At 49.8% G+C, this 270,420-nt stretch overlaps 23 protein-coding genes and 1 non-coding gene across 59 annotated transcripts; 12 read left to right on the top strand and 12 right to left on the bottom strand.

Annotated features, from left to right (window-relative positions):
• Positions 1-5,486: 5,486 nt before the first annotated feature.
• LOC150047839 (HLA class II histocompatibility antigen, DO alpha chain) lies at positions 5,487-8,952 on the bottom strand. Its single transcript, XM_090355327.1, has 5 exons — positions 8,848-8,952; positions 7,512-7,760; positions 6,889-7,170; positions 6,662-6,798; positions 5,487-6,408 (listed from the first exon to the last, which is right to left on the bottom strand). The coding sequence occupies exons 1-4, from the start codon at positions 8,927-8,929 to the stop codon at positions 6,671-6,673; spliced, it is 741 nt and encodes a 246-aa protein (XP_090211453.1). The 5' UTR covers positions 8,930-8,952; the 3' UTR covers positions 5,487-6,408; positions 6,662-6,670.
• Positions 8,953-20,207: 11,255 nt separating this feature from the next.
• Positions 20,208-27,839, bottom strand: LOC150047838 (HLA class II histocompatibility antigen, DP alpha 1 chain). Of its 2 annotated transcripts, none has more exons than XM_090355930.1 (4): positions 23,984-24,221; positions 23,327-23,608; positions 23,029-23,182; positions 20,208-20,526 (listed from the first exon to the last, which is right to left on the bottom strand). In XM_090355930.1, the coding sequence occupies exons 1-4, from the start codon at positions 24,168-24,170 to the stop codon at positions 20,523-20,525; spliced, it is 627 nt and encodes a 208-aa protein (XP_090212056.1). In that variant the 5' UTR covers positions 24,171-24,221; the 3' UTR covers positions 20,208-20,522. The 2 variants fall into 2 exon arrangements, with proteins under 2 accessions (XP_090212056.1, XP_090212057.1); XM_090355931.1 differs by lacking the exon at positions 20,208-20,526 and adding an exon at positions 27,673-27,839 and having other exon boundaries at positions 23,025-23,182; positions 23,984-24,229.
• A 1,450-nt stretch (positions 27,840-29,289) lies between these two features.
• LOC150047837 (HLA class II histocompatibility antigen, DP beta 1 chain-like) lies at positions 29,290-37,355 on the top strand. The gene is made up of 6 exons (XM_090355929.1): positions 29,290-29,462; positions 31,806-32,072; positions 34,471-34,752; positions 35,906-36,016; positions 36,373-36,396; positions 37,097-37,355. The coding sequence occupies exons 1-5, from the start codon at positions 29,366-29,368 to the stop codon at positions 36,390-36,392; spliced, it is 777 nt and encodes a 258-aa protein (XP_090212055.1). The 5' UTR covers positions 29,290-29,365; the 3' UTR covers positions 36,393-36,396; positions 37,097-37,355.
• A 9,900-nt stretch (positions 37,356-47,255) lies between these two features.
• Col11a2 (collagen type XI alpha 2 chain) lies at positions 47,256-75,304 on the bottom strand. The gene is made up of 66 exons (XM_090355227.1): positions 75,133-75,304; positions 74,321-74,470; positions 73,989-74,199; positions 73,379-73,541; positions 70,611-70,802; positions 69,740-69,814; positions 69,033-69,095; positions 68,237-68,416; positions 65,661-65,720; positions 65,510-65,551; positions 65,226-65,288; positions 64,560-64,634; positions 64,005-64,091; positions 63,714-63,770; positions 63,494-63,547; positions 63,357-63,410; positions 63,204-63,257; positions 62,978-63,031; positions 62,736-62,789; positions 62,610-62,654; positions 62,434-62,487; positions 61,978-62,022; positions 61,758-61,811; positions 61,575-61,619; positions 61,378-61,431; positions 61,116-61,160; positions 60,824-60,877; positions 60,609-60,653; positions 60,195-60,248; positions 59,781-59,888; positions 59,173-59,226; positions 58,823-58,876; positions 58,698-58,742; positions 58,559-58,612; positions 58,397-58,441; positions 58,255-58,308; positions 58,107-58,160; positions 57,883-57,936; positions 57,240-57,347; positions 57,002-57,091; positions 56,770-56,823; positions 56,036-56,143; positions 55,792-55,899; positions 55,602-55,655; positions 55,462-55,515; positions 55,233-55,340; positions 54,986-55,039; positions 54,708-54,761; positions 54,456-54,509; positions 54,029-54,082; positions 53,596-53,703; positions 53,274-53,327; positions 53,034-53,087; positions 52,870-52,923; positions 52,292-52,345; positions 51,625-51,732; positions 51,450-51,503; positions 51,247-51,300; positions 50,923-51,030; positions 50,705-50,758; positions 50,490-50,525; positions 50,302-50,355; positions 49,926-50,193; positions 49,283-49,395; positions 48,719-48,925; positions 47,256-48,297 (listed from the first exon to the last, which is right to left on the bottom strand). Exons 1-66 carry the CDS (start codon positions 75,302-75,304, stop codon positions 48,157-48,159), a joined length of 5,298 nt encoding a protein of 1,765 aa, XP_090211353.1. The 3' UTR covers positions 47,256-48,156.
• A 3,085-nt stretch (positions 75,305-78,389) lies between these two features.
• On the bottom strand, positions 78,390-86,201 carry Rxrb (retinoid X receptor beta). 3 transcript variants are annotated; one of them, XM_090355925.1, is made up of 10 exons: positions 85,774-86,201; positions 84,841-85,058; positions 84,164-84,320; positions 83,637-83,816; positions 81,084-81,256; positions 80,568-80,697; positions 80,231-80,363; positions 80,024-80,127; positions 79,631-79,736; positions 78,390-79,535 (listed from the first exon to the last, which is right to left on the bottom strand). In XM_090355925.1, the coding sequence occupies exons 1-10, from the start codon at positions 86,021-86,023 to the stop codon at positions 79,388-79,390; spliced, it is 1,599 nt and encodes a 532-aa protein (XP_090212051.1). In that variant the 5' UTR covers positions 86,024-86,201; the 3' UTR covers positions 78,390-79,387. The 3 variants fall into 3 exon arrangements, with proteins under 3 accessions (XP_090212051.1, XP_090212052.1, XP_090212053.1); XM_090355926.1 differs by having other exon boundaries at positions 80,024-80,115; XM_090355927.1 differs by lacking the exon at positions 85,774-86,201 and having other exon boundaries at positions 84,841-85,023.
• Positions 86,202-86,251: 50 nt separating this feature from the next.
• Slc39a7 (solute carrier family 39 member 7) lies at positions 86,252-90,302 on the top strand. Its single transcript, XM_090355928.1, has 7 exons — positions 86,252-87,184; positions 87,273-87,441; positions 87,852-87,911; positions 88,034-88,159; positions 88,289-88,435; positions 88,643-88,839; positions 89,491-90,302. The coding sequence occupies exons 1-7, from the start codon at positions 86,777-86,779 to the stop codon at positions 89,761-89,763; spliced, it is 1,380 nt and encodes a 459-aa protein (XP_090212054.1). The 5' UTR covers positions 86,252-86,776; the 3' UTR covers positions 89,764-90,302.
• A 229-nt stretch (positions 90,303-90,531) lies between these two features.
• Hsd17b8 (hydroxysteroid 17-beta dehydrogenase 8) lies at positions 90,532-92,764 on the top strand. Of its 2 annotated transcripts, XM_090355924.1 has the most exons (9): positions 90,532-90,584; positions 90,764-90,981; positions 91,087-91,203; positions 91,310-91,402; positions 91,499-91,584; positions 91,686-91,770; positions 91,980-92,022; positions 92,176-92,250; positions 92,422-92,615. In XM_090355924.1, exons 1-9 carry the CDS (start codon positions 90,539-90,541, stop codon positions 92,436-92,438), a joined length of 780 nt encoding a protein of 259 aa, XP_090212050.1. In that variant the 5' UTR covers positions 90,532-90,538; the 3' UTR covers positions 92,439-92,615. The 2 variants fall into 2 exon arrangements, with proteins under 2 accessions (XP_090212050.1, XP_090212049.1); XM_090355923.1 differs by lacking the exon at positions 91,980-92,022 and having other exon boundaries at positions 92,422-92,764.
• Positions 92,765-94,134: 1,370 nt separating this feature from the next.
• On the top strand, positions 94,135-98,447 carry Ring1 (ring finger protein 1). Its single transcript, XM_090355922.1, has 7 exons — positions 94,135-94,313; positions 94,423-94,553; positions 95,514-95,674; positions 95,800-96,015; positions 96,987-97,376; positions 97,510-97,780; positions 98,045-98,447. The coding sequence occupies exons 2-7, from the start codon at positions 94,476-94,478 to the stop codon at positions 98,144-98,146; spliced, it is 1,218 nt and encodes a 405-aa protein (XP_090212048.1). The 5' UTR covers positions 94,135-94,313; positions 94,423-94,475; the 3' UTR covers positions 98,147-98,447.
• Positions 96,361-96,487, top strand: LOC150047832 (small Cajal body-specific RNA 23). Its single transcript, XR_016539373.1, has one exon.
• A 10,306-nt stretch (positions 98,448-108,753) lies between the features above and the next one.
• On the bottom strand, positions 108,754-119,885 carry Vps52 (VPS52 subunit of GARP complex). Of its 2 annotated transcripts, XM_090355921.1 has the most exons (21): positions 119,551-119,885; positions 118,721-118,805; positions 117,343-117,395; positions 116,434-116,509; positions 116,194-116,261; positions 115,750-115,925; positions 115,009-115,159; positions 114,693-114,793; positions 114,464-114,596; positions 114,273-114,330; positions 112,719-112,852; positions 111,986-112,141; positions 111,442-111,560; positions 111,092-111,215; positions 110,774-110,869; positions 110,572-110,679; positions 110,394-110,459; positions 109,676-109,787; positions 109,336-109,454; positions 109,031-109,178; positions 108,754-108,872 (listed from the first exon to the last, which is right to left on the bottom strand). In XM_090355921.1, the coding sequence occupies exons 1-20, from the start codon at positions 119,638-119,640 to the stop codon at positions 109,032-109,034; spliced, it is 2,172 nt and encodes a 723-aa protein (XP_090212047.1). In that variant the 5' UTR covers positions 119,641-119,885; the 3' UTR covers positions 108,754-108,872; position 109,031. The 2 variants fall into 2 exon arrangements, with proteins under 2 accessions (XP_090212047.1, XP_090212046.1); XM_090355920.1 differs by having other exon boundaries at positions 108,754-109,178.
• Positions 119,886-119,989: 104 nt separating this feature from the next.
• Rps18 (ribosomal protein S18) lies at positions 119,990-124,130 on the top strand. Its single transcript, XM_090355919.1, has 6 exons — positions 119,990-120,080; positions 120,571-120,669; positions 123,458-123,544; positions 123,620-123,721; positions 123,808-123,899; positions 124,011-124,130. The coding sequence occupies exons 1-6, from the start codon at positions 120,078-120,080 to the stop codon at positions 124,084-124,086; spliced, it is 459 nt and encodes a 152-aa protein (XP_090212045.1). The 5' UTR covers positions 119,990-120,077; the 3' UTR covers positions 124,087-124,130.
• A 602-nt stretch (positions 124,131-124,732) lies between these two features.
• On the top strand, positions 124,733-126,401 carry B3galt4 (beta-1,3-galactosyltransferase 4). The gene has a single exon (XM_090355326.1). It carries the CDS (start codon positions 124,975-124,977, stop codon positions 126,103-126,105), a length of 1,131 nt encoding a protein of 376 aa, XP_090211452.1. The 5' UTR covers positions 124,733-124,974; the 3' UTR covers positions 126,106-126,401.
• A 243-nt stretch (positions 126,402-126,644) lies between these two features.
• On the bottom strand, positions 126,645-136,254 carry Wdr46 (WD repeat domain 46). Its single transcript, XM_090355917.1, has 15 exons — positions 136,067-136,254; positions 135,780-135,989; positions 135,589-135,669; positions 135,346-135,458; positions 135,144-135,231; positions 134,956-135,017; positions 134,216-134,320; positions 133,960-134,110; positions 133,704-133,839; positions 132,310-132,409; positions 128,273-128,586; positions 128,014-128,108; positions 127,709-127,804; positions 127,467-127,580; positions 126,645-127,157 (listed from the first exon to the last, which is right to left on the bottom strand). The coding sequence occupies exons 1-15, from the start codon at positions 136,133-136,135 to the stop codon at positions 127,050-127,052; spliced, it is 1,842 nt and encodes a 613-aa protein (XP_090212043.1). The 5' UTR covers positions 136,136-136,254; the 3' UTR covers positions 126,645-127,049.
• A 47-nt stretch (positions 136,255-136,301) lies between these two features.
• Pfdn6 (prefoldin subunit 6) lies at positions 136,302-137,754 on the top strand. The gene is made up of 5 exons (XM_090355918.1): positions 136,302-136,526; positions 136,718-136,844; positions 137,061-137,131; positions 137,214-137,338; positions 137,535-137,754. Exons 2-5 carry the CDS (start codon positions 136,781-136,783, stop codon positions 137,662-137,664), a joined length of 390 nt encoding a protein of 129 aa, XP_090212044.1. The 5' UTR covers positions 136,302-136,526; positions 136,718-136,780; the 3' UTR covers positions 137,665-137,754.
• A 1,364-nt stretch (positions 137,755-139,118) lies between these two features.
• On the bottom strand, positions 139,119-147,816 carry Rgl2 (ral guanine nucleotide dissociation stimulator like 2). 6 transcript variants are annotated; one of them, XR_016539307.1, is made up of 19 exons: positions 147,711-147,816; positions 147,292-147,488; positions 145,905-145,988; positions 145,157-145,335; positions 144,996-145,046; positions 144,612-144,909; positions 144,105-144,356; positions 143,909-144,012; positions 143,715-143,799; positions 143,567-143,635; positions 143,315-143,389; positions 141,471-141,503; positions 141,222-141,343; positions 141,042-141,137; positions 140,848-140,959; positions 140,448-140,741; positions 140,116-140,215; positions 139,901-140,015; positions 139,687-139,776 (listed from the first exon to the last, which is right to left on the bottom strand). XR_016539307.1 is itself a non-coding variant. In XM_090355912.1 (18 exons), exons 2-18 carry the CDS (start codon positions 147,445-147,447, stop codon positions 139,568-139,570), a joined length of 2,334 nt encoding a protein of 777 aa, XP_090212038.1. In that variant the 5' UTR covers positions 147,448-147,488; positions 147,711-147,815; the 3' UTR covers positions 139,119-139,567. The 6 variants fall into 6 exon arrangements, 5 of the variants coding, with proteins under 5 accessions (XP_090212038.1, XP_090212039.1, XP_090212042.1 ...); XM_090355912.1 differs by lacking the exon at positions 140,116-140,215 and having other exon boundaries at positions 139,119-139,776; positions 147,711-147,815; XM_090355913.1 differs by lacking the exon at positions 140,116-140,215 and having other exon boundaries at positions 139,119-139,776; positions 147,718-147,812.
• Positions 147,817-149,754: 1,938 nt separating this feature from the next.
• Tapbp (TAP binding protein) lies at positions 149,755-156,506 on the bottom strand. Its single transcript, XM_090355911.1, has 8 exons — positions 156,402-156,506; positions 154,933-155,103; positions 154,042-154,302; positions 152,718-153,116; positions 152,097-152,438; positions 151,928-152,017; positions 151,769-151,803; positions 149,755-150,422 (listed from the first exon to the last, which is right to left on the bottom strand). The coding sequence occupies exons 1-8, from the start codon at positions 156,436-156,438 to the stop codon at positions 150,411-150,413; spliced, it is 1,347 nt and encodes a 448-aa protein (XP_090212037.1). The 5' UTR covers positions 156,439-156,506; the 3' UTR covers positions 149,755-150,410.
• A 224-nt stretch (positions 156,507-156,730) lies between these two features.
• Positions 156,731-160,188, bottom strand: Zbtb22 (zinc finger and BTB domain containing 22). Its single transcript, XM_090355910.1, has 2 exons — positions 160,110-160,188; positions 156,731-159,492 (listed from the first exon to the last, which is right to left on the bottom strand). Exon 2 carries the CDS (start codon positions 159,415-159,417, stop codon positions 157,507-157,509), a length of 1,911 nt encoding a protein of 636 aa, XP_090212036.1. The 5' UTR covers positions 159,418-159,492; positions 160,110-160,188; the 3' UTR covers positions 156,731-157,506.
• A 648-nt stretch (positions 160,189-160,836) lies between these two features.
• Positions 160,837-166,248, bottom strand: Daxx (death domain associated protein). Of its 2 annotated transcripts, none has more exons than XM_090355909.1 (8): positions 166,161-166,248; positions 165,013-165,367; positions 164,040-164,865; positions 163,709-163,923; positions 163,245-163,482; positions 162,633-163,095; positions 162,012-162,237; positions 160,837-161,074 (listed from the first exon to the last, which is right to left on the bottom strand). In XM_090355909.1, the coding sequence occupies exons 2-8, from the start codon at positions 165,313-165,315 to the stop codon at positions 161,015-161,017; spliced, it is 2,331 nt and encodes a 776-aa protein (XP_090212035.1). In that variant the 5' UTR covers positions 165,316-165,367; positions 166,161-166,248; the 3' UTR covers positions 160,837-161,014. The 2 variants fall into 2 exon arrangements, with proteins under 2 accessions (XP_090212035.1, XP_090212034.1); XM_090355908.1 differs by having other exon boundaries at positions 166,105-166,192.
• A 940-nt stretch (positions 166,249-167,188) lies between these two features.
• Kifc1 (kinesin family member C1) lies at positions 167,189-195,541 on the top strand. 5 transcript variants are annotated; one of them, XM_090355906.1, is made up of 13 exons: positions 179,825-179,969; positions 184,985-185,065; positions 185,159-185,234; positions 188,861-188,998; positions 189,173-189,272; positions 190,445-190,498; positions 190,603-190,662; positions 190,850-191,250; positions 192,077-192,853; positions 193,583-193,873; positions 193,965-194,038; positions 194,163-194,238; positions 195,454-195,541. In XM_090355906.1, the coding sequence occupies exons 4-13, from the start codon at positions 188,972-188,974 to the stop codon at positions 195,496-195,498; spliced, it is 1,905 nt and encodes a 634-aa protein (XP_090212032.1). In that variant the 5' UTR covers positions 179,825-179,969; positions 184,985-185,065; positions 185,159-185,234; positions 188,861-188,971; the 3' UTR covers positions 195,499-195,541. The 5 variants fall into 5 exon arrangements, with proteins under 5 accessions (XP_090212029.1, XP_090212030.1, XP_090212032.1 ...); XM_090355907.1 differs by lacking the exon at positions 184,985-185,065; XM_090355904.1 differs by lacking the exons at positions 179,825-179,969; positions 184,985-185,065; positions 185,159-185,234 and adding an exon at positions 167,190-167,256.
• Smim40 (small integral membrane protein 40) lies at positions 168,811-169,050 on the bottom strand. Its single transcript, XM_090355325.1, has one exon. It carries the CDS (start codon positions 169,048-169,050, stop codon positions 168,811-168,813), a length of 240 nt encoding a protein of 79 aa, XP_090211451.1.
• Positions 195,542-197,106: 1,565 nt separating the features above from the next.
• Positions 197,107-202,840, top strand: Phf1 (PHD finger protein 1). Of its 6 annotated transcripts, none has more exons than XM_090355898.1 (14): positions 197,110-197,661; positions 197,743-197,824; positions 197,907-198,002; positions 199,437-199,537; positions 199,645-199,793; positions 199,904-199,999; positions 200,159-200,227; positions 200,343-200,466; positions 200,823-200,890; positions 201,058-201,162; positions 201,283-201,472; positions 201,560-201,654; positions 201,903-201,980; positions 202,142-202,839. In XM_090355898.1, exons 1-14 carry the CDS (start codon positions 197,503-197,505, stop codon positions 202,428-202,430), a joined length of 1,701 nt encoding a protein of 566 aa, XP_090212024.1. In that variant the 5' UTR covers positions 197,110-197,502; the 3' UTR covers positions 202,431-202,839. The 6 variants fall into 6 exon arrangements, with proteins under 6 accessions (XP_090212028.1, XP_090212025.1, XP_090212024.1 ...); XM_090355897.1 differs by having other exon boundaries at positions 197,111-197,661; positions 201,900-201,980; positions 202,142-202,838; XM_090355902.1 differs by lacking the exon at positions 201,560-201,654 and having other exon boundaries at positions 197,107-197,661; positions 201,294-201,472; positions 201,900-201,980; positions 202,142-202,296.
• A 38-nt stretch (positions 202,841-202,878) lies between these two features.
• Positions 202,879-204,422, bottom strand: Cuta (cutA divalent cation tolerance homolog). 2 transcript variants are annotated; one of them, XM_090355895.1, is made up of 7 exons: positions 204,340-204,376; positions 204,204-204,257; positions 203,748-203,956; positions 203,553-203,612; positions 203,397-203,442; positions 203,226-203,275; positions 202,879-203,094 (listed from the first exon to the last, which is right to left on the bottom strand). In XM_090355895.1, exons 2-7 carry the CDS (start codon positions 204,243-204,245, stop codon positions 202,968-202,970), a joined length of 534 nt encoding a protein of 177 aa, XP_090212021.1. In that variant the 5' UTR covers positions 204,246-204,257; positions 204,340-204,376; the 3' UTR covers positions 202,879-202,967. The 2 variants fall into 2 exon arrangements, with proteins under 2 accessions (XP_090212021.1, XP_090212022.1); XM_090355896.1 differs by lacking the exon at positions 204,204-204,257 and having other exon boundaries at positions 204,340-204,422.
• A 2,058-nt stretch (positions 204,423-206,480) lies between these two features.
• On the top strand, positions 206,481-240,432 carry Syngap1 (synaptic Ras GTPase activating protein 1). 15 transcript variants are annotated; one of them, XR_016539302.1, is made up of 20 exons: positions 206,483-206,603; positions 209,717-209,838; positions 212,516-212,621; positions 218,812-218,903; positions 219,335-219,456; positions 221,310-221,463; positions 221,620-221,718; positions 224,496-225,119; positions 225,217-225,361; positions 225,566-225,710; positions 227,155-227,391; positions 227,532-227,733; positions 227,924-228,102; positions 228,764-228,805; positions 229,148-230,219; positions 230,793-230,966; positions 233,626-233,837; positions 234,727-234,817; positions 235,619-235,698; positions 238,509-238,588. XR_016539302.1 is itself a non-coding variant. In XM_090355881.1 (19 exons), the coding sequence occupies exons 1-19, from the start codon at positions 206,537-206,539 to the stop codon at positions 238,653-238,655; spliced, it is 4,026 nt and encodes a 1,341-aa protein (XP_090212007.1). In that variant the 5' UTR covers positions 206,482-206,536; the 3' UTR covers positions 238,656-240,432. The 15 variants fall into 15 exon arrangements, 14 of the variants coding, with proteins under 14 accessions (XP_090212014.1, XP_090212007.1, XP_090212012.1 ...); XM_090355881.1 differs by lacking the exon at positions 235,619-235,698 and having other exon boundaries at positions 206,482-206,603; positions 233,632-233,837; positions 238,509-240,432; XM_090355886.1 differs by lacking the exon at positions 235,619-235,698 and having other exon boundaries at positions 206,482-206,603; positions 234,714-234,817; positions 238,509-238,595.
• Positions 240,433-241,230: 798 nt separating this feature from the next.
• Positions 241,231-244,284, top strand: Zbtb9 (zinc finger and BTB domain containing 9). Its single transcript, XM_090355894.1, has one exon. The coding sequence runs from the start codon at positions 241,955-241,957 to the stop codon at positions 243,374-243,376; it is 1,422 nt and encodes a 473-aa protein (XP_090212020.1). The 5' UTR covers positions 241,231-241,954; the 3' UTR covers positions 243,377-244,284.
• The last annotated feature ends 26,136 nt before the right edge of the window (positions 244,285-270,420 follow it).

Raw genomic sequence — 270,420 nt, 5'->3', positions numbered from 1 at the left:
TAGTGGAAACTGGAGTTTGTTGTCTAAGGAATGCCACCTGCTCGGCAGCTCAGAATGTTTTTAAAGAGGCAGGTCTAAGGTACTTGAACACTGAGGAGCTTGGCGCCATCTGTTGGCTATCTAGCTCATAACTTCCTCCTGAATCTAGTCAGTTTGTTTTATTCATCTAGGTTCTTTTTTTTTTTTCCTGCTTTTGAAATATAAACTTTGTCTGTTGCAAAAGGTCATAAAAGAAGATGACTTCTGAGACATCTCACGTACAGATCCTGGTAACCACTCCTCACGTACACTGCACAGAGCACCTTGTAGTCTTTCTGAAGTTTTTAGCTTTCCACAAGATGTCCATAAGAAAGTAGCATCTACCTTCTTTGGTCCTTATTTACATAGTAGTTCTAAACAATTTTGCCCATTCCTCTAAATAGCTTCCATCTGTCTCTAGACCTTGCACTAGAGTTCCAAGTGGCACTCTTTTTATTGATTTTTGTCTTTCTAATGTGGCCTTTTGCAAACACACAACTATGCATACATATATACGTCTTCATTCTCTCTTCCCCAAAGTAGCACAGATCTGAGAAATCTTCTTCCTTTTTTTTTTTTTGACAGTTCAGCCTTACTCCATAGTATGGATCTACCTAGTCCTTTCAACTATTTCGCTCCTTTGTTTTTTTTATCTCCTTATAGTCTTAGGGGCAAACCTAGGCCCTGTGTATGTTAAACATGGAGCTGTAGCCCCAGCCCAACTGCCTCGCTCTGATTGGATGGATTTCTAATCTTGGTTAATACAGATAATGGCGCATCATGTTCAGAAGGCAGATTTCTTCTATAATTATAAGGATATTTATGTTTGGCATTATTTTATACATGTTAAAATGTCTAAGGAGGAAGATATTGATTTTTCTTAAAGATACGCTTCATGGAGCAATTTAGGAAATATCAGGTGAGTTCAGACTGCTTGACAACATAACGTGGTTCTTAGTGCTTAGAACACCGAATGATCGATAAATGAAATGTAGGAACAATGAAAGTAATATTCCTTATAGCAGAAAATGTTCAGTTGCTTCTCTTCTCCTCTCTCCACTTGGCAGTACTGAGATTTACTGGGATTTGAACTCATGAGTCTTGTGTTTGCTAAACAATCACTCTACCACTTTTCACACACAAACATAGCCCTCTCTGCTTTATTTACTTTTCAAATAGTTTTATATTTTTGCCTTGGGCTGCCCTTGAACTACATATCTGCATCCTCCCTTGTATTTGGTGTGACAGATGGATACCACCACACAGTTGACCAACTGAGATCTTATTCTTGATTCTCCTGTCTTTTGCCCCCTCAGTAGCTATGATTACAGGTCTGAGTCCTTGTGCCTGTAATTTTTCTTTATTTGGATAGGTCATCAAGGAATTTGAGAGCAGCTTGATTTGATTGTATTCTTTAGTCCATCCGTTCTTTAAACAGCCATTGAATAACTTCCCTACTCCAGACCTTGTGAGGTGAACCTGCACCTGGAACGGAGGGAAAGAATGAAAGGCAGCTAGGAATCTAACCTGGTCTTAGGACTGCGATGGAGGAGAAGGAGAAGGTAGCAGAAAATGTCCAGGGGGCAGGAAGACCAAGGAGCCCTCTGCTTGAGACACTAGACTTATTCTGATGTGGAGGCCCTACACAAAGTGGATTCCACAAGATGGAGCCAAATCATAAACCAGCAATATCCTAAGCCATGGTGAGAGGAACACAGGAAGTGACTTCCTCCACGTGCATGGTCTCCTCTCAAGGCCTGTGGTCTGTCTCTAAACTTTTCAGGACAAAGTTAGTGCTCTACCACTTGAGACACAGCTTTACCTCTAGCTTTTTGGTGGTTAATTGGAGATAAGAGTTTCATGGACTTTTCTACCAAAGCTGGTTTCAAACTGTCATCCTCAGATCCCAGCCTTGTGAGTAGCTAGGATTACAAATATGAGCCTCTGGTGCCCAGAAGTGGAGCTATGCCTCCAATGGTGGAGTACCAGCCTTTAGCCAAAAAGTTAGGGATATGACCCAGATGCTTAGTTCAAACCCCAGAACCAGCGCCTCCCCCCCCACCCCGCCCCACACACATATACAACTGTTCAGTGAGTCTAGAACTTGGCCATTTAGCAGCTTCACTCCATTGCCTGATGTCCCTGCTGAAGCCTCAATGGAAATTTCATTTGTTCTGTGCAGTGCTATGCAGAGGGCAATGTGGATTCTGGCATCAGAGATATTCCCAACCACCACATAGTTAATCTGACCTTGGCAAGTTAAGTAATCTGAATGTCACTTTCTCCTCCATCAATTAAGGTTAATTAGTATTCAACTTGCAGACTAGTTGTAAAGAAGAAAAAACATGGCAGTTGTAGGCCAATAATGCTTTTCTTTGATCTTATAGAGGGCACCATGGTTTGCGGGTCCTAAAAGAATCCTGCTACTTGTAGCACCAAAGGCAGATAGGAAGGCCTCCGAGGGAGAAGAGGCAGTGGTGTGCTTCTTTATACACACTGAATCCCCTTACCACACACTTCCCTGCCTGAAGCCTGAGCTGAGAAAAAGAAGCACTAAAAATGACCAAGATCAAGTTTAAGTCAGCGTCGTTGTTAAGGTGGGGAGGAAATTTTGAGTCAAGTTGAGGATTATTTTTTTCTCTTCTGATGACACTAGGGTTTGCACTCAGGACCACAGGCTTAGAGCCATACCTTCAGCTTTGTTTTTTTGCTAGCTGTTTTTGAAATAGGGTCTCACTTCCCATCCAGATGTGTCTCTGAGTCTCAATCCTCCAACCCGAGGCTGGGACCACAAGCATACAGATATCATATCCAGCTTCTCTCTGTGAAGATGAAGTCTTTCAAGCTTTTCTGCCTAGAGTGGCCTTGGCCTTGAACCAAGATCCTTCCATTCTCAACCTCCCAAGTAGCTAGGATTACAGGGCAGGAGCCATTGACACCTGGCAGCCTGGCAGGTTTAAGATCATTTTTTTTCTTTTCTTTCTTTCTTTTTCTTCCTTTTTTTTCGGGAGGGGGGGATCATGGGACTTGAACTCACCCGGGCATTGTCCCTGAGCTCTTCAGCTCAAGGCTACTACCCTACCCTGGAGCCAAGCTCCACTTTCCATTTTCTAGAGGTTAATTGGAGATAAGAGTCTCAGGTCCGGGCCGGGAGTTTGGCCTAGTGGTAGAGTGCTTGCCTAGCATGCACGAAGACCCGGGTTCGATTCCTCCATACCACATACATAGAAAAAAGCCAGAAGTGGTGCTGAGGCTCAAGTGGTAGAGCTCTGGCCTTGAGAAAGTCCAAGGACAGTGCTTAGGCCCTGAGCTCAAGCCCAGGACTGGCAAAAAAAAAAAATTGAAAAAAAAAAAAAAAGAGTCTCAGGTCCTTTTGTGCCTGACCCTTAGATCTCAGCCTCCTGAGTAGCTAGGATTACAGGCGTGAGCCACCATGCCCCGCAAGATCATTTTTTTTTTTTTGCCAGTCTTGGGCTTGGGCTCAGTGCCTGAGCACTGTCCTTGGACTTTCTCAAGGCTAGAGCTCTACCACTTGAGCCTCAGCACCACTTCCAGCTTTTTTCTATGTATGTGGTACTAAGGAATCGAACCCGGGTATTTGTGCATGCTAGGCCAGCACTCTACCACTAGGCCAAACTCCTGGCCAAGATCATTTTTTTAAATGTACTTTTTTCCCCCCAATCCTGCGGCTTGAACTCAAGGCCTAGGCACTGTCCCTGGGCAAAAGAATTTGCTCAAAACTAGCACTCAAATCACTTGAGCCACAATGCCACATCCACTTTTTCTGTGTATGTGGTACTGAGGAATTGAACCCAAAGCTTCATGCATGCTAGGCAAGCACTCTACCAGAAAGTGTGCTGTGACTCAAGTGGTAGAGTTCTAGCCTTGAGAAAGCCCAACGACAGTGCTCAGACCCTGAGTTCAAGCCCTAGGACTGGCAAAAAAAAAATAATAATAACTAGCTGAAACTAGCTGCAGAGCAGGGAAAGCCAACTGGATTTGAAACAAGTAAAATAGTGTTAAACAGAATATGCCAAGTATTGGAAATATACAAAGTTCCCCTTTTCAAGAGAAACAGTAGTGTTAAGGGAAGATGCATATGTAGTACTGAAACAGCAAAATCTGGTATTTCCACAGCAAGAGAATAGGCAAACCAAGTGTGGTGATGCACACCTGTAATTCCTCTAGGCAGAAGGTGGAGGTAGAAGGACTATGATCCAAGGCCAGCCTCAAACACAATTCAGATCCTATCTGAAAATAAACTAGAGGAAAAGAACTAAGACATGACATATGGTAGAACACTTGCCTAGTGAACACATGCCCTAAGTTCAAATCCCAGTAGCAACACACACACACACACACACACACGCACACGCAAAGAGGGGCTGGGGAAGGGAAAGAGGAGGGAATAGGCAGAATACTGGGACTGGACTTAGGAAGACTTCACAGAAGTGGTATTTAATCTGGATCTGGGGAGATTCCGGTAGAATCTTGATTGGTTGGCAAAGAAGGAAGATGTGATAGAGAGAATAGTTTGTTCATGGCAGGAAACAATAAGCATATATGGAAAGTTTTGTGTCACTTAAAGTTTGACTGTTTTGAAGGAAGCCACTAGAATTAAGGTAGAAACAACACCAGGAACAATTTGAGACTTTCACCCTGTAAGTAATAGAGCCCAAAGAGGAATGTATAATAGGAGGGGGGATAAAGAAACAAAGAAACAGCCTACAAGCTTCCAGAGAAGAAAACAAACAATAGATTTATATGAAGTTCTAGGACTGAATGTCCTGTATTTTATTTATTTATTTAGTCAGTCAGTCATGGGGCTTGAACTCTGGGCCTGGGTGTTGTCCCTGATTCCTTCAGCTCAAGGCTACCGCCCTACCCTTTGAGCCACAGCCCCACTTCTGATTTTCTGGTGGTTAATTGGAGATAGGAGTCTCAGGGACTTTTTAGTGCCCCAGGCTGGCTTTGAACCGCGATCCTGCAATCCTCAGATCTCAGCCTCCTGAATAACTAGGATTATAGGGATAAGCCACCACACCTGGCTATTTATTTACTGTTTTACTTTGTAACAATAGTGCTGGAAGCTAAGAGAGCATGGGAAAATGTTATAGACATTCTAATGGAAAATCTTTCCATGCTTGAGTTGTATGCTCATATACATTGTTGTTTAAGTGTTAAAAGAATACAAATATTTTCTGACATGCAAACACAAAAAAGCTTGCCTTATTCACTCTCTCAGGAAGCAAAAGAATATAGTAAGTATAAGAGATGGGTATACAAAACAGAGGTCTACTAGCACTAGATTGTGTCAGACAGTTACAGACCACAGCCTAAGCCAGAATGGCAGCATCTGACCCATCTGGACATATTATTTCAATTTGGGGGGGGCAGTCCTGGGCTTGACCATCTGGACATATTAAAAAGCAGCGTCCCTATCACTACTGCTACTACCCATACAGATCGAAGGCCACTGATGTGTATTACACTCCTGGTAGCTGACATGAAAGACTTTGTGTAGTTATTTATTTCTTATGTGTTTTAATTGTTGTTCACGGTTAACTGAAATCTTCCAGGCCCCACATTTAGAGAGTACTCAAGTGAATTCATTAGATCTTGAGCACAGAATACCCCAAATTTTCCAGGTCTACTCTGCTATTCTCCTCATATGGTCCACCGTTTTGAGGGAAGGAGCCATCTTAGCTAGGTCTTGGGTGTCGCTCTGCCATGAAACTCAAAGGATTTTGTAGATCACAACTGGATGCCAGTAGCCTCTCTACTCAGATCACAACTAGACACAGGTGACATCCCCACGGACCTTCTCTCCCTGGTACCTTCATAGCTGTGATTGGTTGAAGAATTTGTAATGAGCAAGACACTGCGTCCCTTTCAGGGAAGTCGGAACTCAGGAGGCAGATTTCATGAAATCCTAGAGAAACAGCTCATGGACAAGGGCGCGTGCAATGGATCACGTTCAGTGGGACACCACCAAACTGGCCTGAACATGAGCATCAAGCTACAGGGTCATCAGCCTCACATACTCTTAGAATCCCAGCATCCCTCACACCTGACCATACGGGCCTAGATCTAGGGAGGGAAAAGGACAGAGTGCACACATCATTAGAATTGAGAGTTAACAGCCAGCATTTTGGATAAAGCAAAAACACTGGGGCTTAGGAGTAGGAAGGAAAGCTGATTGAGCCCCTGCCCCCCACCATAAGTACTGGAGCCACGAGAGGAAGAGAGCTTCAGGACAGAGGGGGATGCCATTCAAAGCCATGCTGTGGGGATGTCTTCAGTTCTCTGTGGTGTTCAGCATGTGAACGCTGCTGTACCTTTGAGGGATCCAAGGCCATTTCCCACCATGTTTCTCTCAGAGCTCATTACCTAAAGTAGAAAAACACCTATGACCAATTTTGTTCAAGCTCCCAATTCTAAGTGTTCTCGAAATGTCCACCTCCCTGCCCACCTCTTTACCTCTCTTTCTGCTTTTCTATTTCCTGTCCAATGTCTGTCTCCACCATTCTTCCCTGACCATTCTCTCCCCTCAGAATCTCTCAGTCATCCTATTTTGAGTTGCCTGCCTTCCTCCCCTCTGCCCTCTTCCAGAAATGTAATTCCACCCTTCAAGCTTCCGTACCTGTGAGAATTAGCCATACTTGTGCCTTGAGATGATGAGAATGGTGCCCACAAGAAACCCCACAAAGCCAATGGCCAGGCCTAGGGCACACACCAGGGTCTCAGTGGTATCTGGTGGTTGGGTAGGCACCTGAGGCTCTGGGAGAGAATGGAAGGTCAGGAGGCTTGGGACACGAATTGTAGGGTAAAAGAAATGTAGGCAGTAGATTAGAGAGGGGGTGTCCCTACCCCAGTGTTTGAGGAGCGGCGCATCCAGGCCCCAGTGCTCCACCTTGCAGTCATAGACGTCCTGGGCTGAGGGCACAAAGGTCAAGTACAGGAACTTGCGGAACAAGTGGTCAGGCTGAGTATAGAAGCTGGTCTGGGCCACGCCCTCGGTGACGGCTTGACCATTGCGCAGCCAGGTGATACTGATCACAGGGGGAAAGATGTTGTCCACAATGCAGATGAGAACATTGGGCTCGCCCAGCTCCACTCGAGACTTGGGAAGGACCGTCACCCTTGGCGGCACTGGGAAGAACAAAGGCCCTGAATGCTCAAGACTCACCGGGTGACATCTGGGCCTCTTAGGGTATGTCCATTTAGCTTTCTGCAGACAGGGGGCACTGGGGAATGTTCACCCTGGGGCAGGAGAGGAGGGAGACTGGGAAAAGAGCTGGGAGAAAGTGGGACTAATCCCTAGGGAAAATGTCCAGGTGACTTTCCTCAAGGGGTTCTTGCCTCAGGGAGGAATTGAGTGCCAAGGAGGGACTGGGCAAGAATGTGACAGAGTGAGGGGACCTAAGTGGAGGGAGAAACTTCTCCGGGCCTCCCCGCCTGGCTGGGTGGGGGCCGAGGGAGGCCCATGTTACCACTGGTGGCTCTGCTTCTGTTGGAGCGCTCCACTAAGGCGTCCAGGTGGACTTTGATCATGGCGATGCTGCTCAGTGCACCCTGTGGGTCGAAGTTCTTGAAGTCACTGAACTCAGGCAGGCGCCACACGGCCTCCCCATTCTTCAGGTCCACGGAGAACAGTTGTTCGCCATCAAATTCATGGGTGAACTGGCCTGAGGCTCCATAGGACTGGTAGAAGGCTGGTCCGTAGGAGCCCATGTGGTCAGCTGTGTGGAGTGAAAGCAGGACCAGGGAGAGAGGAGAAAAAGGTATCACTCATCCATGATAGGCGATTTGTTGGTTGAGTCTCAGCCTGGGCAACATCTGGTGGCTGTGTTTGGAGGCTACCTCCTATTCTGACTCTGGCCTTGCCCTCACTGGGCGGAAGAACTGCAGTGGGATGGACGGGAGACAATGGGACCATGGGCACAGCGGTCTGGGACCCAGAATGCCAACACAGGCTGGGAAGAGGACGAGCTGCCTGAGATGTGCCTGGGGCTCCCCAAGTGAGGTCATTGTCATGAACATTTGCCCTGGCCGTGCTGTGTGGGTGACCATGAATTTAGGTGGGTTGATAAGGAAATGACTAAAGGCAGACCCGGAAGTAGAACTTTCAGGACAGAAATGCAACTTAAGGGAAGGAAGGAAATTAGGTGATGACTGACAGGAACATTAAGGAAATTCTGCAACGCAGAGAGGCAGGAGTATAGAAAACAGTGGCCTGAGGTGCACTGGACAAGAGGTCGGGACTTCAAGGCTCATGTCCCTACTACTTTATCTCACTGTATCCATTGAACATTGTTTAACCCATAAGCAAGTGCTCGATTTCCTAAAAATCAGGAGCTAGGTTTTAGTTGGTCAGATTCCTTTAGATCTCTGAAGTTATTTGTTTAGTGTTCATGGGCTATTATATACCCAGCACAATGCCACACCAGCCAAATAAAATGAAAAAACAAAACAAAAAAGAAGAGCTAAGTGTGTACACCTGGCATTCACGTCCAGACAGAACAGTAAATTCTGGACTCACAGGGTATTGTGAGACAGGAAGTGCTAGAGAAATCAGAGTGCTTCCAGCTGTGGGAAGTAGGAGTTTCCGAAAAGAGGAAAGAATAAGGAGAAGTCTGACTATAAAGTCCAGTCAGAACACTGGCTAAGCACCACCCCATTGACATCCAGAATGGTGGTGGTAGAGGTGAAAGGGATGTGGAGTCTCTAGGTGGAGCAAGTTGTCCATAAACCAGAAAAAGAGAGGAACATTGGCCCGCTGTGCTGGATCCCTAAGTCCCTCTCCTTCCTGGGGCCCTCAGCACTCACCCGAGATGCCCCCTGCTTCCTGGGGGCTCAGGAAAGTCACCAGCATGTACAGTCCCCAGATCAACCTCACAGAGAGGCGCATTGCCCTCCTGGGCTTTAACCACGTAAGTCTTAGGCTCTATGGAGGGGGAAAGGAACAAGATGGAGGTAAAGAACAGAACAGAATGTTGGTTACAGAGAGACCCTTGCTCCATGCAGCCAATCAGAGCAGTTCTCTGGGTTCACGTATCTGTTTCTGGGTAAAGAAGCACAGAGCCTGGGCATGAAGGTAGAGGAACTCTTTGCTGGGCCTCCTGCACTGGTACAGAAGAGTAAACACAAGTTCTGCATTGGAAGATGGGAGGCTGTGGGAAAACGATCACTTCCTCCTCTGAGAAGGAGCCTCAGGAAGGAGAGGACAGATTTTTTTTTTTGGGGGGGGGGAGCAGTCCCAGAGCTTGAACTCAGGGCCTGAACATTTGGACTTTCTCAAGGCTAGCACTCTACCACTTGAGCCACATTGCCATTTCTGGCTTTTTCTATGTATGTGGCACCAAGGAATTGAACCCAGGGCTTTACGCATACTAGACAAGCACTCTACCACTAGGCCAAACTCCCGGCCCCAGACCAGACCTTCACAATGCCAAATGGCTGGACAAGGGCAAAGCCTTTCTATATCTGATAATGTTGTATAGAAATTCTTTTTTTTTTTTTTTACCAGTTCTGGAGCTTAAACTCAAGACCTGTCCTTGAGCCTCTCTGTGCTCAGGGCTAGCACTCTACCACTTGAGCCACAGTGTCACTTCCAGCCTTTTCTGTTTTTGTGGTACTGAGGAATCAAACCCAGGGCTTCATGCATACTAGGCAAGCACTGTACCACCAAGCCACATTCCTAACCCAGGAACTCCTTCATCACTCACAAGTTTCTGTGTAGGTATTTGGAGTTTAAAAAAAAAAAAAAAAAAGAAGGCTGGGAGTTTGGCCTAGTGGTAGATTGCTTGCTTAGCATGCACGCGAAGACTCGGGTTCAATTCCTCAGTACCACATACATAGGAAAAAAGCCAGAAGTGGTGCTGTAACTCAAGTGGTAGAGCTCTAGACTTGAGAAAACCCAAGGACAGTGCTCATGCCCTGAGCCCGGGACTGGGGGGAAAAAAAAGTAAAGAAAAAAGAAAAAAGTGGTCATGCGGCTTGAACTTGGGCCTGGGCGCTGTCCCTGAGCTCTTCAGCTCTAGGCTACCGCTCTACCATTGAGCTACAGACTCACTTCCCATTTTCTAGCGATTAATTGGAGATAAGAATCTCAGGTCATTTTGTGCCTGACCCTTAGATCTCAGCCTCCTAAGTAGCTAGGATTACAGGCATGAGCCACCTTGCCCAGCTAGTAGTAAAAGATTCTTTTCTTTTCTTTTCTCTCTCTCTTTCTTTCTTTCTTTTTTTTTTTTCCAGTCCTGGGCTTGAGCTCAGGGCCTGAGCACTGTCCTTGGACTTTCTCAAGGCTAGAGCTCTACCACTTGAGCCTCAGCACCACTTCTGGCTTTTTTTTTCTATGTATGTGGTACCAAGGAATCGAATCCAGGTCTTAGTGCATGCTAGGCAAGCACTCTACCACTAGGCCAAACACCCAGCTGTAAAAGATTCTTTAAGTGGTTACAAGGTGTTTGCAGGCTGTTACTATCTAGAGATGCACTAGAAGGCACTCTTACTCCTTCAAGGTTTCAATTCTCTACCTTAGACTCAACAATTTTGTATGCATATATGTGTATCATCTTCTACTCTTGATTTAAGCATTGCTAAAAACATACTGGGATCTGAGGATCACGGTTCAAAGCCAGCCCAGGCAGGAAAATCCATGAGGCTCTTATCTACAATTAACCACCAGAAAACTGAAAGTAGTACTATTGCTCAAATTGATAGAGCACTAGTCCTGAGTGAAAAAGCTCAGGGACAGGGCCCAGGCCCTGAGTTCAAGCCCCTTGATTGACACATCTTCTAAAAAAAAAAAAACAACTAAGAAAGTGGATTTATTAATGAAAAATATAAATGTTTTCCTGTCTTCAGTATTCTGGGATAGTGATAAATGAAGTGTTTTCAAGGTCCCAGCAGACAACTAGAGGAAGGCAAGTGGTCCAGTGATTTCCCCAGAATTGCTGAGGATTCTTGGAAGCAAGACACCTGTGTGCTAATGAGTGGTCAGGAGTTGACAGTGGGACAGTGGTTGACGTTGGGATAAGTGGTTGACGTCATCACTTGCTCCAGCCTCCTGCCTGAGTATGCTGGGGTGGTGCTTTTGAGGCCAGCTCTCGCCATGGCTGGAATCTTGATGCTATCGTGATGATTTGGGGGATTCTGTAGATCTGCAGGGGATTGGAAGTGATCGCTTCCTCTCCTACATTCTGACTTCTCCAAATCCCCTGCCCTTGGTCATCTCCTGGAAGAAACACAATTCTAAGCTTAAATCAGACTTCTGTCTTTGTATCTGCAGATTTATTTTTTCAATCTTAGGACTTGAACTCTGGGCCTGGGCACTGTCCCTGAGCTCTTCAGCTCAAGGCTATCACCTTACACCTCGAGCCCCACTTCCTGTTTTCTACTGGTTAATTGGAGATAAGAATCTTGCATTCTTTAGTGCCCAGGCAGGCTTTGAACCAAGATCCTCACATCTCAGCTTCCTGAGTAGCTAGGATTACAGATGTGAGCCACCATACCTGACTCGGACTTTTTTTTTCTTTGCCAGTTCTGGGGCTTGAACTCAGGACCTGGGCACTGTCCTTGGGCTTTCTCAAGGCTATCACACTACCACTTGAGCCACAGCACCACTTGCAGCTTTTTCTGTATATGTGGTACCGAGGAATCCAACCCAGAGCTTTGTGCATGCTAAGCAAGCATTCTACCACTAGGCCACACTCCTCGCCCTGCAGTTCATTTTTAATTTACACTTTGAAATTCACAAGAGAAAGTAACTCTTTAGAAATATATAACTGAGGTTAAGGAGAGAAGATGACCTAGGAATTGATCCTTGGAAGAGAAATACAAGTTTATAATTGTAGAGAAGAGGACGGGCAAGAAGAGAAGCCAAGCAAAGGCATAGGTAGAGGCAGAGAGGAAGTAGCAAGATTGGAGCTGTTCAGTGGCCAAAGAAAATGAAGAGTGAAGGCTTGAAAAACTGGCTGGTATAAAATTGTGGGCATCTCTTTTGGTTGGCTAAAAGTAATAGACTTAGAACTTCTCTTGAGATGATGAGAAGTAGGTGCCATTTTTGGAGCCAAGATGGATACGTGACTGAGAGAAAACAGGCATTAAACTGAGTTAGTTAGATGGATGAATGACTCTATCTCCCTGTGATTGTCTCAAACCTTATCATCCTCACATTTCAATCACCTTCCACCCAAGTAATTTCCCTAACCTAGTGTCTACCTGCTGCCAGGCACTTCACAGGACACTTTCTGCTGGACACACGTGATGCTCTTGGATCCGCACTCCCCATTGGCCCATTAAGGGATAAAGAACATTCTCTGTGAAGAAGTCAATGTTTACTCAGAAATCGTACTCCGTGCAAAGTTGTTTCTGTTCTGCTTTCATTTTCCTGTCACATACAAAGTAGCCCAGAAGCCCAGAAAGCTACTGCCCCTTCCTGGAACTGCTTTCTCCTTCCACAGAACTTCGACTAGACTCAGACTTCTTGCAAATATATATGTGTGGGCTTTTTTTTTTTTTACTTTAAAAAACAAACAGGGAGCGTAGCCTAGTGGTACAGTGCCATATACACAGAAAAAGACAGAAGTGGTGCTGTGGCTCAAGTGGTAGAGCACTAGCCTTGAGCACAGAGAGGCTCAGGAACAGTGCCCAGGCCCTGAGTTCAAGCCCCAAGATGGGCCAAAAGCAAACACACAAACAAGATCTCACTATATAGCCCAGATTGGCTTCAAATTCCAGATCTTCCTGCCTTTGCCTCCCAAATGTTGACATTACAGGACTGCACTACCACACCTGACCAACTACACATGTGTAAGAGATATTGCACTTTAAGACAGACCATAACAAAAAACAAATCACTTTTACTCAAAGCAATAACTTTCTAATGGACTACATAAGGACACAACTGTAGGCCTAGTGAGATTAGCTAAAAAAAAAAAAAAGTAAGGCCTTCCAGACATGTGGTAAGTTTTTCCTCTGATACTATCTGGGATGCTATATTCCTCCTATTATTTTTAGAAAATGGGATCAATGGTTGGGCTTTGCTTTCACTTCTCATCTCCTTGACCACAAATACTGTCACCTGACGTCAGGAATATCACATGCTCCTCACCACTGAGCTCAGAGCCTGGCTTTCCACATCCACCTCCTATCAGAGCTCTCTTCTTTTCTTATGCTGTATATCAATTCATCAAGGGTTCTTACCATTTTACTCTATTTCCATGACAATCCATACATACATTCATCCCTGATAATCTCTACTTTGAAGACAGGGACCTTTCCTTCAATCCATCCAGCATCCGGTTATCACTCAGGCTTTCCAATCATTTTTCTTTTATTATTATTTTTTTTGCCAGTCCTGGGGCTTGAACTCAGGGCCTGAGCACTGTCCTTGAACTTTCTCAAGGCTAGAGCTCTACCACTTGAGCCACAGCACCATTTCCCACTTTTTCTATGTATGTGGTAGTGAGAAATCGAACCCAGGTCTTGGTGCATGCTAGGCAAACACTGTACCACTAGGCCAAACTCTTGGCCCTTATGTCTCTTTTCTTTTTTTTTCCTGTGCTGGTTCTGGGACTTGAACTCTGAGGCTGGGTGTTGTCTCGAGGCTAGTGCTCCACCACTTGAGACAAGCTCCACTTCTGATTCTTTGGTGTGTCATTGGAGATAAGATTCTCATGGACTTTCTTGGCCTGGCTAGTTTTGAACCATGATCCTCCGATCTGTCTCTTAAGGACTTAGAATAATAGGTGTGAGCCACCATTGCTGGCTTCCAAATCCTGTTTAATCTCTTTGATTCCACTTAACCTGTAGGACCCAGGAGCCCTTTCCCTATGGTGCATCTGGAGGGGGAACTGTCCACACGAGATCTCCCGCCCCTCCCATGTTGTGGCATAACAGCAATTGGAGGTATAACAGAGTCCACATCCTTTAGAGATGGATGGGGAGAGGCCATGTGTCCCCTGTGGAGCAATCTCAGGGCCCAATGATAGGAGGGGACCTCTGGGGACACTTTCTCTTTTTGGTTCCATTTTGGTGACTGGGCCAACAAAATGGCCAAGGTTTTAGAATCCAATCTACAGTTGTCCAGCCCAATTTCTTAAATAAAAGAACAACAGGACATAGGAAACTTCTGACCATTTCTCTTTGCATTTACAGAAGAATGGTGACCATAGGATTGTGTCATCATGTAGTGTCCCCGCTCAGGCCCTGATTCCAGTAGGTATTGTGGCTAAGCTTGGCAACAGTGGAAGATGAGAATTTTCTGGGGAAGGCTTTGTGGATGTTTCACTAAACATTCAAGTGGTGAGGTGGGAAGGTGGGGAGAATCCATCCAGCATTTTAGAAGCTGAAACACAAATGTCTGGAAAGGAAAAAAAAAAGCTCAAACTTCCAGTTATGGAAGCTCAAACTTCCGGTTATGGCACGTGTCCCTGGGGCTAAAATCTCCCAGAGGGATGGCGTCCCTTTTCCCTCTTTCCTGTCTTCCACAGAGGCAGAAGAAGAGTCTTCTGACTTCCTCAACCTTCCATCATCTTAGAATTTGAGCTTCCATATCAATTTTCATTACCCTGATAACAGACTCAGGAGTCCAGTGGTATTCTAGTCTGGGGAGCCAGCCAGGGACTTCCCAGGTAAGCAAAGAGGACGCAGGCATCGATGCCTGGATTTCCCCTTTCTCTGCCTCCACACTTGTCAAATGAAACTCCTTGTTCCTCTTAGCCTCACCGTGGCTGCACAGATCCTAACTCGCCCCCACACAGCTTCTCTCACACACCCTTGCAGCTGGCCGATCTCAGAGCCTTAGTCTGCTGGAAACCAGTGATGCTGACTTTCTCCCACTTGTTATTGGATGGAGAGAAATGTCTATTGAATTTCACAGAAACAGCTGCTTCTTCAAAGTCTCTACACTGTCTGAGATATATCCTTCCCAGTGACATGTTCCCACCCTCTTCCACTCTTAATTATGCTTGGAAGAATGTCCCTCCCTGTCCCATCAGAGAACTGTCATGATGGCTGGAGGCTCAAACCCAAGGAACCGTCTGAAATGGAGATGACAAAAAAAAAAAAAAAAAAAAAACAGGAAGAGGCCAATAAAGCTGGGAAGTCAGGGGAGGGCGTATTTGTTTCCCTCTGGACCTTACACCTTCCCAAGTGTCCAAGTGCCACTGAAGGAACAAAATCTGCCCCTTCTGCTTATTTCTCTCCTTACATGCTGAAATGACCTGTGCTGACTCATCAATCCTCTGATCTCTCTGTTCCCACAGCCAGCGCATGTCTGGAGCCAGCTTCAAGCCTCCATTAATCACCTCTGAATTGTGGGCTTCATCCCGCTCACCTGTTCTCACCCGACTCTGCCTGTCAGTGGCATGCACCTGTACATCTCAGCAGCTCCCTCAACTTCTATGGTTTTGTTCTATCTCTCCTGAATAGACAATGATTTCACTGTTACCTGGCTTCAGTACTATTTGCCTCTTCTCTGCCACCATCTTTATTTTTATTTATTTTTGTCAGTCATGGGGCTTGAACTCTGTGCCTGGGTGGTGTCCCTGAGCTCTTCAGCTCAAGGCTAGCACTCTACCACTTGAGCCACAGCATCACTTCCAGTTTTCTGGTGGTTAATTGGAGGTAAGGCGCATGGACTTTTTGTGCTCAGTTAGGGGAATGCATATCAAAGTTCTTCCTCAGTCTCAGGAAGTCTGTTCTCTGTTCTCTGAAGCTTTCCCTACAATCACATCCAATCATCTGGGTGTGTATGGACATCTCTCTATAAATTCTTGGCATACTGTAGTATATCCCAAGCAAACTCTTACCCTCTACTTGTATTTCAAAACTTGTATTTTCTAGACAAAACTGCCAATTTTGAGGCCACTATGGTGAATACAGCAAACTTTCTCCCATTAATAAACTGACAGCTTCAAATGGGGAAGTAGAAATACAAAACAATTACTTCATTGTGCTAAATTCCTTTACTTGGTATAGAATATATATTTACTTGGAAGTAATTATCTAAGGACTCCAGTGGCTCTAATAAGTGAGTATTTTCTCTCTCTCTTTTTTGGCCTGTATTGGGGCTTGAACTCAGGGCCTGGGCACTGACCCTGAGCTTCTTTTGCTCAAGACTAGCATTCTACCACTCAAGCCACAGCTGCACTTCTGGCTTTTTTTGTTTGTTTTTGAGGTACCGAGGAATGGAACCAGGGCTCCATGCATTCTCGGTAAGCTCTACCACTAAGCCACACTCCCAAACCCCACATTATGACTTTGAATGCTGGAAATACCTCTGCCTTTGTAAGTTCTTTCTCTATTAAAAAAAAGTAAATAAATAAAAGTTATATCTTGGGGTCAAGGTTGTAACTCCGAGTGGAGGGCATGCAAAGGACATGGTTTCAATTTTAGAACAATAGCAATAACAAATTAGTGGCCACAGTGATAAAAAGAAATAGAGCCGGGCACCAGTGGCTCACACCTGTAATCCTAGCTACTAAGGACACTGAGATCTGAGGATCAAGATTCAAAGCCCACCCAGGCAGAAAATTCCCTGTGAGACTCTAATCTCCAGTTAAACACCAGAAAAAAAACTGGCAGTGGCACTGAGGCTCAAAGTGGTAGAGTTCTAGTCTTGAGCAAAAGAACCCAGAGACAGTGCCCAGTCCCTGCATTCAAGCTCCATAAAATGGAAGAAAAGAAGGAAGGAAGGAAGGAAGGAAAGAAGGAAGGAAGGAAGGAAGAAGAAGAAAGAGAGAGAGAGAGAGAGAGAGAGAGAGAGAGAGAGAGAGGGAGAGAGAAAGAAAGAAAGAAAGAAAGAAAGAAAGAAAGAAAGAAAGAAAGAAAGAAAGAAAGAAAGAAAGAAAGGGGAAAGGAAGGAAGGAAGGAAGGAGGGAAGGAGGGAAGGAGGGAAGGAAGAAAAAAAAGGAAAGCAAGCAGGGAGTGTAGCTTAGAGGTAGAGTGCTCGCTCGCCTAGCATACATGAAGCCCCGGGTTTGATTCCTCGGTACCGCATATGTAGAAAAAGCCGGAAGAGGTGTTGTGTCTCAAGTGGCAGAGCATTAACCTTGAGCAAAAGTGTCAAGGTCAGTGCCCAGGCCCTGAGTTCAAGCATCAGAACTGGCAGAAGAAAAAGAAGGAGGAAGAGGAGAAGGAGATGAGGAAGAGTAGGAAGAAGAAAAGAAGAATTCGGCTGGATAAAGATCATGATCTCTGGAAATTTTGTCTCCTGTACCTATAAATAAGTGGATCCTAGGGATGTGTCTTATAAGCTCATTTTTTAAAGATTTTATTAACACTGATTTTTACATCATAGTTCAAATGTCATATTTAACAAACAAGTCTATAGAGTATATATCCCATCATAGATTTTTACGTCCATAACCTTGGGTACCCGAATACTGAGTCCTCACTCGTGTACTGTTTGGATCTAACATCCACATGTTAAGGATACCATGTGCCTTTTGTTCCTTGGATCTTAACTAATCTCACTCAACATGATTCTCTCTAGTTTCATCCACTTCTCAGCGAATGCCATTATTTTATTTTGTCTGGTGGCTATGTAGAAATCCATTGTATCTATGTACCACAGTTTTTGTATCCATTCATCTGTAGTGGGGCATCTGGGTTGTTTCGGTCGCTTGGCTATTGTGAATAGTGCAGCGATGAACATAGCTGAGCAGGTTTCCTTATCACATCCTGGGTTATGATGTTCAGGGTAGATGCCCAGGAGTGGTATGGCGGGATCGTAGGGAAGGTCTAGTTTCAGTTTTTTAAGAAACCTCCACACTGCTTTCCAGAGTGGCTCAACTAGTTTACATTCCCACCAGCAGTGCAGTAGGGTTCCTCTTTCTCCACAACCCCTCCAGCATTTGTCATTGTCTGAGTTCAGAATATTGGCCATTCTAATTGGGGTAAGGTAATATCTTAGGGTTGGTTTTATTTGCATTTCCTTTATGACCATGGATGCTGAGCATTTTCTCATATATATATATTGCCATTGTAACCTCTTTTTTTTTTTTTTGCCAGTCCTGGGCTTGAGCTCAGGACCTGAGCCCTGTCCTTGGATTTTCTCAAGGCTAGCTCTACCACTTGAGCCTCAGCACCACTTCTGCCTTTTTTCTATGTGGTACCGAGGAATCGAACCAGGGTCTTCGTGCATGCTAGGCAAGCACTCTACCACTAGACCAAACTCCCAGCCCCTTTAACCTCTTCTTTTGATAAGTCTCTCTTTAGTTCCCTTGCCCATTTAGTGATTGGTTTGTTGGGGTTTTTTTTTTGGGGGGGGGACTAGTTTCTTGAGTTCCCTGTAGATATTGGATATTAAGCATTTGTTTGATGTATTATTAGTAAATATCTATTCCAAGTTGATTGGCTGTCTTTCTACTTCAGTAGCTATGCCTTTGTCTGTGCAGAAACTTTTTATTTTTAGGTATTCCCATTTGTTGAGTCTCTTTTCAAGTTGTTGTAACCCTGGGATTCTGTTCAGGGATCTTTTGCCTGTGCCTATGAGTTCCAGTGTCTCTCCTACTCTATCAGGCAGCAGTTTCAGGGTTTCAGGTCTGATATTGAGGTCTTTGATTCATTTGGAGTCAATGCTTGTGCATGGTGATAGGCTGAGATCAATTTTTAGTTGTTTTTGCTTTTGTTTTTGTTTTTTTAGGGCCATTTCTGGGCTTGAACTCAGGGCCTAAGCACTGTCCTTGAGCTTTCTCAAGGCTAGAGCCCTACCACTTGAGTCACAGCACCACTTACGGCTTTTTCTATTTATGTGGTACCCAGGAACTGAACCCAGGACTTTGTGTATGCTAGCCAAGCACTCTACCACTAGGCCAAACTCCCAGCCCCAATTCTTAGTTTTCTGCATGTGGCTTCCCAGTTTTCCCAGCACCAATAATTGAGGCTGTATTTATTCCACTGTATATCTTTGGTTCCTTTGTTGAATATAAGTTGACTATAGGTATGTGGTTTTATTTCTGGATCTTCTATTCTGTTCCATTGATCTGGTCTATTTTTGTGCCAACACCATGCTGTTTTTGTTATTATGTAAGGTCATTTTTTTTTTTGCCAGTCCTAGGCTTAAGCTCAGGGCCTAAGGACTGTCTTTGGATTTTTCTCAAGGCTAGAACTCTACCACTTGAGCCTCAGCACCACTTCTGGCTTTTTTTTTCTATGTATGTGGTACCAAGGAATCGAACCCGGGCCTTCGTGCATGCTAGGCAAGCACTTTAACCACTAGGCCAAACTCCTGGCCCCTCTTGATGACTTTTGAAAATGAAATCCAGTAGACTTCTCTATCCTGGATGGCTTCAACTATAATCCTTAGAATCTCAACCTTCTGAGTAGCTAGGATTATAAATTTGAGCCATGGGCACCAAGAATGGTGACAGAATTGTTAGCCCATCATCTAAGAGGTGGAGGCAGGGGAGCCACAAAAGAAAAAGTGGTGATGAGCCAGCTTCTGGTGGCTTGTAATTCTAGCTACTGAGGAGACTGAGATCTAAGGATCACAGTTCAAAGCCATTCCAGGCAGGAAACTCATCTCTAATTAACCACCAGAAAACCAGAAGTGGAGCTGTGGCTCAAAGTGGCAGAGCACTAGTCTTGAGCAGAAGAGCTCATGGACAGTGCTCAGGCCCTGTGGTCAAGCACCATGACTGGCAAAGAAAAAAGAAAAAATGGTGAGGGAATCTTCAAGGTGTAGGGCTTAATTCAGGCTTGGCATAGCCTCCAGTCCCAGCTATTCAGGTTATGCAGGAAGGAGCTCCATGGTTTGAGATCATCCTGGCCAAAGAATGAATAAAAAACTCTCTTATCTTCTTTCTTGGCTCTTAGTTTATCCTATGAAGACACGCTCCTGGGAAAGTCCTATAATCGAGGCATGCTAAGGATGGCCAGATTTGCCTGAAATATGTGATCTAGGCAGATTAACTCTCTTCCTCAGAGAATCTAAAATACACTCTTCAAGCTACATCAATCAATCCTTATCCAAGTAAAATTTCTCCATTATCTTTCTTCCACCCAATTCCATCCCACAGTTAGAGAATACCCCAGGCTTGAATCAGCATTCTAGAACCTTCTCCAGACCCTTCACCAACTACATCCATAACTCAACTTGAAATAACACCTTCATAAAACATGAGTCATATATGGCTTAGTCCCAAACTTCCAGCAGAAAGAACTCAGTCTCCAAGCTCTGAAATATAGAAAAATTTATTGATCACAAGGTGTTTGGGTGAAAGCACAGTGAAGAGGAAGAGAAATCCAGCAAAGGGATCATTTCCAAGACAGGGCAACAAAGCTACCAGGATGAATTTATTACCTCCTTCTATTTATTGGGAACTTTACTAAGGGGTTTTGTGCTTTAAGATCACAAATAAAGCCTTAAGGTATCTGCAGTAAGTCAGTCAGTGGCGCAGATAGCATAGGGATTGAGAAGGAAAGCTGAGACTGGAACTTGTAGGACTGTTAGAATCCGGATCTCTCAAGTCTTCTTCCTCTCAAAAATGCTATCACCTGCAGCAAGACACACATAGTTATGGCATCACGGGGTTCAAGACTGTAAGCTCAGACTCTCCACTCCTTTTATATTTCTCCTACAGGAGAAGACAGTCACCCTTGTAAAGGCTGAAGTCCTCCACATAAAAAGCAGTTAGGAATCAAGAAGTGCCCTAGCGAGACCGGGAGTTTGGCCTAGTGGTTAAAGTGCTTGCCTAGCATGCACGAAGACCCGGTTCGATTCCTTGGTACCACATACATAGACAAAAGCCGGAAATGGTGCTAAGGCTCAAGTGGTAGAGCTCTAGCCTTGATAAAGTCCAAGGACAGAGCTCAGGCCCTGAGCTCAAGCCCAGGACTGGCAAAAAATAAAATAAAATAAATAAAAATCAGAGGATCAAAAAAAAAAAAAAAAAGAAGTGTCCTAGCTAGGCCCTGGTGATTTATGCCTGTAATTCTAGCTACTCCAGAGACTGAAATTTGAGGATCCTGGTTCAAAGCCAGGCTGAGCAGGAAAGTCTGTGAGACCTTTATCTCCAATTTAACCACTAGAAAACTGGAAGTGGCGCTGTGACTTAAAGTGGTAGAGTGCTACCTTGAGCAAAATGAGCTGTCTAGGCCCAAAGTTCAACTCAACCAGTCAAAAGCTGGGAATGTGGCTTAGCGATAAAGTGCTTGCCTGGCATGCATGGAACCCTGGGTTCAATTCCACAGTACCACATAAACAGAAAAGCCACAAGTGGATCTATGGCTTCAAGGGGTAGAGTGTCAGCCTTGAGCAAAAGAAGCTCCGGGACAGTGCCCAGGCCTGACTTCAAGCCCGAGGACTGGCAAACAACAACAGCAACAACAACAAACCTATGGTATTCATTATTTTCTCATGCTCACTTCTACTCTTGCATTTACTGTATTTAAATATAATTTAATGGTTTTATTACGGTGTTGTACAGAGGAATTACCATTCCATAACTCAGGTTATGAGTATAAGTATTTCTGAGCACTGTCACCCTGAAGGAAGGGGTGAAATTGTATTTGCTTTTTTTGTTTGTTTGTCAGTCCTGGGGCTTGAATTCGGGGCCTGGGTGCTGTTTCTGAGCCTTTTTGGCTCAAGGCTAGTGCTTTACCACTTTATCCACAGCTCTAATTCCAGTTTTCTGGAAGTGAACTGGAGATAAGCATCTCATGAACTTTTCTTCCTTGGCTGGCTTCAGACTTCACTCCTCAGATCTTAGCCTCCTGAGTGGGTAGGATCACAGGCTTGAGTCAGCAGCCCCTGGCATAAGGTTAAGTTTTTTTGTGTTTGTTTGCTAGTCTTGGGGCTTGAACTCAGGGCCTGGGCACTGTCCCTGAGCTGCTTCTGCTCCGGGTTAGCACTCTACCACTTGAGCCACAGCACCACTTCCTGCCGTTTCTGTGTATGTGGTGCAGAGGGATGGAACCCAGGGCTTCATGCATGCTAGGCAAGCACTCTACCACTAAGCCACGTTCCCAGCCTAGAAGCATTTCTGTACCCTTGCCCAAGCTCTGCTTGTAGATTCTCTATTATGGGCTCCATCAGCACAAAGAGAACACATATCTAATATCTAAGCTCTCTAGTATATTACCCAAGAGGCCCGGTTCTATGTCTCACATAGAATACTTTCTTTGGGCACCTGGGGGCAGGGAAGCACAAAGGAAAGGGAGTGAGGACCTATGAGATTATAGACACCGTTTCTGGAAAAGCACACTTTCTGAGGCTCCTCTCCCCAAAGGGAGAGGAAGAAGTAGTGCACACTACAGCCCTAATTTCTGTCACACCTCACACAGAACATGGATGCAACAGGCTCACAGAAACATCCCGTGAATAATGACGTGCAGAAAGAAATGAATTTTTTGGATAATCCACTTTCCAAGTGCAGTTTGAATCCGCGAGGGGTGATTAAGAACAAAGGAACTGAGCCGGTGCCACTCTACAAGCTCGGGAAAAGTGCTGGGACTACTCACAAGGCAGAGACCGGGAGGATGGTGGGTCGAGGCTAGTCTGGACAGAAAAGTTAGCAAAACCCTTCCTCAACCCGACAGTGGCTATGCACCTGTCAACCCAGCTGTTGGGAAGCATATTAAAATAATAATAATAGGGCCAGGAATTTGGTCTAGTGGAAGAGTGCTTGCCTAGCATGCACGAAGACCCGGGTTTGATTCCTTGGTACCACATACTTAGAAAAAGCCAGAAGTGGTGCTGAGGCTCAAGTGGTAGAGCAAAATCCAAGTGGTTGAGAAAAATCCAAGGACAGTGCTCAGGCCCTGAGCTCAAGCCCAGGACTGGCAAAATAATAATAATAATAATAATATAATAATAGTAATAATAAAATAGAAAAAGCAAGACCCTAGCTCATAAATGACCCACATGAGAGGGGCAGGGTGGCATGTTTCATGTCCTCAAGTGGCATTTTCCCCCCTTACTTGGTGCAGCACTGACACAAAGCTCTCGCCCCTTCCCAGCTGATGGCACCCTGCGATCTCATCCGGGCCTTCACTTACAGGAGTCCCTGGTTTCTGGGGTTGTGTGTGGAGGAACGCAGGGCCCCTATGATGAAGAAGGTGCCCACGACGATGCCCACCAGGCCGACCACCAGGCCCAGGGCGCAGACCACGTTCTCCGTCGTCTCCGTCACCTGCACCGACTCCTGGACCTCTAAGGGAGAATGGAGGTTTAGGGTCACAGGGGCTGTGCAGAATGGGGCTGCCCTGCAGGCTGGAGCTAAACCACCATGGCATGGAGTTCAGGTGGTGCATGGAGGGGAGGCGCTGGGGGCAGAGGAGAGGAAGCGGTCCTTACCCCAGTGCTTGAGGGTGGGCTTCTCCAGCCCCCAGTGCTCCACCTTGCAGTCGTAGAAGTCCTCGGTTGAGGGGAGGAAGGTCAGGTAGTAAAATTTGTGGTAAGTGTAATCCGTGCGCGGCTGGAAGACGCCCTCCGAAATGCCCTCGGTGACCGGCCGCCCGTTGCGCAGCCAGGTGACATTGATGACGGGCGGAAAGAACTTGTCCACGTAGCAGATGAGGATGTTGGGCTGGCCCGGCTCCACCGGCTCCTTAGTGAACACGGTCACCTCGGGGGGCTCTGGGAGGAGACAGAACCGGTAAGGCCCGTGCTCTGGGATGAACCCCAAAGGCTCTCCCTTGGGGCGGGGACACTCAACCTGGGGTTCCAGCCTGGTGGTCACTTGTGGTGTCGCAGTCAGCACCAAGAACCTCACTCTCTTTATCAGCCTCACCTCAGTCACCCTCCTTATTGGTCCAAGATCGGGACTCGAACTCCAGATTTGACACTTTCACTTATTGGCTGGTGCTCTACCCACTGGGCCACACCTCCCACCCCTCAAGCCTCCCTGTTGAGCTCAGTGAAAGGGCATCTGGGCCTCCCTGTGAGTGAGGCAGGAGCCCTCCTCCTCCCCCTCCCCGCCCCGCAGGAGAAGAAAGTAGACATAGTCAGTACCGCTGGGTTCCTGGGTGTGGTTAGAACGCTGGATCATGATATCCAAGTTTGACTTCGCTATAGCCATGTTAGTCAGCCCGCCTTGAGCATCAAAGGCAAAGGCTCGACCAAACTCTGGCAGGCGCCAAACCGTCTCCTTCTTATCCCGATCCACGTAGAGCATCTCATCGTCATCAAGCTCAAACATAAACTCCCCTGTCGGTGCGTGTGTCTGTGCAAACTGGCTAAAAATTGATACATGGTCTACTGTATAAAAACAATAGAGGAAAAAGAGACAAAATAGAAAATGAATATAGGGCTGGGAGTTTGGCCTAGTGGTACAGTGCTTGCCTAGCATGCATGAAGCCCTGGGTTCAATTCCTGGGTACCACATACACAGAAAAAGTTGGAAGTGGTAGAGTGCTAGCCTTGAGAAAGCTCAAGGACAATGTCTAGGACCTGAGTTTAAGCCTGAGCTCTGGCATATATATATATATATATGGCATGAGAATGAATGCATACTTTTTTTTGTCAGTCATGGAGCTTGAACTCAAGATCTGGGCACTGTTCCTGAGCTTTGGTGCTCAAAGCTAGCGCTCTACCACTAGGGGCCAAAGTTCCACTTTAGGTTTTTAGGTGGCTAATTGGATATAAGAGCACAAGGACTTATCTGCCCGGTCTGGCTTTGAACCATGATCCTCAGATCTCAGCCTCCTGAGTAGCTAGGATTACAGGTGTGAGCTACCTACACTTTAACTCAAATACAGGTTTATTTACATACAAAGTCAGAGGAAAGAGGGCAAATGACAGACATATGGGGGGGGAAAAGGGCAGTTAAGAAAGGAATGAAGAACAAAATGAGAAGAAACTCCATGAGAAATCTAGCTGCTCCCCGGTCATTCAAGGTCTGGATCACAACAATGAGAAGGAATTTGTGAAGCCCTAACTATGTGCCAGGCACTGTTCTAGAACTTTCTATCTTTCACTCATTTACTGCAGCAAGCCTGTGAAATAAATACAGGAAATGCTGTTTCACAAGTAAGGAAATGCAAAGTGGATAAGTAACTTGCTTAATGTTACACCATGATGTGCAACTTGTAGCGATTGTTATCTCCCAGAAGCTCTCAGTTCTTCTAGGACCAGAAATGTAAAATTGGTTTTAGAAGCCAGGCAGTAGTGGTTCATATCTGTAATCCTATCTACCCAGGAGGCTGAGCTACGAGGACCAGGTTCAAAGCCAGCCCAGATAGAAAAGTCTGTGAGACTCTTTATCTTCAATACACCAACAAAAGGCCAGAAAGAACTTTTTTGGGTCAAATGACAAGAGTGCTAGCCTTGAATGAAGAAAGTTAATGCACAGTATCCAGGCCTGTGTTCAAGTACCAGTACCAGAAAAAGGAAGTTTGGCCTAGCAGTAGAGTGCTTGCCTAGCATGCATGAAGACCCAGGTTCGATTCCTTAGTGCCACAGACATAGAAAAAGCCGGAAGTGGTGCTGTGCTCAAGTGGTAGAGCTCTAGCCTTGAGAAAGTCCAAGGACAGTGCTCAGGCCCTGAGTTCAAGCCCCAGAACTGGCAAAAAAAATGTTTTCTAATAAGAAAAGGACCAAGAATATTACTTTTCTCTTTCTTCCTCTCTTTCTTTCTTACTTTTCCCTTCTTTCTTTCCTTCCTTCCCTCCTTCCTTCCTTTCACTTTTTCTTCCTTCCTATGTATATACTGGGGCTTGAACTGAGGGCCTAAGCTCTTACTTGGCTTTTTCTGCTAAAGGCTAATGCCCTACCAGTAGAGCTATAATTCCACTTGTATCTTTTTGGTGGTTAATTAGAGATACGTTTCACAGACTTTCCAAACTGTGATGCTCAGATCTCAGCCTCCATAGTAGCTAAGATTACAAGAATGAACCACCAGCTCTTGGCACAAATTATTTTCTTTCAAAAATTGTTTTTAAGCTATACCCTTGAGGCTCATACCTGTACCCCTAACTACACAAGAGGCTGAGATCTCGAGGTTCATAGTTAAAGCAAGCCAGCCTAGGAAAAGCCTTCAAGTAACAAAAAACTGAGCTGGGGCCAGAAGTTTAGCCTATTGGTAGAGTGCTTGCCTAGCATGCACAAAGCCTTAGGTTCAATTCTTTGATACCACATAGACAGAAAAAGGCAGAAGTGGTGCTGTGGATAAAGTAGTACAGTGGTAGCCTCGAACTGAAGAGCTTAGGGACAGCACCCAGGCCGAGATTTCAAGCCTCACTACTGACAAAAAAAAAAAGACAAAAAAAAACCCCAAAACAAAAAAACTAGCCTGCAATCCTAGCTACTCAGGAGGCTGAGATCTGAGGATCGTGGTTCAAAGCCAACCCAGGCACTAAAAAGTCTGTGAGAACTCTTATCTCCAATTAATCACTAGAAAACTGGAAGTTGCCCTGTGGGTCAAGGGGAAGGGCGGTATCCTTTAGCTGAAGAGCTCAGGGACAACGTCCAGGTCCAGAGTTCAAGTTCCACAACCGAAAAAAAACTGAGCTGAACACATGGCTCAGGTGGTAGAGCACTAGCTGACAAGCAAGCATAAGGTCCTGAGTTCAAGTCCGATACTACAAAAATAAATCATTCATTCAAAATTAATTCAATATTCACATTGTAAATAACCTTGGGAAATCTTTTTGAGCTTCAGTGTTTTGCTAAAATGGAAGTCATTATATATCCCTGGAACCTGTGCTTGTGTGTATGTATATGTATGTATGTGTGTGCGCCAGTCCTAGGGCTTGAACTCAAGGTTAGAGAGCTATCTCTAAACTTTTAGCTCAAAACATTACTCTACCACTTGAGCTATACTTTTTTTTTTGCCAGTCTTAGCGCTTGAACTCAGAGCCTGGCCACTGTCTTAGGTTTTCTCAAAGTTAGTGCTGTACCACTAAAGCCACAGCACCACTCCCGGCTTTTTCTGTGTATGTGGTACCAAGGAATTGAACCCAGGGCTTCATGCATGCTAGGCAAGCATTCTACCACTAGATGAAGCTCCTGGCCCCCATTTTCAGCCTTGATGGTCAGATTGTCTAACACATTTTCCAACCCAGCCTGCCTTTGAACCATGATCCTCAGATCTCAGTCTCCTGAGTAGCTAGAATTACAGATGTGAGCTATAAGCAGCTGACTTCCTGGAACATTTTGGTGAGATGTAAATTAGTTAAGAAACTAAGTAGGGGGCTGGGAATGTGGCTTAGTGGTAGAATGCTTTCATTTATACATTCATATATATACATATATATATGTATGAAAAAAACTAAGGACTGGGAGTGTGGTCTAGTGGTAGCATGCATGAAGCCCTAGGTTCGATTCCTTGGTACCACATACACAGAAGGAGCTGGAAGTGGTGCTATGGCTCAAGTGGTAGAGTACTAGGCTTGAGAAAGTCCAAGAACAGTGCTCAGGTGCTGAGTTCAAGCCCAAGACTGGCCAAAGAAAAAGAAAAGAAACTAAGTAGGTATCTTATAATCTGTGGCTAGTGCTACTGTTTAATAACCAGTAAAAAGAAACAAATATAAATTTTATATAAGAGGAAAAATCAGGTGAAAGTAGACCAATGAGTCCCTAAGTCCCCTAATTCCTGAAGCAATGACCTGATCATCTGTCTCCTCCCCCAGGTCCTTGTGGCTCTCTCCTCACATTCACCCGGCCCCTCCTCTCAGGCCCCAGGGCTCAATCCTCACACTCACCCTTAATGCCCTCAGCTCCTTGCACACTCAGCAGGAAAGCCCAGGAGAGGGCGGTCAGGATCCCAGCTTTAGTCTGGAGCATTTTCTCTTCAGGGCACAGGAAAGGGATCTGTAAGAGCTGAGGACCTGGGGTAGGACAGGGACAGAGAAGAGCTCTGAAATTCTGGCCTTTGATAGCCTGAAAATAGCCAAAAAGGGTGAGGAGGAATTAGCATAGCTAGGCTTAGCCAATCAGAGAAATGACAGCGCTGATGCAGTCTGTTGCTGGGTAAAGAGAACACTGGAAGGCGCTTTTCCAGGAGCCTGCAGGGCCAGGGGAACTCCAAGCCACAGGGCGCTTTCAGCTAGAAAAAGAGACCTAAAGGAAATGTCTGCATTTCATTCAGTTAAGTACTGAGAGGTAAGTCTTGCTACATTCACCATTCACTTTCATCAGATTTTCATTCAGTATTTTTTTTTTTTCCTGAGAAGTGGTGGGTGTTTTGTTTTGTTTTTGCCAGTCTTGGGGCTTGAAGTCTGGGCCTGGGCGCTGTTCCTAAAATTTTTTTGAGAAACAGAAAGACACAGAGAGAGAGTTCAAAAATAAATGTATTCTTGTGTGTGTGTGTGTGAGTCCTGGGACTTGAACTGGGTCTGGATGCTGTCCCAGAGCTGAAGAGCTCAAGGCCACTGTCTACTCCTTGAGCCATAGAGCCATTCCAGCTTTCTGGTGGTTAACTGGAGATAAGAGTCTCACAGACTTCCATGCTCAGATCTCAGCCTCCTGAGTAGCTGGGATGACAGGCGTGAGCCACCCTTAGCCCAGCTAAGAAATGCAGTCTTTACCTGACTTACATAACTGTAACCCCTTTGTATATCACCTTTAAAATAACAACAAAACCCTAAAGATTTTTCTTATATCGGCAAAGTTAAAAAGTTCTCAATATTTAATGCAAAAAGAGAAACGTGTCAATATTTATTCTTGTACCATTGCTTTGTATAATAGTAATTAATAGGGAAAGATGCCATTTTCACTGCTTGCCAAGTCTTCTCTAAAATGAAGCAATGTGAGATGTTGAAGCACTGGCTGATTCTCTAACGATCTACAGCGAGGTAAGTGGGAAGGGATGGTGGCATGGTGGTGTGTGTCCACACTGGTGAATCCACGTCCTCTGGACGCAGGGGTAGGAGAGGAGTCTTGAGCTCAAAGTAGTGAGCTGCACTAAATACTGTTGGAGATGGAAGACAAAATAAAGTGCTTATGTCTACAATACCAGGGCACTGTTCCTGAATTCTATTCTCATTCTTAAATGTATTATGCTTAAATGACTGTTTTATTCTCTTGTATTCTATGTGGTAACATCCCGTTATCTATCTGTCTGTCTATCTATCTATCTATCTATCTATCCACAAATATTCCTGAAACTTCACTACTTATCTCGCTGGTTAAAACACATCCCTCTCCTCCCTCTACCTCCTTAAGTACATCCTACCCTGACTTGTCAGACTCTCACACGGTCTTGTCTGCCTAGTGAGTAATGACTCACACAAAGCTCTCTGCCCATTGGTTCACTTCCCGGGTTCTGTCCAATCCTGGAGTCACAGGACACTACTTTGGTCATGGTCTTGGTTATTTTGCCCAGAATCTTCATTTACTGAGCTCTCCATTCCCTGGCCGCTCCTTTCTCCATTCATAGCCTTTTCCAGCTCCAAGATGGTCCCACAGGGCCCCAAGGCTCCCTGGCCAGTCACTCTGATGCTGTTTCTGGTGGTGCTGAGCAACTCTGTGGTCCAGAGCAGGGAAACTCCAGGTGAGAGGAGAGTGGCTGCTGGGGGGGGGCGGTGGGCTTGGGTCAAGGAGCCTTCTCTTTGAGGAACCAGACTTTGAGAAAGGGACTTGAACTCAGGGCCTGAGCACTGTCCTTGGGAATTTCTCAAGACTAGCACTCTACCACTTGAGCCACAGCACCACTTCCTGCGTTATCTGTGTATGTGGTACTGAGGAATCAAACCCAGGGCTTCATGCATACTAGGCAAGCACTCTACCACTAGGCCACACTCCTGGCCCAGCTCTTTGTTCTTTGTTCCCAGGTACAGAGTCAGGTTCACTTTTTTTTTTTTTTTTTTTTTTTGTGGGTCATGGGACTTGAATTTGTCCAGGGTACTGTCCCTGAGCTCATCAGCTCAAGGCTACCACCCTACCCCTGGGCCTGGGCGCTGTGCTTGAGCTCTTCAACTCAAGGCTACCACCCTACCCTTGAGCCAAGCCCCACTTCCCATTTTCTAGAGGTTAATTGGAGGTAAGAGTCTTAGGTCCTTTTGTGCCCGGGCTGGCTTTGAACCTTGATCGCAGATTCCTGAGTAGCTAGGATTATAAGCATGAGCCACCGTGCCTGGCTCAGGTTCACTTCTTATTTGCTATTTAGCCAGTCTGTTCTCCAGGACATAGAGACAGAGAGTAGAGGAAAGGTGGTGGGGATGAGAGCAGAGTGTGCTTATATCCTGTGAACCATAGCTGACAGGTCTGGAAAAACCTTAGGTGAAAAAAATTACAAAAGAGAGAGAGAGACAGAGACAGAGAGGAGAAAGAGAGCGGGGGGGGGGGGGGGAGAGGCAGAGACAAAGGAGAGAGAGGCTGAGACTAGACAAAGACAGAGATCAGCAGAGATCAGGAGGGTTCATATTCAGAGTTCCATCAAGTTTGTATCACAGCCTTGAGACGTGGGTCACTGTGCTGATTCAGTGCTCAGGGAGCACGACTTCTGCTCCCTGGAACAAACAGCAGCCTGAGTGCTCAGACAAGGATGGCAGACTTAGGGTAAAGGGTTAACAGGCTGGGGTCCTACCAGGAGTCTTGTTGAAAGTGATTCTTTCAGTCTTCCCAGAAGTTCACTAGAGTCTTAGAACAAAATGGGTTGTGTGTGTGTGTGTGTGTGTGTGTGCGTGTGTGTGGTGTGTGCTTGCATGTGTAGTGAGTGATATGTGTATATAGTAAGATGTGTGTGTATTCACTATCTCTGAGCTCTTGTGCTCAAGGTTATCATTCTTCCACTTTGAGCCACAGTTACACAGTTACTACGTTTTGTCGTTAATTGGAGATGACTCAGACTGGCTTTGAACCCAGCACCTCTGATCTGGAGGTTCAAGAATACAGTTGTGAGCCACTAGCCCCTGACCAAAATGAGATGTCTCGAAAGGAAGGATGAGGTGAGGGTGTGCAGGTGTGTGAGGAAAGGTCAGGCAGCCCTGGAAGAAGTAACCAGGGCCAGAGCTGCCCCTCGTGGTGTTACCTCACAACTTCTGCCCTCACACTTTCCTCTCAGAATAATTTTCAGCTAATACAAATGTTCACCAGCACTGGAGGAGGAAGGCAGGCGAGTGACTCTCTAGTTGATCATGGCTTTAGTCTTTGCTTCATAGATGCTGCTGCTGTCTCCTCCTCCTCTCCCTCCCCCCTCCTCCTCTCCCTCCCCGTCCTCCTCCCCCTCCTGCCCCTCCTCCCCCTCCTCCTCCTCCTCCCTCTCTTCCCCCTCCCCCTCCTCCTCCCCCTCTTCCCCCTCCTCCTCCATGTCTCCCCCCTCCCCCTCCCCCTCCCCCTCCACCTCCCCCTCCCCTCCTCCTCCCCCTCCCCTTCTCCTCCTCCCCTTCTTCCCCCTCCTCCCCCTCCTCCTCCTTCCCCTCCCCCTCCCCTCCTCCCCTCCCCTCTTCCTCCTCACTCTCTCCTCCTCCTTTCCCCCTCCCCTTCTTCTTCCCCTCCCCCTCCCCTCCTCCCCCTCCCCTCCTCCTCCTCCTCCCCCTCCTCCCTCTCTTCCCCCTCCCCTTCCCCTCCCCTCCTCCCCCTCCTCCTCCCCCTCCTCCTCCTCCCCCTCCTTCTCTTCCTACTCCTCCCCCTCCCCTCCTCCTCCTCCCCCTCCCCTTCTCCTTGTCCTGGGCCTTGGCACCGCCCCTGAGCCCTCCAGGTCTCCACTGTGAACCACAGCAGCACTGCTGGTTTTCTGGTGGTGGGGACCTCGGGAGGGGGACGGGTGTGACGTGTTCGGGACACGCAGCGTCGGGCGGCCTCAGGGCCGGGCGGAGGGGAGGTCAAGGCGCTGGGGGGAGGGGGATCTGGAGACCCGGCGGCCAGGGCGGCTCACCTCCACGCTGTCCCGCAGAGAATTACCTGGAGCTGGGCCTACTGGAGTGCTACGCCGTCAATGGGACGCTGCGCTACGTGGAGCGACACATCCACAACCGGGAGGAGTACGCGCGCTTCGACAGCGACCTCCGGGAGTTCATCGCCGTGACCCCGCTCGGGGAGCCCACAGCCAGGTACTTCAACAGCCAGAAGGAGGTCCTGGAGGATGAGCGGGCGAGGGTGGACACGTTCTGCAGACACAACTACCAAGTGCTGGACAAGGACTGCACCCTGAAGAGACAGGGTGAGCGTGGAGGGCGGGCAGCTCCCGACGGCGGGGAGGGGCCTTGAGGAGCGGAGGGGGGGTAAACAAGGTGGACGGTGGAAGGGAAGAGAGGCGGCTGGCGGGCTGGAGGCTGCAGGGGAGTGGGGGGAGGGAGGAGGGGGGAGGCGGAGCTCTGCCCACCCCCGAGACCAGCAGGGAGCAAGGGAGCCAGCAGTAAGAGGCTGTGTCCAGTGGAGGAGCTGAGCACAGGGTAGACGTCGTCATGAACCTCTGTGTGTGCCTGTGTGTGTGCGTGTGTGCGTGTGTGTGCGTGTGTGTGCCTGTGTGTGTGTGTGCCTGTGTGTGTGTGCCTGTGTGTGTGTGCCTGTGTGTGTGTGTGCGTGTGCCTGTGTGTGTGTGCCTGTGTGTGTGTGCCTGTGTGTGTGTGTGCGTGTGCCTGTGTGTGTGTGCCTGTGTGTGTGCCTGTGTGTGTGTGCCTGTGTGTGTGTGCCTGTGTGTGTGTGTGCGTGTGCCTGTGTGTGTGTGCCTGTGTGTATATGTATGTGCCTGTGTGTATATGTGTGTGCCTGTGTGTGCCTGTGTGTGCCTGTGTGTGTGTGTGCCTGTGTTTGTGTGGGTGCCTCTGTGTGTGTGTGCCTGTGTGTGTGCCTGTGTGTGCATGTGTGTGCATGCCTGGGTGTGTGTGTGTGCCTGTGTGTGTGCCTGTGTGTGTGTATGTGTGTATGTGTGCCTGTGTGTGTGCCTGTGTGTGCCTGTGTGTGTGCCTGTATGTGCCTGTGTGTGTGTGCCTGTGTGTGTGTGCCTGTGTGTGCCTCTGTGTGTGCTTGTGTGTGCCTGTGTGTGTGCCTGTCTGTGCCTCTGTGTCTGTGTGCCTGTGCCTGGGTGCGCCTGTGTGTATGTGTGCTGTGCCTGTGTGTGTGCCTGTATGTGTTCCTCTGTGTGCGTGCCCATGTGTGTACATTTGTGTGTACCCGTGCCTGTGTGTGTGCCTATGCCTGTATGTGTGCCCCTATGTGTGTGCCTCTGTGTGTCTGTGCCTGTGTGTGTACCTTGTATGTCTGTGTGTGCGTGCCTGTATGTGTGTGTGCACGCCTGCTTGTCCATAGTGGGGCTTGAACTCAGGGCCCAGGCACTGAGCCTTTTCACTCAGGGTAGAACTTGACCACTTGAGCAAGAGCTCCACTTCCAGGTTTTGTTGTTGTTGTTTGTAATGATGAATTGTAGTAAGTCTCACGCACTTCCCTGCTTTGGCAGGCTTTCCACTGCGATCCTCACATCTCAGCCTCCTGAGTAGTAGGATTACAGGCGGGAGCCACTGCACCTGACTTTTTTGTTTTTGTTATTTGCTGGTCCTGGGCCTTGATTCAGAGCCTTAGCACTATCCTTGGACTTTCTCCAGGCCAGCACTCTGCCACTTGAGCCACAGCACCACTTCTGGCTTTTTCTATGTATGTGGTACTGAGAAATTGAACCCTGGTCTTTGTGCATGCTAGGCAAATACTCTACCACTAGGCCACACTCGCCCCTGCAGGCTTGTTTTTATTTGTTTTTGTTTTGGGGGGATGGGATGAATAGTGCTCGAGTTTGAACTCTGGGTCCTAAGCACTTGAGCCAGGCCTCGAGCCCTAGCTGGTGTGGAAGGGTTGGAGCTGGGGAGGAGGGTCTGGGCAGGAGGAAAGCATCTAGGGAGGTTACCCAGTGAGAAGCCAGCAAGGACGCCTAGGGAGAGGGCAGTGTGAGATATTGACTAAGAACCAGCAAAGCCCATGGAGGAGACTAAAGAGTAAAAGGCCAGAACTAGGGGCAGAGATCACACCTGCAATCCCAGCTGCTCAGGAGGCTGAGATCCGAGGATCAAGGTTCAAAGCCAGGAGTAAAGAATGTGAGACTCTTATGTCTAATTAACCACTAGAAAACAAGAAATAGGGCTTGGCTCAAAAGGTAGGGTACTAGCCTTGAGCTGAAGAGCTCAGGGACAACGCCCAGACCCAGAGTTCAAGTCCCAAGACTAACCAAAAAAAAAAAAAACTCTGCTAGATATGCCATATAGTGTTGCTTTTGCATTGTTCCTAACATGTATGATCTGAGCTATGTAATTAAGGACTGTGTATATTACATTAAAGGTCTTTTCAGGGCCGTCTGCATCCTAGTTATGAGATTTATGTCTTAAAGATCTCGGAAATAGGCCAGCGCCAATGGCTCACACCTGTAACACTAGCTATTCAGCAGGCTGAGATCTGAGGATCACAGTATATAAAGCCAGACCAGGAAATAAAGTCGGTGAGACTTTTATCTCTAATTAACCACCAGAAAACCAGAAATGGTGCTCTGGCTCAAGTGGTAGACTGCTTTTCCTAATGAAAACACTTAAGAAATAATCATCTTAACATCACTTCTTTTTCTGTCCCATTTCTAGTCCAGCCTCAAGTACATGTGTCACCCTCCAAAAAGGGGTCTCTAGAGCACCACAACATGCTCGTCTGCCACGTGACAGATTTCTACCCAGGCAACATTGAAGTCCGGTGGTTCCTCAATGGCCAGGAGGAGGAGGCTGGGGTGGTGACCTCAGGCCTGGTGCACAATGGAGACTGGACCTTTCAGATCCTGGTGATGCTGGAAATGACCCCCCACCAGGGAGACGTCTACACCTGCCACGTGGAGCACCCCAGCCTGGACAGTCCTGTCACTGTGGAGTGGAGTGAGTTAGCCCCCAACTATAACCCTTTTTTGTTGTTGTCGTTGTCATCAGTCCTGAAGATTGAACTCAGGGCCTGGGCACTGTCCCTGAGCTTCATTTGCTCAAGGCTAGCGCTCTACCACTTGAGCTACTGTGCCACTTACGTTTTTTCTGTGTATGTGGTACTGAGGGATCAAACCCAGGGGTCATGCATGCTAGGCAAGCCCTCTACCACTAAGCCACATTCCCAGCCCAGGCAACTCTCTACCTCTAAGGTCCACTCATCTTGTGCATGGTTATAACACTGTGACCACATTTGTGTCTCTACATTTGTGTCTTCCATACCAGCCCCCACGGGTGGATCTGCTCTGAGGCAATGGAGACCGGCGTGTCACTGCCTGAGGAAATCAGAGGACTCAACATCTCTCCTCCTCAGAAAATCTAGAAATCAATCGTTTTCCTGAATTGTCCTCACATATCGAAACAATTCTCTTCCTCTCACGTGTAACCTATTGTCGTGATTGAATAGGAACTGGCAGAATCTGCTTTGCTTACCTTGTGAAGTCCAGAACTTGGAGGCTCTTTCCAAGTATATTCTACACGGAGCCAATAGCTCACACCTGTAATCAGAGCTCCTCGAGACTGAGATCTGGAGATCACAAATTCTGCCAACCTGATCAGAAAAGCCAATGAGATTCTTATCTCCAAGTAACTACCCCAAAACCCAGAAGTGGAGCTGGGGTTCAAGTGGTAGAACACCAGCCTTGAGTGGAAAAGCTGTGGGATAACACCCAGTCCCTAAGATCAAGCCTCCCTACCAGCAATTAATCAATCAATCCAGCAACCAGTACCAATAAAATATATCCCATCTCACTGAGCGTGGAGAGTCACCTGTGTTATCCCAAAGGCTTGATACAGAAGCAGGAGGCTCAGGATCTCTAGCCAGCCTTGGCTACAATAACAACACCTTATCATAAAAAACATAGACAGACAGACAGATGCATATACTAAATTTATGAGTATGGATATATTTATCTGGTATATATAAGTAAATCTCCTTCTCCCAGTGTCTCCTCTCAGTCTCTTGCCCATGCTCCGCTCGTGGTGCTAGGATCTCAGACAAGGTCCAGGAGGGGTGTGGAGGTGACACTCACCTGTGCCCTGTTCTTTGCAGAGGCGCAGTCTGACTCAGCCCGGAGCAAGACGCTGACGGGCGTCGGGGGCTTCGCGCTGGGGCTCATCTTCCTCACGGTGGGCACCGTCATGCGTGTGAGGAGCAGGAAAGGTGAGCACACCAGCCGCTGCCTTCCGGGCTTCCTCTCTGCCTCCACCAGACAAGATGAGAGAGAGGTCGTGCCGGGGTTCTAGACACGGCTGCAGCTTTCCAGTCATGCTGTCCTCTGGGGAAAGAGGAAAAGGGGAATCCCCAGTGGAGGACTCCTGTGGCCTCAGGCCCAGCCAGGTGCCAGGCATCTGGAGAGCTCAGGCTGCTGGGGGAGGGGACAGCAATGGGTAGGGGGGAGATGAGGGAGGCGGGGTCTGTGTAGTGCTGGGCAGGGAGGGTGGAATGGAAAGTTTCTCTCCTTACTGAAGATAGTCTTGAAGGTTGAATATATTCGTTCTTTTTTCTCTTCATTTCAGCTCCACAAGCACCTAGATAAGTTGGTAAGTGCATTCATTTTTCCTGAGGGGCTGGGGGTATAGGATTAAAGTGTGTGTGTGTGTGTGTGTGTGTGTGTGTGTGTGTGTGTGTGTGTTTGCTGTGACTACGAGAAAAGAGCCACAGACCTGAACTTCTATTTCAATCTCAGCTCTTTGGAAAGTTGGGAAACAGCAGTATTTTACCCCGCAGAGAGAAATCTGAAATAAACATGAGTATATGTGTGTATGTGTGTGTGCACACACATGCACAGGCATGTGCCCATACTGGAGCTTGAGCTCATGGGCTGGGCACTGTCCCTTAGCTTTTTCTGCTCAAGGTTGGCACTATATCACTTGAGTTATAGCTCCATTTCCAATATCTTGGGTGTATACTGAGAGATGAGAGGGACCGTTCCTGCCAGAGCAGCTTGGAATCCAGCGATTCTCACACCTCCTCTTCCTGAGTAGCGAGGGTGAGAGCTACCAAAGCCCAGCCAGATAAACTTTTTGACAAGACTAAAACTCAGAATCATGCTAGCCAAGCTGACCTGGAACTTGTGATGTTCCTACTTCACAAATGCTGGGGTTACAGGTGTGTGCCAAGTGTAACCAAGACTCTGTCTTATAACATCTCCCCTCCCCGCCTCTCGCTCTGTCTCTTAGCTTGGGATCTAGAGCAAGAGGGATGAGTAGCTTGGAATAACTTTGTTTTTACTCTCCACAGGGTTCCAACTCTAACTGAAAGACCAGAGGTGCCTCAAAACAAGGATTTTCCTGTGCTTTTTCATCTTAGGCTGGTTTGAGGATGAAGTCCCAGCTTTCTCAAGAAATGTTGCTGCCAAGTAATTGCTTTGAAATTAGCTTTTCTACTTTAGCTCTTCAATTCACTGCAATTTCTCTCTGAGTCATCTATATTCCCTTCTACTTAGCTCCACAAAGAATAAAAATTATTTTTCTTTCTAAGAAAAAGGAATACAAATCCAGTGTGCTTGTCTATTTCCTTTTAAGAGGACACACCAAACATATCTGCCATTGTATTTGTCTGAGGGTTTGGGTGCATTTTTTTGCTTGTTTGCTTTTTGGTAAACAGAACTAATATAGAGGTTCTTTATACATAGGCAATGGCGGGGGGAAAGCTAGGATACCCTAACAATTGAATAAAGTTTCATGCATTTGGGCCTCTCTAAAATGACTGACTTCTTTGGGCTACCCTTTATCATAGTTACCTCCTCACTCACCTAGGACTGGGACCTTACTTATCCAATGATGATGAGATTGCAAATCACAGTTATGTGGCCTGTATTCCCTGATTTAACATATAGAGCTTAGTAATCTTATGCAGGGGATGGGAGAGTGTGTTTGAGTGTATAACTGTTTGAAACAGTGTAAGACTACATAAGTATGCAAGAATGTGCATCAATAATTGTGTGTGAATATTTGTGTCCAGGTATATAAGTGTAAATATGTGTGTTTGAACCTTCTTTGGTACGTTTAAGTCGTATATAAGAACGTGTAAGTTCATTGGGTGTCAGTGGCTCAGGCCTGGCATCCTAGCTACTCAGGAGGTTGAGATATGTGAGGACCATTTGAAGCCACCCTGGCAGGAAACTCACCTTCAATTAACTACCAAACAAACAATCCAGAAGTGGAGCTGGGACTAAGGGTAGAATGCACGTTATGAGTGAACAAATAAGCTCAGGGACAGAGCTCAAGCCTGAGTTCAAGCCATTCAAGCCACAGGAAAGGCAAAAAAGTGCAAGCTGGGAGAAAAGTGGGCCAGAGCATGTAGAATGGATAAAGGTGTGTTTGCATGTAGGAACATGCAAGGAAATTGAAAACTGTTCAAGTGTGCATAACTGTAAATGTGCCATGGCACATTGACACTTGCTTGTATATAAACATGTTAATGTGCAAATGTATGAGAATGTAGAGGCATGTCTGTGTGTAAGACCATGTAAATGTATGTTTGAGTGTGTAGGAGTGTGTTTGGGTGTTTGTTTCTATGTGTGAGAATGGGTGAAGTGCAAAATGTTAATAGTGTGTGAATTGTGGAAGATTGAGTATGTTTGAGTATTTCATGGTGTTTTTGTGTCCAAGTTTGTATAAATGTGTAAGGATGTGTGTAAATGTGCAAGAATGGGTAAATGTGTGTGAATATCCAAGGATAAAAATGCATGTGAGGGGCCGGGAGTTTGGCCTAGTGGTAGAGTGCTTGCCTAGCATGCACGAAGACCCGGGTTTGATTCCTTGGTACCACATACAGAGAAAAAAGCTGGAAGTGGTGCTGAGGGTCAAGTGGTAGAGCTCTAGCCTTGAGAAAGTCCAAGGACAGTGCTCAGGCCCTGAGCTGAAGCCCAGGACCGGCAAAAAAAAAAAAATTGCATGTGAATGTTTTTGTGTGTGAGGACATTTAAGACTACTTTGACATGTTTTGGGTTTTTGTTTGGGTTTTTTTTGCCAGTCCTGGGACTTGAACTCAGGTTCTGGGCACTGTCCTTGAGCTTTCTCAAGCCTAGTGCTTTACCACTTGAGCCACAGTGCTACTTCTGCCTTTTTCTGTGTATGTGGTACTGAGGACTCAAACCCAGGGCTACATGTGTGCTAGGCAAGCACTCTACCCCTAGGCCACGCTTTGGCCCTAACATTTCACATTAACGTTACATGTTTAATTGAGCATATCAACAAGTTGGAAGAATGTGTAAAAGTGAAAGCACTGTAAGTGTAAATGCATATTCAAATGTGCTTGTGTTTAAGTGTGTTTTTGCATACTTAGATTTGCATATTGAAGTGTAAAGTGGGTGCAGTTTGGCATGTGTGGGTGTGTAAGAATCTGTAGGCACGTATAGAAGCATGCAAGTTGTCTAAGAATTTGTAAGCAGAGTAAGTGCATATCTTTGGGTAGAAGAGTGTGCTCAGGGGGCCAGGAGTTGGCCTAGTGGTAGAGTGCTTGCCTAGCATGTATGAAGACCCAGGTTTGATTCCTTGGTATCACGTACATAGAAAAGAGCCAAAAGTGGCCCAAGGATAGTGCTTAGGTCCTGAGCTCAAGCCGAGGACTGGCCAAAAAGAAGTGTGTTCAGGTGTCACTGGTGTGTTTAAGTTGACATGTACATGAATATGTAACCATGTGTAACACTGTGTAAAGGTGTATTCAGTATGAATGTGCAAGAGCATGTAAAACCATAGGAATGTGAGCATGATTTGGCACTTTTAAATTGTCATATGTAAGCATGTGTAAAGTGGGTAAACACGTACAAGGGTGCAAAAGGATGTATAGGAATGTATGATTGGGCTGGGAGTTTGGCCTAGTGGTTAAAGTGCTTGCCTAGCATGCACGAAGACCCGGGTTCGATTCCTTGGTACCACATACATAGAAAAAAGCTGGAAATGGTGCTTTGGCTCAAGTGGTAGAGCTCTAGCCTTGAGAAAGTCCAAGGACATTGCTCAGGCCCTGAGCTCAAGCCCAGGACTGGCAAAAAAAAAAAAAAAAAAAAAAAGAATGTATGATTGGGCCAGGAGTTTGGCCTAGTGGTAGAGTGCTTGCCTAGCATGCGCAAAGACCCGGGTTCAATTCCTTGGTACCACATACATAGAAAAAAGCTGGAAATGGTGCTTTGGCTCAAGTGGTAGAGCTCTAGCCTTGAGAAAGTCCAAGGACAGTGCTCAGGCCCTGAGTTCAAGCCTCACGACTGGCAAAAAAAAACAAAACACAGAAAAAAACTGAAGTTCTATGGCTCAAGTGGTAGAGAACTAGCCTTGAGCAAAAGAGGCACAGGGACAGTGTTCAGACCCTGTGTTCAAGCCCCAGGACTATCCAATAAATGAATAAATAAATAAATATTTTTTAAAAAAAGAATGTATGAGTGTGGTAGAGTGCTTGCCTAGCATGTATGAAGACCCGGGTTCAAGTCCTTGGTACCACATACTTAGAAAAAGCCGGAAGTGGTGCTGAGGCTCAAGTGGTAGAGCTCTAGCCTTGAGAAAGTCCAAGGACAGTGCTCAGACCCTGAGCTCAAGCCCAGGACTGGCAAAAAAAAAAAAGAGAATGTATGGGTATGTTTGAGTCCTTTGGCATGTTTGTGTATGTAAGCATGTGTAAAGTGTGCAAGAAATGTAAAAGCATATAAGGGAATGCTTGAATGTGTAGTTTTCACACATACTTTGGTATTCTTAAGTTTGTGTGTGTAAAAGTGGCCAATAGTTTGCATGTGTGTGTAACAGCATGTTCAAGTGTGTAAGACTACCTTCAAACTGTGATCCTCAGATCTCAGCCTCCTGAAAAGCTAGGATTGCAGGCATGAGACTAATCCCTAGTCTTTGGTGATTTTTGAAGTGTTTTTTTGCTATTGCCAATCATATAAGCAGATAGAAATACTGGGCACAGTAACTCATGCCTTTATTCCTAGCTACTCAGGAGGCTGAGATCTGAGGCTCTCAGTTCAAAGCCAGCGCCGGCACTAAAGTCTATTAGACCCTTATCTCCAATTAAAAACTAGAAAATCGGAAGTGGCGCTGTGGCTCAGGGGTAGGGTGGTCGCCTTGAGCTGAAGAGCTCAGAGTCATGTCTAGACCCAGAGATCAAGCCCCACAACCAACAACAACAACAATAACAAAAAAGATGGAAATAATATGTAACTACTTAATTTCTAATTATTCATTTCTTCTCCCTATAAGAATACATTGACACAAAACATTCTTATAGTCAAAAACAATTTCTTCTAATCACTTCATATATTTTTGTCAGTCCTGGGACTTGAACTCCGGGCCTGAGCACTGTCCTTGGCTCTCTCAAGGCTAGAGCTCTACCACTTGAGCCACAGCACCACTTCTGACTTTTTCTGTATATGTGGTACTGAGGAATTGAACCTATGACTTCATGCATGCTAGGCAAGCACTCTACCACTAGGCCACACTATGGCCCTAACCAATTCACAATAACGTGACATATTTTCTTTTTGTACACTCTGCTTTATTATAAAAAATGTAGAATTCTAGTAAGTTTCTCTAGTGTTTAATGATGAACTAACAGAAGAAAGGAAAAAGGAGGAAGAAGAGGAGGAAGACCTGTGGCCTATAAAGAACTAGTCCTTTGGGCCAGGAGTTTGGCCTAGTGGTTAAAGTGCTTGCCTAGCATGCATGAAGACCCAGGTTCGATTCCTCGGTACCACATACATAGAAAAAAGCCGGAAGTGGTGCTGAGGCTCAGGTGGTAGAGCTCTAGCCTTGAGAAAATCCAAGGACAGTGCTCAGGCCCTGAGCTCAAGCTCAGGACTGGCAAAAAAAAAAAAAAAAAAAAAAAAGCATGAAAATTGTAAAAAAAAAAAAAAAAAAAAAAAGAACTAGTCCTTTGAAAATGAAACATTTGCTTCCATGCCATAACTGACATTAAATCCCATGGGTCAGAACTCCCTCTGTTGCAGACCAATCAAGATTCCAACATAAGGTTGCAGACCCCGGGTTAAGCTTCCACCACAGAACCACCAGGAACCCTCCCTATGGACAGTGAGGACCAGAGGAGAAGACAGGCAAGCTGTGGATACAAGTCAGCAGGATCCTTCTTGCTGCTGATTGTCCCTCTGGCTCAGAACCTCAGAGAAACACATGAGGACAGCACTGAAGAGGAAATGGGAATCCATATGGCTGCCTCGTGCTGCCCCCTTGTGGTGACTTTTAATATCAGCTTCCTGTACCAAACCCTCACAGCACCTCTTAATTCCTAAACCAAATGAAATAAAACAATGTGTGTGCTAAATTCCCCAACCTCCCTGCTCTTCAATCTCAAAATCAACCCCATTTTCCAGGGGACCATTTTCTGTTCTGCTACTTATCCAAATGCTAGGGGACTAGTAGATTTAGCTGCCCAAACTCCATCCTGTTGACCCATTGTTCACATTGAAAGAACAGGAAAACCTGACATTTATTGCTCCAGGGAACATAGAGAAGTGATCAAGGACGCCAGGGGGAAGCTTGTGCACACAGAAGAGAGGCAGAAAAAAATGGAGAAGCTCGGTGGGTATCAGTGGCTCACACCTGCAAATCTGCCTGCTCAGGAGGCTGAGATCTGAGGACCATAGTTTGAGGCCAGCCTGAACAGCAAAGTCTGTGATACTCTTATCTCTAATTAACTACCAAAGCAAGCTGGGAGTGGAACTGTGGCTCCAGTGGTAGAGCGATAGCCTTGAGCACCAAAGCTTAAGGACAGCACCCAGACCCTGAGTTCAAGCCCCAGGAGTTCCACATTTTCAGGGAAGGGGGAAGTAAGCAGAGTGGTAAATGGTGATAGAAGTGGAGGAAAGCTGGGTGCTGGTAGCTCACATCTGTAATCCTAGCTACTTAGGAGACCAACATCTGAGGATCTTGGTTGTAAGCCAGCTGGTCAGGAAAGGCCACATGACTCTTCAAGTAGCCACCACATAACCAGAAGTGGTACTGTGACTCAAAATGGTAGATTGCTAGCCTTGAGCAAAGAAAGCTCAGGGGCAGTGCCCAGGCCCTGAGTTTGAGCCCCTGGGCAAGGAAAGAAAGAGGAGGAAGAGGACAAGGATGAAGAGGCCAGTTAGTGCAGATGGTAAAATGCTTGGATGAGTGGGAAGAATAAAGTCAGTATTCGACATGGGAGAATGACAGACAGTGGAAGGAGAGCAGAGTTCACTGCACGTCCTGGACAGCCAGCAGTTCATTGTTGCAGGACACAAGGAACCCGTGGAGAAAATAGATTCCACCACTTCCCTTTGGCATCTCCAACTCCTAGGGGGTTTACTTCAACTCCTAAGAGAGCAAAACCAGAAGGGAGCAAAAGGAAAGGGGGCTGGATTTAAAGGGCCCGAGTGAATTTCAAATTGCTGAGAAAACCTTAGTGGCCCAAGGAAATAGCTAAGCTGAGATGTGTCTCTTGACACACTGCTCACCTTGCAAATAACAGGTCCTCTCTGTTGGGTATAAGCTGCAGATGCAACAGCTCTGCAAGTGGGTGTGCGTGCATGCCCACACATGCGCACACACAGACATATCAGTGCTGGGTCTTGCACTCAGGGCCTGGACACTGCCTCTTAGCATTTTCACTCCTGGCTAGTTCTCTACCACTTGAGTCATAGCTCCTCGTTCAGCTTTTTGCTGGTTAACTGAAGATAGTCTCACAGACTTTCCTGCCTGGGGTGGCTTCAAACTTCTATCCTCAGAGGTTAGCCTCCTGAGTAGCTAGGATTATAGGCATGAGCCACTGGTGTTAGGCCCAGATTTTCTTTTTTTATTTTCTTTTATTTATGTATGTATGTATTTATTGCCAGTCCCGGGCCTGGAATTCAGGGCCTGAGCACTGTCCTTGTGTTTTCTCAAGGCTAGAGCTCTTCCACTCGAGCCTCAGCACCACTTCCAGCTTTTTATGTTCATGTGGTAGGGGGAATCAAACCTAGGGCTTTGTGCATGCTAGGCAAGCACTCTACCCCTAGGCCATGTTCCCGGCTCTTCTATCTTATTTTTAGTTTATTTTATATTTTTTATTTTTTTGCCAGTCCTAGGCTTGAGCTCAGGGCCTGAGCACTGTCCTTGGGCTTTCTCATGGCTAGAGCTCTACCACTTGTGCCACAAAACCACTTCCTGCTTTTTCCATGTATGTGGTACTGAGGAATTCAACCCAGTGTTCATGCATGCTAGGCAAGCACTCCACCACTAGGCCAAACTCCTGGCCCTTTATTTTTAATTTATTTTTGTTTTTGCTTTTTATTTATTTTTTGTCAGTTATGGGACTTGAACTCTGGGCCTAGGCGCTGTCCCTGTGCAATTCAGCTCAAGGTTACTGCCCTACTCCTTGAGCCACAGGGCCACTTCTGATTTTCTGGTGGTTAATTGGAGAAAAGAGTCTCACAGACTTTAGTGTCTGGGCTGGCTTTGAACTGTGATCCTCAGATCTCAGCCGCCTGAGTAGCTAGGATTACAGGCATGAACTACCATGCTCAGCTTCTTTTTTATTTTTATTTTTGGGTTTTTTTGGGGGGGTTGCATTTATTTTATGCTAAATCTATTCTCGTGCCATAAGTTTTTGTTTCTTCAGTTTCTTTGGGGATGCCTTTTTCTTCTGTGCAACTTCCTCTTCTGGTTTAGGAACAATTTGCTCCTTCTCAGTAAGGTCCATCTCCATGTGGCGTGGGGAGCTCATGTATGGGTGAATCCTACCATGGGCTCTGTAAGTTCGGTGGCACATCTTGGGTGCTTGGTTCACCTGGATGTGTTCAATGACATCTAAACCCTTCAGTTCAGCATTGCTCTCTGCATTCTTAAGCATGTGCAGCAGAAACTCAGCACTCTTTTTGGGCCACCGACCCTGTATCCAACCCCACTGTTTGGGCTGGGCACACCTGCCAACTCCACCATTGTAATGCTGAAATGGCACACATTGCTTCTTTAATGTTACCTCTTTCAGATACTTTGTAGCTTTTCCCATATGCTTACCCTGCATGGCCTGGGCTGGTTCTCTGGTGTTCTTAAAGTGAACGCAAAGATTTGAGCCTCTTGACTTGCATGATTTTGTGGGGTCTTCGGGGTCTAGAGAGTAGCGAACCATTTTCACAGGTCACCTCAGGCCACTTACAGCTTCTTTTTTATTTTTTAAACCATAAATTGAGGATGCCAAAAACAAGAGCCCAAAGCTAAGAAGCACCTCCAAGCCTGGACCTTCCCTCTGAAATTCATCTTCCCTCTTCCAAACCCTCCCTCCTCTCCTCACCATTTACTGGGCAATTGGCAAGAGACTGATATTGTTCCCAACCTCCCCCCCATACACACCGGAATCCAATCACAGCAGGCCTTAGTAACACAATTCCTTCATGTGCTTGTCTTTTCCCTCAACATCAATGGCTCCCTTTTATCCGGGGTGGGGAGGGTTCAGTTTCTTTAAAAGGCAGTCTGAAATGTATAGAACCCAGTCCCTGTCACAGAGTTTATATGTTATGTCTCCAATCTTCTTATTTTTGGTGTGTACATCTCTGTCTTCTCTCATCCTATCCAGAAGTCTCCATTACCCACAAGCCACTGGGAACACTGCCACTACCCACATGCCCAGCTGCTGGGACACCTTGACTGCCCACAAACAGGCCACGCCCACCTCACCTCTGGAGCCCCCCCTTTCACCTCCTCCCATCTCCCCTCAGAGCCAGGCCCCAGGTTTCAGGGGGGAGGGAGAGGCCAGCTGCAAGGGGAGGGCCCTGGATCCTGAGCTGCACAGAATCTCTCCTAACTGCTACATTGGGTTGGTTGGTGTACTCATTAAATAGGCTTTTGTGAATTGGCCTGGCTGCTGAACCACCCTGTATAAATGTTATTTGAGAGATTGCATGTCAATGTTTCCATGGAGAAAAGTTCTGTGAACTCAGAGCATCTGACCAAAAGTGACCTTAGGGAACAGGCCCTTTGCCTCTGTGTAAACTGGTTTGGCATCAATTCAGGGAGCGCATCAGAGAAACCTCAGCTCTGGCTGGACTTGGCTAACAGTGAGTTTGGACAAGAAGGAGCAGGAGGGACTCTAGGTCTGATCATCTCTTGAGCGGGGGCCTGGAAAGGAGAAGGAGGATGTCTGAGCTGTCAGGACTTGGCTATGGGTATGGAAGATGAAGGTGACCCCGGAAACGCTGTCCATCCTGGCTCCACATAAGAGGATGGTGGATTCTTTATTCCCTTGGCCTCCTCCTGGTTTGAGTGGAATGGGAACTGAACAGCTGCAAGAGGAACAAGGCTTGAGGGGCATTGCAGGGACTAAGATTACTGCCCTTGCGTGCATGGAGGTCTTAGCGCCAGCACTAGGGGGCAGCAGAGGCAGACAGGAGCAGCAAGCCTGCCCAGGGAGGCGGGGCTTCCACCTGCTCTGCTTCTGCACTGGCCTGTGGTAGGCGGGGCTTCTAGACATCCCTCAGAAGGCTTGCTGGGTTCAAGAGTGAGAGGGCTCCAGCTCCCAGGGTTTTGTCCTAGGGGACAGAAACCATATTCATGCCGCTGAAGTTAGGGGTGCAAGGTGGCAGCACCACTCTGCCTGCCTGGAGGGTTGAAAATGTGAAACCTGGACACACACACATACAGCCTCTCCCTGCCTCACCCCTGCAGCCCCATGTCCAACCACAAAAGGGCATCCAAGTTGCTATGAGACCCTGCCATTTTTTTTTGATACCCATACTGGGGTGTGGACTCAGGGCCTCTAGGTCTTGCTTTGCCTTCTCCACTCAGGCTGGCACTCTATCACTCCACTTCCAACTTTTTACTGGATAATTGGAAATAAGACTCTCTTGGAATTTCCTTCCCAGGCTGGCTTGGAACTTTAATCCTCAGATCTCTGCTTTCTGGCAGATGAAGCCACCAGAGCATGGAATAACTGTTAACTGTCAACAAGACTGGCAAGAACCAGGCAATGCTTTGAGAATCCCCAGAAGAGACTGAGAGGCCAAGGTTGAATGCCAAGCAGCCTTCCCACCATGGACAGAGGGGCCGAGCAGGACCCCGGAGCCAGTATGACTACAGCTGACCTGCGGAGGCCCTGGGTCAGCATTGGCCAGCTGCGACGGGGGGCAAGGGTGCAGCAGGAATGCAGTAAATGTCTTGGGGTGAGCTGCACTTGAGCAGACACACAACAACTACGAAGTCCCACACTGGTGTCAGGATCAGGGCCAGAGGGACTCAACCCCCATAAGGATGGCACCAGGACATCTGCTTGTGGTTCTGTACCTGCCACCCAGACTGCCTGAATCTGGACCAGAAATGGAGGGCCCTCCCGGACAGTAGGTTAAGCCACCCATTTCTGGTCATGGCCCAGCAGAGAAGGAGCCGTGGGCCGGCTTGAGGAGGCTGAAATAACAACACAACTAGCAACACTTAAGCCAGGGAGGAGACAATCACATTATTGAACCATCAGTCAGAATGGACTCTGGCCATAGGGCACACGGGGTTCCGGGAATCTCTTCCATCCATGGGCTAGAACCCTCCAATTACAGGAACAAGGGAGCAGGTGCAGAGGGAGGGACTGGTGTCACCAGTGGGACACTCATGAGACTCAGGGCCCTGGTGATTTACCAGCCAATATGGAAGAGTTTGAGTATATCAACAAGCCGCTGGATAGAGGTCGTGATCAACCCCTCATCCATCCATTTCTTCCCTGGTCCTCAAGTTGCGCCCAAGACCTGGCAGACCCAGAGCAAGGGAAGGAAGGACAGCAGGTAGGCGAGCAGGGGCCAACCCTAGCAGGTAGAGATGATGGAGCCTCGCCCTGGAGAGACCCAAAGCCCTGAGGCAAAGGCAGCCATTTTGTCGGCATTCACAGTGGTGGTCCTGGCTTGGTGAACCCACATAATCACTGAGGAGAACCCTGAGGCCCGGATGGGGGCCAGAGCCACCCCGGGAGAGTTTGTCTCCAACCTTGGCCTGGATTTGTTGGCATTTCTCTAGTGTTTACTTTTCCACTCTTTAAATAATTAATATAGTTTTAAATACAAAATACACAGTATCCTTTCTCTTCCACTTGTTTGGGGGTGATTGGGAGGTGAGTTTTAAATAAGGATCTCAGTTCTTAAGCGGGTCAAAGGCTCCAGCTGGACAGGCTGGAAGTCCAAGATGCCACCCCTCCCCTGGTATGTCCCTGCGCCCCTGGTCCAGCCCTCCCCTGACTGCTCTTGACTGGGGGCTCACGACGCCCTGGCCCAAGGCCCCGAAGATGGTGAGGCGCCCTTGTGGGAGTTGGCACGGGGCTGATGCTGTGTGGCTCCAGCTTGGCATAGTTCTGACAGACAGGGCCAGACAGAAGAGGTCCTAGCCCATGAAACAGACAGGTCCCAGCAGCACCCCTCCGCGCCTTGCGGGGGCGCCCAGGTCTGAGAAGGAAGCATCCAGCACGGGCAGCTGCTCCAGCACAGGCGTGCGCACCTCCAGCACCGTCCGGCCTTGCTGTGTCTTCAGGGAAACACAGGAAAAGACAAGAAATGAGCGGTGGAGCCTCCCCCCGACACCCCCCAACCTCAGCCCCAACCCAGCATCCTGACCCCATCTTAACTCGAGATCAGGGCGCTGATGTTCCTGCCTGTGACTCTACAAGTACAAGTGTTCACACCTCCTGTCAACACTGTTACACGTGTGTGTGTGTCCCATGCCCAAGCCAGCGTAACTCCTCTGGTGTGATTGCTGCTCAGTCCACAGAGGTGAGCCTCACCCTTCTAGCCTCCTCCCTGCCTCCCCTTAGAGCTCCCTCAGGCCCTGACACAGGAAGCTGGCCTCCTCCCTGCTGTCCCTGGGCACCCTGCACTAAGGGTCTCCCCATCTTCTTCCTACAGCCCCAGGCTGAGATCCCCTCCCACTCAGCCTTCTTGAGTCCCACCTGGCATCCATCCCTGAATTCCTTGACATAGGGGCTGGTCTCTGGGCTCAGTTCATCTTCATTGGCCCCCCGGAGTCTCAGGGGACCATCTCGGGATACTCCAGAGCAGGGGTAGGAGACGTCCTGGTGGGCTGAGACGCTGAGCAGGCGCAGGAAGGTGAGCTGGACCACACCCACCGGGGAGCCCTCTGAGTCCACATAGGAGAACTGCAAGAAGAGGAGTGGCAGAGGAGTCATTGCTGGGCCTCGAAAGCACTGAAGAACCAGAGAAACTGAGCCAGGGGGGAGAACAGGAATTGGGGAGAAAGATGGGGCCAGTGGAGATGGAGGAGCCACAGGCCAGCGAGGGCCCTGGGGACACAGAAAGGCAAACCTCTGCCTTGGGTTTCATAGGAAGAAGACAAAGAGCATCAGAGGACAGGAGACAGAGGTCCCCTTGGTGGACTTTCAGGGACCTTGTCACAGAAATCCAGCCACCATGAGGACCTGAATGGTTTCTACTGGGAATGGAGAGGGGTTCTGCGGTGTGGAAATGGGGACAGGTCACCGGAGACCAGTTCACACCTGTGTGACATCATCCCTGGGTGTCACACAAGTCTCCCCTCCTGCTGTAAAGTTGCAGAAAACCCGGAAAGCATCCCGGGCACAGCCCTGGTTGGGGTCCACCCAGTATTCTCCTGTTGGCAGGGAGAGAGAAGAGACAGGTCAGAGCCTCCAATGTGCCATGTTCCAAGAGGATCTTCACCCCGATTTCCCTCTTCTATCCCTCCTACCCAGGACCCCACACCTAGTCCCCCTCCCACCTCAGCCCTTCTTACCTCCTGCTCTGCTCTAGTTCTTCTCATCCCCTTCTAGCCTTCCCAGCATCCTAACAAACACCCTGACCCCCCCCCCACTGATACCCCAGGCTCCTCTGGACGTGGGACCCCGGTGCTGAGGACATGCTGTGGGGCCTGCGTACATGGGAGTGCCACGACCATGGGTGTTTTTTCTACTCCTATAACAGGGCTATCGTGAGGTGGCACAAAATGGAAGGAACTTTATATCTGTGGCTAAAACATCTCATTATTACCGACCCAGGCAACTAAGAAGCCCAGCTCAGAGCCCCTAGATCCTTATTCACAACCCAGAACCTTTCCCAGGCCCCTCAATGTCCACAGTGCCAGCTCAGGGGGTGGGGGGATTCTGCACGGGGGATCTTGCTAACCATCCGGCAGTTCTGGGTGGCAGAGCTTCAGGTCCTGGCAGGTGCGAGCGGGGCTGTCCTGCGTCCCTGTTGGGCGCCTCATTTGCTCAAGTTCTTCCCTCAGAGAATCCAGGGAGCCAAAGATCTCCTCCAGCCCCCCAGGACTGCCTGGGGCCCCTCCGGTTGGCATGGGCTCATCTTCCTGCATAATGCGGCTCCCGTCCACTGAGCGGCGGGTCTTCTTGGGCATCTGGATGGGTAGTGGCTGGATCACCTCACCCGGGGGTCCCTGTGTGGAGAGAGATGCATAAAGGGTGAGATGAGGTTGATGGGAAGGCAAAGCAGAGAGACAGCACAACAGAGAAGTCAGAGGAGCAGGCTCTGCCTCCTAACTCACCGGGTGTCCTGGAGGGCCCTGAACCCCCTTCTCTCCCTTGGGTCCAGCTGGGCCCTGACAAAGGAATTTAAAAGGTCAAAAAGAGGTCAAGAGGTCAAGCATGAGCTCAAAGGCTCATCCCTGGGATGAGGCAGGGGAAGGGTCAAGTCCAAATAGAGGAGGAAAGGGCAGTGCTGTCAGTCACTCACTGTGGCTCCTTTGGCTCCTTTGGGGCCAGCAGGTCCCTGTCAAGTGAGGAACAAAAGGTAGTGGTCATGCAGAGGAACGAAAGGGACCTCAGGGACTCCAGAAGGGGCTGTCATGAGGCATGGACGCATGGGGAGGAGAGATGGGGACCCAGGACTATGCTGATCAGTCTGGTGACCACTGGGAGATTCCAGGGTGAGTGAGGGGGGGTACTCACAGGGAGGCCGGGGGGCCCTCCAGGGCCGATGGGGCCAGACGCTCCTGGGATACCCTAGGACGGAGAGAGGCCTGATTCAACTGCATCCTGCCCCCATCCTGAGCATCTATGCCCTCACCCCACCTCTGAGTCCCCAGTCCCACCTCTCCACCTCAAACATGAACACCAGCCGCCCCCCACCCTGCCCCAGACCTCCCTGCATCAAGTCCCCTGCCTACCGTCTCTCCCTTCTGTCCAGGGGAGCCCTGAGGTCCAGGAAGCCCGCGGTCGCCCTTCTCGCCTTGCTCTCCAGTGGGCCCAATCAGTCCAATGAGACCAGGATGACCCTGGGGGAGGGGCAGGCAGGCAGAGGGGTGCAGAAAAGAAGAAGAGCTAAGAAGAAAGGGACATGGATGCCAAGTATGGAAAGATCGCTATGAAGAACTCCCCCGAGGCTGAGGAAGGAGCCCTGGTCCTGGGGGCTAGAGGCCTGAGGCGCCCTCCACACCCATGGATTTCAGAGTCTGAGTGATGGAGACACAGGGCCACATGTCTTCACTCACCTTTTCTCCCTTGGCTCCTGCATCACCTCGGAGGCCAGGAAGCCCCGGGGGTCCCTGGAGGAACATAACAAGTCACTGTCCCCAGGAAGAGGTGGGACAGGAGAGTTCTTCCTGGACTAGCCCCCACTTGCTACAGTGCTTTATCTTGGTGTTCACTGCCCCATAGCACCCACTTGCCAACCAGCCCAGTTCTGTTCACTCACCACAGGACCTGGGGGCCCAGCCTGGCCTGTGGCTCCAGGACGGCCTTGCTGACCCTACAGATTGGAGAAAATCCCAGAGGTCAGGAGGGCTTTTCCTGACTGATTCATCACACTGCACCCTCCCATGACCCTTCAACGCTCCCTTCCTCCCTCAGTGCTCTACACCCCAACTCACCACTGCGCCCGGGAGCCCCCTCAGACCGTCAGGGCCAGGTTTTCCTGCTGGACCTGCAGGACCCACGGGGCCTGTCTTCCCTGGAGCACCCACAGCCCCGGCATCTCCCTGGAACACATGGAAAGATATGACCCAAAGGACAGAGAGCCTGGCACTGGGCCTATTATACAGTATTTGATGACAGAGATCAGGAAGATTGTGCTTCAATCAAGGCCAGCCTAGGCAAAAAGTTCATGAGGCCTCATCTTAACCAATGAAAACTGGACATATGTACCTTTTCTCCCAGCTATGTAGGAAACCTAAATAGGATCAAGGTCCAAAGTGTCCCAGAAATAAAAGTGAAGCCTTATTAGCAAAGTAGCAAAAGCTAGAAGGGTTAGAGGCACAGCTCAAATGTAGAGTGCCTGGCTAGTAAGTGCAAGGTCCTGAGTAAAGACCCAGTTATTATCCAAAAGTCAAAGTTCAGAGGGGAGAGGGAGGAGGCCTAAGGAAGAAAGAAGAAGAAGAAGAAGAAAGAAGCTAAACTTCCAGAACCCCAGGGATAGGAACAAGTACCAAACTCAAGGCCCCCAAAGGGCTCAATATGGGAGGGGTAACTGAGAGTCAGATGAGAACTGGGCGAGGTGGATCACATGTTCTGATGCCCAGGGCAGCCTCTCTTTCTCACCTTGGCACCTTTCTCTCCTTGTCGCCCCTCTGGACCAGGTGTGCCTGCAGGACCCTGCGAATGGAGGTAAGGAAAGAGATGAGTAGGGTCACCCGGACACAACTTGTCTCACATCCCCATCTTTTTGACTGTGCCTACTTATGCACATACACACAAATGTGCAGACACACTTGTACACGTGCAGAGGACCTGTCACAGATGGTAAGAACAGGTGGTAAGAACACCGTCAGTTGTTCAAATACAGAGCAGTTCTGCACATTTGGTAAAGAGCCCTTTGCCTCCATCCCAACTCCTGCCCTAGCCACTAAAGGGTTAAGAGCCAGCAGGAGCCTCCAGAAATGCTGCCCCCACTCCAGATTCCATTCTAGGTCATCGTGAGCAACACTGCCTTGACAAGGTCATACAGAGCAAAATACAGAAAAAGAAAAGATACCTAAGGTACATGAGTATAACGCACTGCTCATGAGCACAAATACATCCTAGCCAAGAACAACTCAAACACCAACCCATCTCCTGCCATCACCCAGCCTCCATCCATCCTGGTCCCATCTAAGGTCCCAAGATTCCACCTCACTTACCCGCTTCCCAAGCGGTCCAGGGGGTCCATTCTCTCCAGTGGGACCAGGAGAGCCCTAGGGAGGGAGGAACCAGAGAGGATGAGTGGCCTTCCCGACAAGACCTCTGGGTCCCGGGCAAAGAAGAGAAGTGTGAGGCTTTAGCTCAGAAAAAGGGGGTCACTCACAGGCTGTCCTTGCTCCCCATCTTCTCCTCGGTCTCCCTTGGCACCATCTTGACCCTACAGAGATGGAGGAAAGTCAGAGGAAGACCCTTCCACCTGGTGAGGGTCCCTCCCAGATACCAAGCCTCCCATCCCCCAGCCTGCCCTGCACCCCAGCTTTCCAATGCCCACCATCAGCTGTGCAGAGCCCCTCCATGCAAGCCCCACCACTCACACCCCTTCCCTTCCCTGGGTTCCACTCACCCGAGGGCCACCTTCTCCAGGAGGGCCAGGGTCACCAGGAAAACCAACTGGACCCTGAACCAGAGGGACAGCAAAGGTCAGTGACTCCTCCTAAGCCAGCACCGACCCCAGGGCACAAGACGCCTACAAGCAGCTGTCTTGCCTGCTTCATGACCTCCTGGCCTTTGAAAGCTTCTAGAAAACAACTAGAGGGCCTTTCTCCCATGGGCAGCCCACAGACACCCTTGCAGACATCCCCACCCTGGAGCCCCACCCTCCCAGGTCCTCACACTCGTGGGTCTCCACTCACACGCTCTCCTCCCACACCATCCCTCAAACTCACAGGGTTCCCTTTGGGGCCATCATCGCCTGTGGGGCCTTTAGGCCCTGGTGGTCCTGCCTCTCCTGGTTGTCCTGACTCTCCCTTCTCTCCACGCTCCCCACGTGGACCCTGGAGAATGAGGGAAGGGTGCAGATCAGAAATGCAGGCCCCGCTCCCAGGCACCTTGGGCTCCCCGACCTTGCCCCTGAGTGACACTGGAACATGCTCTGAAAATCAGACTTTTATGGCAAGGGGGAGGGGGTAGTTCCTCTGTCCCCTCTCTTCCCTTCAAGGAAAGGGTGGCAGGGCTCAATCAAGCTCAGGGATTAGGCTGGCAGTAGAGATTCTTAGGCTATAGAAGAGGGACTGAAGCTCAAAGACACAAGGGAACAAAACATGAGGTTGAGGACTGAAGGAATTTGGGGAATGTCAGGGCCTCCAACCTGTCACTCACCTTGACTCCTGGCTCACCCTGGACTCCTGGAGACCCTGACTCTCCAGGTTCCCCCTACAAAGAAATTGGGGTCAACATCCTCTACCACCCTCCCCCCACAAAGTCCTGGTATTTCCCACATCTCATTCTGTTTTGTTTTGGTTTTGTCAGTCATGGGGCTTGAACTCAGGGCCTGAGTACTGTCCCTGAGCTCTTTTGCGCAAGGTTAGTGCTCTTCCACTTTGAGCCACAGCTCCACTTCCGGTTTTTCGGGGGGATAATTGGAGATAAGAGTCTTCAGGACAATCCTCAGATCACAGCCTCTTGAGTAGCTGGGATTACAGGCCTGAGCCACCTCGCCCCTCGCCCGGCCCATGTCTCATTTTTGTCTTGTACACCCAGCATCCAGCCCCCCCAAAACTGATCCATTCACTCCTTTCCCAACTACCTTCTCTCCAGGGGGACCCAGGTTTCCAACACCTCCGGGAGGACCTTGTGGGCCCTAGAAGAGGAACAGGAGGAGAAGGCATTGCCAAAGCATGTCAGGGGCCTGGAAGAGGACCAGTGTCACCCTGCGGGAGTGGCAGCCCTCCCCAAGTGTCAGCGCTTCTCTTAGCACCCGAGATGGAATGGGAGTTTAGGGTTGGGAAAGGGAGGCAAAGGACATTAATCTGAAGGGACAAAGACTGGAGGGACTCACGTCGGCACCATTGGGTCCAGCTGGGCCTCGAGGTCCTGGGGGCCCGGGTGGTCCCTGGGGGAAACAGAGAGACATCAGGGGTGGAGAAGAGATGTGAGAGGAGCTCCAGAGATGAGCCTGGACGGTGAGGGCTGAATGAGCAGAGAGCAGATGGAAGGGAGAGGGAGCCCATCATTCAGGCTAGGACACACAGGCCTCAAGGTGGGAAGCGGGGTGTGACTGGGGCCTGGCCAGGGGCGGAGCTGGGGTGGGATGGGGTCATTAGGGCTCCTACTCACCATAGGACCCACATCTCCGGTTTCTCCCTTCTCTCCAGAGGGACCTGGCAAACCCTGCGACGAGACACCAAGTACAAACCCAGGTGACAACCCGCCAAGCCCAGCCCTAAGGCATTAGCCCCCAGCAGTGGAGGCAGTGACTGTCCCCCCAGCCCTCTCCTCATCAACAGGCTGCTGCCAAGGATCTCAAGCAAACATCATCCCCATCCTGATCCTCCCCCGTCCCCCTCCCCACTGCCAAGCTCACCTGGAGGCCAATGGGTCCTGGAGGCCCATTGAATCCTCGTGTGCCTTCATCTCCTTTGGCACCAAAGTGTCCTTGGGGTCCCCGAGCTCCAGGCTCCCCATCGGCTCCCTGGATGGAAGGCAAGGTTGAGTCAAGTGTTCTCTACCCACAAACCCAACTCAGGGCCAAGCATCAACTGCTCCTAGCCCAAGGGCAAAGGGGAGTCCAGGACAAACTAAGGGGCACTCACTGCTGCTCCAGGCTGTCCCACAGGACCAATGGGTCCAGGAGGTCCAGGAGGGCCCTGAGGAAGACAGGAGACTTGAAACAGCCCACAAGGAAATCAGCCATGCGAGGATAGGGCGGAAGGTCACGGTCATGGACACTCACGTGTTCACCCTTGTTCCCTTTGGTGCCCTTCTGTCCAGGCTCCCCCACTTCACCCTGGGAAGGGATGGGGCGCGGGGAATGAGAAAAAGGAAATGAGCGGAGTGAGGCAAATAAGAGGCTGGGGTCCAAGGTCACCATCCGATCAGCCATCTCAAGTGGAGAGATGGGTCCAGGCTGTGGGTTCCCTCACCTTGTCTCCGTCCTCTCCAGCTCCACCGGGGGGTCCAGCAGGACCGGGAAGCCCCACAGGGCCCTGCACCCCATCGCGGCCAGTTGGGCCCATAGGACCTTTCTCACCCTGTGGAAATGAAGAGAGGAGTCCCAGCCTGAGAAATGACCTTCACCCTCTGGTACCCCTAGAGGACTAGCCATTCCCCCAGTCACAGATGGGGATACACACACACACACACACACACACACACACACACACTCACCGGGACACCTTTCTCTCCTGCTGCTCCAGGGGGACCTTGTGGACCTGGGCGTCCGGGGGGACCTATGGGGCCCCCTGATCCTGCTGCACCCCGCTCTCCAGGGGAGCCCTGAGAGAGGAAATCGAGTCAAGTTCTTCAGAAAGGAGACTCAGTGCTCCCAAACCAAAGGACCTCAGACTGTGAATCCCAGAAGAACCAAAGGTTAAATGCACTTTTTTTCGTGCCAGTCCTGGGTCTTGAACTCAGGGCCTGGGCACTGTCCTTGGACACTTTCTGCTCAAGGCTGCTGCTCTATCACTGGAGCCACAGCACCACTTCTGGCTTTTTCTGTGTATGTGGTACCAAGGAATCAAATCCAGGGCTTCCTACATACTAGGAGAGCACTCTGACCACTATGGCCACAATCCAGCCTGAACCCTAACTTTTGTAACTGCTCCTTCCAGATTTCCTGCTTATCCTTTTTCCCTCATCTACTCCCCTATTTCTTTTTTTCTTTTTTTTTTTTTTGCCAGTCCTGGAGACTGAGCTCAGGGCCTGAGCACTGTCCTTGGGCTTTCCTCAAGGTAGAGCTCTACCACTTGAGCCACAGCACCACTTCCAGCTTTTCTATGTATGTGGTAGCAAGGAATCGAACCCAGGTCTTTGTGCATGCTAGGCGAGCACTCTACCACTAAGCCAAGCTCCCGGCCCCTCCCCTATTCCTTCTTATTACCCCTCAGGGACCCCAGACTCACTGCAGGGCCTGGTGGGCCAGCTGGACCTTCATTCCCCTTCAAACCGGATCCTCCCTGTGAACCAGAGATTTGGAGGAACAGTGTGACAAGAAGGTGAGGCTTTGCAGGGGATGGGGCTCCAGGGGCATGCTGGGAAATATGAGGGAGGGGGAGAGGAGCCAGGCTGAGACATGGGAAGGGCTACTGAGGGAATGCAAGGTGAAAGGCTGTGGGATTAGGGGGTCACACTCACGGCAGTGCCCGGGAGGCCTCTCTCTCCTGGAAAACCTCTCAGACCCGCAGGACCATCCTTCCCTGGAGCCCCTGGGGGCCCAGGATCACCCTAAAAGGAAAGAAGAAGTGATGAGTCACACCCATACCCCCAAACCTACAGAGATTGGTGGCCCTTCAAATCCATAGTAGTTGCTTCCGTTCAGCACCCAACCCCAGGTCCCTAAGTCCGCACCCCTTTCCACCGACCCCTTGCTGACCTTTGTTCCTTCTTTTCCAGCTGTGCCAGGCAGTCCCTGCTCTCCAGGAGGCCCTGGGGGCCCAGGGTGACCTCTTTCCCCCATGGGGCCACTTTCTCCTGCTGTTCCCTGGGAAAAGGTAGAGTTCCAAAGTTTAGCCCGTTTGTCTCCCCATCTGCCCAAAGACCCCACTATGCCCTCCCTGAAATGCCAGTCCAGCCCTTTTGTTGCTGCCCAGAGCTACTAGGAAATTGTTGGGGCTCTCCAAAGTGCTACTGAATTGTGACCTCCCCAAAGTGGACTGACTCCACCACCTTATGTTCCTGTATTTTTTTTTTCTTGCCAGTCCTGGGACTTGAACTCAGGGCCTGAGTACTGTCCTTTCTCAAGGCTAGCACTCTGCCACTTGAGCCACAGCACCATTTCTGGCTTTTTGTATGTATGAATCAAACCCAGGTCTTCGTGCACGTTAGGCAAGCACTCTACCACTAGGCCAAACTCCCAGCCCAGGAGAATTGCCTTTTCTAGAAGAGGAGAAGCACCTCCAGAAATAGACTGAAACCCCAGCTCCCAGGGTCAGGCAGGCAAGCTATGAGTTCAGAGAAGAGGGGCAGACACCCTCACTTCCAGTGTGGGAGCCATTGTCTCTTGGCAGCAGACCTACCTGAGGTCCCACCACTCCGGGAGGTCCTGGGGGACCCGTCTTTCCTTGGAAACCCTGCAAAAGGAAAACAGTAGAGGATCTTAGGGTGCACTGAGCTCTGGGCTGGTCCCGATCAACACCATGACTGCTCAGGGAACCTCCTGCACGCAGGACCTCCAGACAGCTCTGGAGTGGGAGGGTCTCAGGAGACCACGAGAGACGAGATGAGCAGCCTTATCACTCACCACTTCTCCTCTCTGGCCTGGGTGCCCTGGCAGCCCGTCCTTTCCAGGGGGTCCCTGGAAGGGTTTCAGATGTCAGTGAGTTCTAGGCTGGGTAAGGGGATGGAGAAGATTGACTCAGGGATGAGTCGGAGGCCAGCAGTCAACTTACCGGGGGCCCTTTGGGACCAGGAAATCCATTGGGGCCCTGAGGTCCAGGGAGACCCTAAAGACAGAGAAGGTTTGAATGATGAGTTCTGGACACACTTCCTCCCTGGGAACACTAGGGAATGAGACACGCAAGCCACACTCACCCTCTCTCCAGGGGGCCCGTGGGGGCCATCACCACCCGATGTTCCCTGTGGGGGAAACAGAGTCAAAGGAGTGGAATGTGCTTTCACTGCTGAGGAAGATGGGTCAGGGAGTGAGGGGGGCCAGCAGCAGAGGGCAGACAGAGACTTGAGGAGTGCACTAACCTTAGCTCCAGACTTTCCAGTAGCTCCTCTGGGCCCCCGCTGGCCCCGTGGACCCTAGGCAGAAGAGGTGTTAGAAACACTCCAAAGCACCCCCTGGGCGGCTGTGCCTCCTATTTGTGTTCCTCCCTCTTCCACTCACCGTGGGGCCCCGTTCTCCTCGAGGTCCTGCTTTTCCTGACAGGCCCTGGTGGGAATGAAGTAGGAATTAAAAATCATTCAGGGCACGACCCCTCCCTCGGTACCCTCTCCCTTCCCCCAGCTTACCCGTGCCCCCTTTTCTCCACCGGCTCCAGGAAAACCAGGAAATCCCAAGGACCCCTGGCAAGTGTAAAGAAGGGGGTTAATTGAGAAGTCATGGAAAGGGGAGAGGCTTCAGAAAGGCCAAAGTGGGTCGACAGACCACTTTGACAGCAGAAGGGGAGGTCTCAGCCTTGCCAATAACTAGGTGACCTTGAACAAACACTTGAAATGCCTTGGGCCTCTGTTTCCTCATGGGTAGAACAGGGAATGGCTAAATTCTCTCTAGAGTACCCCATGCTTTGCTGGAGTATGATTCCTGAGGTCAGGGGTCGGGAGGGAAAGAAAAGTGGGGCAAAAACGAAACATCATATCACCTTGGGACCCTGTCGTCCGGGGTAGCCAGGCAGACCAGGAACACCCAGCTTGCCCTGGTAGGGTGACAAAGAGCAATCACGAGTGAGAAAGACCATATGTATTACTCCACCCTAAAGGCCCCAGCCCTCTAAGAGTGGCAATGCTTCTCACCAAACCCCGAGCCCCCAACCCCCTGTCTCCTGTCCAACAACCTGCTTGACTCTGGTAGGAACCCTTCCCCTCCCTCTCTCTCTCTCTAGTATCCCTGGGTCTCTGCACAGCGTCAGGGTGGACAGACACCAACCTCAAAGGCCTGGCACAGCACCCGACACTCGGGGCCACAGAACTCACCTCCTCTTTGACTCTACCCCTCGGAACCACACACGCTCACCCTGCCTAAAGGTCCTGTCTATGCCTGTCTTCACCAATCCCACCATAACATGAACTTTTCCTGGACTTCAACTCATCAGTGACTAGGAGATGGCTTACACACATATAATTCATGTCTGGCCCTTTCCTGTTGCCTCGCTCCCTTCTGCTGCCTTCTCCCCCTAGCCTGTCCCAGGGCCCAGGTGGCTTCTTCCCATGTCTCCAGAGGCCACAAGTCCCGATCCATCATCCCCATCACCTTCTCGCCCAGGAGCCCAGGGGGCCCAGGGTCTCCAGTGGGTCCAGTGCGTCCCTTCGGTCCCTCGGGACCATCCTCTCCCCTGGAACCAGGCACTCCAACCTCGCCCTGAGTAAGAGGGTTGGGGAGGTGAAGATCAGAAACCAGAGGTGGGCCTGGGTCTGAGGAAAGTACTGGGACCCAGGGAGGGTGAGTGGCCTGGTAAGTCCCCAGAAGCTACGACAGGGCAGGGTCTCCACAGAGCATGGAGATTCTGAATGGAGAGCCAATGTGACAGACCATGGGGTTGTCAAGCTCTAAAGAGGGCAGCTGGATTGTCAGGTTGGTGATGGAGGAACAGGCTGGTGATTGGGGGCCCCAAAGTGGAGCACTGTCAAGGTAGAGTTTGGAAATCAATGTAGGGACTGTACTCACCCTGTCTCCTTTTACACCTATGTCACCTTTGAAGCCAGGGAAGCCATCTTCACCCTAAGAAAGACAGAGGGGAGAGGGCATCGGCCCATGTTGGATTGGGAAGCCTGGGGTTTCAGAGAAGACAAGTGTAAAGGTGGGTTTCAAAAGCTGAAGGGCAGGCTGGGAGTTTGGCCTAGTGGTTAAAGTGCTTGCCTAGCATGCATGAAGACCCGGGTTCGATTCCTCGGTACCACATACATAGAAAAAAGCTGGAAGTGGTCCTGAGGCTCAAGTGGTAGAGTTCTAGCCTTGAGAAAGTCCAAGGACAGTGATCAGGCCCTGAGCTCAAGCCCAGGACTGGCAAAAAAAAAAAAGCTGAAGGGCAATGAGGGGCAAGTCGAGAGAAGAGAGTAGCCAGGAGTGGGTTCTGCTCACCTTTTCACCCTTATGACCCTTTAGGCCCCGAATTCCATCGACACCCTAGGATTAAAGGGAGAGTAGAGAATGACCAGTGAATGGAGGCCCACCTGGAAGGCCCAAGTTCCTAAGAGCCTGTGCATTCCTGCCCAAGCCTGAGGCCCCGGACCCCAGTCACATCTCCAGGCTGACGCATTGTGAAGCCCAGAGGACATTCCCCTGTGCTTGGTTACCTTGACACCTCGAGGTCCTGGGTATCCTAGAGGACCCTGAGGTCCTGATGGACCCTAGAAGAAGAAATAAGCATATTATAAGGGAGCCTCAGCACGTCACTGCGGCAGCTTCAGAGGGAGGGAGAAATGAAGTATAGTTATATAGGACATGAGCATTTATAGGACTACAAAATATGGGTATTGGGAATATTGCCCAAGTGTGTGAAGAAGTCAAGAAAACCCATAGGGCTCCGGGGCCCTGAATCTGGGCGGAGACTTCTTTAGGAGGTAAAAGAAGTACAGAAGACCTCACCTGGTTTCCTTTGGTTCCGGGTGGACCTTCCTTCCCAGGATGGCCCTGCAGGGGAGGAGATGGAGGAAATGATTGCTGAGCCCTGTCACCTTCCCTGCACCCACCCTGTATGTCTCCCAATCCAATTCCCCTGCAACTGTGGTCACCATCTGTGACCTTCCAGTGCAAGGGAGACATTGTGGATGCTCACTGAAGGAGCCTGTGAGTGACACCTTGAGAAGGACTTGGGAGGAACTTATGTTCAGAGGTGGGGCCCACTCACCGGGGGTCCATCTGAGCCAGGCATGCCAGGGAGCCCTGGTTTCCCTTGGGGACCCTGAAGGAAGGCAAGATGGACCAGAGTCACTAGAGGGATCAGGCAGATCTTAATAATACAGCTCCAATACGTAGTTCAAGCTCTACCCCCCCACACATACACACCCTTAGAGCCCCATGCCCTGTACATCCGATGTCACCTACCTTCTCTCCATGTGGGCCGATGGCGCCCTGAGGCCCAGGGAGGCCCTGTACACAAAGAGAGAGAAGTTACCAGGGAATGATCAAGGAGGCCCTGGGACCCTGAATCGTGTCCCCCTCTGGAGTCTGCTTCATTGTGAAGCTCAGAGGACATCATTGGGGGTGAGGGTGGGCAGAGACACTCACCTGGGTCCCAGGAGTGCCCTGTTGTCCAGGAGGTCCTGGCTCTCCCTGAGGTCCCTAGAAACAGGTGGCCAGGCAGTGGTCAGAAATAATGACAACAAATATGGCAGAAGTAGCCAGGATGGCAGGAGCAGGAGACAAAGAGGGGGCCAAACTGGAGATGAACAGGACCAAAGTAGAGCTTTGTGGCATAAGAGAAGGCATTTCCATGGAAATCACTCACCAAACTCCCTTTAGGGCCATGGGGACCATCCATGCCTCGGACTCCCTGAAACATGAGAGGGGTGTGAGCAGGATAAAAGGTGTGGCCAAGCCCAGATGGGATCTGTGGTTTCTGAAAGGCCTGGCTATTCTAGAGAATGGACAGGCAGTGGCTTGGTCAGACCAGCAATTCATCAGAAGAAGCCAGCAGAGCCATCTCAGATCTACAGGGCGTAGGTCTGTGGGTTTGTAGATTGGAGGGTTCTGCTTTGTTTTGGCTATGTTTAGAGCCCAGAACCATCTGGCTGTCCAAGTGCTTCTGGAAAAGGTTGGGGCAGGGATAGCTGGGGCCAGGGAGTGAGGAAGCTCACATGGAAAAAGAGATGAGGAGAGGGAAAGGGAAAAGGGAAGCAGGAAGGGTGCAAAGTTAGAAAGGTCAAGCAAGAAGGCCAGGGTTGGAAGTCAGGGAACCACTTACCGGGGGCCCAGGAATGCCAGGTGGCCCTTTGGGACCAAGGAGTCCTCGAGGTCCCTGTGTGCAAGGTTGAGGGAGAAGACAATGTGAATGAAGGAGAGGAGATGCATCCCTCTGTGGCCATTTCCCTCTCTGGGCTTCCCTAGAGCCCTTCTCCCAGCACAGCCCCAGACACTCACCGACTCTCCAGGCAGCCCCCGAGGCCCGATCTCCCCATCGTCTCCCTGCAAGTGGAAGACATGAAGAAGTAACGTTCTTTCTAGATTTTTCCTGAGCTCAACCCCTGCCCTTGCCACGACACTTACCCGTTCTCCATCCTCCCCAGGGGGACCAGGGAGACCCTGGGCACCAGTATCACCCTGGGAAATGACGAGAAGAGCCTTAGCGCCCCCAGCACAGGCAGATACCCTCAGCTAGCTAACCTCTCAGTCCCTGAGCACCTGCCTACGGCCTGCTTGCCTTGCCTTAGGAACCCTACCTCCCAGCCACAAAGATCTACCTCCCTATTATAAGAGCTACCCGCCCCCACCCCCGCCCAAATCCTTACCCTATGTCCTTTCTCCCCAGGCAGCCCTGGAAGTCCATCAAAACCTCGATCACCCTAGGAGGAAGAGGAACAGCCAGAGTGTGTGGAGGGTTCGGCTCCTTTCCCAGACCATCCCTCACCGCTACGTCCAGAGTGGGGACAGGCTCCTTCCTGTGGAGGGCCTGTGCAACAGTGAGCCCTGGTGGGGCTGAGAGCTGTGGCTCAGGTAGGGAGCCCAGGCTGTTACCTTTACTCCAGGCTCTCCCGGCATCCCTCGGGCTCCATCAGCACCCGCTCGGCCCTGTAGGAGCAAAAAACAGTGTCAGAGAAGTGTAGATACAGTCCTCCACCCTCCAAGCCCCAGCTCCCACCAATGCCTATCCCATCCTGGTGAATTTACCCTTCTTCCAGCTTTGCCAGGTGGACCTGTGAGGCCCTGAGGTCCTCTGGGGCCCTAGGGAGGGAGAAGACGGGGCTGGGTTAACGGGCACAGATGGAGGAAGCACAGAGGTGGGGATCTGATGTGGGAGCCATCACCTGAGGTCCTAGGTCTCCAGATTCTCCCTTTAGGCCAGGGCTCCCAGGCTGTCCCTGTGAGAGAAGAGAAAGAATGGCCATGAAAGACACACAGCAATCTCAGAGCCCTCCCCCGAAGACAAGAAACAACCTTCAACCCAGTTTGGTTTGTTTTCTAGAACTATCCAAATCCCCAAAGTCAAAGAGAAGAACTTCCATCACAACCTCCCGCTTTACTCACCAAGGGTCCAGGACGACCTGTGTATCCCATGGGGCCAGGGGGGCCACGGAGCGCCAGCTAGGAGAAGAGGGACAGCAGAACTGAGATCTCTGGAAAATCCCAGTATACCCCCCAAATTTTCCCTTTTATTTCTACTCCTTCCCCATGCCTTCTGTTCTCCCCAGACACCCCCTCAGTCCCAAACCAACCCAGACCTTCCCTGCCCTCCCTTCACTCCAACCTATCCCTCCAGGTCACTCCCAGTGCCTGCCCCCCCTTCCCACCATGCCCTCCCTCCATCAGCCTCCTCACCCGTGCCTGCTGCAGAATCGCCTGGGCCTGAGCCTCTTGGGCCGCCACCACTGGGCCCTTCTCACCCCCACTACTGCCAAACCGGAACTGAGGGGCAAGGGGAAAAAGCTCAAGTTCTCTTCGAGGAAATCCATGTGGCCCATCCACCCAGAAGCATCATCTCACACCTCTGCTCCAACCCTCAGGCCCTGGGACACTCTGTGCACTCCCCCAGGTTCTCCTGTGGGTTCTACACAAGCACTTAAAGGTTTTCAAAACCTCAACTGCCACCCTCCTCCCCACTCTTTAGACTTCCTCCGCAAAGACTCTCCTTTGACTCTAGACTCCCGGAAATACGAATTTTCTGCCCTGTTCTAGAGGATCTAAGTTTGATTCTAGATTTATTCAGAGTCATATAACAAGGACTCAGACCCCCACCCCAAAGATCAGTCTCCTTAGGTTGAAAATATCTAGAGATTCCTCCATAGCTTTCCTAACCTTTCATTTCTCGGTAACACAACATAACTCCCCGGCCACTTCCCATCAGCCAATTCTAAAACCCAGAAAATAACTCACTGGGAGCATAAGTGATGTGCCAGGAGGACCTGGGGGTCCATCTGATCCAGGGAGCCCTGCTCTCCCAGGAGGGCCCTTGATTCATAAGGGAATAAGAAAGTTATGATGAGAAGAAGAGGTTAGGGACTTGAAGTCATTTTATAACTTGTGTATATGGCTGTGTGTGTGTGTGTGTGTGTGTGTGTGTGTGTGTGTATGTGCCTGTGTGTGTCTGTGTCTATGTCTGTGTGTGTTTGTGTGCCAATCCTGAGGCTTGAAACCAAGACCTGAACATTCCCTGAGCTTTTGTGCTCAAGACTAGCACTCTACCACAGTTCTACATCCAGCATTTTCAAAAATAAGAGTTTCATGGACTTTCTGGGATGGCTATGAACTGTGATCCTCAGATCCCAACCTCCTGAGTAGGTCGATCACAGACATGAGCCACCAGTGCCTGACCTATAAATCCTTTTCCATACAATAAATGTAGACCTCCCAAGATCCTCCCTGAGCCCCCCCCCCTGTGCCCCCATGTAGAAAAACGCGAGTGAAATGCTAGGTTACTCTCTTCCCTTACCAGAGTATGCTTGCCTTCCTAGGTGTTTCAACCCCCCAGCTAACGAAGGATTCTCGAGCATGGTACCCCACCAGATCTAAGTGGCTCCTCCGCTCCCTACACTTCCTTACCCTCTCACCAGGGTCTCCAACTGGGCCTGGGTTCCCCTGGATGCCAGGAGGACCAGTCAATCCCTGAGGAACAAAAGTAGAAGGGTTGGGGTGGGCATCAGACACAGGAGAGGCATGTGGCTGAGGGATTCTCTCTCTAGAAGAGATCTGGGAATCTGGAAGCTCTGATGGGAAGGATTCCCGGGGAATCTGAGGAGCCCTGAGCATCTACACGCAAGCATGGAAATACCTGCAGAAAGAAGCTCTGATAAAATAATGGAGGCTAATATACGAGCTACACTTACCGCAGGACCTTCTGGGCCAGGAGGCCCCTCCACAAACATGCCCTATGAGGTCAAAGGTTAAAAGTCAGAGGCGATAGGCCTAGTACCGTACCCCCACCCTGCTTCCTTGTCTTCTTCCATTTCCCTGAGCACAGTAGCCAGTATAACTTACAGGTTCCAGCACTGCAGGTTCTCCTTTCTCTCCCTTCAGCCCCCGGGGTCCATGGGCAGCCTGAGGGAGACACACATGTAATCCCCAGTGGGGCCTGTGAGCAGCCAGGATACCAGGACAACCCACTCCAACTCCAAGTTCCATTCTCCGGTCCTTCAGAAACTCTCCTAACCCTACCTTCAAATTTCCAAGCTCTCCCCCAGAGCTCTTCTTCACAGACCTCTAAAGCCTGCTAAGGAGAACTGGGGGCTCCTCCCCTTGCCCAGGCCCCAATCCCACCTCACCAAATACACCTTTCCTTTTCTGGAATTTCAAGCACTCAAACTTCCAAACTCCTTCTTCCTCCAAACTCTCTCAGATCAGGAATCCTTAGAGCCTTAAGAGAGCATCCTTATCCTAACCTACCAAAAATCTCTGAGAGTAAGGACAGATTTTTGTTTGTGGGTAGAGGCAAGGCATGAAATCATGTGAGAATCAATGAACTATGTATTGTTCGGCAGCAAATACAAAATATACATCTTTGTGCACAGAATTTGATGTATAATTTCAAGGGGTTCACAAATAAAAATTAACAACAACAACAATAAAAACTCCTCCAAGCCAGAAACTAATGCCTCATGCCTGTAATCCTGGCTACTCAGGAGACTAAGATCTGAGGATCACAGTTCAAAGCCAGCCAGGGCAGAAAAGTCCTTGTGAGACTCATATCTCCAATTAACTAAAAAATCAGAAGTGGAGCTGTGGCTCAAGTGGTAGGGTGCTAATCTTGAACACAAAAGGCTCAGAGAGGCCAGGAGTTTGGCCTAGTGGTTAAAGTGCTTGCCTAGCATGCACAAAGACCCGGGTTTGATTCCTCGGTACCACATGCATAGAAAAAAGCTGGAAGGGTGCTGAGGCTCAAGTGGTAGAGCTCTAGCCTTGAGAAAGTCCAAGGACAGTGCTCAGGCCCTGAGTTCAAACCCAGGACTGGCGAAAAAAAAAAAAAGGCTTGGAGGCAGCACCCAAGCCCTGAGTTCAAGCCTCACAACCAAAAAAATAAATAAACCTCCAAGGTTAAGCACCCAAACTTTAGGAAGATTCGGAGCACTGTCTCTATTGATACTACGAACCCAGGCTTCATATCTAGCTTTTGGAAAAATAGCTCTTGGGTTCAGTTATCCAGTCCTCTCAGCACTTTCCCATAACATCCCCAGTTCCTATTCCAGAAGGATGCTACCCTTCTTCTGGCTTTCACTTTTACTCTAAACCCACAATTTCCCTCACTTCCACATTTCCACTCAGATATAATTCCTCCATGCTCTAAGTTAGAATCAAGGTAAAAACAAGGAGAATGAAGGGAATTTACCACCACTTCCAGCTCTGCCAACAAAGATTTTTGGAATACTCTGCTCCACCTCCATCCTGGCCAAACTGTAATGTGCAAGTCCCAAATCCCACTTCAAACCCCCCAATACCCCCAAAGCAGCAAAAGGGAAAAGGCAGCAGAGGATCACAGGGTGGCAATATTAGAGAAAGAAAGGGTGGAATGAGGCAGCAGGTTGAAGGAGGCAGCCATAATTGCAAGGCAGCCAAAAGATGAAGCAGAGTAGACAGGAAATATGCTGAGTAACAGACAGTGTTTGAAGACATAGGAAACCACTAAAGGAGACAAAACAAAGGGACAGCACTTGGAAGCAAGAATAATGCCAGGGCCAAGAAAAATTAAACATGGCCAAGATGACTAGAAAACAAACTGGACAAACAGGAAGTGGTTAGACAGACAGGAAGCAACCAAGAAAAGAGGATCTAGGAAGCAGACCTTCAAAAAAACGACATGGCTACTATGACCAAGACAGAAAGGAAACTCAGAGATAAAACAGAGAGAAAGTGACTCCTGAAAAGGGAATTCTGACAGTGACAGTTAATGTTCCGGAAAAACACAAACAGCAAAACTAGGACACACAGGAAATGGTCATGATAAATATCTAGGTCCACAATGAAAACTTTATGATTTAGATAGCCTGAGACATATAGTAACTGGCTAATTGTCAAAGAAAAGTGTCACAAGACGGCATGAAAAACTATAGTCAGAACACAAAGAATAATCCCTTTCAGTTCAGTGGAAAACAGTCACCAAGATGGATGCCACGAGTAGAGAAGACAGGAAGGAGACCAGATAAAAACTGGCTATAGGATAGAAACATGGCATAGGAAGTTAGATCTTTCAGCAGCAACAAGAACAACAAATTGGTTTGATCAACAAGAATTGATGAAGACTAAAAATAAACAAAAACAAATTGCTTATTGACCAAAAGCTTTATGAAATCCAGCTTGATTTAGATAGGAAGTGGCCAAAGGACTAAAAAAACAAAAATTCCAACTGTCATAAGCAGAGGGATCATCCCCAAGAAGTCACAGGTAAGACATTTGGCAAGGGAAAGCAGAAGTCGTCTTCTGGAAGCAACATAGACATCTTACATAAACAGAAATGGCAGCCACCCATGGGAAGTAAATCCCAGCAAACAATGACTAAACAGGAAGCAGTCCTGTAGCTCTCACTGGTGGTCAAGAATGGAAGAGGAGCTCCTTTCACTTACGGCTCCTGAGTGGGCTGTCTCCGCAGAAAGGGCAGGGCCAAGCTCCGTCTCCTCATGATAATCGTCCCCATAGCCATAGGTGTAATCGTAGACCCCAGCTGGAGAGTCTGTGCCACCCTCCCCATACTCCTCTGCCTGGAACCTGTCGGCTGTGGAGGGGACCTGGAAATCTGGGTGCTCCTTCCCAGGAGTAAAGGAGTGAAAGGGGGAGATGGGGGAATTAGGGCTGAGGAAGGCATTCTGCTTGACCCCAGGGTTTGACAACTTCTAGTCTGAATGATCCTGAGAGGGATAGGAGACTGGACTTTTTCTCTCCCAAAGACCAACACAGAGTAGTTATATAGAAAAAAGAAAAACCACCAAAGGCTGGACACGGGAAGAAGTGTCCAGAAAATAGCTTGGTGGGATAAAAAAATGGTGGACAACAAGAAGAGTGGCCAGAGGGCTGGGCATAGAGTGAACAGTCCATAAACAAGATGGTGATGCAAGTTCTAGGGAATGACCACAGAGAAAGACAGGTGAAAGAAAAAAAAAGTGACAGTATTGATCAGAAAACAGATTCTGAGATGGAGATATAACAGAAAGTAAGTTTAATTGACACCAACGTAGAAACATTTTCCTGAAACAAAGAGTAACGGAAGGAGGCATGAATGCCAAAGGAAATGACTACACTTAGAGACACTGGAGAAAACAGAAGACCATGTACAGATGTGACAAAGAGCCCTCTGGCCAGAGGATGGGTTGGTTCATCAAGACATAAAACTGGATGCTGGAGAAGGGTTCGGGGTGGCGTTACCTCCTCAGGAAGTGGCAAGGGGCTTGATTCCAGGACTCTGTCCTCTTCACCTGGGGTGGGGTCCTAACCCCAAGGAGGGGGAGAAGAGTAGCAGAGCAGGGAAGGGAAGATGTTAGTGGGAAGAAAAGCAGAGCAGCACCTATCCCCACCATGCCTTGGTCAGTATCTGTCTCTGTTGGGGGAAGGGGGAAATCTCAGATCTTGCAGCCCCTTTGCAGGGGGAGTTGTGGGAGGGCAGTAAATCTCCAGGCTCTAGAGGAGATTTGGAAGGCAGAGATCTGGATGCCCCGGCTCTACCTGCCGGTAACCGCTGCCTCTGGTCCTGGGGGGGGCCCGGACAGTGGGGAGAGCTGCCCGCCGAGCTGGGTGTCGGGATGGGGGAGGCTGGCCACGCGCTGGGCCAGAGCCTCCAGCTGGAGAGGGCCTCCGGGCTGGTGAGGGGGGTGCCTGCCTGGACGCTGATCTCTTGGCAGGTGAGTTAGGCTTTCGGGGAGGGGTCCGACGCCCCCTAGGGGAAGGGGCAGCCCTGTGGTTGGAGCTGTGAGACCGCTGCAGCAGAGAGATAGGAAGGGGCGATGAATAAGTACACCCTCATAATCTCTCTCTGTCTCTGTCTCTCTCTCTCTCTCTATGATATCTCTCCCTAGTGAAAAACATGGGGAGTACTAAGAGGAAGTTGAAGAAATGATGGGGTTCCTCAAGTTTACCTGATAATCAGGGGTCGTCCCCATGGTCGTCACATCATAAGGGGGCTCGTAGTCATAGTAGAGAGGCTCGGTGGGCTGGGATTAGGGAAGGGGGATGAGGACAGGGAGGAATTGAAGGTGGGAAGGGCAGGGAGAGAGGTATGGAGATGGTGGAGGAGTTGAGGAATGAAGTTAGGAACCCAGGAGTTGGGACCAAAGGAGAGTTTAGGAATAAGGAGACAGCAGGGGAGAGGTAGGCAAGAGGGAATGTCCCGCATGTGAGACAGAAGCAGACATGATTAAGAGATTGATCCTCCAGTCCTCAGACCACAAACTCCCAAATCATATCTGTCACCCCCACCACTCAACCCTTTCCAACTCCCTCCCCCCACTCTGTATCCCCTGCTACACAGGAGGGCCAGCTACCCCACACTTGGGCAGAGCACCACTCCTTACCGTGTCGGCTTGCTTATCCCTCATTCCATGTCCCCTACCCTGCTCTACCACCTCCCTCTCTGAGGCCCGCTCCTCCAGCACTATCTCCCAATCTCTTAATTCCAGAAAGGATAGGAAAGAAACCCAAGGACAAAAGAAGGACAGGCAGAAGATGAGCCTCAAGCAGGGAACACAGCTCCCAGACAGTTCTTCATAATGACTCTTTTTATTTTTAAATGAAAATAAAAAGGTTGATGAATAAGGGCGGAGAGGAGGAGAGAAGAGTGACCAGAATAGAAAGACATGGCTAAAGAGGAGAACTAAGGAGAGGAGAACTGGAGCCCAACATGGATGGAGAATTCTGGAACCTGGGGAGAATTCTGGATGGATGTCTAGATATCTACCCCCCTACACAAGGTATCTGCCCTCTAGAGGGTGCTATAATTGAGAGTCCCACCTGTCGCTGGGGTTCCTGGTTTTGTGGCCTGTGGAGTCTTGATGGTTGCTGCTTTGGAGATCTCTGGGCTCTGTGAGGCTGTTGGTTCTGAGGCCTGTCCCTCGGCTTCTCCTCACATTCCAGATCTTTCTGTTCGCAAGATTCATAGGCAGCTTGGACACCGGGAACAATGACAAGCTCCTGGACGTCACCCTGCAAAGATATAAGGCAGAAACATGGATGACAGGAGGCACAGAGATTCAGAGAGAGACAAGGAGAATAGTCTAGGACAAAAGGAAGGAGGTAAATCCTATGTTAAGCTACATGATGAGAGGTCATTCTCAGCCCTCCTATGAGCATGGCTCTTTGCAGATTTCAAATGGTTTTACAGCAACAGGGAAAGATCGTGAACCAGGACCTTCATTCTGATTTTCTCAAATACATTTTATCCTGAGTATCTCAAAAAGGAACGACTGAAGCCAGCTGCAAGTGACTCCCACTACTCAGAAGGCTGAGATGTGAGGATCACAGTTCCTAGTGCCTGCCTCCTGGGGTAGTACACAGCCTTTCCATGATGGCTTCTGGAGACAAAAGTCCAGCCTTCACCATTGAGAGCTTACAATGGCAGTGGTGAGAATTTCAGAAAACAAGAAGATGAACTGCCTTCTGCGTTTCAGAGTCATTTACTTGTGCCCATACATGGTGCTTATACATATACACTTTACACACTGGTTTTACATGTAGTTTGAGTGTTATTTCATCTCCTGAGCCATAGTGGAAGTTTCTTAGAATGATGGACACTTTATACTATTCTTCTCTGTGTCCCTTGACCATTCAGCATTCAGAAATTGGCCAGATAGATGGATGGATGGATGGATGGATGGATGGGTAAAAGACTCAACTGCATGACTAAATGAGGATGACAATGAAGAATGAATGAATGAATGAATGAACTGAATGGAAGGCACAGTATGCAGATTGGCATATGATTAGATAGATAGAATTTAAAATGGCCAGGTGCTGGTGGCTCATACCTGTTACCCTAGCTAATCAGAAGGCTGAGATCTGAGGATCGTGATTCAAAGCTACTCTGGGGAAGAAAAATCTGTGAGACTCTTAACTCCAATTAACCATGAGAAAACCAAAAGCAGAGCTGTGGCTCAAAATGGTAGAATGCTCGCCTTGAGTGGACAGCACCCAGGTCCTGAGTTCAAGCCTCATGACCAACAACAACAAAAATGCAATATGTGGGTAAATATAATATGGGAATGGGATGGGGAAAAAGATGGATGGGTGAATGTAGTGAAGAAAGAAGAGGTTGAGTTGGTAGAAGGATAAATAGAATGGTGAATGAACTGAGGCATCCATGTGTACTTATTTGTATTTGGGTAGATGGGGTAGGTGAATGAATGGATGAGTGAACAAGTAGATGGATAGATTGAAGAGGAATGGATGGATGGATGATGGGTGGGTTGAAGGAAGATCAGTGGTTGAGCAAGGGGTGGATAGGTAAGTAGGTAGATAAAGTCTAAATGCATGAGTAGGTAGGTAGGTAAATGGATGGATGAGTGCGGGGAGATGCTGGCATATGTTCACAGGTGGGTCGGTGGGTGACTAGGTAAATGAACAATGGCAAGTGAACAAATAGATTAACTGAAGAAATAGATAAATGAAGGGCCGGGAGTTTGGCCTAGTGGTAGAGTGCTTGTCTAGCATGCATGAAGACCTGGATTCGATTTCTAGGTACCACATACATAGAAAAATGCTGGAAGTGGTGCTGAGGCTCAAGTGGTAGAGCTCCAGACTTGAGAAAGTCCAAGGACAGTGCTCAGACCCTGAGCTCAATCCCAGGACTGGCAAAGAAAGAAAGAGAAATAGACAAATAGGTGAACACCAGGAGACTGAATGTCTATATAGGCCATACATATAAATAGACATCTAGTTCTACATAGAAAATGAACTGTATAGAGAGTCCCTTCTTGAACACTTGTTTGTTAAACACATCATTTGAAATATGATGTAAAAATCAATGTTAATAAATTATTTAATGAAAAAAAGAAAATGAACTGTAACAATGGAAGCCAGGTACCAGTACAGCTCAAACCTGTAATCCTAGCTACTCAGGAGGCTGAAATCTGAGGACTGAGGTTCAAAGCCAGATGGGGTAGGAAGGACTATGGAACGATTATCTCCAATTAATCACCAAAAATCTAGAAGTAGAGCTGTTGCTCAAAAGGTAGAGTGCTAGCCTTGAACACAAAAGCCCAGGCTCTGAGTTCAAGTTCTAGGTCTGGTGTATGTGTGTGTGCGCATGCACACACGCACACACACACACACATACAAAATGGAAATAAAAATTCACAAAAAGTAAAATGAAGTCCTAGAGAACAGAAAAAATGGAGTACTGGATCCAGAAGGGGAGTGGGCATAACATATAGGGTCAGAAGCATTCCTTGGACCGGGCGTGGTGGCTCACGCCTGTAACCCTAGCTACTCAGGAGGCTGAAATCTAAAGATCGCAGTTCAAAGCCAGCCCGGAACTAAAGTCCATGAGATTCTTATCTCCAATTAACCACTAGAAAACTGGAAGTGGTAGTGTGGCTCCGGGGGGCAGTGGTGACATAGCCTTACGCTGAAGAGCTCAGGGATGGCGTCTAGACCCAGAGTTCAAGCCCCATGACAAAAAAGGAAAGAAAGAAAGAAAGAAAGAAAGAAAGAAAGAAAGAAAGAAAGAAAGAAAGAAAGAAAGAAAGAAAGAAAGCATTCCTTGCTCACATGGCTCTGCTTACCTCAAATACTTCTTCATCTAGAATACGGGCACCAAAGATGACCACGCCACGGGTGTCCAACACTGGACGAGCACTTCGGGGAAGAGGCCTGGTGACCCGCTTCTTACAGTCCACAATAAGAGTGACAGACTGGCCCTTTACCGCCACAGCCACACGGTGCCACCTGGTTGTGGGGGGAAGAGGTTCAATGACTGGTTACTGAAAGGAGGAAATAAACCAGGCTGGGAACAGTTGAGGGAAGAGTTGATGCCAATAATAATAGTAATAAACATAATAACAACTATTTATTGAGTGCTTACAGTGCCAGGTCATTAGGTAGTTGATTTCTCATTCTATTGTCACCATTCTACTGTCTCTATTTTAAAGACATAAGGCTCAAACAAAAAATTTCAAGTAACCCTCCCAAGGTACAGGTAGCATAGTAGTGTGTGCAGAGCAAGGACCCAGACGCTGAAGTCTAAACTCTAGCCTCGAAATGGCTGAAGTTTGGGCAATGGGTAGGTGCTGCATTGCCAAAGGATCAGGGGTTTCTGATCTAGGAAATGGAGGCACTGGGGCACTATCTTCTGACAGTGTGAGCCAGGCAGTCCAGAGGGACAAAGTGACTTACTTGCCATCTGCTAGACTGAGACCTCGGAAGACTGGCTGCGCTGGGGGCTGAGGCCGCCCAGTCTGGTCTTCATACAGGAAGCGGACAGGTCGGCCAAGCTCCAGGCCCAGTTGTTGAATACCCTGAGCACTGTACAGTGTCAGGAGGGGAGCTTGAAGACCAGGGCGGGTCCTGACCACAGTCAGCAGAGAGAAATCTTTGGGAAAACCTCCTGGTGCCCAAGAGAGATACACAAGGATGGAATTAGAGGCAAAGAAAACCACAATCCTTCCCCTTCCTAGTATCCGATCTCAGACCTGACCCTATCACCTCCCTCCCCCTGACACCCATACCTGGGAAGAGCTGACGGGTAGGGGCACTGAGCTGGGCAGGTCGAGACACTCTGTAGGCCACATCTGCTGGACAGATGCCTCTTGTTCTCCGGACACCATCAGGGAGGGAAGGGAACCGCAGGCTCCGTAGTACATCCACAGAGGGTGCACCTGGGAGAGTCCGAGGGGTCAAAGGAAAGACCAAGCCCTCAGGAAGGCCTAAACAGAAGACACTGGGATCTGGAGCTCAGCTTCCTAGGGCTCAAACGCCCTGAGAGGCAATGTCTCCTGTATCTTACATTCTCCTGAATGGGCCCAGTATGGATGGAAAGCCAGTGTTACTTGGAGGAAAAGGGTAACATCGGCCCAGTAATCAGCTCCATGCCTCTCCCTGCCAGCCTCTGGGTCTTGCTCTCTCCATATCTTTCTCTCTCAGCTTGTGAATCTCTCTATGCCAGTACCTCTTGCTATCTCCCTCCACTCTCCATCTGTCTCCCCTTCTCCCTCTGTGCCTCTAATTCCCTTCGTGTCTGCACCTGTTCATCTTTTTCTCTCTCCACTCTTCTGTTTTCTTCTATTTCCCTCATATCCTATCCATCCGTTTCTTTCCCTGTCTCCTTCTCTCTGGTCTCTAGCTTTCTGGCATCTGTCCTGTCTCTAGCACAAACAACATCTGGGTAATCGATCAGCCTGGGCATGGGGAGGGGCAGAGAGCCACTAGGGAGAGAGCAGAGAGGCAGAGGGGACTTCGGGGAATGCTGCTGATCCTTGATGTGTGTGTGTGCGTGTGTGCATGTGTGTGTCTGAGGTGGGGGGAACTATGATCCCGGTACCCAGGAAGGAGATACAGAACACACTGTCCGAGGAGCCTGTGCCCTCTAGCTTTGGGGTGGGCTGAGGGGTGGAAGGGCAGCTTGGCTTGAGACGGGCTTGGGAGATGGCTGAGACTGCCACGCAGAGCAGGAGCAGGTCCAGGGCCCCAAGCCACACATCTGTGGATCCCATCAGAATTCTTGCCCAAAACCCTGGGCAAGCTCCCCATACCTGGAGCTTCCGTCTTGCCCTGCCACCCTCACCACCTGAGACCCAAAGATTCAAAGTCTGCAGGCCCCCAGCCTGGTCTACCTAGACCTCAGCTTCCTGGGCCCAAACTCCCTGGAAGGTGAAGGTCAGCCCTCTCTGGCTTGTTCCCCAGTGGACACACTTCTCACACCATCAGCTCCATATTGGAAAAATCCCAAAGAATTCCAGCAAAACATTCATAGAAGTATAGAGTCGGGCAGAGGCCAGAGCAGTCAGGAGAGCAGAGAGCTGGGTGAGGTGGGTAAGGTGGGGCAGGCAGGAGAGAAAAGGCCCTTTGAGTCCAGGAGCAGAGAAACCACAGCCTTCCCCCGCCTCCGCTGGGCCTGGCCCCTGAGTGTGGCAGCTCCACAAACACCAACACACAAGGGCTGCTTTCAGAGACGAAGGTGAGTGAGACAGAGACACAGAGACTTACAGAGACCCCAGTCCAAGAAGACCTCAGGGGCCCCCACCCTACACCCAAGCCCAGGAGAAGACAGGCCAGTCCTATGCACCACTAACCACAGACCAGCCAACCTTCTCTCCACCTGAAGCCACATACTTGCCCCACTGTCTGGGGTCTCATCTGCCCTCCCACTCCCCACTGGCACCCCATCACCCTCTGAGCCTCCAAATGCCTGTACTCTAACCTCAGGACTTCTGCAGACACCCATCTCCCTGCCCATGCAGTCCTAAAGTCAGCGTGGTCATCCCCTGCTTCCTTTCCTCTAGGAAAGACTCTCACGCTGTTAACACCAGACGATTTGATTTCCTGCCCCTGTACTCACTGCACAGAGCTCGGAAGTTCTTTCTGTAATCCAGTTTAAATCATTTATGCTGCCTTCCTGATCATTTTCTCTCCAGAGAAAATCAGAACTGAATAGTCAAGTCATATATACAAATCACCCCCCACCAGGGGAGGGGGGGAGGGCTTTGCTCCAACCTGCCTACACCGCCCAGTGCTCACAAGCCCCTGCTCCTGACATCCAATCCCCTTTCTCAGGAGCCAGGGTTTCGAGGTCCTGGGGGGAAAATAGAAAAGATTGGGGTTGTGGACATCAGGGTCGTCCCGGGGGAGTCCAGCTGGCCAGAGGGGGAGGGGCGAGGCAGGAATGCAAAGAGTTGGCTCCAGCCTCAGACACCTGATCCTGGCCTGTCCAGCGGCCGTCCTGTTGGCAGCCAGCCCCAGTGCTCCCCAGAGCCAGCCGCGTGGCAGCATTGAGGGCATGGAGGGGGGCCGGGGACCCCATGGGGAGCCCAGTGAAGAGGGAGTAGAGGCATCCCTTCTTTCTCAGCTTAGAGAAAGACCGTCCTGCACAAGTTTAACGCCTTGTCCCTCACCCATCACCTGGACACCAGCAAGGCCTGGACCAGGCGAGCCCTAAGAACCCCAGCAAGCATCCAGTCCCGCTGCGGGATCCCTATGACAGTCTTCATCCCAGCGTGTCACCTGCCCTCTCCAGTCTCTTCCAGGAGGGCGAGGCTCCTTTCCTGGTTCCCAGGAGCACCGGCATCTCGCTTTCCAACCTCGACCCTGGCTGTCCCAAGCCCCCTCCTCAGATGCAAAGGCTCGGGCCTCAGCCACCCGGGCCCCGGGTGGGGCAGGGGCATTTAGGGCCTCAGCGGACTGCCTCCGGGGCCTGGGACTCCTTACCTGCCCACCCCGGGGCAGTGCTCAGCGCCATCACCAGAGGTAGCATCAGGAGGAGGCCATGGCAGCGGCTGCACCGCTCCATGGCTGGGCGACCCGAGCGCCAGGTCCCAGGGACCCCGGCCGGCCGACGCTGGCGGGAGGCGGCGAGGACTCGGCCGGCAGTCAGGAGCCGTCCCGCGGCTGGCGGTCAGCAGCCCTGCTCCATGCAGTGCCGTCGGGGGCCCGGTGCTGCTCCTTCCGTCCTCAGTGGCCGCTGCTCCCGTGTGTGTCCCCGGCCACCCCAGCAGCCCAGAGCCCCCACCGCGCCCCCGCCCCCAGCCAGCCCCCGCCCCCAGCTGCCCGCCCACTGCCACCAGGGAAACCCCACCCTCCATCTGCACCTGGACGTTGGGAGGGGGGACAGGACCCGTCCCTCCCGCGCCCATGCCTGTGCCCCCACTCCCGCGGGGCGTCCGCACCCCAAGGGCCCCTGGTCGGGGACAGTCTACCTTCCTAAGCCCCGCGATCCCGGGATCCGCGTCCAGTCACCCACTCCCGGGGCTCCCTCCCGGGGGGACCGCGGCCCCCGCTCTGCGGCGCTCGGGCGGGACTCAGGAAAGAGTGGGACGGGGAGGCGTGTCTCGGGGTCGCTGTCCCCACGCCCCCTCGCAATCAAGTCTCCGTAATTACCGCTCGTCCCGCCCCGCGTAATTACAGAGCCGTCCAGCGGGCGGGCGGCGGGCGGGGTATTTATAGAGGAGGCTATAGATAGCGACTGCCTGCCGGGCGGGGGCCGCGGTGCGGGGTCCCCGGGTCCCCGGGGACGGAGGCCGGGAGTGGGGCGAGCAGCCTAGCCCGCCCGAGGACCTGAAGACGGGAGGGGCGCGAGCCCTAGGTAGTAAGGCCCAGGTGGAAAGGGACCAAGGGCAGCGGCGGACGCCGACGCAAGGGTCCTGGGAAGCGAGGTCACTCGGGGACGCGGCCAGCTCCCGGCGGGCGACGCCTAGGGGAGGCCGCTGCCCCACACCCAGCGCGCCCCCACGGGCGGGCACGGCGCCGGGCCTGCCCGGAGCCCGCGGCGCGGCCGGAGAGAAGGCCGGAGCAGGCGAGGCGCCGCCGCCCGCTGGCGCTGGGAGGGCACCGGCGAACAAGGCGCCTTTGAGAAGCGGCCGCCGCCCGCCCTCCTCCCGCTGCCCCGCCCCCAGCCTGGCACACCCTCTTCCCCCTCCCCGACAAAGCAGCCTTCTGTCCCCCACCTTTCCATGCCGGCGGAGCTCCAGGGAACCTCGACCGTGGCAGCGTCCTGGGGCGCACCCCAAGTTCCCTGCCGGATACCCCCACGCCAAGCCCTGGCCCTGCCCACCTCCACACAGTCACCTCAGTCCAGAAAACAGATTTTAATTTGAAAGCGATTTTATGTGCAAGTGAGAGGGGAAAGGACCCCCCTTCCCCAAAGAAAATCATGCAGCCCCAGCACTCAGTCTCTGTAGGCTGGCCCCCTTCTCTCAGCGCTCCTGCCAGGGTCTCTGTCCCCAGCCCATGCTGGGGACTACACACCCCACACCAGAGAGCCAGGCCCTGTCACCACAGCCCAGACCCCTGGCAGAGCTAGACAGGAAGGGGGGGAGAGCTAGGAAAGCCAGGGGCAGACCACCTCAGGGCCCTGCCTTACCCAAATACCAACCTCCACCACTGGCATTCCTTAGTCAACCTGGGAAAGTACAGTACTTCTTTGAGTCTAACTGCAAGTCTCTATCCTCAGAGGAAATTAAAAATAGCAGATTGCTTCCTAACATCTCCAGCAGCCCCTTCACCACCACCACCTTTTTAAAATTTTTCAGTCCTACTGTAGTAGGTGAAGAATAAAAGGGGTCTTTGGACAGAAGACAGTGACAGGGCCTCCTCCCTCTGCTCACATCTGCCAAGTTTGGAAGGAAGAAGGCCTATCAGAGTCTACTTCTGTGTCCATCAGTTTTGGGAGGCCTGCCCCCCAACATCCACCTCTAGGAGAGTCTCCCACCTCCACTTCTCAGATGGGAATGAAGCAAGGTGAGAAGGAAACAGGGTTCCAGGAATGGGGCCAGTGCGTTGTGCTGGGAGACCAACAGGGGTGAAAAATCACCCCAAATCATGAGAGACCCCGACAAGTTCAGAGACTCAAGGCCACTGAAGGGAGACATCCAGTCCTCTCAGGGACCTGGGGGTCCCCCTCTGACTTGAGATGTCAAACAAACCCCTTAGAGGGTGGGCAGATCTCTGGAGGTTTGGTTCTGCTCTATATCCCTCCACTCAAGGTTGTGTCTGGGCACACAGTCCCTGCCACGCTGCCCCAGGCTCAGAGTCCTCTTGGAGGGCACTCCTCAGGTGTGAGGAGCACACAGGTGGGTGTGGGCTCAGGCCAGCTGGTGGGGAGCCTCCAGCATCTCCATGAGGAAAGTGTCAATGGGGGTGTCGCCAATGAGCTTGAAGAAAAACAGATGCTCTAGACATTTAAGGCCAATGGACCGGAGGGCGGGAAGACGTAGCAGCAGCTTGGCAAACCTAAGGTAAAGGTAGAAGGGGAGTGAGACCCAGAACACACCTCCACTTCACTCCCCACACTACCAGAGGCCTCCATCCCCAAAGCCCCATCTCACCGTCCCTGTTGCTCAGGGTACTTCTGTTTGCAGTAGGTTTCCAGCGACGCATACACTTTCTCTCGAAGGACTTCTACCTCACTGGGATTGGAGAGGCCCTTGGCATCTGGGATATCAGGGAGCAGAGGAGGAGTAAGGAAAATCAATCAAATCAGGATGTGTAGATGTGGCTGGCCCTTTAGGGTCCCACCTACTTTCCCTTTGCCAGATCCCTAGCAAGAGAGGTAAGGCCACTGAGATTACAGGATGGGCTCAGAAGGGGAATGGGTCAATGGAAATGGCTTTTTCTTCATTCAGTTGGGAAGTTTCTGGCTAAGGATCTTTCTGAGGGGAATTTCTGGGTAACATGGGAGTTGCCTTGGTCTTGAGAGATCAGGGTAATGCTCCTCTTACCTGGATTAAACAGAATGATTGCCCGCAGGCAGCCAAGCTCTGTCTTGTCCATCCTCATGTCACGCATTTTGGACACTAGTTCTGTCAGCACCCTGGAGAGGGACCTGCAGGTCACTCAAAGGTCACAGCTCAGCCAGCCTTGGACACGGACCAGCCTATAGCCCCACCCCCTCTACCTACAGGTCAGCCCAGTCATGGGCCACTGACCGATCAAAGATGGCTCCCACGCCTGCGGAATGGGCTGAGTTGCGGTGCACATGGAGACCTGTGGCGAGGAGGATGCCATCTCGGACATCGATGGACCGGTGAGAGAAGGAAGCAATGAGGAGCTCATTCCAGCCTGGGTGGGGGCAGCAAGGGTCAGGAGCCAGAGAGCAGACCATAGGATTCAAAGCACATTAAGGAAAGAGAAGAAGGAAAAAAGTGGCAAGGTCAGCAAGCTTGCATCTCTGGGTAGGAAAGGTAGGATCACTGGGTTCAACGACGGTCAGGAAGTCCAGAGGGCTCAAATGTCAAGAAGGCAAAGGGACGCAAAGTCACTGACCTGCCCGTAGCAATATGACCTGGTCATCCAGAGGCAGAGAGGAAAAGTGTGGGATCCTCTTCGCCCACTCAACAAGCGTGAATAGTTGTTTGTCAGCTGCCTGACAAATGTTAGTCACAGGGTCATTTGGCTGCAGGGAATAAGAGGGTAAGATTTATGGAAGGGGTGAAGGTTCGCTGGGAGCCCCCTTTGCAAGAGGCCTTTTGACACTCCCTCCTTATACATAATCTTCCTTTAAGTCCCAGCTAAAACCAATCCCTATAAATCAAGCTTTTCTGGCATTCACGTAAATGACTTATTTATTTGGGACTTGCCCGTGGTTGTGCCAGAGGGAGTGGGGATGAAGGGAGTTTTCACACCCACCTCGGATGCTTGATGTCTTGTTTGGCAGCACATCCAGTCTCAGGCAGTGTGAAGAGGGTTGTAAGGAGAAGGGACGAGGGGAGACAGAACAGACCTAGACTCCCTCCCACCAGCCCTCATCATAAAGGAGAAGAGATTGACCCCATCACTCACGCTGCTGCCGCTACCCCCGGTTCCCCCAGGACCCTCAACGCCCTGGTCACTCTTCTGTTCCACAGCAAGCTCTGCCTCCAGGATCCTGTCCACAGGCATCTCCTCAGGGGCTCCCCCAGCCCCTTCCCCATCCCCATCCTTGTCCTTTCCCCGTTGACGCTCCTCCTGTACCGCTGCGGGAGGGAGGGGGGAGAAAATGCAAAGTGAATAGCCAGCACAGGGGGTTCTGAAATCCCCCTGGGGCCTTATCAGGTCTAATGTACTTGGGAAATATTTAGACAACTTGGGAAATGACTATAAATATGACACAGGGAATAGCCTGCAAGGAGAAGCATACAAGAACAGATAAATAGATTAAGACGGGAATAAGAAATTAGGAAGGAATCCTGATTTATACAGAGGACCTACTATGTGTTAAGAAATAATACCAGGGGCTGGGAGTTTGGCCTAGTGGTAGAGTGCTTGCCTAGCAAGCCTGAAGACTTGGGTTCAAGTCCTCAGTACCACATGCAAAGAAAGAAAAACAAACAAACCCAGAAGTGATGCTGTGGCTCAAGTGATAGAGCTCTAGCCTTGAGAAAACCAAAGGATAGAGCTCAGGCTCTGAGCCCAAGCCCAGGACTGGAAAAAAAAAAAAAAGCCAAAGCCAGGTATGGTGGCTCACACCTGTAATCCTAACTACTCTGGAGGCTGAGATCTGAGGATCACAGTTCAAAGCTAGCCAAGGCAATAAAAACCGTGAGACTCTTATCTCCAATGAACCACTAAAAAACCAGAAGTGAGACTGTGGCTCAAGGGGTAGAGCAGTAGCCTTGAGCTGAAGAGCTCAGGAATAGCACCCAGGCCCAGAGTTCGAGCCCCATGACCAACAAAGAAAGAAAGGAACAGAGAAAGAAAGAAAGAAACCAAGGAAGCCAGCCAAGGGCTGAGAGTTTGGCCTAGTGGTAGAGTGCTTGCGTAGCATGTACAAAGACCTGGGTCCAATTCCTTGGTACCACATACATAGAAAAAGCCACAAGTGGTGCTGTAGCTCAAATGGTAGGGCTCAAGCCTTGAGAAAGCCCAAGGACCGTGCTCAGGCCCTGAGTTCAAGCCCCAAGACCTAGCAAAAAAAAAAAAAAAAGAAAGAAAGAAAGAATGCCAAATATATCTTAACATTCACTCAAGTTAATGACCCTGTGAACTTCTGTTATCGTTTTTGAAGATGATGCACTTGGGGCTCAAAGAAGTTAAACAGCTCACCTAAGTTCATAGAAGGTGTGACTAGTCATACACTTGAACCCAAGCATGCCTGATGACAAATCTTACCTTCTTCAGACCCCTCAAATGAATACTAGCCTGGGTCTTCAGAGATGTGCATTCTGATCCTGGCCCTGCCACTTTTTTGAGGAAGCTAGGCTTCAGACTCATCTTTCCTAAAGAAAGGAGTTGCCAAGATACTCACTGAAGTGCCCCTTAGAATTCCAGAAACCAGTTCTTAAAATGTAGCTTAACGGTAGAGTATGTGCCTGGCATGCATGAAGCACTCGGTTTGATTCCTCAGTGTCATATTCTTAAAAAAAAAAGTCAGGCACCTATATATTCAAGAGGCTGAGATCTAAGGATTGTGGTTCGAAGCCAGCCCAGGCAGGAAACTCCATGAGACTTTTCTTTTTTTTGGGTCATGGTGTTTGAACTCTAGGCCTGGGCGCTGCCCCTGAGCTCTTCAGCTCAAGGCTACCACCTTACCCCAAGAGCCACAGCCCCAGTTCTTATTTTCTAGTGATTAACTGGAGATAAGAGTCTCAAGGTCTTTAGTGCCTGGGCTGGCTTTGAATCTGGATCCTCAGATCTCAGCCTTCTGAGTAGCTAGGATTACAGGCATGTGCCACAGCACTCGGCTTCCATAAGACTCATGTCTCCAATAAACTACTCAAAAAAGCTGAAAGTGGTGCTGTGCTTAAAGTGGTAGAGCACTCGCCTTGAGTAAAAGAAGCTCAGGGACAGCACACAGGCCCAGAGTTCAAGCCACAGGACTAGCAAAAAAAAAAAAAAAGAAAAAGAAAGAAAAGAAAAGATAGAGACACAGAAAAGAGTGTTTTTGAAGTCTTCGGTGAGTCTGTAACTTAAGAGTTCAGCATCTCAAAAAAAAAAAAAGTGCAGCATCTCAAACATTGGAGGAAAGATTATGCAAAATGGAGACCAGAGAAGCACGGGATGGGGTAGGGACTGCTCAGGTTGGAGAAAAAGGGACACAAAAACTCATTATAGCTAAGAAAAAGTTATCCTACTGGGACCAGATAAGACAGGGGAGGAATCATAGAAGACACCACAGAAGCTGAATGAATCACTAAGATGGAAACTCAAAGATCAGAGCAAGGTACCAAGGAAGAATGCTGATCGGTAGGGGGAGAAAAATCAAACATTGCCCCCTGGAGGAAAGAGAAGAACTAGTCCTGCATTCCTGACAGACATACATGCGGGCTATGGATTCCTTTTGTCTCCTCTCTACCTCCTTGCTGTCCCACCAGTGGGGTGCAAAAGGAAAGGCCTGTGGACTAGGCAGGTCCTTACCCTCCCTCTTCATGCCAGTGGCTAAGCACTTCTGATAGCGGCAGTACTGACACCGGTTCCGCTGTCGCTTGTCCACCGTACAGTCTTTGTTGTCTCGGCACGAGTAGGTGAGGTCCTTACGAATGGTGCGCTTAAAGAAGCCCTTGCAGCCCTCACAGCTGTAAACCCCATAGTGTTTGCCTGGGGGGGGGGGGGAATAAATAAATAAATAGGCAATATGGAGTCCTCATTACCATCAGTCTCTTGCCAGTCTCTCTCCAGCACATCATCCCAGAATTTGCTAAATACAGAGATGAGGAACTGGAAGGCAAGGGATAACCCAGTCCCCTTCTCCTGACTGTTCAGAAGCCCTAGACTAGCTGCCTTTCCCCCTAACCACCTCCTGCTTCATCCCATATCTTAGTTTCCTCAGGCCTCCCCCAGCTTACTTGCTCTGACCCAGGCTCAGGAACCCCTAGGAATCCCAGGTGGTGGTATATGGCCCAGACTTTCCTTCTTCCTCTGTGTCCATGCCCTGGACCCCATACCTGAGCTTCGGTCCCCGCAGATTGCACATAATCGCTTGCCAGCCCCAGGGCCACCTGGAGGGGGTGGACAGTGCAGGCCCCGGACCCCTAAGACTGGTGGCTTCACATCTTCAGGGGGGCCAGACCCACCCCCAGGGAGCGACACTGTAGAGTTAATCTGGGATGGGGGAAAGAGGGAAGTGACAGGAAGACTCATTGGGAAGGAGATCTCTCAGAGGTAAAGAATCATTCCCTACCACTAGACGGGGCCCTGTACTAGACACTCTAGAGGGTGTTAGTTGCAGTTGCACTGCAGTCTATGTAGAGGACCATCCCCAGAGAGTACAACCCATAGAGAATAAAGAGTTTCCCCCTGAAGTTGTGTAACACAGTGGCCCTGAAGGGCATGTGTCCTAGAAGGGCATACGGGAACAAACGGGCAGGAAATCAAACAGATGAAAAGGACATCAAGAACATTGGAGATATTTAAAAAACAGGGTTAGAGAGGAAGCATGCACAAAAAAAAAAAAAAAGAAAGATCAGTCACCTCAGAAAGGGTATGGGACCCCAAGCCTGCTAGGATTAGAGGACTGAAAGGTCAGTGGGTCATGAGAAAGTTCACACAAGAACCCGGGTTACAAGAAAAACAGAGGAATGCAAGTGAGTGAAGAGGCAGTAAGTGGGTCACAACCTCTCACCTGGGGGCTGCTGACAGGCCCGGAAAATCCTGGGGGAGCTGGAGGGGGCAGACCAGGGGACCCCATGGAAGAACTGATGACTGGGAAAGGGGAGCCCAGCGGAGGTGGTGGCATTGGGGGTGGGGGTGCTGAAGGGGGCAATGGTGGTCCAGGAGGAGAAGGGGGTGGGATTCCCTGGGGAAGGGGATTCGGGGAGGAGCTGTCTGGGCTTCTGGAGTCTAAAGGAGAAGGCACATACAGGCACAGAGACACACAGAGAGAGGAGAGACAAAAAGAGAGAATGAGTGTCCGATCAATCCAATTGGGGATTTTAATTCTCTCATCCCTCACCCCACCAGAAACAAACCACCCTCCCCCATCCCCAGCTCCAGAAATACCTACCCTGTTGTCAAACAAGTTAAACTCCTAATTGCAGCGAGCAAATGGGAAGAGGGGGCAGTGAATATAACGAAAAAGGAGGAGGAGTGTTTGAGTGAGGACTATTTCCACGCATAGGCTCTGAATGAATACCAGGGTCACTCCCAGTAGACCTGGTGTCGTGGGTGGGCCAGCAGGCGGGGTGGACAAGTCAATCTCTCCAGTCCCCGCCTAGAGCCAGGTGTGTGCAGGACACACCGCAGGTGGGGCGCACACCCTCCCGGGGCGCAGGCTCTGCCGGCCCGGCCGACGTCCACGCACCACACGCCCAAAGGCAATCCCGTCCTTCTCCACGCCCCAGCCGGGGGCTGAGGCGCCCCGCACCTCGGGGAGGGCGGAAGCTCCCCTCCCCGCTCCGCCCCGGGGGAGGGCGCGGAGGCCCCCGGGAGGGAGGGAGGGGGAGCGTGTTTACAAACAAGGGGGCGGGGGCGCTGGGGCACGCGCGCGCGGAGGTGTGGGGGAGGGGCGCGGGGAAGGCGGTCTCCAGGTCGCCCGCCGGTCCGCTAGGACACTCACCCCGCCCGCTGTCGCCCATCCCGTCCCGTCCAGCCTCCCCCGGCTCCGGCTCCGGGGTTTGTTGCGCTCCGGCTGCCGCCGCCGCCGCCGCCGCCGCCGCCGCCGCCGCCGCCGCGGGATCCAGCCAGGGCCGCCGCCGCCGCCACCGGGACGCGACCCCACAATGCATTTCTTTTCTCACCCCCACCGGCCCACACTGCCCCGCGGCATGCCGCTCGGGGAGGAAGGGCGGGCGGGCGGCCCAGGACATGGGTCCGGGCCGAGGGGAGCGGTCCCGGAAGAGGCGCCAGGGATGGCCCAGGGGTGACCGGAGGGGAGGGGGACTGATCGAGCGCGAGGAGGCCCCGAAGGAAAAAGGCTGCGGCCCGGAGCGGATGGCATCAAGCGCGCCGCCCGGCTCGGCACCGAAATGACAGCACCGACGCGGCAGCCATCTTTGTACAGACGGGAAGTCTCGTCGCTAGCTCCCGCCCCCTCGCGCCGCTGGAGGCGGAGGAGGAGGAGGCGGCAGCCTCCCCCCTCCCCGCCTGCTCGTTGGCCTCGCCCACCCTCCCCTTAAATAACCTCCACGCCTGCGCACGCGCGCCGCCCCCGGGGCGCTGCCATGTTGGTAAAGGTCTGGGGACGGAGCTAGAGCGGAACTTCCTGTTCTCGCGCGAATTAGCGGCGTGACTGCCACGTCCGAGCCAGCCGGGAAAGGCCACCGTCCCGGAGCCGGTGAGAATTCCTTGCTTTTTCCCCGGACCTGTCCTTTTTCACCGAGACGAACGCCCAGAGTCCGTCAAGTAGCGTATCCGAGGCTGAAGCGGCGATCTGGGGGCCGAGAGGGCCTGCAGACGGGGGGGAAGAGGTTCGGGATAAAGAGAACAATGTGGGTGGGAACAAAGTGGGATGGGGGTGCGGCCCTTTGAGGTGCGTGGAGGGCACGAGCCGAGTAAAGCAAACCCCGTGGAGGAAGAGTGGAGGATCAAGTGGAGTCATTATCTCCGTCCCTCTGGTCAGCATGATGGCCAGGGCCCTGCGGACCTCCCCCTGGGTGGCCGTGGGACTGCTGACCTGGGCGGCCCTGGGGCTGCTGGTGGCCGGACACGGGGGTCATGGTGACCTGCACAAGGAGGTGGAAGAGGACTTCCATGGCCACAGACACTCACATGAGGATTTCCACCACGGACACAGCCATGCCCATGGCCACGGCCACACACACGAGAGCATCTGGCATGGGCATACCCACGGTCACGACCATGGACATTCACATGAGGATTTGCACCACGGCCATAGCCACGGGCACTCCCATGGGAGCCTTCATCACAGAGGACATGGACATGACCATGAACATAGCCATGGAGGCTATAGAGAGTCTGGGGTTCCAGGCACCAAGCACAACCTGGATACTGTTACCCTCTGGGCCTATGTGAGTCCCCCAGGGGAGGGGAGAGAGGGACTGGTTTGGGGTTGGTGGAAAACTATGCAACCGTTAACTCCTGATTCTCCTTTACCAGGCACTGGGGGCTACAGTTCTGATTTCTGCAGCTCCATTTTTTGTCCTCTTCCTCATCCCAGTGGAGTCCAACTCCCCCAGGCATCGATCTCTGCTCCAGATCTTGCTCAGTTTCGCTTCTGGGGGACTCCTAGGTGATGCCTTCCTACACCTTATTCCTCATGCTCTGGGTAAGTAACCTGTTGACTCTAACTTAGAGTTTAAACTATTTTGTTCTCTGATAAAAAAAAAACAAACAAACATATGTCTCATTTGTCATTTCTTTTTGTGTGTGGGGGAGTCGTGGGGCTTGAACTCGGCCTGGGCACTGTTCTTGAGCTCTTCAGCTCAACGCTACCACCCTGCCCTTGAGCCAAGCCCCACTTCCTGTTTCCGAAGGGTTAATTGAAGATAAGAGTCTCAGGTCCTTTTGTGTCCTGACTGGTTTTGAACCTTGGTCCTTAGATCTCAGCCTCCTGAGTAGCCAGGATTACAGGCATGAGCCACTGCAGCCAGCTTCTCATTTGTCATTTCTGACCTTCCCTAAAAACCTATCCCTCAGTCAGGGATGTGTAGCAGCCTTTTTTTCTCCTTCCTACAGAACCACATTCTCACCACACCCTGGAGCAGCCTGGGCCTGGACATGGACACTCCCACAGTGGTGAGGAAGAGATGGGTAGGGGGGTTGGACTTCTGATAAAGGTCTGTCTCTTATTCTTTGCCTCCTTGAGAGGAGGTCTGGAATCCACATCTCCCACAATGTCTCAATGCTTCTGTTCCCAGGGCAGGGCCCCATTCTGTCTGTGGGGCTGTGGGTTCTCAGTGGAATTGTCGCCTTCCTTGTGGTAGAGAAATTTGTGAGACATGTGAAAGGAGGACATGGACACAGTCATGGGCATGGAAGTCATGGTAAGCCTAGGAGCAGTTTTGCTGAAAGCCACTTTGCCTGCCCAGAATGCACTTCTGGCTGTCGGGTGGAACAAGCATCCCTTGAGAATATGGCCTGCCTCCACCTCTGACCAACACTTTTTCCCTCAGAGTGTTCTTCAAAGGAAAAGACCAGCTCTGAGGAAGAAGAAAAGGAAAACAAGGAAAGAGGGGGCTTGCGAAAGAGGAGAAGAGGGAGCACAGCGCCCAGTGATGGGCAAGTAAAACCTCAGAACCCAGAAGAAAAAACAGGCTCAGGTGAGGGAGCGGGGATGGGATAAGTTTGGGCAGGGCCAGCACTGACCTGCACATAAAATGTGCTGTGGGTAATGACAGATGTCTGGGAAACACTGAAAGGCTATATGTGAAGTGGTCCTTGGGGGAAATAGAAGAACGGCTGACCAGAACTGAGTGGAGATGATGGATGCCTATTATCGTTGTGTCTTCCTCTTTTTCCTGTACAAGACCTGCGTGTGTCTGGGTACTTGAATCTGGCTGCTGACTTGGCACACAACTTCACGGATGGTCTGGCCATTGGTGCTTCCTTTCGAGGAGGCAGAGGACTTGGGATCCTGACCACAATGACTGTCCTGCTACATGAAGTACCCCATGAGATTGGAGACTTTGCCATCTTGGTGCAGTCTGGCTGCAGCAAGAAACAGGTTGGCATTAATGTAGTTGCCTTTGACCTTTTTTCCCTGCTTACTTATCCAAAACCCTTGACATCTCTCATTGGTTTGAAAAAATTAGTACTTCTACCAGCAACAAATCTTCTATAAGTGAGGGTAAAGAAGTATCTCTCTTGTTCTGCAATTCAGTGCGTCTAAAACTGATACACACACACACACACACACACACACACACACACACACACACGAGCACAGCTTTGTCAATATCACCTCTTTTGATCTCTTAATGTTCAGGAGCCAGGCACTTGTGGCTCAGGCCTGTAATCCTCACTACTCAGGAAGCTGAGATCTGAGGTCAAGGTCAAAAGCCTACCCAGGCAGAAGAGACCCCAATGAAACTCTTTATCTCCAATTAACCACTCAAAAACCAAAAGTGGAGCTGTGGCTAAAAGAGGTAGAGCACTAACCCTATGCAAAAGAGCTCAGGGACAGTGCCTAGACCTTAAGTTCAAGCCCCACAGCTGACCAATAAGTAAATAATTCAGATGTCTATTCTAGTAGAGTCTCCCTGCCTAGCTTTTTAGTCTCCAAAACCATGGACCCTGCACCCATACAACTGTACCCCACCAGTCACATAAACCACTGATGTGTTGGTGAATGCCCCTCTCTCTTTCTGCCCACCAGGCAATGCGTCTACAGTTGCTGACAGCAATAGGAGCACTGGCAGGAACCGCCTGTGCCCTGCTCGCCGAAGGAGGAGCCGTGGGCAGTGAAGTTGCAAGTGGTGCAGGTCCTGGCTGGGTTCTGCCATTCACTGCAGGTGGCTTTATCTATGTAGCAACTGTATCTGTGTTGCCTGAGCTGTTAAGGGAAGCATCACCACTACAGTCACTTCTGGAGGTGCTGGGGCTTCTTGGAGGAGTTGTGATGATGGTGGTGATTGCCCACTTCGAGTGAGAAGGGGAATAAATCCCCTACCCCTGCCCTAAGCCTCAACCCCGTCTCTAAGTCAGGGGTCTGTGGCAGTTGAGAGCCCTAACCAGGAATATCAGCCAAAAGAAGGAGTTCTAGCCTAGAATAGTGACTTCTGCATTGAGGCCTTCAAGGTTTGGCAGTCTTACAGGAACTATCGAGGAGAGGCCAGAGGGACCAAAGTGTTGGACATTGCACAACCATTATTGTTGGTTTGGGAAGGGTAGACGGGAATGTGAAGAAGGCTGAGATAATGGTAGCCTACCTGTGCCCTCTACCCCACTTGTTCTGAGGACCAAGCTGCCACACTCGAGGCTCTCCAAGACCATCCCCCACTCCCACCGGTTAGTGAAGGCTTCCGGGAAGGAGGAGCCAGGGGTAAACATCAATCGTGTGTCCTGATTTGGGAGTGATTGGGGGTGGGCATGGGAAGGGGTCAGTAATCTCATGGCCTGATTTTTTGGTTTTGTTTCTATTCATTTTATATCACTGAATTGAAGGGGGGGGTGCCCGGAAATAAAGTCCTTGGATCTTCCGCCCTCTCTGCAGTCTTTGTCTTTTGGGGGGAAATTGGGCCCCTTTTCTCCCACACCCGAAGTCCCCTAAGCGCCGGGAGTGTGACCACTCCCCCGTGGCGGGAGGTCCGCCCGCGCTGGTGGCCGCAGATGGCCTGTGGCTGCTGAGGCTTTGATTGGCTCTGGCCACGCCTCCCGTGAGCTCTTATTGGCTGCGGGCCGGGCCCGCCCACTCCCGGCTCGCCATGGCGTCTCAGCTCCGGCTTGGCTCTGCGCTGGCCCTGGTCACAGGTTGAGGGGTCCTCTCCCAAGGTGGGGTGGGGTGCTGGAGCAACGTCAACCCGGCACGCTCACAGAGCTCGAGAGGCCTGGGATCTCTGACCTCTTGTCGGAATTTGAGTAACTTGGTGCCCCGTGACCCCTGACCCGGTCCGCTGCCCCGCCCAGACCCCGCGTATTCTCCGCCTCAGGTGCGGGTGGCGGCCTAGGCCGCGCCATCAGCTTGCGCCTGGCCCGGGAGGGCGCCGCCGTGGCCGCCTGCGACCTGGACCAGGCGGCGGCCCAGGAGACCGCGGGGCTGCTGGGAGGACCGCGAAGTGAACAGGGGCCGCGCGGCGGGAGCCACGCTGCCTTCCAGGCTGACGTGTCTGAGCCCACGGCTGCCAGGCGCCTGCTAGAGCAAGTACAGGTGAACACCGGGCAGCCTGGCCTGCCAGCGGCGCCAACGCCGGCCCCACGTCCCCCTGCTCTTTGTAGCGTCAGGGTGTGTAACCTCCCCCCCTCCCTCCCACAGGCCTGCTTTTCTCGCCCGCCATCTGTCGTCGTGTCCTGTGCAGGCATCACCCGGGATGAGTTTCTGCTCCGGATGTCTGAAGATGACTGGGACAAAGTCATAGCTGTCAACCTCAAGGTGGTGACTTCGGAACCTGACTTCTGCTTCCCGCCAGCCTGGGGAGGGACCCAGAGGGCTGTCATCGCAGCTCATCTTTGTTTGCCTCCCTGCCCTCTTTTGCCAGGGCATCTTTTTAGTCACTCAGGCTGCAGCCCAAGCCTTGGTGTCCAGTGGTTGTCATGGTTCCATCATCAACATCAGTAGCATCGTTGCAAAGGTTAGATTGAGCTGGGACCTGGTCAGCCAGGCAAGTGGGCATAGGGAGAAGTCAGTCCTTGAGACTCCTGACTCTACATCTCTGACTCCCCTGAAGGTGGGGAACATGGGGCAGACAAACTATGCTGCATCCAAGGCAGGAGTGGTTGGGCTGACCCAGTCTGCAGCCCGGGAACTTGGACGGTGGGTGATGACCCTGGGCTTACCAGAGTACCTTCCATGTAATGGTCTGAGGGAGGGGTCCGTGTCCTCTCCACAGTCAGCAACCACTCTCCCTTCCACAGATATGGGATCCGCTGTAACTCTGTCCTCCCAGGGTTCATTGCAACATCTATGACACAGAAAATGCCACAGAAAGTAAAGGACAAGGTAGGATACTGTAAGTGGAAGGCAAAATGGGTCAGAAACCCAACCTCTCTGGGTCTCAGAGGGAGAGAATACTAGGCATAATGTAAGTATTGGATTAATGTAAGTGTTCGATAAGCATATGAGGGATGGAGACAAAAGAAGAAAATGTAACTGATTCATTCTTTAAAAAAAATCCATAAAATAAACTTCCACTCAGTGTTTCCTTACAGGTGAATAGAATTATCCCAATGGGACACTTCGGGGACCCTGAGGGTGAGCATCAAGTGGTGAGGGGGACAAACGAAGATATCCCCAAATTTGTGGGTTGAGAAGCTCTGGCCAGGTTTAGCGGGACTGGGGGAAATATGGCCATGTGAATGTGAGTGGGATTCTGCCTGCTACTCACCATTTCCACCATTCCCTCAGATGTGGCAAATGTGGTTGCATTCTTGGCATCTGAAGACAGTGGATACATCACTGGGGCCTCCGTGGAAGTCTCTGGTATGAGGCCATTGTAGGGAGCAAGAGGGCAGAGAAGGGGAACCCAGACCATAGTTTTTAAAAGCAACTGAGAAGGACGAGGTGTCCTCAGCCAGGGACAGACCTGGCTACTCCCCCTCAGCCATTTACTTCTCCACCCATGCGGCTACCCAAATGTTTCTTTCCTTCCAGGAGGTCTTTTCATGTAACTGCTTCAAGGACCCTGGACTCTGCTCACTCCCCCACCACTCTGCCTGGCCTCCTGCTGATGAGGACGCTAAGTTCCCAGGCTACAAAAGGGGTGGCAGTGTATGGCTGGGGAATGCTGAATATGGGAGGCAGGGGTGCTTGTGACCCTAATAAATTCCAAATCCTCTTCCCTGCCACCTCCGGTTCTTCTTGTGTCCAAACCCTCAGACCCTTCCCCACCTCCCCCCCTCTCTCCCTTTCCCGAAGGATTGTTCCCTTTCACTGCCTGGTCTCCCAGGGCAACCCCCGCCGCCGGGTGTGAGAGTAAAGAGTGTATGTCACTGTGTAGGCCTGACACTCTGGGTCTTTTTGGAGGGAGGGGTTTCTGCCCCACCCCGTTCCCCTGGTTCTGTAGTGCCTGTCCCCGTGCCCCCCAACTCCTTGGGTCCTTATGGCCCCCAAGGGTGGTTTGTTCTTAGCCCCATCCTGGTGTCCAGTCTGGTCTTAGAAGGGGGTCTTGGAACAGGTGGCCCTCCCCCACCCTCTCCTTTCTCTTAGTCCCCCTCCCCTTTCTCTCCACCTTACAATAGCTGCAGCCGGCCTGGGGTCGGATGGGGGGGGGATTAGGGGAGGGGGCCAGGATTAGGGGAACGGACCAGCCGATGAAAAGGGCTGGAGGAGAGCAGAAGGGAGGGGGCTGGGAGGAGGAGGAAGGGGAGGGGGTCCGCGCTAATCGACACTGGCGCCCACATAAGGACTGGCCACGGACTGAAGAAGACAGGGAAGTAGGGGGGAACCGGGGTGGGAGGAGAGGGGACCCACTGACGACTCGTCCCGGAGACAGGCCACCCCCTGGCAGCCATGGCCCAAGTCCGGAAGCTCCAGTTCAGGCTGGTGGGGACAGAAGACCGGTCACGGTCTCTCCTCTCCCTCTGTGCCTCTTGATTTCTTGCCCTCAATGGGGACCGCTCTGCTCCTTCCTCTCCTGTCTGCTCTGTTCTCTTCCTCTACGCGGCTTCGGCCCACTTCGCACGCCCGACACCGCCCCGTGTGACCCCGCTCCCGCGCACGCCCCGTCCCGGTGTGCGCCCGCGCGCCTCCCTCCCCCGCCCGGGCCGCGGCTCCTGATTGTCCAAACGCAATTCTCGAGTCTATGGCTCCGGCCGAGAGTTGAGTCTGGACGTCCCGAGCCGCCGCCCCCAAACCTCGAGGGGGAGAGGGGGTCGGAGGGCCGGGGAGAGGCGAAGCGGGGGGCGGCGCGGGCCCCGGAGCGGTGCGGGGAGCCCGGGGCACCGAGGCACCTGGTGGCACTCGGAGGACCCGAGTGTTCAAGTGGCGGGCCACCTTTTGCCACTTTCTCCCCCCCATCCCCCCACCGCGGGGTCCGGGCTGGGGCTGAGGGAGCTGGGGGAGGGCGAGACTCCCCAGACCGTGGGGGACGCCGAGTGGGGGTGGTGGCCCCGTCCCGGGGTGCGCCGGCCCCCCACCCCCCGCCGCGGTCCCCCAGGCCTGGCCCCACCCCCCGGAGCGGAGGCGCGGGGGGCCGGGGCCGGCCGGCGGCGGGGCGGGGCGAGCCGAGCGCCAGGGCCGCGATCCCCACGCGGGCCGCGATCGCGGGACGCCGGCTCCCCGGCGGGGCCGGCGCGTCTCCCCGGCGGGGGAGCCCCCGCGTCCACGTCGCAGCCGCCGCGCCGTGAGTGGCGGGTGACGTCCCGGCGGGGGGAGGGGCGGGCGGAAGTGACGTCGGCCCGGGCCCGGGCCATGGCGGCGGCGGCGGCGGCGGCGGCGGGAGCTACTGTCTGAGCCGAGTCTGCGGGCCGAGCCGAGTCGGTTGCCGGAGCCTGGGCCCAGGAAGAGGCGCGGCGGCGCGGCGCGGCGCGGACGGCCGGAGCCGGGTGAGGGGCCGCGCTGGCGCGGGGCGGGGACGCCGAGGGGAGCCGCGAGGGGCGGGGTCTGGTCGAGAGGCGGCCCCCCCCCAACACCGCCTCCCGTCCCCCTCCCCAGCCTCAGTCTCCTAGGCGGCGGAGCCCCGCTGGGGGGGTCTGCGCCTGGTCGCCATGACGACGCCGGCGAATGCCCAGAATGCGAGCAAAACGTGGGAACTGAGTCTGTACGAGCTGCATCGGACCCCGCAGGTGACAGGGATTCTCGGTTTCCCCCCTCCCGCCACGCACGGCCCCGGCCCCCTCTCCATTCTTTGCTCGGTCCTGCGGACCCCCCCCCCCGACTCTACTTCTGAATCACCTTAATTTAAAAAAAAAAACACTTTTGCATTTATCTCATTTAATCTCATTATCCTTATTGGAAAGATGGCAAGCAGACAGCGGAATTACCATCTCTGTTCCTCCGTTCAATGTCATAAGTCAATGTGTCCAAGGCTCGCTCCCCTCGGATGGTTTATTTAAAGCGGAATTTCACAACCTCCCCCTTCCCAACCTCAGAATCTGCATTTGTAACATGCACCCTAGAGTTCTGATATATAGAGCTAGCAGGAGAACCACACTTGTAGGAAACTCAGTTGAGTTCTCCAAACCACAGATCTGCCAATACCCACCCCCTACACTCTTCAGAGACCTCCCACACAACTGAACTCGGATCCTCCTTGCCCCAAAACGTACTTTCCTCCTCCTCTTCTTTTTCTTCTTCTCCTTCTCCTCTTCCTCCTCCTCTTCCCCCCCCCTCCCTTTTTTCTGGAGCTGGTCTTAGGTATTGTCCCTAGGTATTGTCCCTGAGATTCTTTTTCCTCAAGGCTAGCGCTCTACCACTTGAGCCACAGTGCCATTTCCAGCCTTTTCTGAGTAGTTTATTGGAGATGAGTCTCTTGGGGACTTTTCTGCTGGGCTGACTTCAAACCATGAGCCTCAGATCTCAGTCTACATGGCTCCAGACATAGCGCCTAGGCCTAATGAGCCCCAGTCCCCTCTGCTCTCCATTCTCTCAATGGCCCTTTCACTCTTAGAATTTCTCAATTGGTCAACATGGGTACCCAGAGTCCACTGTCTCTCTGAATTTCTCAAAACTCCTTTCTCATGAATTGCTTGCTTCCAAAATCCCTTTCTTCTCCACTCACTACCTTCACTTGCTGATGCATCCAGGAAGCCATCATGGATGGCACAGAGATTGCGGTTTCCCCTCGATCCCTGCATTCCGAGCTCATGTGCCCCATCTGCTTGGACATGCTGAAGAATACCATGACCACCAAGGAGTGCCTCCACCGGTTCTGCTCCGACTGCATTGTCACAGCCCTGCGCAGCGGGTAACAGCAGAGGCACCTGAGATGGGGGAAAGGGGCTCTGAGTTGGGGCCCTGCTGCCTGTCCCAGTTCTGCCTGGACCTCCACACTCTGGGACTGACCACAACACTTCCTTTCTTCCATCTCAGGAACAAGGAGTGTCCGACCTGCCGAAAAAAGCTGGTCTCCAAACGGTCCCTACGGCCAGACCCCAACTTTGATGCCCTGATCTCTAAGATCTACCCTAGCCGAGAGGAATACGAGGCCCATCAAGACCGAGTGCTCATACGCCTCAGCCGCCTGCACAACCAGCAGGCACTGAGCTCCAGCATTGAGGAGGGTCTACGCATGCAGGCCTTGCACAGGTGTGTGGGTCAGGAAGGAGGCCACACACACAGGGCTGGTGGGGGGGGTCTGCAGGGCCAAGTCCTGGGATTGCCTTTGCTACCTGCTAGCTTCTGAGGCTTAGCAAGTCCAAGAGTTGACCACAGCCCGATTGTTAGGTCTGGAAATCCTGGATATAAATTGCAGCTTCTTAGGAAACAAATGGCACTATTGTTCGTAAGAAGAAAATAGCTCACCCTCTAACTTTCTAGAAGTTAGACTAGACTAGTAGAATGATTTAGAGTTTAAGCTCTAGATTCATCCTCCAGGAGGTCAGATCACCTCCTGGATCAGACTCTCGTGGTCTGGTTAAAAATGCAAAGTGGAGGCTCACCAGGGTCAGGTCTTCTCCTTGTGGCGCTGCCCTGTCCCTCCATGAGCAAGATTATCAGGACTGGTTTGGGGGTGTCCCACCTGAGTGGATGGGGTGACACCACGGTTTTCAGAACAACAAGGAAAAAAGAATTCAAACTGGCCAAGATGTGTGAGGATCACCATTTGAAGCTAGCCGAGGTAGGAAAGTTTGTAAATTCTCTATTTCCAGTGAACCACCAGAAAACTGGAAATGGTGTTGTGGCTCAAAGTGATAGAGTGCTGCCTTGAGCAAAAGAGCCCCGGGACAGTGCCCAGGCTCTGAGTTCAAGCTTGACCCATCAAAAAAAAAAAATGTAAGTTGTGATTCAGGAGCTCCAGAATGGTGCCTGGGAATCTACATTCTGCAGGCTCTGTGATGCTTATGCATGTGGTTCTTGGACCATACTTTGGGAGCAAGCCCCTTGGTCTCAAGTTACTGAACTTCTCAAAGCCTGTTTCCTCAGCCATAAAATAGAGACAAACATGGGTACATTGTTAAGTGTTTAGTAAATGTTAGTGTCATCCTTAGAATTCCCCTGATCTCTCAAATTCAAAGTCCAAACCTGTGATCCCTCATGTTTTCTGCTTGTTTCTACAGGGCACAGCGTGTGAGGCGGCCAATGCCTGGGTCAGATCAGACCACCACGATGAGTGGGGGGGAAGGAGAGCCTGGGGAGGGCGAAGGGGATGGAGAAGATGTGAGCTCAGACTCTGCCCCTGACTCTGCCCCAGGCCCTGCTCCCAAGCGACCCCGTGGAGGGGGTGCAGGAAGCAGCAGTGTAGGGACTGGGGGAGGTGGTACTGGTGGATTAGGTGGGGGTGCTGGTTCTGAAGACTCTGGTGACCGGGGAGGCACTTTGGGAGGGGGAACCCTGGGCCCCCCAAGCCCTCCTGGGGCCCCTAGTCCTCCAGAGCCAGGTGGAGAAATTGAGCTCGTGTTCCGGCCCCACCCTCTGCTTGTGGAGAAGGGAGAATACTGCCAGACTAGGTGAGAAGCCCTGCTTTCCTCTGGAAAAATTTCCATCCAAAGAAATCCTAACGCAGAGGCCCTTGTGGAAAGATCCTCCGCTCTCCCTTTGAGGCCTTCTTTGTGCCCTGAACCTGTTCTGTTCCCACCCCAGGTATGTGAAGACGACTGGGAATGCCACAGTAGACCATCTCTCCAAGTACCTGGCCCTCCGCATTGCCCTTGAGCGGAGGCAGCAACAGGAAGCTGGCGAGCCTGGAGGGCCTGGAGGGGGTGCCCCTGACACGGGTGGACCTGACGGGGGTGGGGGGGAAGGTGGGGGTGCTGGAGGCGATGGGCCGGAGGAGCCTGCTTTGCCTAGCCTGGAGGGTGTCAGTGAAAAGCAGTACACCATCTACATCGCACCTGGAGGGGGAGCCTTCACGGTGAGTGCTGCCGGGAGGAGAGGGGAGGGAAGGGGACACCCAGAAGGGTGACCTGGGGCCACACAACCCCAAGCCCAACCTCCTAACTCAGTAACCCTCCTTTTGCCCTCTGCTCCTCCCACTCCCTTCTGTTTCTCTCTTACCTGTGTTCCTGCTTTTCCCCTTCCCTTTCATTTTCCCTTTTTCTTTCCTTCCTTGTCAACCTGCTTTCCCACTCCTTCCTGGTTCCATCTTCACCTTCTCCCAACCCCCACCCCTCTCTAGACGCTGAATGGTTCGTTGACCCTGGAGCTGGTGAATGAGAAGTTCTGGAAGGTGTCCCGACCGCTAGAGCTCTGCTATGCTCCCACAAAGGATCCAAAGTGACCCCACAAGGGGACAGCCGGGACTGATGAGTGTCCCTGGGTCCTGGCCTACCCCTCCAGCTTCTTTGTTTCCCAACACCCCCCTGCCCTGCCAGCCAGCAAGAGGATATAACTGAGGACAAATGGCTTTTATACAAAATATCTATATCAGATTCTTCTATATTGTACAGAGCGATACACGCACCGCATCTGCTGCCTTTTCTATTGCCTCACCACTCACCACGCCAGCCGGTGCGGAGGAGGGAGGACCTGCCCTGCACACCCTCCTACCCACAACAAATTTGCTTTTTTCTTCTTTGAAACCTGCAGTTCTGTGTGTGTGTTTATCAGGGGATGGACAAGGAAAGAAGACTAGGGAGGGAGACCTACCAAACACAGCCAGCCTTGGAAGTGGGGAGGCACTGTCGGGAAGTCATTCATGGGATGTAATTTCCATCTCCCAACCTCCAAGATGCAGATGACAGTAGGCAAGACAGACTGGAATCCAGCTTCCACCCCAAAGCAGACTTATAAACGCTGAAGGGACAGTGGCACTCCAAAGGAAGTAACTGCCCATGGGAAGAAGCCAGTTTCTAGAGGAGAGGGAGGTGGAGAGGGGCTGCCTCCAGCCCAGTCACCCTGCCTGCCTAGGGCACAGACTGGCAGCACTGGGGACTACAGTTCCCAGTCCGTGGCTGTAGGGCTATGGCAGGAGGGCTGGAGTAGTATGCCATGGACAGGGCTGGGGAAATGGGCACAGTCACCCCAACCAGGTCAGTGCACTGCAACTGAAGAGGACAAACTGCACCACCATGAGGCCTCTCCAAGCTTCGTTTCCAAAGCAGCCAGAGGTGTGGGTAAAGTCAGCAGACTAGACAACTTCCTACCTGGGGGCATCCCTTTTGTTCCACTGAATCCTGGCACCCGAAACAGCTGGATGAGGAGGGCAGTGTCCTGCACGCACACGCACAAACACACACAAATACTGCAGCTCTGTTGCCCCTGGAAGCAAACAACACCTACCTCAAAGAAACCTTATTGGAGCCTGCCATCCAGATTCCCCTTCTTCTGGGTCCCAAGTAGTCAGGGTTCATGGTGCTCCCCCAGCGGGGTAGAGGCAGATGGACCTTGTTCCCAAAGTTGTAAGGGAGAGCCACAGAAGAGCTGATGATGGACCACCACGGTAGACGCCCAAGGGTGTGGAATTCACCTGACCTCTTCTGGTTTTAGGGGCTCCTGGAAGTGTCCCCACCCTCCCAAAACTGCCTAACCCATTGGGCAGAGGCTTCCCATCACGGAACAGCTGAGATTCCCAATCTTAACTCCCCAGCCACTACGTTGGCCCACTGTTCCTTCACTCCCACTCTTGCCCTCCTGGGTCTCTCTCCACCTCTTCTGTCCAGGGAGACTGTGCACTTCCTAGACACACAGGGCTTTCTACTTAGGTGAACATCTCCCTGGGCAAGAGCCCTCATCCTGAAAATAATACACCCAGCTGGCCAGGCATTCTTCCCTAGCTCTGGAGGAGGCCTTTGAGATGGGAGGGAAGGGAACCCTCAAATTCTACATCCCCCAACCCCCTCAGGGCTATTTATTTTCCACTTTCCTCAGTCCCCAGTCAGGCCTGAGGTGAAGGTAAAGGATACAAAGTATGCCAAAGGGACCTTCATTGTTTTGTTGGGGGAGAAGGGGGGAGGGGACAGCTAGTAATGGGAAACTGGGTGGACTGGAAGATCAATACTGGGGTCCCACACATCTGGGTACAAACCACGGGATGTTGCCCTGCTTCCCTCACCTACAAAATCAGGGAGAAAAATAGGCAGGCCTGCCAGGCCAGTCCTCCCTGTGTGGACACAGGCAAGCATACTGGAGCCACCTGAGAAGCTGCTAAAATGCAAATTCCTGGGCCCCATTCCAGATCTACTGCAGTGAGGTCAACACTGGTGCTTTATCCAGCCCTTCCTGTGATTCCGGTGTGCGTAGAGGCTGAGGACCACTGTAAACCAAGAAAGTGACCTCCCATAGACACCCCTGCCAGGGAGGGAACAAGAGGCCTTGCTCAGGCCACGCAAGCTGCTCTCTACCGCCCTCAATCACCTACCCCTCTCCCCAGCCCAGCTCCTTTCTTTGCAGGGTGAGAAAGGATCTCTAATCTCTAGGATAATAGGTGGTCAGGAGGGGTCTGTGAAGGACACAGTTCTGGGCTGAGGGAAAAAGAAAAGCTCTTCCAGCTGCACAGATGGCCTCTCCGAGAAAGGTAAAGGTAACTAGAGCACAGCCAAGGGAAAGGCTGTGAAGTGGAGAGGACGGAGCCAGGAGGGGTTGGAGGTAACAAGAAAGGGTTCTATGCTATTAGACACACAGAAAAACAGAACATCCCTGGGTGGGGGGAGGGGAATGGTTAATTTCCATTTACTTCTTCCCCCTGCTCACATGAATTGACTCCAAGGGCCTGCTGGTTCAATCACCTCTTCATACACTGGAAAACTGGCTTTGAATAAAGACACAGTCAAGCAGCCCCACCAGAGTGTCCCTTCCAATGGCCCCTGCTACCCAGCCGGGCGCTGGAAGCTGCTCCCATTCCCGCTCTTAGAAGGATTCTGCGGGGAAGGGATTGTTACTGTTGATGTTATAACTGTTACAGGCTTCTTTCTTGTATTAAGTTACACCACAGTATACACTCTGGAGCTTGGCAACATTTCTTCTTGTGATGTATCAGAGAGGCTGGTAATAGACACATTCAAGGAGGAATTTACCTACCTTTAAAAGCGACTGGAACCCTTGAGAGACTGCTTGCTAATCAGCTAATGGAGTCCACCATGTTAGCAGGGACTGTTCTGGGAGAGGGTATTACATATAGCCACACAATAAGGCCCCTGCCTTCAAAGGCTTCAGTTTAGAGCCATTTAGAGTCAGTGTTTCCTTCTGTCACCTCCTTGCCCCCAGTACTGCGACTGAACCCAGGGCAAGGCAAGGACTCTATCATATGAGCTACACCCCCCATCACCATACTGAACCTCGCCCACTCATCTGTCCACTCTGTCCTCCCACTTCCCTGACCCAGTTACCCTCTAGACTGTTGATTCTCCTCTGGATGCCACTGCGTCTGAACAGACTGCCAGTGGCTTCCTCTAATGTCCGCTGCCCAGCTAAGAAAGAGTGATCCTGTTTTATTTCCTTCTGTTTTGTGTTGAGACATGATCAGGGTCTTGCTGTGCAGCCCGAGCTGGCCTTGCACTCAAGAGCCTCCTGCCTGTGCCTCAAGACTATTGGAATCACTCACTTGTGTCACTACCTGACAGTACCTGCCTGCCTGCCTGCCAGCCAGCCTTCTTTTCTGCCTTTTCTTTCCACCACCTCCTCTCTTGTGCTAGTACTAAGGCTTACACTCAGAGCATTATTCACTTGGCTTTTCTGCTCAAGGCTTTCATTGGATCGATTGAACTATACCTCCATTTCTGGCATTCATTGGAGGTAAGTCTGGTCTCATGGACTTTCCTGCCCGGACTAACTTGGAATCTCCATTCTCAAATCTCAGCCTCCTGAATAGCTAGGATGACAAGCGTGAACCACTGATGCTCAGCTAAACTAATTTTTTTTCTAATTCTCTCTCTCCTCTTCTCTCTCTCTCTCTCTCTCTCCCTCTCTCCCTCCCTCTCTCTTCTCTGCCAGTCCTGAGACTTGAACTCAGGGCCTGGCCATTGTCCTTGAGCTTTTTCAAGACTGTCACTCTAGAACCCTTCAGCCACAGCACCACTTTTGGCTTTTTCTGTTTTTGTGGTACCAAAGAATCAAACCCAGGGTTTCGTGATGCTAAACAAGCACTCTACCACTATTCCTTTAGGCCACACTCCTGGCCCTGAGGCCCTAATCTTTTATTTATTTTTGTGGGTCATAGGGCATGTACTCAACCTGGGAGCAGTCCCTGAGCTCTTCAGCCCAAGGCTACCACCCTACCCTTGAGCCCAGCCCAACTTCCTGTTTTCTAGAGGTTAATTGGAGATAAGTGTCTCAGGTCCTTTTGTGCCTGGGCTGGCTTTGAATCTTGATCCTCAGATCTCAGCCTCCTGAGCAGCTAGGATTGCAGGCTTGAACCACCGTGCCCCATGCCCGGCTTAATCTTTTAATTTTTAATATTATTATTTTTAATTTTTTGCTGAGCCTGGGGCTTGAAGTCTGGGCCTGGGCACTGTCTTTGAGCTTTGGTACTCAAGGTTAGCACTCTACCACTTGAACCACAGCTCTACTTCTGGCCTTTTGGAGGTTAACTGAAGACAGGAATCTCATGGGATTTTCTGCTTAGGCTTCCTTTGAACTATGACCTTCATATCTCAGACTCCTCAGTAGCTAGAATTACAGGCATGAGTCACTGTACCCAGCTAAGTTCTATGATTCTCCCACCTCTCCCAACACTCCTTGGGTGCAATTTGCGTACAATCTCAAAGAGAACACATCACTAGTCTCAACCAGGGCTTGAGTTTTGCCAGGTCAGTCAAAGGATAAAAATACAGAAGGCGGGCCGGGAGTTTGGCCTAGTGGTTAAAGTGCTTGCCTAGCATACATGAAGACCCGGGTTCGAGTCCTCGGTACCACATACATAGAAAAAAGCCGGAAGTGGTGCTGAGGCTCAAGTGGTAGAGCTCTAGCCTTGAGAAAGTCCAAGGACAGTGCTCAGGCCTTGGGCTCAAGCCCAGGACTGGCAAAAAAAAAAAAATACAGAAGGCAAGAGTTCTGGATGTTGTGGAGGGAGCTATACCGTGGGGTAGAGGCTGGAGAGGGAGGGACTGATAAGTTGGAGGCCCCATGAACCTGAGGCCTAGGAGAACAGCAAATGGTTGTGGGAAGCAAACTGGAGGGAGAGAAGACAATGGCTGACAGCAGGCTGCGTGCAGTGCTAAGGTCAGGGGAGTGATCATGAGGAGGGATGTTGAGTTACAGCAGAGTGGGTCCTTGGGGACAAAGTCACCAAGTTATTGAGAGGCTGTGTGGGTGACATGTCTGTACTCAGTAAACTTACCCAGTAGGATCTCATGGTAACAGATGATCAGCCAGGTGCCAGCCTTCCCCTAATGGAGGAAGAGAGGTCAGGTGGGAGACAAGAAGGGGAGAGGCTGGGTCTTGGAGGCAGAGGGTTATTTGGAGCTGTCATTGCGGCGGGAGAGGAATAGTCTGAAAGACAGCAATCAGGAGCAAGGAAAGCGCTCTCTCGCCTAGAAGAAAATAAGCAGCTCTCATTTCAGAAGCGTTGCTGAGGAGGTAGAGCCCTCTAGGGAGAATTGAATTTCAGCTACAGGCAGACAGTAGAGGGAAGGCTCTGAGGAGAAGTTAAGGCCATGAGGGGGTGTGAGGGCAGGGTAGGGAGGGGTAAGTGGAGGGCTAGGTCTGGGACAGAGACTATGTCTGTATGTCTCCATACTACCATACTACTGCAGCAGGCAGGCTATCATGCTTACACTAGTATTACACTCTATGATAGAAACAGCCGAACCCTGGGGCTGGGAGTTTGGCCTAGTGGTAGAGTGCTTGCCTAGCATGCACAAAGACCTGGGTTCAATTCCTCAGTACCACATACACAGAAAAACCCAGAAATTATGTGGTGGCTCAGGGTAGAACACTAGCCTTGAGGAAAGCCCAAAGACAGTGCTCAGGCACTAAGCTCAAGCCCAGGACTGGCAAAAAGAAAAAAAAAAAAGAAACAGCCAAACCCTGTGCTGCACACCTGTAATCCCAGAACTTGGGCGGCTGAAGCAAAATGGACTCATAAATTTAAAGCCAGTCTGGATGATAAAATAAGAAACTGACTCAGAAGATTGTCAATAATTTAAAAAAATATTTTTTTGCCAGTCCTAAGACTTGAACTCAGAGTCTGGGCACTGTCCCTGAACATCTATCTTTATGTTTGTTCGGTACTTGGTCCTGGAGCTTGAATTCCAGGGCCTGGGCACTGTCCCTGAGCTTCTTTTGCTCAAGGCTAGCACTCTACCTCTTGAGTCACAGTGCCACTTCCAGTTGGGTTTTTTTGTTTTTTGTTTTTTTCTGTGTATTTGTACTGAGGAATAGAACTCCAGGCTTCATGCATGCTATGCAAGCACTCTACCACTGAGCCACATTCCTAGCCCTAAAAATGATTTAAAAAAAAATTTAAAGGGCCAAGACTTTGGCCTAGTGGTAAAATGCTTACCTAGCATGCACAATTCCTTGGTACCACACACATAGAAAAAAGCCAGAAGTGGTGCTAAGACTCAAGCGGTAGAGCTCTAGCTCTGAGAAAGTCCAAGGACAGTGCTCAGACCCTGAGCTCAAGCCCAGGACTAACAAAAAGAAAAAAAAAATTGAAAAGAAGCCAGGTGCCAGTGGCTCACACCTGTAATCCTAGCTACTCAGGAGGCTGAGATCTGAGGGTTGCAGTTGAAAGCCAGCAACAGAAAGAAAGTTCGTGAGACTCCAATTAACCACCAGAAAATAAGAAATAGTGCTGTCTGTGGCTCAAAGTGGTAGAGCACTAGCCTTGAGCTGACTTGTCACACTCTGGGTCTCAATTTTCTCTTCCATACATGGGATGAAAATAGCAGACATACACAGACTTAATGGTAAATGGTTAAACCACAAGTTCAAGGTCCTGAATTCAAACTCCAGGACTGTCAAAAAACAAAAATAAATAACATCAGTGCCAGGCAGTTGCCTTGTTGGACAACCCAAATCCAGGAGGATAGCTCCTTCAAATGTCCAGCCCAGATCCTCACTGGGAGAATCAAAAGCACTGAAAAAGCCAGTCACTGGTGGCTCACACCTATAACTCTCTACTCAGGCGGTTGAGATCTAAGGATCACAGTTTAAAGCCAGCCAAGGTTGAGAAATCTGAGACTGTATAATCTCTATGGGGTCCGGGGGAGTAGGAGAGAGCTCTGTAGCTCAAGTAGTAGAGCAACAGCTAATGGACAGTGCCCAGGCCCTGAGTTCAAACTCTAAGACCAACATATACACACAAAGTTTGGTTACTCAAGGTTTCTGACATTTCACAGGCACATATCATGCTGAGAAGTGGTTTTATAATGATGAGGCATCAAGATCTCCAGCAAATGAACATAGTATCAATGGTAGGGATACAGGGAATTTCCACAAAGAAAAATCTCAAAACCTACTGATATCTCAAATAAGAGAAATTAAAATAGAAGCAGGATGGTTTCAGGCTGATGAATACAGAAAAACATACATATCTACATACATATATATATACATATGTATGTAGATATGTATGCATGTGTGTATTATAATATATATGTGTATGTATGTATATATTATTGTGCTCTACCACTCAAGCCACAGCTCCGTTTCCAGATTTTTTTTCCCCTGTGGGTCATGGGGCTTGAATTCAGCCTGGGCACTGTCCCTGAGCTCTTCAGCTCAAGGCTACCACCCTACCCCCGGGCCTAGGCATTGTCCCTCAGCTCTTCAGCTCAAGGCTACAGCCCTGCCCTTTGAGCCAAGCCCCACTTCCCGTTTTCTAAAGGTTAATTGGAGATGAGTCTCAGGTCCTTCTGTGCCCTGGCTGGCTTTGAACCTTGATCCTCAGATCTCAGCCTCCTGAGTAGCTAGTTTCCAGCTTTTTAACAGTATATGTACATATGTAATTTTGTGTGTATGTGCACATGTGCCAGTCCTGGGGCTTGAACGTGGGGTCTAAGTGTTGTCCCTGTGCCTTTTTGTTGAAGGCTAGCACTCTGCTACTGGAGCCACAGCTCCATTTCTAGTTTTTGGGTTAACTGGAGAGAAGAGTCTCACAGACTTTCCTGCCTAGATTGTCTTTGAACCATGATCTTCAGATCTTATACTCCTGAGTACCTAGATTACCCGCATGAACCACTAGTACCAAGCTGTGACTTTCTTCTTTTGTCCCCATTCATAGATCTGAAATTCAAGCTTGGGTGGGCCCTGAACATTCACAGAAGTAGAAGTAGATGGGGTTGTTAGACACCTAGAACACAAAATTTCCTAGAGGGCACACTCTAGAAAGAACCGAGGAAAAGCAGAAAGTATGCAGGCAGAGAAATGGAGAGAAATAGTTCCATAAAGGGCAGAAGTCCCAAAACAGTGTCGACAGCCACTGCATACCATGGGGACATCTTCAGATTTTTCCGATGGAACATTAGGGACCCCTGTGCCAGATGCCAGAACTGCTGGTAATAACTAGGAGAGGCAGGGAGGTGCTGACACATCACTGTCCTCAAGTGCTCCCCGTGCTCCTGATCCCTGAGGCCAGCTTGTTATCCTCAGCAGAAGTGAGGGCAAAGTTTGAGGAGTGGTGATCTTGTCCCAGGAGTTTCAGTCTGAAGTTCACAAGGACCCACTTAAGCAACAGCACAGAGGACTTGAAGCCAGAGGGAAAGTCCCCCAGCAGCTTCAGTGTGAAGATGCCTTCACCTGTAAGTTCAGCACAGGCCAGCTCAGGTCATGAAGAGTCAGGCTTCATCCTGTGGTCTATGCTGCCCCCTTGTGGTCTACGTAGGTATTGCAGCTCACGTTCACCCTATTTGTCCCTTTCCCCATCCCATTTCTGGATGTCATGTCCTGAGAGGCTGTGGAGTCAGAGGGCTCCTATAGATACTAGGGGGGGAGTTATATGGCTCTAAAAACTGCACACTCCCAATCCCACTTGAATGTCCATTGGGTTCCCAAATTACCAGCCTCCTAAGCTGTCTGGTAGTCCCCTCAGCTTTTGCCATTAGGTCTGCCAAGCTCATGAGTTGTGACTATGATTCAGAGTTGAGCCCAGAGTGGTGGCTCATGCCTGTAATCCTAGCTACTTAGAGGCTGAGATCTGAGGATCAAGATTCAAAGCCAGCCCAGGCACAAAAGGACCTGAGACTCTTATCTCCAATTAATCTCCAGAAAATGGGAAGTAGGGCTTGGCTCAAGGTAGGGTTGTAGCCTTGAGCTGAAGAGCTCAGCAACAGCGCCCAAGCCAAGTTCAAGCCCCATGACCCCACCCCACCCCCAAAAAAAATCGGAGCTGAGAATGGACAGAAGACCGAAACTGTGAAGACCCAGATGTCTGCCTGCACAGCTGACCCCAGGTTAGATGGTTTCTTTCTCTCCTCCCCACACCTCTTCTCCCTTCTCTTGCCTCCTCCATTCCTCTCCTTTCCTTGTTGCTTTACCTTTGATCAGGACAGACACCTCATTAGCTGAGCTTAGTGAAGTCACCTGTTTCAGCAGTCTTCAAGATTTACCAGGGAACCCCTCTTTGGAAATGGCCCTTTTGTCTAAGCAGCCTACACTTCCATCTAAAGACCCCAATTCTTGGCCCTTCTGTCCTGGAGCTGAGGTTGGAGTCAGGTCAATGTTGAAACACCTGAATTCCCAAGACTGAAACCCACAGGAGGGGGTGGACTAGGTGGTCAGACAGGACTCATGGCAAAGGACAATTCCCCAGTCCCCCAGGCTGGAGTCTTGGATGAGCTTATAGCTCCTTCACAAGCCAGCTCAGCAATTAGCAAGCTTTCTGGAAACCCATATGACAAGGCTTGGGGAGAGCCAGCACTGGGTTAAGTTCAGTTAAGAACTTAGACTTGATGTCTTCCTCTGCCCCTGCCATTTCTGGCATGTGATCCTATATGGAGCCTCACCCCTCACCATCTTCCACTAACCTCTTCTCCCTCCACTCCGACCCTCCTCTAGAGCTACAACATCAAGAGGAGGCTAAACCCCTGAAATACCAGTCAGAGCCAGTCAGTAATTTGGATGGGGCTGATACACCCACTCCATTCCTCTCGACAGCCATGCTCTCCCCTGCAGCAACCAGTCAGGACAGCAGGTCTTGCTTGGTCTCAGTAGGACATCTTCATACCACACACACACACACACACACACACACACACACACACACACCAACATTGACACACTAGTTCTACTTGACCAAGAAGCAGGCAAGGTCCCAGCCTTCCATCCACCAGGTCTGGGACCTAGAAAATGAATGAATGATTCGGCCACGGGGGTGGAAGGAATACATATCCCAATTAGCTCTTCCATTGCTCAGCGTCCTTCCACTTAAGACTTAAAAGGAGCCAGAGTGTCTTTCCAGTCTAGATTGAGTTCAAATGAGGTATAGAGGCAGAGCCACAGAAAGACTCGCATGAGCTTGAGCTCAGCGCCTGAGCACTGTCCTTGGACTTTCTCAAGGCTAGAGCTCTACCACTTGAGCCTCAGCACACTTCCGGCTTTTTTCTATGTATGTGGTACCGAAGAATCAAACCTGGGTCTTCGTGAATGTTAGGCAAGCACTCTACCACTAGGCCAAACTCCCGGCTCCAGGAAGACTCTTTAATCAACAGAAATGGATATATTGCAATCAGGTCCACCCCAAGCCTAACTGGGAAGAGTGCAGCAGCCCTTCATCAAAAGACAGTCACCAGGCACACGGCTATAATCCCAGCCCACGCGCAGTTGAGGTGACATTTCTTAATAGGTTGGCTACCTAGAGAATGATCCCCTTTCTAAACAACCAGCTACAGGCTAGTAGAGGTTACTGTCCCTGCTCCTTTTTTCTAGAAGAGATGTAGATCTCTTACAGATTCTAGGAGATTCTGAACCAAAGATAACAGCCCCGAAGTAAGGAGAAAGAGGGAAGAGTGATGTGTTATATTAAATATTTATTATTTCCTTCAGACTGACCTTAGAATAAGTCTCAAGCCAGGAGATGGGTTAGTGTTCAGGAGTTGAGATCTTCAGTCAAAAAGCTACAGAAATTACTTTGAGTCCAAAAAAAAAAAAAAAGAAAGAAAGAAAATCAGTGTCGTGGAAGCAGTGGAAGCAGGGCAAAGTGTATCAAAGGCCTAGGAGAAACTAGAGCATGGGGTGGGGTGCACAGGCGCATGGGCAAGGCTGGCAGACCTCAGGGCACTCCAACCTCAGAAGTTAGGCTTGTGCTTCTTGAGCTCCACCATCAGGTGGTGAATGTTGATGAGCTCGGCCCTGGCCGGGAGGGCGCGAAGCTGCGGCTGGGACAGCACCCGGTGGAAGCGGTGATAGAGCTGGATCAGCTGGGTCAACGCTCCCTAGTCAGAGAAAGCCATGGAGGGATCAGCGCTAAAGATGATGGTGAGACTCCGCTTAGGGCTCGTTCAGAACCTTAAGCACAGCTCGTGATGCTGAGCCCAGGCAAAAGAGCAAAATGTCAGGGATGGGAGATTGGGACTGGGAATTTCAGGTCACCTGGATGATACTGGTTCCATTTCGGAAGTTGGTGAAACTGCGCATTACATCCTGACTCAGAGACTCCACCGACGATTTCCAGGAACTGCCAAAGCCACGGATCAGCTGAGTTACTCGGGCTGACAGCGGGATGAAAGTGTCAGAGGGACCAGGCCACGTCACGGTCCGCCCCAGTAGGTCTTCCGCGAGGCATCGCCATCGTCACCATCAAACCTCTTTTCTGGTGTTCTTCCAGCCAAATGTTTCCTGCCATGCCCCTCCCCCTGTAATCCTCCTCCCATCATTTTCCCTTTTCATTCTCCTTACCACAGACCCCACCATTACCACACTGTCACCATACCTTCTTCTCCTCGAAGTCGCTCAGCCTGTCCACGCTCAATCAAAGCCTCAGCTTCCTTCACAAATGCCACCAGACCTCCAAAAGGGGGAGAGAGCAACTCTTCAATGAATTCCTGGGGAGTCACACAAGTACAGGATCAGGAATCCTGGTACCAACAAACTGTCCCAGTATGGATACTATCAAGGTCCCTCTTCATTTAAAAAAAAAAAAGGCCAGGCACTAACGGTTTAAGTCTATAACCATAGCTACTCAGGAGGGTAAGATCTGAGGATTGAGGTTCAAAACTAGCCTAGGGGGGCCGGGAGTTTGGCCTAGTGGTGGAGTGCTTGCCTAGCATGCACGAAGACCCAGGTTTGATTCCTTGGTACCACATACATAGAAAAAAGCCAGAAGTGGTGCTGAGGCTCAAGTGGTAGAGCTCTAGCCTTGAGAAAGTTCAAAGACAGTGCTCAGGCCCTGAGCTCAAGCCCAGGACTGGCAAAAAAAAAAAAAAACTAGCCTAGGAAGGTAAGTCTATATGGAAGACTTTGGTGCCCTAGTACTGGCACCAAAGAGGGGGAAAAAAAAGGAAATTAGCAAATAATGATGGCATTTAGCTAACTCAAGAGTTATAACTCCTATTCTTTATGCCTAAGATCCATTTTGGCACATCCCCCAACACATATGCTAACTACAGAGAGCACAGAGACTGTCCCTTCCCTTTACCCCAACCCCCTACCTGGGTCCGAGCATTGAGCAGCTGCTGAAAACTCTCAACCTCTTTGCTGTCATCTGCAGCCCGTTCCTATGGGAAGTCAAAGGCAAAAGTCAAATTTGGGAAGAGTAGTCATCGGTGCCAGGATGTCTCCTTTAGTCCACACATCGTCCGAGGGCGGGGGGACGGGGGCGCCCCTCACCATCAGCACGCCCAGCATCATGTCATAGTTGTTGATCAGAAACACAAGCTGCTCCTTCCTTGAGGAGAACTCGGCGGCAACTCGGAGGACGAAATTCTCCACCTCCACCTGGGAAAGCCGGGAAGCAGCGGTGACGCAGGAAGCTTTGGAATGGGCACACTCCACGCTGGGAACTCTGCGTGCCCCAGCCTCACAGCCTCACCTGGAGCTGCCCCAGCAGCTGCATGGTCCGTTCATTGGGAATTGTCTGGTTGATGCTCACGAGGGCAGAGGAGAACTCCGCGTATCGGCGTGTGATCTAGGAGAAAGAGGCTTGGTGGTATCCCCAGCTGATGGTACAACCTCCCAGCTGCCCCAGCCAACCGCTGCTGTGTGATTCCTCCTCCAATCGCTCCTCCAGCAGTGCTCAGCCACCATGCCTTTCTGCCCCTCACAACACAACCATGACCTTGGCAACCCTACAGTAAAGCTTAACGCCTGCCCTTCAACCCCCCTCCTTGTTACCCTCACCCTCCCTTACATAGTGGGGCCGAGTATCCAGTCCCCCAAGGCGCTGGGGATCAGTGCTTCGGACACTCTGGACATTCATCTCCAGGATCAGCTCAAACCGTGGCCACAACAAGGCAAGCACCTGTTCCCAGTACCTGTGGGCTTAATCAGAATCAGAAGTCAGCAAGCAGGGAATGTGTCGGGAGGGAGCAGGGCATGGTCCGGTTACTGGTGGGTAGCAGGTGGGAGCTCATGTATGGCAGGTGAGTTACAGCAGCAACACTGCCTCCAGAGCAGACCAATGGGAATAAAGGTCAGGGAGATGATGTGTAAGACCAAGTTCAAGGCCTGCAGGGGCATCAAGGACTAAAACTTAGTGACCTGTCCAGGGCAGGGACGTCCCTCTTGGCTGCTATATTGCGGAATCGAAGAACAATGTGGATACAGAGGAACACAGCAATGGCATCATAGCAGTCTGTCAGATAGGACTCCAGGTGTTTCTGTGATTTAGGAACAGGCAGAGGATCTCAAGAGAATGTTTGTTATGCCCCATCAAGTCACTACAGACAACTAAATGCATGCATTTGGAATCTAGGCCGGGAAGAGAGAGCAATGTCCCCACCTTCCTGCTCCCCAGACTCTCAGGCTGCCCTGCCTCGCGTAGGACTCCATCACAGCAGAACTTGGGGCTGAGCTTGAATCAGGGGTTCATATTTAGGTGCTTCAGCCTAGTTGTGAATTAGCATCACATTCTCACATCACAGTCTTGAGGACCCAAGCTCTAAGGGTCTTTGAAACATTGTGTTAAATGGCTGCCACTTTAAAAGAAGGGCCTCTTGCATTCTGACTGACCAGTTAGGAGCCCTCTGGGTGCTGATGAGGACCAAGGATGAAGAGATGTAAGGGTACAGGAATGGTCTCTTACCAGGGTCATGTTGAGTGTGCGGCCCATGACGGCATGGAACAGGTCATGAGCAGCTGGGCCAGACACCACAAAAAATTCACAGATGAAAAGATATTCACGGCAGGAATTGTCTAGGAGGGCGTAGTGCTGGCTGCGGAAGAGGGCCTCAAATGGATACTAAGAGGGGGGAGAGAGAGAAGGGATGGAACACACACTCACCACCCTGTGGAAACTCAGCAAAGTTGGGTAATGAGTTTGCAGCAGACCCTCCCCATCCAACCTCAGTCCAGGCAGGGAAAGAGCCCCCTGAATGGGCACCAAACACAGGAGCAAGAATTAGTCCCTGCCACCTGTGCACTCCTCCTGTATCCATGACAGCTGCCTCACAAGTCACTCCCTCAGCTTGCTTTTTTTTTTTTTTTTTTTTTTTTTTTTTGCCAGTCCTAGGCTTAGGCTCAGGGCCTGAGCACTGTCCTTGGGCTTTCTCAAGGCTAGAGCTCTACCACTTGAGTCATAGCACTACTTCCGGCCTTTTTCCCCCATGTATATGGTACCAAGGAATTGAACCCCGGTCTTCATGCATGTTAGGCAAGCACTCTACCACTAGGCCAAACTCCTCAGCTTGCTTTTAAGTGCAGGGTTCCCAGCCCTTTTACATGGCAGCAGGCCAGGCACCCATGTCTAAGTGAACTGCTACAGGCCCACAAGATGGGAAGCTTTGTCCACAGCCTGGCCTCCCTCACTCTCCTCATACCCTCTGCTCTCCACGCTGGGCTGTGTGGGGCACCAGGATGGGGGCCTCCAGTTCAGTGGGGGAGATGACAGCACCTCGGGTTCCCAGGGTGAAGATAGTGTTCCTGCTGCGGAGGGATGGCTTGGAGAAAAATCGTGAAGAGGGTCCAGTCAGGGAAAACAGTGAGACTGCACTGGAGCCAGGGAGCCCAGGGCCTCCACGGACTCAACGCAGCTGACCCCACAAAGATATCCCCTTTGTCTGACTTCTGCCAATGGGCTGAGGAGTCTCTGACACAAAATTATGTGTCAATAACCAGGTGCCAGTGCCTCACGCCTATAATCTGAGCTACCCAGGAAGCTGAGATCTGAAGATCTCAGTTCAAGGCCAGCCCAGACAGGAAAGCCCATGACTCTTATCTCCAATTAACCACCAAAAAGCTAGAAGTGGAGGTGTGGCTCATGCGCTAAAGCGTCAGCGTTGAGCAGAAAAGGCTAAGGGACAGTGCCCAGGGCCACCCTGAGTTCAATACTGGAACACACATTCGTGGGCGTACAAGCAATCACACACAGGTGTACACACACACCTCCTATGTGTCAAAATGATGTGCACTTTTTTGTTGTTGGTGTTGGTCTTGGGACTTGAACTCTGGGCCTGGGCACTGTCCCTGAGCCCTTCAGCTCAGGGCCACCGCCCTGCCCCTTGGCCTGGGTGTCGTCCCTGAGCTCTTCAGCTCAAGGCTATAGCCCTACCCCAGGAGGCTCAGCACCACTTCTGGTTTACTGGTGCTTAATTAGAGATAAGTCTCCCCAGCTTTGTTGTGCCCTGGCTGCCTTTAAACTGTGGTCCTCAGATCTCAGGCTCCTGATTAGGTAGGATTACAGGTGTGAGCCACCATAGCTGGCCTTTTTGTTGTTGTTGTTAGTCATAGGACTTGAACTCTGGGCCTGGGTGCTGTCCCTGAGCTCTTCAGATCAAGGTTAGCACTCTACCACTTTGAGCCACAGCACCACTTCTAGTTTCCTGAGAAAAATTATAGCTTTCGGGGGAATGAAAAATGGGACTAAAACATGAGGAGGGGTATCAATGTTTAAGAAGTAATGTACATGCTACCTGATGAATGTAACTGTAACTCCTCTATATATTACCCCGATAATAAAATACAATAAAACGCACAGCCAGCTGCAGTGGCTCATGCCTATAATCCTAGCTACTCAGGAGGCTGAGATCTAAGGATGGCGGTTCAAAGCCAGCCTGAGCACTGAAGTCCAAGAGACTCTGATCTCCAATTAAGTACCAGGAAATCAGAAATGGTGCTGTGGCTCAAGGGGTAGGGCAGTAACCTGGAGCTCAAGAGCTCAGGAACAATGCCCAGGCCTAGAGTTCAAGTCCCACGACCAACCAAAATGCACGCAGGCACACACACACTCACACACACACATACACACACTCACACACACACATCTTTCATCACATTCTCAAAAGTTTTGTCCCACAAATAAAGGCAAGTCTCTCTCGGCAGCTGAAGCCAGGAGTCCTCCCTTTTTCAGGTCCAAACACAGAGTTCCAGGATATCCTTTTTTGCTGTATCTTCCACGCCCATTAGGTCATCTTTCTCAGCAACTTCCTCATACTAGAAAAAAATCAAGAGGAGGACTACATCATCTCTTCCCACAATGAAGAAACAAATCCCTGTCCCTCCTTGGAGAGGGTGGTGCCACACCAAGTCAATGTGCTCAGGAATGGCTCTCCCTCTCTTGTCTCACCTGCACTTTCATGAGCCGCCCCAGGTAAGAGCGGTAGTAAGACAGGTAGATCTTGCTTAGCGTCTCCACATACTCATCCCTGATCTCCTTGGCTGTTGCTGGTTCGTTGCCTAGCAGGAACTGATAGAAGAACCTGGAAATCCAAAGACAGGTCAGTGTCTTCCCAAAAAACAAGATGCCCACTGCTGGGGGTTCAGAGGCCACTCTATGTCCTCCCCTGGGTGGTGACCTGTATTTTAGTAGCGCTGTCTGGGGAATCTGATAGTTGGTCATTGGTTTTCTGAAGGAGTAAATCTTCTGGAGGATGAACTCTCGGATCTTTGTCACTGCCTGGATGTGGGAAATAAACACAGGGCACCAAGTTGTAACTGGGACAGGTGAGGAGCTAAATGTTGGAGGAAAAGTAGAAAATACTCCTTTAATGCTTCTTTGGATTTTCCTGGAAACCCACAGGAGCAAGCATAAGTTCTGCTGAGAAGCAGCAAGTGAAGTTCTCAAAGAAGCTGGTTCTGGTGGTCTCTGGAATCTCCACCTTCATCTCCTACCTTGACCCGAAGCCGGTATAGCACGCCTCTGACGTCTGCACAGGCCGCTGTGCCTCTAGCTTCCTGCTCTCTGACTGCAGCTGCCTTAGCATCCAGCTCCTGCAGCTGCTCCAGGAACCTGGGCTCTGTCACTGGAGCCTCTAGAATTGCCCTGATTGTATGGAAGTTTGGAATGCATTAGAGGAAGTCTTGACAACCCTAATCCAAGCCCAACCCATAGCCCCTTCCATCTAGCCTCTGTCACCTCTTCCTTTAATGGTGCCTCACAGTCAGGGTGTACATTCAAAGTTTTCTATTCCTAGTCTTCCGCTCATGCACACATTAAGACTTGCCTGCCCTTATTTCACATTTGATCTTGGATCATTCCTGACCTATAATACTTAACACATGCATGAGAGTTAGAAATGATTGTTTAAGGGCCAGGAGCATGGCCTAGTGATAGAGTGCCTGCTTAGTATGCATGGAGAATTCCTTAGCACTACATACATAGAAAAAGCCAGAAGTGGTGCTGCGGCTCGAGTGTAGAGCTCTAGCCTTGAGAAAGCCCAAGGACAGTGCTCAGGCCCTGAGTTCAAGCCCCAGAACAAGAAAAGAAAGAAAGAAGGAAAGAGAGAGAGAATTGTGTACCTACTTAGTCATTTCTAGAAGGTACCTAATGACCTGAGCCAAGCAGTCACTAGGACAGGTCCCCTCAGACTGTCTACCTGCCACGGACATGATGACCCTTCACCAGGGACTCACGTGACCAGAGCAGAGGGTACCACTAGACCATCAACAAGCTCTCCAAGCTTCCCCCGAACTGCCTGGCGGTTTCGAAGTCGAATATTCATGGCTCCTGACTGCTCTTGCAGTGTCCGGATCTCAGAGCTGATGGAGCTGAGGTCACTCTGAAAAGCTCCCAACATCTGCTCCATGCGCTGGGGGAGAGAAGATGATGGTGGCATGCCACAGGGCTGGACCACCTAAGTCTCCTGGTGAATAGTCTACTATTCACCAATGCATGCCAGTGGCAGATGATGAGGTACCCCAAATACCACAAGGAGATATTAATTATGTCACTTAAATTCTGCTTGAGGGCATCCTGAAAGTGACCCTCACTTGTCCCTTCCTGATGATGATGATGATGATATCAGAGGCCATGATTCAGTCCTGAGTTTTCAAGGGTCACAGGCCATGGTTACTAACCTCCAGGACAGCATCACAGGCTGTGATCTGGTTGTGCAGAGATGCTATGTTCTCACTCTCTTGGATATCTAACCCAGAAAAGTCAAGGGCTTCACGGTGAAGATGAAGATCCTCAGAACTATAGGACCTCTCCTGTTTCTCCCTGAAGTGACAGAAACCTCAGGGAGAAAATTTCAGCCCCAAACCATTGCAAAGTCCCTATGTCAATAACATCATCTTCTCCCATCAGCTGAAGGATACAATCCCGAATGGATTTCTGCTCAATTTGCTGGAGCTCCAACTCAACCTGTTTTGAATAGTGACGGAGATCCACACCCTGTGAGAACATAAAGAAACCAAGTCAAGAGGGAGCACCAGTCTATGGACACCAAAACAGAATCAGTCAAGGATGAGATAAGATTCCCAGATGAACCAGGCACACATGACTCATCCTTATCATCGTAGCTATTTAGAAGGCTGAGATCTTATTAATCAGTTCAAAGCCTGCCCAGGCAGAAAAGTTCTGGAGACTCTTCTTTTCATCACAAAAACGCTGGAAGTAGAGCTGTGGTTCAAGTGGTAGAGTGCTTACCTAGCATGCATGAAGCCCTGGGTTCTATTCCTTGGTACCACATACACAAAAAAAGACAGAAGTGTCCCACTCAAGTGGCAGAGCACTAGCCTTGAGCAAAAAACATGTCCAAGAACAATGCCCAGGCCCTGAGTTCAAGCTCCAGGACTGGGGAAAAGAAAAAAAAAAAAAAGCCGGGCATGGTGGCTCATGTTTAACTACTAACTACTCAGGAGGCTGAGATCTGAGGATGGCAGTTCAAAGCCAGCCCTGGCACTAAAGTCCGTGGGACAATCTCCAATTAACCACCAGAAAGCCAGAAGTAGAGCTATAGCTCAAGGGATAGGGTGGTAGACTTGAACTGAATAGCTCAGGGACAGGGCCCAAGCCCACAGTTCAAGTTGTACGACAAAAAAACAAAACAAAACTGAAGTATAGCACCTAGAACCTAAGTTCAAGCCCTGGTTACAGGTACACAAACACACACAGCCACACACACAAGACACCAAGGTGACATTACTGAAAAGGAGTTTTCTTTTCCTTCTTTTAGGAGAAAGAAAGGAAAATGGGGTGCTAATTAGTATAATGAAAAGTCTCACCGTCTTAAGAGCTTCCTTTACTAACTCATCCTCCAGATTTGCCTGAATGTGAACTGGAAATAGAAATTTATCATAGAGTCAAACACAACAATTCCCCTTCCCCCCCACTCAGCATCTACACACCAATCCTTGCCTTATTCCTCCCAGCCTTCATGTCTCTTAGATTACAGGTACAGTACTTGTAAAACCTCATTTTACTTTTTTGTTTCAGTTCGTCATGGCTAATCATGGGTCATAGGTCACTTTTTTTTTTTTTTTTTGCCAATCCTGGGGCTTGAACTTAGTGCCTGAGCACTGTTCTTGAACTTTCTCAAGGCTAGCTTTCCATCACTTGAGCACAGCACCACTTCTAGCTTGTTCTGTGTATGTGGTACCAAGGAATCAAACCCAAGGCTTCACGCATGCTATGCGAGCATTATAACACTAGGCCACAGTCCTGGCCAGGTCAACATTTTTAAATGGAGAAATTCCACAAATAAAAAATTTGCACTGTTACATTTCAGCACCATTCTGAGCAGCTTGAATTCTCATGGCATCCCATTCCATCCACCTGGAATGTGAATCATCTCTTTGCCAAGCATATTCATGCAGGCTATACTACACTTAGTAGCCTTCTCTGTTATCACATCAGTTGTCTATTTATGGGAATACCTGTGTTCAAATCACCCTTACTTTACTTAATAATAGGCCCAAAGCACAAGAGGAATTATGCTGACAATCTTTTTTTTTGGTGAGTCATGGGGCTTGAATTATGGGCCTGGGCACTGTCCCAGAGCTCTTCAGCTCAAGGCTACCGCCCTACCCCTAGAGCCACAGCCCCACTTCCTTTGTATTTTTTTTTGCCAATCCTGGGCTTGGGCTCAGGGCCTAAGCACTGTCCCTGGATTTTCTCAAGGCTAGGACTCTACCACTTGAGCCACAGCACCACTTCTGGCTTTTTGCTATGTATGTGGTAACGAGGAATCGAACCCGGGTATTTGTGCATGCTAGGCAAGCACTCTACCACTAGGCCAAACTCCTGGTCCCTTCCTTTGTATTTTTTAAAGTGACTAATTGGAGATAAGGGTCTCCTGTCCTTTAGTTTCCAGGGCTGTCTTTGAACCAAATCTCAGCCTCCTGAGTTGCTAGGATTACAGGAATGTGCCACCTCTTCCAGCCTCAGTCAATCTTATCACAGTATACTGTCCTAGTTGCTGTTTTGTTATTAATCATGACTGCTCATTTCTTTGTGCTTAATTCTGCAATTGAATGTTATCATAGGCATATGGAGAAACAATATTTATAGGGTTTGATGCTATGGGTCATCTACTGGGACCTTGTGACAAATTCCTTGAAGGGCTTATCCTGTACTCTGCTCCCACCCCACCTCATCACTCACCATCCACTTCATCCAGGATGAATTCATCAGAGGTAATGTCCAACTCTCCAAGTTGCAGTGGCTCTGGGAGTCCAGGACCATCCCCCTGAGAAGGACAGGTTAATGGAAAAGGGAGAGGGGGAGAGAGAGAGGGGAGGGAGGGAGAGGGAGAGAAAAGAATATAAAGGGGCTATCCTTCAGGTGGGAGTGCTCTTATTGGGGAACCAAAGGTACTGAGTAAAAAAAGAAAAAAGAAATCTTAACTCTTACAACACAACCTGTTACTTTGGGCTAATGGATAGGGAATAACACAAAGGCAATTCATGAAGACTCGGTGATGTCCAAATGAGGAAGAGTAATTTGCCAAGGGCAGTTTAGGACATTCAGACTCCTGTTATCTCAAGTGTTCTATGATACATGAGGATCCACGACCCATCCCCGACTTGACAGAATTGTCAGGTAACATAGGGTGTACACCTGTATGTCATCTATGCATCCATCTAATCATAACGAAAACCTATGTGGTCGGCCCTACTATCTCCACACTTTATGGTCTGCTCAAGACACACAGCGTGTGGGTGGCAAAACTAGCCTGGTTCCAGAGGCGGTGTTTTCTATCTACAGTCTCTATCCTACTAAAGAAAAAAAAATGAATGGGGAATTAAAACTGTGCCCCGGACCCTGCTAAAGCCCAGATCCCATCCCGAGGAAAACCCTGGCAATGAAAACAAGTAGGGTCGCCGGCAGCAGCTGAGCTGACTGCAGTCTTGGGCCTGAACACAGAAGAGTCCTTTCTGCTGCAAAGAACCACCAGGCGAGACTACAGAGTACAAAGCGCCCAGCGCTCTCACCAGCGGGCCCTCCTCCTCCTCCATATCTGAGGTCCCAGCCCGCAACACTAGCTCCCGAGCAGCAGCCGCCATGGTCGCCGCGGCAGCCATTCCCCCTAGCCTCACTTCCGGCAGCTGTCAGTCACGGCGAGTGTGTGTTCTGAGGTAAAACTACAAGTCCCAGAGTCTCTGCTATAGAGGGACAATATTCCCAGGTGATCCAGTTAAATTGTTCAGCTCCCGTCTTTCCCTTTCAGCTCTGGTCACCACGCTGGAGAGCAAACGAAAATGCGAAATCCTCCAGCACCATCTCACACCGGAACCTTTGCTGCCCGCAAACCCGGGAACTCGGGACTGAAAAGAAGACAGCACCGGAAGTTACGTCATCCAATACGGACTCTCCGAAGTCCGCTCCCGCGGAAGCAGTTTCCGAAAGCGCCTAGCCTCTATGGATCCGCCTCTTCCGCCTAGAAGCTATATAAGAGAAGAACGTCACTTCCGCTCTCTCTTCCACAGGAGGCCTACACGCCGCCGCTGGTGCTGCCGCCATGGTAAGCTAGGGATCCGCGCTGGGATCCGGCGACATCGGAACCGGGACAGGGAAAGCTTGCTGTCGGGACATCGAGAACATTCTATATTGGGGGCCTGCAACTTTGTATGTGGAGCCTTTGATCGCACCCCTGGGAAGGGACGACCCAAACTTTCCGTTCTGGGAAAGCCGGGCTCATGGAAGGAAGGGTCACTGCCCGGGCACATGAAGGTTGCCAAGGTTTAGGCGTGTGTGGGGACTTCCGGCCTCCACCACTCGGAGGACACTTTTGGGCACCGCCAGTGGGCGTCCTGTTGCCAGTGGTTGAAATTTTGTCACGCTTGAGCGTTTCGCGTTCCCGCTGTCCGAGGAGTTGTGTGCCAAACTAAGAGGAGCGGGGATCGGGACTTGGTGTGTGTGACACACACTGGTTGGAGGCGGCCACATGGCCTTAGCGACCATCCGGGTTGTTAGTAGTTCAGTGTTGTCTGACTTCTCTCTCATACTTCTAGTCTCTAGTGATTCCTGAGAAGTTCCAGCACATTTTGCGAGTACTCAACACTAACATCGATGGGCGGCGGAAAATAGCCTTTGCCATCACTGCCATTAAGGTAAAGCAGGGTAAGGGGTGGGGATTGTGACACTTTGTCCGAAGACCTAAGGCTTATACAAACAAGGTTGAAGAGGCACAAATTTCACCCAGATCTCCTCAGCCCCTGAGTTCAAACATTACTGCTTAAGTGAATGACTAATCCCCTTAGCTACATTTGCCACAAATGGAAAGCAAGAGCCAGAGAGTAGTCAAAACACTTCATGTGGAAAGGAATATGGTCACCCTAATACATGAAATTTTGCCATAACTGTCATTTTCTAAGGTCTTGTTCCTGGTTTAGTTATGCTGTTTTTATCCCCAGTGAATCATCAGTTTCTGTGAATTTGTGGGCACTAAATATTAGGTGACTATTTTGAGGGATATCCGAGTAGACACCCAAGCATGAAGTGAGCAGGATGCTTAATCAGGTGCTAGAGGTGAAAGCCAGTGCTGCTTTCTGGTTGAAATGAGAAGCATTTTGACTAGTTACAAGTGTTGAAACGGTTAGCGTGGTATTGTATATTTATTGGGTATTTTTCCCTTCACAAACCTAATGGATTTTTGGCATTTCAGATGTGGGCGGTAGTCAAAACATGTAACTGCAAGTAGTTAAATGTCTGTCTTGCCTATTTGTATGTATGCACTCTAGGAGTGGTTATAGCCAGGATTACCCAGCTTCTAGTAAGGAAAATACTTGGTACAGTTTCAGAATTGATGGCATTAGGCAGTACTGTTGCTTGTACCTTGAGGAACTTACTAGAGACTGATCATAAAAGGAACGCTGGACGGGATGCTCAAATAGACACAAAGGTGGATTTATAAGTGAGGTGTAACAGCATTCCTGTAATGCTAGGGCTCAGAAGACGAAGGCAGGAGGAGAAGGACCATATATTTGAGAAGAGATGGTCTACAAAACCTGTCTTCATTACTTAGAGAAGTCCAGCTTTGATTTGTAAAGTTTGCCAAGTTCTGATTCTGCCCTGCAAGAAGCACAGCACTCATATGTTGTACTAATATTTAGTGCCTATTTGGTTGGAGTCAACCAAATGTGTTATGTTAGTGAATAAAGAGGGATGTATATTAGGAGTGTTTATGCTACATCCTCTGCCTCTTTAAAATTGGGTAGCTGTATGGGTCAACTTAAAATTCAGGTTGCCAGTGTGGCCTACTGGTAGAGTGCTTGCTTAGCATGCATGAATTTCAGGGTTCAATTTCTTGTTACCACATACACAAAAGAAAGCCTGGTGCTGTGTCTCGAGTACTTGAAGTGTTTTACTTTAGCAATTCAGGGAGTTGTGCCTGGGATCTCACAATTAAGCAAGAATTCTGTCACTGGGCTGTGGGTCTGGCTTAGAGGTAGAATGCTTGCCTAGCATGCAGAAAGCCCTAGGTTCGATTCCTCTGTGCCAGAAGTTGCACTGTGTGACTCCAGTGGTAGAGTGCTAGCCTTGAACAAAAGAAGCTGGGGGACAGCACCCAGACCCTGAGTTCAAGCCCCAGGTCCAGCAAAAAGAACTCTTTCTTAGCATTTGGATTGTATCTCCCAACCTTTTGCTTTTTTTGGTAGGATCTTTTACCCTGCCCAGGATAGCCTGAGCTCTGATACTGCTTAGAAATACCAGGCACATATTAGGCTACCCTCAAACTGATCCTCACTATCTCTGCCCTTGGAGTTGCTAGGACATGAGCCACTGCAACTGGCCTGCTATATTGTTTAAGAATAGTCTTCTCCCTTTTCTCTGGATTGGGGTGGCTGCTGCTATGGTTTGAAGTTAATCATGGCTCATACTGTTTGTAAATGTAAGTTGTCACAAACTTATCTTCAGCCAAATAAACTTGTTTTAAAGCAACTTTTATTTCCTTGGCACTAGGGATTGAAAGTCCAAAATAAAGTCATCAGCGTCATGCCACATCCCTTGGGGGGGGCACTGAAACCCTTTCCCCTGCTGATCTGGTGGTTGTCACCTGGGTTTTCTTAACTATTGAAGTCATTGAATGATCTTTCACTATCCTAGTCAGTTTGGCTTGAGTTTGGACAGCAAGGAGTACAATACTGATGTTTGCTACAGGCTGTAAGCATTACTTTGACCCTTGGAGAAATTATCTCCCTAGCTTCTGGACACTGATGCTTTTCTGTTTTTGTTTGTGGGTCATGGGGCTATCTCTGAGCTCTTCAGCTTAAGGCTACTGCCCTACCCTGGAGTCACAGCCCTACTTCCTATTTTCTAGTGGTTAATTGGAGATAAGAATGCCTTAGTGCCCCAGGTGGCTTTCAACTGCTGTCCTCAGAATTCAGCCTCCTGAGTAGCTAGGATTACAGGCATGAGCTACCATACCCTGCTTACTGATTCTGTCTTTGTGGTGACGAAAACTTTGTCGAGTTGCCCACAGAATTGTGGCCCTAAGTTAGCCAGGCTCTGGTGGCTCAGATCGCTCATTTCTAATTGAGGCTTAGATGGTCTCAGTTTGAAGCCAGCATGGATAAGTCTGTAAGATTCCCATCTCCAAAATAAGCAAGAGCTGGGTTACGGTTTGAGAATAGCAGAGCAAGCATAGGATCCCTGAGTTCAACCCTGGTACCTGCAATCTTCCCTCCCCCTCATAAATAACGTGGCATAGAACTACCCACTACTGTGGAACACTTAGTTGTCTTTTTCCTTGAGAACATATTTGGAATGGCAAATAGATTGGTCTGGGATCCTACAATGTGCTCGATAATTGCAGATCCTCTCCTTGGTGGCCTTTTGGTATAATGGGGTCTTCAAGGAAACCAAAGTTTGTCTTAATAGTAAAATTTCTCATTTTAGGGTGTGGGGCGAAGATACGCTCATGTAGTGTTGAGGAAAGCAGACATCGACCTCACCAAGAGGGCTGGAGAACTCACAGAGGATGAGGTGAGAACCCTGACCAGAGAGGAATTGGACCCACCCCTAAAAAAAATCTAGACCTCACCTTGTTCCCTCTACTAGGTAGAACGTGTGATCACCATTATGCAGAATCCACGTCAGTACAAAATTCCAGACTGGTTCCTAAACAGGCAGAAGGATGTAAAGGATGGAAAGTACAGCCAGGTATGTGATATAAATGTTGGGGAGTGGGATTAATGAGTCTAGGAAGTCAGGAATTAAAACAACATGCCCCTCAACTCCAAATCCAGGTTCTGGCCAACGGTCTGGATAATAAGCTCCGTGAAGACCTGGAGCGGCTGAAGAAGATCCGAGCCCATAGAGGGCTGCGCCACTTCTGGGGGTGAGTTGGGGTGCTCTCACCTATACCTGGACTCCCAACAGTGATTCTTCATTTTGACTTCATTTCTAAGTGCTATATATAAATTTGTGATCCTTCTCTTTTCACTTGCAGCCTACGAGTCAGAGGCCAGCACACCAAGACCACTGGACGCCGTGGTCGCACTGTGGGTGTGTCCAAGAAGAAATGAGTCTGTAGGCCTTTTCTGTTAATAAATAGTTTATATACTGATGGCTTCTTGGTTTGTGCTTTTTCTTCTGCTAATGCAGAATATTGGCCTGTTGGCCAATATTTCCCTTACTGGTTAATCACTTCAGCAAAACACTGCCCAAGTGGGTTGCTGTCCTCGGTTAGCAAAGGTTACACTATACTTTTTATATTTGCCAGTCCTGGGGGTTGAACTGAGGGACTGAGTACTGTCTCTGGGCTTTCTCAAGGCTAGCACTCTACCACTTGAGCGATGGCACCGTTTCCAGCTGTGTACGGAGTACTGAGGATTCAAACCCAAGGCTTCATGCTTGCTAGCCAAGCAGTTTACCACCAGGCCAAATTCCCGGGCCCCAGAAGTTGCTTTTCAGCTCCAGGCCTGCGTGATGGGGGGTGGGTTATGGGTCGAAACCCTGGTTACAGGGGCTTGAACATGGCTTGAATGATGTCCCTGCGCTTCTGTACTCAAGGCTAGTGCTCTGCCGTAACCCCACTTCCGGTCTAGAGTATTGGGGCGATCAGGTACCCGGATGTGAAGTTCCCTTGGCCTAGAGAAGTGACGTATGAGCAGAAAGGTGGTTTTCCGGTGCATAGTCGGGTCACTTCCGGTACGAGGGAGTGATGGGAGTGGGCGGGGCCCGGAGGCGGATCATTGAGCAAGGCCGTATTGGGCCACCCGCCAACCCTGAGATAACGGTCCTCATTCAAAGAGCAAGAGCATGGTGGGTCGCCTGCTCCCTATCAGGTAACGGTCCCGGCTGGCCCCAGGCAAATGAGCGCCAGTGCTTGCCGGCTGCAACCCATCCTGCTGGGATAGTCCAGGGTAGAGGCTTCTCTCTTCTAACTGCCCTCTCCCTCCGCTGGCTACACCATGCCCCTCAGCTTCTTCCGCCGCCTCCTACTTGCCTCCCTGCTCTTAGTGATGCTGTGGACGCTCTTTGGGCCCTCTGGGATCGGGGAGGAGCTGCTGAGCCTCTCACTGGCATCTCTCCTCCCAGCCCCTGCCTCACCAGGACCACCCTTGGATCTGCCCCGCCTTTTGATCCCTAACGTGGAGGCCTGCAGGGTTCCAGGCGCCCCACCTTTCTTGCTGATTTTGGTGTGCTCGGCTCCAGAGAATCTGAACCAAAGGAATGCTATTCGGGCCTCGTGGGGTGGGCTCCATGAGGCACAGGGCCTCCGGGTGCAGACCCTCTTCCTGCTGGGAGAACCCAACAGGCAGCAAGAGAATGACTTGGCCCAGGAGTCAGTGGCCAAGGGAGACATCTTGCAGGCTGCCTTCCAGGATTCCTATCGCAACCTCACCCTCAAGACCCTCAGCGGGCTGAACTGGGCAGACAAACACTGCCCCATGGCCCGCTATGTCCTCAAGACAGACGATGATGTTTATGTCAATATCCCTGAACTGGTGTCTGAACTGATTCTGAGAGGGGGCCCTCCCGACAGATGGGACAGAGGCCTGGAGCCCCACAGAAAGACCAAGGCTATAAAGGAACAGGAAGGAGGCCAGGCCTCAAGGAGAAATGAAGTCCCCCTCCTGTACCTTGGCCGAGTGCACTGGAGGGCTAGCCCCTCTCGGACCCCAGGAGGCCGGCACAGAGTGTCAGAGGAACAGTGGCCTGATAGCTGGGGTCCTTTTCCACCATATGCCTCAGGTACAGGATACATACTGTCAACTTCTGCTGTGCAGCTCATACTCAAGGTGGCCAGTGGAGCACCTCCTCTGCCATTAGAGGACGTGTTTGTGGGGGTAAGTGCACGCCGAGGAGGCCTCACCCCAACACACTCAGTCAAGCTGGCCGGTGCCACCCACTACCCCCTGGACAGATGCTGCTATGGGAAATTCCTGCTGACATCCCACAAGTTGGATCCCTGGAAGATGCAGGAAGTCTGGAAGCTGGTGCACGGGTTACACAGGGAAAGAACTGCACCTTTTTGCTCCTGGCTTCAAGGATTACTGGGCATCATGAGGTGTCGGGTCATGGCCTGGCTTCATAGCTGACCAGTGCCTGGAGCTGTCAGAGGAGTAAGGAGCCACCTGTCCAGCCAGCACCAGGACCTCTCCCAGGCCCTAAGGGCTCTTGTTGGCTGAAGCCGATGAACTTCCTCATACTAGACAGAGTTTGTCTCCAGACAAGAGCTAGGAATTTGGTTTGCCAGCCCCAAAGTCGGTCACCAAATATACAATGATAAAAATCCTGGCAATGTTCCATTACCTCAAGACGGGAAAAGAGAGGTATGTGCCCCTCAATAAAACTTGTTTCTCCACCTTTTCAAGTGCCATTTGTCTTCACCAGAACCCCCCCCCCCCAAGTCATACCTAGGAAAACTGAAGGGCCAACCCTACTGGGTAAGAACACTCCCCAGGGACAGAGCAGAGAATGCAATATGGAAGAAGGTCCTGAACAGACAACAGCCACAGGTAATTGAAGTAGGGAAATCGAGCGTAGACATTGGCCCCTCTGGGTCTAGAAAGTCCTATGCTTGGCAAAGGACAGTACAGGTCCACAGGACATTTGAGGCATATTACCAAAAACAAACTTTAAAAAAAAATTTTTTTAATGTTGGTCATGGGGATGGAACTCTGGGTGTGGGGGCTGTCCCAGAGCTCTTCAACTCAAGGCTATCACCCTACCCCTTGAGCCATAGCACCACTTCCTGTTTTCTAGTGGTTAACTGAAGAGTCTCACAGACTTTAGTGCCCCAGTTGGCTTTGAACCGCAATCCTCAGATCTCAGCCTCCTGAGCAGCTAGGATTACAGGCGTGAGCCACCGCGCCTGACCACTGCGCCCAGACACTTCTTTTCTTTAATACCAACCCACCCAAGGAGCCAATTGTCCACACAGTTGGGAAAGGGACACATATCTCCTCATTCCAGGAAACAGTTAATTCCCCACAGGTGATCTTAGGAAGAGGTGGTTCCCAGGCCACTCCGGAGCCTTGGCTCAGCGCACAAATCTGTCCAGTGCAGATGGCCGGGCTCCTGTGGGCTTGGATTTTTCTTGCTTCTGCTGTTGTTTCTGTTGCTGCTCCAGACTCTGCCTGACTTTGTCCTAGAAACAAGTGAGGGGGCACAGGGTGAGGTTATCAGTGGCTGCTAATAAGATCTGACATAAAAGGGGCCAGGAGCGTGGCCTCGTGGTAGAGTGCTTGCCTACCATGCACAGAAGCCCTAGTTTCAATTCCCTGGTATCACATACACAGAAAAAGTTGGAAGTGGCATTGTGGTTCAAGTGGAAGAGCACTAGCCTTGTGAAAGCCCAAGGACAGTGCCCAGATCCTCAGTTCTAGCCCCAGATCTGACATAAAAGCAGGAGAAGGATGTAGACTGGGAGGCCAGGCCAACCCCAAAGTTCCTTTACCCTGTGCTCCTTGTCCATGACCTTCTTCTTCCTTTTCACCAGACTTGCTGTGGAGCTGCGGCCCTTCTGCTTCAGCTTGGGCTGGAAGGGTGCCTTGGCATCTGGGTCGTAGCCCTGAGGTTGTGGACCAGAGTGAAATTAGTAACAACCACCTCTGAGACATACAACCTGGGACAGGACCAGGGTAAAGGGAGGGATGTAGAGTAAGAGAAGGATCTGGGTGCTCAGATGCTATTCCATACCAGTCTTTCTATCCGTTCTTTCTTTGCTTGCTCCAAAGAGATGACATCTACCTCTGCCAGAGCTCGAGGGTCCAGACAGATGAGCTCTGCGGGCACCTGAAAGTCACAGAGGGACAGGGATGGGTTAATGAGCCACAGGAAGGTAACACCAAAAAGGCACAAAAGTCAGGGAGACTGCCAAACCCTACTCTTCCAAACCCCCAGATGTGAGATCACTAAGAGCGTCTTCTTCCCCACCCTCTCTCTCTCCCTCCCCCACCCCCAAACAGCCTGAAGCCAAACACTGGCTCCAGCAGGTAGCTCACCTTCTCCAACAAGGCCTTCACCTCCCACTCCTGGCGCTGTTTCCGGCTCCTGTATGGGTTATTCTCCAGGCCATCAAAGTTGGGCTCAGCAGACCCTTTTGGGGCGGGGGGTGGGGGGGAGGTGAAATGACAAGGAATAACCCAATGCTTTAGCTCCAGCCTAACCATGTTCCTTCCCCTACCCACCCAAATATTTCAGGCCCACACAGATTTCATCCAGTTGTCATTTGCTGCATTGTCTGTCCACTGGCCCACTTACCAGGGACCAGCATACTGGTGATTCCCCCACTGTGCCCAACTCCCAGCACATCTTCAAATGGACAGAACTGAAGATCATGCACATGGCCTGAGAGCCTGTGGGTGAGGTAGGGCTGCTCCAGGGAAGGTGGGCTGGCCTTGCCCTGCCCTGCCCATATGTTGACGACGTCACCCAAGCCTGCAACCAATAGTCCCCGCTGGGAAAAGGCCACATGCCCTGCTCCCTGGGGCAAGGTCCGAGCACTCAAGGGCTGGAATGTCCCTCTCAAGTCAAAAATCTTCAGCTGGTGGTCCAGTCCAGAGGTAGCCATGTACCTGGGAGAGGAAGAAATCAATTCATCTGTCAGGACAGATTTACTAAGGCCTCGCCAAGCTCTGGTGGCTCATGCCTGTAATCCTAGCTACTCAGGAGCTGAGATCTGAGGATCATGGTTCAAAACCAGTCCAGGCAGGAAAGTCTATGAGACTCTTCAATTAACCACCAAGAAACCAGAAGTGGTACTATACTATGGCTCAAAGTGGTAGAGCATTAGCCTTGAGCTGAAGAGCTCAAGGACAGCAGTGCCCAGGCCTAGAGTTCAAGCCCTACAACCGACAACTTTTACTATGGCCTGTGACCAGGTCCAGGTGTCCACATCAAGAGGGAGGAAAACACTAGTAATATCCTCTACCATCATGCTAATTCTCCCAATAAGTGTCACATAACTCTAAATAAGAAGACTGAAGTGGGGACTTTTCTGCTTAGATTGGCTTCAAACCACAATCCTCAGATCTCAGCCTACTGAGTAGTTAGAATTACTGGCTTGAGCCACCCCACCAGCACTCAACCAGGGCTATTACTTTTCTTCAACATGTCAGGCTACACCTAAATATGATGTCCTACACTGCATACAGGCAATAGAGCAGCTCAGCAAAGAGCAGATGCAGTCGTCAGAGACGACTATTTTTTTTTTTTTTTGCCAGTCCTGGGCTTGAGCTTAGGGCCTGAGCATTGTCCTTGAACTTTCTCAAGGATAGAGCAAGCACACCTACTTGAGCCTTAGCACCACTTCCAGTTTTTTCTATGTATGTGGTACCGAGGAATCAAACCTGGGTCTTCGCGCATGCTAGGCAAGCACTCTACCACTAGGCCAAACTCCTGGCCAGAGAGATTTCTTTATACAACTAATAAATGCTAATAACATGTTAAAAAAAAAAAAGACTTCTCTAGAATAGTGGGATCTGGACAGTGCTCAGAGCAAGTAAGACACATTAACACCAATGTAGATACAGTAATACAGAAGTAGAGGTATATTGAAAAACTGGTGGAAAATGTGGCAAGCATGATAAATCAAGAGGATTTCCTTAAAGTCCAACTAAGGAGTCATTGCTCGTTAGCACAATGCTGCTGTAAGTGACAAATCACAAGATGGAGACAACATCAACTTAAGAAAAGCAAAGAAGTAGCAAAGGACAACTCTGCTCACTCTCTCTCTGCTTTCCCTGCAACATGGATGACCGAATTTCAAAGAATAATGCCCTGTGTAAGTGTATTACTTTCAGAGATTGGAAGATCTATGTTCAAGTTGCTCTGCAGAGAAAGAAGGTGGGGCGGGGGGTGGAATTAGCCAGGCCAGAGGACATGTTGTCAAAGAGCCAATGAATTTCTTTTGGGCATTTGTTGTGACCCAGGAGGGGAATAAAGAGTTACTATGAAAGACATTCACCTTGGGAGTCATGAGGGACACAAGAGGACAAGGCAATCTGAGTAAAAAGGCCAGCAGTGCAAACCAGGAGTATCTGTGGGGTCCAGCAACAGCCTTAAGCAAACCAATGGCTCAACACCAGGGCAAAGACAGGTTCTCCCCAACATATAATACAGGGAAATATACCAGCCCGGCAACCAGACAGCATCCCAGATCACACTGCTAAGACTACTGAACTCACAAACAACTTGGACTTGACAAAGCCAATCCAACCATATCCTTCAGAAAGCATCTGGAGCAAAAAGGCCAACTTCACCCTAAGCCTGAAGGACCTGCCAGAAGAGCTGCCAATGAAGACAGGGATAAGCTGGGATAGACCAGAGCTGTCGGGAACCACAGTAGAGTAAATGATCAAGCCCTGGGCACAGTAGCTAACCCAAGCATCTGTGCACAAAAGACAGAAAGCTTTAGATAAGCCTCTTCACTCTCCAGAGCCAAGCTAGCACAGCTAGAAGGTAAAGAGCAGAGCCAAATCATTTATTCCCAAAGATACAATTATAGAAGCCAACAGGTCTTAGTAACCTGAAAGGCTCAGTAAGTTGGTGGTCACCTGCCTTTGTTTGACAGTAATCTGAATGAACTCAGCCTCAAGCTGTTACCTTGAGAGTCATATTAACAATAAAGTTTGAAAGTCTGGATGAGTCATGGACACTGGTGACTCACCCACCAGTCAAAAAGTGAGATCTCAGAATCACAGTGTGAAGCCCACAGGGGCAGAAAAGTTTGTCTAACCTTTATCTAACCAGCCAACTGATGGACTGGACACGGTTCAAGGGGCAGAACAAAAAGCTAAAAACTGAAAGGCTTTGAGTTCAAATCCCACTACTGCAAAGAAAAGAAAAAAGAAAAGGAAGGAAGGGAGGGAGGGAGAGAGGGAGGGAAGAAGGAAGGAAGGAAGGAAGGAAGGGAGGGAGGGAGGGAGGGAGGGAGGGAGGAGAAAAGAAAAGTATCTGGGTGTCAATGGCTAATGCCTATAATCCTAACTATTCTGGAAGGTGATATCTAAGGTTCCAAGCTGAGGCAAAAAGTCTAGAGATAAAAGTGTGATTCTTATCTCCAATTAAGAACAAAATCAGATGTAGAGCTGTGGTTCAAGAGGTAAGCCTTGAGCAAAAGACCTCAAAAACAGTGCCCAGGCAGAGTTCAAGCCCCACGACAAAAAAAATAAAGAAAAGAGAGGGTCCAATCATTTAAATTTAACAAACCTAATATTCAAAGGATATTATACTTAGTTGTTATATTTTAAATTTTTAGTGTTTAAAATATTGCTTTGTCAGTTCTGGGGCTTGAACTCAGGGCCTGGGCACTGTCCTTGGGCTTTCTCAAGGCTAGTGCTCTACCCTTGAGCCACAACACCACTTCCAGCTTTTTCTGTGTTATATGGTACCAAGAAATCAAACCTAGGGTTTTGTACATGCTAGGTGAGAACGCTAGTTTTATAGTTGTTAACTGGAGATAAGAATCTCTTGGACTTTAGGGCCCGGACTGGCTGGCTTTGAACTGCCATCCTCAGATCTCAGCCTCCTCAGTAGCTAGGATTACAGGCATGAGCCACTACGCACAGCCCCCTAAAAGAGCTTTTAACAATTACTTTTTCTATTGCTATTTAAGTAACTATATAATACCTGTGATTTTAGCTCTTGGCTAAGCAAAGCCTAAAATTTTTATTCTCTGGATCTTTACCCTGAAGTAGACTCACATCCCCACTCAGGATTAGGAACTGGCACACAAAGGTTAAGTCATACCAGGAGTAGTGGATCACACCTGTAATCCTAGCTTCTCAGGAAGCTGAGAAGTCTGAGTCTTTTTTTTTTTTTTTGGTGGCTCATGGGGTTTGAACTTGGCCTGGACACTGTCCATGAGCTCTTCAGCTCAAAACTACCTCCCTACCCTTGAGCCAAGCCCCACTTCTCTTTTCTAGAGGTTAATTGGAGATAAGAGTCTCAGGTTCTTTTGTGCCCAAGCTGGCTTTGAACCTTGATCTTCAGATCTCAGCCTCCAGAGTAGCTAGGATTACAGACCACGCCCTGCAAGTCTCTGAGATTCTTATCTCCAATTAACCTCAAGAAAATCAGAAGTGATGCTGTGGCTCAAGGGGTAGGGTGGCAGCCCTGAGCTAAAGAGCTCAGGAACATTGCCCAGACCCAGAGTTCAAGCTCGAGCGCCAAAAAATAAAAATAAAAGGTTCAGTCACATGACCACACTTAGATGAGTGGTCAGTGGTAACGAGGATGCTCAGCAGCCAAAGTGCAGTTCATGGCCACAATACCTCATCTTCAAACAAGTGACTTACGTGCCTGTAGAGTCTATGGCCACAGCTCGAACCGCACCACGGTGACAAAGAATCTTTGCCAGTGGCTCCTTCACAGCTGGACTCCATAAAGACACAGTACCTGAAAGAAAAGAATTAGAATGATCAGCATAATACCTTGATCATTAAACAGGTCAAGGACCAGTGGTTTATAGATCACATCTGTAAATCCTAGCTACTCAGAAGACTGAGACCTGATGATCAACATTCAAAGCAAGGATGCAAAGACAAATCTGAGATTTATCTCCAGCTAACCAACAAAAAGCTGGAAAGAGACATGGTTCAAGTGGTAGAGAGAGGCACCAGCCTTGAGCAAAAAGTTAAGCAAGAGGGCCAGGACTTTAGCCTAATGGTAGAGTGCTCGCCTAGCATGCACAAAGACCCCAGTTCAATTCCTTGGTACCACATACATTGAAAAGCAGGAAGTGGTGTTGTGGTTCAAGTGGTAGAGTGCTAGCCTTGAAGAAAGCCCAAGGACAGTGCGCAGGCCCCGAGTTCAAGCACCAGGACTGGCACAGAGAGGGAGAGAGGGAAGGAGGGAAAACTTAGGCACAGTAACATAAGCCTATAATCCTAGCTACTTAGGAGGCAGAGCTCTAAGGATCACAGCTTGAATCCAGCCTGAGCAGCAGAAGAGACTTTTCTTTTCCAGTCCTGGGGTTGGAACTCCAGCCCTGCCCACTGTCCCTGAGCTTCTTTAGCTCTCTTATCACTCCAACCACAGTGCCACTTTTGGCTTTTTCAGTTTATTTAGTTTTTAATTTATTGTCAGGGTAATGTACAGCGGGGTTACAGTTACATTTGTCAGATAGTGGGTGCATTATTTCTTGTACATTGTTACCCCTTCTCATGTTTGTCTCTTCATTTTCCTACCCGCCACCAGATTTTTCAATTTATGTGGTACTGAGGAATTGAAGCCAGGGTTTCATGCATGCTAGGCAAGCACTCTACCACAAAGCCACATTCCCAGCTCATGAGACTCTTGCCTCCAATTAATCACAGAAAAAACAGGAAGGGGCACTATAGTGCAAGTGGTAGCATCCTAGCCTTGAGCAAAAAGAGCCCAAGAACAGTGCCCAGGCCCAGAGTTCAAGCCTGAGGACCATAAAAAACAAAAGTTGACAAGACTCCATCTCATCCTGTAGCTAGGAAAATCTCTAGTCATCTAGAGATTTCTATGTCATCTCTAGTGACATAGAAAAGCACAAACTGGAGGGACTGCAGCCCAGGCTTGCTGAGCTCAAAATGATCAAGGCAGAAAAGAAACTAGAGAGATATGTCTTAAGTGATGGGAGGCCTGCCTAGCAAGCTTGAGTGGTCCTGAGGTCAATCTCAAGGACTGTTTTCCTCCAAAAAAAACAAACCTCAGGACTCACCATTACTGTGTCCAAGGTGGATAACAGCATTATAAGGGTTCTGAGCCATGACACTCAGCCGTCCAGCCCGAGCATTCATAGCTGCCACAATCTTCCCCACTGACACATCCAGGTAGGTCAGAAACCCTGTCTCTGACTGAGAACAAGAGAGAATAACTGAGTTTTGAGACTATCTTGTCTTTCTTCTATCAAAGCCCTAGAGCAAAAAGGGATTCCCAAGAACTGCCATCTCTTCTTATACTCCATGGCCACTCACAGCTGTGGCCAGAAGGAAGTGGAAGGGCAGGAATTCAAGCCGTGTTACTCGGTCACAGCGGCGGATGCAATGAAGCTCAATGCCCTGGTTGTCATAGATGTAAAGCCAGCGGTTCTGAGCAACAGCAAAGAGTGCCTCAGAATGGAGAAACCTGGGGAAAAGAAGGAGTGGTTCAGTGGGAAATGGGATCCCAGGCCGTCAATCAGTGAAATGGCTGTTCTCACCCCCACTGACCAACAACAGAGATGACACTGACTGGATGTCCCGTACTGCCTCCATGACATTGATTTCACATGTGAGCTTCTTTGTCACCCAATCAAGGGCAGCAACGTGACCCCGACGTCCTCCAAAAGCCAGGTGTCTATTGGAGATGAAGGAAAGGCATGGTATGAATGCAAGGCAGCACTGTGACTCAAATACTTTGAGATCGTCCCCATGCCAGCTTTTCTCCAGGGAAAAGGAGACATGTTCCTGCAGATGTTCAATCTCCTCATCAACAACCTAAACATAGCCACTGAGGTTAAGGAAACATGACAAGTTCAAGAGTCACTGAAGGTTAGGAAAGTAGCTCAGCCCCTTTATTATGAACAAGACCCTCGGTTCAAGTCCCATCACTACCACCACCAAAAAAGAAAGAAAGAAAAAGAGAGAGAGACAGAGAGAGGAAGGTAGGTAGATAGGAAGGAAGGAAAGAAGTTAAGAAGGAAGGAAGGAAGGAAGGAAGGAAGGAAGGAAGGAAGGAAGGAAGGCAGGCAGGCAGGAAGGGAAAAAAAAGAAAAAGAGGAGGGGTACTGGTGGCTCATGGCTGTAACCCTAGCTATTCAAGAGGCTGAGATTTGAGGACTGTGCTTTGAAGCTAGCCCAGGAAGTAGATCTGTGGCTCAAGTGAAAAAGTTAAGGGACAGTGCCCAGGTCCTTAGTTCAAGCTCCCGGACTGACACGCAAAATAAGAAAAAATAACAAGAAAAAAAAAAAACCACCAGAATTAAACTTTACCTCCCAGTCTGAGAGTAGTTCAGTCTGTAAGGTCCAAACTGTCGAAGATTCAAATTAAAGTGCTGAGAAAGAGGAGTAGAAAAAAAAAATCAAGAAAAGAATGGCTTCCCCTCAGTAAACCACTCAGCTAGTTTCCATTCCTCTTTGAGGCTGTACTCATGGACTACCCTTTTCCTCCTCAGACTCACTTTGGCAGCACTTGCAATGTCCACAGCCTCCACAATGTCACTCTGAAGTATCTTTGCTGTGTCTTCCCCATCCTCCCCTTCTAGAAACCTAAAAGCCAAAATGGAATACTGGAAAGCTTCTCAATATGAAATCAGCAAGCCCACATACAAATGAGAAGTCAGTAAACTGAGGTGGGCAAGGCCCTAAGTAGGATACACTTACCCAGGTTCCTCAACAAGTAAGAGTTCAGAACGAGCAGCTCGGACACTTGCCTCTTCTTCCTCGGCTTCAGCCACCTCCAGTTTGCTTCGGGTTTTGGTCTTCGAATGTGGGAGCTATAGCATTGTTGGTGGGAGAGAAGTGGAAGGACCAGAGACCATGCAGGGTCACAGGAGAGCCTCCTGGACCAGTCTCATCCACCTCCACAAAAGACTTCAACCCCACACTCCAAGAAGTCCTCCTGACCTGTTGGGTTTTGTCAATACGACGGAACTTCTGTGCCTCCTCCACAGGGGCGGGGGCAGGGCCTGGGAATGGGTCCTGGGCCTGGGGAAGGAAAGTGGCAATTAGCTGGCAGGTTCTGGGTGTCCCCAAACCTTTCACTGGCAAAGCACAAGGAGCCTGGTTCCACGATCCCATCAAGTCCCCAGGCTCACTCCCGACAAGCTGCGCTGTGGCCTCTTCTTCTGATCACGGGCCTTCCTCGGGACCCAGGGCTTCTTGGAGATCCGAGAGTCCTTGGAGACACGGCTATCCTTTGGTCTCTGGGGACGGGCCTCCTGACTCCTCCTCTTCTTACGCGGAGGCCCTGGCGAGGCCCCGTCGGCGATCGGTGCGGTCTCTTCCTCCCAGTACCGCCGCGGTTTCTAAGAGCAGATCAGACGCCCTCGTCGGACTGCGTCGCCCCCGTCCCGAACCTCCAACCCGTCCCGGCCTTCTCTACCTTTCTCTTGGCCTGAAGTCTGTCCGTCTTGGGCGGCCCATCCTTGCCGGGCGTGGGGGCTGTCTCCATCTCGCCCACCCGAACAACGATCCACGTGCAAGAACTCCGGAGCCGCAACGCCGTCGCCTTTGCCAACTTCCGGAAGTCCCCGGGCTTCGTCCAATCGGCGCCTTGCCAGGTCTGAAGGCTCCCGGCCGCCATCTTGAGTGAGGGCAAGCCTCGCCGGGCGGGGCCGCGCTCCAGTTCACACGGGCTGGATAGAAGGCGGGTCCAGTTGCCCGGACCCAGGACCCCGTGCAGACTTTGCTTTCGTATCTCACGTGAAGCTTCTCTTTTGTAGAAAAACGCTCGTTAACATTTCAGAACTACATTTCCCGGCAAGGCTTCACCTCGCAGCTCCAGGCGCGGTCACTTCCCAGCATTCCCGTTCACTTCCGGGTTTCGGATCCAGCCGGAGAGCGTGAGTGGGATGGGGTTGGGCTGGGAGCGTCTTGGGGGGCCGGGGGCGGGGGGGCGTCTGGCTTCGCCCTCGCTGTCCCAGAACCGGGCTAGAGGCGCGATCCGGGGGGAGGAGACGCTGTGGGGATCCCAAGGGCCTGCTTTTCAAAAGTGCTGTCATTTCTTCAGGCCAGCCCAGAAAAGGGACCTCAGGCGCCTTCCCGAGCTGCAGACCCAGCGCTCCCCTCTCCTTCCCCGCGGACTTCCATCCTCGCCATGGCTGAGCTGATCCAAAAGAAGCTGCAAGGAGAAGTGGAGAAATACCAACAGCTGCAGAAAGGTAAGGAGTGTGGCCCCATCCCAGTCCACTCACACACACCCCAAAGCCATGCCAAGCGAAGGCTTCCTGCCCCATCCTGGTCCCCACCTGCCCTTGCCTCTCACCTCAGTATTCATCCAGCTCTACTTCCTCACTGTCCATTTTCTTCTGGATGGGATCGCGGGGGTCGATGGCACATTTGACGTTCCTAATCCTTCTTTCCTCCTAATCCCTTAGACTTGAGTAAATCCATGTCCGGGAGGCAGAAGCTTGAAGCCCAACTAACGGAAAATAACATCGTGAAGGAGGTGAGAAACTAGGATTCGGTGGGGAGAGAAGAGACCTACAACTGGTTATGGTTCTATCATACACCTTCCCTTCCTCCGTCAGGAACTGGCCCTGCTAGATGGGTCCAATGTGGTCTTCAAACTTCTGGGTCCAGTGCTGGTCAAACAGGAGCTGGGAGAGGCCCGGGCCACAGTGGGAAAGAGGCTGGACTATATCACGGCTGAAATGTAAGTCTGTTCCACCACCTATATATTATAGGTCTCCATCTGTGTTCAGCAGGCCAGTTCCCCCAAACATCTCCCCTTATAAACCTCCTCTCCTTCTAGGACCTCCAGTTTTCCACCAATCTCTTGCCTTCAGCTTTCTCAATAAGGAGTCCCACTAATTTCCATTTTTCTGCTTGTCTTTCTTTCCTCTCCTCAGTAAGCGTTATGAATCCCAGCTTCGGGACCTTGAGCGGCAGTCAGAGCAACAGAGAGAGACTCTAGCCCAGCTGCAGCAGGAGTTCCAACGAGCCCAGGCAGCAAAGGCAGGAGCTCCTGGGAAGGCTTGACCCCCATAGTTGGGGGAGGGGAGGGGGGATGGGAATGAGGCAGCTCTAGGGTCTATATTATAGTAGCTAATAAAATGTTGAAAACACCTGGCTGTTTTCTATTCAGCCTCTTCTGTTATACTTATTTGCATCCATCCCTCTTCCCCCTTCCATCATAGAAATAATGCACCACCCCTTTCCTCCCTTGGTCCAGATTCTTGCAACTGAAATTTCTGGGGCTTGTACTCAAGGCTTGGGTGCTGTCCCAGAGCCTCTTTGTGTGTAAGCACTCTGCCACTTGAGCCACAGCACACTTCTGGCTTTTTCTGAGTAATTTACTGGAGACAAGAATCTCACGGATTTTTCCTGCCCACGCTGGCAGGAAAACCACAATCCTCAGATTTTAATCTCCTGAGTAGCTAGGATTACAGGTGTGAGCTACCAGTGCCTTATTTATCATTCTTGAAGCTAATTTTAATGTCTTAAACGTGCTTCATATGTATATGTATGTACGTATGTATGTATGTATATATGTATTTTTTTTTCTTTTTGGCCATACCAGGGATTGAACTTAAGAGTCTTCTCCTGCTTACTAGGCAGATGTTCTACCACTTGAGCCAGACCTCCCTCCATTCCTTGTTTTTGATGGTCTTTGGGCTTGAACTCAGTGCCTGGGTTCTGTCCCTGAGCTAGTACTCTTACCACTTTGAGCCACAGCATCGCTTCTGGTTTTCTGGTTGAGATAAGAATCTCATGAACTTTTCTGTCCAGACTGGCTTAAACTGTAATCTTCAAATCTCAGACTCCTGAGCAGCTAGGATTTACAGGCATGAGCACCACGACCTGGCCAGCCGTGTCATGGTTTAGTTCTTTTCAGCTTGTCTTTCTAGAATATTTTGAATGTGACTTAAAAGGGACTTATAATCCCTTATAAATATGTATGTGTTGTCCACAAAGTTGTTAGTTGTTCCTTCTTATGATGCTAGAATTGTATCTTAAAAATGTGACCCTGAGGCAGTTCTGCTTCACATGGGTCTGTGACAGTGAGAGATAATAAAGCAACTGAAAATGAAGAGGAAAGACAGGTCACTGTAGAGGAATGAACTAACTCTGAGGAAACATTTTTTCCCCTGTCCTGGGGCTTGAACTCAGGGCCTGGACACTGTCCTTGAGCTTTCTCAAGGCTAGTGCTCTACAACTTGAGCCACAGCACCACTTCTAGCTTTTTCTGTGTATGTAGTACCAAAGAATAGAACCCAGGGCTTTGTGCAAGCCAGTCAAGCACTCTACCACTAGGCTATGCTCCAGATCCAGGAAATTATTTTTCATGTCTTGCTTTGAGCTCATCATGGGAGTAGAAGACATTGTGCCTCTTCATGTTCCATGGCTTCTACCCTCAGCCAACTCTCGAACCCCATTCCCACCCCCAGCAACCTGTTCATGGATGCACTGCAAAGACAGAAGTAAAATCAGGTAGTGTTTTGGTTTATTAGTGTCACAGTGACAGGGATCCCCAGAATGGGGAAAGGGAACTCGCATTAGAACCTACTGGCCATTCCCCTCTGTCCTGGGGCTCAGAGCCTCTAGGCCTTTCCTTTCCCTACCCCACTGTAGGCCTTTCCTTGGCCCTTCACATGCTAGAATGTGGCAGGAATCAGAAACCAGTGCATTTTCCCATTATCAGCTGTGTGCCACATTGATCAGAGGTGAGGAGCTGTCTAAGGTATCCATCTTGGTTACAGATTACCAGCTCCCACATGGATTTATTTCTTAGCAGTCTGGTAAATAAGTGGCACTTCACTGCCCCAGGGTGGCTGGCCACCTCAGAATTTCTGTCTCATGTGTTGTAACGTCCACCTTTTAGGATGGCTCCCAGTATCTGATATAAACACCATGACTTCTGTAAATCAACAGGGTCTCCTCATCAGAACAGTGCACGTGCAATCTTCCTCCCTGTAGCCTTGATCCGGGGGAAGGAACCACCTCCTCCCTCACTTGGGGGAGTTCCTGAGGCAGAGGGGCCACTGGCAGAACCTGGAGTGACAGCAGAGACCCTTCGCCGCCTTAGGAGGAAATCATGAGATGCTCCGTCCATGGCATAGAAGACGTTAGCTGAGGGCGGAATGGTCAGCTCTGCAGGTTCAGAGGGGAGTGTCAAGCACAGTCATCATACAACTGCCCAGATATGGAAACAATCCACTGATAGCACCACTCCCCCTTCTCCCCCTGACAGCTGCCTTCCCTCCTGGCCTCTGACCTCGCTCTCCTGGTAGCAGCTGTACCAGCTCAAAGTCCGAAGCCACAGCAGAATCACGATTGTTTTTCTTAAGGACACGGCTGATGACGCTTGGGGCCTTGTCCTGGCTTGTCACCTGGCAGGACAGGAGACCAGACAAGCAATAAATTGGCCATGATGACCTCTATTTCCCATCCTTCTGCCCTCAGCCACCTACCCAACCAAAAGAAGGTTACCTGTGTCCAATGCTTTAAAATGAACAGGAAACCCAATATGGTGGCTCCCCGAACCCCATAAGCCAGCCCACATGGTGCCCAGTGAAACAGGGCTGCTTCCCTGTGGGAAAACGGCTGTTGGTCCTGAAAGTCTCATAGAACCCCCCAAAATACAAGGCATAGCTGCTAATGCAAAGCAGCCACCAAAATAAAAACAGAACTGCTAAAGCCAAAGGTCAGAATTGAAACTAGAAATCAACTCCAATTAGCTGCCCAAACCTAAGACAACACTGACTCTCCAGTAAGGCACCCTTCTTTGCCCCAGCCCCAGCCCCAGCCCCAGGCTTCCTCACCAAAATGCTCTTGTAGACACTGCCATCTTCCCCCAGCTCCATCTGGACTCGGATGATTCGGCAATCAGAGGACCCTGGCCCAGCTCCCCCTCCCCCACATCCAGTCCCCCTGGAGGGCCCTTCTCCTGTACCCCCACTCAGTGGGGAGCCACAGGAGGCAGAGCGACGGTGACCTCGAGAAGGCCGAGGGGAGGAGGCTGGGGGAGAGAGGTGGCTAGGATCAGTTGGAGTATGCAAAGAGGGACTGTTTTCCAGGGCGGAATCCAGAGATGAGACGGATGGCCATTTCATATGCTAGGGTCAAACAACATGAGGAACTGTCATCAAGTCAGAGAAGTTCAGGAAGAAATGATCAAAGTCAGGATCAGTGTTGAAATCGGCGATCAAGAGCAATGCTCACCTGGGCCAACCGTGTCAGCAAAGGGGCAGGGGTTCCAGGTACCTCATCGCCCCCCACACTAGGCCGGTCCCAGGACACAAAGGGAGTGGGGCCTCCAACAGAGCCCAAAACTCTGGAGTGGCAGGAGATGGAGAGAATCAGACAAATGCCAAGAAATGCCACCCACATACACACACAGCCACTGCCTCCCTCACTCTGTCCACTGTGAGATGACCAGGGTTGGACGAAGCACCCTTGGAGCTGGAGTATCACTGGTACCAGGTGGCTCCACCTCACAGGACACACGGTGACTGCAGGAGGGAGCAATGGACAGAGGTCAGGACCTGCCACCAGTCCCAACATCCAGTTCTAGAACCCTGAACTCAACCATTCACCTCTGAGCCTCTGTCAGCGGACGGAGTCCCTGGAGCCACTGCTGGATATCAGAATCAGGTCTGAGGTCATAGCCTCGACATTCATTCTGGAGGCGCCTCAACTCAGAAAGGACAGCAAACTCCTGGAATTAAAAAAAAAAGTCCTCAGACTGTAGGAGCCAAAACTCAGAAACTCTAAGCTTTTCCTCCTCCTTCCCTTCCTGGAACATGGATAGGGCATCCAGCATCTAGTGCATGCACAAGTCTCACCTTTCGCCGTTTGTCAAAATTGATGTAGCCATTCTGCAAGAACCATGGGATAAGAGTGAAAGTGGGAACCCCACTTAGAATAACATATTGTCTCTTCTAAACACACTTCCAGAACTAATTCACAGGGCTCTCTGACTCCTCTGATCATCCTCTCCCTTCCCCTCACATCTCCCATATCCAAGCTCTCCTCCACCACCACCACCCCCCTTTGTTTTTTCTGGGACTGGGGCTTGAACTCAGGGTCTAGGCACTGTCTCTTAGCTTTTCACTCAAGGGTAGGGCTCTACCACATGAGTCACAGATCAACTTCTGGTTTTTTTTTTTTTGCCATGGGGCTTGAGCTCAGGGTATGAGCACTGTCCCTGAGCTCTTTTGCTCAAGGCTAACACTCTACCACTTTGAGCTGCAGTGTCACTTCTGGTTTTCTTGTGGTTAGCTGGAGATAAGAGTCTCACAGACTTTCCTGCTCAGGCTGGCTTTGAACCACAATTCTCAGATCTCAGTCTACTGAGTAGTTAGGGGTTGCAGGCGTTGAGCCACCAGCACCTGGTCACATGTGACTTTTTGGTCCTTCATTGGAGATACGTCTCAGATTTTCCTGCCTGGCTGCCTTTGAACTGGGACCTTCCATCTCAGTCTCCTTATCAGCTAGGATTATAGGTGTAATCACCAGCACTCAGGACTTCACTCTTTATTTCTTCTTTATTCCAAAACAAGGACTCAAAACTCACTACCTAACATTTGCTCATTTGCTGGCACTCTACCAACTGACCATGTCTCCAATCCCATTTTTTTGCTTTTCTTTTTTCTTTTTGTAAACTTCAACCTTTAAACTGGAGTTGCAGGTAAAAAATGAGGCTAAAGGGGCCGGGAGTTTGGCCTAGTGGTAGAGTGCTTGCCTAGCATGCACGAAGACCCAGGTTCGATTCCTCGGTACCACATACATAGAAAAAAAGCCAGAAGTGGTACTGAGGCTCAAATGGTAGAGCTCTAGGCTTAAGAAAGTCTAAGGACAGCGCTCAGGCCCTGTGCTCAAGCCCAGGACTGGCAAAAAAAAAAAAAAAAAAAAAAAAGAAAAGAAAAAAAATGAGGCTAACTTCACAGACGATAAAAATGGGACTCAAAGAGGGTAAGGAGCCTAGTGTAATGCCAATAGCTCATACTTGTAATCCTAATTATTTAGGAGGCTGAGATCTGAGAATATCAGTTTGAAGCCAGCCTAGGGAGAAAAGTCCCATGAGATTTATCTCAAATTAAGCACCAAAAATGACAGAAGCAGATCTGTGGCTCAAGTGGTAGAGTGCTAGTAATTAGAAAAATAGCTCAGGGACAGCATCTAGGCCTTGAATTCAAGACCAAGGACACACACACTCACACAAAGGTAAGGAACTTTTGGTTTTCCAGAATTGGGGATGAAATCCAGGGCCTTTGCACAATAGGTAGGTGTTCTACCACCAAGTTACAACTCTAAGTCCTTCAGCAGTTGTTTTAGCAAACATTTCTACCAGGTTCTAAGCACTTGAATACAAATTCATTTGCCTCAATAACATTGCTGTTAGCATAGCTGATACTATCAGCCACCTGCAGTGAATCTAGTTTCTAGAGACCACTGAAGCCCAAGAGGTTAGGCCACTCATCACAGTAACAAAATCCAGCTAGCCCCAGAGCCCAGTTCTCAGACCCTTAGGCCTTACAGCTGCTCTCTTTTTTTTTTTGCCAGAGTGCTAGGCAAGCACTCTACCACTAGGCCAAACTCCTGGTCTATAGCTACTTTTTATGTCATCACAGTGCAAACACTACCTATACACACACACACACACACACACACACACACACACACCTACCTCTAACTCATCCTTAGAGGCTGCATCCAACATCACAAGATCCTTTAGGAAGGTGCCAAGGTATGGAACCACCCCCTGCAGTCAGAGTTCAGGATGAGACACCCTCTATCCCTCCATTGCCTCCCCACGGCCTCTGAGCACAGACAGCATTCTTCTCACCCCTTGGGCTTCATCTTACCAGCCCACAGTCTGTTTCCGCTCATATATACTCCAGACTCCTTCCCAGTCCATCCCACCAACCCTGACACTCACCCCACCCCGGGAGCCAGACCTCGGGGCTTTCTTGGAGTGTGGTTCCAGAGAGGGTTGCAGTTTCACTTCCTGGCAACGACAAAGCAAGGGGATATGGGGGCAAAGTAGGCAAAGGGAAGGCTGAGAGAACCAGAAAGCAGGGCCTCACCTTCATCAGGAGTTCCCGGCTCTGAGAATAATTATCCTCCTCAGAGAAAATGTGGCAGAGACTGGAAAAGACTCTCAGACTATCCCTGGGGAGGGAGAACAGTGGCCCTGAAGACAAGCCTGGCTCAGCACCCCCCTCCTCCCCCCAATTCTCAGGAGAACTTCCACTCTCCATCCTGTGCCATGTCCTCATACCTGGCTGTTTCCCCCCACGCTGCCCGAAGCCTGTGGATGGGGCTAGACTGCAAGGCGGACACAACAGCGTAAACTGAAGAAAAGTTTCGGAGCAGTCGGCACTCCTGTGAGGGTCCAAGAGGAAAGCCAAAGCTGTGGGATCTCCCGCCACCACCTCCTCCACATCATGGTCCCCTACAGGACAATCTTCTCTCACCTCGGCCACACGGATCCACTTCTCCAGGAGCCGGGCCCTCTGAGGGGGCCGGAGTGGCCGAATGGTCACCTCTCCAGGCCCGTCTCCTGTTGGGGTGGCCCCCAGGACAGAGCTAATCACTGCCCCTGCCACCTTGTTGAACTGGGTGACAGTAGCTCGGACAGAGGGGCAGAGGTGGGAATGTCCTGGCCGGTCTCTGTGACCCCATAAGCCCCCCAAGCACTGGGAAGGCACCAGGTTCAGAAACAGCTCCTGCAGGGCAGAGGTCAGAGGTTAAAATTCATAATCAAGTGAGGCAAGCCTTCCAATATTAGGGACATGAGGATCTCAGGTGGCCAATGAACCAGAGGGGGGGGGGGTACAGGGTTTGAAGGGTAACATCCCAGAGGAGATGGGGAAAAGTCAAAACAGTAGATGGAGGAGGCTGGGAACTGGAAGGGCTGGAACCCAGGGAAGGGTCTAAAGTCAAGGAGAGGCAAGTCAGGGGTCAGGGTCATGGGGTCTCACCGCATCTAGTAGGGTCAGCTGTTCCGCCAAGTGGTCAGCGAGGAAGACCAGGACATCCGTGGGGTCAGCAGGGGGGTCGTCAGGGAGGGCCGGGGGCTTAGGAAGGTCAGGGGTGTGGGGGTCCACCCGGGACCGGAGGTTGCGGATGAGGTCAGCGCTGCCCTCCCCAACACCCTGCCCTACTTCATACCCTGTTCGAAGCAAGAAGCTCTCAAGCCGGTCAAGTTGACCCTTGACCTCAGAGCCAAAATCCTCAGGGTGAGAGGCCAGCCAAGTTGACAGTACAGAAATGGCTACCCTGGGAGAAGGGGAATCAGGCAAGAGTCAGAAGTCCAGCTGCAGCTTGGGCAAAGGAGCCTGGGATGAGAGTCAGGAGTCACTCACCCTGTTGTCCTTTCTAGCTCATCAGAAGGATGAGATTCAAGGGCTTCCAGCCTGGAGAGGGAAAGACATCTACATGAGCATTTTCCCAGAACTCCTGTGGTTGGAGTCCAGCTTCAGGATGTCCAGAGCTCTCCACAACCCTAGTCCCTTATGACCCTGACCTGTCAACCATCAGCTCAAGCAGGGCAAGTGTGGAGGTGAAGGCCCGGTGGGTGGCCAGGAAGGCTGATACGAAGGTCACGTCAGCCCCTGATGTCCGGGTATCCAACAGGTGTCTGACCAGGGCCTCCAAAGTGCCAGCCCGGAGCCGGCGAGAAGATCGTGGAGGAGGCATGGGGGCCTGGAGGACACAGAAGACTGGTCACTGGCCTTTTCTTCAACCCTACTCCTGGATCTCTAGGACAGTTCCAGACCTAGAAGCAGAGCTAGCTCATTTTGAGATTCAGAAAGGACAAAGAACCTGGCTTAAATCTTAGGGGTGTTTTGGAGTTTTTTGGTTTTTGTTTTTTTTGGTTTGTTTTTGTCAGTCCTGGGGCACATGAACCACAGTGCCACTTTTGGCTTTTTCTGTTTATATGGTAATAAGGAATAGAACCCAGGGCTTCATGCATTCTAGGGCAAGAATTCTAACACTAAGCCACATTCCCAGGCCAAGCTTAAATCTTAAAACAGAAGGATCCTGAACTCCAGAATTTTTTTTTTTTTACTTTCCTATCAGGGCGAGCTTCCAACAGTGAACCTCGGATCTCAGCCTCCCCGTAACAACAATTACAGGTGTGAGCTACAGATACCCAGATTTTAACTCTGGAACTCTAACTTGGCACTCTGGCCAGAAAAAAAAGAATCAGCCAGAGGAAGAAGAGCTGGGAGATGAGGGAGTCAGGTGAGAAGCCAATGTCATGATCTCACCAAAGGATCAAGAGGCCGATATTGACGGCTTGTGACAGTAAAGGTGGCGCCATCTTCCTCCTCATCCCAAACAGACACAGGAGCCTGGGGAAGCAAAGAAGGGGAAGTCAGAGAGTCCAATGCCATCCCACACTATTCCCAGCCCTCTGATCCAGGCCCTGCACCTCCCTCTGTAGCCCTCACCTGTGGTGTCAGGGGGCAATACCAGCGAGTTCGAGGGGTGGGGGGGGCTGATGACCCCAGGTCTCCCCCACTGGGGCCCAGACAGCCCCCCGCTAGTCGCCTCAGAGCCCGGTGAAGGCGAGGGAGTTGCAGTAAGGGGTTGGACTGAATGCAGGAACCCTTATCCTGGAGACCCTTGAGCCCCCTCCCCCCCAGAGCTGAGCCCCAACAAGGCAGACAAACCAGGTGCAGAAGCTGAAGAGGGAAGCTAGAGAGACCAAGCTAGAAGGCCAAAGGCAAAGAGACCTTGAGTAGCTGAAATCTCAGGCGCAGGCACAGGCACCAACCCTGCCCTACCCACCCAAACCTGACAAGCTCAAAACTTAGTCCTTCCCCTTGGGTGCTCTGGGTGGGTCTTCCACTATCTCAGCCCTGGGGACCCTCTGAAGGTAGCGGCTCTAATCCCCGTTCAGGAAGGAGAAGGGGAAGTGAGGGTGATGTTCGGTGGCGGTAAAGACGAGAGTCACGTGGTCCTAGGCCCTTCCCCCGACCGATCCCGAAAAACCAGCCCTGCCAGTAACCCAGCCTTCACCCAGAGTCTAGACCCTGGAGTCCAGGGCCTCTGGGTGCCAGATCTAAACCCCAGCCTCTCCTAAAGCTTGAGATCCTGCCCCAAACCATCACCATGGGTCCCTAAGGACTCAAATGACTGACTACACTCTACCCAGCCCAGCTGGGATCGTCCCTCCACGCTCCAAAACCTTGGCTTCTTGGCCTTTTAGCACCCAGGGCGGGGGGGGGGGGGGGAAGAGGAGGGGTCACGAAATCGGAGGGTTCCCTCCCCAATCCCAGAGTCAGAGGAGCCGGTTACTGTGGAAACAAACCCCTCCCCGCCAAACAAAAACGAGGAGGGAAACAGGGACCCGAGACACACACACTGTTAACTGCCCAGAGGCCGGCAGGCTGGCAGGCAGGCATGGGCGGAGAGGGCCCGGGCCGCACAGGCACAGCCGGCCGCACTTGAGGCCGTGGCAGGACAGCGCCTGAGTCACACTGACTCAGAGACCCGGAGAGACGCCAGGACCCGCAGCAGCCCGGCCGATACTCCGTGACAGGCGCAGATAGAACCCAGGCAGGGAGGAGGAGATGGTGGGAACCAGACACCGAGGGCTGGTGGAGAGTCTCCGAAATATGTAGACCCCATGTCCCACCACCCGCGTCTCACCTCTTCTTCTTCCTCCTCCTCTTCCTCCTGCCCCCCGCCCACGGCCCGGCCACCTGGGTCCCCACCCTCTTCGGGGTCTCGGCTCCGGAAACTGCTCAGCACGACTCCCCCGGGGGGGCTCGTGTCCAAAAGCAGCCGCAGGGGCCGCGGGAGCATGGCCGGGTGGAGGAATCAGCGGGGTCGGGCCATGGGGGCGCCTGGGGAGAGACGGGGGCGAGGGGGTGGAGAGTCAGGCAGGCGTGGGAGCGCGGGGCCGGGAAGGGACGCGGGTGGGTGTCTATGTAATCGGATGGGAGTCCAGCAGGAAGGCCGGGGAAAGGGGACGACACGGGGATGGAAAACAGGGGCCCTGGGCACATTTGTGGGGTAAGGGGGGAGGTCACGGCTACCGGAACGGGCAGGGCCACCTGGTTCTCTACCTCTGACCTGCTCGGTAGGGGTGGGAGCAGCGCGGGTCCCTGGCTGCCGTTCCCGTCGGTCTCCAGCCCCCGATCGAGTCCCCTCCACGGCTTTTCTGCACCCCCCCCCTCCCGGCGCTGGGCTCCCGGGCCCTCCCGCCCTTTCCGCTCCCCCCCTTCCCCGCGTCCGCCGGCTCCGAGAGCGGGAGCCAAAAGGGGAAGGAAGTGAGGACAGGAGCCAGGGCTGCAGACTTAGAGGATCGCTGGATGGCTCCGGGCCGGGATTAGGGCGCTGGGCTCCCACCCTTCATATCCCCCAAAACACACTGAGGGACTCCAGAGCCCATGTCACTCGGCACTGAAAATGGGACACAGATTGCTGCCTCCGGGGAAGGGCAGAAACAGAGTTTGACAGCCCCTATCCAAAAAGAACCAGACGAAAACTCCCGCGGGAAGCTGCTTTATTAAGCAAGGAAGGACCCCGTTATCCCTCGCGGAGAGGATACAACACCCCAGCCCCAGCCCGCGAGTGCAGCGGACCGAATCCATCCCGGGCTTTCAGTGGAGCCGGAGGCCCCGCCCCTTTTCCTGGGGGCGGGGCAGGAAGCGGGCACTTCCGGTTCAGGCTACGCGCCTAGGCGCCGCGGGGTTTCCGGCGCCCCGGGCCTTACCGCTCGCGGATTCTGGGCGCCTGGGGATGAGAGCCAGGTCTGGGGAGCTAGGGACCCGCTCACCATCCCTTTCTTCGCGCTTGGAAAGGGGGTAGAATGGGAGACTCGGGTCCCCGGCTGCACCAGAGGCTGTTGGCGACGCCTTCCTGTGGGCGCCCGGTCGGGTGCTGCAGCGGGACCGGAGGCCGGAGACGGACGGGCCGGGCCCAGCCTCGTGAAGCCAGTCCAGGAGGGTCGACGGGCCGCTAAGGACTCACAGCCACCTACATACAGCCCTGGTGAACCACACGAGGGCGCGGCTCACACCTGTAACCCTAGCCTTTCGGGAGGCTGAGATGGGAGGATCACAGTTCGAAGCCAGCTCGGGCAGGAAAGTCTGTGACACTTTGTTTATAATTATGAAAAAGTGGACGTAGAGTTTGTGGCTCCAGCTTGGGGGGGGGGGGAGCGTGGCCTACTGGTATAATGTTCGCATGAAGCCCTAGGTTCGATTGCTTGGTACCAAATACACAGAAAAAGCCGTTGGTGGTGCTGTGGCTCAAGTAGTAGAACGCTAGTCTTGAGAAAGCCCAAGGACAGTGCCCAGGCCCTGAGTTCACGCCCCAGGACTGGCAAAACAAAACGGGGGGGGGGGGGGCAGCCGGCAGCAAACCAGGGTTCACAGATTGGGGTTCCTGAAATAGGGGGCAAAGACTAGGAAAAAATAGAAGAGAGACAGACACACCGGGTCCGGGATGTCTGCAGCCCAAGTAAAGACTGCCTCGTTTATTCAACTCCAGCTTCTCCCTTCTAGAAACCAGGGAACTTCCAACTGTTACATTCATATGGTAAACCTCAGGTAATTTAAACAGAATAAGGCCATAAAACAATAGGACAATAAAGCCATGGTCTGATGCAAATCAAGGTACAATTTGATTCTACTCTGGCTCCCAACAGAAAAGGGGGTAAATGAGCTCTTGGGCTCAGAGAGGGTGAATAGGCCAGACTGAGGAACACAGCATTAGGACCCCAGACACAGACTACAAGTTTACTGGAAGAAAAAAAAAATAGCTGTCCTCTGAGAGGTTTTTTTTTTTTTTTTTGGGGGGGGGGCTACCAGATAGGACTGAAGAGTTCTATAGTAGTCTGATTCAACCAGGGTAAAAAGGAATAGATCTGTTCTCAATTTGTGGTCTCTTGAGATCCCCAAGACTATTTCACTAAATATCTAGATTAAGACCTTTTATAACAATATTAAGAGCTAGGATGGAGCTCTGTGGCAAAGTGCTTGCCTGGCAAGTACAGCGTCGTGGGTTCAACAACCAATACCAGAAGAAAAAAATTCCCAAGAGCATATAGCCACAGGTGCATGATACATATTGATGCCACAGTTCTCACAATGAATGCAAAGTCTATTCTTGTGATTTAAGCCTTTCTCCATTTCAAGTTTTAATACAGTATGAGTAGTAGTCACACAACAAAAACTCTTTAGACTGATTAAAAAGTCCTGAGACAAGAAAAGACAGAACCACTGCCCTAGGGCTTTAAAAAAAAAATGAATGTCAGGGCCAGGAGTTTGACTTAGTGATATAGGGCTTGCCTAGCATGCACAAAGACCCAGGTTTGATTCTTTAGTACCACATACATAGAAAAAGCCAGAAATGGTGATGTGGCTCAAAGCTCTAGCTCTGAGAAAGCCCAAGAACAGTGCTCAGGCCCTGAGTTCAAGCCCTAAGATTAGCAAAAAATAAAGTGAATGCCAGGGCCAGGAGTGTGGCCTAGTGGTAGAATACTCGCCTCACCTGCACAAATCCCTGGGTTCAATTCCTAAATACCACATACTCAAAAAGCAGGAAGTGGTGCTGGGGCTCAAGTGACAGAGCACTAGCCTTGAGCAAAAAGTGTCCAAGGACAGTTGCCAGGCCTTGAGTTAGAGCTCCAAGACTGGCAAAAAAAAAAAAAAAAATCCAGCCACTCAGTGGAGGAAGTTTGTAGACAATGGCACACTGGGAGAGATACTATAGTAGCCCAAATCAGACATCATGGTGGTTTCTATAGAATGATGGTGCCTTCACTGTGTTTTCTGGAAGAGAATGAAGAACAAAGTGAGGGATTTGCAGTGGCAGATGGTTTGAAGTAGTGAATCTAGTAACACCCTTGACATGGACAGTGGGATAATGATAGGATTAAGCTTTTCTGCCTGTGGGATACAGGAGTACATTATCCTCTGCCTTTTCTAAGAGATAGACTATATTTTTTAAGCCATCTAAAAATTGTCTGAGGGGTCTACAATCCAATGTGCTAGCCCCTACACAGGCAGTCAGTGCTACCTCCAGGATCATAGCCACATGTGGCCAGGTGCAATGTGCTGACAGGCTGGCGATGTAGCTCTGTTGAAAGCACTTAACATGGGAGACCCTGGGTGTGATCCACAGAAAGAGAAGGAGGAATGGAAGAAAGCCAACATTGTAACACCTGAGGTGGGGGGAACTCATAATTCTATATACTGACCTGATGGGTCACAGTTCAAACCAGTCCAGACAGAAAAGAGTATGAGAATCCAACCCCAGGTTACCAACAAAATACTGGACTAGAGGGGCAGCTCAAGTGGTAGAGTGTCAGCCATGAGTAAAGAAAGCCAAACAAGGCCATGAGATCCTTGTGTTCAAGTCCTGTACTGATACTACTTAGGGTAGGGGGGAAAAAAACAAAAAATGACATTTCTTTTGTGATTTTTGGTGATGATTTTTTTTTTTTTTTGCCAGTCCTGAGTCATGAACTCAGGACTTGAGCACTTTCCTTGGGCTTTCCTCAAAGTAGAGCTCTACCACTTGAGCCACAGCACCACTTCCAGCTTTCCTATGTATGTGGTACCGAGGAATCAAGCCTGGGTCTTTGTACATGCTAGGCAAAGCATTCTACCACTAGGCCAAACTCCCAGCCAAGTACTTCATACATTCTAAGCAAACACTCTTCTATTGAACTATACCACCAACTTTAGAACCTGGGGCACCAGCCTCTTCAGCCCCTACCTGTTTCTTTTAACATGCTCTTTTCTTTTTGTTGGAGATGATTTCTCTGTGCAGCCCAGGCTGACCTTACACTTGAGAACTGGCCTTAGACTCCAATGCTGGGATTATAGGCATGTGACACTATGCCCAGCTCTTCTTACTTATTTAAGGTGACTAGATTATTTCCGTTTACATGTGTGGCTTATGTTTCCATTAGCATTTTTTAATTCCTGCATCCAGGCAAGCTAAGCTGTAGATGTAGCTTGGTTAAGAGGCCCTAAAATTAGAATGTAGGTCAGGGTTTAACCTAGGTCTGTGGAAAGGAAGTCTAGATCTGCCTGCCATACAAGCAATGTCCTTCCCTCCCTGGGTGACAGAGTTGGAATGGGAACAACATGAGACACGAAAGCCCCGTTACCTTCTCTGAATCCTTGCCCATGGTCAGGTAGGCAGCTGTGGAAACAGATGGAGAAGAGATAAGATGTGGAAATGGGCAGTGAGGGGTGTCGGTTTCTGCTGGTACAAGGGGAGTGTCTGCAGTGGGGAGGATCATGGTCAGGGTAGGGTTCATACTCACCAACCCAGCCCAGAGCTTTGGTTAGTCCAAGGATGAGAAAGGCTGACAGGAAGAGGCCTACGCCATCCTCAACTGAGGGTCCAGACAAGCCTGACGGAAGGGGTGAGAGTGAGCATCCTATTGTTATCAGAGGTGCCATTCTGATGCCACAGGAGTCTGTGACTCTTACCTGCCACCTGCAGGGTGACCTCTGCACTGCGCCTTGAGGCTTGCAGGCTGGGATGGCGTACTCGGCAGGCATAGCGTGCCCCATGCTGCTCGGTGGTGGCAGGAGGTGGCCGCAGGTGTGCAGAGAGACTGATAGAGCCATCAGAATGATGGCGGAGAGATGAAAGCCACTCCTGACCTTCAGCCTTCTGAGAGCCTCCCCCTGGGCCACCCCGGAGCTCCCACTCCACCTCCAGGCCTTCAGAGGGGTAGAAGTGGGACACCAGGCAGATCAACTCTGGGGATGCCTCCCCTGGGGCAGCCCATACAAGGGGTGCTGGCATTAGAGACACTTTAGGGGGCTCTGAAGAAAGAGTAAGAAAGAAATATGAAAAGACCAATCCATATTGTCCTCCTTTTTGCCCTCTGGCTTTCCTAAACTAAAGGTGGGAGCGTTGGACACCACTGTCTCCCATTTGTTGCTTCATAGGGATACTCCATTCCTGCCATTGTCCCTCTGGCTTCCCAGGGGCCCCATTTATGTCACTTAGGTACCCTGTTCATCATTCTTCATGCTCTGGTGGTATCCTCCTAACCCCAGTGCCTCCCCCACTACCTCTAGAAATTTCTGTGGCCCACTTACTGTGCATAGAGAGCTCCAGGGTAACCTGGCCTTGAAGGAATGGCAGGTGAACGATAGCTAGGTAAGTGCCTTCCTGAGAGGGTTGCACTGCCGGCAGCCATAAGGTGCCATTCCCAGTCCATGGGCCCCAAAGCTCATCATCATCCCATGCAGCAAATGCCACTGCTCCCTCTTGGGCTGCTGGCACCTGTCCACCAAGTCCAGGAGTTGCAGCCAGGAGCAGATGCCCGTCACCCCTGTGCTGCCGTCGCCACTCCAGGCCAAAGGGAGGGGGACCTGGGGGGAGGGATGTAGCAGCCTCGAGGGTGGGGGGCATGTAAGAGAAGCTCAAGTCCAGTATTGCATCTTGTCCCAGCTGGACTCGAAGGGCAGGGGTGTGAGTAAGGACAGTCAGCACCACTAGAGGACAGGAAGAGAGAGACATAGGGGAGAAAAAAACATAGAAATGAAGTTACGAAGTGCACGGGACTCCACAACCTACCCCCGCTTCAGAGGACACTGCTATTCTGATATTTGCCATCTCTGAACATTCCCTGAAAGTCCTTTGCTCTGGCACTCAGTTGGAAGCTTATGTGACTGGGAATAAGCAGAGAGGTCCAGGAGTGAATAGGAGAACTGAGGGGTACAGCCCTCGAAACATGCTCGGAACACTGTACATTCAAGCTCTGGGCATAGAAGGATCTGAGAGTATGTTCTTTCTTTTTTGGTGCCAATATTAGTGCTTGAACAGCCTAGGCACTGTCTCTAAGCTTTTCTGCTCGAGGTGCTCTGCATTTTGAGCCACAGCTCTACATCCAGCTTTTCGGTGGTTAATTGGAAATAAGAGTTTTATGGATTTTCCTGGCCTGGCTGTCTTTGAACCTTAATCCGTAGATCTCAGCCTTTGGAGTAGCTAGGAAAACAGACTCAGAAAAGGACATTTTCATCACCACTTCACAGTCCAGGTAGTATATCCAGATATACTACCTTTCTGCGTTAACAGCCCGCTCGCTGCCTCTCTAGGCTCAGAAAAGCTAAAAGTCTGCTTTTGGAAACAGGGGTGGACTGCTAAGTGCCTAGCAAGATTCATATCAGGAAGGCTTTTGAGCCAGTCCTACCCCATTTCTTGTCAAGTTTCAGTCTTTGCAAAGCCCTTCAGAGGCCCTTGAAGGCCCTCCTCCAAACCACTGTTGGTTTCTAGTTATACTGTTGAGGGCCATAAGAAGAAGTAACAAAAAGAAAACTGAACCCTAACTGGAGAAATGACTTGCTCACGTCCATACTTGAGTCCCTGGCTAATGGGAACCCTTAGTACACATCCATGTCTATCTTCTTTCCCAGCTACCTGTTGCCTTGGTGATGGGTACAGGCTTCTGCTGAGGTTCTGGCTGCGGTTGCAGGAGGATGGAGAGGCTAAAGACTGAGTTAGACATGCTGACCGAGAGCCAAGCTCCATCCAGAGTCCGGGGACAGCTCTGCTCAGGTGTCAGGCCTCTGATCCAACTCACAGAGGCTGGGAATGGGACGAAGTGGCTTATTTCGCAGTGTGGATCAGGGGTGTTTCTGGGGTATCGCCTGAAAGCAGCTTGCAGGGTGCCTGTGGGATCTGAGAGCAGAAAAAGGAGTAGAGCTGTAGAATGAGTCAGGAAAGGGGCTGGAAGGATAGTGTTCAAGAAAGCTCAAATACAGATTATCCATAGTGGAAAGTTTATTGGTACTCCTGGTTTGTTTTACTATTATTATTAGTGCTATTATTGTATTGCCAGTAGTGGCATTTGAACTTGGCCTCATTCTCTGCTCCTTTGTTTTCTGCTCAAGGCTGGCACTCTACCACTTTAACTACAACTCGACCTCCCAGCTTTTTGCTGGTTAATTAAAGGGAAGAGTCTCATAGCCTTTCCTGTTCTGCCTGGCTTCAGAGCATGAGCCTCATGTCTCAGTCTTCTGAATGGGGAGCATTACAGTTAACTACCACTGCCAGGCTTAATCAGAATTTATTTACAGAGGGGAAAACCAACAATGAGACATCTAAAATAGGGGCTGCCCCATGATCTTCAGCAATGGGGGGGAATTGTGTTATTTATGCTATTTAAACGAAGGATGTGGTTCAGTCGTGGAGCACTGCTATCTTTCCTGGAGCCATAAGATGGATCCCTTGCATGTGTGGGAGGGGGGAAGAGTGGGGAAGAATGAAGAGCTTGCCATGGAGGGATGAAGAGAGTCCCAGAAGCCTCACCTTCCACATGGAGGTAGAGTTTAGGGTCGAGGTCTGGCCTGGGTGGTGGGCCCTGGGGTCCCGGCCGCAGCAGCAGTGCAGCGGGTCTCTGGGCCAGGCCACCCCTGCCTGCGTCCTCCACGAACCAGCACTGGATCGCCGTGGGTCTGGCCAAGCTGGCAGTCACTAGGCCTGGGGGAGAGGATGCCTGTGACAAGGCAGCCAGGGACATGGGGCGACCTGGCCCACAGTGTCAGAGGACTAGGACTACTGCCCCCCGCCCCCTGTGTCCCTCCAAGTGGGACCACCGCCCTCCCATGCCCCACTGTGGGACCACCTGCCCCTCCCCCCCCTTCCCCCAGTGGGACCACCTGCCCCTTCCCACCGCGTTCTCCTGGTGGGACCACCTGCCCCCCACCCGCGTTCCTCCAGTGGGACCACCTGCCCCCCACCCGCGTTCCTCCAGTGGGACCACCTGCCCCCGCCCCTGCGTTCCTCCAGTGGGACCACCTGCCCCTCCCCCCCGCGTTCCTCCAGTGGGACCACCTGCCCCCCCCACCACATTCTCCTGGTGGGACCACCTGCCCGCCCCCACCCGCGTTCCTCCAGTGGGACCACCTGCCCCCCACCGCATTCTCCTGGTGGGACCACCTGCCCCCCACCCGCGTTCTCCTGGTGGGACCACCTGCCCCCCACCGCGTTCTCCTGGTGGGACCACCTGCCCCCCACCGCGTTCTCCTGGTGGGACCACCTGCCCCCCACCGCGTTCTCCTGGTGGGACCACCTGCCCCCCACCGCGTTCTCCTGGTGGGACCACCTGCCCCCCACCGCGTTCTCCTGGTGGGACCACCTGCCCCCCACCCGCGTTCTCCTGGTGGGACCACCTGCGCCCCCCACCGCGTTCTCCTGGTGGAACCACCTAGGACCACCTGCCCCCCACCCGCGTTCCTCCAGTGGGACCACCTGCCCCCCACCGCGTTCTCCTGGTGGGACCACCTGCCCCCCACCCGCGTTCCTCCAGTGGGACCACCTGCCCCCGCCCCCGCGTTCCTCCAGTGGGACCACCTGCCCCCCACCCGCGTTCCTCCAGTGGGACCACCTGCCCCTTCCCACCGCGTTCTCCTGGTGGGACCACCTGCCCCTTCCCACCGCGTTCTCCTGGTGGGACCACCTGCCCCCGCCCCCGCATTCCTCCAGTGAGACCACCTGCCCCTTCCCACCCGCGTTCTCCTGGTGGGACCACCTGCCCCCCACCCGCGTTCCTCCAGTGGGACCACCTGCCCCTTCCCACCCGCGTTCTCCTGGTGGGACCACCTGTCTCCTGCGTTGCTCAGTGGGACCACCGCGCCCCCTCCACCCCACTCCATGGGACCACCGCGCCCCCTCCACCCCACTCCATGGGACCACTGCCCCACCCGCACCCCACTCCATGGGACCACCGCCCCCCCACCCCGCACTCCACTCCAAGACAACTCTCCAGCTTTGCTCACCCAAAACCACAGCCAGAAGCGGGACCGAAGGCTCCATGGCGCCGTCTCTTCTTCTCTGGGCTGCCCCAGCCTCCCCTTCCCCTTTCACTTTCCCTTTCGGTTCTGCCCAGGAGCGGGAGGAGCCGCCGCGTTCACGCGCTCATCACGGCCGGTGAGGGCGAGCCGCCGGTGAGGGCGAGCCGGGGCGCTTGGTGCGGGTCTGGCAGGGCTTCCCAGGTCTTCCCGGAACGCCCTGGGCTCCTCCTCCGTCTCCCCAGCGGCACCTTTCCTCCTGCTTTCCCCCACCTGCGCCTGGTCCCAGCGAACAGAGGGGTTGTCGAGAAGCCAAGTGAAGTGACCAATAAATATTTTAATCACTGTTTAAAAAAATTAAACCGTACTACAACTCTCACTCCCTTCTAGTCTATACCCATTTTCTGGTGAGAACTGAGCTAGGAAACCCCAATAGAGGTGTGTGAGATGGTATACAAATAGGGGTGCATCGTATGGGAGGGGGGTAAGTTCTGTAGCAGTGGTGGGTCTCAGAAGGCCTGGGCCGGGGCCAGGGAGCCGGTGGCTCACACCTGTACCTGTTAAAAAGGCTGAGATCTGAGGATAACAGTTCAAAGCCAGGCCAGGCAGGTAGTCCCCAAGACTCTTTTATCTCTAATTAACCACAAGTAAGTGGAGCTGGGGCTCAAGTGAGAGCCTTGAGCATAAATAAACTCGGGGACAACACCCAGACCCAGAGTTCAAACCCCAGGACTGGCCAAAAAAAAAAGAAGGCCTCACAACACAAACACAGACTTCAGGCACAGACTATCACAACCTGACTCATGACCCTGTGACTCTAGGATGATTCAAACAACCCCTTCCACTCCCCCTCTCCATGTTCCCCCTACTCTGTAGAGCTGGGGCTTCAGGCTACAATAGAGATACCTTGGGATGCAGGGGCTGAGTGGAATGGGCTGTTGATAACGAAATACGTTTCCCTCTCCCCAATATGTACAAGTCCACAGAGATAAAGGAAGACATTAAGTGTGATAGGAGATCATCCAGGGATTACAGCACCTCTCAAATGTGCTCCCTATCCCTCTTCCCCAGAAGTTACCAATTGCCAGTCCCTTCAGTTTGCTCCTCCACCTCCATTGAAACCCATCTCCACCTTTTGGACGCTTGGTGGGGACCAGACACGTCGGTTGGGTGGGGGTGTGGCCCCACTTGCCTCATCTCCACTGGCCCCACAGGCTCCAGAGGACTCTCTCTTGGGTTGTAAGGTTGGCCCTGTGGGCACCCCAGGTCCAGGTGCAACCCCAGCTCCACCCATTCGGTGCCTTCGCTCACAGTGTCCCCGGTGACGCATGAAGCTGTCTCGCCACATGAACTTCTTGGCGCAGACACCGCACTCGTAGGGCTTGAGACCTGTGTGTGTCTTCATGTGCTCGGTCAGATGGTGCTTCATTTTGAACTTCTTGTTGCACACTGGGCAGTCAAAGGGCCTCAGATTGAGATGCATGTTCACATGCCGATCCCGCATGCTCTTGTGGGAGAAAGCCTTCCCACAGTGGCACAGAAAGATCTTATTTCCATCCCCGCTTCCCGTCCCTCCTGGGGCCCCACCATTGCCACCTGGCACTCCCAGGCCTGCTGTTGATGTGCCCCCAAGCGTCACAGCCCCATGTTCTGCTTGGCTCCCTGGTGGCTGGCCTGGAGCCTGTGAGGAGGAGGAGGAAGAGGAGGAGGAGGAAGATGGGAAGACCAGGATCTGGTTGCCTTGCATGTCCAAGGGGAGGAGGGGTCGTGGAGGGTGGCTGGGGACATAAGAAGGGGTGGGCCCCCCAGAGTCATCAAGCCCTGTCCCAGCACCCCCACTCTCATAGTGGCCAAAGTCATTCGAGGATTCACAGAAATTGACCTGCTCTTCCCCCTTGTCTGGAGGCTCAGTGAGGGTTCGGACATCACTGATACTGAGAGTAGCCTCAGGACCTCCCCCTGCCAGAACCCTAGAGCCACCCCCCAACTCTTCATCCTCATCATCCTCACAGGTCAACACTAAGTCTTCCTCCTCTTCCTCCTCCTCTAGCTCTGGGTCTTGGGGAACCAAAGGCGCTGGTGCAGGGCAATTTGCACCCCGTTTAACATATACCCAGTGTTTTTGTGGCACGATGCTCGTAGGTGTATAGGCAGGCCTCCGGAGCCCAGCCCCAGGGACCACTGCCCCTCTCCCATCTGTACCATCATCACACAGTTCATCTGCCTCCAGGAGCAGCTTCCCAGAAGTGGCAGCCCCGCTACCAACCACAGGGGCCGGAAATACAGGGCCACCTCCTCGACGCTCACCACTGCCTACTGCAGAAGCTGCACATGCCTCTTGGGAAGAAGATGAGAAATCAGTAGACTCCCGAGGGCTGAAGTAGTTGCTGCTGCTGGGAGACTGATTCTCACTGGCCCGGCTGGAGGTGTGGGAGCGCACAGAGCCCATGCTGCCAGGGGCCACAGTGCCCCCACTCCCTGAGGGGACACTCACACCAGGCACAGTGACAGAGGTGGCTGCAGTAGTAGTGATGGTGGTGGTGGCTGAGGCTCGGCCCTCTCGGAGGAGTTCAGTGCACTTGTCCACAATGTGCCACATTTGGAGCACAGATCCCACCGTGAGGAAGTTGACGATGTCAGCAGCAGCCATGCTGAGCCGGCCCGTGTAGGCAGAGGCCAGGACGGTCTCAAAGGCACCAGGATCCATGACACTGGGTAGTGAGATGGAGGTCATGCCCTTAAGGAGGACCTGGTCGTGGAAGTAAGGAGAGGAGGCAGCCAGAACAGCTCGATGAGCCCGAAACTCCCGTCCCTGCACTCGAATGGACACATCACAGAGTTGGCCTTGCAACCGTTGCTGATTAAGGGACTCCAGGAGAGCACTAGTCACCTCTGGGAAGGACACGTGTACCACTGCAGCTGCCGGCAGGGGCAGTGGGGGTGGAGCCAGAGAGAGGGGCAGGGGGAGTGCTGCCCCACTGGGTGACAGAGGAGATGGCTCCATGTTGTGAAAGGAGAGGGTAAGCACCCCCCCCCAGCCACAGGAACAAAGAATGGAGAAGGGCGGCCGGGGGGGTCTCTGAGGAGAAAAAGAGAACAACGTTTTGTAAATGTCCACTACAGATCAAAAGTATATTCAAAGCACTCTTCTAAGTAACTTCCCTTATATAAGTCCAGGAGAGGAGAATGCCTCAATCCCATTTGACAGATAAGTAAACTGTCAGAAAGACTTCAGCTTATCCAAGGTCATACAGTGGCAATGTCAGTGAACACAGGCGCTCTGACTTCAAATCCAGTGATCTTTCCTTGGAGGTTAGACATAAGGCACTCTCAGGGGGCGTCTTGGAATTACACCCTATTTACCATGTGCATGACTCTGCCTTTGGGGTGATTTATACTCATTTCGTGGGAGGGTGGGCAAGTCTGCTCCTCTACGGAAAACCAGCTCTGGCTCCATTTCTTCCTAGGTTAGGCCCCCCAGCTCAGTGACAGACCACGCCCCCTCTCCCCCAGCGCACCACTAACCACGCCCAAGCAAGTCCCTCCCCGCCCCGCCCCCAGGTCATTCCGACCCGCCCCTTGTCTACCCCCGCCTCCGCCTCCACTGGACCCCGCCCCCCCTGCTCCGCCCCAAGCGCTACCTCTGCCTTTTCTCCCACCCGGAAGGCGCCCCCAACCCCGCGCGTCCCCGCTTACCGGGCCGCGCGCCCCGGGGCCCCCTCCCCCCGCCCCTCACTCGGCGGCCAGAGCTGCAGCCTGGGCCCCTCCCGCCGCCATCTTGCGCCGACTCCCTCCGCCCGCCGCCTCCACTCCGCCTCCTGCCCCACCGACTTTAAAGGCACAGGCAAACCTCCGCCCGGGCCGCCGCACAAGACTCTGCCGACGTAGCCACTTCCCCTTTAAAGAACCATCGCCCTATTCAACCTTAAAGGTACCAGGTCCCCTCTTCCACTGTGAGCCCAGAACTTGGTTTGGTGGAAGCCCTCATTCCCCTTTAATTCCGAAAGCCTGCCTTTTCCCACTGGTGATGGGTTCTGGCCTTCGCTCCTCAGGCCCCGCCTCTGAGCTGTGGCCTTTCGCTGATTTGCAGGATCTAATAACCCCGGGCCCAGCCACTTAACAGTCCCCCTAAAGTCCCACCTCCTCCCTCCGGGTCTGGATTGGCCAAATATCCCTGAGCCAGCCCCTGATTGGCCTTCCCATCCCAAACCCTTGAAGAAAGTAAAGTGAGGTAAAAGAAGGCCAAAGCACTTTTCTGTTCTTTTTTTAATTTAAAGGCCCTGATATAGGGTACCAGACCCAAGGAGACCTTAAAATGACACAGTGACCCAAGATAAATTCCAGGGTGCCTAGGAAGCTGGGTTATTCCTAAGCTAGGGTACAGCTGAAACCCAACTATGACCACAGAAGGACATGACAGGAATACAATAAGAAAAAGTTTTATTGTTTATTATTTCTGTGTAAAATTTGAGCTTTTGATTTTTGAAAGAAACCACCAAAAAGGAATTAGCTCAGTCCATCCCTTCCTCCATTTATTTGCTTCCCACCATCCTCCAAATGCTATCCAAAACATTCTGGAAGGCAGGGAGAGTGGAAGAGAATTAATCAGAATCTGAGAGCACGATGATTTCTTCTGGATCACACTGTGTGGCCACACTCATCTGCGGGAAGGTAAAAGACAGAATCAAAGAAGTCGAGAGTACAGGCAAAGAAGAAACAGAGGAAGCACGTCAGAAATTAAAAAACTGAGCCCGGAGTTTGGCATAGTATGCACCAAGACCAGGTTTGATTCCTGGGTACCACATACATAGAAAAAGCTGGAAATGGTGCTATGGCTCAAGTGGTAGAGCTCTACACTTGAGAAAGCCCAAGGACAACACTCAGGCCCTAAGTTCAAGCCCTAGGACTAGCCAAAAAAAAAAAAAGTAAGAAAGTAAAAACTGCCAGGCACTGACGGTTCATGCCTGTAATACTAGCCATGCAGGAGGCTGAAATCTGAGGTTCAAAGCCAACCTGGGCAGGAAAGTCCTCTCATCTAACCAAATAACAGAAAACTAGAGTATTAGCCTTCAGCAAAAGAGCTCAGAGACAGCGCCTGGGCCCTAAGTTCAAGCCCCACAACCAACAGACCAAAAAAAAAAAAGGGCCGGAAGTTTGGCCTAGTGGTAGAGTGCATGCCTGGCATGCAAGCATGCATGAAGACTGGGGGTCCATTCCTCGGTAACACATAAAATAAATAAACCAAAAGACTAAAAACTAGGGTGGGAAAAAACGGAAACAAAGCCAAGTGCCAGTGGCTTACGCCTGTAATCCTAGCTACTCAGGAGATTGAGATCTGAGGATCATGGTTCAAAGCCATCCCGGGGCATTAAAGTCCATGAGACTCTTATCTCCAATTAACCACCAGAAAACTGGAAGTGACATTGTGGCTCAAGGGATAGAGTGGTAGCCTTGAGCTGAAGAACTCAGGGACAGGTGCCCAAACCCAGAGTTCAAGTGCCACCATCAACAGAAAAAGAAAAAAGAAACAAGATGCGACAGATACAATATCCAGGCAAGGGGCCTGAAACAAGGAATGGAAAAGACTGCTCCTCTTACCTTATAAGAACTGGGCTGAAGAGTTTGTGATTGCGAAATGTGGGACACCTTGGCTGGAAAAGGGCTGCAGAGGGAGCTGGTCACCAGACCATGGCTAGGAGAGTCCACCCTTGTAGAGGAGTCAGCAACTGGAACCACAGAAGCCAAGGGGGAAGGTGGATTGGGCAGGGTATATATTGTCTTCTTCCCATTCTTCTCATGCAATGGCTCTTGCTCTTCTACACAGCTGAGAACAAAACATAAGCACATAGAGAGGTGTGAGAAACCTAAAGCTAGAAGAATATCCAATCTCTCCCAACTGACTCAATCCATCAATACTTTTCTCAGAAAGTCTCCTGAAATTCTTTCTCTGATTCCCCTTTCCTCCTCCTCTTGTTACCTATTTCTTTTTTTCTTTCTTTTCTTTTCTTTCTTTTTTTTTTTTTTTGCCAGTTGTGGGAACTGAACTCAGGGCCTGAGCACTGTCCTTGGACTTTCTCAAAGCCAGGGCCCTACCACTTGAGTCTCAGCACCACTTCGGCTTTTTTCTATGTATGTGGTACCAAGGAATTGAACCTGCATCTTTGTGCATGCTAGGCAAGCACTCTACCACTAGTCAAAACTCCCTGGCCCTCATGTTACCTGTTTCTTAACGGTCCTAATCCTGTTGGCTTTTCCTTCCGAGATTTCTTGCAGGGAGGACTGGAATCTCCCCAAGCACGAGGGGAGACACCTCCATTGAAGGATGTGGAAGACACCATGGCTGCCCCATTCTCCAAAACAGTACTGAGGACAACCTCTGATTGCTTTCTAGAAGAAGAAACATCCCTTTCCTCAGGGGAAGGGGTGTTATCCACTGGCAAAGCTTCAATTTCTAACTCAAAGAGCTGAGACTTAGGACTTTCTTCTTCTAGGGGAAACTTTTCAAACTGTTCTCCACTGCTTTCAGCATTTACGTTAGAAGGATTCAGGGGTTCTTCCAAAAGTGAAACTGGTGACACTGTAAGTCCTTTGTTTTGCTGTTCTTCCAAAGACCTGTTGCTGGGTTCTACATTTTCAGCAGAGATCTGTGATGGGGACATGGGGCTTTTGTCTCCACTGTTACCTAGGGAAGAAGAAAAGAGAGGAGTGATATGAGGACTAAGGGACGGAGAATACTACTACAGAGGAACTATTAAGAGGAGGAAGGAGAGTCTCAACAAGTGCTCATGCAAAACAGGGTAGAACTGACATAGGAGATGTTCCCCTACAAACCTCTTTGCTCTTCCTCCTCCTCTTCCTCCTCTTCTGACTCATCTTCTTCCTCCTCCTCTTCATCATCTTCCTGACATTCCTGTATTGGTTCTAGATCATCCTCTTCTTCAGAATCTGTGGCTTCCTCCTCTTCCTCTTCCTCTTCATCCTCTTCCTCATCACTTTCCTCATCTTCCTCATCATCAGTGTCAGCCTTGGAAGTAGGAGGGCATTTTGGGGATGCCATTCCACTAGGGCCCTGGGAAACAAAGGAATTTCTCTAAGATATCCCTTGTCCCAGAGGGTTTGATTCTTATATTCCTTCTGTATACTCCCCCATCAATCACCCTGGAATCCCTCCTGGAGAAAGAGAGAAAGAGAGAAAGAGAGAAAGAGAGAGAGAGAGAGAGAGAGAGAGAGCGAGAGCGCGAGCGAGCGCATGAGAACATGTAGGCAATTGGGGAAACAAAGTTCCCCTTCCACACCTCACCAGAATCCAAGGAGGCTTTGGGGGAGTCTGCAGGTTGGGAAGAGGTGCCTTGGGAAAGACGAGCTCTTCGCTTCTGTCTCTCACCCTCCTCGCTTTTGTCTTGCATCACTGCATATTTAGAGATGACTTCATCCAGTCGGCTCATTGCTAAGTTTCGGTTTTCCCGAAGGCGCCTGGCCAATGTAGAATCTGACAGTGCAGGGTCGAAGCCTGTGTGGAAAGATATGGATAGAACACTCAATTCAAACCTGAGAAGAGGATAGGGCAATGCCCCCTCCGCCACACATCTCCCCTAAAGGGCGATGGGTATCCCACTAACCTCCTACCTGGCCTATAGTCATCTGTGAGGTGGCAGCCAAAGTTGTAGATGAGATCAAGGTGGCGTCGCTCTTGTAACCTAACACCAACATCCCGGAAGGCATCCTGAGCCAAGAGCTGGAGCTGCTGTCGAGGAAGGCCAAGGCTGTGCCGAGCAGCTGCCTTCTCCACTGCTCGAAGCACATCTCTGTAGTCAGGAAAAGTGTCAAGGCCTGGCTTGTTGATGAGCCGCTCAATGCGCCTGTTAACCTCGGGGTAGCGGGTGCCCCGGTAGGTGATTCGCTGCTCAATGACACGGCCAGTCAGAGAAGAGCAGTCTTTCAGCTCACATAGGCGCCCAAAGAGGCGGATCAGCTTCCTCTTCAACCTGGCCTCTTGGAGGTATGTGGAGTCTGGGTCATCCAATTCTGCCAGGTTCAACTCCTTTTCCTGGAGCCGCCGGATCTCTGCCACATAGAGTGCCAGCAACTGCTCCAAGCGCTGGATCTGCCGCCGGGAACCACGGGTCCTTGGGGCCTCAGAGGCAGAGGTTTCAGCATGTGATAGGTTTGAGGACTCTGTGGAAGGGTTATTCTCACTGGGTTCACTGGAAGTGGTAGAAGGGACCAGGTTCACCTTCTTCTTGGTAGAATGGGCCTTAAGAACAGTGCAGAGCTCATTGATATACACATACAGCTTAGCTGGTCGACTCCTGGCCCGGGAAAGAACCTGAGAGAGGATGTTGCAGAACTCTGCTGAGGCCAAAAACAGAGATTGGGCCCGCTGCTGCCGGCTAGAGAGAAACTGGACCACCTCAGGGTGGTCGGCTGTCTGTGTCTTACACAGATCAAGGAACTGCAGAGTTCAGGGAAAAGAAGGGGGAAAGCGACAAGGGAGGGAGTTGAGAGAAACAAGGTAAGGTGGGGTTAGTGGGGAGGACAAAACCAAAGAGCCAGTCAGCCACCCCCTCCCTGGAGTACAATATCTGCCCCTAAAGCTCACCTCTTCAAACAGCTTCTCATTCTCCAACTTGTAGCATTTCTTGCTGCCAGAACTACTATTTCCTCCAGCCCCAAGGGGCTCAGAAGAGCCAGGGGCTTCTGCCTGTGGACAGTCAGGGGCTTCTGCCTGTGGACAGTCAGGGCCTTCTGCCTGTGGACAGTCAGGGGCTTCTGCCTGCGGACAGCTAGAGGCTTCTGCCTGTGGTGAGCCAGGACTCAGGGGTGGGTGGGAGGGCCCTGGCCGAGCAGCCGCTTCATCTTCATCATCATCATCCAGCACAATGATGCTGTTAGCGTTGGCCATGGGGAATCAAATTCCCCCGAAGGAGGACGTGTTGGGGATTTCAGATTTCCTGCTAGAAGGGGATGGGGGCCTCAGAAACAGCCCTTCCAGCATCACCCATCCCTTTGTAGTTTATGGTCCCTCGGGTTTCAGTATAACCCAAAGGTATCCTCTCACTGCCCAGCTTCAGCCACTACTTACTTCTTTGCGCTGTTCTGGTTCTTCAAGTGTAGGGTAGTAATAAACCTCCCAATCGTAAATCCCCACCTCCTGCTCCACCCCTCCACGTCGATTTCCGGTCTTTCAGGTGCCCCATTATTTCTCAAAGTTGGCTTTTACTCTCAATCCCAGTACTAGCTCTCACACTGCACCCCAAATTTCCGACAAGCCCTTCCATATCCCACGTCGGTGTCAACTCACATGCATGCCCCCTCTTGCTCTCAAATCAGGAAAACCCTCCACATTCCACCCCATGTGCTCCCCCCACCCCGGCTCCACGACTCTCGTGGGTTCCTTCCCAACAATCCATTATTCCCACCCTTCCTTTGAATTAGCTCCCATTATTTCACCCTCCTGAGGGCTCCGACATTTTTCACCTCAACTCCCCTCCCTGCCACCCCACCCTGTTTTCCCCATTTCCGACTTGCAGCCGACTGGGGGGCCTTCCTTTGGACTCCTCCAGACTGTTCTTGATACCAACCCGGGTCGGGGTGGTCCGGCGTGAAGAGCTTCCCGCCAAGTCCCCTCCCCCAGTTCAACCCCAGGCTCCCCTACTCCCTTTCGAACACGGCACGGTCCAACAGCTCGCACCTCAGACTCACTAAGCCGGGCTTCTCTCCCAACACCTCTCCCTCAGTACTCCTCACCACTCCTTCGCTGTACACACGATCTGGACCCCAACTCAGAAACGGTCTCTCGCGGCGACCCTCGCGGCTGGTCTCAGAACCTCGCATGTTCTCTCCGCCTTCCTTTCCCCCCCTCCCACCGCAGGCCCCAGTACGGACCGGAAGTTCAAGTTTCCGCCTTTTTTGAACCTGGGCGCAGCCATTTTGTCGTACGGCGCGCAGTCATCTGCGGCCGGAAGTGGGGTTGGGCCCCGCCCCCCCGAGCTCGGCCTGCTTCCCTTCGGATTAGTGCGGGGCGACGTTTGTCCCCGCTGGCGTCCCGTAGTTCAGATAGGGCGCCATGTTCGCGTACGGTCCTGGCTCCGTCGAGGCTTGGGTCCATAGGCTGCCTAGCTTTTTTTTTTTTTTTTCCCCACCCGGAACTTCTGCAACTTGGCCAATCAGAAACTTTCTGCCTACGCCCCAACTGCCAGTGAGTGGAGAGCAAGTAGGACGGAACCATTTTCCCGCGAGGAGGGGTTGGGGAGCCAAGCAGGATTAAAAAGGACTGGGTCTTTCGGAGGCCGCGTGGGGTTTTAGGGAAGGGGCGGAACGTGTGAGGGCGGAAAGAAGACGGGTTCCTGGTCCTGGATGCTGGCCAGGCTTCCGGCCCTGCTTTCCCGCGGCGCAGGCCGCCTCCCCACGTGCCCGCGCTCACGCGCTCGCTGTCCAGCAGCTGCCTCCGGGGGCGGTTGCAACGTCTCCCACACCCGGAGTCACGCCCGGGGGCAGGCGTGAGCGCGAGCCCCGGCCGCCACGCCGGGGTGGGCTCATTATTGCTACTGCTGATTGGCTGTTCAAGCTCCACCGCCGAACGAAAGACCCACCGACCTGGTGGGCCGTCCGCTCTTCTCCTCCTGGGCCGGCGGCCCGGACTGATCCTAAGGGATCCAGGGCCCCAGGGCGGGCAATGGGAGGGGTGGCGGACTTCGTGGAAGACCGGGGGAGATTGCTGCAGTGAGGGCTGGGAAATGAAATGAAGCTCATAAAATACCGTGGGTCACCTCCTCTTCTGGGAGCGCTGAGGAAAAACGAATGGCGAGAAGACGACGTGATGCCTGCCTCGCCCCGGATGGAGGTGGTGGTGGTGAAGATGGGGGAGAAGGGGGTAAAGGGTTTCGTGGAGGCAAGGCTGGGATCACCCGAGACCGGACTAGGAAACCAGCAAGGTTAACAACCCTTCCTGGTTTCCAAGATTCTCACCTCCTGCATGCCTCCACCGTCCACAAGTGGGGCACGTTGCCAGTTTCCAGGAACGCAGAATCTCTTACGTTCCCGTCGTTCTGGGAGCCTCGGAATCTCAGATTCTAGTCCCTTCTATGAAAGAATTTCACACCGTATCTCCTGTAGTAGAACAGAACTCTACCAAGGGTGTTACTGGGATTTGACAGATAGGATTTAACTTCCACATCCCTAAGTTTCCCCAAATGGCTCCCCTTTCTTTCACAATAGACTTCCTCTTTTTATAAGGGAGGGTCGAGGTGGTTCCAGCACTGGGGAGGGTGAAGCACTAGGATTGCCTTGAGTTCAGCCTGGGCTACCCATCAAGACAACTAAAAAGTTGGGGGGGGGGGAATCACTACGGGAGGAAGCAGTGAATGAGTCTAAATTGTTTTGTTGTTGTTGTTGTTTTTAATCTGAGACTTTAGCGATGCTCTACCACCTGAGCTACACCTTCAAACCCAAGGGTGGTTTTTCCTAAGACTGGGACTCAAACTCGGTATCTGATGCTTGCTTTCACTCATTGGCTGGCACTCTGTCACCTGAGCCACATCTCCAATGCTCAACCGTTAACAGATTTTTTTTTCTTTTTTACGGAGTGGAGGAAGTAGTGCTGAGGCTTGAACTCAGGGCCTGGGTGCTGTCCCTGAGCTTTTGTGCTCAAGGCTAGCACTCTACCACTTGAACCATAGCTCCATTTCTTGTTTTTTGGTAGTCAATTGGAGATTAGTGCCTCACAGACTTTCCTGCCCAGCCATAATCTTCAGGTCTCAGCCTCCTGAGTAGCTAGGACTGCAAGCATGAGCCACTACAGCCTGGCAAAAGATGATGTCTTAAATATTTGTGTGTGCCAGTACTGGAGTTTGAACTTAGGCCTTGGGCATTGTCATTTAGATTTTTTACTTAAGGTTGGTGCTCTACTATTTAAGCCACATCTCTGCTTATGGCTTTTTTTTTTTTTCAGTTTAATTGGAGATAAAATTTTATACTTTCCTGCTTGGTCTGGTTTTGAACTGCAATCCTTAGATCTCAATCTTCAGAGTAGCTAGGATTATAGGTGTATTCCATCAGTGCTCTAAAATACCTACAAAAAAAGGTCTCTGAATGCTCTAAGCACAAAGAAAATGATAACTGAGGTGATGGATATGCTAATTGCCCCAGTTTAGTCAGTGCCCATTATATGGATGTCATCCATTCATATCCATGAATGTGTACAATTTTGTGTTTGTTCTAAAAATATATGAAGCATTTTTCCAAAAATTATTACCCAGTTTAGAGGTACAAAAAGTTTAAACTATTGCCATAAAGCTGTATCTAAATGTCCCTTTCAGAGCCCCCAAGCAGCCCTGTTTTCCTCCAATCTCCCATCTCACCTCTGTGGCAAGAAGAGAGGATATTTGTAAGGAAGTTGTCACAATTCCAGTTCTTCTTCCTTCTGAGGTGTCCTCAGGAGCCAGTCCCCAAATTTTGCCCATGGCAGCAGCCACAGCAGCTTGTAAGTAGCCTCTAGCATCAGCAGTGACAGGAAGAGGATCAGGAAGATAAAAAAGACTTTGTCCAGGGCCCGGCGCAAGGGACCCCTAGGAGGAATGGGAACCTGGGAAAATGCCAAGAATATATCTCCTTCTTCCACATCACCTTCGTCTGCCATCCTTCTCTGTTTGACAGCTGCTGGATATGCAAGGCCTGGATGAAAGCACTGGCTCAGCACTGCCAGGATTAAGGGGTATGGCTGGGCTGACTTCTGCCCCTACCCAGTTTGACCCTAATTCCAGCCCTGTGGATAAAAGGCAAGAACAATTATCATCCAGTATGATGTGAAATGTCAGCACAAAATGATCAATGGCTCATATTGACCATATTATTCTGAAGTTTAAAAACAGTAAATGCAGCATGGAGACATAAAGTGGAGAGGCCAGTCATTATGAGTTTTCTAGACTCATGGTGTCAGCATCTCTGTAGATAAGTGAGTGAACAAATCAGGAATAGAACCATGGCTCAAGTGGTAGAGCTTCTGCTCGGCAAGCACAAGGCCTTGAGTTCAACCACAGACTGATGGAGCGACAGAAAGACAGACACAGTGACACAGAGAAAAGTCTATTTGGGAATTACAGTGGTTGGGCAGTCTCTCCTAACCCAGCACGCTAGTTCTCTAGGTCAGGGCTCTGTGGATGGTGAGAGTTAGGATACTAAAACATTTTCCTAATGTCTAGTTGCAGTGGCGTTAGGACAGGATTAAACTGGACTACATGAGCCCCTAAAGTTTATAAAAAGTGAAAGACCTTGACCAGTCATAGGGGTAAGGACATACGATTGGGACTTGATTTAGAGAATTGTGAAGAGAAATTCCTTGGGACCACATATATAAAAATAGCCAGAAGTGATGCTGTAGCTCAAAGGGTAGATTGCTAGCCTTAAGAAGACTCAAAGACTGGGGCCGGGAGTTTGGCCTAGTGGTAGAGTGTTTGCCTAGCCTGCACGAAGACCTGGGTTCCATTCCTCGGTACCACATACATAGAAAAAAGCTGGAAGTGGTGCTGAGGCTCAAGTGGTAGAGCTCTAGACTTGAGAAAGTCCAAGGACAGTGCTCAGCTCCTGAGCTCAAGCCCAGGACTGGCAAAAAAAAAAAAAAAAGAAAACTCAAAGACAGCTGGGCGCAATAGCTCATGCCTGTAATCCTAGCTGCACAGGAGGCTGAGATCTAAGGATCAAGGTTCAAAGCCAGCCTAGACACAAAAAGACTTAAGACTCTTAGCTCTAATTATCCTCTAGAAAACGGGAAATGAAGCTTGGCTCAAGGGTAGGGTGGTAGCCTTGAGCTGAAGAGCTCAGGGACAACGCCCAGACCCAGGGATAGGGTGATAGCCTTGAGCTGAAGAGCTCAGGGACAACGCCCAGACCCAGGGATAGGGTGATAGCCTTGAGCTGAAGAGCTCAGGGACAACGCCCAGACCTAGGGATAGGGTGATAGCCTTGAGCTGAAGAGCTCAGGGACAGTGCCTGCCAAGTTAAAGCCCCATGACACCCCTCCCCAAATAAAGCTAAAGGACAATAATGCCCAGGCCCTGAGTTCAAGCCCCAAGACTGGCAAAAAAAAAATGGCTTCTCCATTTCTTGTACTTAGAGTTCCTGTAAAACAGTATATAACACATTTTCTTCCCTTGTATGAAAAAATATGAAATAAAAATCTAAGCAAAATTCAAGTGGCCCAAAGGAATACATCTGTATTTCTGGCTACTCTGAAGGCTGAGGCAAGACAGTCATTAGTTGAGTCCAAGAGTTTGAGACAAGTTGAGAAACACAGTGAGAGTTCCCCTTAAAACAAAACAAAAAAAACAAACCCTAACAATTTAGGTCAAACAGCAAACTCAAGCCACTTATGCTCCTTTTTCCTCTTGGAAATGATCATAGTGACTGAAGAATTAAAACTTTATCTTGAAAAATTACCATTGTGCTAATCCTGGTTGATGATGATGATGACGATGATTAACAGTACTGGGGCTTGAAATCTGTACCTGGCCACTATTCTTGTGCATTGGTGCTCAAGATTAGCGCTCTACCACTTGAGCTATAGCTTGTTTGGAAGTGAGTCTCATGGACTTTCTTGTCCAGGCTTCCTGGTTTGGAATCTTGATCCTCAAATCTCAGCCTCCTGAGTACCTAGGATTACAGATGTGAGCCACCAGTGCCCAGCTACATGTGTAGTTCTTTCAACCTTTTATTAATTTGCAGATAGTGGTTAGGTAGATAAATAGTTCTGCCTTTGGAGCTCACTAGGTGTTGCTGAGTGGACAAGAGTTTCTGGCTACACATCTCCTTATACAGAAAGTCCAGTCTGAGTTTATTTGCTGCCCAGGACTCAGGACTGAGAGTTCAGTGTTCAGGGTTTCCTGAGACCTACCTAGCAGAGGAGTTAGCAAAGTGCCACTCAGCCTTCATGAATCAGCCAATGTAAGTAAAAGTCAATCCTGATTCCAGTAGTGCAGAACAAGTTAGGACTTGCACAGTGGTGAGCACCTGTAGTCCCAGCTACAGACGTGGAATCCGAAGTGCAGAAATGAACTCTACCTTTCAATGTATATTAAAAATATATTAGCTACCACGGAAGCTTATGAAGGGCTGGATGGGTAAGAGCACTAAGTGAAATAATCTAAGACCATTTCAGCTTGAACAAAATGCAAGTGACAGATAGCACTTCAGAGTTTATAAAAGACACATAACTATTTTACAAGAATAAAACTTAATCTGTGTTATATCCCAGCCATTCAGGAGGAATTTGAACCCACATCATTAAGGTTACCAGCACTCAGTGACTCGAGCCAGGAGTCATTTTAATAGCTGCGCAGGGAATGATTTCCACCTTTGGGCTGGTAGAGAGCAGCCTGAGCATCAGTGGGGCTGAGCTTTTAAAGGCAAATACCACATGCAGGTGGTCATAACCTCACGCAGGGTTGTCACTATATGATATCATCCTAAATCAATAACCACACACAGATGGTTGAGCAGGTTAAGCATTTTTACAAAAACAAAAACAGAATTTGGTGGCTAAACTTGACAGGTTATTATAATCCAAACATCCACCATATCCAGAGATGCCAGAGCTAGCTGGCAGTGAATCAGGATTCCTGAAACAGGGGGTAGGGAGTAAGAAAATAAAAAGGAGACAAACAGATGGGGTTCAGGAGGACTTCAGCCTAAGTCAGCAGCCCAAGACTCCAATCTTAAGACTGTATTCTGCTGCCGTGAGCTTAAGACTGTTGCTTAAGACTGTAAGTCCAGTTTATTTCAAGTTCCAACCTTAAATATTCTTCTTACAACTAGGGAACTGCCAGGGGCTACATTCCTACAAAACAGCAATCAGGTCCCAATTAGATTAAATGAGAAGGGATTAACATCACCCAAAGTCATCCTGATAAGAAGCCATTGACATTGCCAAGTCATCCTGATAACTTACTTCCTTGTGTACACAATTGTTCAGGGCCAAGGTCACTGACCCCACAGTCGGCCCCCAACACAGAGAAAATAAAACCTCTTCTGATCCTTGTCAGTTAAGTAAAGCAATTTCTTTCTTTTTTTTTTTTTTTTTTTGCCAGTCCTGGGCTTGAGCTCAGGGCCTGAGCACTGTCCTCGGACTTTCTCAAGGCTAGAGCTCTACCACTTGAGCCTCAGCACCACTTCCGGCTTTTTTCTATGTATGTGGTACCGAGGAATCGAACCCGGGTCTTCGTGCATGCTAGGCAAGCACTTTAACCACTAGGCCAATCTCCCGGCCCCTTTTTTTAATTTAATTTAATTTTTATTTTTTGCCAGTCCTAGGCTTGAGCTCAGGGCCTGAGCACTGTCCTTGGACTTTCTCAAGGCTAGAGCTCTACCACTTCCAGCCTCAGCACCACTTCCAGCTTTTTTCTATGTATGTGGTACCGAGGAATTGAACCCGGGTCTTCATGCATGCTAAGCAAGCACTCTACCACTAGGCCAAACTCCCAGCCAAGTAAAGCAATTTCATCCTCTAACCTACCTCCCTTAACCCTGCTTTAATGAAGGCAGGAAATAGATACATGAGGAAGCCAGCAGGCATGCCGCCCATTGCCTGTGTTCCACCAGCTGCTTAAGCCACAGGAAGACAGAGACCTAATTTCTGCTCACCACTAACCAATGATTTAATTTCTGTTCACCACTAGCCACACTCTGGTGGCTCTTGCCTGTAATCCTAGCTAATCAGGAGGCTGAGTTCTGAGGATCACAGTTCAAAGCCAGCCCAGGCAGTAAAGTCAATGAGAGTCTCCAATTAACCATCAGAAGGTGATATGGAAATAGCAACTCTGGCTCAAAGTGGCCGAGTGCTAGTCTTGAGCAATAAAACTCAGGGGCAATGCCAAGCCCCTAATTTGTTCAAAAGCCCCACAGCCAACAACAAAAGTGTGTCATTAATAGTTTTTTTTTTTCTGTGTCAGTACTAGAGCTTGATCTTAAAGCTTCAGTTCTATCCTTTCCCTTTCGCTTAAGGCTAATACTGTACCAGTTCAGCTGTAGCTCTCCATCTGCTTATGGCTGAGACTGGCTAGGGTTACAGGGTGAACCTATGACTCTAAGGTGAGATTTGCTTTATGTAAGTGTCATTTTTTTTTTTCAGTAGAGGGGCCTGGGAGCTCTCCTTGAGCTTTTCTTTCTTTCTTTTTTTTTTGCCAGTCCTGGGCTTGAGCTCAGGACCTGAGCACTGTCCTTGGACTTTCTCAAGGCTAGAGTTCTACCACTTGAGCCTCAGCACCACTTCTGGCTTTTTTCTATGTATGTGGTACCGAGGAATTGAACCCGAGTCTTCGTGCACGCTAGGCAAGCACTCAACCACTAGGCCAAACTCCCGGCCCCTCCTTGAGCTTTTTAACTCAAGCCTAGCTCTCTACCACTTGAACCACTTCTGGCTTTTTTGTGTATGTGGTATCCAGGAATTAATTCTCTCTCTCTCTCTCTCTCTCTCTCTCTCTCTCTCTCTCTCTCTCTCTCTCTCTCTCAAGAGGGTGTAGTAAACAGCACATCATTTTATGAATCATTTTAATGACATCAACCGGCCATTGATCTGTAGTCACCTACATTGTAATTAGGCTGAGATCCTCGACTTTGATCCAGATGAACAACATATAATATAATTCAAAGCCATTACAACCCACTAAGCACAGGCTGCAGACATTCAAGTTAAAAAGCCCTCATGGGCCAGGAGTTTGGCCTAGTGGTAGAGTGCTTGCCTAGCATGCACGAAGACCCGGGTTTGATTCCTCGGTACCACATACATAGAAAAAGCCAGAAGTGGTGCTGTGGTTCAAGAGCTCTAGCCTTGAGAAAGCCCAAGGAAAGTGTTCAGGCCCTGAGTACAAGCTGCAGGACTGGTTAAAAAAAGAAAAGAAAAAGCCCTCATGGCATGTGTAATGTTCTGGTTCAGCAAGTAGATCAGAGACCAGTCCTGCCTTGCCCAGTTCCTGACCCATTGATTCATAAGAAACAATATTGCATTGGCGCCGGGAGTTTGGCCTAGTGGTAGAGTGCTTGCCTTGCATGCATGAAGACCCGGGTTCTATTCCTTGGTACCACATACATAGAAAAAAGCTGGAAGTGATGCTGAGGCTCAAGTGATAGAGCCTTGAGAAAGTCCAAGGACAGTGGCTCAGGTCCTGAGCTCAAGCCCAGGACTGGCAAAAAAAAAAAGAAACAATACTTCTTTAATGGTAAAGTTTGGGAGCCATTTGTTATACAACAATGGATACTAAAACTGAATCATTGGCTCCTGGCTACTCAGAATAATGAGATCTAAGGATCATGGTTCGAAACCATCATATACAGGAAACTCTTTGAGACTCCTTTCCCAAATAATCCACTCAAAAATGCTGGAAGTGGTAGAGGGCTCACCTTGAACAAAAGAAGTTCAGGGACAGTGCCCAGGCCCAGAGTAAAAGACAGAGAGAAAGAAAGAAAGAAAACAAAAGAAAGAAAGAAAGAGGCAGGGAGTTTGGCCTAATGGTAGAGTGCTTGCCTAGCATTCATGAAGACCCAGTTCAATTCCTCAGTACCACATACATAGAAAAAAGTCAGAAGTGGTGCTGAGGCTAAGTGGTAGAGCTCTAGCCTTGAAAAAGTCCAAGGACAGTGCTCAAAGCTCAGGACTGGCAAAAAAAAAAAAAAAAAAAGAGCTGAGTACAGTGGCTCACACTGGTAATACAGGAGGCTGAGATCTGAGGATTGTGGTTCAAAGCTAGCCTGGGCATAAAAGTCCAAGAGACTCTTATTTCCAACTAACCACCAGAAAGCTGAAAGTGGCACTGTGGCTCAAGGGATAGGGCAGTAGCCTTGAGCTGAAGACCTGAAGGACAACACCCAGGCCCAGAGTTGAAGTCCCATGGCCAACAACAGAAAAAAAAAAAGAAAAGAAAAAAAGAGAGAAAGAAAAAGGAGGATGGAGAGGAGGAGGAGGAAGAAAGATGAACAGGGGATGTCAAAGCCAGTCCAGAAGACCAGAAGACAGCATAGTCTCTGTGAGATGTGACTTTTTTTTTTTTTTTTTTTTTGCCAGTCCTGGGCTTTGAGCTCAGGGCCTTAGCACTGTCCTTGGACTTTCTCAAGGCTAGAGCTCTACCATTTGAGCCTCAGCACCACTTTTGGCTTTTTTCTATGTATGTGGTACTGAGGAATTGAACCCGGGTCTTCGTGCATGCTAGGCAAGCACTCAACCACTAGGCCAAACTCCCTGTCCCAGTTGTGACTTTTTATGAGAAGTTAGCCTAGGGAAGATCAGGACAGAAAAGCATAGATGTTGGTTTATACAGATGGTTTGCCACAGTAGAAAAGAAAAAACAAACTTCCTAAGATCATTACTAGCTGGACACAAGAGTTACAAATAATATCAAAGCTGAAGCAAGCAAGCAAGAAAAGAAACATCTTTCAATAGAAAGGATACACAGTAAAGTTTCAAACTGTTTTACAGTAACAGGTGGGCTGTGGAGGATTGTGGGGTTAGGCTGTTCTCTCCCATGGGAGGCAGGAGGAAGAAAGGCAGTGAATGGGAACCAACATTAATTTTTCTTGTAGCCTTGAGTTTTTCACAGGCAGCTACTTTAAGGGAGGCTAGGGTTATCCTAAGGTGGCCTTGAGCTGCTAGAAAGTGTCTTTGTTAGAAATTTAGTTTTGTTTTTTTTTTTTTGCCAGTCCTGGGGCTTGAACTCAGGGCCTGGGCATTGTTCTTGAGTTTTCTCAAGGTTAGAGCTCTATCACTTGAGCTACAGCACCACTTCCAGCTTTATCTGTGTATGTGGTAGCAAGGAATTGAACCCAGGGCTTTGTGCATGCTAGGCAAGCACTCAATCACTAGGCCACACTCCTGGGCCCAGAAAATTAATCTTTAATATCTAAGGTTGAAGCCTCTAGGAGAAAGGCCCAGAAGAAACAAAGCAGAAATGTGTCAGAACAGACTTTAATGTAATTTTTATGTTTATATTGTGAAAAATCTAGCTATTCAGTTAGCATCAATTAGTTATACAAAAAATATATTATATTTAATAATAAATATCCTTTTTGTTGTTCATGAGACTTGAATTATTTTGCTCAAGGCTAGTGCTCATGGGACTTGAATTCTTTGTGTGTGTGTGTGTGTGTGTGTGTGTGTGTGTGTGTGTAAAATAGATTCTTGGCCAGGAGTTTGGCCTAGTGGTAGAGTGCTTGCCTAGCATGCACGAAGACCCCAGTTCAATTCCTCGGCACCACATACATAGAAAAAAGCTAGAAGTGGTGCTGAGACTCAAGTGGTAGAACTCTAGCCTTGAGAAAGTTCAAGGACAGGGTTCATACCCTGAACTCAAGCCCAGGAATGGCAAAAAAAAAAAATAGATTCTTTTTCATTTTAACACTGTTAGATCACAGACCATACCTAAATCCCAAACTGACCTGTGATTACATGAAATATTTTTGAGGTATCACCTATTATTTTAACATATCAGAGGAATTTACATAACATGCTAGAGAACAGAAGCATGAGATAATAGATGCTTCCGTTCCACCCATGTTGTCTATTAAGACCACAGCATGAGCTATGGACTGTAGATTCATGGCAGTAGTTCCTTGGATGAAAGAGTTTAGACAGAATCTTCCACAAACACAGGTTTTGGACTTAAATTCTTTTGCTCAACGCTAGTGCTCTACCACTTTAAGACACACATACTCTATTTCCAGCTCTTTCAGTACTCAAATGGAAATAAGTTTCATGGCCTTTCCTGCCAGAACTGGCTTTGAACTGTGATCTCAGTCTCCCAAGTAGCTAGGGTAGCAGGGGTACCAGAACCTGGCTTATGTTTGATTTGGGGGGATGGGTGGGGACAGCATCTTACTATGTAGCCCTGGCTGGCATCAAACTCAAGATATTCTTCCTTCTGTTTCTTAAATGTGGGGATTACAGGTGTGAACTATCACACTTGGCTCTCTATTTTAACTCTTATTAAGAATCCTGAGTATCTTTACATACCTTTTGAAACATGTGAGTCAGTTATGATGGCTCATTTCTTTGGGTTTTTGCAAGGCTAGAGCTCTACCACTTGAGCTACAACACCATTTCCGATGATGGCTCATTTCTATAATCGCAGGTTTTCAGGAGGCAGAGACTGGAAGAATCAGGCAAGCTTAGGTAAATAGTAAAACGTTTGCTTCAACAAATAAGTTTGGTATAATGGTTTGCATATGTAACCACAGCTACTAGCGAGACATAGGAAGGAAAATATCCAAGGCCTATCTAGACAAAAAACTTGAGAACCTATCTGAGATATAAGTAGACAGGGCTGGGGAAGCTGGGTGTGGTGGCTTATGTCTGTAATCCTAGCTTTTCAGGAGGCTGAAATCTGAGGAGCGAGGTTCAAAGCCAGCCTGAGCACAAAAGTCCTTGAGACTCTTATCTCCTATTAACCACCAGAAAACCAGAAGTGGCACTGTGATTCAAAGGGTAGAGCAGTAGCCTTGAACTGAAGCGCTCAGGAACAATGCCGTCCCAGAGTTCAAGTTTGTTGTTGTTGTTGTTGTTGTTGTTGTTTTTTGCCAGTTCTGGGCTTGAGCTCAGGGCCTGAACGCTGTCCCTGGATTTTCTCAAGGCTAGAGCTCTACCACTTGAGCCTCAGCACCACTTCTGGCTTTTTTCTATGTATGTGGTACCGAGGAATCGAACCTGGGTCTTCATGCATGCTAGGCAAGCAGTCTACCACTAGGCCAAACTCCTGGCCTCTTTCTTTTTTCTTTTTCTTTTTCTTTGTTGGTTGTAGAACTTGAACTCTGGGGGCTGGGAGTTTGGCCTAGTGGTAGAGTGCTTGCCTAGCATGCACGAAGACCCGGGTTTGACTCCTTGGTATCACATACATAGGAAAAAACGGAAGTGGTGCCGTGGCTCAAGTGATGGAGCTCTAGCCTTGAGGAAAGCCCAAGGACAGTGTTCAGGCCCTGAGTTCAAGCCCCAGGACTGGCAAAAAAAAAAATATTTGAAAGAGAAAGAAAAGGGCTGGGGAGCAGTGGTGGCTCAAGTGGTAGAGTGTCTGCTTAGCAAGCACAACGCCCTGAGTTTAAATCCCAGTACTACCAAGGGGAATAAAAAAATATGTGTCGAAATATGGTGAATAGATGCACATGTGACTATCCATCTGTCTCTCCTATCAGCTGGTGGGGTTCTGCCCTAACCAGATGAGGAGGCAAGGAAAAGCTCTCCCAATGACCATGGGCATATGTTTTCGTAATCTCCGAGAGCAGCAGAGGCAGAAATCCGCAAAGACTAGCGGGTGGCGCCCTCTAGTGTGGTGCGTGTCCTGGTCGCCTCTCCCTTCGCCCCAAACAGCCAGTGTAGCTGCCCTGAGGTCCATACCCGCTGGGTCTTAGCCTTCTTCCCGTGCCTGGCCCAGAGTCCGGTTTTTGTTTTTTAATTGTTTGTTTGTTAGTTGTCGAGCTTGCAGTCTGAGCCTGGGCTGTGTCTGAGCTTTTCAGCTTTGACCTTGGGGTCCTTGTGATTGCTACGCTTTTGTTGTTGTGTGTGTGTGTTTTTTTTTTTATCACAGTTGGTACTCTTACCGCTTGAGCCACGCCAAGCTTTGCTGGACAAGTGGGAACTGAGTCTCTCGCAGGCTGACTTAACGTTTGGCCGGTGTGAAACCAGATGATGCACACAATGCGTCATGACTGGCGTGGACTGACTCTTCCTGGGTTCCAGACTGTGAAAGCGGCTCTCCAACCTCAGTGCCGGCCCCCTCGCTCGGCCGGCCGCGGGTGGGAGGAGGAGAGGGATGTGAACACCTCCAATCCCCCCGCCCCGCCGCGTCGGGCTTCCGAGCGCAAAGCCCCAAGTTGTGCCCAAGGTATCTAGATTTAGTGAGAACGGCCGGGCCGACCCGGCAATTCCCGCTGGCTCCAGTTCCTCGGACCAGTACAACCCCACCGAGACGCGAGAGGCCACGCCCCAGCCCCAGCCTCCTCCGACCCGGTCACAGGTAGGGCTTGCGTTTCCACCTCGCCGCCGCCAGGAGGCGCTCTCCCTGCAAGGGCTCCGGCGTGCGCACGCGTATTTCCTTTTCTCCAGACTCCTCATTCCTCCCCCTCCGTCATCACGCCAGTTACGTGAGGATCAAGCGGCGTTTTGACGCATTTTCTGACGTACCGAGCGGCGGCGTAAGTCCCGCGCACTCACCACCAGGGGGGGGGGGGGAGAGGGGAGCCACCGGAAGTAGAGTTAGTGTGTCCGTCTCTCAGGCGCTCACTACACCGGAAGGAGAAGGCGCAGGTCAGGAGGGTGTGGCCTCGCGAGGCGGAGGGAGCTGCTATTGGCCCTTGGCGGTGGCGACAGCGACGATTGGCCCCTGCGTGCGGAGCGTTGTAAGAATGGGACGCGGCGGTTGAAATTCAAAAGTGGCGGGTGTGGCGCGCGGCCAGCAGCCGTCAGAGCCCGTCGCGAGGGCGTTCTGTGTCGCGAGCGGGCGGGAGAACGTGGGTCCCAGGAGCGCCGGCGTCCTTCCCTCTTCCATTGCACCCGGCGTGTGTGGGTCGGAGGTGGACATGGAGCACCAGGTGAGAGGGGGCGGCGAGGGTCCCCATCGGGAGCGGGGCGACCGCTGCTCGCCGCCGCTCCCCGGCCCGCGCGGACTCCAGGTGGGCCTGCGGGTGGCTGCCTGGCGGGCGAAGGTCTGTGCGGCCCCGCCGACGGGGAACGGGCAGCGGAGGCAGTGTGGACTCGGGGAGCAGTCCCGGCAGGTCCCGGCGTCGTCTGTCGGCCCGTCCCGGTCCCGGTCCCGGTCCCGGTCCCGGTCCCCGTCCCCGTCCCCGTCCCGCCTTCCCGCTTCAGGATTGCCCTTTTGGAATTCTCAGGCCCATCTGACAGGTTTCCGCTTGTGGTGGGAGAAGTAAGGGTTCTGAGGTGACAAATGGAGCTGAGGGCCAAATCCTGCGATGTCCTTTGCGTTGGCCTGTGTAGGAAGGGGGTGTGAGAAGTGGGGGTCCTGGAGGCCGAAAGACCTCTCGCTGTTCTGTTTTCTTGCCTAAGGTTTGCTCATGGTTGATTTAGTTCGTCTTATGGGCCCCCTGTTTTATTCCACAACCTTCTGACGTATCTCGTCTCTTGCCTCCATATGTGTGATGGTGATAGTGCCAGGAAAGTTCTTTCTGAATCCTTTGTTTACTAGTTTTTCACGTTTGTATTCACCCAAAGTAAAAGATTCATCCTGAAGAGATTTATGATATACTGCAACCAAAGAACAGAGCTATGTGATATGACCATGAAAAGTAGTAAAATGAGAAGCCTTGCCAGATCTATTCATTAAAGACATTTATCTATGAACAAACTTACTTTTAGACATTGATAAATTCTTTTCTTCAAGTGATACTTTATACAAGAGCACTTTGGCTGTGTTATTAGATGTGACTGATTTTTTTTTTAACAAATCCTATTTAGATTTGTACTATATGTTCTATTCATTGTCTTTTGTGAATCATTTCCTTATTGTTTAAAAAGACAGGCTATTGTGAGTTTTTGTATAGATACACTTCTAGTTTTGTGATAAAATAAAAACTTTAAACTATCCCAAACAGAAAAAACAATGGCTATTAGAAGTATGTTTTAGGGTTGGGAATGGCTTGCCAGTAGAGTGCTTGCCTAGCATGCATGAAGCCTTGGGTTCTATTCCTCACTACCACATAAACCAAAAAAAGCCAAAAGTGACTCTGTGAGCTTTGAGCAAAAGAAGCTCAGGAATAGTGCCCAGGCTCTAGGTTCATACCCCAGGACTGGCTAACAAAACAAACAGAAAAACGTGCAACAGCAACAAAAAACAAGGAAGTAAGTTTTGTTTTAATGTGAATTACTGTTACTGCATTTATTTATTTAGTGTTCAGTGCATTTTTCAAAAAACTAATTAAAAAAATATCTATCTATTGTGTATATCCCTGGGGCTTGAACTCAGGGCCTATCTGTAAGCTTAAGGCTAGCATTGTACCTTAAGCACAGTTCTACTTCCATTTTGAGGGTGTTTAATTGGAGATAAAAGTCTCACAGCCTTTTCTGCCTAGGCTGGCTTCTCTCTGTCCTCAGACCTCCTGATTTGCTAGGATTACAGGCATGAGCCACTTGCATTGAGCTATCCTGAATTTTTTCCACTCAAGGCCACCACTGCCACTTGATCCACAGCTCCACTTGCCACTCGTACCTTGACTTCATTAAATATTTCTTAAGCACCCACTGAGTGCCCAGCACAGTTGTAGTAGGATGTAATAGTGGAGACAGAAGTCCTAGCCATCAATGTGTGGAGACAGATAATAAATGCAATAAGTTGTATAGTTCTATTAAAGAGTGTTAAGAGAACCAGGTGCCAGTGGCTCATATTTGTAATCTTAGCTACTTAGGGGGGTTGGGGTTCCAAGCCAGCCTGGGCAGATAAGTCCCTATGAGACTCTTACCTCCAATAAACTCAGAAGTGGCCCTGTGGCTCAAGTGGTTGGGCACTAGCTTTGAACACAAAGAGACTCAGGGACAGTGCCCAGGCCCTAGGACCAGCATAAATAAACAAAACAAACAGAAGTGTTAAGAGCTATGGTGAAAGAAAATTTAAGCATGTTTAAGAGATGAGGAGGGAAAGTGAGAGAAAAATGAGGGGGAGAGTAACAATGTTTCGCAAGAAATATACTGACTGCTTTACATATGTAACTGTTACCCCTCTGTAAATTAAAAAAAAAAAAAAAGAAGCTGAGGAGGAAGCCAGTTGACTAGATAGTATTGCATAGAGTGCTCTGAGGAAGCCCACTTAGAAAGGGAGACCTGAGACAAGCAGTTAGATATTCAGGGAAGATCAATCCTGGCAGAAGGAGTCTTATGACAGCTGAGATCTCAAAGAATTTATAGCATGGAGGCCAGTGTGGCTGGAATTAAGCGAGCAAAGGGAAAGATTGTAGGTATGGAAGTCAGGGAATGGGGAATGGGGCTGTTGATCCACTTGCTGCTGCTTTTTTCTTTTGGTGGCGGGGGAGGGGGTATTAATGTACCTAAGACTTGAGACCTTACAGTTGCTAGACATATGTTCTGCCTCTTGAGCCATGTCTCTAACCATCTTTTTGCTTTTGTTAGCCTTCCTCCCTCCACATAGAGTCTCAAATTTATGCCTCAGAGCCAACCTGGACCATAGTCCTTCTATTTGTAATTTCCTCATAGCTGGATTGATAGATATGGTCCACTAGGTCCAGCATTTTCTTAATGAATATTTTGCCCAGTCTACCTCAAACATCAATTCTTTTCCCACTGCCTCCCAAAGCAGCTGGGATGACAGGCACTAGCCTGTATTCTGATACTGTGCCTGGCCATTATCTGACTTTTAAGTGGCCTTTTTTTTCTTTTTGTGGGTAGTGAGGCTTGACTTCAGCCTGGACACTGTCCCTGAGCTCTTCAGCTCAAGGCTACCGGGCTACCCCTTGAGCCAAGCCCCACTTCCCTTTTCTAGAGGTTAATTGGAGATAAGAGTCTCAAGTCCTTTTGTGCCCAGGCTGGCTTTAAACCATGATCTTCAGATCTCAGCCTTCTGAGTAGCTGGGATTACAGGTGTGAGCCACCACGCTCCCGGCTGAGAAGACACTTCTATGTAAATTCAGAAGTGAGGTTTAAGCTGGAAGTATACATTGGAGAACTGAGCATATTGGTATTTAAATCTGGAGCAATGCATAGTAAGTATAAATAGATCATGGAAAGGCGATGGTTATAGTATGTTGCACATCTGTAATTCCTGTACTCCAGAGGGCAGGCAGAGCTGGACATGTTAGGGCATGCCTGAAATCCTAGCTGTTTGGGAAGAAGAAGCAATAGGATCATAAGACAAGGCCAGGTACAGTTACTGTGAGCAAGACTTTATCTCAAAAATAAAAGTTAAAAAAAAGTGGTTGGAAACATAACTCAAGTGGTAGAGCTGTTGCCTAGAGTATAAGACCCTGGGTTCAGTTCCCAGTTCCCTGCAATCGGGAAAAGTCTGCGGAAGAGGTATAGAGTTAGGGGAGGAGCCTCCAGTCTTGGAGAGGATTCCGTTGGACTTCTCTTTAAGACCCTTCTCCAATTGGCTAGTTTCTGCTATTTTCATGAATTTCCTTTCACTTTCAAATAGATTTTCTGTTTACTTGTTTAAAAAAAAAAAGGCTGGGCACAATGACTTAATAGTTCTAGCACAATAACCCAGCTGCTGGAGAGAGGGAGACGCGAGGAAAGCACTACAAGGCAAAAAATGGGGCAAAAACATTGTAAGAACCTGGAGTTTAGCCTCGTGGAAGATTGCTTGCCTAACATGCATGAAGACCCGGGTTCAACTCCTTGGTACCACATACATAGACAAGGCCAGAAGTGGTGCTATGGCTTGAGTGGTAGAACCCTAGCCTTGAGAAAGCCCAAAGACAGAGTGCTCAGGCCCTGAGTTCAAGCCCCAGGACTGACCAAAAAAAAAATCGTAAGACCACATTTCAACCAATAAAAAATGTTAACCTGGAATGGTAAATAAGAGGATTCCAGTCCAAGCTGGCCTAGGCACGTATAGGAGGCCCTATTAGACAGACAATGAAAGCAAAAAAGCCTGGTAAGCATGGCTCAAGTAGCATACCTGCCAAGCAAATGTGTAGCCCTTCATTAAAAACTTAGTACTGACAAACAAAAAGAAATTCGGTAATTGAACATTTAGATCCATTAGTTGATTTTGTGTGTGTGTGTGCGCGTGCGCGTGTGTGTGGGCCTGCCTGCCTGCCTGCCTGCCTGCCTGCCTGCCTGCCTGCCTGCCTGCGTGCCTGTGTGCCTGTGTGTCAGTACTGGGACTTGGACTAAAGGTCTGGTATTATTGTTTGGCTCTTTTGCTCAAGGCTCTACTATTTAATTCACAGGCCATTTTCAGCTTTTTTGCTGGTTAATTAAAGATAAGTCTCATGGGTTTGCTGCCTGGGCTGGCAATGAACTGTGATCCTCAAATCTCGGCCTCCTGAGTAGCTAAGATTGTGTGAGTCACCAGCACCCAGCTTAACTGAAAATTCTTAATTAAAACCACATCAACCATTCCTCCTGTGATGTGGGTAACAGGACTGTGACAGGCACCTTGGAATCAGCCTGGAGTTTTTTCTTTCTGCTGCCATCCTACTCCCAAGCTAGCTCCTTGGTTTCAAGTAACCCAGTGCTTCTTTTTTCATCCCTCCCAGCCCTGCTTTACTCAGTTGGTTCTTCCAGAGGATTTCTGCCTAGTTGTCAAGATTTCCTGGACTCCGTGAGAGTGGAGCTCAATGCTTAACAGCATCCTTTGCATCTAGTGAATTAAATTATGTCTTACGCATCCAGAATGTTAAAAGCTGTGTATGGGCCAGAAGCATGGTTTAGTGGTAGAGTGCCTGCTTAGCATGCATGAAGCCCTAGGTTCCATTCCTCGGTACCAGACCAAACCGGAAATGGCACTGTGGCTCAAGTGGTAGAGCACTAGCCTTGAGAAAGCCCAAGGATAGCGCTCAGGCCTGGAGTTAAAGCCCTGTACGTTCTTAGGAGTGTTGAAAATAGATCATTTTTCTGTACGTTAATTCTCTTGTAGAACTCCAGTTTGGAAAGGCTGCCCTGGAAAAGAAGGGACTTGATGTTTATTACTTGTCTAGATCAGGACCTGGCACACAGCGTATGTTCAGTCAATCTCTGTTGAATGAAAACTGTGGACTCTTACTCTTCAGTCTTCATACTGCTCACAGTTTGCTTTTTTTTTCTGAGATAGGATTTTGCTATGTAGCCCAGGGTGGCCTCGTATACACAATCTTCCTGCCTCATCCTCCTGAGAATTGGGATTACAGGTATGAGCAACCATGACTGGATTACAGTTCTGTTTTTTGGTATAAAACTATTATAAATCACTCTTTTGTTTTGTTGGTTGTGGCTTAGACGCCGTCCCTGGGAACTCTTTGTGCTCAAGGCTAGTATTCTATCATTTGAGCCACTATGCCACTTCTGGTTTTTGAGATATGGGTCTCACGGGGATTTTTCTGCCTGGGCTGGCTTCTACCTGCAGTCCTTAGATCTCAGCCTCCTGAGTAGCTAGGATTATGGGCTTGTGCCATCAGTGCCCAGTAGTCATTCTTTTCTTTCCCCCAAACCCCTCCCCCAAAATCGTTGAAGTGTAGATTCTTGCCCTCAGTCTCCTTAATGGTATATTGGGTACTATATTCTTTTCTGTCTCTTCTCTATCACCTACTTTTGTGCACAACCCATGTATTCAGCTGAATGGCACAATTTGTTGTTTATTGTATATATTGTATATATTGCTTTGTTCCTGCCATACCAGTTCTTGGCACAAGCTCATTAATGTTATTAATATTATTTCCACCTATAATACCTCACAAAAGTTTTCTGACATTATCCCTATCTGAACTAGATGTCCATCCCTTCCTCTGACCTAGTTTTAGTACAGAACATTTTGTGTCCCAAGAAATGATTGGTCACCCTGGACAAGAACAGGAGCGAATCCCTTTCCCACTGCCTACCTCATGCCTGTCTTGGTGGTCCCCAAGCTGGTTATGCTACCTTTATCCTTCTCTGTAAGAGTCAGCTACATACTACACATTTGGGGAGGCAGGAGGGAGGGAGGGAGATGCCAGTCCTGGGATTTGAACTGAGGGCCTGGGTGCTGTCCCTGAGCCTCTGCACTCCAGGCTAGCATTCTACCACTTGAACCACAGGGCCACTTCCAGCTTTTTGAGTAGCTTACTGGAAATAAGAGTCTCATGGGGACTTCACCTGGGGACTTTTCTCCCTATCCTGGCTTCCAACTATTGTCCTCAGATCTGTCTCCTGAGTACCTCTGACTTATTTCCCTTCCTTCCTTCCTTCCTTCCTTCCTTCCTTCCTTCCTTCCTTCCTTCCTTCCTTCCTTCTTTTTCTTTCTCTTTCTCTCTTTCACTCTCTCCCTCCCCCCCCCCTTTCTCTCTTTTTCTCTTTTTCTTTCTTTCTTGTCCTGGGCTTGACAGGGCCTGAGCACTGTCCTTGGGCTTTCTCAAGGCTAGCGCTCTACCATTTAGCCACAGCATCACTTTGTCTATGTTTGTGGTATGTAGAAATTGAACCTGGGTCTTTGTATATGCCAGGCAAGCACTCTACCACTGGCCCAAACTCCTGGCCACTTCTGGCTTTTTCTATGTATGTGACACCAAAGAATCGAACCTGACGGGGGGGGGGGGGGGGGTTCATGTGTGCTAGGCAAACACTCTACCACTAAGCCACACTTCCTGGCACTTGGGTGCTCTTTCTTTCTTTCTTTCTTTCTTTCTTTCTTTCTTTCTTTCTTTCTTTCTTTCTTTCTTTTTTTTTTTTTTTGCCAGTCTTGGGCTTGAGCTCAGGGCCTGAGCACTATCCTTGGACTTTCTCAAGGCTAGAGCTCTACCACTTGAGCCTCAGCACCACTTCCAGCTTTTTTCTATATATGTGGTACCGAGGAATTGAACCCGGGTCTTTGTGTATGCTAGGCAAGCACTATACCACTAGGCCAAACTCCCGGCCACAAGGGTGCTGTTTCTTAGCCGTTTTTTTTTTTTTTTTTTTGGTCATTCATGGAGCTTAAACTCTGGGCCTGGGCACTGTCCCTTAGCTCTTCAGCTCAAGACTAGTACTCTACCAACTTTGAGCCACAGCATCACTTCTGGTTTTCTGGTGATTAATTGGAGATAAGAATCTCACTGAGTTTTGTGCCTGGGCTGGCTTTGGACCTTGATCCTCAGATTTCAGCCTCCTGAGTAGCTAGGATTACAGGCATGAGCCACCAGTTCCTAGCAGCCAGCTAAACTTTTTGTTGACTGTTTTATTATTTATTTATTTATTAATATTTTTATTGTAATTAATAAAAGGGTTACATGATATTTGCCAGATAGAAGGTGCATTAATTCACATACATTGATACCCTTTCACATGTCTTGGTCCCCATTACCGTCCCCCCCACTCCCCCATCTTGGTTGCTGACTGTTTTAGAGATGGAGTTCTATGGACATCTCTTCCTCTTCCTCAGGATTTCAACCTCCTGAGTAACTAGGGTGATGGGCTCCACTATCAAGTTACATTATTGTTCGTGTGTGTGTGTGTGTGTGTGTGTGTGTGTATGTGTATGTGTGCATGCGCACACACTCAAGGACTGGGTGCTGTCGCTGTGCTTCTATGCTCCAGACTCTTTTATTCAAACCACAGCTCCACTTCCACATTATTGTTCTTTTAGTTGGCTTTTTATTTATTTGTTTGTTTACTTATTTGTTTCAGGAGCAGCAAAGAGTTTATTGGGGAGAGCAAACTGTGGGCCCCCACAGGATGGAGGCATGTGGAGACAGAGGGGAAGGAGAAAGAAAAAAGTGGAAGAAATGGCTTAAAACAATTTTTTTTACATGCCTACTCAGAAACTGTAATAGTTCTTTGCAGAATGCACAGATAAAACCCATACTTCTTACCTTGGCTTCAAAGCCCAACAAGACAGTGCAGTTTAATGTGGCTTCTGGAAGTACACTAGCCTGATTCTTAACTCTGGTACTCTCTTGTATTAGCTGATAGCCTTAGATAAGCTATTTTACTCTGAGTATCTTTCTGCCCTCATCTTTAAGATAGAGTTAGTAATAGCAAGCCCTCAGTGGGCTGCTGAGAAAATGAATTAAGTTGATAAGGGTAAAACATTTCAGACTGCTCTATTAATGTTGCTACTCCTCCAAGCCAGAATTCAGCCTTAATCTGTCTTATATTCTCTTATTTATTTATGCCAGTCCTGGGGCTTGAACCCAGGGTCTGGGCACTATCCCTCAGCTTTTTTGTTCAAGGCTAGCACTCTACTATTAAGTCACATTCCCAGCCCATCATTTATTAGTTTAGCTCCCATTAAAGGGGCCTGTTTCATAGTCATACCATAGGCATGATTTTTGTTGTTGTTCTTGTTGTTTTGTGGATCATGGGGCTTGAACTCAGTCTGGGCTTTGTCCATGAGCTCTTCAGCTCAAGGCTACTGCCCTACCCTTGAATCAAGCCCCACTTCCCATTTTCTAGGGGTTAATTGGAGATAAGAGTCTCAATTCCTTTTATGCCCGGGCTGGCTTTGAACCTTGATCCTCAGAACTCAGCCTTCTGAGTAGCTAGGATTACAGGCATGAGCTACCACCCTGACACCATATGCATGTTTGAGTTTTATAGGAGTATCCATTTTTTTCTACTTGTTTGAGTCCTACCCTAAAAGTTAGCTTTTACCATAGAGATTGTTCCCACTTTTATGTGATGTTTCATTCCTAACTATTTAGTTGACACATAGTCTGCAAGTCCCAGCTTTTGGCACAAATGATATTTAGTTAATGATCATTGAGGAGGTTGTTGAGGAATAAGGTTAGAGGTGCTAAAAGGGAGTCCATAGGATATTTGGGCTTTTGGGTATTGTCTTAAGCATCTTTTTTCCCTCCCACAACAGAGGTCTGCCTTGTTAGAAGTGAAGGAGAACGTAGATCTGAATACACCCCTGGGGAAGGCCTCATCCCGATTGCCTCTCCCAGGAAGCAGGCTCAAGAGAGGGCCTGAGCAAATGGAGAATGTCTTAGAACCTGCCAAGGTGAGCTGAGTATGCAGAGCTGCACATTCTTGAGAAAGAAACCATGAATGTGTGTACATGCGAGCACGTGTGATGTAAGAGAGGTGACAGGGAGAAGAGGAGGGGGAAGAAGAAAAAGAAGAAGAGTACAGATAAAGGAAGTTGATTATGGGCTTTGTTTTCATCTTTTTCCAGAAACGGACTCGAATTCAGGGTACAGCAACCAAAATGAACATAACCCGTCCCAGAGCACCCCCTCTCAGCACAGCACCCCTGCCACAAGGCCAAACTGCAGGTGGGTCTAGAGATCCAGAGATGGACAGGGCCCAAGCCATGGGAGTACAGTGCTTTTCTTTTGACCCTTTTAATTTTTTCTTTTCATTCAATTTAACTCTATTTTGAGTGAGTACATTTCACTTGCTTCAAAAATACAGAGGCATAAAGTTAGCTTTACGGTGTAAGTTTTTTTTTTTTTTTTTATTTTCTGTCTCATTTCCCAGGGGCAGTTGTATGTCCTTCTAGTATTCAAGCAGATATGGACATTGTCCTACACTTTTTTTTTTCCCACACAGATAATAGTGATCACATAATTCTATCCCCTGCTTTTTTTTTTTGAGTCATGGGCCTTGAATTTCGCCTGGGCACTGTCCCTGAGCTCTTTAGCTCAGGGCTACCACCCTACCCTGGAGCCAAGCCACACTTCCCATTTTCTAGAGGTTAATTGGAGATAAGAGTCTCAGGTCCTTTTGTGCTTGAGCTTGCTTTGAACCTTGATCCTCAGATTTCAGCCTCTTGAGTAGCTAGGATTATAGGCATGAGCCACCACACCAGGCTTCCCTGCTGTTTTTTACTATTCTGCATCCAACTTGATTCTTGGTGTAGTCAGTAATTTCTGGTCTTAGGAGGGACATCATTGGAGCCTTCCAGTCTTAGAGGACAATTAGAAGTTGCCTTATTTCCAGTTGTTTTTTTTTTTCCATATATTTTTTTATTGTAATTAATAGAAGGGTTACATTATATTTACCAGCTAGAAGGTGCATTATTTCACATACATTGATACCCTTTCTCATGTCTTGGTCCCCATTTCCCTTCCCCCCACCTCCACCCCATTTCCAGTTGTTTTAAAAAGCACCTTTTGCCGAACACAGTAGCTCACACCTGTAATCCTAGCTACTCAGGAGGCTGAGATCTGAGGATGATGGTTCAAAGCCAGCCCAGGTACAAAAGTCTGTGAGACTATTATCTCCAATTAACCAGTAGAAAACTGGAAGTAGTGCTGTGGCTCAAGGGGTAGGGTGGTAACCTTGAGCTGAAGAGCCCAGGAACAGCACTCAGGTCCAGAGTTCAAGCCCCATGACTAACCAAAAAAAAAAGATTTACCTCTGTTGCTCCTGGCTCAATCCACATAATTAGCATATGGCACCTGAGTGATTGTTTTACTTTTTCCTCTCTCCCATCTCTGGACAGCTCAAAAAATTCCCAAGAGGACAGGACCCCGTTGTTCCACAGCTTTTGTTACAGGTAATAATGCTAAGAGCTGGTGCTGAGAAGAATGAGTGTAAAGAGAAGATGGTAACGGAGGTCAGGGATTCAATAAATCTTAAGTCAGCTCCTCAATTCTCTAGTGTTAAAGAACCAGAAGCCGGCACCTGCTGTTCCTGCTGTTCCTGCCCAGAAGCCTGGCAGTAGGTGACAAACATAACAGTTGGGTGAGAGGCTGGGATAGGGAACAAGGAGATGGTGAGTACCTAGGAAACTCCATGTGGTCTCTTCCTGTCTAGAGGGTAAGGATAGGTGTACTGTTAGGTGTGGAGGGAAGAGGACAGAGAACCAGGACTCCACCAACCTTTGTCTTTTCTCTGTCCATGTCAGCATCAGCTGCTCCTCCCGTCGTGGGAGTGAAGAAACCCGGTAAACGTCCTGCTTGGGACTTAAAGGGTCAGTTATGTGATCTAAATGCAGAACTGAAACGCTGTCGTGAGAAGACTCAGACCCTGGGCCAGGAGAACCAGCAGCTACGAGACCAGCTCAAGGAGGCCCAGCAACAGGCCAAGACCCTGGGGACAGAGCGCAGCACCCTGAAGGAGGAGCTGGTCAGAGTACAGGCTCAGGCCGAGCAGGGCCAGCAGGAGCTGGGAAGTCTGAGCACCCGCGTCCTAGAACTGGAAGAACGGCTGGGCACACAGGAGGGCTTAGTGCAAGCGCTCCAGAAGGAACAGCTGGAATTACAGGAGGAGCGGAAGGCTTTGGCAACCCGACTGGAGGAGCAGGAGGTAGGGATCAGATTCTCATACAGTACTAGCCCCATTTTCTAGCAGCTGTCATGCACACCTCCCCTTCCAGGTCCTCCTGAAATTTTTTTGTGCTCAGAACTCCCGACTACCTATCACTAGCATTATGTCTGTATCTCCTGGCTCCTCTCCAGCCACTCCTGCCTGTGCCTCTGTCCACCTCCCTCTCCCTATACTTCCTGTGTTCAGCACTGTGATCTGTGTCTTCCCCTTTTCCTCAGTTCCCCTTTTTCTTCAGACTCCCCAGTCCTATTATAGATCTCTGAGGTACCCTCCCACTCCTGTGTCCATATGATTCCTTGGTAAGCTCCAAGTACATTATTTACAATCTTTCATATTTTCCAGTCTAATTTCTGGCACTTTGCATAAGTACTTCACTTTTCTGGAATGTTCTTTTTGTACTCCATTTTCTCTCTCTCTCTCTCTCTCTCTCTCTCTCTTTTTTTGGTCAGCCCTGGGGCTTGAACTCAGGGCCTAAGCACTGTTCTATGTATGTGGTACTGAGGAATCGAACCCAGATCTTCGTGCATGCTAGGCAAGCACTCTACCACTAGGCCAAACTTCCAGCCCCTCAATTCCCTGTTCTTAGTTTACCTGTTCTGTTAGATGTCAACCTAGGAGTCATCTTTCTTGTGCCTCCTCTAGATATTTCCATAGCACCCTTCGCTCCTAGTACTGTGAGTCTCTGTTCCTTCTCTTTACTAGTTTATATAGTCCATGGAGCTAAGGAACCCACTTCATCCTCTGCCCCACTTGGCCCCATGACGTAGTTGCATTTTACTCTCTGTGTCTATTTTGTTCTGGGCAGAGGAGGCTGCAGACATCTGAAGCAGCTCTGTCAAGTAGTCAAGCAGAGGTGGCATCTCTACAGCAGGAAACTGCAGCTCAGGCAACCTTACTAGCTGAGCGAGGAGACCGTCTCCATGGGCTAGAGATGGAGCGCCGGCGATTGCACAACCAGCTTCAGGAACTCAAGGGCAACATCCGAGTCTTCTGCCGGGTCCGCCCTGTCCTAACAGGGGAGCCCAGTCCATCCCCTGGCTTCCTCCTGTTTCCCCCTGGCCCTGCTGGGTTGTCTGATCCTCCAACTCGCCTTACCCTTTCTCGGTCTGATGATCGGCGGGGGACGCTGAGTGGGGCTCCAGCTCCCACTACCCGCCATGATTTCTCCTTTGACCGGGTCTTTCCTCCAGGAAGCAGACAGGATGAAGTGTTTGAGGAGATCTCCATGCTTGTTCAGTCCGCTCTAGATGGCTACCCAGTGTGCATCTTTGCCTATGGCCAGACAGGCAGTGGCAAGACCTTCACAATGGAGGGTGGGCCAGGGGAAGACCCCCAACTAGAGGGGCTGATCCCTCGGGCTATGCGACACCTCTTCTCTGTGGCCCAGGAGTTAAGTGGCCAAGGCTGGACCTACAGCTTTGTGGCAAGCTATGTAGAGATCTACAATGAAACTGTCCGAGACCTGCTAGCCACTGGAGCCCGAAAGGGCCAAGGAGTGTGTGAGATTCGTCGAGCAGGACCAGGAAGTGAGGAACTTACTGTCACCAATGCTCGATATGTCCCTGTCTCCTGTGAGAAAGAGGTGAGGACTCATGAATACTTGAGATTGAGGAGTGGGGAAGAATAGGTAGGGAGCCATAGGGGCAGGTGGGTAGAAAAGAGAACTGGACAGCTGGGAGTTTAGCTTAGTGGTAGAGTGCTGGCCTAGTGGTAGAGTGCTCGCCTAGCATGCACAAAAACCCAGGTTCTAGTTCTTAGTACCACATACATAGAAAAAGCCAGAAGACACCAGAAGTCATGCTGTGGCTCAAGCGGTAGAGCTCTAGTCTTGAGGAAGCCCAAGGACAGTGCTCAGGCCCTGAGTTCAAGCCTCAGGACTGGCAAAAAGAAAAAAAAAAAAAGAACTGGAGGACATTGACAAGTAACTTGTCACACAGAACTAGGAATAAGGAGGAGTGATGTCGATGCTGAAAGGGTAAATCTGCCAGCTGTATATCAAGTCTAGTTTATGCTACAGGACACACTCAGTTTACCTGAGCCATGCCAGCCAGTGACCATCCTAATTCAAGAACTTTGAATGCATTGGGGCCATCTGGGTTGTCTGTCCTGTCTAAACTTGCACATTCCCACATGCCTTCACATACTGTTCCCCGATACTCTTATCCTTTAGCTTTCTTGGGTATGTTGGGCATATGACTTGCTTATTTTCTGTTCACTGAAGAGAAAAGAAGTTCCAAGAGAGCATGCCATAGCTGATATCATTATTTGATCACTTCTTGTCTATCTTTGTCTCTGGTTACTCTGTCTCTAGGTGGAGACTTTGTTGCATTTGGCCCGTCAGAATAGGGCTGTGGCTCAGACAGCCCAGAATGAGCGATCATCTCGTAGCCACAGTGTGTTCCAGCTGCAGATCTCTGGGGAGCATGCTGCACGAGGCCTGCAGTGTGGGGCTCCCCTCAACCTTGTGGACCTGGCGGGAAGTGAGCGGCTAGACTCTGGCCCAGCCCTTGGCCCTGGGGAGCGGGATCGCCTTAGAGAAACACAGGCCATTAACAGCAGCCTGTCCACACTGGGGCTGGTCATTATGGCCCTAAGCAATAAGGTGGGTCAAGGGCAGCTGGAGTGGGAAGCTTTCTGGGATGGCTGTGCAAAACCCTGTCCTATCCTAATAACAGTCTTCATTAACCTTCCAGGAGTCCCATGTGCCTTACCGGAACAGCAAGCTCACCTACTTGCTACAAAACTCCCTGGGCGGCAGTGCTAAGATGTGAGTGAGAGGGACAGATGGAAGGGATTTGGTAGGGAGAGGTGGAGAGGGGATATCACTGGAGATCTGCTGCTTAATCTCTGCTGAGCACTGATGTTGGACTGGGCCTCTTCTTTCTTCCTAGGCTTATGTTTGTGAACATTTCCCCCCTGGAAGAGAACGTCTCTGAGTCCCTCAACTCTCTACGCTTTGCCTCCAAGGTGAAATTACCACTAATTCCTGGCCCAGTCAGGACCCCTGGCTGGTTATAGGCTTCTCTATTCCAGGTCCTGTCCTCTGGGTGATAGTAGAAGGCACATTTATCCAGAAAGGATTTATACTTGCTAGGCATCTGGAGGACTGCCTACCTGGTTCCATTTTTAGTTACTGGCCTTTGAATTGAGTTTTTTAGAATAGGTAAATAAGTGATCAAAACTATATTGCAAAAGTAAGCTATAGCGGCTAGGAAGGAGCATTAGTAGTAGAGTGCTTTCCTAGCGTGCACAAAATCCTGGATTTAATTCCTCAGTACCACAAAACAGAAAAAGCCTGAAATGATGCTGTGGCTCAAATGGTAGAGTGCTATCCTTGAGCAAATAGAAGCTCAAGGATGGTACCTAGGCCCTGAGTTAAAGCCTCAGGACTGCCCCCCCCCAAAAAAAAAGCAAGCTTTATTTCCTTCTGTATATATATATTTCTGCACATTTGTTTAACAACAACAAAAAAAAACTCCAAAATTACTCCCCATCAATAGAGAAGACCACATTATTTTCAGGTTAGGATAGCTTCCTCTGTGTGGATATACCAAAACTTATCCACCAGTTCCCTCTACTGGTCACTTGAATTGTTTTCACCTTTTTTCCTAATACAAACAAGGCCACATCAACTAATCATGTACATGTGTTATTTTTTGCTTTTTCAGTTACAACTTAACTATGTAGGCAAATAATTCTTGAAATGGAGACTTACGTTTTTCAGAGCATTCCAAATAATGTGAATTCAAGTTACAAACTCCATAAGAGACAGCTCATGGCCATGAATTTTCAAGGAGACTTAATGCTTCTTCCACTTGAGTTAATAAGCAAGTCAAAATATTTTCTTGCTGTTTGTCTTGGGTGGGTGATGATGGTGAATTTTTTTCCCCCTGGTTTAGCTATTTCTTTTCTTTTTTGTTTTCCTTTGCCAGTCTTGGGACTTGAGCTGCAGCACCACTTCTGACATTTTCTGTGTATGTGGTACTGAGGAATCAAATCCAGGGCTTTGTGCGTGCTAGGCAAGCACTCTACCACTAGGCCAGGCTCCTGTCTCCTTGAATGTACTTTCATAGCCTTTATTTCAGTATTCCAGAGGGTAACTCTAGCATTGGGGGTGGTAGAATTTGAGACACTTGTGAATTACTCTGCAAACATTTTTTTCCTGTTAAACCCCTTATCCAGGTGAACCAGTGTGTTATTGGTACCGCCCAGGCCAACAAGAAATGAAGATGGATCTAGATCTTGTGTGTGTATGTCTGTCTGTGCTGGGGGTGGGGGGTCTGAGGGGTTGGGCCAAGAGCTTTATGTACCCAGGCTTATCAAATAAAGAATATTTGTTATTGCTTTTTAAATAAAGATTTTTATTAGTGGTTGCTCGAAGAGAAAGCTATTTTTCATATCTGTAAGGATGGGAGCTGTGCAGGGCTCGAGCCATGAGCCATAGAGCTTCTATCTCTAACTTGGGCCTGCGCTATAGTATCAACAGGGAGCGGGCAGTAGGTAGCCGCACTCCCTCCTTACCACTGGCCACCCAGAGCCGGTGTGGGAGGAGGGGAGCCCACAACTGCTGGCCCTTTCCTCCCGCCCTTTCCCTTCCTCACTGTTTGAACCGCTCGGGCTCTGCCCGCTCGTTGCCTATTGGTCAGCTCTCGGCGGCGTCACCGCCTGGGCCACTCGCCCTCTACGCCCTTCCACTGCTCTGCAAGCGCGGGGCTGGACGGTCTTTGGGGCGGGTGCGCCAGCTCCGTCCTAGGGCCTACGGCCGCCGCCCGCCCCGGGCGGAGCTCGGTCGTCCCAGGTGCCACGCGCGGGCGGGGCCACGCGTGCGCAGAGACGCGGGGGCGAACTTGCCATCGAAGGGGCGGGGCGGGGGCCGGGGGGGGGGGCACCGGGAAGGGTGAATGGAGGGTGGGGCCGCAAACTCGATGGGGGCGGGGCCCGGGGCATCCTCGGACGGGGCGGGCGGGGCGGCGAGGTGCGGGGAGGGGGCATTCCCTCTTGCCCCGAGGGCGAGGCTCCTGTCGCGGGGAGGGGCTGCAGGGATTCCCTTTCCCGCCAGGGTCCGCCAATCGCGCCCCCGGCCGCGGAGGGGCGGCCGCGGACCACTCCGCCCTCCAGCCCAGTGGAGGTGAGGGAGGTGGGGTGAGGTGGTGCCCGCCCCTCCCTCCGGCTCCTCCTCCCCCCCAGCCCTCCCCTCCCATTGCCCTCCCCTACCGGTAGGTTCCTCCCCTCCCTCCCCCTGCCGCCTCCTCCTGCCGCTGCCGCTCCTTTGGCTGCTGCGTCATACGCCCCAGAGCCGCGGGGACCGAGGGGCTGGGCCTGGGGACCCCCCCGGCCTCCGCCTGCACGTCCCCCGACGCCTGGACGTGCCCTCCCCGCGCCCAGGGCTCGCCCCGCTCTCCCACGTCTGCCCCTGCCCAGCCCCGGGCCGCCCCAGCTGTCATCGGTAAGGAGGCGGCGGGAGACGCCGGTGTTTTGGGGGGCTGGAGGGGGGAAGGACATGGAGCCAAGGGTCGGCGTGCAAGGCGCGGGCAGGCGGCCTCGGGTCCGGACTGGCCGACCCAAGTCCCTACACGGACTCGCCTTCTCGGGGAGTGGAGACGGGGACTGGGACACGCCCCCCTCCCGGGGCACTCAGGGAAGTTATCAAACCCGGGGCAGGAATCCTCGAATTTGAGGGTGACCCGACATAACCTGGCACTAGGGTGATTGTTCTGAATGACACAGGCAGGCCTGAGGAGACTGCTGTTTCTACTCTAGAAAACATCTCCAGAAAAGCTCCAAAACATATTTTTGGGAAACAGAGAAACCCAATTGTGTTACCTCCAAACAGCTGGGGAAGGTGACATGCTATCTCTAAACAGATAAAGGAAAAATTGAGCAGTAACCTTTGCTACCGCAACTATCATTTCTCCTAAGATCTCAAGGCCAGAATTTAGTCCCAGGAGATCTTTGGAAGATGGAAAACTAGAGAACTAGATAGATTGGGGTGGTAGTTAGGGAGAGGAGAACTAGTCACCAGAGTTGGAAGAGCTGCAGTCACAAAGAAGTGGAATGGAACCAGTGGTTTCTCACCCAAGTTGTCTTAAGACCTTTGCAGATTGGGAATGCAGCTATTTGATCCTTGATCCTTGACAGAAAAATCAGCAAAGGAGATAGGGGAAGCTTTCTTGACTTTCATAACCTTCTTTCCATCTCATTTCTGGCTAGACCCCCCCTCCCCAGGATGCAATGGCGCAGCCCCCCCGGCTGAGCCGTTCTGGTGCCCCCTCTCTTTGGGACCCAGCTTCTCCAGCTACCACGTCAGGCCCCAGACCTCGACTTTGGGAGGGTCAAGATGTGCTGGCCAGATGGACAGATGGGCTTTTGTACTTGGGCACCATCAAGAAGGTAAGACTGATCTTTTGCCATCTCCCCATTCTCCGTATCTAATTCTGGTTCTCATTTCATTCTTCTGCTCACCCATTCCAGGTGGACAGTGCTCGGGAAGTGTGTCTGGTCCAGTTTGAGGATGATTCCCAGTTTCTGGTTCTATGGAAAGACATTAGCCCTGGTGAGACCCTAAAAAACCTGAGACTGCATGGATAATAGAAACCTGGCTTGGGCAGCCATCCTCATACTGAGTTCCTTTACAGCTGCCCTCCCTGGGGAGGAACTCCTTTGCTGTGTCTGTCGATCTGAGACTGTGGTCCCTGGGAACCGGCTGGTCAGCTGTGAGAAATGTCGCCATGGTAAGAAGGCTGGACACCATAATGGTCCTTTTATTTATTTATTTTGGGGGAAAAGTCCTGGGACTTGAACTCAGAAACTGACTACTGCACTCTTGAGTTTTTGCACAAGGTTAGTGCTCTACCACTTGAGTCACAGCTCCACTTCTGGCTTTTTGGTGGTCATTTGGAGATAAGAATCTTAAACTTGAGGGCCGGGAGTTTGGCCTAGTGGTAGAGTGCTTGCCTAGCATGTACGAAGACCTGGGTTCAATTCCTTGGTACCACACACATAGGGAAAAAAAAAAGCCAGAAGTGGTGCTGTGACTCAAGTGGTAGAGCTCTAGCCTTGAGAAAGCCCAAGGACAGTGCTTAGGCCCTGAACCCAAGCCCAGGACTGGCAAAAGAAGAAGAAGAAGAAGAAGAAGAAGAAGAAGAAGAAGAAGAAGAAGAAGAAGAAGAAGAAGAAGAAGAAGAAGGAGGAGGAAGAATCATCTTAAAGTTGAGCAGGGCCACTGGTGGCTTATGCCTGTAATCCTAGGTACTCAGAAGGTTGAGATCTGAGGATCATGGTTAAAAGCTAATCTGGGCAAGAAAGTCCATGAGACTCTTATCTCCAATTAACCACCAGAAACCTGGAAGTGGTACTATGGCAAAAGTAATAGAGCCACAGCCTTAAGCTGAAGAGCTTAGGGACAGGGCCCAGGCTCAGAGTTCAAGCCCCCACAACTGGCCAAAAAAAAAAAGAATTTCAAATATCCTGCCCAGACTGGCATCAAACTGCACTCTTCAGATCTCAACCTCCTAAATAACTAGGATTACAGGTGTAGCCACCAACGCTCAGCTCAAAGGTTCAGTCTGCCCTGGATCTTCTGGGTTTCCATTAGTCCTTCCCTCTGGCACTGTTCCGTGGTCTGAGTTGCCAGGGCACAGTTTTGGCCAGTCTTGTTAACCTGTAACCTCATCCCCTTTCATCACAGGGGGAGGCAGCTATGGAATGAAGGTGATAATGAACTTTGCAGGCAGATGGTAGCTCACAGACATCTTTTCTAACCATGCTGGACAACACTCCCCATCCCCAACCCATTTTTTTTTTTTTTTTGCTAGTCCTGGGCCCAAGCCCAGGTCTGAGCACTGTCATTGGGTTTTCTCAAGGATAGAGTTCTACCACTTGAGACATAGCACTACTTCTGGCTTTTTTTTTCTATGTATGTGGTACTGAGGAATGGAATCCAGGTCTTTGTGTATGCTAGGCAAGCACTCTACCAGTAGGTCAAACTCTCGGCCCAGGCAACATCCCCCTTAAATCTCTAGGAACCTCAGTTCCTTCAGTCAGGATACTGCACTCAAGCCAGTAAGGACCGTAGGTCAGGATTAATAAATAAGACTATTTCTATCCAGGACTTATAAAACGTGCAGTTCACTAGATGGTCCACTATCAATATTGTCCTTTTTCAGCTTATCACCAGGACTGTCATGTTCCCAGAGCCCCAGCCCCTGGAGAAGGAGAGGGCACGTCCTGGGTCTGCCGCCAATGTGTCTTTGCGATTGCCACGAAGGTAAAGGCATCTTTGGGTTGCCTCGTCCTGTGGGAATCTTCCACCCACAGCCTCTCTGAAGATGCCTCTCCTATCCCTGAACCCTTCTGCCTGTTCTTTCTCCACAGAGGGGTGGTGCACTGAAAAAGGGTCCCTATGCCCGGGCCATGCTGGGCATGAAGCTCTCTCTTCCATATGGGCTAAAGGGGCTGGATTGGGATGCTGGACATCTGAGCAACCGACAACAGAGCTACTGTTACTGTGGTGGCCCTGGGGAGTAAGTATTGAAGGGAAGCAGGTTATGGACAGTGGTAGGCCCAGGGGAATGAAGCAGGGGCAGGGTGAAGGGGAGGACACTCTCTAGAGACTAATGCTGTTTCTCCTCAGGTGGAACCTGAAAATGCTGCAGTGCCAGAGCTGCTTACAGTGGTTCCATGAGGCCTGTACCCAGTGTCTGAGCAAGCCCCTCCTCTATGGTGACAGGTGAGACCAGAGCCAGGTCCCCTGGAGCTCAGGCTGCCCTTCTATTCTGTGTTCTATGCTCAGTTCCCAAGCCCCAGTGTTTCCTCCTCACTTGTAAATCCTTCAGGGCATATACTGGTTGCCCAAGTAAGGTGGGTTTTCTTCCTTTTCCACATCCAGGTTCTATGAGTTTGAATGCTGTGTGTGCAGGGGCGGACCTGAAAAGGTCCGGAGGCTACAGCTTCGTTGGTAAGCCAATTGGACATGAGCTCAGTATTTCACCCTAATACTCCAGCCTCCCACCTTAGTACTCCTCTGGTTTATGTTATGTTTTCATGGCCTTGACAACTCTTATGTTTTCCAGGGTGGATGTGGCCCATCTTGTACTCTATCACCTCAGTGTTTGTTGTAAGAAAAAATACTTTGACTTTGACCGAGAGATCCTCCCCTTCACCTCTGAGAACTGGGACAGTCTGCTCCTGGGGGAGGTAAGGGGTTGTGGAGTTTTGGGCATTGGGATGGGACAGGAGATATAAAGAAAAGTAGGTGAGCCAGGCCATGACTCTTGTCTGTAATCCTTGCTACTCTGGGGGCTAAGATCTGAGGATTAAGGTTCAAAGCCAGTCCAGGCAACAAAAGAACCTGAGACTCTTATCTCCAATTAACCTCTAGAAAACGTGAAGTGGGACATCTTGGGACTTGGCTCAAGGGTAGGGAGGTAGCCTTGCGCTGAACAGCTCAGGGTCCATGCCCAGGCCAAACTCTAGCACCATGATCCACAAAAGAAAAGAAAAGTAGGTGAGAATCTCCACTCTCCTGACTCTGTTTAATTCCCTTTTCCCAGCTTTCAGACACCCCCAAGGGAGAACGTTCTTCCAAGCTTCTCTCTGCTCTTAACAGCCACAAGGACCGGTAAGCTGGAGGACTGGCAGAGGGAACAGGGAGGCTCAGAAGATTGGATGTCAGGGAAGGGAAGGGCCAAACCCACTTGGAGGACTATAGGTGATAAGGACTGAGGTATGGCAAATGGGACCTTTTCTGTAGCACTTACCTTACTGTCATTTCTCTCCTTGCCCCAGTTTCATTTCTGGGAGGGAGATTAAGAAGAGGAAATGTTTGTTTGGTCTCCATGCTCGGACCCCTCCTCCTGTGGAGCCCACTGCTGGAGATGGAGCCCCTACCAGGTCACTGGTCTAGCAGGGATGGGGAATATTCTCAGGCTAGTCTGGAGGGTAAATGTGTAGAGATGGGGAGGTCTTGGGATGTCCGGGAGGGGGCTGGGGGGATAAGGAGGCCTCTTACAGCTTCCCTTCAGGGCAGGGCCCTGGGGGAGGGGTCTCAAGTCCCCTGGGGAAGCGACGGAGGCCGGAGCCAGAGCCCCTGAGGAGGAGGCAGAAGGGGAAGGTGGAGGAGCTGGGGCCGCCCTCAGCAGTGCGCAATCAGCCCGAGTCCCGGGAGCAGAGGGAGAGGGCTCGTCTGCAGAGGGCACTGCAGGTACAGGGGCAGGGGGAATTCTATGGGGCAAATGATGGGGTGTGGGAAGGAACCAAGGAAGATTTCTCAGTCTTCTCCTTCTTCTAGGCCTCTGTGTCGCCACCAGCGCCCAGCCCTAACCAGAATTACCAGGGCAGCAGGGGCTATAACTTCCGGCCCACAGATGCCCGCTGCCTGCCCAGGTCAGTATTTCTATGCTTCCCAACAGATGTGTGTTATGTTCATCTTCTAGATCTTGCCTCCTGGAATTCTATTCCCTCTCCTCTTTGGCTACACATTTTTTGTCCCATAGAGGCTTCTAGAGCCAGTGTCTAGGGACCAGTGTTTTGGGGGCAGGGGTACCCCGGGGTGTTTGGATTCTGCCATTCCAGGGGGAGAGGATTTGTTCTTAGCCTCAAGTCCTGACTTTCATCCTCCCTAATCTTAGCAGCCCCATTCGGATGTTCGCTTCCTTCCACCCTTCTGCCAGCACCACAGGGACCTCTGGGGACAGTGAACCCCCAGACAGGTAAATCTGGCCCTCATTACCAGTGACTCCCCCACTTCTATGATCTTAAATTCCTTCACCTCAAACCATTTCTTCTGATTCACATGTGGCCCCCATTTCTGATGGGTCTTTGTCCACATCTGTCTGACTAGACTTAATTTAAAATTGTCTTCTCTTCCTAGGTCACCCTTGGAACTTCACATTGGCTTCCCCACAGACATCCCCAAAAGCGACCCCCACTCGATGATTGCCTCATCTTCCTCAGTCCCAGCCCCCTCCCCTGGTCTTCCTAGACATTCAGCACCCCCTTCTCCCCTGTGCCATAGTTTGTCTCCTGGGACTGGAGGAGGAATCCGAGGTGGGGTTGGCTACTTATCTCGAGGGGACCCTGTCCGGGTCCTTGCTCGAAGAGTAAGGCCTGATGGCTCTGTGCAGTACCTGGTTGAGTGGGGAGGAGGGGGTATCTTCTAAACAGCCTGCCCCTGCCCACCTACCTCCCCATTTGCACACATTGGCACTTTCATACCCTGACCTCTGACCTCACCTACAGCTGGGATGTACCTGGAGAGATAGGGGGTATTTCTCCCTACTGCCCAGGCTGGAATCCAAAGGGGGATGGGGAAGAGACTCTCTTCTCTACCCACTTCATGATTCCTGACCCCCTCATCCTTCTTCCTATTCCTTTTGATGTTATTTTGTTACAGCTTTTTAAATATTTTTAAAGATTATTTAACCCCTGGGTGCAAAGACTGAGGAGGGGGGGATGATAAAGGATCCCAGATTCTCTATGACTGAAATAAAGAGAAATAAACTAGTGGTTGAGTCATTCTGCAAGATAAAACATATTGACTAGAAGGACTTCTGATATTTCCTAACCAAATGCCCATATGTGATAAGGAATAAAGGCAAAAGGCAGAGAAAACCAGAAACAGGATTTATTGAGGGCCTAGTCACTAACTGGAAATCAGAGGACATTGAAGTATGTGAGGGAATCAAGGACAGAACTCATTATGGTAGGACCGTGCTGGAATCAGAAACGGACTCTGTGACCTGGCGTACCCAGTGCAGGTATGGGGAGTTCCCCTGCTCTACAGGCAACGCAATTACTTCAGCCACTTCATAAGGGTGCACAGACCTGCAGGATGATGGGGAAGGAATTACTCAAGTGTTTAGAGCTCAACCCTTCAAGCACAAGCCCCAGATTGTCCAGCAAGTCCCTCCCCAGAGTGCATCCCCTTACCCCTATAAATCTCAAAAAGTTCTTACCGAACAAAATCTGTCAAAGCTGGGACCAAGGAACTTTGGGTTTTAATCATCTGGATGGCAAAGGTAAACATGGCTAAATCAAGAAGTGGGACTGATCTCAGGACCTAGGGATAGGGGGTCAAAGGAGACTGGAAATTGGGGAACTTTTGTGGATGGAGGGATGTTTCTCACCATTAGCACCTCACTGTCTTCCTCAATTTTTCCTTTCCATTCATAGCTGAAGAGACCAGAGAAAGAGATTGAAAGTCTTGGATTTTCCCTCAGAAAAAAGGCCCCCTCCCAGTCAGCCCCACAAGTTAGGTTAACAGAGTAACTTCCAGGACTCACATGGATGTGATCTGAGGGATGAGGTTGACACAAGCTGCCAGGTGCTTTTCCACCACAGCCCTGAGGGTGAAGAGAGAATTCCATTCAGAGTACCTGTGACCTCGAATTTTGCTCTGGTAGCTGAGATAGGCTTCCAAACCTGCAACAGAAAGCCTCCCCCACTCCCAAATCTCACTTCATGATCTTTTTCCCCACCTGGCGATTTCCTTGGCGACTTTCTCATTAGGGCAAGTGACAAAAGCTGCAGAAACCGATCCTGGAACATAGCTGGAGCCCGAGGCTGGAGAGGGCTGGGACGGGGGGCTTCCAGAAGCCATGGATAGCAGGGCTCGGGGTAGCAACAGGAGGCGGGAAGCAACAGGCAGCAGGACTGGCATCCAAAAAAACGACAGGAGCAGAGTGGCCTGAGAACAGGGGACGAAATCAGTCTCTCTTTACAGTTATCCCAAGAAGTCATTCCCCAAGAATTCTTCTCTTGGACACATCCAAAGCTTTTGCCCTCCCTCATCTAAATTCCGGAGGGAAGTGTTACTCTAAAACTGGGAGCGAACGTTGGCTTTCAGGACACCTCAGCGGCCAGACCCTGGGGTTTTGGGGTGCAGGTAGCGTTCTGGACGTTTAGGACCGGAAGGGGCGCGGCAGGGCACTCACCCCTCCGCCGAGCAGGACAGTGGGCACCCGCCCCCACCACATGCAGCCTTTATGCTGGTGGAGAAAGGATGATGTCAAAGGCCACACTTAACCCGGAGAGAGGACCCCACACCCAGGAACAGCAGCCTTTTCTTACCTTGGCGTGGACACGTGATAAAACTGCGCGCTCCACGTGACCACAGATGCCGTTCCCGAGTCTCTAGAGCCAGCCAATCCTGGCCCTCAAGTGGTCCGGATTGCCCCGCCTCCTGGTGAGGGAGGAGCAAAGGGCTCCTTGGCCAATCAGCAGTCGGGAGCTGCTGAAGGTGCGCGGAAATGGCCCGCCCGTTTCCGTGAAGCCGGAAGTCGCTAGTTGCTGGCTGAGGAGAGCCGCTGCGGTGTTCCACTGTCACGTGACCCGGCCGGCTTCTCTGGCGGCGCTACCTCAGGGAGTGACGCGAGGAGGCCAATCGCGGGCTAGCTCTGGAAGCCACGTGACAAGAGGGCTGGCGCTAGAGAAGAGGTGGGGGGGGCTGGAGACCCCGCAGACTCGATGCGTCAGGCTGTGGAATGGGGAATCGTCCCAAAACCCAGAATGTGCCTAGTAACAGCCCCCTTCCCCGGTGGGAGGCCGTAAAGAGGGTGAGGATCTGCAAGTAACGATCCTGCGCCTGGGCCCCGGCCCCCTCAGTGAGGGCTGAGCTGGGCCTCGGTTTGGGAATGAACAATGATGATCTGAGGAGAAACCAGCTGTCCCTGGGTAGGGGGCAGTGATTAGGCAGGAAAAGGCATGGCATGGCAATGGCTGAGACGAAGGAAGATACTTTTTTTTTTTTTAAGGACAGGGACAACTCTGTAAAATGAGATGTCATCTTCACTGAAAACCCAAAGCTTGGGACAGACTGGGGAATGGAAGGCCAACAAGAGTGGCAGGTTGGGGATAAGAGTAATGGCATTTTCCCTGTCGACTCCATCCCTGGGATTGGTCCACCTCCGAGCATTGGGTACCCTTTCCTTAACCCATCCCCCGAGGAGCCTGGACTTGCCCTACATAACCTCCCTGGGGCCCAAGCACATCCAGTGACCCAAAAATGGAGAGAGGGGCCAATGAGAGGCCAGATAAATGAGAGGAGACAACAGGGGTGGGGGGAAGGCTGTGCAGCCCAGTATTCTCCTTCCCTCCAAAGTCTGGGGGTCCTTAGTGTGGTGGGCATCTCTGAGGGTTTCCCAGAACTCCCGGGAGTTGAGTGGGTAGAGGTCTCCTTGAGATCTCTGGATTTGGAGCTGGTGACCTCTGTAGAGTATTGCAATATTTGTGTTGGAATCGTTACCCAGATGGAGTCTCCCTTTATGTTGTTTTGAGGTTTTCTGTGTTTCAGGGTCCAGTGGTCTCTCATTCATTTGGAGGTCATTCAGATTTTATAAATATCAGGTCTCTGAGTCCTCCATCTCTGGGCCACCTGAATCTTTCCCCCAGTCTGGAGTTTCTGTCCAAGCCTTTGAATTATCTTACCGTATGTTTTTCCCCTCTCTAAGATCTGAGTTTGGGGTTTCTCAGATTTTTTTTTTCCTATGTCTAAAATCTAATTCTGGGTCAGGATCTTTCTAATCTGAGTTTTATCTTTTTCTTTGACTCTAGGTTTCAGGTCTTGATCCCTAAATAATACTACCCCAGGCTCTGAAGTCTAAGATTTCTGTAACTTTAAGAACCTTTTAGAGACTGGGTTCTCAGATTTGGATCTTTAACTCCTTTCAGGGGTGTGTGTGTGTGTGTGTGTGTGTGTGTGTGTGTGTGTGTGTGTGTTTTGGGGGGGGTCTTTTTATTTTTTATTTTTTAACCGAGATCAGAGATGTCTTTTCCTCTAGATTTTGGGTCTGTGTGTCAGATTAGCCTGTTGTGTATGGAGAGAGAATAAGGTATCTGAGTCTGGGGTCTGTTAGTCTCTAGGTCTGGGGTCTGTGTCTTCAAGAGTTTGCTCTCTAGTGTGTTTGAGTCAGGGGTCTCACTCGCTCTTTTTCTGGGTCCCCCCGGGTAGGGGTGGGGGCTGCAGAGTCTCTCCCTCCTCCTCCTCCTGCTCTCTTCTCTCTTGCTCGCTTCCCCCGCCCCCCTCCTCTCTCTCTCTCTCTCTCTCTCCCTCTCTCTCCCTCTCCCTCTCTCTGCTGCCGCTGCTGCCGTTGGCTCTTATTCTCCTCCTCCTCCTCCTCCTCTCTCCTCCTCTCTTCTCCTCTCTGTTCCTCTCTCCTCCTCTCTCCTCCTCCTCCTCCACCACCTCCTCCTCCTTCTCCCCCTTTCTCTCCCCCTCTTTCTCTCTTCTGTTTCTCCCCGGTCCCCCGCCCCCTCCCCCCCAGGCCTGATGAGCAGGTCTCGAGCGTCCATCCATCGGGGGAGCATCCCCGCGATGTCCTATGCCCCCTTCAGAGGTACGGTGGTGGGGGACGGGGGAGGGCCAAATGGGGGGAGGAGGGGGAGGGGCAGGGGGCGGAGGAGAGTCAGGGCCAGGGAGGGGAAGGAGCGGGTGAAATGGAGGGAGAGGGGAGGGCTGGGAAGGCAGGGATGGGAGCTTTGGGGAAGGAAGGATTGGAGGCTAGATGAATAGGGGCTGGTAAGGGACTGAGGGGCTAGGAAACAGGCCTTGAAGGAGGTTGAGGGGAAATGGGTGAAGGGGGAAGTGAGAGCCAGAAAGGGGTGGGAAGGAAAAAAAATAGGGTTGGGGGAAGAGCTGCGGAAATAATTTGAGGGTGGGAGCTAAGTGGTGAGGAAAATATCAAGGAAATCGAAGCATAGAGAGAGGCTAGACGAGGAAATAAAAACATAGGGGTGAAAAAAAAAAGCCAAGAAGACGGGGAAGACTATGGCAGGGGGCTCAGAGAATGGTAGGGGTGAAGAAAGGAGAGGAGGATAGAGGGAGAGAAGGGGCCAGATGGAGAGAGAGGGTGGCAGTGGGGGGGGATGGAGGGTCCAGATGGAGGGAAGAGAGGAGAGAGAAAGGGTTGGGGGAGGGGAGACCAGGGCAAGGGGAGAGCCAAATTATGTGTGTGTTTGGGGTGGGGGGAAATGGGGGGAGAAAATGTAAGATTGAGTAATGGCAGTAGGGGCAGGCTAGCCCTGCTCTGGACTCTGACCCTCATTAAATCCCCTGACAAGTGAAATGCAACCCATGGGGTCTGGTCTGCTTCTTTACTTCACCACCTTTACCCCATCCCCCTACCTCATCCCTTATTTCCATTCCCCCTCCCTTCCTCTGCTGTCCATCACCTATATCTTTCCCCCCACATAATGTCCGTTCCTTATATGAGTCCCCCTCCTGTCCTTCCCCCGTATTAGTCCCCTCCCTGATGTCCATTCTCTCCCTTCCTCTCTTCTGTCTAGTATCCCACTTACACCTATACTACCTCTCTACTCACTCCTAGACCCCATGTCTTAGCCCCCCATTACAGCCTCCACCTTTTCTCTAGTCCATGTGTGAATAAGCCCTTCTTGTGTATTTCCTTGTCCTAGCATTTCCCCTGCTTCCTTTTCTTTTAGATCCACCTTGTTGTTTGTCCCCTGGCCTACCTTCTAGTCCCTACTTCACTCCCATCTTATCACCAAAGTCTGTGCCTACTCACTTTCCCTTAATATCCCAGCGTTCATCACCAGTCCTCTTGACTTCTGTTTTCTGGGTGTTGGAGATTTGGGGTGCAAAAATACTGAGTTTTTGGTGGTTGGAACAGCACTATAAGGGATTTTTATCTGAGCCCTTGTGGAACTTCATGTTCTAGTAAAAATGTCCCCCTTCTCAGCCATGTTCTTCTGTCTCCCAGGATCATTGTTCATTCTTCCTTAAGTCCAGTGTGTGTGCACATGTGTGTGTGTGTGTGTGTGTGTTTGTATGTTTCCAGAATTGTTCCTAAAGTATGTTCCCTGTGTCCTTCCCTGTTCCCAGGAGAAAGGTACCCCCCTGAAGTGGAACTCACTTTCCTCAGCTGCAGATCTGAATCAACCGGCCCATCCCACTATGATTATGTGTAACAACAGATTTTATCCTCTAGGTACACTAGGTGTCTGAGGGCAGTGGGTCTGTTGCCTGCACTGTCCTCACAGAGTCTAGGCATTGCTGATCTTTGTATCTAGAGAATATGAGTTTCTGAGAGTTGGGACAGTGTGAGTTTTAATGTATTGTGCATTTTGGATGTTTATGTCCTGGAGGTTCATCTCGCACACTGACCTGCAAGTTGGATAAATGTGGTAGACATGATTATAGACAGAAAGGGGCAGGATGTGTTTCCCCCCAAAGCTCCTAGTCAAAGCATGGGAATGAAGCACAAAGACTACTTATTTTGCCATGTTAATTGTCCAGCAAAGGTGACAGAATTTAATTTTTATCCCTCAAAACTCTTATTCTGATACCTTAAGCCTAATTTCTGTCACTTTGGTGTCAACAATCTATGTGCCTTCTCTCTAACTTCCATAGGGTCTGTGACTGTGCTGGGTGACAAATGAATTTAAAGAAGAGGTGATTTGCAAGGAGGAGCAGGGAAGAGAGATCTAGGAGCAAATATGAGCATGAGTGACCCTTGGCCTCCTGTTCTCTGTTTCATCTCCAACTCCCAGGGTTATCAGGCCTGGCTTTTGCATTCTTCCCTTTACTCTTCCTCCCTCAAGCTGTTCACTGTGCTCTGGGGAGGCCCCTCCCTTGTGGAGTTGGCTTCCATGCTGTCAATGGAGACTATGGGGAGGGAAGGCAGGGCTGAATCTTTGATGAAATAGGGAAAGAGACCAATTTGGTCTCTAGTCATTGAAACCAAATTATATTACCCACCTTCTCCCATCCTGGCACTTCTGCAGGTAGATGCTAACAAAGGCTATCTTCTCCCTATCACCAAAATAAACAACTTCCCCCCAAGAGGAGGGAGGGAAGGCACAAAGCAAGGGGTGGCCCAGACTCTTATGTCCCTGACTCTGAACAGTCAAACCCCTCCCCTACTTACTCTCTTCTAGATGTTTAGCTCTACAAATCTCATGACCCACCCCCATCCCTTTTCACAGCTGTGTAGCTTTCCTCCTAACCTCTTACTTCCTAGAACTTTTGTGATCCCCTCTTCTAAATCCATCTTATGCAGTTATTTGGATGCTCCCCCTCTTCCCAGACACATGCCACCAACCTCTGTGTGTTTTTTCTTCTGCCAGCTTTTCTGCACCTCCACCTTTTTATTTTCTCCAAGTGGAGGAAGAACTCCTTCGCTTCTCTCTACCCCCAACCATATCCTTGTCATGATATAATTTCCCTCCCAGAGCCACCCCTCTGTACTCTATAGAAAGTCTACAGAGCCTCCTGTGATTATGTGACTCCCCTTCTTTCTTTTTCCTCAGATGTAAAGGCTTGTCTTCTGTTCCTTTAAAGTTTGCCAAGGGCCTCAACCCTCTGCTGAGATCTCTTAGGGGGGAGGGAGGGTTTCTCCTTCCACCTTGTGGACTCTTCTTGCCATTTTAGGCCTCTACTCCTAAACACATAGAGCCTCCCTTACTGTTTCTGTGTGTCTCTGTCCCCCAGATGTACGGGGACCCCCTATGCACCGAACCCAATACGTTCATTCCCCATATGATCGTCCTGGTTGGAACCCTCGGTTCTGCATCATCTCGGGGAACCAGCTGCTCATGCTGGATGAGGATGAGGTGAGCAGGGTGAAGAGGTTGGGGAAAGATCACTGGGTAGTGTGGGAGAGAATGGGACAAGCCCTCTTTAGTTAAAGGGGAAAGAGGTGCAAAGCAGGTAGAAATATTTTGCAAGTGGTGGAAGGTTGCTGTCAAGATTTGGGTTGGAGTGTGATGAAACTGTCATTCTTTCACCTTGGCCAGAGGATTTTTGAGGACCATGGGCAGTGTTGGAAAGATGTGGTCCTGCAAATTTTGAGGTGCCTCCCATTTTTATCCATCTATCTAGTGGGATAAATTAGAATGGGGAAGGGAAATTAAAGAGCGGAGAGAAATGGGCAGACCTTCCCTCCAAAGAGAGCTCAGAACCCCTGGCCTCTTGACACACTGAGCATCACACGTCACACTTCACTCTCATCCTTTTCTTATCACCGGGCACAGTGCAGGGAGGGATCCAGAGTACAGGATAAGTAGGAGAGTGGGTTGTAGGGTTTTAGGATAGGTGACAGAGGTATGGATGTCACCATCTGGGCATGGTTGGGGATGAAGGCTTCAGGTGCATGAATGGGTTTAGAGAGACAGGAGGGCTGTCCTGGAACTGGTTGGACATCAGGAAGGAATAGAATGTACGGAGATGATGCCTGGGAAAGAGGGAACTGGGAATATGAAGAATTGGCTAAAAGAGTAGGACTGAGGTAGGGCAGAAACTAGTGGAGCACATGAAATAAGACTGGGGAGCTGGACATCTGTGGAGTGTGGCCTAGAGGTAGAGTGCTTGCCTAGCATGCACAAAGCCCTGGGTTGGATTCCTTGGCACCACATACACAGAAAGAGCTGGAAGTGGTGCTTTGGCTCAAGTAGTAGGACTTGAGAAAGCTCAAGAATGGAGTTCAAGCCCCAGGATTGGAAAAAAATAAATAAATAAAAAGCCAGCCAGGGTAGGAAAGGGTCAGGAGACTCTTATCTCCAATTAACTACGGGGGTGGTGGGTGGGAGGAAACCCCAAAGTGCCACTGTGGCACAAAGTGGTAGAGTGCTAGCCTTAAAGAGAGTTCCAGGGGCAGGGAGTTTGGCCTAGTGGTAGAGGGCTTGCCTAGCACACACAAATACCCAGATTTGATTCCTCGATACCACATACTCAGAAAAAGCTGGAAGTGGTACTGTGGCTCAAGTGGTAGAGCTCTAGCCTCAAAAAGAGTCTAAGGACAGTGCTCAGGCCCTGAGTTCAAGCCCTGGGACAGGCGAAAAAAGAAAAGAAAAGCGCTCAGGGACAGCACACAGGCCCCGAGTTCAAGCCCCATGGCCACCACCAACAACAAAAAGACTAGGAAGTCTGGGGTGACCATATAAATGAGTCCCTGGAGGTTCCAGAGTGGGAGTCAGCACCAGCAGGTCCATCAGAGGAAATGGGAGGCACATAGGAAGGGTGGGTGCCCCCCAGTGTGATCCAGGCATTGAGGGTTATTTAGGGGGTGAGTTTTGGAGAACAGTAGGGTATCCTGGAAGCCCAGGAAGGTGGTGGGAAATGTGCTAGAAATCTATTGGGGAACAGTGTGGTGAGTGAGGCTGGAATTGGGGGTGAGGACTCACTAGACTGTAAAGGGAGATGGGAGAGGTGAGAATGTGGATAGAGGTAGGGTGAAGAGATGGCTGGGTCAAGAGTTTTGAAACCACAGAGTAGAGCTGTCGAGTGGAGGTTGTGGTGACTGAGGAATCTGAAGTTGTAGGCACTGGAAGGCGTTTGAGTGATTCCCTTGGGGGGGGGGTCATCAGTCTTGAGCAGGGATTTGGAGTCTATAGGACAAATTGGGGAAATCTGGAGACTGTTGAAAGGACAGTAGGTGGGGGTTCCATGCAGAAAGAACTACAGAGATAGGGACCTGGAGGAGCCAGTGCACAGGAATGGCCAGTCTGAGGAAGGAAGATGGGGTGTGGAGGAGATGGCACTGGTATATTGAGCTGTATGTAGAGCTTTAGGGAATTGTATAATGGATGCCTTTGTGGGGTAGGGGCTAGTGGCTGGCATGTGTGTGTGTGTGGGGGGGGAGGGTCCTCACAAACTGTGGCTCCTGGTGGGACTGGAGATTGGGAAGAAGATGCCCTGGGGGAGTTGGAGGTGAGAAAGAAAGGAAAGGGAGGGAGAAAGGAACTGCAGTGCGGGTGGGAGGTAATAGGAGATGAAAGGGTGGGGGGAGGTGACCAGGCCCTCTAGGGGGAGGGGAGGTTGGGTCCCAGTCTGGCCGCAAGCCGGGGCCGTGGGAGGGAGACAAGCTGTGGATCCTGATTATAAATGCAGCTTCTGCTACCCCCGTGACAGGCTCGAGGGAGAGAAGGGGGTTAGGGAGGTGGGAGGTTGGGAGGGAAGTGGGGAGAATGGACGAGCTGAAGGTCAAGGGGAAAGTGCATTCTGGAGGTAGCTAACTCCTGAGGAGTTCTGCGGGAAGTTCCGAGTAGGGTTTAGGAGAATTCTCTTAGGCAAAGAAATGGAAGGAGGAGGTGAGGAAAGCTTGAGAAGGGAGGAGAAAGGAGAGGGGGCAAGGAGAAATCTCCCCACCCAGAGACACCTGAAGAGTGGGCAAGGGGCAGGAGGTGGCAGGCTGGGTGGAAAGGAGCCCGCTTTCTGTGGAGGGGGTTGGGGGAGAGGAGGGATGTCACGGGCCAGTGAGACCTGACCCCCCCCCCCCCCCGCATCCCCTAGATACACCCCCTTCTGATCCGGGACCGGAGGAGCGAGTCCAGCCGCAACAAACTGCTGAGACGCACGGTCTCCGTGCCAGTGGAGGGGCGGCCCCACGGCGAGCATGGTACGGCGGCCGAGTAGGCTCTCGTGCCCCGGACAGTGGCGGGGACAGGGCTGGAGGTGGACGGTGGACGGCCGGGCGGGCGAGGGCGGAGGGGGCGGCAGGGGGTGGAGGCAGAGTCTCCGCCTCCTCCCGGAGAGGCGGCGCCCCCCAGCCTGGGCTGCGGGGCGGGACGGTGGCTGCGCCTGAGGCCCCAGCGCGCCCTTGCTCTGCTGCGCTCCCATTTTCCTCTCCAGCAGCGAAGTTTGACTGTTTTCCCAGTGCTTGTAAAAATAGTCTCCTTAGATCTTAAGCTTTCTGTTTAGCGTTCCTGCCCCTGGCCCTCCTGTCCATTGGTCTGGAGTCTTGGAGAGAATGACCTAGTTCGTGCCCTCCCTCCAGACCTCTGTCCTTCCCCTCCCACCCCCCATGCTCTTAATTATTCTTCTAGACCTTCAGGTCTTTGGCCCCTCCCTCTCTTCTAGTCTCCCCCCCACCCCCCCCACCCCCCGCTTTTTTCTTCTCATCAGCTGCATCTATTTTCTGCAGTTGTATCGCCCCCTTTTCCTTGTTCACTTCCCCGATTTCTCTTTATTTTCAAGGTACCCTTTCTTGATTCCCCAGTTCCTCTCCTCTGTTCCTAACCAACTCCCATCAGACCCCATTTCATCTCCTTTCTGTCTGTCTGTACAGCTATCTCAGTCTGTCTCTCCAACTCTCTCCCTCTCTCCATCTGTCTCTTCCTCTCCCTCCCCCTTTCTACCCCCACCCCCCTCTTTAGTCATTTAAAAAAAGATTTTTGTCTTCCTGAGAAGTTCGCTTAAAAGGTTTCCATGGGAACAGTGAGGGGAGATGAAGGCAGAGAACAGAGATCTGCAGCCAAGGTGCAGAGAGACGCCCTCAGTCCCCGGAAACCCCTCACCACTGCCCCCTTCTTCTGCATTTCCCTCCCAGGACCCTAGATTAGATCCCCCTGCTCTCCAACCCCCAAGTGAGCTCTTTCTCCCATCCATCTCCCCTCTCCTCAGGGATCCAGGCTTTTCAGTGGCTTCCTTAGAGAGGCAGTGGTTTGTCCCTATCCCTTGGCTCCCTCTAGATAATCCAGGGTTCACTGCCTTGGGGACCAGCTCTGGGACCCTGTGTCACTGTCAAGGAAACCTCTGACCTTGGTAGTGGTGGTGGTGGGGTGTAGGTAGCATATCTCTTGTGAGGCAAAGTCAGGTGGTGGTGCACCGTGTGTAGAGAATACGTGTAATGTCTGTATTTGTGTGTGTGTGTGTATGTATGTATGTCATGTCCGTGTCTGGTGCATGTGTGTGGACCTGTGTGTCCAGATCAGAATGGTAGCCGCTGACAGAGCTGCTGGTTTATCATGTGTCCTGTGGTTGACCGCTCTGCCCACTTGTTCTCCATCTTTCTCCTTATCCTCAGAGTCTAGGGGTCCGTAGCCGGGACCCGGGTCTTGTGTCTTTTGGGTGGGGGCACCGGGTATGTTTAGAGTTGAGATGGTATGTGGATGTTGCTGTATTGGGGTCCTGTAGCTGGATGGAAGGGGTTCCAGGGGTATGCATATATAGATGTATATGTATACGTGTATATTCGTGTAGGGTGTATATATACATTTATACGTATATATGTATAGGTGCATATGTATATGGGGTTTCGTCAAAGTTGATAGCTGGTGAACGTGTGTGGTCTTGAGTGGGAAGTGGACCATGGAGAGGACATGGACGGTGTGCAGTGGACACGGGGTCGTTAGAACCTTTGGGGCTCTGATCTGCGAAGGTGTTTGCCCGCCCAGGCTATGGATCCTCCAGCAGGACCTTCGAGGGGCATTGGAATCGGGCTGTCCTCTGCTGGGTGGAGCCGCAAACCCAGCCCTCCCGGGGCTTTTTTTTTTTTTTTTGAGGAGGGGGGGTCCTGTTCAGAGTCGATGGAGGAGGGTCCAGTTGTTTTTGGGGGTCCCCATGTCCCCCTCCCCCGTCTTTCTCGTGCTGTCTCTGGGCGACGGGGCTCGTGACAGAGGCGGCCACGGCAGCAGCGGTCGCCTAGCAACGGCGGCGGGGCCCGGGCAACGGCGGCAGCGGCGGGAGCGGCGGTGGAGGGAGCCGTTCCCGCGGCCGCCGTCACCGCGCGGCCGTCCGGCCGTCCCGGGCCCCGCCGCCGCCGCCGCCGCCCCCACCGCGTCGGGCGGCGCGGCTCGCGCCGCCCCCTCTCCCTCCGCACCCCGCCCCTCCCCCGCGCAGGGGCGGGGCCCTTCCCCCACCGGGGACACCCTCGACCCCCCCCGGGGGGCGGTGCGAGGTAAGGGCGGGGCCTGGCGGGGCTGGGGGGGGGCGCCGCGCGCGCGTGGGGCGGGGGCGCGCGTGTGCGGGGGCGCGGGAGGGGAGGGGAGGGGGGAGGCCGCGGTGGCGGTGGCGGCGGCGGCGGCAGCTGCTCCCTCCGCATGTTCTCGCTGCATCTTCCGAGTGGGGGGAGTTATGGTAACCGGAGGGGGGCCGCGGAGGTGGGGGGGTCGGCACGGCCTCGTGGGGGCAGGTTGGTTTTCGCGCGGGGGCGGCGCCGGTTTGTGGGGTCCTGGAGCCCTGGCTGCAAGGGGCAGCCAGTGTGTGTGTGTGTGCGTGTGTGTGTGTGTGCGCGCGCGCGCGCGTGTGTGTTCGTGTCCACGCTTCTGTCCCCTATGTGTGTTAGTGCCCTGTGCACATGGGGCCCAGATCCTCGTGCCCACATGTGCAGTCAGTCTCATGCAAGCCTGTCTAGTCTTATCCTGCCGCTGCCGGTTTCCTGCCTCAGGGGCTTTTAGGCCAGCACTGCCACATCACCTCTGACCCTGAACATGCATGTCCCTGGCCGAGGCTGGCCTCCGATCAGCCTCTTATGTGGAATGTGTGGCTGGCTTCCTGAGCAGAATTTTCCGTGTCCCTGGTGGCAGGTGTGTGTCTTTGCATGTGTTCCTGCATTGGCCCGAGTATCTGTGTCAGTCCCAGCATTGGTGTCCAGGGCGTGTCTGGGTGTGGGTGGTGTGTGAGTGGTGGTGGGGAAGAGAAAATGTTGAGTGTGTACCTTGGAATCTTGTGGTGCATGAAACACCTTTGGACTAGGCAGGTGTGAACCCCTCCCTGGTCCCAGAGTGGGAACAGAGACACTCAAAAGGAAAAGAGTGGGGTAAAGAGGAAAAGTGGAGAGGACAGGGAAGAGGAAGAATGAGAGAGGCTCCCAAAGGGCCAGGGAGAAAGAACTGCTGGAGAATGGAGATGTGGTAGAGAGCTGAGAGCCAGACTTAGAAAAGAGGATGGGCTTAAGATGGGGAACTGGGAGGCAGGGTGAGCAGACTGTTGGGCCTCTCTGAAAGTGATCTCTGAGAAGGTGGGGAGATGCAAGAGGCCTTGTAGGAATTAGCTGGAATTGGGGAGGCCACCCAGGCATAGGGGCTGGCTCAGAGAAACCTGTCATAGCAAAGATTGTAGAGCATTGTCCCCCATTTCTCAGCTCTGGCAACCTTTCTCCCCTGGCTCTCCTTGAGAGCTGCCAGCTGGGTATGGAGAAGAAAGGCAGAAGGGAAGGTTAGGGATTTGGGGGATTGGAAGGCAGAGGGCAGATTCTGTGGGTGATGACAAGATTAGAGACATTGGAAAGGCAGGAGTCCAAGTCCTTGCTGTGTGTGTGTGTGTGTGTGTGTGTGTGAGTGCAATTGTGTGTGTATACAGGGTGTGTACATGTGTGGGTGTATGCACAATGCCTGTGTTACGGGTATGTGTAGGTGGCTGTTATGCATGTGCATGCGTGTATACATCGTGCAGGAACGGGACACAGAGACCTAGTATTGCAGTGAAGCAGTGAAGCTTTTCAGGTTTGTTCTCTGTGTGTGTGTGTGTGTGTGTGTGTGTGTGTGTGTGTGTGTGTGTGGTATGTGCATGGCTGTGTGCTGTGTTCTTTGTATATGCCATTGCATGCAGCACTAATAACAGGATGTTCTGTGTTTTCACCACTCTGCCCTCCTCCTTCTCTTGTTTCTGTAGTCTTTGCTGCAGTGAGTCTTTGTAAGCATATGAGTATGTGGTCTATGTACCTGTGACTTACGTGTGAGTTCATAGATCTTACTTCCTGGTAATTGGTGTAAGGTTATATTCCAACAGTCTAGCTAACCAATTAGCAATTTCTTTTATGCTATGTTAACTTTGGTTCCAAAGCAAAATTTTAGTAGGTTTAAAGTTGGATTTTATTACCCTTTATTAGAGGAGCTGTGTGTGATGATAATGGCTGAGCAAGATTTCCTGAGATGACAGTGAGGCAGCTATACCTGAGAAATGCAGAGAAATGGATTGGGAAGGAGAAGTCCTGGGCCCTTGGATGTATTGCTTACTGTATAGCAGAAGGATGAATAACAAATTTGCTCCTTATTTTTCTCCTCTGGTAGCAATTTTGATGCAGTTATTGGAGTCAGGGAAAAACTAGGGAGAAAGGGGAGACTGTCCTGTGAAAGAACCCATGTGTTAATACTTTTCACCGGAATGGAGGGTGTTTGTCCATCCAGAACATGGGGATTCCTTTATGTGGTTGAAATTATGGCCTGGAGATTGTACAGGGATTGGACATGGTGTACTTAAGGCTGTGTTTTAGGAGTTAAAACTTGTGTTCCCCTGTCTGAGAACATGAGTTGTCTTTGGGTTTACATGTTAATGTCTATAATGTGCTGTCCACATGATTGTCCAAAGGACTTGGGCCACAAAGTCCACCCCATTGGCTCTCATATAGGTGTCTGGCTGCAAGTATGTACTCCCCTGTTGCAGTGTTCACGCATGTCTAAGCATGTGGGATGCATGGGTCTCAGAGTCTTAGAATGTGGATTCCTGGTAACCCTATGTTCACCGTTGTCTGTATGTCTTTGAAGCACATAGGTTCCTATTTATTTTTGTATCGTGGCTCTAATATACATGTACCCCTCACAGCTCAATGTTTCTGTGCTTTCTACAAGTGTTCCTGAGAGACTGAAAGAGTTCTTGTATCATGGCATCCAGATTTTGTGTGTAAACCAGGGTTTGCAGATAAAAGGAAGAAGAGGACTGACTGTAAGGCAATTTGCAATTCTGGAGGCAGTGAAAATGTATCTTGGTCCTCCCTCATTCTGTTAAGGAACCTAGAGGGTTAACAGGCAGCTCTTCCGGTCTTAACCCCCCTCCCCCTCCCAGCCTGTAGCTTCTTGTTGCTGTGGAGATAGTGGCCCCGCCCCTGATGCAGTACCTGCCCCCCCATTGGCTGCAGTGGTGACTGTGGGGCTGAGGGGGGAGCCCAGGCCTGGGCAGCCATTCTGGAGCTGGAGCCGGAGCTTGGCATCCCCTCACTTTCATTCTCCTCCAGCTAGCCCCTCGGCCCCTAAAAATTCCCTGGCAGCAGAGCCTCAGCTTCTCTCTTCCGAGAGCTGCCATCCCTCTAGACTCTTGGCTGGCTGAGCTTCATCCGCATTCATCTCCCCTCCTCCTCTTCTACCTTTATTTGGGAGTCCCCAGAATCCTGATTGCCGGTCTGCCCACTCTCCGGCATTCTCTCCTTTCCCCCACCACCCCTTCCCTCAGGGTCCCTGCCACTGCAGTGCACGTGGAACTGGCTCTTTCTCCATCCCTCCATCTGCCCCTTCCTTGGGTTTTCTGTCCTTAGGCTTCTCGCCCTACCACTCCTCAGAGGTTCTTTTGCAGACTTCCCCCTCCAGTCCAGGGAGGGGGCCATGAGAGGCAATCCTGGCCTTCTCCATAGACAGGGGTCCTGGGAGATGGGGGGCAGGTGGGAGATGTCCCCACTGGAAGAAGAGGAAAGCCTACCCACAGGCAATGACCTTTAACCCATCTTTACCTCCCAGCTAGCCCCTCCTGGGGGGATGGGCAGCAGGGACTTAGCCTCCTTGGGTCTTTGCTAGCCTCCATTACTGGGGTTTTACTGATCCTTTTGGCCATGCCACCCTGCTGACTGGACGCCAGTCATGGGCTTACGGCCACCCACCCCATCCCCCTCAGGGGGCTCTGGTTCTGGTTCCTTGCCCCCTCCTTCCCACCGCCAGCCTCTCCGTCGCCGCTGCTCTTCCTGCTGTTTTCCAGGGGGTAGGTGAGGCCAGAGCTGAGGGGCTCAGGGAGGTGGGGAAGTGGGTTGGGGCCAGGGTGGCTAACAACCCTTCCTCTTGGGCTCCTCCCCAACTTTCCTTGGATCCTTTCCTCCCCTCCAGAATACCACTTGGGTCGCTCGAGGAGGAAGAGTGTCCCAGGGGGGAAGCAGTACAGCATGGAGGCCGCCCCCGCTGCACCCTTCCGGCCCTCGGTGAGTGAATGGAAGTGCCTGCCAGATGTAGCTCAGCTGGGCCTCCTCCCCTCCAGTCCCAGCTGGAGAGGCATAGGATTCTGAAAAAGGGGGCCGGAAGGAGAGGGTGTGTGAGTGTGAGTGTGTGTGTGTGTGTGTGTGTGTCCCTGCACCTCTTTGGTTTCCCCCTTCTTGGCTCTGCCCCCTGCTTCTCGGACCAGCCTCCCACCTTCTCCAAGCTGGTGTGTGTTTGTGTATTTGCTTTCACCACACGGCAGGCACCCGTGGGAGCAAAGAAGACAGACTGGTATCAGGACTCCTATCCCTCTTTCCTTGCCACTAGAGACTTCCCTTTCTTTCATCCCACCACCTTCCAGGGACTACTAGTAGAGGATGAGTAGGTAGGGAGCTGGTCCTGCCCCAACCCACCCCTATTCCCATTTCCTCCCCAGCAAGGCTTCCTGAGTCGTCGGCTAAAAAGCTCCATCAAACGCACCAAGTCACAACCCAAACTTGACCGGACCAGCAGCTTTCGCCAGATCCTGCCTCGCTTCCGAAGTGCTGACCATGACAGGTACAGGGGCTGGAGCCTGGGGGACAAAGATGCCTTTGATACTGGGGCTTTGGGGAGGAAGGGGCGGGAGAGAATTACCTGAATACAAAGGCTGAAAAGCTTAGATTGGTTGAGGGATGTCATGGTCAGGGACAGGACAGAGAGGAGCCAGGGTAGGCTCTGAGCACCAGTAGGGTGCAGAGAGGACTCACAGGGATAAGAAAGGGGGTGAAGGTGAAGTGAAGGAGGGCTCCTTAGGCTGACAGAAGATGGGCGCCAGCCCAGGATCTAAGGAGATATGCAGAGGGGCAGAAAGAAGTGACAAAGTCAGCCTAGAAAAGGAATCTAAGGATGGAGGGGGGGGAGAAGGATGGGAGGCGGGGGGGGGGGGGGCGGGGGGATGTGAGGAAGGGCAGCAGGTTAGAGTGGGGGGAGGCTAGGGCTCAGGGGCCTCATCAATGGAAGGGGGAAGGGACAGTGAAGAGCATGACAGAGGAGGGGGAGGCTGGGACAGGTGTGCCAGGTGATAGAATGAGAAGCAGAGGCTGGGAGGGGGGAATTTATGGATTGAGGCACGAAGAAGCCCAAGTCCAGGGGCCATTGCCCTGAGGCTGAACTTTAGACCTCTTGTCCTCTGCCTCAGTTATCTGTTATCTTCTTGAGGTCACTCTCTGGGTTTCCCCCTTATCCAGTCACTTCCCTGGGGAGAACCCTGGCCATTCCCTGCTCCCTAGACACCTTTCATGTCTGGTTGTCCCTGGAAATGGGCAGGTAGGGAGTTAGGGATAAAGCAAATCACACCTTTCCCTGCCCCCCTCTCATGTCACCAGAGCTGGATTTGGGACCAGCAGGGGGTGAGGGCATGGTATTCCTGGCCGCGGGGGCGGGGGGCCGGGGGAGCTTGGCGCTGACGGCAGCCAGTGCCTGTGATGACGGGGCTGCTATAAATAACTTCATGGAGGCTCCCACACCCAAGCTCCCCCTCCCGCTTCCCGCCTGCTCTCCACTCTTTATCCCCTACCAGTCTCCACACTGCTTGCTGTGCTGTCCCCCCTCCCCGTTCTGTGCCCCCAGCTCCCTTTACCCCCTGCCCCTCCGCAGTGCTGTGTGCATGACAGTCCTCATCTCTGTCTGTCCATCTCTCCAGGGGCCCCTCCGTTGCCTCTTTTCACTCTGTCTTGCTGTACATGCCTTTTCTCTGGCTAGTCCTTGCTCTTCCTGCCCTCTTCCTCAGCCCCATCTCCTATCTCTGACCTTCATTCTGCTCCTTTCTGTCCACAGCTTTCTCTTATTTCTTACATGTCTTTCCTTATTCTCTCTCCTCATTCTCTCATTCTCTGCTAAAACTTACCTTCTTACCTTATCCATTCATTCATTCATTCATTCGTTCTTTCTTTCTTTGAATCATGAAATGTTTGTTAGGCCTTGTGTGTCAGGTCCAGGCAGACCTATCATATCTTCAGTATTACTCTTGTTAGTTTCCATTTTTACCTTATACGGAGGCTCTGGTTTTCTAGGGTTATCTGGAGGTCCTACTTAGTCTAGGTCTTTTTTGCTTTGTTTTATTCCTCCTACACCCTCCCTCTTTCTTCTTCTGCATTGTCCGTTTTTGAGCTGAGGTATTTCTGGGTTTCTCTAGTCCTCACAACTCTTTAGACATCAGTGAGGGCAGAGGATTTTCTGGTTTCTCCTACGTGCTCCTATGCCCTTTCCCAGAGGAGCCTATGTTTCCTTTCTGTGAGTCTGTGTCTGTGTATGGAGGGAGTTCATTAGGTCTTCTCTGCAAGTCTCCATTCTAGAGCCATACAATGAAGCAGGGCTCCTGAGTGTATAAGAAGAGTGGAGTTCCTGATCCTGTTCTCCCCACCTGCCAGGGCCCGGCTGATGCAAAGCTTTAAGGAATCACATTCCCATGAGTCCTTGCTGAGTCCTAGCAGTGCAGCTGAAGCCTTGGAGCTTAACTTGGATGAAGATTCTATTATCAAGCCAGTGCACAGCTCTATCCTGGGCCAGGAGTTCTGTTTTGAGGTACTGGGTCTAGTAGACTGAGAAAGGCTAGAGGGCATGAAATAGAAGCCTCTGGGCTAGGATAGTCCTGGGAGGAAGTAATGATGGGGAGTCTTCAGGCTTTGGGAGTCACTTCTGCTCTGGAGCTTGAACTCTTAATTTCACATACCCTTGTAGGTGACAACATCATCTGGAACAAAATGTTTTGCCTGTCGGTCTGCAGCCGAAAGGGACAAATGGATCGAGAATCTACAACGTGCAGTAAAACCCAACAAGGTATTGGAGAGTAAGGAGACATGGATAGTTTGTCTAAGACAAAGGATAAGCCACAACAAAAGGAGGCTGAGGGCCTAATGGGCTAAACGAAAGGGTTTTCATTCCTTTTTTTTTTTTTTTTTTCCTGTATTGAGGATTGGGCCCAGAGAGTCATATACATGCTAGACAAACATTCTACCACACACACCATTCCCTTAGTCCTTTTATTCTTATTTTATATTTGATACAGCGTCTCTTCACCTTTGTTCTTTCTGGCCTCAAACTTGTGATCCACCTGCATCTGAGCAGCTGAGACTGTAGGCATGCCACTGTCCTTGAAGCCCTCATTTTTTCTTTCCATAGGAGTCCTAATTGACTGGGCTCTGATTTGTCAGCTGTGGTCCCCCTTCTTTGCAGGCAGTAATGCCTCATTAACCTCAGACAGGTGGTCACCCAGCTTCCACTTGCACTGTTTTGTTTTAGAACACACAAAATTCAGTTGGCCAAGTCTTTGTACCCTAGTTTCCTCTCTGTAAAATGGGTGGGAATCAAGTTGGATTGGACGACCTATAAAGGTCCCTTTGGCACGGAGATTCTACAAATCTGTGGCCTTCCAAAGACTTTTATTTCCTAGGAGAAATGCTTTTGGTTCTGTCAGCTAGTCTCCCTATCTTAGTTTCTAGCAAGCTCACTCACAGTCCTGGTCTCCCTCCTCTGGGAGGGTCCTTATTTATTTCTCAAATAGATAAAGTCTATTTTACTAGTGCTAATTTTTTTTTTTTATTGCCAGTGAGGAATTGAACCCAGGGCTTAAGAGCATGCCAGGCATGTACTCTACAGCTAAGCCACATTACTAGCCTAGTGCTAGGGTTTAAAACATCCAGGTCTTCTGCTTGCTAGGCAAATGCTCTACCACTTGAGTTACATCTCTGGCCTCAATGCCCTTTCTAAGAATGTTTTGGTAAGTTTTGGGTGCTGCTGCTTCCGTTTCCTCCTCCTCCTCCTCCTCCTCCTCCTCCTCCTCCTCCTCCTCCTTCTTCTTCATACTGAGGCTTGAACTCAAGCTAAGCAAGCCCTTTACCACCCCATCAGTGTCTTTCTTAAAAAATTCCACCTAAGGGCTGGGAATTTGGCCTAGTGGTGAGTGCTTACCTAGTATGCATGAAGCCCTGGATTCGATTTCTCAGAACCACATTATATAGAAAAGGCTAGAAGTGGTGAAATGGTAGAGCTCTAACCTTGAGAAAGCCCAAGGACAGTGCTTAGGTTCTGAGTACAAGTCCCAGGACTGGCAAAAAAAAAAATTACATCTAAGTAAGGTTAGTCACACGTATTAATCCTAGATAATAGGAAGACTGAGATTGGGAAGAATGAGGTTCAAGGCCACCCCAGCCAGAAAGTTCAAGAGATATCTCAACCAATAAAATGTTAGATATAGTAACACATACCTGGAAGTGGTCCAAGCTAGCCCAGGCAGAAAGAGAGGATCCTATTAAAAATGGAAACAAATTAGGAAAACATAAAGGATTAGAGGCATGGCTCAAATGGTAGAGTGCCTACTCAGCAAACAGAAGGCCCTGTCCTCCTCCCCCAATTAAAAAAAAAAAATACCTAAGCCAGGTGCCAGTGGCTCATGCCCATAATCCTAGCCACTTGGGAAGCTTGAAGTCTGAGGATTGTGGTTCAAAGCCATCCTGGGCAAGATGGTTCATGAAACCTTTTTTTGGGGGGGAGGTCAGTAATGGGGCTTAAACTCAGGGTCTAGATGCTGTCTGTGAGCCTCTTTGTGTGCAAGGCTAGCCATTTACCACTTAGAGCCACAGCACCACTTCCAGTTAATTGGAAACAAAAGTCTCACAGACTTTCCTGCACAGGCTGGCTCTGAACTGTGATCCTCAGATCTCAGCCTCCTGAATACCTAGGATTATAGGTGTGAGCCATCAGTGCATAGCTTCCATAAAACTCTTACCTCCAAATAACCACCAAAAAGGCCAGAAGTGGAGCTGTGGCTCAAGGGCGCTCTAAGGAAAGTTCTTTTTTGCCTGCTGAGCAATTCTTGGACATCCTTGGTAGAGGAGTGGGGAATGACTGGGCTGTATGTCATATAAAACCCTCCAGATCATTTGGCAGATGACTTCTTGACAGCTTCCCAAAGTTTGTGTGTCTGTATTGATAATTTTGAGTGGCTAACAAATGATATTATAATATCTACATAACTTTTGACAGAAAAAAGGTTTGGGGCTGGGAATGTGGCTTAGTGGTAGTTTTGCCTAACATGCATGAAACCCTGGGTTTGATTCCTCAGTACGACATAAACAGAAAAAGCACTGTGGTTCAAGTGTTAAAGTGACAGCCTTGAGCAAAGAAATTCAGGGACAGTGCCCAGACCCTGAGTTCAAGCCCCAGGACTGGCAAAAAAAAAAGTTCCCTGCCCATATATAGCTATATCCATCTAGTTTTGCCTCCATCTTTATGTGGTAAGCTTCCTTCTGGTTATCTCTGTCTCCAGATCTCCCTCTCCTATAATAAAGCTATTTGCCATTGGACTAATCCAGTATTCCCCAATCCAGTATTCCCTCATCTTAGTTTGATTGCATGGATCTTATTTATGAATGAGGTCACATTCACAGGTTCTGAATGGACATGAACTGGGTGTGGGGGGAGGGCACTGTTCAACCCAGTGTACCTTCTCAGCCTTAACATGGCTTTCTACATCCCACTTTCTCACTGCCTTTCCTCTTCTGGTCTCTCTTGTCTTTCTATCCCTCTTATCTATCCTAACCACCTCCGCATGCCAGGACAACAGCCGTCGGGTAGATAATGTGCTGAAACTATGGATCATAGAAGCCCGAGAACTGCCCCCCAAGAAGCGGTACTACTGTGAGCTTTGCCTAGATGACATGCTATATGCACGCACCACCTCCAAGCCTCGCTCAGCCTCAGGGGACACGGTCTTCTGGGGCGAGCACTTTGAGTTTAACAACCTGCCGGCTGTCCGTGCCCTGCGGCTGCATCTATATCGTGACTCAGACAAAAAGCGCAAGAAGGACAAGGCAGGCTATGTCGGCCTGGTGACTGTGCCAGTGGCCACCCTAGCTGGGCGCCACTTCACAGAGCAGTGGTACCCTGTGACCCTACCAACAGGCAGTGGGGGATCTGGGGGCATGGGGTCGGGAGGGGGAGGGGGTTCAGGGAGTGGCTCAGGGGGCAAGGGTAAAGGAGGTTGTCCGGCAGTACGGCTGAAGGCACGTTACCAGACAATGAGCATCCTGCCCATGGAATTGTATAAAGAGTTTGCAGAGTATGTCACCAATCATTATCGGATGCTGTGTGCAGTATTGGAGCCCGCCCTGAATGTCAAGGGCAAGGAAGAGGTTGCCAGTGCACTGGTTCATATCCTGCAGAGTACAGGCAAGGCCAAGGTGGGTACTGTGCCCTCGGGGAAGGTGCCTTGGGAACCAGCACTGCTGTGGAGGGCAATGAGGGTAGGACTGACTTTTGGGTTTTTCTGGGCCCCAGGACTTCCTTTCAGACATGGCCATGTCAGAGGTAGACCGGTTCATGGAACGAGAGCACCTCATATTCCGCGAGAACACGCTCGCCACTAAAGCCATAGAAGAGTATATGAGACTGATTGGTCAGAAATACCTCAAGGATGCTATTGGTATGGCCCACCTCCAGGTCCCTTCCTAAACCTACCAGACACCTAACCCATCTTTAAACACGGCCTCCCCACTCCCTAAGTTTACCCTCAACAGTGTAGGATCCCAGTTTCCCACCCTTGGTTTTGCCATTCCTCTGACCCAGGGAGCCCTTGTCCCTGCCCTTGGAAAGTGTGACTACTACTTATTGTGCCCCCACCCCCCAGGGGAGTTCATCCGTGCACTTTATGAATCTGAGGAGAACTGCGAAGTAGACCCCATCAAGTGCACGGCGTCTAGTCTGGCAGAGCACCAGGCCAACCTGCGGATGTGCTGTGAGTTGGCCTTGTGCAAGGTGGTCAACTCCCATTGGTGAGACTGGGAACGCTGGGCTGGGGGGTTGGGGTAATTGTGTGTTCATCTGTTCATCCATCTGTCCATCCTCTAAGAGGACTGAGCACCAGTTATGGGCAAAGCATTATTCTGGGTGTTGTAGAGCAGACAGGTGAATATGGCCTAGTCCCTGCCCTCAGAAGAGCCTACACCAGGAAGAGTAGGGACAAAAATGGAAAGAACCAATATGGAATCTGTTAGGTGCTCAAGGAGGGTTCTCTGTGCAGTGTCAAATCTGAAAAGGCAGGGCTTTGAGATAAGCAAGGAAGAGGTGCCTTGGACTAGGTTTTCAACACTGGGTTTGCTTACAGGGGGAAGAGACATTTCTAAAAGTAATGGGACAGGCACATGTACAAGGATAAGCCGACCCAGGAGCTTGCAGGGGATGACAAAATTGGCATAGTAGAGCACATGGCTCATAATGGAGGTGGAATCAGAGCTCTGTGGACAGGGAATTACAATCTGGAAGGTTCTGGAGTTTCTCAGTAGGTCTAGAGATGCCACTGAAGGTGTTGGCATCAGGAAAAATGCATGATTGAGAAAATCCATAAGTAGAGCTATCTATTGGGTGATCAAAATTAGCATTACTGGAATAGGGAGAATGAAGTCCAGGCTGGTGGTGGGTGTGGTTAATGGGCAAGGCATAAATATATCTTGAATAAAGACGGTGACAGGAAACATAGAAGAGAGTTGTTACAAGGACCAGCTGAGAGATGGGTGGGGAGCTTTCAACGGATTGGAAAGGAGGGGCCATGTCTGTGGGGAGTCAGGGATGACTCAAGAGGCCATGAGGCTGGTGGTTGGGAGACCGGTGGCCTCATTGACAGAAGCAGGAAAGTCAGGAGGAGGAGCCAGTTGGAGGTGTGGGGGCGATGGTAAGCTCCTTTTTACACTAGTCAAGTTTAAGGTGTCAGTGGGACATTGAGGTGGAACTGGGGGCGGGGAAGAGTAAGCTCTGAGCCATTCCAGGGACTGGGGATCATGCCTGGGGCACATCCATCCCCATTTCCCTGGAATCCAGAAGAATTGGGGGGAGGGGGTCCGAGCTCCCTGTATCTCAAGTGACCCTCCATCTCTCTCCCATCTCTGTCTCTCCCTGGTGTCTGTTTCTCTTCTCCTCCTCTCCTTGTCTTTCTCACCCACCCCTCTGTCTCTCTCCCATGTGTCTCTTTCCCCTCACCTTTCCCCCTCCATTTCTCTCTCCAGAATCTGTCTGTCCCCTCTACCATGGTCCTCTGCTTCCAGACGCCTTGCCTCTTTCTCCTGCAGTCTCTTCCTCCCTGTCTCTCCCACCTCTGTCTCCAGACCCTCACCTCCTGCCACCCCCTCAGCATGTTCCCTGGAAGCTGAGGGTCTCTGGGGCTCAGTCCCGGTCTCTCTCTTTCTCTCTCTCTCTCTCTGTCTCCCCACCCCTTCCCCTCAGCGTGTTCCCGAGGGAGCTGAAGGAGGTATTTGCATCATGGAGACTGCGCTGCGCAGAGCGGGGCCGGGAGGACATCGCCGACAGGCTCATCAGCGCCTCACTCTTCCTGCGCTTCCTCTGCCCAGCCATTATGTCGCCCAGTCTCTTTGGGCTCATGCAGGAGTACCCTGATGAGCAGACCTCACGAACCCTCACCCTCATCGCCAAGGTCATCCAGAACCTGGCCAACTTTTCCAAGTGAGGGAGGCTATAGGAAGGGTGGGGTCAGGCTGTAGGGGGCAAGAAGGTTCTCCTGAGTTCCCAGAGACCCTGAGGCAGGGGTGCGTGTGAGGCCTTTTGCATCTGTGTGACCTCCTCTTTCTGGATCCCTTGGCCAGGTTTACCTCAAAGGAGGATTTTCTGGGCTTCATGAATGAGTTTCTGGAGCTGGAGTGGGGTTCCATGCAGCAGTTCCTGTACGAGATCTCCAACCTGGACACGTTGACCAACAGCAGTAGCTTTGAGGGCTACATTGACTTGGGCCGCGAGCTCTCCACACTGCATGCCCTGCTCTGGGAGGTGCTGCCCCAGCTCAGCAAGGTCAGCAAATGCCCCCTTTGCCCCATCCCAGGCACTTCTATTGGTGCCTGGGACCTGAGAAACTGCCCTCTATAGATTTTTCTTCCCTGCCCATTTCCTAAAATGTTCTAACACTACTCTAGCTCACATACCTTCTGTGGCTCTCATAAAACTGCTTACTTAGCCCCAGGTAACAGCCTTGCCCTTCTAGGAAGCCCTCCTGAAGCTGGGCCCGCTACCCCGGCTCCTCAATGATATCAGCACAGCTCTAAGGAACCCCAACATCCAAAGGCAGCCAAGCCGCCAGAGTGAGCGGCCCCGGCCTCAGCCTGTGGTGCTGCGGGGGCCATCGGCAGAGATGCAGGGCTACATGATGCGGGACCTCAACAGGTGAGTTGTGACCGTTGCCCCTAGGTCCTGGGAACCCTATCTCACCTGTTCTGGATACTTCTCACTGGGCCCCACATGGATCTTTATAGGACTTGAAAGACAGGGGAAAGACATCAAGTTCGTGGGGGGGGAAAATGGTAAGAAGTTGGGTTATAGGCAATGGGAGGCCTTCAAAGCCAGAGGGAGCAAGAGCCTTAGAAATGCTGGGGTTCCTCTACTCCCAGCTTAGCTGGAGCCCAGGGGATCCCCACTGCAAGCTCTCATTTGTCTTTGCCTTTCTGCCTGCCCATGCCTGTCTCCAGGCTGAGGTTTGGCCAGCACATGTTCCAGCCATGTAGTATCAAAATAACCAACTATCTCTGTCTAGCTTGGAAAACAAGCTCTCTCCCCAGTTTCCACCAGAACCTTGCAGACCCTCCTTCCATGAGCCAGCCCTTAAACAAGGAGCACCTGGACACTTGCTTAGGCATCACTGTATCTACTGTGATGGGGTGGGCCTGGGCCTCAGCTGCTGTTCCTTATTTGATGATCACCCTGCTGTTCCTCTGCTCATGTCTCTTCCTCCATGATGCTACACCCATCCACTATTCTGGCCACTCCTTCCATCCATCCATACCTCTCTCCATCTGTTTGTGCGCGCCTTCTTCCCATCTCTCTCCAGCTCCATCGACCTTCAGTCCTTCATGGCACGAGGCCTCAACAGGTGAGGGGCTCTCCCCTCCCCAGCCCTCTCTTGCTCCACTGGCCTTCGCCCTCCTCCTCTCCTCTCCTCAGTGCACCTCATCTCCTCCATATCTGCCCAAACTGGCCCTCATCCCTTCTCCTGCTGCCCCCAAACCCCTCCTCTAGGTCTTACCCTTGTCCTTGGAGGGGCCTTGTCCCTTCCCTTTTCCCAGTCCCCTCCTGCATCCCTGCCTGCCTCTTCAGGGCTGCAACCACCAGCTCTGAGCCCTGCCCTGGGTCCCACTTTACACTCAAGGCCTTTACCAGATCACAGTAGCCCTGGACTTACGTTCTGCTTGTGTGTCTCCTTTCCTTGTGGCAGCTCTATGGACATGGCTCGCCTCCCCTCCCCCACCAAGGAAAAACCTCCCCCACCGCCACCTGGCGGGGGTAAAGACCTGTTCTATGTGAGCAGACCACCACTGGCCAGGTCCTCACCAGCATATTGCACAAGCAGCTCCGACATCACAGAGCCAGAGCAGAAGATGCTGAGTGTCAATAAGAGTGTGTCCATGCTGGACCTGCAAGGTGACGGGCCTGGTGGCCGCCTCAACAGCAGTAGTGTTTCCAACCTGGCAGCTGTTGGAGACCTGTTGCATTCAAGCCAGGCCTCACTGACAGCGGCCTTGGGGCTTCGGCCTGCACCTGCTGGACGCCTCTCCCAGGGAAGTGGCTCATCCATCACGGCAGCTGGCATGCGCCTCAGCCAGATGGGTGTCACCACGGACGGTGTCCCTGCCCAGCAACTGCGCATCCCCCTCTCCTTCCAGAACCCTCTCTTCCATATGGCTGCTGATGGGCCAGGGCCCCCAGGGGGTCATGGAGGAGGTGGTGGCCACGGCCAACCCTCGTCCCATCATCATCATCACCACCATCATCACCACCGAGGTGGAGAGCCCCCAGGGGACACCTTCGCCCCATTCCATGGCTATAGCAAGAGTGAGGACCTCTCCTCAGGGGTCCCTAAGCCCCCAGCTGCCTCCATCCTTCACAGCCACAGTTACAGTGATGAGTTTGGACCCTCTGGCACTGACTTCACCCGTCGGCAGCTCTCACTCCAGGACAACCTGCAGCACATGCTGTCCCCTCCTCAGATCACCATCGGTCCCCAGAGGCCAGCTCCCTCAGGGCCCGGCGGTGGGAGTGGTGGGGGCAGTGGCGGGGGTGGTGGGGGCCAGCCACCTCCCTTGCAGAGGGGCAAGTCTCAGCAGTTGACAGTCAGCGCTGCCCAGAAACCTCGGCCATCCAGCGGGAACCTATTGCAGTCCCCAGAGCCAAGTTACGGCCCTTCCCGTCCACGGCAACAGAGCCTCAGCAAGGAGGGCAGCATTGGGGGCAGCGGGGGCAGCGGTGGCGGAGGGGGTGGGGGGCTCAAGCCCTCCATCACCAAGCAGGTAGGTGAGGGTAGGAGGAAAGTGGGTGGAAAGGGTGAAGAGCTGGGAGGGAAAGAGGAAATGGTGTGATGGTGGGGATGCCACAGCATGGGCTTTCTCACCTCCTCTGGTTCTTTAAACATGTAATTGCTTGCACTATGCTATGTGCTAGTTAGGCACAGTGGATAACACAAACAAATGCTTGCCCTCATAGCACTCTCATTCCAGAGGGAAGATAAAAACAATTATTTTCAGGGCCAGGAGTTTGGCCTAGTGGTAGAGTGCTTGCCTAGCATGCACAAAGATCCGGGTTCAATTCCCTGATACCACACACATAGAAAAAAGCCAGAAGTGGTGCTGAGGCTTAAGTGGTAGAACTCTAACCTTGAGAAAATCCAAGCCCTGAGCTCAAGCCCAGGACTGGCAAAAAAAAAAAAAAATCAATTATTTTCTTTCCTATCATTGTGAGGGGAGAAGGTTCAATAGGAGAGTGGGTCTGGGGCTATCAGTTGCTGGCTCGATTTCTCTTTAAATGCATCCTGCCTTTTCCTACCTTTCTGCTGTCTTGTCTGCCTCTACCTTGCCATGCCCCAGCATTCTCAGACGCCATCCACGCTGAACCCTACGATGCCAGCCTCTGAACGAACTGTGGCTTGGGTCTCCAATATGCCTCACCTGTCAGCAGACATTGAGAGCGCCCACATTGAACGGGAAGAGTACAAGCTCAAGGAGTACTCAAAATCCATGGATGAAAGCCGGCTAGATAGGGTACGATGGTCCTGCCCTCCCTCCCTTCAGCCCTAGTTCTTTCTTTAAATTTAGTCCCTCCAAGGAAAACATTCAGACTTAGATCGTTTTGGTGAAATAAGAACCTGGTCTCATTTGTAAGTGTGTGTGTGTGTGTGTGTATGTGTGTGTGTGTGTGTGTGTGTGTTGTGGGGCTTGAACTCTGGGCCTGGATGTTATCCCTGAGCTCTTCAGCTCAAGGCTACTTCCCTACCCCTTGAGCCACAGCGCCACTTCTGGTTTCCTTGTGGTTAATTGGAGATAAGTCTCTTGGACTTTAGTGCCCAGGCTAGCTTTGAACTATGATCCTGAGATCTCAGTCTCCTGAGTAGCTAGGATTACAGGCATGAGCCATTGCACCCGGCCCTGGTCTTATTTTTGAGAAGGCTTCAGTCTATTAAGGGAGACAAGATGACAATTGGTCTGTTTAAAAAGTGATTGTCTATTTTGTGGGTTACGTACACTATAGACTGGGGAGAAATGTGTTGTAATTAGGCTTGCTGCCATGTTCTTCCCCAGAGATAATCTTACCCCTACTTCTGGGACTGCTCAGGAAGAGAATTTTCTTTCACTAGAAGTGGGAGCTACTCAGCTGGGCTTGGCAGAAGCTGTGCAAGCAATGGTTGGACTACCCAATCAGTGACCTGTGAGTGTAGTGGCCGAGACTCATTGGATGTAGGTTACATGATCGACAGGGGCTGGGGAGGGTGGCCTAGTGGTAGAGTGCTTGCCTAGCATGCATGAAGCCCTGGGTTCGAATCCCTGCTACCACATACACAGAAAAAGCCGGAAGTAGTGTTGGGGCTTAAGTGGTAGAGTGCTAGCCTTGAGAAAGCTGAAGGATAGTACCCAGGCCCTAAGTTTAAGCCTCAGTACAGATTCCTCAGTGGGGGGCAATGGCTCTAGAGTCTTGGTTGGTGGCAACAGAGAGTAGTTAGTCCCAAGAGCCTTGAGGCACCTGCCAGTAATTTGTAGGAAGTTATTTGGGGAGGCCATTGTTCCAAGGGCCCTGAGGAAAAGGGTGACTGCACAATTAGGACATATATAAAGAACCTAGGAATACCACATGGGGAGGAGAAAGATTTTTAGGAAGACATAGTTTTTGAGCATAGGTAATGTTGCACTATCTTAATGGATTTGGTCCAGCAAGTTCCAAGAGCAAAATGAAGCCCTAATGCTCCAAGGAAACCACTGTAAGCAGTGTATTCATATCTTTCCTCTGTACCTAGTAGGGAATGGTTATATATTTTCCCCCTTCAGAGGATGGTAAAAGCTTCTCAGGGCTCTTTTTCCAGTCTCTAGTTCAAACAAGGGAGGGAATTTGTTGAGAAAGGCCCCAGACTAGTTCTAGTCAATATCATTTAGTGCAGTGATAAAAAGTCCTATGATGTGCACTGTTAAGAATGGTAGCTATGGCCACAAGTTTGGCTACTGGTAGAGCACTTGCCTAGCATGCACAAAGACTGGGGCTCGATTCCTCCTTACCACACATGCATAGAGAAAGCCAGAAATGGTGCTGTGGCTCAAGTGGTAGAGCTCTAGCCTTGAGAAGAGCCCAAGGACAGTGCTCAGGCTCTGAATTCAAGGTCCAGGACTGGCAGGAAAAAAAAAAAAGAATGGTAACTACAGCTGGGCACTGGTGGCTCATGCCTATAATCCTACCTATCAGGAGGCTGAGACCTGAAGATCACAGTTCAAAGCCAGCCTGGGCAAGAAAGTCAGTGAGACACTTATCTCCAATTAACTATTAGAAAATTGGAAGTGGCACTGTTGCTCAAGGGGTAGGGCAGTAGTGTTGAGCTAAAGAGCTCAGAAACAGCACCCAGGGCCAGAGTTCAAGTTCTATGACCAACACACACAAAAAAGACGAATGGTAGCTACATGTGGCTAGTGGTTATTGTATTTGTGACTTGTTGTGATTCAAGAAATAAATTATTTAACTTTGAAATAACTACATAAATGTTGCTTGATGGTGAGGCCCTGGGTGCAATGCCCAGCACTGAAAAAAAAAAAAAAGAGCTACGTGTGGCTTGTGGCTACCATATTATTATATTAGGCCATCCAATTCTAGACTAGAGCCCAAAGAAAAAACAAAATGATTCTTCCAAACAAAAATTTAAAATATTGAAATGACCACGTTCTTCTGGCTATGGAACTCCAGGGTTGTATTAGCAGAGTGATATTCCTAGATTTTCAGCCTGGGAGCTCCTTGATGATCTATAATCTCCAGGACACTTCAGGAGAATCACGTTTTGGATACACCTATCACAGCTGCACTCCAATCCAGTGTCCTTTGTGTCTGTGTCTCTCCCACATACTCAGTTTCATCTTGGAGCTGATGAATCCCTTCATCTTTTATTTCTAGGTACATTTACACAAGGTGTGTCAAAGTTGCTCTGTGGGTCCTCATATGTCCTGATAGGCATGTGCAAGGACAGACATACCTCTTAGGGTGTGGCTCTAGAATCTTGCTCCATCTTAAGTGAGCCTCAGCATCATGCTGAGCCTTCTCTAAAGCGTGCTGACTGTGGGTTTGATGCTCTATGCAGTGTCTCTCCTGGGTGGATGAGGTTAGGGGCTGGTTGGTGGGGGTCAGAGAAGAGCACCTCTCATAGTGCGGGGTCGTGTGCCCGGCGGGCAGGTGAAGGAGTACGAGGAGGAGATCCACTCACTGAAGGAGCGACTGCACATGTCCAACCGGAAGCTAGAAGAATATGAGCGGAGGCTGCTGTCTCAGGAAGAACAAACCAGCAAAATCCTGATGCAGTACCAAGCCCGACTGGAGCAAAGTGAGAAGCGGCTGAGGCAGCAGCAGGTGGAAAAGGATTCACAGATCAAGAGCATCATTGGCAGGTGAGGGGCGGCCCGGGAAGGGCAACAAGGGAGCCTGAGGCTGAAAGGAGCAGAGACTGGGTTACTCTTCCAGATCCTGGCCCAATTCAGGGGGTCCCATCAGGCTCTTCCTAGGGAGTCACGGCTTAATCACCTGGTGGGGAGAAGCTGGTTCCTACCTAGGCCAGACCTGCCCACCCCAGCACAAAGCAGGAACCCTAGTCACAGGGGCCCCTGAATACTCCTGGAAAGAACTCCCTCTCCGGCTTGGCATAGGGTTTCATCAGGAAGCATCTTTTGGCTTGTGCATGTTTCAAACTCTCCAAAGTTGGTGTCTCAGCAAGGGGGTCAGTTATCTTGAAATCCAAGGGGAGAGAGCCCAAACCTCATTCCAACCAGAGCCAGCTCCAATTGGATTTCATGTAAATGTATGCTGGAGTAGGAAATAGAAGGGCTCTTGACCTGAAACATTTTGGTACCCTTGATTTTATTGATAGCCTTCATATGACCTTGAGAATCTTCACCAAAGGCAGGGAGAGCTGGGCATACTAATTATGGGGACTGGTTCTGGGCCCTGGGCTGCAGTGTCTTGGGCTGTCACCAGAGGTACGAGCCAGGTCTTCAGCCACAGAGGGTCTACAGGAAGGATATTGCAGTCCCATGGGGAAGGAGGGTGGGGGTGCTTTGGGTGTCAGAGGTCTTTAAGGTACAGAAGCATATCTTTAGTTTCTAAGAGGGTTTCTAAGAGGAAGGTAGAGAACAGGACCCTGAGTGACAAGGAAGTCTTCTGGGTGACAGCAGTGGAGGAGTCTGTGGGAAGGGGAGAAGGATGCCTGAGGTAGTCAGGAGTTCCATGGGCAGGTGCCCAGCCTGTGCCCGCCACTAACCCCACTGAAGCCCGTCCCTTCAGGCTGATGCTGGTGGAGGAGGAGCTGCGCCGGGACCACCCCGCCATGGCTGAGCCGCTGCCTGAACCCAAGAAGAGGCTGCTCGACGCTCAGGTGGAAATTACAATGTCATTTATCTTCTCCGTGTCCCATCCCCATCCATCCCACTGTCCTTTGTGCACTCACTGCACCAGCCACCCCAGCCCCATCACATCTGTCTCTCATTGTCCTCTGTCGGCTCCTCAGTGACCCATCTTCATCCCATCTTCTGTGCCTATGTCACTCCTGGCAGTGTCAGCCCCATCCTTGTGCCTTCCTGCCCGTCTTCCCATTCCTGTCTGCATATCAGGACCTCCTTCCGGAACCTCAGCCTCTGCCACGTCCTCACTTGTTCTCTAAACTGCTGCTATGCCTTGACTCCCTCCTGTTCAAGGCACAGTTCAGCCTCCTCTATTCTGCTCTTGTGCTAAGAAGGCTAGCAGTTGCTCTTTGCTAGACTGGAGCAGAGGGCACTCTGAATTGTAATTTTCTCAAGCCCTGGAGGGTGCCCTAGAGAGTTGAGGTCCTCATTACTTTGCTTCTCCTAACTCCCTATAATCTGACTCCCTGGAAGCTCTCATATCTTTTCCTCTTCCCAACTCTTCAGATCCTGAGAGCCTTCCATGAACCTCTCTCCTCAGTGCCTAAGTCTACCCTGCTTCCTTTGGCCTTCTCTGGCCTCCCACTTGACTCACTCTCTGGCTCCCTGCTGCCACCCTCTATGCTTCCCAGCCAGCCTGGTGGCCTCTCCCTCCTTGCTTTCCCCAGATCCTATTCTTCCCTACCCATACTCCTCTTCCTCTGCTCTGACCACCAGGCCTCCCTGTCACTACCACCAAGGCCCTGACCCCATGACCCCACTCTCTCCCCCTGCAGCTCCTCATCAGGTAATTCTCCTGGTTCCGCTTTGACCACGGGCGGAGGACACTGGGGGAGGTGACTCCGGACCACTGCAGGTTGGTCATGAAGCCTCTCCCTTCTCACTGCTGCCTTCCACACCTGGAGAACGCCCACAGACCCTACCCTCCTGATACCTCTTCACAGACCTCTCCCCACAGCACCATCAGAGAGCACTTGCTGATGCCCCCCCACAACCACCCTATGCTACTTTAATAAAGAGTACCGAGTTTCACCCAAGCTGGACCTAACACATTCACAGGTCCTGCTCCTTCCCTTCAACCCCACCCTACCCCTTCCTCTACCTCTCCAATGTATGTCTGTCACCCCCCATTTCACCAGAGTGTCCTTGGGGGGTGGGGTACTAGGGTGGGTTCAACAGGGTGGAGGAAAATGATGAGTTGAGGGGCCCTGGCCAATAGGGGCTGTACCGACTGCAAAAGGTATGTTGGGGTTTCCTCTTCCTTCCCTAACCCTGGTTTCTTTTCTTTTTTGCCAATTCTGGGGCTTGAATTCAGGGCCCAGGCACTGTCCTTGAGCTTTCTCAAGGCTATAGCTCTACCACTTGAGCCACAGCACTACTTGAGACTTTTTCGGTGTGTGTGGTACCGAGACATCAAACCCAGGGCTTTGTGCATGTTAGGCAAGAATTCTACCACTAGGCCACATTCCCAGATCTAACCCCGATTTTCTGAAACCCCTCTTCCTTCCTGCTCCTTTCTTTTTACTCTTCCCCGTCTTAGACCTATGAGGCAAAAGGCACCTGGTGCTCATGTTAGCTGCCACTTGGTAAGAACTGGGAGTGGGAAGTTAACTCAGGGACTTTTGAGGAACAAGAGGGAATACTGGATAAATGTTAGGCTGTGGGCTAGCCTTGGCCTGAGAGAAGTAAGGCGAGGTTATCTCCCTTGATCACATCAGGGCTCACTAGCCCTGCTGGTTCTCATGCAGAAGTGCTAGGAACAGCATGTAAAATGACCTTCTCTTCCTGTTAGGGCTCACATGTCCAGGTTGCTAATGAACTCATTCCCCTCACCCCCCATCCTCCTGTGGCCTTGCTGGCTATGTAATCCTACCTTAAAAGCCAGTAAATAGGAACTTGTCAGCCCCAGTTATCACTTCGGAGATGCTTTATTTCTGTGGGATTGATCTGCAGTGGGCAGTGACTCTTTGCACTGTAATTTTAACTTTCTGCTTGCCCAGCCTCTCTGTCAAAGTAGTGATCTGTAAACAGATGCTAAAAGGCACCAGGGGATCTCATCATTTAAAGGACTCCTGCAGTGAATTCTTTTGTAAAATGAATAATGGCACCCTAATTTATCTACTTTCTAAATTTGGGTCCGTGGGGGTGTAAGGGGCATGCCCATGTGCCATCATGAGCAGACAAGTAGAGGGAAGGGAATCTGAGGGTTCCTTCCCCTGTTATCTTGCCATATGTACTCAGGGTACTCTAGCCACGTATAATCTCTCCCACTGACTGGCAGTGCATGAGATAACCAGTGAGCTAAGAGGGGCAGTTTTGTTTAAAGACTGAATTTAGATAACCTTCTAGATGCATCTTTGATCTTGAGATGGAAGAGAAGAGCTGCCCTGGGAGCCTCTGTTTGTGTCCTTTGGAAATGAGGGTCAGCTATGACTATATGTTGTCAGACCTAACTACATATCCTGTGGCCCATCTGTTTGGAACCACTTTTCCTTCTGAACCTTGTCTGTTTTGAGCTTGAATTTTAAAAAGCCGAGTTAAATGGCCAGAAGTGTGGGGAACTCAGGTGGCCTTCTTCTCTCCTGGCAGAGGATCAGAAGAGTGACATGAGGGCAGGAACCAGGAGAGATAGGAGGTGGTGAGAACAGAGCTAAGGGTGGGTGTGGGGTCTGGTACCCCTTACCCTCCAGCTTTGTGAGACCAGAGCTAGGGAATGAATGAAAGGAAAGTAGGAATGGAGAAGATAAGAGCCAGTTTTAGCATTGCATGAATGAGGAGATTGGGGCCCTCTGTGTTCCCGCAGAGGTCCTCAGTCACTTCATCGAATGTAGGAGAGGCTTCCTCTCACAAGATTTTCCCTTCCCACATCACCTCCCTGACCCCTCTCTCCCCAGTTGAACCTCTCTCATTTGGGATGTTATATTTGAGAAGATGGTCACTCTGAATAAGTGACAAAACTGAATGCAATGTCTATTTAATGAAATGTATGTCTTCAAAATATATACAGTAAGTAGAACTCTATGAACAAGGCTTTTATACTCAGGCCCTCAGGGAGCATGCTTTAATGAATACATAGGCTTGAAAAATCTGTTTGCTGGTTTAAGTTAAATGTCCCTGCCCACAGACACACTTCCACCACTAATTTGCTTAGCATACCCTTTCTTCACAGATAAAGGAAAACTCAAGCCCAGTTTCTGTTCAAAGTATGAAAAAAATTCCAACTCCACAGGAGTTTGGATTAATAAGGTTTTGCTGTACTGCCTCCCTTGGTTCCTTGATGTAAAGTGCCTTCCTGGGACTGGGGGTGGACAGGGAGGGGGTTCCACAAGGAAGAGGGTGGTCAGGGCAGGGGATGATACATAGGTGAAGCTGGTGGGATTAGGCTGGGGAGTGAGAAGAGAGCTTGCTGCTTCTGAATGGTTTCCTGGGGTGACTGGGGTGAAGGCTTGAAGGCCCCTGTTAGGAGTCTGGGGGTGAGATTCCCTGATCCCACAGGATACTGCAGGTGAGAAACAACAGGAGGATGATGAGGATTGTCCTGGGAGGAGGAGGTGGACATGGCTGTGGAGTAGGCTGGCTATGGGGAAGGCCACTGTTAGGGGCTAGCATCCAGGTCTCCACGAAGCGTCTCAATAAGTCCGCGCTCCCCTCTTTGGTGTCTTGCAGGAGAGGCAGCTTCCCCCCTTGGGTCCAACAAACCCGCGTGTGACGCTGGCCCCACCTTGGAACGGCCTGGCCCCCCCAGCCCCGCCCCCCCCACCCCGGCTGCAGATCACGGAGAACGGCGAGTTCCGAAACACCGCAGACCACTAGCCCACCCAGCATCACAGACCTTCTTCTCCTCCCCTGTGCACCCCATCCTGGAACAGTACTAATCACCAGGACTGGACACCACTGAGGGACAGCGGGATTGCCTCCCTGAATGCCTCCTCGAGGGATACTAATCCCCCACCACCCCACTGCACCATTTCCAGGAGGGAGAGTGGGGACCCTCAGCCACCCTCTTTTCCTTCCTGTCGGGTGCTGCCCCCTGACCCCCAGGGACCCTTGCCCTAGGATACCACCTACCCCACACAGACCCCTTCACTCCGGGGTGCTATCCCCATCCTCTGCCTCATTGTTCCCCTGAGCACTGGGGGACAGACCCTCACTCCCACCCTGGGGGTGTGGCACCTCCAAACTTTCAACTTCAGGGTGATTTTTTTAGCAGTAACCAGAGCTGACAATCTTAACTCCCCTCCACCGCCCCATTTTGGCCTCCCCTGCCCCCCTTGTTATGGGGAGGGGACCCCGGGTGAGGGGACCCTATTACCCCTTGATTTCTCAGGAGCGTCTGGGGGGGCTCAGCACGCACAAACTCCTCCTACCACTCTTAAATTTACTCCCTCCCCACCCAGAACCCAGATGGGGTGGAGGGGGCCACCGGGGCAGGGAGGGGGCGGCAAGGGGGGAATGGGAGTTGTCTCCCCTTCCTTCCACACCTGATCTGCTCTCGGCTGGTCCCAGAGCGGGGTGAGGGGGCTTATGCCCCCCCCTCCCCCAGTGTGTTGGGTGGGGTGGAATTGAGGTTAGGGTGAGGGGTTAGGGTTTTGGAGGGTGTGTGTGTGTTGAGGACAGTCTAGTTGTTCTGCCCTTCCATACACACACAATCCCTCTTGCCCCTCCCCTCTCTCTTCTTGGTCTCTACTCCCTGGGGGAGGGGGGAATTTACTCTAGGAAAAGCCATGTCTCTCTCCCCCAGGGCGGGGGGACCTGTGTTAGAGGAGGGGTGTTGGGGGGCCCCTTTCCATGACTCTGTCCCCCTGGGGGAAGGTAGGACAGGGCCGGGCTTCCCTCTCATCCTCCTCCTGCCCCAGTCTCCTTCCACCTCCCTCCTTCCCGCCAGCTCCACAATTTTTCGGTGTTTCTCTGTACATAGCTCTCTGGCGGGATAGGGGAGGTAGGATGGATGGGGTTCAGGGTGGGTAGGCCATGGGAAGGGAGAAGCCCCTCTCTGGCACCCCCTCTTCCCTGAATGCTGTCCCCTACTCAGCCTTGCCCCCTCATCCTTTCTTGCGTTTGGTATTGAGACTCTTCCTAGATTCCATCCTCCTTTCTTTTGTATGGACAGTTCCCCTTCAGTCCCTTCCCTCTACACACATACACCCAGCCGGGCCAAATTTATACTTATATAAAAGTTGTAAATATGTGAAATTTTATCCCTGTGCCCTTCCCTCTGCTTTCCCCACACCTCGGGCCCTGCCTCTGGACCCCCTTCTTCCTCTCTTTGGCTGTTGTAATTATCTGGGGTTTGTACTGTACATATCCGGGGTGTGTGTGTGTGGGCTGGGGGCAACCCCTCTGTACAGAGCTTCCTGGCCCCCCTCCCCCTCCCTTCCGCTTCCCTTCCCACTCAGCACCTTAAGAGTAGGGAGATGTTCTTCCTACCTGTTTTGTTTTGTTTTCTCGTTCTCCCCTCCCACTCCACTCCCGTCTTTTCTGTCCCCCATCACCTCTCCCTTTTCTCCACTCCCAGCCCCATTTCCTTTTTTTTCTGGAGTGTGTGGTGAAACAGAAAAATCATGTTTAATAAACGGAGATTGTTCTTTTATTGCTGTGCTGACTTTCTTAGCCTGGGGTCTCCAGACGGACCAGGAGGGTATCAGGATATTTCTTGAGAAGCCGACAGCCTGGGAGCAAAGCCATATGACCCTGCCTACCCCTATCGCTCCCAGGCCGCGGGACTTGTTCTATCTTAGAGCAGGGAGTGTTTGTCCTGGTCAAACTAACCCTAACTCCCCTCCCCACCGCTTCACAAGTAGCCTGAAGGAGCCGAGGATGAACACAGCATCACCTGACGAAAGAGTCCAAGTCTGTATCTGCATGTTAATTGTCTAGAAATATGATTTTATTGTTGGTAAAAATACTTGGATGAAAAACAGAGGACGAGGCCTGGCTCCTTAGCATATGTGGGCTTCAGACAACCACTTGCCAGCCTAATAAGGACTCTTGGGTCTGTTTCCCTCGCACGGCAACACCTACCTCCATGGGTGGTGGGAGGACACGAGGTATCGGGGGCCAGTGTTCAGTCCACACAGTAGGTGCCAAATTAGTCTCGGCCCTCTCAGCACCGATCGGGGCAGACGCTACGCTTCACCACCAGGAAACGCAGCTTTACTCGACGACGAACGGGTTGCGGAGCCTGGGCTCCGCATCTGGGGTGCAACCCGGACTCTGCTTGTTCCTCTGAGACCCCACCCTGTGGGTTCTAGAATCCCAAGCTTCTTGCTAGCCCCGCCCTTTCTGTCACGCAACCAATCAGCACGAGGCTTATAGGATGCTGCCCTCTAATTGGCTCCGGCCCCACTCAGCGTGGGCGTCCGGTGGGGAGGTGGCGGCTTCCGGCCGGGAAGGCGTTGTGGCGGTAGTGGTGCCGCGAGGTCGGCCTCGCGTGTGGAACGGCGGGGGCGTGCCGGCGCCTGAGGTGGCCGGGCTGGGAGTCTTGGCCACTGAGAGGCTCACCATTCCTGGGAGCCAGCGAGTGTGTGCGCCTTGTGGCGGAGCAGAGCTGCGGAGCAGGAGCGTGCAGAGCTTCTGGGATCTGAACGGACCTCCTCATCCTAACAGTGTCTGGAGGTTAAAACCCAGGTTAGTATTTTCTTGGTTTTTCTCTTGGAGAGAGGGACTGACTGCAAAAAAAAGTTTCCGCCCTTGAGCTGGGAGCTGGTGGCTGACGCCTGTAATCCTAGCCCCTCAGGAGGCTGACATCTGAGAGGACTGGGGTTCAAAGCCAGCCCGGGCAAGAAAGTCCGTGAGACTCTTTCCGTCCAGTTAACCACCAGAAAACCGGAAGTGGCCCTGCGGCTCCAAGTGGTGGAGCACTAGCTTTGAGCAAAAGAGCTCAGGGACAGCATCCAGGCCCTAAGTTCAAGCCCCACCACCGACGAAAAGAAAAAAAAAAAAAGAAAAGTTACCGCCTGGGGCGGGTTGGTTGTTTGAGGAGAAACGTTTCTCCTCCTACTGCCCTCTGTGACTTCCATCCCTATTCCCCACAGCCTTCATGCTCAGTTGAGTCTACCTTCAGACCTGCATTGTTTCTCAACCCTCCAGGAATTCTGCCTTTCCCAGAGGCCATGGATTCTTCTACCCTTTTGCCTCCCGCTGCAGCTTCCCCGATGTGCAATCCAGCCCCCAGAACCATCCAGATCGAGTTCCCTCAGCATAGCTCCTCGCTGCTGGAATCCCTCAACCGCCACAGGCTAGAGGGAAAGTTCTGTGATGTATCTCTTCTGGTGCAGGGCCGGGAACTTCGGGCTCACAAAGCAGTGTTGGCTGCTGCTTCTCCTTACTTCCATGACAAGTTGCTTCTGGGGGATGCGCCACGACTCACGCTGCCTAGTGTCATTGAAGCTGATGCCTTTGAGGGACTGCTTCAGCTCATTTATTCAGGGCACCTCCGTCTCCCTCTAGATGCTCTCCCTGCCCATCTCCTTGTAGCCAGTGGCCTTCAGATGTGGCAAGTAGTAGATCAATGCTCAGAGATTCTTAGAGAACTAGAAGTTTCAGGGAGTGGAATTTCAGCCCGTGGAGGAGTCTCCTACCACACAGTTCTTCCCACATCCTCTCCAGGAGGCTGGTGTATTCGCTCGTCCCCTTTCCAGGCCCCAGTACAGTCCTCTGCTTCTACAGAGAGTCCAGCTTCTACTGAGAGCCCCATTGGAGGGGAGGGGAGTGAACTGGGAGAAGTGTTACAAATTCAGGTGGAAGAAGATGAGGAGGAGGAGGAGGAAGAAGAAGAAGAGGTGGACCAAGGTTCAGCAACCTCATTATCTCAGGCTTCTCAACCTCAAAGAGTATCAGGGAGCTTTGCCCATGCTCGTGGGTCCCACCCACTGCCTGTAACTGCTCCCCGCAGGCATCCAGAGGGCGAGAGTACACCAGTTGAATCTGCTGCCCCTTCCACTGCACTGCCTCCCAAAATCTTCTACATTAAGCAGGAGCCCTTTGAACCTAAGGAGGAGATAGGAGGTGGAACTCAGTCTGGTGGAATAAAAGAGGAGACCAAAGCATTTCCTGGAGGAGATGCTGAAGGGAATGGGGAGCTAAGATTCTTACTGCCCCCAGGAACAGGGACAACATCTGGAGGTGGGGGTCCGTCGTGGAAACCAGTGGATCTTCATGGGAATGAAATCCTGTCTGGAGGTGGAGGCCCTGGAGGAACAGGGCAGGCTGTGCATGGGCCTGTAAAGCTGGGTGGGACACCACCTGCAGATGGAAAACGCTTTGGTTGCTTATGTGGGAAGCGGTTTGCAGTAAAGCCAAAACGTGACCGGCACATCATGCTGACCTTCAGCCTTCGCCCTTTTGGCTGTGGTATCTGTAACAAACGTTTCAAGTTAAAGCACCATCTGACAGAGCACATGAAGACCCATGCTGGAGCCCTGCATGCCTGTCCCCATTGTGGCCGTCGATTCCGAGTCCATGCCTGTTACCTTCGTCACCGGGATCTGTGCAAGGGCCAGGGTTGGGCCACTGCCCACTGGACTTACAAATGACTGCTCAGGCTGTCCACTCATTTCAAGGACAAATAGCCACTGATGATGATGGATACTTAGCCTTCTCTGCTCTGAGGTATGAACCTCAGCCCAGCAGACTGGGAAGCTTAGATTTCTCACCAGGTTTTGGTAACCCCAACCCCAGTTAGGGAAGTGGTTTATAAGCTATACTTAAATTGATCACTTGCTCCCGATGGAGAAATTAAGACTTCAGATTAGAAGGTTAGAGAAGAGGTAGAACACAGTGTTGACATGTGGAGTTAAAGGACCTGGTGTTCAACGAAGGATATGTTTGACTTGGAGCTGTGATGTTCTGTTCTGAGACTAAGCTCTAAGCTTTTCCTCATTATTGCTGGAACTGTGACCATAATTTTTTTTTTGTACGATTCCAGAAGCCCCTCAGATTGTACCATGCTTTCCCCTAGTAGACATCTTTCTATTACCTTTTTGTATATATATAAGTTGTAGTTGAGCACTTTAACAAAATTAAGCATTCCATATGTCATTCCTAGAACCCTCTTTAACAGAGGATGTTCCCCTCAACTGCTTGTGCCTCTTGTCTATCCTTTCCACCACTGATAACTTATACATTGACCACAGTGATGAATGTGACCAGTGAACTCAGGAGATGGCAGCTGACCCTCATTGTTTTCAGGGTGGTTTGTGTTTCAGGGTGCTCTGTGAACAATCTGCCATGGTCAGAGGGACTCAGGGCTGAGGCCACAGATGCTAAAGATTACAGAATAACTGCACAGTAGAACCACACTGCCTCACTTTCCATCCCACCCACATTTGATAGAGGTAGCCCTTTTATTGAGAGGTGGAGGGATAGATCTAGAATGAGGGTGGAGGGAGATGTTAATTGGTATAATTAATTTCTTCAAATAAACCTTACCCTGAAATCTAAACTGATGGTGGACTGGATTAAATAGTTTGTGTGGAAAAGATTTAAGAGCAGAGCCACAGAGATAAATATATTCCTCTTGCAGCGGGGTTATGTTTATGGTTTCACAGGTCCATCATAACGAGCACTGTCCTGACTAGCTACTGAATTACCTCTGGTAATTTCCTTTGTCTTTCAGAATCTGAACTGCAGTACTGGCTGGGAATGTGTCTTAGTGGTATAGTGCTTGCTTAGCATGCATAAAGCCCTGGGTTTGATTCCTCAGTGTCACACACATACACACACACACACACACAAAAGCCAGAAGTGGCACTGTGGCTCAAATTGAAGATGCTAACCTTGAGAAAAAGAAGCTCAGGGACATTGCCCAGGCCCTGAGTTCAAGCCCAAGGACTGCAGGGTGTGGTGGGAGGGAAGGGAGAGTGTCACGGACTTTCCTGCCTGGATTGGCTTTGAACTCTGTTCTTCAGATCTCAGTAGCTAGGATTATAGTGGGCCAGTGCCCTGTCTGGCTTCTGTTTTATTTTTATTTATTCATTTATCTATTTTTTTTGCCAGTCTTGGGCATGAGTTCAGGGCCTGAGCACTGGCTTTGGGCTTTATCAAGGCTAGAGCTCTACCACCTGAGCCTTAGCACCACTTCCAGCTTTTTTCTATGTATGTGGTACCAAGGAATTTAACCTGGGTCTTGGTGCATGCTAGGCAAGCACTCTACCACTAGGCCAAACTCTCGACCTCTCTTTTTTTTTTTTTAGGCTTAGATCACATGTTCTTTCCTATATTATTTCCCAGTTTCCTATACTATGTATTTTTGGATGTTCTACAAACAGTATAAAGTACTAATACTAAACCATTATTCTTTGCTTTCAAAGGGTTCACAGCTCCTGCTAAAGCTAGACAGATAAATTACAAGTTGATGAACTAGACAGTTCAAGGTACTTTAATAACACAAAGGAAGTTGATTTCATCTGCTAGTCAATAGTGTTTTCATAGTTTTTTCAGATACCAGAATATAGCTGTGAGTGTGGATAGCTGAACTGATGTGGAGACTGTAAACAAAAGAGTTGAAGTTGGGGCCGGGAGTTTGGCCTAGTGGTAGAGTGCTTGCCTAGCATGCATGAAGACCCGGGTTCAATTCCTCGGCACCACATACATAGAAAAAAGCTGGAAGTGGTGCTGAGGCTCAAGTGGTAGAGCTCTAGCCTTGAGAAAGTCCAAGGACAGTGCTCAGGCCCTGAGCTCAAGCCCAGGACTGGCCAAAAAAAAAAAAAAAGAGTTGAAGTGCTATAGGGCTAGGAGTGATAACCTTTTCCCAGTTATGTGCCTTACAAGTTGTTAGGGATAAGCCAGACATGGTGTCTCTAACCTGTAATCCTAGCTACTTGGGGAGGCAGAGATTAGAGTATCACAGTTTGAGGTCAGCAGCAATAAGTGGGAAGAAATGTGTAAGACTCCATCTCAACTAATGTCTGGATGAGGTGGTACACCTGTCATCCATAATGACAAGGAAAAGCACAAATAGGAGAATTGAAGTTTCAAGTCGGCCCAGGCATCAAGTGAGACCCTACTTGGAAAAGAAGGGATGCAAAAAGATACTGGAGATAGGATGACATGGCTCAAATGGCAGAATACCTACCTAACAAACAAGGCCTTGAGTTCAATCTCCAATATTGCCAAAAACCAAAAAGTTGTCAGATATGGCACTAGAAAACAACGAAATAGCTGTGTTGGTGAAAAAGTCAATATTAGCTGGGATTTGTCAGTTTCTCAAAATAGCTATGCCACGGATCTATATCCCCATAGTAACAACTGTGTGTGCACTGTAAAGAAAATAGGGAGAGGGTCTTGGACTAACTACAGTCCCACACACCTGCTGCTCTCAACACACGTCCTGTAGGCAGGTATATTCCTTGGCCATCTGGAATCCTTCAGTTGGAAACCCTGGAAGCTGGCTTTGCCTAACCTTATCAAGACAAGGGTTTTGTCTGTTTGTTTGTTTTGTTTAGCTTATACTAGTTACACAGAGGGAACAAGAATTTTGTAAGGAATGGGCAACTCCTGACATGGAAGGAAGGGCCTGAAGACTTGTCTTTGAAAGGACAAAGCCAGGTCAGTTCCAGGATTTCGTGAGAGCCGGAAATCCTGAGCATACACTTCGAAGTGATAGCTCAGTTTGGCGTTTTGGGTGCTGGGAATTAAATCTAGGGTCTTGTACATGTTAAGCATAAACTCTACCACTGAGTTACATCCCTAGTCCTGATTTTGGTTTCTTGTGTCACCAATCTAAAGATAGAATTTCTCAGGGGGGAACTTTTAGCCTTCTGTCCACTCTCTTACAAGTGTCCCTTTGGTTATATGTCAATACGGCATATTTCACTATGACAACAAAGTTGGCAGAGAATCTTTAAAGGAAATTTGTAGGACAGAAGAGGGGAAAGTAGGTGCAGGTCTGGCCAAAGTAACAGGTCCACTCCCATTTGTTTGTTACACACATAAATGCATGTACCTGTAGTGAACTCAGAGCCTAGGTGCTGTCCCTTAGCTTTTTTGCTCAAGATTGGCATTCTCCCACTTGAACATCAGCTCTACTTCCAGCTTCTGGTGGTTATTAGGAGATAAAAGTCTCATAGAGTCTTTCCTGCACAAACTGGCTTCAAATCAACACAATCCTCAGATCTCAGCCTTCTGAGTAACTAGGATTACAGGCTGATACACTAGCACTTAGCCAAAAATAAAGAGCTCTTCATAAGTTTGTATGCTGCCCTTGTCTGGGACCATGCTAATTTCTAATTTTAGTGTTGGTGAAGCCAGCACTAACTTTCATGGATCTCTCATTTTCTTCAATAAATATTTTGCCAATCCTTCCATTTACTGCACTAGGTACAGAGGACAATGCTTATCAGTGTATCTTCTGATGCTATAAAAGAAAAAAGCCAGGTAAGGTAGAAAGTAGATGGAAAGGGCATGACTGATGCATTGATACAATATGGGAAGAAATGGGAAAGATGGATTTGTGAAGTGTTTTGCAGATGTAAAGGCAGAGAGAGGAGAGAGATTTATTCAACAAGGAGACTGATAAATTTTGGATTTAGAATTTGGATTTGGAATGTAATAGGAAGGCCACAAGGAGACTATTAAGTAGAGAGGTAATAATCTGTTAACATTTTAAAGAGATTACAGAGTGCGTATTAGATCTTTAGGGAGCAAGGGTTGAAGCAGGGAGGCCAATTAGACTTTGAGTAAGGCAGAAAGATGGGTGGGGCCAGTGGAGGCAGCAGATAGAGATACTGAATGAAATATTTTACATTTGGAGGCAAGATTGATAAGACATTCTGATGGTATAGAATAGAGGTTATGGGAAGGTCAGAACATCAAGATCTAGAATTTTTGGCTTGAGCAACTGAATGAGAGCCAAATGGATCCAGAGATTGTGTGTTGGGGTCCCATCAGACAGATGATTCTGTGTCTTCTAATGGAACACATTAAGGATATATCACCAGGATAACCACAAGACTTCATCCTTCCCAGTATCCAATGTCACACAGCCCTCAGAGCATTTCAGCCATTCCTTAAAAACATATGATAGCTAGATTTTTAGACAGTGGGAATGTATGCTATTTCAAATAGAACTGAGTCCGAGCTCCCTGGTAGTCTAGTGGCTAGGATTCAAGTGGAAAAAAATGTGTTCCCAGCACATCTGAAAACTCCAAGCATTTCTCTTGGTACTTGAAATACTTATGTAAATATGACAATCAACCATGTTTTTATTTTTCCTTTCTTTTCAGAACTGGGATTTGAACTCAGAGCCTCATGTTTGCTAAGCAGGCAGTCATGCCTTGTGCAACCATATTTTTCTACTTAATATAAAGTCTCTGAAACATCAGTCACCTAATTGTTTAACACTTAATTACCTTATTAATTTGTGTAGTAACATTATAGAATATAAATTGTATTTTCCCTTTAACCTCCACAAATGTGCACTGTGTAACTTTGTAGTGAATTAATATGCTAAAGATACATAATGAAGGCATATAAGATACAGGGATTATAAATGAACAAGGTAAGCAGAGAGTCAGAGTTGGAAATGAGAAGATCTAAGTGGGGCTTGTGGTCACAGTTGCTATTTTGCAAGTGAACCAGATAGAGTTGTGAGGAGAAAGTGAAATAGTAGTATATGCCAGCCCTGGGGCTTGAACTCAGAGCCTGGGAACTGTCCTTGAGCTTCTTTTGCTCAAGGCTAACATTCTACCACTTTGACCCAGGCATCACTTCCTGTTTTCTGTTAATTGAAGATAAGAGTCTTTGGGCATCACTTCCTGTTTGCTGGTAGTTAATTGGAGATAAGAGTCTTAAAAGGATTCTTCTGCCCCAGTTAGCTTTGAACCATGTCCCTCAGATCTCAGCCTTCTAAATAGCTAGGATTATAGGGGTGAGCCACTGATGCCTCATGAAATAGTTGTGTTTTTGCTTTTGTGGGTTTTTTGGGGGTGGGGGGGTTATGGGGCTTTAACTCTGGGCCTGGGCACTGTCCCTGAGCTCTTCAGCTCTAGGCTACCCTACCATTGAATCACAGCCCCACTTCCCCTTTTCTAGTGATTAATTGGAGATAAGAGTCTCACGGTTTTGTAGTGCCCAAGCTGGCTTTGAACCATGATCCTCAGATCTCAGCTACTCCTGCCTTGTTTTTGTAAATTTTTTTGGGTGGGGAAGGCAGTCCTGGGCTTGAGCCCAAGGTCTGAGCACTGTCCTGGGGCTTTGTCAAGGCACCACTTCTGGCTTTTTTTTTTGTTGTTGTTCTATGTATGTGGTACCTATGAATCTACCCCTGGTCTTAGTAATTGGCCCTCTTGGCAGCAGGACAAGTTGCACATTACCCTGGATTGCTCTGGAATTTCTCTCTCTCTCTCTCTCTCTCTCTCTCTCTCTCTCTCTCTCTCTCTCTCTCTCTCTCTCTCTCTCCCCTCTCTCTCTCTCTCTCTCTCTCTCTCTCTCTCTCTCTCTCTCTCTCTCTCTCTCTCTCTCTCTCTCTCTCTTTCTCCTCTTTTTTTTTTTTTTTTTTTTTTTTTTGCCAGTCCTGGGCTTGAGCTCAGGGCCTGAGCACTGTCCTTGGACTTTCCCAAGGCTAGAGCTCTACCACTTGAGCTTCAGCACCACTTTTTTTCTATGTATGTGCTACAGAGGAATTGAACCTGGGTCTTTGTGAATGCTAGGCAAGCACTCTTCCACTAGGCCAAACTCGTGGCCCCCTCCTCCTTTAGGTGATGATTTGGGTCTCTTGTAAGCAAATAATGATCGTTCTTGTCTCATCTAAAGTTGCCCTTAAAGCTGGGTGCCAGTGGTTCACACCTGTATTCCTAGCTTCTCAGGAGGCTGAGATCTAAGGAGTTTGGTTTGAAATTAGCCCTGGCAGGAAAGTCTTTGAAACTCTTTATTTCCAATTAACCCCTGGAAAACCAAAAATGGTACTGTGATTAAAGTAGTGGAGCACTACCCTTGAGCAAAAAACAAAAAACTCAGGGATAGCACTCAGGTCCAGAGTTCAAACCCCATAACCAACCAAAAACAAACAAAAAGGAAATGATTTGTTGTCAAGTATCAGTAGCTGTCATATTAATTGTTTGTTTTGGTAGTCTTAGTGTTTGGACTCCAGGCCTTGAAGCTTGTTAGACTTTCAGTCTCAAATTACTTTGTGAGGGTTGCCATAACAAAATACTACTGTCTGGTTGTCTTAAACAGCAGATACTGGTTTTCTTACAGTTATGGTCCTGGAAGTCCAAGATAAAGGTTCTAGATGGTTTGGTTTCTACTGAGGTTTCTTAGCTTGTATTATATAGACAGCTCAGTAAGTTTCTGCTACCAGCGGGTTGTATACCTTCTACTACAGAAAATATACTCAGTCCTTAGGAACATTCTCCCTCTGTTGTAAAATACCCTAATTTAGAGAGCTTTCTTTATCTCCTTCATTTATGTATTTATTTTGTGCTGGTACTGGAGTTTGAACGCAGGGCCTGGATGCTGCCCCTTAGCTGTTTTGGCCCAAGGCTGGCATTCTACCCCTTAAGGCACAGTCCCACTTTTGGCTTCTTGGTGATTATTTGAAATTAAGAGTCTTATAGCTGGGAGTTGTACATTTACATCTGTAATCCTAACTACTCAGGAGGTTAAGATCTAAGGATCACAGTTCAAAGCTAGCCTGGGCAGAAAAGCCCACCCTGAGACTCATCTCCAATAAACTACTCAGAAAAAGCTGGAAGTGGCACTGTGGCTCAAGTGGTAGAGCACTAGATGAGCACAAAGAGGCTCATGGACATCATCCAGGGCCTGAGTTCTAGCTCCAGGACTGGCTTTAAAAAAAAAAAAAGTTTCACAGATATTCCTGCCCAGCCTAGCTTCAAACCATAGTCCTCGCAGATCTCAGTCTCTCTCTCTTTTTTTTTTTTTTTTTTTGCCAGTAATGGGCTTGAGCTCAGGGCCTGAGCACTGTCCTTGGACTTTCTCAAGGCTAGAGCTCTACCACTTGAGCCTCAGCACCTCTTCAGGCTTTTTTCTATGTATGTGGTACTGAGGAATCAAACCCAGGTCTTCATGCATGCTAGGCAAGCACTTTAACCACTAGGCCAAACTCCCGGCCTTCTCTCTCTTTTTTTAAATTTAATTTTTTTTAAATTGTCGGGCTAATGTATAGAGAGGTTACAGATACATTTGTCAGGTAGTAGGTGCATTACTTCTTGAACATTGATACCCCTTCTCATGTTTTTTTGGTTTTTGGTGGGTCATCAGTGCTTGAACTCTGGGCCTGGGCCCTGTCTCTGAGCTCTTCTACTCAAGGCCACCATCCTACCCTTGAACCAAGCCCCACTTTCCGTTTTGTAGAGGTTAATTGGAGATAAGAGTCTCAGGTCCTTTTGTACCTGGGCTGGCTTTGAACTTTGATTCTCAGATCTCAGCCTCCTGAGTAGCTAGGATTTACAGGTGTGAGCCACCAGGCTGGGCTCTACATTCCTTTTTTCTCAGCACTAATTAGCTAAGAGGAAAGTCTGTAGTCTCGGAGAATGCCCCCCTCTGGTCCAATTACTTCTTTGTGTTAAGGTTTAACATGTTCCTTACCTCTTTATTTCCTACAAAATACAAGTGTGTGTGTGTGTGTGTGTGTGTGTGTGTGTGTGTGTGTGTGTGTGTGTGTGTGTGTGTGTGTGTGTACACGTGTGTCCTGAACTCGTCAGGGTCTATATCCCCTCTGGGCTTTCTTGCTTCTGGCTAATGATCTAATGCTTGTGTCCAACCTCCAATTCTGGCTTTTTGTTGGTTAATTAGTGATAAGAGTCTCACAGATTTATCTGCCCTCACTATCTCCAAACCAGTCTTCAAATGTCAGCCTCTTGAGCAGTAAGGTGTGAGCCATGGGTGCTTGGAAGAGTCCGTATTTTGATTGGAGTCAAACATTATTGGCTAGATCACAGCACAAAAGATACAACATTCCCACCAGAAAGTAACATATCAATTATCCCAGCAAGAATAAAAAAGACTATAGTACAGTATGTTACTAATCCACCTGTTGCATTAGCATTTCACCTCCCTGGGATTGAAACTTGGCACTACAGCTTGCTCTGCCCGTGTTCTAATGTTTGAGCTACACTCCAGTCCCTATACAAACATTCTTGCACAAAGTTCTATGTTCATATTCAGTCCTTTGTTGATTGCTTTAGGCCTGGGAGTAGGGGAGAATAAAGAAAAGGAAGGTTTGGGAAAATGCATGCATGCTGAGACAGATGTATGCTATCAATCTCTACCTCCCTGGAGGACTGCTTGGAATATGTTTCCATATATAGGGGACATTTTCTCAGGTATAAACTTAAAAAGCAGAGTGCTGAGTGAGAGAAAATTGCATCTTTACTTTTACCACTTAATATTGAATTACTCTCCTATTAGCCAATTTGAACTTACAACAGCAGTATTAAGATATTTCGTGGCCTCAGTACTTGGTATTTTCACACCTTTGTTTTTTTTTTCACTTTAGCCAGCATGATTTCATGAAATAACATAGCTTTGTGGCCTGAGCTGAGATCAATTTCAGGGCCTAATGCATGCTAGGCAAGTACTTCAAGCTATAGTCCCAGCTCGTTTTTTTTTTTTGTTTTGTTTTGTTTTTGCCATTCCTGGGGCATGAACTCGGGTCTGAACTCTGTCCTTGGGCTTTCTCAAGGCTAGAGCTCCACCAGAGCCACAGCGCCACTTCCAGCTTTTTTTTTTTTTTTTTTTTTTTTTTGCCATTGGTGGGGCATGAACTCAGGGCCTGAGCACTGTCCTTGGATTTTTCTCAAGGCTAGAACTCTACCACTTGAGCCTCAGCACCACTTCTGGCTTTTTCTAAGTATGTGGTACTGAGGAATCGAACCCAGGTCTTCGTGCATGCTAGGCAAGCACTCTACCACTAGGCCAAACTCCCGGCCCGCTTCCAGCTTTTTAATATGTATGTGGTACTGAGGAATCGAACCTACCACTAGGCCATATTCCTGGCCTGCAGCTCGTTTTTTAACACAATTATTTCATGAACTTTTTTTTTTTTTTTTTTTTTGCTAGTTCTAGGGCTTGAACTCAGGACTTGAACACTGACTGTCCTTGGGCTTTCTCAAGGCTAGAGCTCTACCACTTGAGCCACAGTACTACTTCTGGCTTTTTTTTTTTTGCCGGTCATGGGACTTGAACTCTTCAGCTCAAGGCTGCCGCCCTATGCCTTGAGCCACAGCACTACTTCTCATTTTCTGGTGGTTAATTGGAGATAAGAGTTTCATGGACTTTCGTGCCCAGGCTGGCTTTGAACCACAATCCTCATATCTCAGCCTCCTGAGTAGCTAGGATTATAGGCATGAGCCACTGTACCTACCTGGCCTATTTTCTAGGAAAAGGCTTTCTAGGAAAGGCTCACTGGCACTGTAGCTACAGTAGTATACAGTTTTTACAGAGGAATTGAACCCAGGTCTTCGTGCATAATAGGCAGACATTCTATTGCTAAGCCATACTCTTGGCCCTTCTTTTTTCCTTTTTATGCAGGTACTGGGTCTTAAACTCAAGGCCTGGTTCTGTTCCTTAGCCTTTTTTTTTCTTAAGGCTGGTACTCTACCACTTGAACCATAGCTCCACTTCTGGCTTTTGGTTGGTTAACTGGAAATAAGAATGTTTAGATTTAAGCTAGGTGATGGTGGCTCATGCCTGTAACCTTAGTTATTCAGGAGGCTGAGATCTGAAGAGTGGGGTTCAAAGGCACCTGGTGTGGGAAAGTCAGTGAGAGTTTAATTAACCACCAGAAACCCAGAAGTGTAGCTCAAAGTGGTAGAGCATTGGTTTTCAGCAGAAAAACTTGGGGACAGCACCCCAGGTCCTTAGTTCAAGTCCCATGACCAACCTCCCACCCCCCAAAAAAAAGAAATTTCTTCTCTTCTCACTTCACTGACTGGTTTTAGGGGCCTAGACTATTGCCTGACACACATTAGGTGCTCATAGGTAGTTGTTAAATTTGTAAGTGAACATTTTCCATTTTCTCCATTCTTCCTTGTTTTCTCTCTTTGCTTAATTTTTTTTTAATCAGGACATCATTATATCCACTTCATCTCTTTTACACCTTTCCTCTCCTTCCCCCCCCTCCCTCCCTCTCTCCCTAGTACCAAGAGAAAAAAAAATAAGAACACAGCAGTGAATACTAAAACCTGCTCCATAAGGCAGTGACTCCGTTTATGGTCTCTTTAACCTTCAGAATAGCCCCAAGGGAAGTGATATTTTACTTTACATAGCAGAAACTGCAAGAAGGCATTAACTTACGACTACTTGTGTTTAAGCCCAGGTCTGATAGGTATAGAGTTGATTCTCTTATCCTCTTGTCACTCAGAATGCTTAGTGTTTAAAAAAAAAACAAACACATTATTTTGGATTATATATGTATTTTTTTCCCAGTTTTAATTTTTTTTTTTTGCCAGTAATGGGCTTGAGTTCAGGGCCTGAGCACTGTCCTTGGACTTTCTCAAGGTTAGAGCTCTACCACTTGAGCCTCAGCACCATTTCTGGCTTTTTTCTATGTATGTGGTACTGAGGAATTGAACCCGGGTCTTCGTGCATGCTAGGCAAGCACTCTACCACTAGGCCAAACTCCCAGCCCCCCCCCCCCCCCCAGTTTTAATTTTGAATCAGGCTGGTTACCTCTGTCTGTTATAGAAATGTGTTAAATAATTAATGGGGGAAAATACATAAAACTACAAACGAATTGCCTTTTAAGTAGGAAAATTTTAGTTCTCTATTTCCTTTCATTTTTCCAATTTGGGATTTTGTTTATGTACAAAAAAGGTAATTAACTAGTGGCTTGCTTATAAGAAACCCCTGGAGCTTCCAGAATCTAATAAAATTGCATCTGAGATGAATATTCCAAATACAAGAAAACAAACCAGAGTAATTTTAATTCCTTAATAAAGAGCTTGCAAATGTTGCCTGAACATGTACAACTTTACTCCATGAAACCAGAAGACATTAAAACTAGCTGATTAAGCTGGGTGCCAGTGGTTTGTACCTGTAATCCAGCTACTCAGGAGCCTGACATCTAAGGATTGTGGTTTGAAGCAAGTCTGGGTAGGAAGTCTGTGAGACTCTTTTCTTCAGTTAACCAGCAAAAAGCTGGCATTGGAGCTGTGGCTCAAGTGGAAAGTGCCAGCCTTGAGCAAAAAAGCTAAAGGAGAGTGTTTAGCCCTTAAGTTCAAGTCCCGGTAGTCACCCTTCCCCCTCCACAAAAGTCAGCTGATTGGTGGTAATATATTTCAGAGTTGCTGGTCCAGGCAGCTCTAGCTGGGTTTACTTGGTGAGGCAGGTTGTGGGTAGGCCCTGCTTACCTGTGGATCTCTTCTAAGAATCATCATCTAGTACTAAGTGAAAGATGGTTTTAAACTGGGTTTTGTGGGGTTTTTGATGTTTTGTTTTTTGGTTGGTCATGGGGCTTGAACTCAGGGCTTGGGCACTTTCCCTGAGCTTTTAAGCTCAAGGCTAGTGCCCTACCTCTTTGAGCCAGGCTGTGATGCAGACCCACTTCCAGTTTTTAAGTGGTTAATGGGAGATAAGATGCTCATAGACTTTCCTGCCCAGACTGGCTTCGAGCTATGATTCGAACTATGATTCAAACCAGATCTCAGCCTCCTGAGTAGGATTACAGGCATGAGCCACCAATAGCCAGCTAGAAACCCTATTAAACACTGTTCATATCCAGTATTTAGAGTCAGAGGATCTGATTTTAATAAGATAGATTCAATTCACTATATAAAATTCACAGTATGAGAGAGAGTGTGTGTGTGTGTGTGTGTGTGTGTGTGTGTGTGTGTGTGTGTGTGTCTGTTTTAAGTTATGGGGCTCAAACTCTGAGCCTGGGTACTACCCCTGAACTCTGCAGCTCAAGGCTAGTACTCTACCACTTAGAGCCACAGCTCCACTTCCAGTTTCCTGGTGGTTAGTTGGAGCTAACAGTATTGCACGCTTTCTCACTGGGGCTGGCTTTGAAACATAGTCCTCAGATCTCAACCTCTTGAGTAGCTAGGATTATAGTCGTGAGCCCCTAGTATCTGCCCCCACAGTAGGAATATATCTAAAGTTCTGCACTCAATCTGATGTTCTAATTTAAACAACTTTCCAAAAAAGCAATCGCTTGGTATTTGATAGAAGTTAATACAAAGCCTGGCACAACAGTATGTGCTTGTAGTCCCAGGTTCTCAATGAGGCTAATGTGAGTGGCTTGCTTGAGCCCAGGAGTTTAAGACCAATCTGGGGAACATAGAGATCCCATCTGAAAAAAGAAGAAAATTCAGTATATGATGTTCATATCTCAAATTTGGTCCTAGGGTACATTTTGCCTTCTACAGACTAAAAACATTCTAATGAATTAGATAACTAAAATTAGTAATCTTTGCAAATGTATCTAAATATAAAAAATATTTTATTAATGAATATGGTAAAAATAGAAGATCCAAATAATTGGGTCAACACCATAGGATGCCGCTATATCAATTAGAAAAGTGGCTTCGGGTCAGGAGCTTGGCCTAGTGGTAGAGTGCTTGCCTAGCATGCATGAAGACCTGGGTTCAATTCCTCGGTATCACATACATAGAAAAAAGCGGGAAATGGTGCTGTGGCTCAAGTGGTAGAGCTCTAGCCTTGAGAAAGACCAAGCACAATGATCAAGCTCTGAGTTCAGATCAGCTCTACTAGGTGGACTTTCCTGCACTAGTGATACACACATACAGTGATGACACTCCTCTCTCACACAGTCTCTGAATCCTGGGGCACAGAGCTGTCAGTGGCCAGTGGTGCCACTCCTGCCTCTGCCATCAGATTTGGAGTCTGGCAGCTACAGAAATTGAGCTTCTAGGATAGCATCCTGGACTGAATCTTGTTTCTTTGAGTGTATGTAGGCATTATATTAGAAAAAATACTTGATGCTAGGTGCTGATGGTTTATACCTATAATCCTAGCTATTCAAGAGGATGAGATCTGAGAATTGCTAGCCTGAGCAAAAAAGTTCCCAGAAGGGGCTGGGAGTTTGGCCTAGTGGTAGAGTGCTTGCCTAGCATGCACGAAGACCCGGGTTCAATTCCTCGGTAACACATACACAGCAAAAAGCCAGAAATGGTGCTGGGGCTCAAGTGGTAGAGTTCTAGCCTTGAGAAAGCCCAAGGACAGTGCCCAGGCCCTGAGCTCAAGGCCCAGGACTGGCAAAAAAAAAAAAAAAAAAAAAAAAAAGTTCCCAAGAGACTTTCTTTTGGTTGTGGAGCTTGGACTCTGAGCTGGGGCGCTGTCCCTATGCTCTTCAGCTCAAGGCTACTGCCCTACCCCTTGAGCCACAGCACCACTGCCAGTTTTCTAGTGGTTATAGATAAGAGTTTCTCAGTCTTTAGTGCTGCGGCTGGCTTTGAACCATGATCCTCAGATCTCAGCCTTCTGAGTAGCTAGGATTATAGGCGTGAGCCACCACGCACAGCTTGCCCCAAGAGACTCTTATCTACAATTAACCACTCACAGAATGGAAGTGGTGCTGTGGCTAAAGTGGTAGAGCACTATCCTTAAGCACGAAGAGGTTCAGGGACAGTGCCTAGGCCCTGAGTTCAAGCCCTACAACTGACCAAAATACAACAACAATAACAAATAAATAAGCCTGACCAGATGAGACAGCATTAGTCTGTAGACCCAAGAGCAAGAGGAACCCATAACTTCTTCCAAAATCCTTTGCTCACCTGTAAGGCTGGGTGAGTGGGTCTGTAGCACAGCCTAGGTCTGCACCAGTGGGAGACCTCAGGACATGCCTGTTTTGCCTGTAAACTCAGATGTGAACCTCTTCATTCCCTCATTCTAGGCCTGGGTTATTCAAGAAACCCCAAGGTTTGATTATGGACAGCCTAAGGCTGAGAGGGTTCTCAAGCTTCTGGCCTACGTAGACACATTGCTATTCATTTTTAAATTTTGTGGTGTGTGTGTGTATGTGTGTGTGCATGTGTGCGTGTGCGCACATATACCTGTCTTGGGGCTTGAACTCAGGGCCTGCATGCTCTCCCTGAGCTGAGTAGTTTATTGGAGATAAGAATCTCATGGAGTGCTGGGAAGGTGACTTAGTAGTAGAGTGCTTGCCTAGCAAGCATGAAGCCCTGGGTTCAATTCCTAAGTACCACATAAACAGAAAAGGCCAGAAGTGGGGCTGTGACTTAAGTGGTAGAGTGCTAGCCTTAAGTAAAAGAGTCTCATGGACTTTTCTGTGATCCTCAGATCTCAGCCTCCTGAGTAGCTAGAATTACAGGTGTGGGCCACCAGCACCCAGCTAGGTGGATTTTTGTTTTATTTTGGTTTTAGTTTTACTTTTTGGCAGTAAGGGGATAGAAGACTTCAGGGTCTCTTACTTGCTAGGCAGCCACACCCCTCAGCCTGTCAGTTCTGTTCAGAGGATGTTTTCAAGATTTTATTCAGTTTAGTAAGTTATTTTCAACGGGAGGGTTGCTTGAGTTATACTGCTATTACCGGAAAGAGAAAATCTTGTTTTAATTAGCATTTCCTTGATTAGCTGATTCAAAGCACCCAGCATCTCTTCTTATATTGGTAGCATTAAGTTTGTCCATCTGTGGAATACCTGCTCATCCCCCTCTTTTTGGTGATACTGGGGTTTGAACTCAGGGTTTTATACTTAACTAGGCAGATACACTTCTATCCAAATTAGAGAACATTATTTTGAATTTCTTTTCTTTTCTTTTTGCTTTTTTTCCTTTTTTTTTTTTTCTTGGCAGTACTGAAGGTTGAGCTCAGTACTGTTAGGCAGGTGTGGTTGTACCACCTGAGTCACATCCATCCATCCTCCTTTGTTCCCATGCTTTCCTGCCTTTCTCGTTGCTTTTCTGATATTCCTTAACTATTTGGATATTCTGTACTGACTATATATACCTTTCTCCAATGTATTCTATCCCCATAGTGTCCTTTATTAATTAGAAATCCTTGGTCATAACGCAGACAGAGTCAGCTGTTTTCCTCTAGAAGGTTGGAAGTTTTTCCATATTACCTTTAATAATGATGACCCAGATAACCAGTTCTCCCAGGGTCATCTGCCCTGAAGTAGACACATCTTGGCTCCCTTCTTTGTTTATTGACCTTGTATTTTCAGTCAACATCCACAGTGATGGTGACCTTCCAACACTACTCCTCTAATTGGAATCCTAGGCCTGAGGTCTGATCCTGGGATTTCCAACATATTCTCAGGTCAGGCTACTCACCTCCAGAGAAAGCAAACAAAAGTAATGATGAGAAGGCACAACGGGGTTCTACTCAGGATGGCCATCTTGGGGAGAAGGAGACAAGCATTTTAGACCAACTTGGGGGTACTGACTTGAGCTGTAGATCTAAATATAGACGAACCAGGCAGAAAGGAGTGAGAGACATGAATCATCATGCAGTCTTAGTCCCACTGTGGTGTGGTTTACTAGCAGCTCAGTCTTGGTTTTACAAAATGGTTCCAGGTTCTACAAGATGACTTGAGGGGACAATCAGTTCTCATTGTATGATCATTTGTGCCAGGGAGGGTCAGCCTCAGTTTCTGTCATGGCTCGTTTCTTCTATTTAGGGGATGATCTGTATCAACAACACAGGGTGACTATCTGTGAGGCTTTGCTGTTCCTAGGATCAAAAGTGACTGCAGGTATAGGACAAGGACGAAAACATTCAGGCACTTTTGATGGATCTGGAACAGGACCTCATAAGCTGATAGTAAAATACCTTGGGGCTGGGAGTGTGAACTAGTGGTAGAGTTCTTGCCTACTACGCATGAAGCCCTGGGTTTGATTCTTCGGTACCATATACACAGAAAAAGCCAGAAATGGTGATTTGGCTCAAGTAGAGTGTTAACCCTGAGAAAGCTCAAGGACAGTGCCCAGGCCCTGAGTTCAAGCCCCAAGACTGAGAAAAAAATACCTTGGTTATTTGGAGGAATTGAACCTGGGTGTTCATGCATGCTAGGCAATCACTCTACCACTAGGCCAAACTCTCAGCCCTTATTCTTCTTTCTGCCTTAATTGACATGAGTTAGGTATCAGTTTTAAGACAGTCTCTCCTTGAATGATTAGCATGTCTATTTGCAGAGGTAGGCAGGAGGCTGATGCAAAGTAAGAGAGATACAAAATGAAGACAGAGACCCAGGCCTGTGTGTGTGTGTGTGTGTGTGTGTGTGTGTGTGTGTGTGTGTGTGTGTGTGTGTGTGTGTGTGTGTGTGTGTGTGTACGTATGTGTGCGCGCACACACACACATGCACCAATACTAGAACTTAAATTCAAGGTCTTGTGTTTTTGCTCAGCCTCCTTGCTCATGGCTGGCACTCTACCACTTGAACCATACTTCAATATCTCTAGCTTTTCTGTTAATTAAGTGGAGATAAGTCTCTTGTATTTGCCTACCAAGGCTGGCTTTGAACCTCAGATCTCAACTTCCTGAGTAGCTAGCAGTTCAGGTATGAATTACTGGAGCTGGGTATTTATGCTGATTTTAGCTAGCTTTTGGGCCCAAGTGAAGAACCAGCACTTTCTAACAAACACAGGCTTCCACTAAAAGACCACAAGTCCTTCACTCACATTGCGATTAAATCAAACACCCCTCATCCTGCACATAGGAACATTGGATTTTTTTTCACTGACAGAAGAATAAGGATCTCTGATATTTTCCAGTTTGGTTTGGCTCACCATTCTAGGCTGCTAAGTTATTTTTGGATCTTGACTCTTATCATCCAGTATTTGACTGTCCCAGTTTTTTTTTCCCCCCTCCACCTGAACTTGGATAAATATGTCATCCCTTTCCTTGTCCAAGTAACTGCTAGAAATACTGAACATGAGAGAGCTTGGTTCAGAGCCTTGGACCATGTCCCTGGAGTCCTTTCCTCACAGAAAGCGATTAATTAATGATAACAGCCCTCACGATTTCATGGAGGTACATCTATATTTGGTATAGAAGTGGCAACTGGAATAGGCCCTCCACTCTAGGAGAGGTCACAGTCTAGTGATGGAGCCAGAGGTGTTAACATACATGATGTACATTCTAACTCAGACTTCCGCTTACTCAGCACTTTCTGGTGCCCTGTCTCCCTTGAGACCTGTTTAGGACAGGTTAACCAGGAATACAGAAACTGAATTAGCCACAGCCTCCTACATTTCCAAGTTGTCCTTAGGGCTTTTAGCAGAAAATCAGTAAATTTCACTTTCCTGAAATTCAAGTGCATGTGTCTAGTAGAGTTCTTTTTACTTTCTCTCACTCTCCTTTTTTCTTTTCTTTTTTCTTTCTCTCCTTTGCATTCTCCCTTCCCTCTACTTTAACACAGGGTGTCTCTGTGTTGCCCAGGCTGGCATTAAACTCATAGACTGAAGAAATCCTCCCATCTAAGCCTCCCAAGCATTTGGACTACAGATGCATGATGTACTGTGTCCATGGAAGATATTTCAGTGAGAAAAAAGCTCAGTCTGCTGTGAAATATTCCTTGGAAATATATGCAGTTCTTTTTTTTTGTGTGGGTCATGGGGCTTGAACTGGCCTGGGCACTGCCCTTGAGCTCTTAAGCTCAAGGCTGCCATCCTACTCTTGAGCCAAGCCCCACTTCCCATTTTTAGAGGTTAATTGGAAATAAGAGTCTCAGGTCCTTTTGTGCCCAGGCTGGCTTTGATCCTTGATTCTCAGATCTCAGCCTCCAGGTTAGCTAGGATTATAGGCGTGAGCCACCATGCCCAGCTTCCAGCTGAGCTTTTTGATGGCTACATTGAACATGGAGTCTTAAGGATTACGCTGCCTGGGTTGGCTTTGAAGTGTAGCCCTCTAGATCTTGCCTTCCAAATAGCTAGATTATAGACATGAACACCTGCCCCCCCCAATAATTTTTTTTTTTTCAGTCATGGGGTTTGAACTCGGCCTGGGTGTAATCCCTGAGCTCTTCAGCTCAAGGCTAGCACTCTCACATACTTCCCTTCCCTGGCTGGCTTTGAACCACGATCAACAGTTCTCAGCTTCCTGTGTAACTAGGATTCCAGGCATAAGTCACTGGCGCCAGGCTTTGTGTTTTATTAGTATGAATTAGTTTTACCAGGGAGAGTTTCATTGTAACATTTCAGTACATGTAGTTAATATATCTGGATCAAACTAACCCCCTCTATTGCTCTCCCTTCTCCATTTTTAAAAAAATAGATTTCATTGTTTTATTTTCATATATACAAATAAACTGAGCCATCCTCATCATTTCTTCAGTCTCCTTTAACCCTTTCCTCCCCATTGGAAGGAAACCCTTTCCTTGCCAATGGAACTTGTTTAACTTCTTATCATTGTGTGGGTGTGTATTAATTGTACCAAGAGATTTTATCATGGCATTTCAGATGAACATGTTTTGCTCAGAATAAACCTCTCTATTGTATTTTCTTTCCCTGTCTCCACAAACTACTATTTTCAGTTTTCATTTGATTCCTTATACCATCTTCATATATAGTTGTAATGATTTTCAAAATTATTTACCCTCAGTCTTTTCTGTCCCCTCATCCCTCTAAACAGGTCTTGTAGTTAGAATCGTGTTCTCTATGTATTTGTGTATGTGTCTGTGTCTGTGTGTGTGTATATCTATACCTCTATAAATATGTACAAATGAGTAAAAACAGCCTTGAGCAAAAAAACCCAGGGACAGTGACCAGGCCTTTAGTTGAGGCCCTGGGACAAGTAAAAAATAACAAAAACCCACCATGGGATATTTGACTTTTGAGCTTGGCTTACCTTACTTGCCATGTTTTCTATTTCTACCTATTTTCCTACAAGTGATGATAGTTTACTTTTCTGCATGGTTTTTTAATATTCTGGGTTTCTGCTTGTACCATGTCTTCAGTATTCATTCATCTGTTGTTGGGTACGCAGCTGATTCCATCATTTGGCTATTGTAAACCACACTGCAATAAATATGCATTTATCTTTCTTGGTTTTTGTTGTTATTGTTGGTCATGGGGCTTGAACTTGGGCTTGGGCTGGGCCTGGATGTTATTCCTTAGCTCTTTAGTTCAAGGCTACCACCTACCCCTGGAGCCACCACTTCCAGTTTTCTAGAGGTTAATTGGAGATGAGTCTCACACACATTAGTGCCTGGGCTGGCTTTGAACCTCAATCCTCAGATCTCAGCCTCCTGAGTAGCTAGGATTGCAGGCTCCCAGCTCTTTCTTGTATATTGATTTACACTCCCTCAGATATATGCCCAAAGTGTTGTATGGAGGGGTCATGAGGTAATTTACTTTTAGTTTCCCAAGTAACCATCATATTAAGTGATTGAACTAGTGGTGGCAATAGTTCATATTACCCTCCAACAGTGTAGATTCCTTTCCCTCTGCATCCATCCCTACCAGCATTTGTTGCTACTGGTTTTCTTGATAATGGCCATTTTTACTAGCGTGAGATGGAATAGTAATGTAGTTTTGATTTGCAGTCTTATAGCAAGAGGCATTTATGTTTTTTCATGTATTAGCTATTCTTATTTCTTCTAAAGACTATCTGTTCAATTGGCTTGCCCACATATTAATTGGATTTCTGTTCTTTTCTTTTTCTGGCCAGTCTTGGGCTTGAGCTCAGGGTGTGGGCACTGTCCCTGAGCTTCTTTTGCTCAAGGCTGAAGTTCTATCACTTGAGCCATGGCACCACTTCTGGCCTTTTCTGTTTATGTGGTACTGAAGAACCGAACTCAAGACTTCATGCATCCTAGGCAGGCACTCTACCATTAAGCCACATTCTCAGCCCCTTGATTACTTTTCTTTTGCTGTTTAATTTTTGTGTGTGTCAATCCTGAGGGCTTGAATGCAGGGCCTAGATGCTGTCCATGAGCTCGTGCTCAAAACCAGGAGTATTGTATCACTGAACCACAGTTCCATTGCTGGCTTTTTCTGGTGGTCAGTTGGAGATAAGAGTTCCAGACTTTATCTGGGCTGGGTTCAAATCCCTATCCTTGGGGGCTGCGAGTTTGGCCTAAGGGTAGAGTGTTTGCCTTGCATGCAGAAAGACTTGGGTTTGATTCCTCCAAACCACATATATAGAAAAACCAGAAGTAGTGCTTGCTGTGGCTCAAGTAGTAGAGCTCTAGCCTTGAGGACAGTGTTCAGTCCTCAGGACTGGCCAAACCTCCCCCCCCCTGCTATCCTCAGATATTTGCCTCCTGAGTAGCTCAGATTACAGGCATCAGTCCACGAGTGCCTGGCTGTTTATTTTTTTTTGAGCTCTGTATATTTTCAATATTAATATTTTATCTTTGAATAGCTGGTGAAGACTTTCTCCTATTCCACAGTTTGGCTGTTTGATTCTGGTAATTGTTTCTTTTGCTGTGCAGAAACTTTTTAATTTGATGTAGTCCCAATTGTCAATTCTTATTTGGGTTTTCTGGGTAATTAGAGTCCAATTCAGGAAATAATTATCCGAGGCTATAACTTCTAGTTTTTCCTATAATAGACTTAAAGTTTCAATTCTTACTTTTGAGTTGATTCATTTGGAGTTAATATTTATATCAGATAAAAGATAGGGGTCAAGGTGTATTCTGAAAATAGATAACAGCCAATTTTGCCCGCACCATTTGTGGAATAGGCTGTCTTCTCCAGAGCATGGGTTTTACTTTGTCAAATATTAGGTAGTTGTAATTGTGTGCTTTTATTCCTGGGTCTTCTATTCTGTTTCATTGGTTTTGGGGGGTGTTTTTCTGCTGGTACCATGCTGTTTTTATTACCATAGCATTGTAGTGTATTTTGAAAAAGTTTGCTGTTATACTTTCAGCATTGTGTGTGTGTGTATGTGTTCTTTTTACTTAGGATTGATTTGCTATTCAGGGTCTTTTACTCCTTGGAATGAGTTTTTGGAGATTTCTCTAGTTGCAATGAAGAATGATATTGGGATTTTTTGGGGGGGGGGTACTAATAATGGGTCTTGAATTCAGGGCCTTTTGCTCTTGCCTGGCTTTTTTGCTCAAAGCTGGCACTCTAGCACGTAAGCCACAGCTCCACTTGATGGCTCTTTTCTGGCTAGTTGAAGATAAGAATCTCTCCAATTCACCTTCCTGGGATCTCAGCTTCCTAAAAAGCTGAGATTATAGGTGTGCGCCACCAGTACCTGGCTAATCTGATTTTTCAGTTTTTGGGTTTTTTTTGGTGGGTCACAAGGCTTGAACTTGGCCTGGGCACTGTCTCTGAACTCCTACCACCCTACCCTTGAGCCAAGCCCCACGTCCCATTTTCTAGAGGTTAATTGGATATGAGTCTCAGGTCGGGGGCTGGGAGTTTGGCCTAGTGGTAGAGTGCTTGCCTAGCATGCACGAAGACGCGGGTTCGATTCCTCGGTACCCCACATATATAGCAAAAAGCTGGAAGTGGTGCTGAGGCTCAAGTGGTAGAGTGCTAGCCTTGAGAAAGTCCAAGGACAGTGCTCAGGCCCTGAGCTCAAGCCCAGGACTGGCAAAAAAAAAAAAAAAAACTAGAGTCTCACAGACTTTCCTACCTGGGCTGGCTTTGAACTGCAGCACTTAGATTTCAGCCTGTGGAGTAGCTAGAATTACAAGCATGAGCCACAGTCGCCTAGCATGTTATCAGTTATTGTCTAAAATATATCTCTTACTGAAGGACTTAGAGAGATTTGATGGCAGGCCACTAGTGTGGCTTATAGTGAAAGAGCTCTAGCCTTGAGTGAAAAAGCTCAAGGACAGTACCCAGGACCTAAGTTCCAGCCCCATGAACAACAAAAAAGAACAAAAGGTTTGATGGTGATCAGCATGGCGATTAAATCCTTGTACTTGTGATACAGCTAGCAGTGGGCTCAGCTAGGTGACTTTGATCACATGACTTAGAGAATTTCCTCACTGATGGGATGGCAATACTCATCTCTGCAGGTTGTTACAAGGATACAAAGAAATAAGTGGAAATCTCTTAGTTCAGCACCTGGAGTGCGAGGTGTTGCGATGTGGTTATTATTTTCTAGCTTTAAAGATATGCACACATGGCCCTGTTTCTCTCTCATTCCCACAGCTATTAATTTCACTTCCTTCTTTCTATTTTCAGCACTTGGGAAAAACAAGTCTGTAGCTTTCTAGCAATTCTGGATTTTATGGCTATTATCTCTCACATTGTAGAGGGTTTCAAGGCTCATAAACCTCTCCTTCATACCCAGAGGACTGGCTTTTTTTTTTGGTAAGGGGTGGGGGGTTGGGCCAGTCTGTGCAGCCCAGCCTGCTCTCGGCTGCTAGGGATCACCACCCCCAGGCCCTTTGGTTATGGGAGGGTTCAGGTTTCTAAAATTAGGCTTTTCTCTTTTCATTTTCTCGGAAACCCTCTTCCTGCCAGCTCCCCCAACATTATAAGCTTCTTTCCTGTACTCTCTCCCTCTTTGCAGGCTGCCCTAGCCTCCCAACAAGCCTAGCCTTCCCTTCTCCCTGGGCCATCCAGGGTTTATGCTGCAGAGGGTATTACTTCACCTAGTCCTATGACACTTTAATCTCAAATCCCCCAATCAAGTGCTGGTCGCTCATGTCTGTAATTCTAGCTACTCAGAAGGCTGAGATTTTAGGGTCACAGTTCAAAGCCAGGCCTGGGCACTAAAAAGTCCATGAGACTCTTATCTCCAATTAATCACAGAAAACCGGAAGTGGCTATAGCCTTGAGCTGAAGAGTTCAGAGACAATGCCCAAGCCCAGAGTTCAAGTCCCATAACTACCACCAACAACAAAAAGAAGAATAAAAAAAAAAACCAGGGCCAGGAGTTTGGCTAGTGGTAGAGTGCTTGCCTAGCATGCATGAAGACCCAGGTTTGATTCCCTGGTACCACATACATAGAAAAAAGCCATGAGTGGTGCTGTGGCTCAAGTGGAAGAGCTCTAGCCTTGAGAAAGCCCAAGGACAGTGCTTAGGCCCTGAGCCCAAACCTGGGACTGGCAAACAAAACAACAACAAAAACCAACAACAGTGTGGTAAGGGGAATTGTCAGGGTCCTTCATCCCTGGTCCCTCACGACTAGTAGGAGGGATGGGGAAAAACACGCCCCGGCCAGGACGAGCCGCGAGAGGAAAGTACCCACTGTCCTCCCACACTCAGCCTTCTTACCCCTGGGCATGAACAGAGATGCCACGAAGCTTCATCAAGGCAGGAAAATCTCTATTCCTCAAATCCCTCCTCCTTATATTCGGTGCCTTAGCCTATCAGCACAACAGGGGGCAGGACAAAGAGGTCCACCTGTTTACCCCTACTACAGGTCTCAGCAGAAAGTTATTAGACATGGCGTTACTCGGCCCCCAACATGTCTCCCATCTTTATTTTAGAAAAAAAAAAAACAAACCTAGGATATGTGGGGCTACCATCATATCAGATCGACTGTGCCTGTCTTAGGTGTCTCCAAGCTCGCTAGTCTTCTTACCCATCATGGGATCACCAAGTCCTTTTTACTTGGCTCCTGTCTTAGGTTGATAGGCTACCAGTTGTCCATTTAAGCAAACCAGACCTGAGGGGATGCATCTATTTCCATGGGAGCAGATGCCTATCGCATTAGCATTCACTTTCTGCGTTGACTTTGTAGGCAAGCAATATAGACATATTACAATTATAGCACATAAAAACAAATCCAAACTGATCAATCTTGTCCATCTTTGATCAAGTCCCAAAATAGTCTCAAAGATAACCATCACCCAAAGTTAGAATATTAACATGTGTCTGATTAACAATTATTTGTGCACAGAGAGGTCGTCAAGTTATCAAACTGAACATTAGATTAGTCACTCAACTGAAAATGTTATATGGCACTTCCTTCAAGCAAAATCTGGAATAAGCAGCTACACAAAAGGTGCTCATCACCTGCTCCAGAATATTCAATTGTTCTTGAAATAAATCAACTCATTGACCCAGCATAACAATTCCAGTCCTCACATGCTGATTAATAGCTTCTGGGGTCTGCAACGTAGTATTCAAAGCATTCTCTGTAGGAATCGCAGTGGCAAGGGCAATACTCGTGGCAGCAACGGCAGCTACAGATGTGGCAATGGCCACCACCACGGCCAGGAAAATACCAAAGTCTCTTTTACTGATGAGCGGGAAAGCATTCTCCTCTGCCTGTACTCGCACTGGTATATACTGAGGGGCTCTGACTACAACAGCCAGAGAAAACAGGGAAGCAGTCCAACATTAACTAAGAAAACAACATTACTAATAGAAATTGAAACTAATAGAAAAAACAAAGACTATCACACAAGCCATAGGAAATAGCAGAGCAATGGAAGAATTAGTGGAAAACGAGAATAGAAATACTGAAGTATTGGTTAGAGGAAGTGGCCAAGACTGATCAGGTCCCCAGCAGCATGATCCTCAGCGACGTTGATAGGGTCATCATTGCGTCATTGCCATGTGGATTCACTCGGGGAGCCGCACTTGTAGAAGAGCCTTCATCTTGACCGACATGCTTCTGAGGAGTCTCCACCATCTGACATGTCAGTCTCTCTGGCACCCAAATGGGACTGTCAGCATCCTGTGGAAAAACACAAACACTTCCTCGCCCCCACATGAGGACAGGGTCTGGTCCTTTCCAGTTTCCAGAGAGAATCTTTCCCCAATACTAAAGCTTTATGACTTCTAGAAGGATTAAAATGTATCTCTTTGCAGAACGTCCTTCAGCATCAAGAGTTAGAAAATTTAAAGTAAAAAGAGCTATAGCAAGTCTATCCTTGGGAGTCTTCCAATACCCCCTCCCCTTTTGTTTTAAACTATCTCCCATGTCTCTTATCAAAAATGACTCTGGTCCCTTCATTTTAAAGGGGTTATGGGCAAAGATCCACTTTCTGTAATTTCTTCAAGCTGACTCAGGGGTGTTGTCTATTTAGTTAGGGACCCTAAAAAGCTTTAGCCTGTTTTCAACTATGGGCAGTGGCTCCCTATTTTGCAATTCTGCACTTGAACACAGGCTTTCTAAATCACTACCACTTAATTCTTCCTCTTAAGTATTTTTCCAAGCATCTCTGCGCTTTTTACCTGTTCTTATAGCATGCTGACAATTTTAACCTTAAACATGTTCACTCACACCCATTCGCACACATTCATACTTAATGATCTTAAAGTGCGCAAAATATCGGCCGTTCATTTCTTTTGCTATAATATCCACATAAGCCTCAGCCGTGGCTTCTTTTACTCAGTACCATTAGCTTTAAGTAAAACTCATAACTCTAACCATCCGGTTTTTAGAAATTTCTGAACCCCTAACCATCCGATTCTTAGAAGCTTCTGAGCCCATCATTTGTCTGAACCCATTATTGCCTCGCCTTTATACTGTGCGGGCCAGAGACTTCCGCGAGGTTCCTCAGTGACTCCCCACCTTGCCTAAGTCACCTGCGCTTCAAGGTTCCTCAGTGACTCCCCACAATGCCAAAGTGACCTGCGCTTCAGAGGCGGACTGGGAATGATTTATTAAAATCTTTTTGTTAAAATACCTGGCTGCTTCTGCTGTGTTTGACACAGCTGCAGCTTTTTTTTTTCTCCTTAGCTTTGGGAGGAGTTTTTGGTTTTTCCTCAATTTTCTCCTTGTGGGTTGCTTTCTTTATCTTTTGCTTTTTTATGGTTTTTTTCTTTTGCCTTTTTTTTATGGGGTTTTTTTCTTTTTCTTTGTGAGCAACTTTAGTTTGTATTTTCCTTTCAGGTTTCTCTGGTTTTTCAGTCTTTGAGTTTTTCTTACTTCTTTAACTTTCATAGGTAGTTGCTTGTATTTTATAGGTAGTTGCTTCCCTTTCTCTTATCACCTTTTCTTTTTCTGTCTTTCTCTTTGTCCCTCCTCTTTCTCCTTGTTTTCCTTTCTTTTTCTTTTTCCCTGTGAGCAATTTCAGCCTGCATTTTCCCTTCAGGTTTCCCTGGCCCTTCAGTCCCTCCTTTTTCTTTGTTTCTCTGGTTTTTCAGTCTTTCCTCCATGTATCTCTCACTTGGCTCAACTCCCAGTTGTGCCCCTTTTGTGCCCCATGTTGGGCGCCAGTATGTCAGGGTCCTTCATCCCCGGTCCCTCTCTACTAGTAGAAGGGCTGGGGAAAAACACGCCCCGACCAGGACGAGCCGTGAGAGGAAAGGACCCACTGTCCTCTCGCACTCAGCCTTCTTATCCTGGGGAATGAACAGAGATGCCACGAAGCTTCATCAAGGCAGGAAAATCTCCCTCTCTATTCCTCAAATCCTTCCTCCTTATATTCGGTGCCGTAGCCTATCAGCACAACAGGGGGCAGGACAAAGAGGTCCACGTGTTTACCCCCACTGCAGGTCTCAGCAGAAAGTTATTAGACATGGCGTTACTTGGCCCCCAACAGGGAATCTCTTAAGAAAGAACAGGTAAGAGGTTGGGAGTTTGGCCTAGTAGTAGAGTGCTTGCTTGCCTAGTATGCATGAAGACCCGGGTTTGATTCCTCAATACCACTTACATAGAAAAAAGCCAAAAGTGGTGCTGTGGCTCAAGTGGTAGAGCTCTAGCCTTGAGAAAGTCCAAGGACAGTGCTCAGGCCTTGAGCTCAGGCCCAGGACTGGCAAAAAAAAAAAAAAAAAAAAAAAAGAACAGGTAAGTGTGAGAAGATACCAGAGGAAACACACACAGAAAGAAGCTA

Source organism: Megascapheus bottae, chromosome 22 (assembly GCF_031878675.1).
Source record: "Megascapheus bottae isolate mThoBot1 chromosome 22, mThoBot2.hap1, whole genome shotgun sequence".
NCBI classification, from domain to species: domain Eukaryota; kingdom Metazoa; phylum Chordata; class Mammalia; order Rodentia; family Geomyidae; genus Megascapheus; species Megascapheus bottae.
Note: the sequence above shows the minus strand (reverse complement) of the source record. Positions and strands in the feature narration are given on the sequence as shown.

Excerpts from the sequence above, each read along its gene's own strand:
- LOC150047839 (XM_090355327.1), bottom strand. The coding sequence starts at position 8,929 with ATGCGCCTCTCTGTGAGGTTGATCTGGGGACTGTACATGCTGGTGACT. Across the intron at positions 7,761-8,847 it reads GGAAGCAGGGGGCATCTCGG|CTGACCACATGGGCTCCTAC; the intron begins GTGAGTGCTGAG and ends CACTCCACACAG. Across the intron at positions 6,799-6,888 it reads GCCGCTCCTCAAACACTGGG|AGCCTCAGGTGCCTACCCAA; the intron begins GTAGGGACACCC and ends ATTCTCTCCCAG.
- LOC150047838 (XM_090355931.1), bottom strand. The coding sequence starts at position 27,754 with ATGCTCCAGACTAAAGCTGGGATCCTGACCGCCCTCTCCTGGGCTTTC. Across the intron at positions 23,609-23,983 it reads CCACACCCAGGAACCCAGCG|AGCCCCCCGAGGTGACCGTG; the intron begins GTACTGACTATG and ends GTCTCCTCCCAG. Across the intron at positions 23,183-23,326 it reads GCCCACCCTCAAGCACTGGG|AGGTCCAGGAGTCGGTGCAG; the intron begins GTAAGGACCGCT and ends ATTCTCCCTTAG.
- LOC150047837 (XM_090355929.1), top strand. The coding sequence starts at position 29,366 with ATGGTCCCACAGGGCCCCAAGGCTCCCTGGCCAGTCACTCTGATGCTG. Across the intron at positions 29,463-31,805 it reads CCAGAGCAGGGAAACTCCAG|AGAATTACCTGGAGCTGGGC; the intron begins GTGAGAGGAGAG and ends GCTGTCCCGCAG. Across the intron at positions 36,017-36,372 it reads GCGTGTGAGGAGCAGGAAAG|CTCCACAAGCACCTAGATAA; the intron begins GTGAGCACACCA and ends TCTTCATTTCAG.
- Col11a2 (XM_090355227.1), bottom strand. The coding sequence starts at position 75,304 with ATGGGATCCACAGATGTGTGGCTTGGGGCCCTGGACCTGCTCCTGCTC. Across the intron at positions 55,516-55,601 it reads AAGGGAACAAGGGTGAACAC|GGCCCTCCTGGACCTCCTGG; the intron begins GTGAGTGTCCAT and ends TGTCTTCCTCAG. Across the intron at positions 48,926-49,282 it reads CCAGGGATGATGTCACACAG|TTCTCCTATGTGGACTCAGA; the intron begins GTGTGAACTGGT and ends CTCTTCTTGCAG.
- Rxrb (XM_090355925.1), bottom strand. The coding sequence starts at position 86,023 with ATGTCCTGGGCCGCCCGCCCGCCCTTCCTCCCCGAGCGGCATGCCGCG. Across the intron at positions 81,257-83,636 it reads CACTGGCATGAAGAGGGAGG|CGGTACAGGAGGAGCGTCAA; the intron begins GTAAGGACCTGC and ends TCCCTCCCGCAG. Across the intron at positions 79,737-80,023 it reads AATCATTCTGTTTAATCCAG|ATGCCAAGGGCCTCTCCAAT; the intron begins GTAAGAGGAGCA and ends CTGATATCCCAG.
- Slc39a7 (XM_090355928.1), top strand. The coding sequence starts at position 86,777 with ATGATGGCCAGGGCCCTGCGGACCTCCCCCTGGGTGGCCGTGGGACTG. Across the intron at positions 87,442-87,851 it reads CCTTATTCCTCATGCTCTGG|AACCACATTCTCACCACACC; the intron begins GTAAGTAACCTG and ends TCCTTCCTACAG. Across the intron at positions 88,160-88,288 it reads TCATGGGCATGGAAGTCATG|AGTGTTCTTCAAAGGAAAAG; the intron begins GTAAGCCTAGGA and ends TTTTTCCCTCAG.
- Hsd17b8 (XM_090355923.1), top strand. The coding sequence starts at position 90,539 with ATGGCGTCTCAGCTCCGGCTTGGCTCTGCGCTGGCCCTGGTCACAG. Across the intron at positions 91,204-91,309 it reads TCATAGCTGTCAACCTCAAG|GGCATCTTTTTAGTCACTCA; the intron begins GTGGTGACTTCG and ends CTCTTTTGCCAG. Across the intron at positions 92,251-92,421 it reads GGCCTCCGTGGAAGTCTCTG|GAGGTCTTTTCATGTAACTG; the intron begins GTATGAGGCCAT and ends CTTTCCTTCCAG.
- Ring1 (XM_090355922.1), top strand. The coding sequence starts at position 94,476 with ATGACGACGCCGGCGAATGCCCAGAATGCGAGCAAAACGTGGGAACTG. Across the intron at positions 95,675-95,799 it reads GTCACAGCCCTGCGCAGCGG|GAACAAGGAGTGTCCGACCT; the intron begins GTAACAGCAGAG and ends CTTCCATCTCAG. Across the intron at positions 97,377-97,509 it reads GGAGAATACTGCCAGACTAG|GTATGTGAAGACGACTGGGA; the intron begins GTGAGAAGCCCT and ends TTCCCACCCCAG.
- Vps52 (XM_090355920.1), bottom strand. The coding sequence starts at position 119,640 with ATGGCTGCCGCGGCGACCATGGCGGCTGCTGCTCGGGAGCTAGTGTTG. Across the intron at positions 116,262-116,433 it reads GCAGAAATCCATTCGGGATT|ATATCCAAGAGAGTGAGAAC; the intron begins GTATCCTTCAGC and ends TTTCTGGGTTAG. Across the intron at positions 110,870-111,091 it reads TGGATACTCGGCCCCACTAT|ATCACACGCCGATACGCGGA; the intron begins GTAAGGGAGGGT and ends TCTTTCTCCTAG.
- Rps18 (XM_090355919.1), top strand. Across the intron at positions 123,545-123,619 it reads GAGAACTCACAGAGGATGAG|GTAGAACGTGTGATCACCAT; the intron begins GTGAGAACCCTG and ends TCCCTCTACTAG. Across the intron at positions 123,722-123,807 it reads AGGATGGAAAGTACAGCCAG|GTTCTGGCCAACGGTCTGGA; the intron begins GTATGTGATATA and ends CTCCAAATCCAG.
- B3galt4 (XM_090355326.1), top strand. The coding sequence starts at position 124,975 with ATGCCCCTCAGCTTCTTCCGCCGCCTCCTACTTGCCTCCCTGCTCTTA.
- Wdr46 (XM_090355917.1), bottom strand. The coding sequence starts at position 136,135 with ATGGAGACAGCCCCCACGCCCGGCAAGGATGGGCCGCCCAAGACGGAC. Across the intron at positions 134,321-134,955 it reads AACTACTCTCAGACTGGGAG|ACACCTGGCTTTTGGAGGAC; the intron begins GTAAAGTTTAAT and ends CATCTCCAATAG. Across the intron at positions 133,840-133,959 it reads ACTTCCTTCTGGCCACAGCT|TCAGAGACAGGGTTTCTGAC; the intron begins GTGAGTGGCCAT and ends TCTTGTTCTCAG.
- Pfdn6 (XM_090355918.1), top strand. The coding sequence starts at position 136,781 with ATGGCTGAGCTGATCCAAAAGAAGCTGCAAGGAGAAGTGGAGAAATAC. Across the intron at positions 136,845-137,060 it reads ATACCAACAGCTGCAGAAAG|ACTTGAGTAAATCCATGTCC; the intron begins GTAAGGAGTGTG and ends CTAATCCCTTAG. Across the intron at positions 137,339-137,534 it reads GACTATATCACGGCTGAAAT|TAAGCGTTATGAATCCCAGC; the intron begins GTAAGTCTGTTC and ends TCCTCTCCTCAG.
- Rgl2 (XM_090355912.1), bottom strand. The coding sequence starts at position 147,447 with ATGCTCCCGCGGCCCCTGCGGCTGCTTTTGGACACGAGCCCCCCCGGG. Across the intron at positions 145,336-145,904 it reads ATCGGCCTCTTGATCCTTTG|GCCCCCATGCCTCCTCCACG; the intron begins GTGAGATCATGA and ends TGTGTCCTCCAG. Across the intron at positions 140,016-140,447 it reads GTGTCTACAAGAGCATTTTG|GTGACAAGCCAGGACAAGGC; the intron begins GTGAGGAAGCCT and ends CTGTCCTGCCAG.
- Tapbp (XM_090355911.1), bottom strand. The coding sequence starts at position 156,438 with ATGGAGCCTTCGGTCCCGCTTCTGGCTGTGGTTTTGG. Across the intron at positions 153,117-154,041 it reads ACCCATCACCAAGGCAACAG|TGGTGCTGACTGTCCTTACT; the intron begins GTAGCTGGGAAA and ends CCTGTCCTCTAG. Across the intron at positions 152,439-152,717 it reads CCTGGAGCTCTCTATGCACA|AGCCCCCTAAAGTGTCTCTA; the intron begins GTAAGTGGGCCA and ends CTCTTTCTTCAG.
- Zbtb22 (XM_090355910.1), bottom strand. The coding sequence starts at position 159,417 with ATGGAGCCATCTCCTCTGTCACCCAGTGGGGCAGCACTCCCCCTGCCC.
- Daxx (XM_090355909.1), bottom strand. The coding sequence starts at position 165,315 with ATGGCCAACGCTAACAGCATCATTGTGCTGGATGATGATGATGAAGAT. Across the intron at positions 164,866-165,012 it reads ATGAGAAGCTGTTTGAAGAG|TTCCTTGATCTGTGTAAGAC; the intron begins GTGAGCTTTAGG and ends TGAACTCTGCAG. Across the intron at positions 161,075-162,011 it reads TTCAGCCCAGTTCTTATAAG|ATGAGTGTGGCCACACAGTG; the intron begins GTAAGAGGAGCA and ends ACCTTCCCGCAG.
- Kifc1 (XM_090355903.1), top strand. The coding sequence starts at position 167,233 with ATGCCTGCCTCGCCCCGGATGGAG. Across the intron at positions 190,663-190,849 it reads TCCTGCCCAGAAGCCTGGCA|CATCAGCTGCTCCTCCCGTC; the intron begins GTAGGTGACAAA and ends TGTCCATGTCAG. Across the intron at positions 194,039-194,162 it reads CTGGGCGGCAGTGCTAAGAT|GCTTATGTTTGTGAACATTT; the intron begins GTGAGTGAGAGG and ends CTTTCTTCCTAG.
- Smim40 (XM_090355325.1), bottom strand. The coding sequence starts at position 169,050 with ATGGCAGACGAAGGTGATGTGGAAGAAGGAGATATATTCTTGGCATTT.
- Phf1 (XM_090355897.1), top strand. The coding sequence starts at position 197,503 with ATGGCGCAGCCCCCCCGGCTGAGCCGTTCTGGTGCCCCCTCTCTTTGG. Across the intron at positions 197,662-197,742 it reads ACTTGGGCACCATCAAGAAG|GTGGACAGTGCTCGGGAAGT; the intron begins GTAAGACTGATC and ends CACCCATTCCAG. Across the intron at positions 201,163-201,282 it reads GGAGATGGAGCCCCTACCAG|CTTCCCTTCAGGGCAGGGCC; the intron begins GTCACTGGTCTA and ends GGCCTCTTACAG.
- Cuta (XM_090355895.1), bottom strand. The coding sequence starts at position 204,245 with ATGTGGTGGGGGCGGGTGCCCACTGTCCTGCTCGGCGGAGGG. Across the intron at positions 203,613-203,747 it reads GTCGCCAAGGAAATCGCCAG|GGCTGTGGTGGAAAAGCACC; the intron begins GTGGGGAAAAAG and ends CTTCACCCTCAG. Across the intron at positions 203,443-203,552 it reads ATCCCTCAGATCACATCCAT|CTATGAATGGAAAGGAAAAA; the intron begins GTGAGTCCTGGA and ends TGGTCTCTTCAG.
- Syngap1 (XM_090355879.1), top strand. The coding sequence starts at position 206,537 with ATGAGCAGGTCTCGAGCGTCCATCCATCGGGGGAGCATCCCCGCGATG. Across the intron at positions 221,719-224,495 it reads GTGCAGTAAAACCCAACAAG|GACAACAGCCGTCGGGTAGA; the intron begins GTATTGGAGAGT and ends TCCGCATGCCAG. Across the intron at positions 230,220-230,792 it reads AGCCCTCCATCACCAAGCAG|CATTCTCAGACGCCATCCAC; the intron begins GTAGGTGAGGGT and ends GCCATGCCCCAG.
- Zbtb9 (XM_090355894.1), top strand. The coding sequence starts at position 241,955 with ATGGATTCTTCTACCCTTTTGCCTCCCGCTGCAGCTTCCCCGATGTGC.